This window comes from Vespula vulgaris, chromosome 22 (assembly GCF_905475345.1).
Source record: "Vespula vulgaris chromosome 22, iyVesVulg1.1, whole genome shotgun sequence".
Lineage (NCBI taxonomy): Eukaryota > Metazoa > Arthropoda > Insecta > Hymenoptera > Vespidae > Vespula > Vespula vulgaris.
Window position 1 is genome coordinate 155299 of NC_066607.1, and position 243793 is coordinate 399091.

Below are 243793 nucleotides of genomic sequence, written 5' to 3' on the forward strand. Positions count from 1 at the left end.
CTGAGAACAAAGAAAGAAAGAAAAATACAGTTTTGTTATATTAATAGCTAATTCTCTGGAATTTGAGACTATGCAAATAGTTCGATGTTTAATTCATTGTTCATTCTTATGTCTCATTTAATCTTAATACATCTTATTCTACGTTACTATCATTACTCAATCTAATTAGTATGTATAACTTTCTTTGCAAATCAATCAGACGAACCGAAAATACGAATGAAAGAAGGCTTCTTCCATTCTGATCAAAATTATTTCCTTTTGCGATATTTCTTCCGCCTCTGGACAATACTTACACGACTCTGTACAAGAATACGTGTGCATGTATGGTGTTCAACATATTATATATGTATAGTTAATGAGTATAAAGATGTATATGTAAGGTGTGTACCCATATATATTGAATATATACAAAAGTCACAAAATAACATTAATAAAACTCTAAATTATTACAGTGACGACCATAAAACATACGAAAAACACACACTTAGCGGAAATAAGGGACGAAAATTCAAGAAAAAGTATGACGCAATGACTTCTCGTGTACACGATCGTACACTAATTTTATTTTCGCGAATTAATTGGAAGGCAAAATTATTTCAACTTACGAACATTATACAGTAGAAAGCGCGTGTTTGATTATCGATTAGTATATTGGAAGAATCTCTAATTCGGAAAAAATATAGCAATTATCTATGAGAACGACGAACTTCGACAGGACAAGTTGAAATACGTAAATCCAAAAGAGCCTTGTCTACACCGGCAATGAGGATGAACTAAAATACGTAGCACAACCTTTCGGATATCTCTCATCAATAAATGAATGATTATGAAGAAGACCAACATCGCATCTAGAAATCGTCTCTTCTATCAACCAACACCGCCTTTTGACTTACGACGACTTACGGCAACTAATGATAATGCTACACAAAAATTCTTCTCTATTCTCAGAACTACTTACAAACAAAGAATAAAAAGAAAGAAACACGGTCGATCAGCCGCATCGCATTAAGTGAAATCACAACATATAGATGTAGTACTCGGTGGACATATAACTAATTTCATATATATTTATACACTGTGATGTTTCTGAATATTCATATTATGATGTTTCTGAATATTCATGCATCCCAAAAATATTCATACTGTTATGCTAATGAGTTTAAGATTCGAAAAACTGTTTACGAACAAAAGAGTTGAAAACTCTTGTTTAGAGTTTCAAGAATTTTTGCAATATTGAACATACAAGACCGAGAGTCATGTCACAAAATAGAATGTAGAACGAAAAATGAAATATAAAAGATGATTGGAATGATAATCAATAATATTAATTGCTGATTCCGGAACATCTCTATATTTTATAAGATTTATACATTATATATATTTCTATATTCTTCATTTATTTATCTCAATAGACATAGAATATCAGGACATGAATGTAAGTACTTAGACAATTGAAGAGAATAGTCTCTTCAAAAATAAAATAACAAAACTCTAAGTTAGCCAGAAAGCCTAGAGAAAGATAATAAACGATAAACAAGGGGTGACAAAGAAGTGTCAGATAATTGAAGTCAGTCTACAAAAAAGAGTTGTAAGATACAAATATCGTCATTTGTTTTAAGAAGGTAATCTTATAAACAATTGACAAAAATATGTTTTCTCGTTGCTTCTCTTTCATAGCAACGTAAAATGTTTTTATATCTATACATTTCTCTTTATTTGGTAGTTCGTTTCATCATAGATTTCTTTATTGCCTTCTTTTTTAAGATGATCAATTGTGTTTATTGAAGATGATGATTTGTAACTATTTATTACGGTCTCACAGCATTTATAATTTGTTCTTTTACTTTCATTATAATCAATAATACATTTTGAACTATTAAAATTTTTATTGGTAAAATTTAAAACCAAGCATATTTTTTCTTTCAATATTATTATTGTTAAGCAAATGTTCTCTCTCTTTCTCTTTCTTTGATAACAGTGATTTTTTTAATATTTATGGTTTGACTAATTTAGAATTGCACTTTTCAATGCAATCACTGACAAATTTTCTGAAATAGTATATAAGAATATTGAATTAAATAATTAATATTAAATTTTATAAATATTAAGAACTTTTAAAACTTTTAAGATTTATTTTCTTTTACTTCTTTACTTATTTACTTTACTGTTAATGTACTTATTTTACTTTCACTTACCTACTTCTTTAAAATTATTAATTCTGATTTATTCTCTATTTCAATCATATTTGATACAATACACAATTATCTTTATCTAAAAGGTAAATGTTAAATTGATTTTTAGCATATATATATATATATATATATATATATATATATATATATATATATATCTGTTGTTTATCTTTGAACAAATAAGTAATAAAAATAATAAATAACTTGAATGATATATGGACCGTTACATGACCAAATCTATCTACTTTCAGTTCCTATGTTAATTCTCTGTAATGGCATGTAATATTAAAGTCACAAATCTTGTATGAAAGTCAATATCTTATATAAAGATTCATGCGATAGTTGTCTCTTTTTTATTGCACTTTTGTGTTGATTTTAATGCTATTTTCACATAACATAGTTTTGTAACTTCCATGTCATATCAAGCTATAGTTAGATAGTATATCAAATGTTATTTTTAATATAATTTATTGTATTATAACATTACAGATCTAAAATATGGAAACTGAAGTGTTAATTAAGAATTTTTCATGTCCAACTATGGTTAGCCACAAAATCTGTTATTTATTGGAAATCAGATATGATAGTTATTGCTGATACAATGAATTTAATATAATGGAAACTAATTAAATCTAAAATACAATTTTACAATAATTTACATGCTGATTGAAAGAATAATTTAAGGGAAGTAGATAATAGATAAAATTCAATTCGAAAAAAGCATGGACTAAACCCAAAGAATAATGCTACAAAATTTTCTTATGGTGCAATTCTTCTAGAATTATACATAATCTTAAAATAAATATTAAGAATAAAGTGAAGGTAAGTGAAGTTAAAAGTAAAGTGAAACATGTTATTCAATTACCTGGCATAGAGATAAGTAAAAATATGTAAGGTGTAAAATAATACAGAATTGTGCAAAAAATTTATTTCATGTAATTTATTTTGATAATTGCTTCACAAGTATGGATTTCTTTTAAAGAAATGAAAAAAAAATATGGAGAACGGTTAATATATTCTCCACAAATATAAATGAAATTGTCTGTAAAAATAGTAAAAGTGTAAAAAAAATAAAATCATAATAAGTGGATATTTATGAAGTATATTTTGTAGACATGATATAACCAATAAATATAATAAAGAGATGGGGCAGAGAAACTTAGAAAAGTATTGATGTTGAACACTTTTATACAATAAAATTACATAATGAATCCATATATTGAGTAGACTTACTCTTTTAATTACATTGTACCAAATAAAAATTCTACCAAAAAACTGTTATCTCTGCATTGTGTTCTATTTATTGCAGTTAACAGTAGTAATTATTTGGTTTTTATATAGAAGAAATTGTTTTTTATATAATGTAAGAAGAAAACATCAATACCGTTTCTTATATATTAAAGCAGAAATTGCTTCTTGCTTATGCCAAGAATATAAAGAAAATAAAAACAGAGAATGTCCTATTTACACATTTCATGCTGAAGAAATTATATTACAGAAAAAATTAAAAATTATAAAAATATAGAAAATAAGGAATAAATACAATTATTCCAGGAAAAGTTTGCAAAGAAGTTTTTTACTTTTTATTTTTATTTTCTTTTGATACTGGATAGATAAATCAGATTTGAACCGTCACTTTTTATTTGAAGCATTCCTTTATCTAATTATTTTCTAAATTACTAGCAATAAGTATTGCTAAGTATTTTTAAAATTTGAACTAATTCAATTGATTCGAATTATATTCATTATTTTCTTCGAATTCTTCAAGATTAAATACTATACAGTTACCTTTCCTTATTTGTATAGCTAGTGCATTATAATCATTATCGTATGATATAATTTTTATTTTCTATTAACTTTTGTTTTATTTACTACTTAGAATCTACAATGTGTCAATCATGAAACTATGAATTACCTACTGAACATGAAGGTTTGCTAGTTGTGCATAGTATCATTTTATAGTCTATCTGATTCTGTCTTAACCATTTGTCAAAAAATCTACTTCTCGTAATTACGTAATAATTATTAATAATGTCTAATTCTAAGTTTACAAGTAGATTGTTGAACTCCTTCTTCAAATCTTTTTATTATTACCTGGCGCGTATACTACTATTATCCACAAATGTTCTTATACAAAAATCTTTTTTTCGATTCAATTTCTATCGATTTAATCATGAAAATAATTTACTTTTTTAACTTAGGAGAAGTCCTGATAAATTCGGCTAAGTTAGAATTTTTCCAAGTGGTTTTATGCATTTTCATTTTTACACGATCTACTTTAAAAATTTTGGACATGTCAGACTTATTTCGATTAAACTCCTGTAGCGTCGAAGCAACTTTTTTAACTGAGTACAAGTCCTGGTAAATTCGACTAAGTTCAAGTGTCTCCGAGTCGTTATATGTATTTTTATGTTTATGTGATCTAATTTCGAACATGTCCGGCCCAATTTAGACAAAATTTGGTTGCTTCTAAGCAAATTTATTAATTCGGCTAAGCTCGGCTGTTTCTGGTTGATTCCATGCATTTGCGCGTTTACGCAATCTAATTGAAATATTTCGGACAGGTCCGACACAATCAGGTTATCACAAACAGTTACGACAAATCGGTCATAACTCACGTCATTCATGCGAATATATTAATTCCGGATAAGTTTATCTAAATTCGACTAAGTTCGTATATTTCCGGGTGGTTTTATGCATTTTCGGGTGTACACTAATAAATTTAATTCTTTGGACAGGGCGGGCTCAATTCATACTAAATTTAGTTGCTTCTAGGCAAACTTATTAAATCTACATAGGGTCTTGTAAATTCGAGTAAATTTAAATGTTTGCGGGTAGTTTTAGCCATTTTCGGGTATCCAACACTAAATTAAAAATTTCAGATAGGTCGAGATCAATTTTTCAAAAATTCAGGAGCATTCACGCAAATTTATTAAAACCGGCCAAATTCGTGTAAATTTGGCTAAATTTAGGTTTTTTCTGCTGGTTTTAGTTATTTTTGGGTATAAACGTACTAATTTAAAAATTTCGGAGAGGTCTGACTCAATTCGTGCGCATCCATGCAAATTTATTTATTCTGTATATGTTCAGATAATTTCGGATAAGTTCGGGTGTTTCTGGGTAATTCTATACATTATCGTGTTTACGCAATTTAATTTAAAAATTTCGAACCAGTCTGGCAAAATTCGCTCATAATTCGGGTGCTTCCACGAAAATTTCTTAATTCTGGAAAAGTTCGAATCAATTCGGCTAAGTTCGGATGTTTCTGATTGGTTTTATGCATTCTACGCTGTACCTGATCATAATCTAAAAATTTTGGACAAGTCTGGAACAATTCGATCAAAATTCGAGTGGTTTCAGGTATATTTATTAATTCTGAAGAAGTTCGGGTGTTTCCGAATGTTTTTATGCATTTTCGGATGTATTCGATCTAAGTTAAAATTTTCGGAATGGCCCGATTCAATTCGGCGAAAATTCTTGTGCATTTTACCAAATTTATTTATTCCCAACAAGTCCGGGTAAATTCGACTTAGTCCGGATGTTTCTGGGTGCTTTTATTTGCACCTTTACACGGTCTAATTTGTAAATTTCGCATAGATCCAACTCAATTTGGACAAAATTCGGGTACTTGCAGACAAGTTTATTATTTTCGGACAAGTTCAGGTAAATTCGATTAAGTTCAAGTGTTTCCGAGTGATTCGATGTATTTTCACGTTTATATGACTTAATTTAAAAATTTCTCAATTTAATTCGGTCAAATTTCGGTTGAATCCAGGCAAATTTATTGATTCCGGTCAAGTTCGTATAAATTCGATTAATTGTGGGTATTTCCGGATGATTTTATGTATTTTCTAATGTATCCGATCAAAATATCGGGCAGGTATAAAAAAATCCAGTTATATCGAGATGTATCCGGAATGATAATTAATTTGGAACAAGGACGGGTAAATTCGGCTGTGTTCGGATATTTTTAGGTGGTTTTATATATTTTTAAATGCATTCGATCTAATTTAAACAATTTCGGCTATGTTCGCGTAAATCCGAGCTAAATTATAAATTTCGGACAAATTATGATTAATTCAGCTAAGTTCGGATGTTTCCCTGTTGCTTTATACATTTCCAGATGTATCCGATCTAATTTATAAATTTCAGATAAGTTCAAGTATATATGGTTAAGTTCGGCTTTTTCCAGATAGTTTTATGCCTGGTGTATCTGATCTAGTTAGAACAATTTCAGGCAGATACGGATAAGTTCGGTTATATTCGGGTATATCTGGGATAATTTATTAATGTCAGACAAGATCGGGTAAATTCGGATGTTTGGCTGTTTTCCGGTTGGTTTATGCATTTTCGAATGCATCCGATTTAATTTAAACAATTCCGACAGATTCGTGTAAACTTTGCTAAATTTGCGAGTATGCCGACTAATTTATAATTATAATTTCGGGTAAATTCGAGTAAATTCGGCTATATTCGGGTTTATACTGGATAATATGTTATATTTGGACACGTTCGGGTAAATTTGATTAAGTTGGTTTGTTTCTGGATGGTGTTATTCATTCTCGGGTGTATTTCAGCTAATTTAAATAATTTCGGGCAGGATGGGTAAATTCGGCTAAATGCGACTGTAATTTATTATTTTCGGATAAATTCCGATAAATTTGGCTAAGTTTAGATATTTTTAGTTGGCTTTATACATTTTCGCTCTAATTTGAAATTTTCAGACAAGCGTGGCAAAATTCGCTTAAATTTGGGTGCTACCTTGCTAACTTATTAATTTCGGTAAAATCGGTTAAATTCGGCTAAGTTCGAGCATTACCGAATCGTTTAATGCATTTCTGTGTGTTTCCGATCTGATTTAAAAATTTAAAAATTTCAGAAAGGTCCTGATACATTGGACTAAATTCGAGTATTTCCAGGATAATTTATTAATTTCATACAAGTTCAGGTAAGTTCGACTAAGTTCGAGTGCTTCCAGGTGAATTTTTTCATTTTCGGGTGTATTCGATTTAATTAAAAAATTTCGGACTGTTCTGGCTATGTTCTGCTAAATTCGAATGTTTCCAGAGTAATTTATTAAATTTGAACAAGTTCGGATAAATCGGCTAAATTCGCTTATGCATTTCTTTGTGTTTCTGATCTAATTTAAAAATTTTAGGAAGATTCTACTAAATTCAACTAAATTCAGGTTCTTCCAGGCGAATTTATTAATTTCGGACAAGATCGGGTAAATTCGGCTTAGTACGGGTGTTTCTGGTTGATTTTATGTATTTTCAAGTGTATCTAATCCAAGTTAAAAATTTCGGACAAGTCCGGCTATATACGATTAAAGTTGATTTCTATCAGGTTGATTTCTAATTTATAAATTTCGGATAAGACCAGGTAAATTTAACTAACTTCAGGTATTTTCATGATGTTTCATGTATTTTGTAGGATATCCGATCTAATTAAAAAATTTCGAATAGGACCGGCTAAATTTGCCAAAATTCGCTTATTCCAAAGGTAATTTATTAATTTTGGACAAGTTTGGGTAAATTAGTTTAAATTGGGTTGTATCTCGGCTAATTTATTATTTTGGAACAAATTCGGGTTAATGCAGCTAAATTCGGGTGTTTCCGGTTGGTTTTATACATTTTCTGGTGTATCCGATCTAGTTAGAACAATTTCAGGCAGATATGGCTAAAATCGGTTATATTTAGGTGCGTCTGGAATAATTTATTAATGTCAGACAAGATTGAGTAAATTCTGATAAATTTGTCTGATTCCCGGTTAGTTTATGGATTTTCGAATGTGCCTGATTTAATTTAAACAATTGTGTGTAAACATTGCTAAATTCGGGAGAATCCCGGTTAATTTATTAATTTCGGATAATTTCGGGTAAATTTTGCATAGTATGGGAATATCTAGGTGTTTTTAATCATTTTCAGGTGCATCTGATTGAATTGAAACAATTTTGTACATATTCTAGTGAATTCGCATACATTTTTTTTGTGTCCGAGCTTATCTCTTAATTTCGGATCGCACGAGTAAATTCTGGTAAATTCATGTGTATCCAGGTGATCTTAAGCATTATTGGATGTATCCGATAGAATACAATAATATCAGACAAATTTGGACAATTTCAATTAAATTCGAATGAATCCGAGTAATATCAAGCATTTTCAGATGAATCCAGTCAAATTTAGGCAGTTTCGGACAAATTCGGGTAAATTCATGTAATTCGGATGAATCTGTGGGTATTTAAGGATTTCAAATGTATTCGAATAAATTCAATGAGTTCGCGTGCATTTAGATGGTTTTAAACATTTCCGGATGAAATGGATCAAATTAAACAATTTCGGACAAATTCTGGAAAATTCGGTTAAATTCATTTAAATCAAACCGTATTCAAGAATTTCGGAAAAATTCGGATTAATTCGTTTAAATTCGGGTGAATCCAGGAAGCGTTAAACATTCTCCATGTGTATTGGATCCAATTTAAACATTTTTGAACAAATTCAAGTAAAATCTGTTAAAATCTGTTGAATCTGTGCATATTTAAGAATTTCATACAAAATGGAGAAAATTTGGTTAAATTTAGTTAAACCGTGGAATTTTTAATAATTCATGATAAATTCGGATAAATTCAGTTATATTCGGGTAAAACCAGGCGGTTTTAAGTATTTCCGGGGAAGTAGGGTTAAATTTATGCATTTTCGGCAAATTCTAGTAAATTCGGTTAAATTCAGGTGAATCCTTCTTAACCATTTTGGACAATTCGTGTAAAATTTCTTAAATTCGGGTGAAAACGGATAGTCTTAAGCATTTTCGGGAGAATCGGATCAAATTTGAGTAATTTCGATCAAATTTGTGTAAATTCGTTTAAATTCAGGTGAATCTGTATGATTATAAATGAAATGATAAAATTTAAGAAATGATTTTTGTTATTTGAATTAAGCAGTTTAGTAGAAATATTGTCCCAGTGAATATATAAATTCTGTGAAATTTTATCGATAAAAAAAAATTGTTCCATAAACTGAAGTTGCAATGGTAAATGTAGCTTGATTATATTCATATAATTATAGATTGAGAATAGGATTCCTAAACAATTTATATAAGTAAATATAAAAATTGATGTTGAATTTAAACAATTTAATAAACAATGGTGAAATTAGCTAATTATTATTTGTGATGTAATTAAATTATTAAAATTTAAAAGAGGAATATCATAAGAATTAAATGTTAAAACATTTTTTGTCGGATATAGTATATCTTTTGCAATTTTTGGTCAAAGAGATATAAGAAAATAAACTCAAAATAAAGAAATAGAATTGATTCTGATTAGTAATAAAATTAAATTTAAATGAATTACTAAAACTGTGGATCCCAAATACATAAAAGTAAATGTCCTGCAATTACATTAGTTGATTAACGAATTACTCAAGTTATTTGACGAATGATATTTTTAATTATTTCAATTAGAACTATAAATATTATTAAAGCTGATGGGATATTTAAAAGAACTAATCGAGCGAAGGAAAAACTTATTATTTTGAATAAATTGTAAAGTATAATTCTTAATCAGATAACTACTGATAATGATAATGTAACAGATATATATTTTAAGAATATAAAATGTAAAGACTGTAAAACGTAAACCTAAAAGATTTATAAATATAATTATTATAAATATAGAGAAAAAATAATATTTGTGTAATTTCCTTAAATCATTAAATTCTTTTAATAAAAATTCATTGTTTAATAAAAAATATTAAAAATTTTCTTAATCAATATTGATTTTGAAAAAAGAAGAAAAGACATATCTTATCAAAAAATTGTCCATTTATATTGATATAGATTGTCCTAAAAATTATTAAAATTATTCTTTTAATAAAATTTTTATAAAAAAATTATTTTAATTAAAATTAAAACTAAAATAATAATAGTAAATAAAGATAAAATCATCTTATAGGGTTTCATTGCGGGATAAAAAGATATTAGAAATTTTTATAATATTTAAATGTTATGAATTATTTAATCTTTTTCATTAAAGATTAATTTTTAGTAACTATTATAAGTTTGAGAATTTTATTTCATTATAGTTTTTTAATGAATTAATTAAGAAATGAAATATTAAAATAATAAAATTATGAGATATGTATTCAAATTTTTGATTTAGTTTATAAATATTTTTATTGAAGTAGATTGGATTATAATTGGAATAAAACTATGATTTATACCATAAATTTCTTAGCATTGACCAAAAATAATTCTTAAACGAATTACATAAAGAAAAGTTTGATTTATTCGTCCAGATGTAGCATCAACTTTTATTTTTAAAGTTAGAATAGTTTAATAATGAATTTCATTCGTAGATGTAGTAAGAATACGAATTAAAGTATTATAAGGAATAATTAATCGCAACATCAAAAAGACGAAATTAAGAAAGATTATCTTTTTTTATACGAAATATATATGATTCAAATCTAATATTTAAATGATCGGAAAATTCATAATGTCAATATCATTAATGACCAATGAATTCAGCAATTAAAGTAGAAGAAAAATATTCTTCAATTATATAGGATGACGGGTTAACTTTCAACGAAGTCACTCTTCCTTTCTCGAAGTTACAGAGAATATTCACTACTTATTCTCAATATAATCTTCATCGATTTTAGCGCGAGGTATTCTCATCCCGTCAGTTTGCTCTTGCCGTTTTTTAAACTCTTTCCCTGCTATCGGATCCCTGAGAACCAATCTTTTTCTATTTCACCATGTGCCCATCAACCGACGATATGTTCAACAGTTTTCAAGAAAACTGTGAGATTAATCGTCGCGAGATAGATGTCTTCTAATAAACAAAACAATGTCACGCAGAAAAAACGGAGAAAATGTAAATACGATTAGGCATATCCGATTTGACTATAATTATATTCTTTAATTTAAGTCTTTCCTACAAATATATATAACATTTTTAATGGAGAAATTGCGATAAAAAAAAGTTAAAAGAGTTGAAATAAATGTAATTGTTCAAATTATTTCAATAAAATATTCATTAATTGTTAATCCTTTAACGATTATATTAATAATAAGATATAATATATAAATAAATAATTATATTAAAATAAATATTAAAATAAATATATAAGAAATTAAAGTTGTAATTATAATTAATATTAATGTGGTATAATTATGAAAATAATTAATTGATTTATGTTAGAAATATTAAAATCTTGAATGCAAAGATTTAACGAAGTTTATAATAAAAGAATAAGAAAATTCTTTATGTTTGATGTTTACAATCAAGGCAATATTTTGCTATGTTATCATTTATTTATTTATATAAGTTAATTTGTGGCATGGGGAAGGTTCATAACAATGGTTCATAGAAGAAAAAGAAAAATGATTTCGTTCTAAGTTATGTAATATAAAAAATGTATATAAAATTAGTCGTTGAGATAAGAAGTATTCTCCAATAATAAAAATAAAAGAAATTATTGAAAAAAAAGAAATTATGAAACCAATTGATGAAATAATATTTCAAACAGGGTACATCTCAGGACAGTCAGAATATCGTGGAGAAAAGTCTGATAATGTGGGAAGAAAGTTAAATTAAGTCCAATAAATATAGGAGTAAATTAAATTTTAAGGAGAAATTTATTTGAATAAAATCCAAAAAATAAAGGCAATAATAGCGAATACAGTGCCTATAGAAAAAACAAAATGTTCAATTACATAATATGTATCATAGAGAATAATATTTAAAGATGAATTAGAAAAAATAATTTTCTTAGGCCTCCTAGTGTGAAAAGGAAGATATATGCTATTCTTCAAAATATGGAGAGTGAAAAATGTAGTTTCGATTTATTAATTCTATTTAATTAACTAAATACTTTGATTCCTGTAGATATAATTATTGTAGCTAATGTAAAATAAGCTCGTGTATCAATATCTAAACCAACATTAAATATATGGTGAGCTCAAACAATAAAACCTAATATATTTCAATAACAATTATTATATAAACTTACAATAAAAAAATTTGTTGTTTTCCTCTTTTGTTTATAATAATAGGAGAAATTAAACCAAATCCTGGAAGAAATATAAAGATAAGAGTACAAACTTTAGGGTGACCAAAAAATCAAAATAAGTGTTAATAATGAATTGAATCTCCTCATCCAGCTAAATCAAAAAAAGATGTATTTAAATTTTGATATGAATTTGAATTTGAAAAATATAGTGATTGTTCCTACTACAATAGGAAGAGAAAGAAGAAGAAGAATTGCAGTAGTTGAAACAAATCAAAGAGATAAAGATGAAAAATTTAATGAATAATTTTTTGTATGTATATTTATAAATAACAATTGTATATTTTTAAGTAATAATAAAGTTAATTGAAATTGTAATAAAATTCCAATAATTTCAAGAGAAAAAATTCTTAAATCGATACAATTTCTTAAAAAGAAAGGAAAAAAAGATGGAGATACAAATCGAAATCTTATAGTATTTATTCAAGGAAAAGCTACGTCGGAAACATCAAGTACAAGAAGGAGTAATTGATTTCTAAATTCATCAATTATAAAAGGTATAACTATGAAAAAAAAATTATACTGGAAACATAAAACAATGGTGTTATAAATTTGATCATTATTAATTAAAAGTCTGGGGAATCTTGATACTAATCGAATAATTATATTTATTCATGCACTTAAAGTTCTTAATCATAAGGCAAAAATAAAATAAAACATAAATGCTAATGTATTTATGATTTGTTGAATATAAATAAATTTTAATAGTTTAAAGAAAAATATTAAATGTAAATTTAAAGAAAATAAATTTATTTTAAGGTTTATAAAAATATTAATTTTATATTTTTAACTTTGAAAATTAAATTATTAATTATTATAAAATCTTAATATATGGAACCAACAAAAAAGAAGATAAAAAGAAAAAAATTAAAGATAAGAATCTAATATAAATATAATATAAATAGATAAACACAAAATAAATTTATTCAAACAATTTTAATTATTATAAAATTTTATTTTACTTAGATATATTTATTTAAAAAATATTATTTATATAAAAAGTTAAAGTACAAATTAAAATTAAAGTTGAAGTTAAAAATAATAAATGAGAATCATTTTCTATAATAATTTTTATACAGTTAATTTTAATTTTGAAAGTTAAGAAAGGATGTAAAGCTATATACAATAATTAAAAATGTATTAATATTTCTAAGAATGAATTAATATTTAATTTATTGCAAATGAAATTTATAAAAATTATAGAAAGAAGATTAATTAGAAAATAAATAAAAATTATAGATAGATTATTCATGTTAAATAATTTGTAGAAAAGTATAATTTTGTTTAAACATTAATATTTACAATAATTAAAATTAAAGATGATAAAATTAAAACGGATATAATTATAGGTATTATTAAATTATTATTAATTTGATTAAAACACGTGTTAAACATTACTAATGGAGGTTAATAAAGTAAGGAAAAGCGATCAAATTTTATTAAAAATGGATTAAAAAGAAATTAAAAATTAGATTATATAAAAAATTAATTTTAAAAATTATGTAAAAAATAAATATTAATCTTGAAATTGATTGAATGATAAAAAAGTGAAATGTTTATTTAAAGTTTTTTTATATAAATTCTTAAAAGAGAGATAAAAATTATAGTATTAATTTCAAAAAATTACTCATAAATGAATATAATTTATTAAAAAAAGAATAATAAATGCTAAAAAAAAAATGACATTATAGAATAACAAAATTTGTTTGATAAAAAAGAATTATTAAAATAAATTTTATTATTCAAAAATAATTTGTCCATAAAAAAAATTTGTATTGTTAATAATTAAAATGAATTAAATTATAATTTATAATTTCATGAAATATTTATATTTTAATGTAAGAAGTATGAAAATTTTTAAGATTTTAATAAATAAATAGATTATCAGGTAAATAAATTAATAATATTATATTACATGCAATAAAGTTTTATTAAGAAAATAATTTTAGTTATATTTTAAAAATCTACTAGTTTAATTTAGATAATTTATAGAAATAAGAAAATAATAAAAAATAAATTTTTTTTATATTAATGATGATAAATAAAAATTTATGGTCCATTTGTCAATATTTTTAAGATTTATTTATTTTCTAGCACTATCATTATAAAAATATAAAGTTTAAATATTGATTTATTTAATATTATGTCTGATTATAATAACAGATTGTAAATATATTTCAGAAAATATTTTATTGGTATTAAAAGTTAAAACTTAAAAGTTAACTTTTATTTCATGTTTCTGTAAGATTTAAATAAATATTATGGATTTTTAAGATTAAAAATTAACTTCTTCTTTCAAATTTTAGATTTAAATAAATATTATGAATTTTTTAAATTAAAAAAAAAGAAATTAAAAATAAAGATAATTTAAATTTTATTTTAAATATATAGATATAGACATTATTTAAAAAAAGATAAAAGTTAATTTTTAATTTTACATTTAAGAATAAAAAGAAAGATTAGAAGTTAGTCTTCAATTTTAGATTTAAACATAATAAAAAAAAGATAAAAAGTTATTTTTTATAAAACTTATCAAAAGTTTCTGAAGAATCTTTCGGGACATAATGATTTTTATAAAAATTATAAAAAATGTTTGTAAACCGATACTTTTAATAAAAAAAAATAACTTTTTATTATAATTTTTTCTAATTTTTGACAAAAATAATGGATTTTTATGAATATTATACGTATATATAAAAATGTTTACAATATATGAATAAATAATTAAATATAAAGTTATATGTTTTAATGAATTTAATAAAATTAATTATTAATAAAAATTGAACATATATATAATATATATAAAACAAATATATATCTATATTTTTTATTTAAAAATTTATGCAAAGTGTAAAAATTAATATATAAAAAATTTATGAATTTGTTTAGGCAAAAGATCTGTAAAATAATAATATATTAAATTTATAATAGTTACTTAATATGAAATAAAAATATACAAATCGTGAATTTAATAATATATATTTATATATATATATTAATAATAAAAATGCATATGATACAAACATTTATATTCTGCTTACTCTCGTTAAACCATATTGATAAAAACTTTTTTCAGTAGAATCGGACGAGATATTAACTTTTCAAGTTTTTAACTTTTCGAGCTACGGTAAAGTATGCATTTCCTCGTAATGCCAAAAGAAAAAATCTGTAAAACCTTGAATCCATTTAAATCAAAACTTCGCTCCTATGTATTTTGATTCACCGAATCAATTGGTAATATTTTCAGTGCTATATCACGTCTTCCGCCGAAGTTATTGCGAGTTTTTGCGACTAGTTCCAGAATCGTATTGGTCTGAGAAGAGACGGCAATTGTCCGTTGTCAGTCAAAGTGAATTGTTATAAAAGTATTATATTCTTGTCACTCTCGTCAAACCGTATCAATAGAAATCGGCTTTAATAGTATCGGACGCTTCTGAAATGGTCATCGTAAGGTGAAACGAAAAAATCTTAAAATCCTTAAATGTTTTTTATGTAATTTGATACTGCAAGTCGGTTGATAATGTTTCCAGAATTTTAGTTGAACTTCTAACAAAGTTATAGCGTGCTTTATGGATTTTTTCCAAAATCACGCCGTTCTACGAAATGTCACTAATTTGCCGTTGTAAATCATGGAATATTTTTTCCAAGAATGTTAGATTCTTGTTAATCTCGTAGAAAATGCATGGACTGAACTTGGTTTCTGTCTAATTGGACAATATTTCAACTTTTCTCGTAAACGACCAACAATCGTGTACACGATAGTCATCGAAAGACGTCATTTTCGAATAATTCTCTATCCATTTATTTACTTCATCCTTATAATTCTCTTCAATCATAAAAGGAAAACGGTATTGTCGAATCGACCATTTCGTTATTATAACTGACGATATTAGTGTATGGTTATTAATAAATGAAATAAATCTGATGATTTAAATTTTCTGGTCATTGCTTCTGCTATTTCATTTTCTTCTTCATTCAATGTTTCTAGTTTCACGCATACGAACACTTTTTTAAAACGTAAGTCTGATGCTCAGGAAATCGCCATACAGGAAGGATCATGGAGGAAAGTAAGAGTAATCATGAGAGGAAATTAAGGCGGTGAATCCGCGGATTTTGTGTTTTCGCTCTCTAATCCGTCCGAATAAGCCGATATTTGTTGCAATTCGGTCATCTCTTCACCATGTTCTAAAGTTGACGAAATACACGAATCGACGGTTTCAAAGTCTTCCAGCTATTTCGTCAAAATAGGTAATTTATCGTTATTTTCGTTTGTGTTAGTTATAGGTAAGTATATTTTACCATTTACATTGAATACCAATGCTTCATCAATTGATATTCTTATATTCAATAAGAGTAAATAACTCGTTTTATTTTCAGCATCCGTAATATTTGTATGGAAGACGTCACTCGTTTTTTCTGGAATATTTATTTTGTTTTATTTAAAAAAGGCATTGATATGTTATGCCACTTTACGTTCTCTTTAATAAAGTTTACATCTGCCGTATTTTTGAAAAAGTCTGACCGAGAATGCTACTGTGAGAGAAGGAATTAGAAACTACACAGTATAACCAAAAATATCGATCGTGTAAGATGCGTATGTCATGATGTTTATACTATTATATCTTAATTATAGTTTATCCATATCGTCATCAAAGAACACAATCATTTATTTTGTTTATTTTTTATATTTTCAATTAAAAATCCTGTGTTTTCCTTTAATCTTTTGACAAAATAACGATCGACGGTATTCCGTATGTTCGATTTAGTTTAAATGTGCGGACATTGAGAGTTCGTTTATCTTCACAGTAATTATCGAACGCTTCCGTTTTTCCTACTTCGAGATCGCGCAATTCCTTGGAGAAGTTGTCGCTGTTTCCGACTGCTTTAACTGCTATTATCGTTTTCGACATTCTTCCAACGTATCTCCATTGCGCTTGCAATATCGAAAAGTTTTGGTTGAATCATATGCACTGATTTTGCACTGATTTGTTAGAAATTGAAAGGAACGGGATTACAATTCTTAAAAGAAAGATCGTTCCTAAATGAACGTTCTTCGTTACATATTCCTCGATCGCACTCGGCCTTAAAACATTCGTCGCATATTATCCCAGTTTGTTGCAATATATGCAACTTATGATAAGTCATTTTAGTTTAATCAATATAATGTTTTGTTTCCGTAATTTGTTTGTATTTTATCGCGAAAATTTGTCAGCCTATCATGGAAGTACATTTGCGCACGATTTCGAAGAGTTATTTTCCTTTTTTTGCCATCATAAATTACTATCATCACATATCATGATGTATATAACATAAGTATATTCTTCTATTTCTTTATTTTATAATTGTTCTTATTACTGTATTATTATATTATATATTATTACTATAGTAATAGTAGTAGTAATAATAATAATATGAAGTAAACAACTACGGAGGAAACTATAACAAAACTGCGCTGGGAGAAAAATCTCGTAGATAATGTGGAAACGAATTCGTGTTTTGATATTTATTAAAAATAATGTATAATGTATACATGCTTACTAATTATTAATTTTGAAAAAATAATCGACAAATGTATATACTTCATATGCATTTGTTATGAAACAAAATTATACTGCTGCGGTATCCTAGCACAAATCACCATGAAATTCATGCCATCAGTGAAGTAAATATAAAAGATTATATAATAACACCTGACTAAATTATCAAATAAAGAAGAAAGAATAAATTCATTATTTTCTTTTATATCGATACAATAAAAAAAAAAAAATACTAGAATCATTTAGCGTTAAACCTACGATTCCTGAATTACGAATGTAGATATTTGCGAATGTGTTATAGATTGCTTATAGAATCTCCACGTTTCTAGTTTATAAATTATAAAAAGGACTACGAATTTTTAAAAAAATTTAACAATATTTCAAGAACTTATAATTATTAAGTTGTTTATTAGATTCTTATTTTCTTATTTTTGCCATAGAATCATCTATTCAAAGCTCATTAAAGTAATCAAATGAGTTACCATAGCTTCTTAGTGCGAACATCATGAAACGCATTTCTTTGTGTTCGGAAATGTTTAGAAAATCTGAAAAAATATAAGATTTCATTTTTAATTTTTATTTTAAAAATTGTAAGATTTTATTTTAATTTTCAAAATATATTTCTTTCTTTGTTTCTGTTTTGTTTTTTTTTTCGGTGAAAACAATCTAGACTATTGATATAAACCAAATATTATACCAAATATTACCAAATACTGCCAAAGATTATATGGATATAAATATAATAAATATAGGAAATTAAAAAGTAAAAATATAATTAACAATAAAAAATAAAATTATAATTATAAAAGTTATATAATTATATTATTTTTTAAAATAAAAATAAATATATCAATTAAATTCATGTATTTATTTAATTATGTGTATATATATATATATATATATATATATATATATATATAAATTTAAATAATCACAGTTTTTCTAAAAAAACATGGAATTTTTTATTTTTAAATGCAATTAATCCTTTTTACAATGAAAACAAAAATTAATTAAAATAAAATAAAAATTGATACTATATAATATAAGTGTTAAAATTAAAATGGTATAAAAAGTGAACAACCACGTTGCCTATTTTATGTAAAGTGACAAAAAAATTTCTTTCAGAATTAAATACAAGCACTTGTGCGTAAATGAAAGTATTTTTCTTGTAGCTAGAAATAAATTAAAATAAACTGTAAAAAACTAATTTTATTAGATCACAATTTGCTAAAAAGTGATTTTTAATCTAATATATATTTCTTATTTTTTGTATCAAGTATATCTATAGCATAGAATCTTCCGATAAATGTATTATATTATAATGTAAATAATCAACTCAAACAGAAGCCTAAACGATGCTGCTGACCATATCGTTTATGTGATGTAATATAAATAATTAAAGCTTCGATATTCGACCCAACCGCAAAATCAATTATTCTGAACATCTCTAGATATTAGTATATAAACATACTAATAACAAACAAATATTTTTTTGTTTATTACCATACGGTTAATTTGATATTCAAAATAATGAAATATTTTCTATGTATATTAGTGATAAAGAATTTCTCATAACAATATGTATACAATCCATTACTTAACATATCCATGTTAAGATGCAAAGTATATCATGCATAATTATTAATACAGTGACAATCGTGAGAAAGGGGTTACTGAAAATTAAATCTATACTAATAATGCTTCTCAAGTAACATCTGCACATTCTTATAGATCTTTTGTTAAGAAACGTGAATGGTTTGTCCTTTCTCTCATCAACAATGTTGATTGGATATTCAAGTACTTTTCTATGCTACAATAATCAAAAAATCTCGAACGACTGTTTTTGACAAATGGCTCTTCTAATAAAAGAACAAAATTATAATCAATTATTTAATTCCTAAAATTTATTCATCGCATTTGTCTTCTTGTTCATTTTATTGAAAATCAATATAAATATATCCAAGTAAATCTCGATTAAATAGATTAATCACAAAATAGCAAGACTATGCATATAACGTAAACTACATTACATATTTTTTTTGAACGAAATTGGATAAATGAATATTCGATTTTATCACTAATATCATGGACAAACACGAATAGAAAAAATGTTATTTAAATGCACTGTTGAGTAAGCGACTTGAATCAATAAAATAAAAAGACCTTATAATAAATTAATAAAATAAGCATGCACAATAAACAAATAATGAAAAAACAGGCACAATTAAAATTGTATTCATTGTTAAAAAAACTCATTATTAAATAAAAAAAAAGTTTATATAATAAAAAAAAATAATTTAAATAAAATAAGAATAATTCATGATCATATTCGAGAATAATTTATTTAAAAAATTACAATCAGTAACTCGGATCGATTCAGAATTTCCGTCCTCACCATGATGTGTTTGATTTTCACAATTGGTTCCCTTTTCCATTATTTTCTTTTACTATTCTCGTGATCTTCAACTGTACTTTTCTTTTTACTCATTATCTTCTACTCTTACCTCTATTCTCTCATCCTATATGTTACACTTGTGATTGTCAAAAATAGTGTTCTAAAGATTTCTTATTGCCATGATACGCAATTTAAAAATAAATCCCCAGATTCGAAGTAATCCGAATGTATTATTTAGGCTGTTCATCACAACTGGTTTTATAATGGTTTACGTTAACAATGAGAAGAGGCGTAATTCATGGCCGATTTTGATCAACAAGGTCTCATTATAAAGACGAAGGTTTAATTTAGGACTCTACTATTCCTAATTTTTTGAAAAAGTTTTATTTTCTTTAAAAAAAATCGTATTCAAAAATGGTATTTTTTCAAGAATAGTTTATGCACAAATAAAATACTTTCTAACATTTTCAAAAAAGGTTTAAATTTTCATCTTTCTAATGAGACCTGGTTCATCAAAATTGGTCAAGAATTACTCTCACTCTCATTGTTGATGTAAATGTTGTTGAAATGAAAAAAGAAAAAAAATTTTGTATCGTGGTGCCCTTTGAAATTTGCAACAAAAGAGAAGAAGTTCATAGCTTCATTATTGATTTTCATTGAATGATTATGTATTTTTCCGTGAAGTAGAGATTACCACTTCTTTATGTACGTAAACTAATGATTCTTAGATTTTTTGACCCATTCCAAATGCAAGGAAATATGTTTCATGATGTTCACCTATAGAAGCTACAATAACTGATTCGGACATTTTAATGAGTTTTGAATAGATGATTCTATGGCAAAAATAAGGAAATACGAATCCAATAAACAGCTTAATGCATCTAAGTTTCTAAAATATTAAATTTTTGAAAAATTTGTAATTTTTTTTATATTTTATAGACTCAAAATGTAGAGACTATGTGTAGCATATTGGCAAACATTTAGATCAATAATTCAGGAATCGTAGATTCCAGACTAAATATCGATGATTTTTTTTTTATTTTATCGACATAAACAAAAACAATCAACTAATTTATTCTTTTTTTCCTTATTTAATATTTACGTTTAGTAAAGTGTTACTATCCAATTTCTTATATTTATTTCCTTTACTAGTGATTAATGTGAATTTCGCGGTAATCTGTGCTAGATAAAACACAGTAACTGTACAATGTGGTTTTATGACAAATGCATATAAAGTATATATTATACATTTGCCGATTATTTAATCAAAAATAATAATTAGTGAATATTTACTTATATATTATATACTATTGTAGGATGGAAGGTTCTAGTGTTAGTAAGTTGTATGTATGTGTGCATCAGGTAAATCAATCGACAATTGAACAAATATGTGGAAAATTCTAATGTTAATTAGTTGTATGTGTATGTACATGAGATTAATAGTCGAATAAAAGTATGATCAGCTCTTGTAAAATGCTTTTGTTCATGAAAGAAAGATAGGGGGTGAAATATGAGTGAGTATGAGATTGAAGTGCAGCGTGAGTGAAATAAATAACAAATAAGACAAAGTAACGACTAGAACAAAGAGTGATCGGAATCCAATTCCAAATGCGTGCGCATGAATGTGAGTGGAGATAAGAAAAGCGACGTGACAAAAAGAAAACCGGGGTCAATTTTGAATAGATTAAGCAAAAAGAAAAGAGAACAAAAGGCGGTATTAAGTATAACGAACTAATAGTAAAGAGTAAAAAGGAAAGAATTGTACTAATCAACGTATTAATTAATAAAATCCTTGTTAACCATAAGAGTAAGAGATTCGAATTTCGCCAATCTGTATCTTCCAGGCAGGGTTACAAAAAATATCCTATATATTTTAGGGGCTTGTCCCGGAAACAGAATACAGATGCACGAAATTCAGTGTACAGTGTCGTGTTGTGAAAAGTGTAAAAGCGACCCGAAAATATCATAAGAGTGATATGAATCGTTTAATGAAAGAGTTGAAAATATAAAAGCTAAAGGCAATTCTCACGAGATGAAATTTCTACGCAAGGAAAAAGTCTGAACTTATCACTAGGTTTCACGAAACAGATCCGACCAACAGCTGGATAGCAGCGATGATGAGCGTCAAGAACTGCGTTGAGACCAACGAAAAAGGAGCTGCGGTAAAGGCAACGTATACGATGAAAATGAAGGGACGTTTCAGAAGCACAAGTGAAACAGTTGCAAACCATGCAGTAGCAACTCCTAGAGATGATGGGAAAAATGGGCCGTGATATGGAATAACTAACCCAAGAAGAACCCGTCAGAAGCGTGCCATTAAGGATAAAGGAGCTCCAATGAAAGAAATCAAAGACATGCTAGATTATTATGAAAGTACGACGAGATATGAACTATTCAGATACAAGCTATTCAGATAAGATACAAGCTATTCAGACCTATTTCAATCTAACTGATGAAGAAATCCAATTACTCATTGTATTACATTAACGGAGAGCGTCCAACAGTAGTATCCCTCTACTACCGATTACGTATCATTATCGTCGGATACTATGCCAGCTAAGAAAGATCATTCATCACCTTGAGGACGTATTTGCGGCACTAATACGTTTCAAAGAGCGTAAGTGGGAAGCGACGAAATCGTTTCTCAGATATCGCCATCAGAAAGTCATCTTGGGGTACCAAATCTAAATAAGATAAGAAGAACTAGTGGAATATATGGAAACCGAAAATATAAATACATAGTAAATATTTATATTATATAATATTTATTTGTCTTTCCATACATCAAATAGATAAATATCGTAAGATGAAAACAAGAAGCAAATTGATGGCAACACCAATATTTAGGTCAACTATTGTAGCATGCCGTATTATTATATAAAATTCTTACTTACTTACTTACTTAATCGTTTGTGAAATTTAAAAGGCAGTTGTTTTTTATCTGGTTTATTGTATCAATGCTTTGAGATAAAGTTTATGAACTATACGAGTTTAAATTGAGATACTGTTTACACTTCAGAATTTATGTTGGTCAAAACAATAGTCAAAACAGCGATAGATTAATTTCCGAAAATGTAATAATGAATACGAATATACTTTATATCTCGATAATTGATATTCATTTTCCAACTTATTCTTAAATTAAAAAAAGAAAATAGAACAAATATTAGGGAATTGTTAAAAGCAGTGGAAAACACATACCAGAAGGACTTACATCACTGAAATTCAAAAATGAGAATTTCCAACTAGTTCATCTTGCAATTTACTTGAGATGGCACAATAAAAAGGATATATATATGCTCAGCACAAGCATATACATATAAGCTCAGCACAAACATAAGAATAAATGGAAATAAAACATCAGCAAAAGAAACATAGTCACAGCTTGATATTTTGGTTAATGTTTGAATTTTCCTTACATGATTAGCGACAAAAATTGACTATTTTAATGAACACGATGTAATTCAATTTATTGTAATAAATCGAACCAAAAGAATTTGAAACAATTCGATTAATTTACGTACCTCGTTTTATATAATTGAGCTAGTAAGATGTTGTGTATAATTCAAAAAGTGGCAGTATGACTTCAAAGGTGCACTGCGTGAATTCAAGTATAGCATTTCTGTACAGTAAACATTATCCGAAATCATCAACCAAAAAGATATATAGGTGTACATGCCGTACGCTTTTTGATTCGTGTCACAAGATCTTATATTTTCGGAATTATGGATAAATTTTACGCGACGTGAGATTGACATTTCCTTTAGAGACGGTAATTGATTTCGAAGTTCGAATCATCGAGTATACATGTAAATAGGAATGGAAGTGTTCTAATCCAGTTGATGTTGCGAAAATTCAAGGATAATTAATTTTGCAATGATTAACGCTGGGCTTACTGAACTAAGAGAGTTGAATAACCTCGCAATGTCAGATGAATACATTTTGTTTTTGATTCAAAGTATTATGGCGTTCTATAGAAAAAATGAAACGAGTCATTTCTTATTAAATCGATAACTGGTGAATTGTATATAATTTGTACGTAATGGTATGTAAGTACTGCTTACAATTTTTTATAAATATGTTGTTTGATCGATAGTTTAGCAAAGTCTTAAAATAAACCGCGTGGACGCTCTTGCAATAGTTGCATTTAAGATCGGTTGTGGTCATATGCAAACAAGAATGATGTTTATTATTCGCGTTGGATTAAGATTAGATTTCTAATATTAGACAGCGATGCATTATACAATCCAAGAAATTTTTGAAAGTAGGCAATGCTATATCATTAATACACGATTAATACTTTAGTTTTGAAGAAAAAATATAGAGCAATGATTCGTCCCAATGCTTGGTAGGATTTTTCAATGAATTTAAAATACGTGTTTTGCTGTACTATCTGCTATCCAATGAAAATCGGTTGTATTTTCCTTTGTAAAGTTATCTATGTTTAATATGAATGAGCATATATTGAAATAGAGATCACTGCTTCTTTATGCGCGTAAACTAATGATTCTCAGATTTTTTGATTCATTCAAAATAAGGAATACGCTTCATCGAGTATACATAAGGAATTACGTTACGTATACGTAAGGAAATACGTTTCATGATGTTCACATACAGAAATTACGGTAAATGATTCGGGCATTTTAATGAGGGACAGTTTATTGGATAAATGATTTTATGGCAAAAATAAGCAAATATGTCTTCTATCATTCATGTGACTAGGTTTAAGTTTCTAAGATATCATTAAGTTTAAAAAATTTGTTTAAACAATGTTTAACGCATTAGCAAGCATCTAGATTCTTGATTTAGAGCATGTAGGTTTGAGATTGGATGATTCCGTCAGGATTTTTTTTTTTTTATTGTATCGATGTAAACGGATATAATCAACTAATTTATTTGTTTTGCAATTATATTTAAATTCTAATTAAAATTCATGTTTAAAAAACTAATTATTTATTAATTTGGAATGCACATTATTACTTTTGTACATGTTTTTATATACTGTTGTTTTCTATGTAGATTTGTATATACACATGTAATAAATCAATAAAAAATTAATTCTTACGACATATAAACTAAAAGATGAAATAGGATATTAAAAATGTTTAAAAAGTTTATTAATGAGCATCTAAATATAGAATAATAATATTAGATTGGTTAAAACAAGCGTAATTTTAAAGATGCCATAGCAGATAACAGTTTGATTTACCTATTCATCATTATTTTCCCTCCTAATTCTTGTTTAAGAGAATTTCACAACTTCAATTCAATAAATATAGCTAGAAAAAATGTTTGTGTGCCTGTAATAAGAAACCTATTATACATTTTCAAGATTAAAAAATAATCTTTTTTAATTTTTCGAAATCCTTAGACTGTAGTAATAAAGTTGTATATTTTAAACTAATAAGCAATTAGAAGTACGTGTTATCTTTATATATTTCCTACGAAATGGAAGTGTATTACTTAAAGTCTTTCATTTCTATCTCATATTCGCCTTATTTTCATTCGACTTTTTTCTTTTGGTTCCTCCTTTTTTTGAAGATTAACACCTTTGATTTCCCTGCATTTAGCATTAATTTTTTCCCTTCTAGATATCTCTTCATTCTTCTATCCCCCTAATTCCTTGTCCTCTAATTCCTATTCCCTTCTTATTCGGAATGCATCTATTTCTGCATCCACTTATAAATTTTGTGCTATTACTTATGTTATCGTTTCTCCCAACGTTTTACCTCTTATCTGACATATTTTCTCTCTTTAATGTTACATTGTTTTTTCTCTCTCTTCTCCTGCCTCCTCTTTTTGCTGTAAGAATTTTGATCAGTCCTTCAACTTCTTTTCATTTCCAATTCTTTTATTCCTCTTTCTACTCCTTTCTTTTCTTCTTTCCATATGTTTCCATTCTTTCTTCAATCTTTTTAATTCCTAACTTATTGTCTTATTGTCTTCTTTTATATCTTATATGCCTCTTTTAATTGTCAACATTATTCCCATCAATTTATCTACTTTTTTCATGTCTATATCTTTATATTCGGCTTTTTTATTCTTTTTTTAGAATTCTACTATTCCTTTATCTTCTGGTATTTCACATGTAGGGGATCTCCCTATTTTTTTTCTACTTTAAAACTTTCATGGACTCTTATAGAACCTCCATAATCTTTCTTGACTTCTCTTTTCCTCTTAAATTAATCTAAAACTAACCTACGACTATTCATTTTTTGTCTGTTTAGTAAACTGTTTAGGTAAAATCAGCTTACTCCTATTTTTCAATTTTTTTTCTCTTCGACACCATTCCTACTCTATTCATTTGTACTTATTTTCTAATCTATCGGACAACAGCTATCACCATTTCGGCTTTCTTTTTCTTATATATCTACCGTTACGACGCTTGCCATGTTGATCGCTTATCGACAGAACCCCTTATCTTTATGATCAGTTACTTTTTTGTTTTCCAATTATTTCTTTCTCGTCTTCCTTTTACGCCTTTATTTCCTTATGATTTGTCATACCTATCTATTTATTTTTACCACTTTTTTCACTTTCCTTTCTTACTTTATACTACCGAAACAACAATTTTTTCATTATACTTCTTATTGATACGTATTACTTTTGGCACAGATACCATGTAACTCCTTATGTAAAATATTATTATTAAATATTTTATATGAAAATTGGTATTATTTGTTTTTTATTCCCCGTTCATTCTTTTTTTAATATAGCTGTACTGCCTAAATCTCTTACTCCGACAATACAATAATCTGCTAAAATGTGGCGATGTTCCATTCTGTTAAATGTGGCGGTGACATTTCTGTTCACTCAATATGCATCAGCAGATCGTAACTGTTGTTCTTGTATTTATTCATTTCTCCAATTTCCTTTAATTACTTAATCATTTTCTAATTGTAAATCTATAAACTATCGCGGATATTATAATCGCCTTTCTGATGTACGTTTTTTATCATCTGTCTTCAAAAAATAATGAAAATATACAATACTTATTACTAACTAGTCAACGGCTTTTACATCCAAACGAATAGGTAAAGTAATCTTTGTTTGTAAACAGACGAGCATTCCGAATGTCTTCTTTATCCTTCTTCTATCATAATCTATAATTAGATATTTGCTTTTTCCCTTCTAATCTTTTTCGATGATCAATAAAAAAAAATTGATTCATTATTGTCAGTATTTGCTCTTGCGGGATGTTCAATGCTTCATATCTAACTAAATTTTATATATACTCAATAAGAATAAATTTATTATTAGTATCGCAAATAACCATTAGAACAATATTGATATTTTATAGCTGAAATATTGGTTATCCGAAAATATTGTTTTTCGCTACCTGCTCGCAACTGTTTCATCTGACGATATGTATAGAAACACGAAACCTAATCTGTTAAATATTTTAATTATTGTTTTTAGTGGTCCTATAGCTGTTGTAAGGTACCTTTCATGTGCATTGAAGTCTTATATATGCCTTTTTGTACGCCTCTAATGGAAAATCAAAGGAAGCATTTGCGATATATAATGCTGCATTGTTTTAAAAAAGGCAACAATGCTAAAGATACCACAATGTAAAGAAATTTGCATCATATATGGGGATGGTGCTACAAGTGTTCACATAGTTCATAGTTGGTTTAGAAGATTTAGAAGTGCTAATTTTAATCTGAAAGATGAAGAACACAGCAACCGTGTCCACTACGGATACGGAATTGATCTAGACCATGGTTAAGGAAAATCCGTGATATACTCTTCATGAATTGATGGATATTTAAAAAATTCCGCGAATAACATGATAATCATACAAAGATCGGCTAAGTCAATCGGTTTGAAATATAGGTTCCGTATCAATTAACAAAGAACAACCTATTTAACTGTGATTTGCTTTTTGAACGAAATCATAAAGATCTATTTTTGAAGAAATTGATTACAGGGAATGAGACGTGGATTCTTTACGAGAATATTACATGTAAACGACTAAACGATTTTGGATCAGGATTAAGAAGCCTTTAACGATAGCAAGATTTACTTTCACCCAAAGAAAATTTTGATATCCATTTGGTGAGATTGAAAGGTTGTCATTTATAACGAACTGCTTCCACAAGGTGAAACAATCAATTCGGTAAAATACTATTCCCAACTGGACTTGAAAGAAACAATTGCCACAAAATGGTCAGAATTTATCAAGAACAGACAAGGTGCCGTTTCCAGCACGATCATTTATTTTTAACCGTCAAAAACAAATTATTATCAATTAAAGAATGTTCTGCCTCATCTTCCATATTCTCCAAAGGTTAGATTCTCATAATTTTGGCGCCGTAATGTAAAAGTGATTTGCGAAGGACATTTTAGCGAAAAATACGGAAAAAATACTTAAAAAAATTCCATAACTAATAGATATGACGAATAAGCAATATTGAATTATATGTAAATTTTAAACATTATATACATATAATAAAGGGTACTTTGGGACATTATTTATTTATATGTAGTAAATGAAGGCCAGTGAGTATTCGTCTTAGCATTGTTTACATTTTTTGCGTAAAAACGCAACACTATTTTTGTTTTGCATAAATGTTTCTCTTCAATTCGCTGTAATATTTAATAATATTTGTAGCTTTATATCATGTGCACGAATAGTCATTCTAATCTTAATTCAAAATTAAAAAATCTTTTAATTTTTAATTCTTTTCACGAAATTATTTCCACAAATGAAACTGCGTAAAATTTTCTTGAAGAACTGAAATTCCTTCTTGTATGTACTTCAGTACCGCCCAATTGTTATAACTTATCAATAAAGGTCGAAAAATTGAGTCGTTTGAAATCAGACTGGATATGGCATTGCTCAACAAAGGCAACAAAGAAAAAAAATGCAAAAGCATAAATTCAGTGGAAATACGTTTTTAGAAGAAAGAATATGTAAAATTAGTTTGCAGGACATTGTTGCGATTGTAATTTTGTTTTATTTTACGAATAAAAGTTACCACAGTGATTAAAAATCTACGTTTGTCAACGTGGGGTCATCAACATGGTGATGATGAATTGAGTAGTGAAACTGCAGTGGATCATTTTTCATGTTGTTGTGAAATAGCTGAGATTATTAGTTCTCATTATGTAGGAATATTTGATAACAAGGGCAAAACTGTACAGATTGACGAGACATTTTTAACAAAAAGGAAATACCATCGAGGCTGATTTATAGAACAAATGTCCATCGTTGTTTTGGATATCTATTATAGGGAAGATAAGAATGCGGTTTTTCTTTACATGGATGAAAAGAGCAAACAAGATTTGTGACCATATATTAAAAAATTTGTTAATCCTACTTCTAGAATTTGTACTGATAACATGAAACAATATCACGGTGTTGAGAAAATTATTTCGTCCAGCTGCGAATCATAGCATCGTGGAATTTGTGGCTGTAAATGATCCTACAAACGTAACCAACGATTTTGAGACTCGAAATAAATTTCTAAAAAGAGCAGAGTTTGATGGATTGATGGACAAAAAAAAATATACTGAATTTGAAAAATCTTGAACTTTCTTCGGAAGATGTTAATAATATTGAGCATTATTTGTTACCATTCAAACGTCAACGTGAAATGCCAATCGATGAAGAGTTTGATGTTGAGAACAGTTCTAAGGATAATATCGATAATCCATTATTTGAATAATTATGATAGATGATACTATATTATAGTTTTATTTTTATTCTTATTGCAATTTAATATTTGCTATTGTTTTTTTTTCATTAAAATTGAGATTTTTTATTTTGTTTAAATTGCTTTTTAGTAAAAAAAAAATTATAATAGAGAATATTTATAATGTGTTCAATTTAGCACATAATGTTTAAAATAAATATTAACACAATGTTAGCTGCTCTAAAAGTTAATGACTTTGACATATTATCAAAATTACTATCCTAAGTATTCTACAGAAGTACAAAGTTTTGAGAAGGAAATTTTAGCGCAGAATACAGGAAAGATACTCCTCGGATATAGATTATGGATTAGATTAATTCTTTTCCGTTACCTACGTTACCATACATTTAAGTAGATACGAATAAATGCATATAGCGCAAATATAACTCTCATAGTTGCAGACATATAACGCAATAGTTATATTGTTCATTGATTTCTAATGTGTTAAATTTTGGACATTTTTTCATCACTCCTTAGATTGATTTCACGATTCTTTAATAAAGGTGATCAGTAGGGATTAACCTTAAGGACGGTGAATTCGAAGTCAAGTAATTGTATAAAAAAACCATAAATCGATAGGACGAAATAGGAGATCTGATAAATTAATAGGCTGAAAAAAGAACAAGACAGTAAATACAATATTAGAATAAAGATATAAATTTGCTTAATTTTTCTGGAAGTGATGTAGAACAGTTGCTTTTTTCCTTAATTAGGAATGTTCCTTAGGAATGTTTCCTTAGTTAGGCCATGTTCAGAAAGATTGCATGAGAACATAGACCTTTCAACTAATCGAAGACTCATTGATTTTTGAAGAAAGTCTTATAAACTTATTAGAGTCGTTATAAAATGCAGAATACAGACTTAAAAAAAAAAATATATAAGCATGTGAGTTGGCTTTCGAATTAAACTACTCCAATTGACCGAAGCAACTCCTGTATTGGTTCATTGATAACTGAGATGTGGACCACTAACCTCTACAAAGCTAGGCGGACCATACTAACACGTAGTAATTCTGGATCTACAAAATTGTAGTTAAAGTAGGATTCCGCAGTTGATCTGAGATACACTTCTACATCCATCCTGCAAGAAAAAATAAGTATTAGTATGGTTATTCTTCCTTTCGGGATTGAATAATAAAGTGTTCATTTCTGTAAAAGAATTAGATTACTTGGACTTGTCATATGTATGTATATTTTAATAATTCAGTCCTTTCAGTAATATATATTATAGTAAAATATAATAAAAGAGAAAGACAAACAAACAAAAGGTTTTACGCAATATTTACACTATCTACAAACATTTGCTTTTGTTTGCATAGCCTGTCTATCCTCCGCTTTCTACATTGCTGTTCAACTGACCTGTGACAATACCTTATCTCCTTGTTTGTCTCTGGCTATTCTCGTTAAGTAAATGTATAACCTTGTGTATAATTTTGCAATATGTCATTTCCGTCTCATTCATTTGCATTCTTCTAGCAATGTTTTTCCAACCATGATCAATACGAGTTTTAATCATATCCTCGAAGGTGATCTCGTCATTAAATCTAGTCAATTTTTTCAGGCATTTACCATGATTTAGGTTATTAGTACCTGTTATAACGGATTTATTTGTCAAGAAAGCTTTCATTTCGAATTAACAATATCATAATTGATACTGTTTGCCGATTGTAAAGACTTCGTCATTCAAGATTTGTTCTTATTTCGGTATTTAGTTTTTAAATTCCTTGAAGCCGTTTGTAAAGTATTGATTGTCATCATCAAGATTTCTCGATCCTCTAGGAAGAAAATCAATAGCAACAATGAGCATTTGATAAAACGCATTCCTGTACATTTGTATTATAATTACACATTACTAAATCGAATCAGTCATCTTAATCAGAATATCGATCGATGTGTTTTCCAATGTTCTATAAGAAAGTCACGTATCTGTTTGATTGTGGGTGATACCTGTTCTTTACTATTGTTTAATATTTAATTTTTTACTAATCTTTTTACCAAGGTGTTCATGAAGTTGGCACTGCAATTGGACCATATAACTCAATATCGGCAAATCAAATATTTTAAGAATTTATTTTGTCTTCATTACCTTGCAATATACTATTTTTCAATATTCTGACATATTATGGACCGTATTTTTGCAGCAGTAGCAAACAATATTAACCCTTAACACTCCGTTAGTTTCGTTACAGAGACATTCATCATTTGTTGTATAACTCCGATGGAGTGATAATCAAGACATACTTGATTTTGAAGTATTAAATAAGTAATAATATAAATATTTTAACATCTCAAGGTAATATTAATTATGATTCTGATATTTCAAGTAGTAGTAGCGAAATCATACCATGGAAGAGACAAAAAATGAGAATTATTGAAAGTGAAAGCGAAGATTTACTAAAAGATTAAAATGAATGGCGTGATGTTACAGAAGAATTAGATATTTCAAAAATAATACATTTTAGTGTATCAACAAAAGTTATTAAACCACAAGTTCCTTCAAATATTACAGTCGATACAATATTTCAATTTGTTTTTCGCGGAAAAATTGATAAATAAAATTATAAAAAAAGTCAACAATTATGCAGAAAATATTCCAAAATTGAAAGAAATATCTAGTAACTCTATTTAGAAAACGTGGCATGATGTGAAAAGAATGAATTTTGGGATTTCATTGGGGTTATCGTTAATATAGGTATGATATCTATTGTAAATATGCAACAATACTGTTACATTACCTATTGACCAAACCAATAGTTAACCCTACTAATGGAGACTTCATAATCCATGATAAGATGTTTTGGGTCCTTTCGCATACCTTGACAAAACTGAAGTATCGGAATACGATATCCGTGATAATAGGCAATCCATCCTAACGCGTCGTTTAGTTCTACCTCGGAAGAATGCCGCGATTGCTAATAGCAGCATTTTTTGCGGCCTAGATTTTCGTACGATGCTCCGGCATCTATTAGTGTGCTTTTATCAACACCTTATAAGTAATATGATGTTATTTACCTTTTGTCGTACTTCTAAAATTTCTACCAGATCTCTTAGTGAGTCCATTTCAGTACATTTTTTAAATCTTGATCAATAATGATCGTTTTTTCATGTCATAATTACTATAACTTCTTTTTCTAGTCGAAATTGCATAAAGTTTTGTATGGTTCTTCCCAATTACTTTCAAGATTCTGCGCTTTGCCTTTTCTGAGTTCAGTGTTGAACAATCACATCTTTTGACCTTCTTATAAATTTGTCTTATTCACTTCTCAATCACACCAGATCTTCATCTTGGAAGATTTCATTTTTATTCGCTATCTCATGATTCCGTGGATTTCGTCTAATTTCATCTTGAGTCTCAGTCCATCTGCATAAAGCGTATTCTCCTCCTTTCATCCAGATGGACAATTCTGAAGAAGATCTAATGGTATCTTCAGATCTCTTGCAATAAGCATCTATGCTGCAGATAATCCGATTGTCTCATATTTTGCAAATCTATAGGCCAATAAATATAAGAAATCCATCGATCACAACTCCTTTGGCGCTGATTAAAGAATTTCGTTGAATAATCTATTCTTATCTTATGCTGATGTTTCATGCCACTATTGATAGCAGATGTAATGCTATTGTCTTAGCTTTGCAGATTCCTAACAGCTCTACAATTTCCTTGAATAACTTAGATTCGAAATTACTATCCAGATCTATGTATAATTCTAACGGTATTCTATGTTTTGAAACAATCTGCTCAACAAAAATCTTATTTACTATTTTTAAAATTCCTAAATGGAAATGCTTCTATTCACTTGATGTAACAGTCTACTACTATTAATAGAAACCTATTCTCTCGTGAAAACTTCGACAACCGATCTAAATTATCCATTTACACTTGTTCAAAAGGCATATCTACATTGTAAATTTGCATTTCTCTTTTTTTTTCCTGTTGGACCTTTCCTAGCGACGCAAACTGTGTATGTTCTATGTCAATCTTCTACTTTATATTTACAGCCAACTCTAATCAAAACTTTAGAAAAACTAAAATCGTCGATGATACGAAAGTCTCTTTAATCTCTCGAACGAATTCTAATAATCTCAATTTCATAAAATATCTTTTCATTTTCCACTTGCGGATATAAAGGTTCTGGGATCACAGAAAAATCTTTTACTAATTTTCAATAGTATAAACACAATTATAGAAAGTTTCTAAGTTTCCTATTTTGAGACACGCATAACAAATTACTAAAGATCAATTTATTTTCCAGCATGATAATGCCATCGTTCATCAAACTAAAGTTATAGAAACATTTTTACAAGAGAAAACATTTCAGTTATACCATGACCTGGAGCAAGATTAAATATAATCGAGAATTGTAAGGGGAGAATTTGTACATGCTGTGTACAAGAATGGATGGGGAGATAATAAGATACAATTAAAAGAATTAACTATAATAGAATGGAATAATTGATTTCAAAAGTACCATCAGAAAGTCGTACAAATCTTTACCACACTGAATGATCGAAGTTATAAAGAACGAAGACAGTTATATTCACTATTAATTTCATATGAATTAGGACGTAAACTTTTTGTTGGCTTAAATATACGTATACATTTTGTATGGATGATTATATGTATGATTCTAATGTACTTTAATTTCATCTCCGAAATAGATTTTCATTTATATATAATAAATGTCAAAAGCAATGATCTTATCTAATAACAAATTTCTTTTCTTTGGGTCCTGATATTTATATACTATTTGCTACATTTAGAAATTTTAAATTGTTTTCGAGAAATTAAAGATAGCAGAAAGACACATGTGCTATCATTTTATCCAAGATTGTTCAAACAACAAGTATATATTCGTAATATTACTTATAATGTTTGGTTTTATAAGTGAAGGAATTAATTAATTCAAGTTGTGCGTTGGTACAAAGAACAACTTATACTATTCATAGAAAAGAAAGAATGAAAAAGAAGTCTTCGAGAAACTATGGAAATTACAGTATCAGTTTCGTCTCGGAACGTACAATAGAATGTGCAATCGTAAAGATGCGCCAAATTACTTCCGACTCAACAAAAAGATACGTTAACACGCTAATATTTGATATCTCCAGTGCCTTTAACAATATATGGTGACCCTTAATTTTTCAGGAAAATAAAATGCTCAAAGGATGTGTTCAAAATAATTTAGACTTATTTCGAATATCGAATGTCAAGATCTCACTAGGAGGTCTTCAAACATCGATGATTTACGTCACGGGAAAGGAAAAGCACAGAAACTTGAGAGTAGTTGGAATACAAAATTAGGAGTAATATCAATGATGTGATATCCTCCATAAGAAAATCTTCAAAAAAAAGAAATCTGATCGTCCATTCGGATCATTTGGCACATTTGGTATATAAAAAGGACAAATAATAAGGAGTTAATCAACGATAGACAAATTTAGGGAAAATGTATGGGTGATTAATACTTTTGTACGAATGGATTAAATATAACTAAAAGACAAGATTAGTGAATATATGCTTGCCACTTTTGTTCTTCAGGAAAGTCAAGCTCCGTATCAAGAAACACAACATAGGAACGGACACAAACACAACATATGAAATTTTGCATACTCGACAAGAATACTTATCTTAGACTTACTGATCTGTACGGCAAACGAATTACGGGGAAATCCTCATGCAGCTGAACCCAGGTGAAGTACGTGGCCGGGCTAATAACTATCTCATAGATGGGCAAGATAAGATAATCCAGACATTCGGCTGAAAATCATGAACCAAATGTTTTATTTTAATACTTTCGCTATCGAAGATGTAATCAAATTCTTTTGATTTCTTAGGTGAATTCCGGCAACATAGTTCTACGTCGTTTCAAAATTGGAGCTTCTATTCCTAGCTATAAGGCTTGCATATCACACTAGTTTAATTTTCACATTTCATTTATCTAACGTGAATAGTAAATAAACAAGTAAACAACAATATCCAAACAGTAATATTTCTGAATTTATGAATGTAATTAACCTCTTGTCCAGCCTTTTCGTGTTGGCTAAACGTTTGAAGTTATGACAATCGTACACGTTTTATGGCATGTAAGGTACAACTAGTTTAATTTTGCAAGTTGTTTGATAAATAATTACGAATAATTCATCAGTAAAAAAGAAACATTTATTATCTTGAAGTAAATAATTCATTAATAACATTTTATTACAATTTCTGAATAATTCTTTATTTTAAATTATTAACGTTTGGACAAAGTTTACAGAAAATTAATAATCTTCGATCGTATGGTATCTTTCGATAAGCACATTGGTATGTGTAATGTAATTTTGTATCTTTTGCACTCACTTTTCTTTTTATTTTTTATTTTTATTTTTATCGGAACTTTATAGGCTCTTGATGGCTTTGATTTTGATGGTGTTGGGTCAATATACTTGGGAAAATAATCCAAATGTTTCGCGTACAGTCTCTGTGGTAAATCTCCGTTTAATAATCGTCCTCGTCCTTTATATTCTGGTAACGGTACATTTTTCAGTAATGATTTGGCCATATCAATTCTATAATCAGTGTAATTCTGTTTTTTTTCTATTATTTATTTTGTCGAACAAACTATGTGAGTTAAAAAGTGCAATATCAAATACATAAAAGAAAACTTCTTAATATGATTTCGTATATTTTCCAATTATTCCTTTTTTGTATTTAAAGACATGTTTTAGTTTCGAAATACGATTGAATTGACTTTTGCCTTGTTTAATCACTTCTGCTGTGTTCTCGTGTTCTGTAAAAATAATATAAACTTTAAAAATAATATAAACTCTAAAATAAATTTCGTTTATCTTTCCATTTTAATGCCAATATCCCAAAACTTCTCATTCTATATTCTTCCTTTTTTAATTTTGCTTTAACAAAGTCATTTGGTATATTTTTTCTTTTCAAACGTATTGTCCCAACATTAGCTTTACTGTTACGTAAAGTTATAAATAATTTTGGTAAAAAGTACAAATTGTCTTAGTATAATGTTATTTACAAAATGCAAAAATCTAGTAATTTGTAGAAATATTATAAATGATATCGTTTCTTTAAATATTAGCGTTTTTATAACGGCTTTCTTAGACCAATTCATTTGAATTTTCATTTGAAAATTTTTTACCTAAACTATTATCATACATAATGCAAAATATATCTTCATTTCATTACAATTTACAAGAAATCAAGTTTCGTCGATTTTTCATCTTTTATTTTTATTGTTTATTATTTGGTCTTCATACCAATTCATCTCCATTACAATATTTTTTTCAGAACATATTATCCAATATTATATTAAAAATGTCTCATTCTTTTTTATTTGTACTTAACTGATATAAAAATGCTCATTTTATGCCAGGATATCTAGGATCTAGATAGAATCAAAATATCTAAGATCTGCATACAATTCCTGATTTTCGATTTATTAATTTTTTTTTCTAAATTCATTACACTGATAGTTGATAATTAATGAGGGCTTCATCATCGATATCATCTTCAACAACCAGTCGTTTACAATGTTTTTGTACAGTAAATAAACTACCACTATTATCACTATTGCTATTAAAAATATCTATCAAATCATTATTTGCAATATTAGCACAACTCTCACTATCCTCATCAATGTTAGATATGAAGACATTTTTGAAGATGTACTTTTCTAATATGTTTAAGAAAATATATCTCAATATGTGAATGCGGCCAAGAATAACACGTTACTAAGCCAAGAAAATTAATGAGTTTTACCCAACTGAGACAAAAAGATATCGGAATAATTAAAACAACAAATTTAACACGTATTGCTTATGTTAAGATCGGTCTTCAAACCACAAGCCTGACACGTTGTTTACGTTTGACTTGATCGGTTTATCACGGTTCTTATCCATAACACTTATGTTTAATCCGATTCCCTTACTATAAGTCTCACACAATATTGTCAGTGAAGGAATTAATATAGTAGTATCGTCAAATGAACGTAATTATATTTGTATAGTAAAAAATTCATCATTCATTATCCCCTTTTTTAGAAAAATTGGCAATATTTTCATTTAAAATTTGTTTAGATTAAAATTTAGTCATTACAAAAAGATTCTTATTATAAAAGAAGAAGATAATTTTATGAGTGAAGTTTATATGGATGTGTTTTTTGATTATGAATTAGAGTCGAATAATAATAGTGAGACGGACAATGATGTCTCAGTAAGTTTTAAACGAAGAAATGCTAGAATAATAAGAAGCAGTAAAGACTCTGATAACTTTACTGATACCTAAGATGAATTTTTTACTAGTATGTTGATCCAGAAAGAAAATTAGAAGCTTTGTTGAAAACGTAAAAGTTAAAGTATTTCCTCACAACCATATTAATGCAATAGCAGCATTATTTATTGATGATGAAATTCTCGAACATATTGTAATAGAAACGAATCTAAAAACGTGGGTTTTTCTTCCGGGCGAAGCGAGTTTATGCTCCAAGTGAATGCCAAGTCAGTCATCAAATTGGGTAACCTCATGGTACTCTATAACTTCAGCATGACTATTGTACTTCAACTTACAACGGAAAGGTGCTTAGAAGTGGATCTCTTCTGGAGAAGAACCTGAGAGATAGCCTTAATTCTTGAGGATCTTGCGGTTCGAACCACAGATATTGAAATATGAAAGATCTTTCAGGAAAGCGAATAAAATATTATCGATGGATATCCTATAGCTGAGAGTTCTAAGACTGGAGTTCTAAGACATGAAAAAGTTGAGAGAAACCCGCTTGGTGAGAACCTCAGTTGTCAGGATGATTACGAAGAGCGATAACACTATTTTGAATAGATATAGTGGTGTTCTGAGAGAACTAGGAACAGATAGACTGTTTTTAGGTACCAATATTTTAACATATAACAGTGAGCATTTATCCATCTATGAAATCATAGCTTGCGAACGTTCCAGAATATTTAAATATTCTAAAAGAGAGCTTACTAATCTATATATTTGTAAACGAATTATGCATTCTTGTAATTAAAGTTTGTTTTATATTCAAAAGCGGAGTTATATGTAACAATATATACATTATATATGTGGGATGAATGGTTCTAGCATTAATTGTGTGTATATGTGCATAAGATAAGTCGATCGACAATTGAACAAGAATATGAACTGCTTTTGTAAGGTGCGTTTGTTTATGAAAGGGAGATAGAGGGCTGAGATACTGGGAATAAGAATGAAATAGAAGTGCAGCGTAAGTGAGATAAATAATAAATAGGATAATGTAATGATTAGGACAAAGGACGATCAAAAGTTCTGAATATGTGTGCACGGATGTGAGTGGGAATAAAAAAGGGGACAAAGAAAATGTAAAAGAAAGGAGAACGGGGGGCAATCTTGAGTAAATCAAGTAAAGAATAAAAAGGACAAAAAGCGATCTTAAGTAGACCGACTTGAGAGTAAAGAGTAAAAAAGAAAGAGTTACAGCATTATAATATCTTAATTAATACCATTAATCATAAGAGTAAAGAGTAAATGATTCAAGTTTCGCTAGCCTATATCTTCCAGGTATGGTTTATCCTTATATTATCCAGAAAATATCTTACATTTATGTATGATATAAGTTAGATAATTCTGTTAAAAACCAACAAGAAAATAAATAATATTAGATTGATATACATGTGTTATGCTCTGTGGCGTAATTCAAAAATAGTCAGCTTTTGATCAAAAAAAAGCCTTTATATGGAATTTACCTTACGGAACGTGAATTCGAAAACGAGCGATTAAATAAAGCGACATAGGGTGATAGGATGAAATAGGAAAATATTTCATAGATTAATAGTTTGAGAAAAGAATAAGACAGTAAACATAGCATTACAATAAAAATTTCAAGTTGTTTATCATTACCCTACAAATAGCATACAAGAGTGGCTTCTCGTTTGAATGAGTTAATCAGACAACATTCAGAAGTAGTTGTGAGCCAATATAGAACGTTCAACTAACTGATCGAAGACTCACATTTATTAGTGTCTTTATAAAATGCAGAATACAAACTTATTAACTAATTATCTATCTTACAAAATGCAGAATATGTACTTATTATCTAGTTACTGAATTTTACAGAATGCAGAATACTGAATTATTACATGATTACTGATTTTACAGACTGTAGAATAAGGACTTACTGCTTAATTATTGGCTTCACTGTATGCAGAATTAACACTGAATACAGAAGTAAAAACTAATCACTTATTAGATATAATCATTTACTAGATAATTAGCAATTGTTTTTACAGAATGACAAGTATCGACCGACTTTTTCTTTGATTGATTTCTTCTGACTTTCCCTTTCCACATGCACTTACCTCATCTACAAATCATTTACGAAACTTGCCGAGGATGAAAGCTTTGCTTCCTATCGGATGATAATTTTACCATTACAATTTTGATTAGTCCATATATTTAACAAAAATTTATTGTAGGAAAAGATGACATTTATTTAGCTCAAAGATTTAAAGAATTTATAAAAGTGTATGTTTATAAGAAAAGAAATTATAGGTCTAAACTGTTTCATATTTCCCGAGATGATAGTTGTACATATGAGGGCCTAAGAGTCTAAGAATTATAGAGAGTTAACAATGGCGTGAAAGGATATCATTTAAAAATACTAAAAGGCATCAGCTTACATCCTATTTTAAGTGTTAATATAATTTGTAACGTGATTTAAGTCTAAAATTAAAATAAATATAGAAAAAAATAATTGTTACGGTATTAATCTACATTATGGTATTCATCTACATTACAAAAGTATCCTGATCTTAAAATTAATATATATAAAAAAAAAAAAAATAGTATAGCAATTATTATTTTTAAAGGCAAATAGTGGTTGTAATTTGTAAGAATGTTATTCTTATGTACCAGTAGTGGTATCACAATTTAAAGACTCTATTAGATAAAACGAAATAACTCAGGCTGCAAATAAGCGTTGAAAAAACTAAATATATAGTCACTGATAGTATCCAAAATATATATAATATCCAAAATAATGGAAATTTGGTCGTTTATGATAAAATTTTGGAGTGGATCGGTAAATTTAAGTATTTAGAATCGATTATAAATCAAATTAATGAAATAAGAGAAGAGCTTAAGGAAAAAGTTAATTTGGGAATTAATTTGGGAATTAATTAATTAATATTTACAGAATAATTATTTTTCTGGTAGTTCTTTATGGAGGCAAAGCGTGCTCACTTTTTAATCAGATTATAGAACCTTTACCATGAATTAACCATATGGTACATAAATTTAGACGAATAGCGGGGCAGAGAGACATAGATCGATAGTATAAAATAGGAGGAGATATCATAGATAAATAAACTGAAAAAAAACGAAGCCATAAATAGAGTATTAGAATAAAGATTCCAAGTTGCTGATCTTTTCTACAAGTATTGGAGTATGTAAGAGTAGCTTCTCGTTCAAAAGGAATTGTGAGAAAATATAAATCAAAAGAAATTGACTGTTCAATTGATTGTAAACTCGCTGATTTTTAGATGTAGTTCCATAAATTTATTAGCATCTTTATAAAATGCAGAACACGGAATTATTAATTGATTATGGGTCTTACAAAATGTAAAATATAAACTTATTATTATTACTTAGTTACTGTTTTCATAGATTGCAAAATACTGAATTATTACTTAGTTACTAATTTTACAAATTACCAAATAGAAACGGAACCAACTAGAAATGGATTTATTACCGGCTTTACCAAATACAGAATATTTAATAGCTAATTAGTGATTGGTTTTATTAAAATTGGTTTTACAGGACGATAAAAACTGACTAACTTTTCAGATTTTTCTGACTGATTCCTTCTAATTTCCCCCTCAGATATGAAACTTGCTTAGAATTTGCTTCCTATTTGATAATGACATTACTTCTACGATTTTGATTAGTCCATAATTTAACAAGATGTCTATTATATCACGAAACGAGATTTAACTCGCGTCAAAATTCGAAAAATTTGTCGAAGTGCACTTTTATAAAAAAAATATCAGAGATCCAAACTGTTTGTCTCCAGAGGTGATAGGTGATCGCATGAGTGGTCTAAAGGTCTAAAAATTATAAATTATTGACAAAGTGCAATAAAATAGCGAGAATTTAATTTGGAAATACTAAGAGGCACCAATTTACTTCCTATTCTGAATGGATCCTTCTTAGGTTATGCATTTCTAATCTTTAATGACAGAAATATTGATCATGAATGAAGAAAAATGCCTGCATGCAGATCATAATAAAATCATTATTTAGATTTGTGTACTGCTGTTCCCCGGAATAGGCAATTATGAGTGAATTTTGATTTTTAATTTTAAAAGCATTTTATTAGTATATGTGGTACTTAAATAGAATATATGATGATATATATAATAAATATTATGATATATGTATATGTAGAATTAACACTATCTGATATTTGTGTATATGTAATGTTTGTATTTTCTTTGAATTATAACTATGATATAGTATTACAGTCATAATATATTTATGTAATATAATATATTTAGGAATTTAAACTATTTTTTGTTATTAGACTCTGATAGCCTAGTTAACAAGTTTACTTTGTTTATCGTTCGTTTGTCTATTCGTTCAATTTGTCTATTCGCTCAATTTGTCTATTCGCTCTAGGAATTCTTATAGTGGATTTAGTATATATAGTTTTCTCGTATGCAATAATAGGTGAACTTTTTTGATATAAAAGCCGCACCGCAATTCGATATTATTCTTCTCAGTTTCAAAAAACATACAACTGTTCTTTTAATTTATTAACAACCTTAATTGCATTTGTACTTTCTACATAAAGCATACAATCACACAAATTTTGTGAATGTATCAATCGTCGTAAAAATGTATTCGTAGTTCTTTTTTGCAGAAGGTCCCTTTGTAGAGGTCCCAAATGATCTATATGATAAGTTTCTGAAAATAATTGTCTTTTTTCTAAGACGTATAAATAATTCTCCTATTTGCCCTGTTTTCTTTCCACTAATATACAAGAAATAGAGTTTTTTATTACTTTCTCGATTTTCGGTCTTGGCATGCAATATTCTTTAAACAATAAAGGTTTAATTTTCGCTACAGAAAAATGATCTTTATTATATGTTGCTTTAATAGTCTATATTTACATTGTTTTAGGAATAACTAATAGAATGTCTTCTCTATGATTTTTGAACAATACATCATTTCTATATATAACTATCAAAACGCCCTTTTTTTACTGCGTCAAATATTATTTTCACATCACTATCTTTCTATTGCGCTATGTTAACCTTTTGACTGTTGTGACAAACTTTTTCGTTCATCTATAAGAATACATGCCGGAAGAGGATTAAGATTTAACGCATCTACATGTATCATGCTTTATCGGGATGATGTTTAGTAGTACAGTTAAACTCTACTAGCAGAAATATTTACCTACACAAATCTTGTTTATGCATGATTAAAGCAAATGCGCAATAATGTATAATTATTTTGAATGTTACCCCTGATAAATAAGCGCCAAATCTGTTCAGTGCTTTCATGATGGACAAAGCATTTAGTATATCTTCGCTCTGTAGAGATCATCTTATATAATAGTCTTAACGCTGTGGTCGTAACTATTTCTACAGTCGAGAAGAAAACATTTAAAAAATAGTGTGTGTTTCTTAAGTTAAATGTTTCTAATCAAGAAAAAAATTAAACTTTGCTCTAATTATTTGCAATTGCGAAAAGAAAGAGCGCAGTATCATTTCATAAATCATCTAATAATGAAGAAGAAACCTTTTACAAAAATTTGCATATTAGTGATAAGAAAAAATAGAAATTTTCAAAAAGAAAAACATAAATAGATTTGTATCATCAGATTCTGATGCAGATATCGATAAATGTAATAGTTGCGATAGTGAACTTGGTGCAGATACTATTGAACAGATTTTATAAGAATTAATTATTGAGGAAGATATCGAATATGATAATATCGAAGAAATTGCAACTCAATGCGCTAAATGAAATGAATTTTGTCTGGAACAGCTGGCATCATCGGGCAACTACATGATACTATAAATCCGTCTAATGTATTTTCTTTATTCGTTAATAACGAATTAATAAATCTGCTTGTAGAAGAAATAAACGGACATTAACTAATTTGAATAAAATAAAAGTTCTTGGAATTGATTTTGTGGATGAATTTTGTAAGACTATAAGCAATTATTGATAAAAAAAACTTATTGTAAAATTTTGATTTGCTCACGTTTACCATCGTGCCAGAAATCATGCCACAAAATAGATTTCAAATACTTCTCGACAGAACAACCTCCATTTTACTAATAACACTACTATTACTCTTTGTAATTTTGACAAAGTATATCCACTGTTCAATATATTACAAAAAAAAGATCAGGAAATATTTACACTAAAAGAAAATATCTTCGTTGACGAAACATTAATTTCATGGAGTGGAAGATTAATATTCAAGCAACATATTCTGAAAAAAAAACACACAAATATGAAATAAAATTATTTAAATTATACTTTCCTGAAGGATATACATGATCAATGAGGATCTATAATACAAAGTCAGTTAGTGATATCGCAGAAACTGGACTGACATATAATGTATGTCTACAACTTGCAGGAAGGCTTTCCAGATAAAGGATATATTAATAATTTTTATATTAGCTATAAATTAGCTATATCCTATCTAAAACAAAAGACGCATATAGTTGGAATAAACAATTATAGTTAGAATTACAAATTACAATTAAAAATAGTAAAAAGTCTATTCCAAAAGATATTTCTAAGCATAAGTTAATAATAGAAGAGATAATTTCCAAAGAGGATGATAATGGTATCAAAGTGCTGAAATGGAAGAATTCTCAGGATGCGAGAATTATATCTATGAAGCATGTTTCATCAAGTATAAAAAATAGACCTAACAGCATCTTTTATTAGCCGACAAGTATCCGGAAAATTAAAATCAGTAACAGCTTTCACATACAATAGAAGAAAGTCTGGAATAGATCACTCGGATTAATTAATATCGTATGCAACCACAATCAGAAGAAAAGGGATAAAAATGTACCAAAAACATGGTATACAACTTTTCTTTGAAATTATGATGATAAATACTTTTATAATTTACAAGCTAGCAACAGAAAAGAACATAAAAATAAGATAATTCATAGAATTATTAGCTCAAGAGTTATTACATATTCCTACAAACATAACACAACCTTTTTTTGCATCTAAATAGCACAATATTGCAGTTAGAAAAAATGCTTTTAGAGTAAGCATTAGACGTGGATGTGAATTGTATTATAGAAACCAGATTACCCTGATCAGTTTATACATGGAATGTTTTCAAATCGTATATTTAAAATAATTCTTTAAACAAAAAACAAACATTTGTATTTCTATATTACTAATATAATAATTTATCAGTTCTATTATATCATTTTAAATTCAAGTCCATCAAACTTCGTCATAATTAATCAATATAACTATCATCCACATACGAGTGATGGTAGCCTATTCACAATTTCCTAAATCAGGGAACGCAGCAGTCAATTTGTTAAAGCAAATCCTGTTTCACTCTGCGATGGCTGCTGTTCATGCTTTTTATTTAGCTACTTCTATCTGCTTTTGATGAAAAGTATTATTCTAAATTCGCTATTTCTGGTAACTTTCTTTCCCCATAAACTCATGTTCTTAAATGCTGCAAGCAGTTCTATCCTCATCGAAAGCATATTACCAGTGCTCGTCTCTCAGAATTAGATCAGACATTCCATCGACAATTTATTCGACGATCCTATCCACTTCGATTGGAACGCATTTTTACTTTCTCCTAAACATAATTGCAGAATGTTTTATCTTTTATCCAACTATGCTTCTCGAATTTTCTACGCAGCATCATTTTGTTGGAACAATAATGAAACATGCTTTTATATTCTAAAAATAAGGCCTCTACCGACACTTCCAGTAATTCTGATGTAAAATAAAACCACTCTAGCATTCTTCCCCGTAGTCCCATTCCGATTAGGATTTTTCAATGTTCATCATCCAATCTATAAGTTCGCTTTAGCATTTGCTTGTCCAAGTTACATTATCACCTGATAGTAGTCAGCTACTGTGATTACCTCTCATGTTTTTAAATGCTCGATCTCTTCTCTGAGAGCATTTAACTATTCTTCTATGAGTCGCCTGTTGTGATAAAGATGTTCAGAATCATGATCCTCTGTTGTAAAAGCGCCTCTCTCTTTCGCTTCCTTTGTCCTGCTTTTTTTTCAGTTGGCATTCTTTCTCTCTACGTATCTGACGGATTTGGTTCGTTAAAACGAACTATCAACTTATTGGTGGTTCCCATGTATAACGATCCTAATAATTTCAATTTCTTTTTTAGTTTAACTACTGTTAAATTACTCATAAGTTTTGTACTTAATATATATCAGTTACTCTCAATGTCACTCGCGATACGTCTCGTGGAATGCTTCCCAATGTAACTAGCTTTATTCCGAATGAATCCTGAAAATTTAAGTACAGGTTTAGGCCAGAATATTTGGATAACAATCCTGTCTATACATTCGTTCGACACTTGATGCTTGAAAAAGTAAAATTCAACTGAACTGCTTTGCTTTTTCCTTCATGGCCAGTGTTTTATATCAGTAATGATGCTTTTTTCTCTTTCGCTTGCTTATTATCGCTTTCTTTCATTCATGTATATATTATTTTAGATCGCGACCTATAAACTACGTCCAGACAAAGTGCGCCTGGATGTCTTATAATCTACGCATATGCATAAATACTCATTCTTATCGCTGACGTTTATTCGTAGAATTACGCCGAAACTATTTATTTTTGATACTTAAACACATATGAAAATTTTTCTAACAACACGTCTCTTGACTATTAAATCATACGCAATCATGACGCTTCCTTCCAACAAAACAATAGAATATTATAAAATACCTACGTATTCTACAATTTTTATGAAATCTTATTATTTTTTTTTCATCGAGATAGATGAATCTTGTGTTCAAGGACAGATCCTTCTCATCAATATTTGGGCTAACAAAGATATATAAGAGGACAGATCCTTCTCATAAATTCACATATTTGGCCTAACAAAGATATTAACAATTTCCTAATGGAGATACAATACCCTCAAAAATCTTAAATAACAAAGGTTAAATGGCATATCATTATTAAAAGTCTTTTAATTTTCTTTGGAATTTTACTATTTTTTAAATTTCAGTTAATAGTTCCCAAGAAAAAAGTTTTTTGAACTTTCAGATGCAATAGAATGCAAATTCATTATTGAAAACACCTATTATTTTATTAAATCTTCAAAATATGCAATAACAAAGTCTGAGATCAATGTTATGTCGAATATTCTACAATACATTCGATCTTATTTAAAAGCATTCTTCAACTTCAAATATTATACAATATTATAAGATCAAAAGCTTGTTAAAATTAGTTAATATTTATTTGCTATTGGAGCGATTGAAATCAATTGCAGATATAACGAATCTATAAATTTGATGTCAATTGACAGAATAGTTTGATAAGTTTGATAGAATAAATTTATAGTTGGTTTGAAGAAAAATTTATAGTTGGCTTTCATGATTTTTTACTTTAAACTGCGAAAATTGTTTGCAGTATTATAAAAAAAGTCAAAATTGTTACATTCTATTTCAAAAAGAACGATTATGTTGAAGCTGTAATCTAAATATTTAATGAGATGTTGTTAAAAAAAAAACTATTTACCATAAGTATGTATGTATTTGAGAAAAAATTTAATAAAATAGAGTAAGTGCAAAACCTGAAATACTAGTCAGAATGGACAAATATAAATAAAGAGAAAAAATTACAGCATTTAGATATGTTGAGATCGATCATACTTACTATTAAAGAATTGTCTCGAAGTTCAGGTATATTACATAACAATGTTTTTAGTATTTTAAAAACTTCTTGGTTCTATCCGAATAAAACGCACCATGTGCAAGAGTTCGACAAAGATAACATATATTGAAGAAATGAGTGAACGTATCATGAATAATCTAAACTTACTGTATACGATTTGTTTATCTGACGAATGCTCTGTTCTCTTAATAGATTGAATAATCGACATAACTATCGCTATTGTTTAGATTATAATTTTTAAATATTCAGAGAAGAACGTTCCCTGAATAATGGAGAAAAATCCTGTATAATGGAATTTGTAGAGTACTATTTTGAGTACCAAAATTATTGGCACGTTCTTTTTATCAAATAATTTGACTAAAAAATCATACTTTGATTTACTTGAGAATTATATTTATCCAATTTTCGTAGAAATCATTGAAAATGATGAAAATGTACCGGGTTAAGTATTTTATCAACAAGATGGAGCTCTTGCGCAAAATTGGATTGGTAAAGAAGTGTTATCTATACTCCTATATATCCTTTATCTTATATATCCATATCTATATCTTTAGATTTCTTCTATACAAACATTTAAAATCCATAATATGTGCTACTTAACCGGATTCAATTGAACTTCAGCAATTACATAATCGATGAATGCTGTTAGATTTCATCAAATATACTGCAGAATGTTTGACGTAGCTCTAAACTAAGATATTACTCCATATAGTTAACGGTACCCCTTTTAAATTTGAATAAAATAAAAAGATTTTTACAAAAGTAAATTTTTCATTCTATTGTACCTGAAAAAGTTCAAAACACACCATGATAAAGAAAATTAAAAGAGCTTTAGTAACACTATGCAACTTGATCCTTGTCGTCATTTAAAATTTTTGAAATTATCTTCCTCTATTTCCAGAAGATTACCTCAAAATAGGTGAATTCATAGCATAGACTTGTTCCTTTTAAAAGAAAAATTGACTTTCCCGGCTTAAAAAAAAAATCATGGACTCTTAAAATTGGACAATATATTTCTAAAATATATGGGTATCTCAGTTGCTGAAAACCATCCAAATATTTATTATGTTTTTAATGCTATGAAAAATGTTTATATTTTCATTGGTTTCAAAAATGATATATCATCGAAAAATAGATTTTTTCAAGTGAATCAATATTTTTTATTCGGTAAAAATATATTTTTTCTCATTCTATCTTGCAGAAGAAACATAATACATTTAATCTTCAAAGGATCTTGAACAACAAAAATGTGATAAAATTATAAGACAATGTTAGGGTAGTATACGAACGTACTATTTATATTATAAATCTTCAAAGTGATGTCCATCTACAACGATACAGTCGGCAATATATTTATCAATAGATATGAATAAGGTTTGTTCGCTAGTTAACTGCGAAAACATCATTCATGTATCGGTAAATGTTTCACAATGGCTTATTATTCGAAGTAAGAAAGGATTGAATTAATTTACATTTATCGTATGTTAAAATAATTAGAAAGTTTAAATAAATCAATAGTGTTGTAAACAAAAACAGTAACAAATATCTAGAACTGTTACACACGAGACAAATATAAGAAATGTAATTGACCAAAATGCACATGTATACGTTATTTAGTATACGTTAGTAATTGGAATGAGAAATTAATACTAGTAATACTAATAGATCAACTATATCACGTATACTGAAGTTACAGGAATTTCAATTATTTCACCTATCGTTTCATCAAGAATTTCACAGCAATGATTTTGAAAATCGTGACTCCTATTGTTGACTTTACAACATTTGAAACCGATGAAATGTTCTTTAAGAAAGTACCACTTATGAATCTTCCACCAATCATAGTCAGGCGAATCTTAAAAATACGCACTATTGTATATTGTATTATTGATTTGTCTCTGTTCTTTAGTTTGATCATAGAAAGATATATATTTGTTTGATTCTTTAAAGGGAATGTATATTGTTTGATTTTATTATCTCCTTATTTGACTCTATCGTGTCCGTCATAAAAGTTGCTCTCATATGTGTTTAAGTTAGTTAATCCTTTCGCTCTTAACGCCGGATATATCCAACATACACGAAGAGATTCACACAAGCGTACGCCGGATATATCCGGTATACACGATATGACCCACAGAGACGTAGTACGCCAACTAAAGGCAGCAATATTTGCGACTTAGTTTTTGAATAGCAGCGCTTTTTATAACCACCGCACAAATTATTTGACGAAAGGAATAAACCATACAATTCGAATAATATTTATTCTACCTCTATTTTTTTCATTACTATTAAGTGCCATAAAGGAATAGACAATTATAGAGCAAAACATATCATACTGAATTAAATTATTAATCACTAAAACTAAACATTATTCTTTCATTATCTTCAATTATTAATCAAACTTTTTATACCTATTCAATAAATTTATATCTTTTATGTAGAAATCACGAGTATATTGTTTTAAAGAAAAGTCTATTTTCTTCTGAGATAAACTGTCTACGCGCAATGTGCACACTTTCGTCACGAGGCTCAAAAAAGGGTTAATAACCGATACTTCTCTCTTTCTATTTTAACCTGGAAATCGAGGCTGGGTTACATCTCTTATTCCTCGAATTGACATGATAATATTAACATTAATATATAACCATGATTCTGAAATTGAAGACTTTTGCATCTCTCCCTCTCTTTAGTTGAGAGTATAAATCACTAATTTGAAATGTAATAAGAAGTGGAAAGAAGGCGATAAGAGTTGGATACAAATGTGACGTAATGAAAGCCAAAAGAAGCAGGAGGTAAGTAATCCTGGTGCTGCTTTTGGTAACTCATAGCGTAGAGTGTGAACTGAGCTAACATTCGGAACTAAAACATGGAATAACTGAAGCATAACGGAAGCTAAATTAATAAACTAATAAGTTAGCTCCTGAAATCACATATTAGTGTACTATGGGTAGTAGTACTATATGGTAGTATAGTAAGAAATGCTCCATCTGTATCCACTTATCCTTTTTTCTTCCAACAGCCTTCAATCTTCTAAATGTCTAGCTAATCCAATTAATGTTCTTCTATCTCTTGTAGATAAATGATCACAACAGCTTTAGTATGATCTATAAAGAAAAAAGATAAATTTGTTTATTTCGTCTATTTGTTTATTTATTTTGTTCTTGTAAATATTGGAAAGAATACACGAAGCAGCAAATAATATGGTATAAACCGATGTTATTTGTTGTGCTCTCTGTCCCTCTTACTTGCTTGGGAGGTTCCTTACAATGTAGTCATGAAAATACGTTAAAATATAATGATATTTAATGGGAATGCTTTTACAAACGAAGTAACTTAAAATAATTAATGGAGATATTAAAGTTTAGATAAACTAGACAGCTCCAAGAATTGTACATATTGTACATACTAGAAATCAATAAAATGTAGCACTGAAAAAGGACCCATATGTGCACGTCTTAATTTTTGATCCCTCAAACATCCAATTTCATACATTATCATCCAATGCTAATCATAGGGTTCAGTTACCCTTTGCACTCGAGAGGTGATTCTCACTCACCATTTACTTTTGTGTCAATTATCGGTTTGACGCGATACATCAAGCGACGATATGATATTTATTTGTGTTTGATTTCTTTGAAACTCGAAATGTTGTACAATATATAATTTTTTGAAGTGTAAAATATACCTTCATATAGCGATAAGATTTTCTTATCTTACCTTTCTCCAAAATCATGCATCAAGTTGTATCTCTTTGCATCAGTTTGAACTTGGCAATAGTGATAATAAGAATATTATTTTTAAATTTATTGAAATAAATTTGTTTAAATAATATGATAAAAACATTAGTTCAAGTGAAGATAAGTTTGATTTTTTGTTGCTGAACGATGAAATTATATTTATATACGCAGAGCTTAACGATATAAAAACAAAAGTAGTGATAACGATAGTGATGAAGTAAGAATTGTACAAAAGCAAAAAATCAGAATAATAGACTGTAACAGTGAAAACGATGGTGTTACTGCAGAAAACGTACAATCAGATTGTTCTGAATGTATAAGAATTCGAATAATATAGTTTATAACCAAAAAAACTTGCAGAACCGCAAGTATCTTCAAACATAAAAGAACAAATAAATTTTTTTAAGTTATCTTTTACAAATGAACTAGTGAATGAAATTTGATTTGAACAATGAAGTTACTGAAATCAATAATTACGCCGAAAAAATGTTAGATACTAACTATCATTGTACTCAATATGGTGAACTCGGGGCAGTATCACTATTGAAGAAATATGGTCATTTATTGGCGTAATAATAAATATGAAAACTAATATTGCAATTGGCAAATATACAAGAGTATAGTATCAACAAATAATATCAGTCATATTCCATTCTATCCAAACACGTTCACGAGAAACAGGTTCAACTGAATTTTCTGAATGATTCATCTAAAAACACTTCCGGCACAAGAACACGTTTGCAGCTTGTAAATTGCTTTCTGGATTATATCAATTCAAAATTCTTGAACTATTTTACACCGAGAAAACAAATTTGTGTGAATAAGTCAACTATTATATTTAAAGGTTGGATATCATTCATTATTTATAATCCAAAGAAATCAACCAAATGGGTCTATACGTTAGAAGATTCAAAAACGGGCTATATTTATGGCATTATGGATATTTGTACTCTATTATGTATATATTTGTACTCTATCATGGAACATTCATGACTGAAAAATTGATAAGATCTTCCTATCAGTTCTAACAACAAGAATACTATTGCATCTTTACACAATGTTAGAGAAAATTCCTGGTGCTCAGGGACGTCATATGTTCACAGACAGATATTATGTAAATTATACCTTGGCGAAAGAATTACTTATGAATTTACCTTAAGAATACAGGAAACTGCCTCCGAATATGTCATTTAACTGGAACAATCCTAACAAATTGGAAGAATTTGCCAAATCTTAAAAAAAAAAGAGAGAAAAAAATTTAATAAATCTACAATACCATACCGAAAAGGCAATACCTTAGTTTTAGCATGGAAAGATAAGAGAGTCGTGATAAACCTAACCAATTGGTATAATACAAGTTTGACTCCTGTAAAAAGAATTTTATGAAGTGGTGTTGAAATTAATATGAGAAAATTCAATAAACTACATAATATATATATGTAGTGGTTTTGATCGCGCCGATCAATATGATTTAACATATTGTTTTTTAATTATTTGTGCTGGAAAGAGATGTCTTGTCTAATAATTTTGTCATGTTGTATGTGTTGTACACGTCGATAGCAATTGTCACAGTAATAAAAAAGACGTTCGTGGCACGTCGACTGTGATTATTGTTGCAGTATAAAAACAAGGAAGATATATATTTAATGTCCACAAAATATAAAAAAATTGAGATGATGGAAGTGGAAAAGAACAGATGGAAAAATAATATGTAATAATATAAATGGCTTTGTTACAAAGCCCGTCGTTTCAAAATATAATGATTGCATACGTGAGATGGATTTACAAAATCGTTATTTATCTTCTTTTTCAATAATGAGAAAATATGTAAAAAATCATAAAAAGAATATTATTTTATTTAGCAGATATAACATTTTTTAATGCTTATGTTTTATTTTGCAAGAAAATATATGTAGTGAAAAGTAAAAAATATTCATTTTCAATGGTTCCGTCAGATGTGGTAGAACAAATATTACAAAATGTATGCATTCTTGATTATCAAAAATATGGAAGAATATCTATTCGTAACACACTGCATCGTTCCCAAACAAAGCAATAAGAACATTTTCCAAGGAATATTCCCCCATAAACGCTAAAAAAATCCACAAAGAAGGTTATGCAAGAATATATACAAAATAGAAAAAATAGAAAAACTTGTGCAAGAAATACCTCGTAGAACTACATATTTCAGACTGTTTTGAAATATATCATACTGTACAAGATTATTAATAAAAAATAATTAATATTTATATCTGTATAAAATTCTTTATATAAGACTCTACAAAGTCTTCTCTTTTCGAGTGACGCCTCATAGAGAGCTACAGTGTAGCGCTCTGGCACGCGCATCTGTGAAATAATTGCCAACGCAAATGATTAAGGAAATCCTTGAAATGATGGTTATTTTCAAAAACTATCTTTTTGGGACCTAAAAACATATGTAATCAATCCATATATTCTGTATAAAACAATAAAAAAGCAGAGAAATGAATGGCCGTTTAGTCATTTGCGATACGTGAAAATCTTAGTTGATCAATTGAAGGGAGATTTCACCAAATTTGTGACCGAATTTCCACTTGAATTCACTTCGAAGATATTTTGAAGATATTCACTTCGAAGATTGAATGGAAAATTGTATGTCATTTTAACAAGAAATAGGAAGGATTGCAGAATCTGCTTTCGACAAAATGACTCCGACAAAAGATACCAGACAACATATTACTGCAAAACGTGCCCCGACAACCCGGGATGCATCTTGGCAATTACTATAGAAAACATTATACTAAACAACAGTACAGAGACTAATATATAAGAAATTTTCTTCTTTAAGATGTAAAGATACATGAAATATTAAAATATCAAACTTTTATACATTAATTTGTACTCATTCTAATCATTCTAAGTTAGAGGTAAGCAATTTATTAAACATGCCGCGAAACATTTTAAGTTGCTGATACGCCTGAGTGAAGAAGGTCTCGAATGTAAAGGGTAGTTAGTACTTTCATGTCCGTTGATACCACATTGATGGAATATGTAAATCGATACTTAAGTACCAGTGATAGCACATTAGTATCATATGCATACAGATACTTGATTGCCGGTTGCAATACATTGGTGTCATGTGGAAGCCGACAGTCAACTATTAAAAGTATTTCATAGTGTCACATAAAATTTCGGTTTATAATTTTAGTAATTATGTAAAAATATATCCTAATCATGATTCATAAAAAAGAGAATATTTTAAAAAATTATTATGCTTATACGCTCTCTGATCTTCCTGATGAATTTAATAATTCGTACATAGAAGAAACAAGTAATACTTTAATTCTTTGCAATCTCTTGATTGCAAAGAAATCAAGGGACCATGCCTTTATCGAGTGATTTTGAAGAAACTGAGGAAGAAATAGAATTGAATTTGATAAAATGTGATCCATCTTTGAATAATGATGGTTTTATAGGCTCTCCGAGACCTACTATGCTCTCTACAAATATAAATAAGATAAACAAATTTTCAGATCTGTTTATTGGAAACAATTTATTTGAATTTATTGCCATGGAAATAAACAGATACTATAGACAAAATTATGGTAGAAATAAATCTCATAAAAAAATGCGAAAAGGTTCGATGTAACTGTAGCAGAACTTAAAAAATGGTTTATACTAGTAATTATTATGGGACCTGTAGAACAAATGAATGGACGATTACTGGTCCACAAACCCAATGATAAAAATTCCAATTTTTTCCAGGACTATGAGCCATAATAGACCCAGACAAATATTGACCTTTATTCATTTCTCCAATAATACTAACCCTCTGCACTTGAGGATTTTTTCGCTTGGGGAACTAGCAACTCGAGAAGATTTTGGTTATATTAAACAAGGTTTTACAGGTATTTTCAAATAATTAATACTCAAACAAAAGTATATAAATAACAAAAATTTCTATGTTTGCAAAACAAAATCTGTTAATTATTACACTCTGTAATTGTTTTTTATATAATATTTTACAAAACAATCTCCGAGATTCTTAGTTTGTAAGGGGACGTATCAAAATAATTTGAAGTTTCACGTATATAGCCAGGCTACTTTGATCAAAGCAGACCTTGCAATCTCTTTTTATCTTCTCAGAATAACATGAAGCTTTTCATTTAGTCGGGGTTCATTGATGCTTAACGTCGACGCACGATCACGAGACTGGCGATAGATTTCTCTCAATTCCTGAATAAGCATTTTTAGATAACGCAAATGAGTAAATGATCTTTCCTTTCTTTTCTTTTTCTCAAGTTTATAGAGTATGTATAAATTAAACAAACAAATTGCCAAGCCTCAAAAAAAAGTTTACGTCACTATTTTAAGGATTTTTGGAGAAAACAATATTTCAAAGCATATTGATCTGCGCGATCAACGCCACTCATATATTTTATATAATTTACTATAATATTAGGTTTCTTAATGTTGACTTCTACATCACTTCATAAAATCCTTTTTACGAAAGTCATTCCTATGTTATTCTTAGTGGTTAAACAAATGACGGTCCTTCTATCTTTCCACGCTAAAAGTAGAGTGTTAGTTCTTCAATAAGCTAGTTTGGATTTTATTAAGAATTTTGGTTTTTTTATTTCGTTTGACAATTCCGTTCTATTCGTTAGGTCAAATGGTATTTGAGTTTGACTAATTCTTGAGCCAAAATGTAATGTTGTATAATATCTATCCGTAAATATATGGTGCCCCTGAGCACCATGAATTTTGTCTAACATCATTTTAAAAGTGTATCGGAATTATCATGGAAACTGGTACATCAGGTCCCACTAATTGCTGTATTGTGAGAGATCCATAATAAGGTAGAATACCACAAATGTAGCCAGTATTCGAATCAGCTAGAGTATAAACTCTGATATCCCATTTGGTTGAGTTTTTTGAATTATATGTAATAAATGAAATTCAACCATTAAATTTGATAAGCCAAGAATTTAGAATTGATGTAATCCAAAAAGCAACTTACTCATTGCAAACGTGTTCTCGGATTAGTATTATCTGGTGAAATAATTTTTAAGTGAAGCATCCACAATATCTGACTGAACCTATCTCTCGTAAATGTTTCTATATAAAAAGGAATGTAACTGACATTATTCCTCGATCGATACTCTTGCAAATTGGCCAACTGCATAATACTAATATCTATTATAATAGTAATAAATGCCCAGAATTCTTCGTTGGTCACATCACGCCAACTTCGCCATATCGAATTCGACGATAGCGTCTTCCCTTCCAATTTCTTTTTCGCATAATTATTCGTTCCAGAAACTATTTCTTTAACGAATCTATTGATAAAAAACAGCTTTAAAAAAATCGATTAGTTCTTTTATATTGGAAGATAATTATAGTCTTGCAGATTTTTCGCCGAATATAAATTGTACTCTTGGTGTCATTTCTTCCGAATCTCCACACCGTATCCATTGTGAACTGTCTGCATCTTCTATAGTTTCACTATTGGTTTCACTGTCTATAATCCTGATTTTTCGGCTTCTCACATCTCTTATTTCGTCACTATCTTGGCCACTGGATTCGTTTATTTCATTGACAATTGCTCCGCGTATGAAGGTAATGTAGTCGAAAAATCGAATTTACCTTTACTTGAACTGAATTGATCGCTACCTATATTTATAAGGCTCGATAACTTTGAAAATAAAGTTTTCTTTGCTATAACTATAAAGTTCAGACTAACTCGACTAAGAACCCAAGTCGAGCTACATCCACGAGAAAAATTGAGATAAAAATATCTTATTGCCATTGTAAGAAATAAATTATCCGGAAAGAAAGACATAGAGCTCAAGAACTTATCTACAAACAGATACTGTTCTTATTACTTGGAGGCCTACAAAAAGTACTGCTGCTTAGTCGTCATCAGAATTCCCGTATAAAACACCAGGGCACCGTAGAAACGCCTCTCGAGTTGTCGCATGATATGCCAGAGCGTCGTGAAAGCGTCTCTTGTATAGTATAAAACTCGCAATAGACTTAATTTTGAAAAAAATTTCAGTGTGTGGAACAATAAAGCTCAATCGAGGACTGCCATATTATGTAAATATTTCTCAATAGAGATATTTCAAATATGTCTTAATAAAAGACGAAGAAGTAATAGTTATTCAATAAGGAGATTGAAACAAAGTAGTTAAAGAAATAGCCTAGTGGAGGTTTTCTCAAATGTATATACATTTTGGAGTGATCGATGAAAGTCTCTTTCTGGTTCTTCTGACTTTCTTAAAGCAGTCGATGACACCAACTGAAACTTGTGTGGTAAAGTTAGGCCTTTAACTGGCAACCATGTAATCCATTATTCAACGTTACCCGCGAAAAGTAATTAAAGATATTCCTGATACGCATCGTCGATAGCTATCTCACCAACAGAAAATTGGTCTTTCTTAGTCAAACAGGCCACATCCGGTGTAGTTATACTACAAGGTTGGCAACTAAGTAATTGCGGATTTTGTCAATAGGTAATTATGTCATTAGCACATTTTTTTGTTTTGTTAACGTATTCAAAGCATTTAACCTATATTGTTTTCTTGTTGTTTGAACGTTCATCTTTAATTTAGTAAGAAAATTGTATCGATTAGTTATTTAGTTTTGTTTTTATCCCAATTTAACAATAGAACAAGATGCGCATTTCATATTTTATTGTATTATTTCCGAAAAGACAAGAACGCATCGCAAGCATACAAGAAGTTATGTGCCGTATATGGGAATGAAGCTTTGAAAGAAAGACAGTGTTAAAATTGATTTGCCAAATTTCGTTCTAGTGATTTTTCACTAAAAATGCACAACGATCTGGCCGTCCAGTTGAAGTTGATGAGACTTATATCAAGGCCATTATCGACTCAGATCGTCATACTACAACACATAAGTTTGCAGAGGAGTTCAATGTATCTCATACATGCATTCCAAAAAAATTAAAACAGCTTGGATATGTCAAGAAACTCGATTTATGGGTCCCTCATCAGCTTAAGGAAATTCATTCGATGCAACTCATTAGCATCTGCGATTCGCTTCTGAAACGCAACGAAATTGATCCATTTCTGAAACGACTGATTACTGGCGACGAAAAGTGGATAGTTTATAATAACCTTAATCGGAGAAGATCGGGAGTAATGCAAGATAAACTAGCCTAGATGACACCAAAAGCTGAGATTCACAAAAGAAAAAGATTATGCTGTCAGTTTGGTGGGATTATAAAGAAATTCTGTACTTTGAACTTTTACCAAGAAACCAAACGATTAATTTAAACGTGTATGTTCAACAATTCGCCAAACTGAGCGAAGCAGTTCAAGAAAAGCGGCCAGAATTGGAAAATCGTAAGGACGTTGTTCTCCAGCATGATAATGCAAAGCCCCACACATCTTTGGTGATTCGCCAAAAATTATTGGAACTAGGTTGGGATGTGATGTCACATTCATCATATAGCCTTGACCTTACGCCTTCAGATTACTATTTATTTCGTTCCACGCAGAACTCGTTAAATGGTAAAATTTTTAATAACGCCGATAATGTAAAATCACATTTAATTCAATTTTTTGCTAGTAAAAATCAGAAGTTTTCTGAACATTGAATTATGAAACTGCCTGAAAGATGGCAAGGTCATCCACAAAAACGGACAATACCTAATTGAATAAAATTATATTTTTAAGCAAAAATTTTGAATTTTCCTTCTTATTTAAAATATGCAATCACTTAGTTGTTTATGTCGCATTAGGAACAATTTTATTACAGTACAGATCTGAATGGTCTGAGCATCATCGTAAGGACCGTTAATAGTATTGAAGATACAATAGATCTAATGACGATGAATGTAGGTTTTTGTAGTGGGTTTGTGTGGATTCGATAAAATTCTTGAAAGGTGAGTTGCTTTGTAAAAAAGAATTAATCTACAAAATACTTGTTCGAGGATAGAATTCGGGACAGAGCGAGTATGAGTCACACTCCGAAAACTCACCAGCCTCGGGAAGATCGGATTCAGTAACCATAGCAGTCAACCGAACTAGAATTAGTAGATTAAACTCAAAATTAAATCCAAAAATATACCCGAGGAAGATGACAAACCCAGCCAGATGACAAACTAATTCATTGAGTATTTATATTTGTTTCGGAAGTTAACTAACCACCACTGGGAATTCGGACACCCAACCGGAGCTCTCCAGGTATCGCCTCAGTGACTGTTATCATTTCGCGATAAAAAGTCTGTTGCAGGTTCCGAAGAAGCCACTACCAAAATCAACACCACGGAAGAAAGAAAACGAAATAAAATAAAATAGTGCAACATAATGTGGAGATCGTCACTATCGTCATCATCTTTATCAGAGAATTTCTCAATAGAAAAAGAGAAAATTCATGACAGTGCAAACTTCTAAAAAGTTCTATGAGTAATATAAGAATCTTAAATCTTCGCGGCTTGCCATCAGAAGTATTGAACATTTTCAAACTATAACAGACGGAAGGTGGCAATTGTATAACCTAAAAGGCGGATAAATTCACCGTACGGTACTTAAGATCATGGACTACTAAGGGAAGTTGACGAAGCAAAGAAGATCTTTCCAACACTCCCGGAAATATTGCACTGCGTGCTTGTGCCATCAAGCTGGCGGAAACCAGCCCTCTGCGCACTGGATAGGACAACGCAATTTTTTTTGGGATTGCGAAGTCATTGCATTTCTTCGGCTGTATGACCAAAAAACGTGTACGAACCGAGCAACATCGATCCCTATTAACATACCACTTTTGTGATCAACCCAGACTGACTACGCCAATATACTGGCAAAAAGAATTCGGAAGAAGGAACCGAAGAACAAGCCGGGAGAAACAGTGGACATTACCGGTGACCAACCAACAGTGAACGGCTGCAGACAGCCATCACCCTCGATGAGTTGCTGCAAATTAGGAGGAAAATTTTCGTGATCAACAAAGCGCTGAGTTCAAATAACATCCCAGGAAGAATCGTCTAGGATTTTGGGAATCATTGATGGACCCGTTGCTTCACGACATGTCTGTTGGACACAACACAATGGAAGACGGTAAAACTTGTTCTACTCAAGATTGACCTTTATTTGATAACCATGGAATTCAATATATAAGCAGTAGCCACTGACACCATATTTCTGACACACATCGTTGACAAGTATTTTACCAACAAAATTTTTTCAAGTGAGAAAGCCACATACGGAAATGAACACTGTTTCACAGAGATTCGTCTTGAACACCATCCCATGGATCACCCTATACAATCTTCCTTACCAAACAACCCCCTCGTATTCTGTTACACGTTAGATATAATCCTCCTTGCACCGAGGGAAACCATCGAGGCCGCAATCCCCATAACAGAGGAAGAAGATGCCGCCAGACCGATTGGTGTCAAGGCACTTGAATTGTGGATAGCGATCGAGAAGACACAGGCAATAATCATGTAATATATCTTCCACAATATCCGGTGGAGACAAGATGAAACGAGTATCCAACAGGAAGTGAAGCCTAATCGAAGCAAGACTCATCAATGCGGCATTAAGCTAAACAAGGTTGGAGGTCTTGGCAGCAATAGTGTGGTTATACCTCCTGAGCGAAGCCCTGAACTTAGATCCAAGAAACATGTCTGAGTACAACTTTCGTGTTGGGACAAACCTTGAGAAGAGATAAACTACTGTATTGATTCGATGAGAATTCACTTAGATAATTTGACCCCGCATAACACCATGCCTTCAGCCACTATATAATAATGTAATACGAGTCAGAACGAATATCCATAGTAGATTCAAATGAGGCAATCAGTCCGTTAAGAACCGCCAATTATTGATTCATGTATGTTACGGTATATTGTTCTTAAAGTTTTAGACCCAGTAAATGTAATGGATTGGTAAGAAAATAATTTCGGTTCTGACAAATAGATAGCATTATATTTGTTTTGAAGATCTTTTGTCAATACTATGATTTCTTCCTTTTGACATTGATAGATGTCACTTTTAGTTTAGAAGCAAATTGTATGAATTTTACTTGCAACTGTTAGTTTAAACTCAATTTTTATATGGACTGTAAAAACGAACAATTTCGACATATTTTACTTTTCTATTTCCGCAAAGGAAAAAAAGCTGTTGAGACTCCCAAAGAAAGACGTGAAGTTTATGATATTGATTGCTTAATAGAATACACGTGTCAAGATTGCTTTTAAAAATTCCGTTTCAGAAATTTTTCATTCAAGATAACCAATGTTCTAGTTAACATACTAAAGTTGACCAAATCAAAGCCGGGAATAAAGGAAGCAGTTTTAGAACAATTAGAACAGTAAAAACAAAACGGAATTAAATTTTTTGATATAATATTTGACAATATGTTTTGGAAAAATATTAGTACGTAGGATAAACATTACGTAATGAAAATAAAAAGAAGAACGAAGTTTGAATCCCTATGGATTATAATAAAATAAAAGTATACTTTGCATTATATGTATAATAATGGCTCAAGTTAAAAAGCCAAAAATAGAAATGGACTGATCTAAAAGAGCTGTTATAGAATCGTCAATATTCAGGAAAACTATGCCATTGAAAAAATTTCTACAAATATTAGATTTTTACATTTTGTAAACAATGATATAGTTGACAATATGGATAAATTACATAAAATAAAACTTGTGACAAATTTTTTTCAACAAAAATTTAAAGTATGTTTAATGGAAAAGGACATCGCCATCGATGAATTGCTAATGAAATTTAAGGAACGCATCTTATGAACAATTTAATTTTTCAGAAAGGGCGAAATTCGAGATAAAATGTTATAAATGTAAGTCACAATCGGGTTATAGTTATGATTTTAAAATATTATATATTTAGGTAACGATAAAATCCTGATAACAGTACATCTGAAAGTGTTGTCATGAAGCTATCACAGCCAATGTTACAGAAAAAACATATTTTGCACTTAGACAATTGTTATTCTTCGCAGAAACTGTTTTCAACTTTAGTTAAAATACCATTAGGATACTACATTTTAATAGAAAAAACATGCCGAAAAATTTTGTCAAGACAAAATTAAAAAGAAAAATATACAAAATAAGAAGCTGCAATGAAATATTAACATTGAAGTGAAAGGATAAACAAAACATTCACAGCACGAAATTAAAAATAACTGAACAAAACGAACGTTGACTAAATCCTACTTTTAAAACAAAATCTATTATTGACTACAATATAAAGGGGAATAATTGATATTGATCACCAAAATCGGACATTATATTCCCTGTTATGAAAATACATGAAAGAGTACTGAAAAATTTTCTTTTACATTATATTTGACATGGTACTCTTTAACTCGCATATTCTGCACAAAAAAAAACCATACAGAAAAGAAACAAAGTTACACTGGATATAAAATAAAACTAGTCAAAACATCATTAAATAAGGTACTGTTATCAGATTATAAAAGACAATGGCGACTATCGAATAGAGATATACCACTGAAGGGACATTGGAATCATTTTCCAACCACACTATCCAAACAAAAGCTAACAAGAGTTTGTCAAGTAGATATAAAAAATGAAAAACGTAGTAAAACGTGGGAGTGCAAAAAATCTCGATTTACATTACATGTATCATATTGTTTCGAAAGGTTTTATATGATTATTAATTTTCTTGCCAGTTTTTTCAAGATATTAATAATTTAAACTAAGCATTTATTTACGAATTAAAATAAAATGTTACTAATTCATTATTCAATTTCAAATAAATCACTTTTGTTCATTAATGAATTGATTATAATTGTTTCCTAGACATATTACAAAATTTGTACCTTGTCACATATGTATAATATACAGGGTATAAAAAAAAAACATTCAATATTTATACAGTATATAGAAGACACTATATTGAGTGAGAAAGACTTAGTAAATATAAAGTCGAAAGATCAACCATTTCTGAGATAGAAATGTTTTTATTTGTTAGTATTTTGATTGACTTATTGGTTTCTATCATCGCGTATAATCATTTCTTTTGTATTTATAAATCGTGTTCTGAATGTCTTCATTCAATTTCCAAGATTAAATTGGCATTTAGTCAGTTGTCAGCGTCTAACATTAGCTGCACGACTTCTTTACATGGGAAAGTTTCCTAATCAAAGAGTTTTCTCTCATACGTTGTTTCAACGTTGTTGCGAATCAAATTCATTTCAGTCAAAGATAGATTGAATGTGATGACCAGATACACCCCTCCCGATTTCAATCCATTGGATTTCTTTTTATGGAGATATTAGCAAAGTGTATTCTTCGCCGATAACTAACATGGAAGAATTTCGAAACCGAATCTGCAATGTTTATGAAACCATCTGACAATGATGCGATATTTTCGACAGGGTTCGGAAATCTGTGAGAAGATGTCAAATGTGTATGGAAATAGAAGGCATGTAGAACATCTGTAAATCGAAAAGCCAAAAGTATGTCAATCATAATAATAGCACACAAAACTATTAATATCTCAGAAATGGTTGACCTTTATTCACAAAAATTTTTTTACTCAGTATGTGTTCTATATTCTGTATAAATATTGAATATTTTTTTTTGAACACATTGTATACATATCATAAGGCCTATAAGTTCGAGTATATGGCTAAACAGCTATAAATGGCTCAGTGCGTAATCGACCTTGTTGATTGTAGCTCGCGCTATCAGAACTTAAATAGTTGAAAAAGAAATTAGAAAAAAAGTTTACCAGACAAAAGTTTATACGAGTGAGAAATTAACACAAAGAATTCGTGCTGCGTTCGTCGAAATTAAATAATATTAACAAGAAATTGAAAATATAATCAATTCAATTTTTATAGAAGTAACTTCTAATATTTATAAGAATAGATAACTTTGAAATGTAACTAACATAGATGCATGTTCCTTTACTATATCGAACGAAAACTAATCCATTATTATATTGTATTTTTTGTTAGAATTTTTTAATACAAAATTTTTACGCAGTAAAAATATGCAGGGGATGAGTCAATAACTATTATCACTTTAAATATCTCCTTTATTTATGATTTCATAAAAAATTCCTCAGGATAAGATGTATATTTAATGATGAAAACATTCTTTTTCGAGATTTTAAGATTATAGTTATTGCGTTAAACGAAATCTTACGATTTTTTTTTTGTATGAATCGATTTCTCATACCATTCTAAATAAAAAACATTAGAGTACAATGTAAAGAAAAATAGTTAGTGAAGTATTTAAAAAAAATGTTTGATAATTTACATAACTATAACAAGCCATATTTTTTTTTATTGAAATTCGAAAAATTATAAGATAAAAAAGATGAATGGTTCAAGATGGTTTCAAGATTCGCGTTGTACATGTATGCGCATTATTACATTATAAAATCTATACATAAAATTAAAAATAAGACTGGAAATATTCAAAGAGTTAATAGTTATTGACTCAACATGTATATACTACATTGGATAGTCTATGTAATTGTAACCCGTTCGAGTCTTAAATAGTTCTCTCTAGAAATATCTAGACAGAGCTACTTAATTACAACGCATTCACTTAAAATTCAAAGTAGAGACACACTTTTTATTTAGGACCATAATATGTAGAATAGTTCTAGACAAACGTTGTATTTATAGTCAAGCACAATCTGTACGAGTTAATAATAACTATTCTCGAAAAATGTTTTCGAGAAAGGAAAAAGTGGATATGTTTCTGGTATTTAGTGAATGTCAATGAAATGCATATCATACAGTTGTAATTCTCTACCAATGTAATCTCTTTAACGACACAAAATATCTAAAAGAAACGTTATCCTCGTCCAAAAATGTTTTATAACATTGAAACATCAACATTTTGAAGAAATCCTGGAATTTTTCAAATAGAAAAAAAAGACAAACAATTACAAATGATGATAATGCTGTTATGGTATTAGCACATTTCGAAGAAAACCAGCATACTTCATTCATACTGTTACTATTCTACTCTAGATTGGATTATCTAGAAATTCTATTAATAAGATTACGAAGAAATATGATTATCATTCCTGTAAGATGGAACTAGTGAAACACTTATAGAAGACCCCTTCCAACAGGCATACCGTAAAGTAATGATTCCCATTAAATGCGAAAAAATCTATCACAAACGATGTCGCAGTTGCTCAACGAGTTTTAAAACAAAGCTGACCTTTGGAAATGGGAATTCAAATACTGAGAGCAGAGCTTCTATCGATAACGTTATAGTAGTTTACCCGATAATTATGAAAATTTATGTATTGTCATCAATCATAGTAATTAAATCTTTAGTTAATTTTATTAAAAGAAAACTAATAGAAAAGGAAGCGCGAAGAGAGGAAAATAACGCGTTAGATCTTGTGCATACTGATCATTTAGGAAAGTCAAAACATTTCCAAGCAGTTTTCGACTATTAGTTCGATCATTTTTACTTTTCCTTCCGCGTTATCTTTAGACATTCCAACTAGAAATGATCCCTCTCCTCGTTCGACCAACACTATCGACCTCACTTCCAGGTTTCTTTCTGTCATTTTCATTTTGATTCGTTCGAGTTCCAGAAGGATTTGTCACGGCAATCCTTCTCTCCATCTCTTCTTGACGAAGATTTCCTGGAAAATCGTACCAGTTGCACATTCCTGTCCGACTTCACTTGATTATGCAAAAAATGAAAAATATTATTCTCCTGAATATCCTTGATCTCCAAGGCCCTGACTACGGCTTCTTTAAGGGACTTCAACCCCTCCACTTGTAACGTCTGTCGGATAAAAGGATGCGATACCGCATTTAATAATCGCGAACATGTAATTTTATCTTGAATCTTTAGCGCACACAACGAATAAGCCAAACGAAACAGAACAAATCAGTAGCCAAAATTACCATGTTTTCCCCCGCTCTTTGCTTCCAAATGTTAAATTCGATACATATTTAGTCTCATAAGTATTCATATCCTTAATCTTAATTGTAAAAATTCATTAATATCAAATAATACGTGTGCAATTTTACTAGAAATTTCTTATTATAAATAAACACATTTATAGAAGTTTATTCATACCCACTTTAAAAATAGTTGAGGTATTTTTAAACTGCGTATGAATAGCAAAATATAATAGATTGAATGTGGTAATAAAGCATAAAGGTGGTCCTACAAAATAGTAAAAAATAATTATTCAACAACAAAATTATTATAATAAGTAATTTTCTATCAAGACGTATGCCAGTACGAATACTTCTGTGAATCGTCATTATTTGTTATACAGATTTAAATTAATATATTTTTGTAATTAATTACACAATTTTGTTGAATGTGGTATAAATGTTTTTATTTACAACAAGAAATTTATAACAAAATCCTATATGCATCATTTGATTTCAATAAATTTTTTAAATTAATACTAAGGGTACGAACACTTGTAAGATTGACTGTAGCTCTAGTTGCACCTTCAGCTCTGAGAATGTCAGAACTGCCGAATCTCTTGTTGTCTTCAATACAATACAATGCTATCCAACGTAAACACGATGTACTTCGCTGGCTCACTCCAATAGTTAATTTTCGAAACAAATTCGAACTGAAGTAAAAATTCCCGATTCATCAGATATATTAAATGTCACTGGATAATATAAATAGACCTACTGCTAAATTCGGCAACTAAACTTGACGATAAATTGATAGCCCATCTTGAACTCCTGTTTAACTAAGTTAATCGAATTTCTTAAAACCAACTGAGCCGAACACCGAAAAATTTCCTTTAATCGGATCCTCAATATTTATCTGGCATATTTCTGCACGAGCCTCAGACAATGAATCTCAATCGTCTTTCTGTTTCCTCTCCGACTTGAGCTCTCTACGCTGTTACCGAAGTTCCTTTTGAAACTCTTGGACGAGAAGAGTAAGTGTCTATAATTCCGTCTTCCCTCTTTCCTTTGCTCGCTGCCGATTACGTCTTCTTTGCGAAGCCATGTCTTCGTAGCAGAATTATTTTTCCGCATAAGCCTCCAAAATATTGAATATTCATGTAAAAAATGTCAACAAAATTCTATTAAAACTAAAAACGACTTTATCTACAAATATATATGCCGATTTCTTTATAATCTTTTCAATCCAGAGCGTCCGTAAGCCATGTCCTAAACCCGTCAAAGGCAAACAAATGCCTATTGTGTTCTGTCAGAACCTTTCTAGCATCTAGAAATGGCATTTGTTCCGAGCTCATTCAAAAAACCTCTAAGCCGCTCGTTACAACACACACACACACATCCCAACAAAAAATATTCATCAGAATTAATACGAGATCTAGTGATTTTTTCGAGACAAGTCAATTTTGTTTTCGAAGAATATTTAACATAACATTAGGCGCAGCATTATTGCAGGGATGTTAATGTATGTTATGTATTCTCGCGGAGCAGAAAAGCTTCTCGTAGAAGCAGAAAACAAGAAAATTCATTGCAAGCCATTTCGAGAGACAACACTGCATCGAAGTTTATCGTCGGAATTTTTTAATCGACAACAAAAAACTTATCATTCATATGTTGCCGTAGATTAAGACACCATACTTTCATTTACGATCGAGAACTTATCTTCTCTTCATTACGACAACGGAATTATTGTACCTTATCAAAATGAAGTTGATATACATATAAATGCAGTTTCACATCAACCTGGAATTAACATTAAGATATTTCATAATTCAATTGGAATCAATGAGGGTATCCTCGGTGAAGAAGTTTTATCTCTCATGCATTCATTAGTAATATTATAAGAAATTTTGATAATTAAAAAGCCTCAGATGAGGATAAAATTTCTTCATTGATGTTAAAGCATGCTTCTTACAAAGTTATATTACAGATTTATTATATCTTTCGAGCAGTCACTAAGATCAGCTATTATTCAAATTCTTGGGAAATATTTTGTTTTGTTCCAATTTCAAAACTTAGGAAATCTAGAGATAGAATTAATATGTACTAATTATAATATATAATAATTATAATAATTATAATGGACCAAACAGTTTTCTTTTTGTGTTAGGCAAGATCTTTGAAAGTTGTCTTCAAGAATAGCTCCTCAGCCATTTGAATAATAATAATACTTTATTCAATCAGCAATTTGGATTTAAATAAAAGTATTTTATCTTGATGAAAATCACTCTTATAGATTAGTTTGTGCCATATGAACTTGACACTAATCGTTCGATTGTGATGATTTTTTTTAATTTATCGAAGATATTTGACACATAGCACGAAACACTTCTTCATAATTAGAAATAAATAAATTCCAGTAGGAATTTTGTGAAATTGTTAAAATCATGCTTTGCTGCATAAGTTTGTGATAGTTTACTATGTTCTTTTACGCACTTATCTTCAATATCTTTTTGTCTTAAGGTTGTTCATCACCCTTTATAATGATTTACACCAGTGATGAAAACATGTGTAATTATTGACTTTAATGGATAAGGTCTCATTTTAATGACGTAAATTTCATGTAGGATTCCTATTTTGAAAAGTTGAAAACTTTTTGAAAAAGAGTCATTTTATTTGAAAAAAATCGTGTTAAAAAATTTTTACGAGAATAGTTTATTCACAAATATACCCCTCGAAATTTGCGGCCGAGGAAAAAAAGCTTATATCCTCACTGATTTTCATACATACCTTTGGATGGTCTGTGTTTCGATCCATGAAGCAGCAATTGCCTGCTTGTTTGTGCATAAATAACTGAGACTCAAATTTTTTGGACATTTCCAAACGTAAAGAAACAATGTTCGCATTAAGAAGTTACAGTAACTTACTCAGTCATTTTAATAAGCTTTGGACAGATAATTCTATGGCAAAAATAAGGAAATACGTGTCTAATCATTCATGTCAATGGATCCGAATTTCTAAAATATTGTGCAATTTTTGAAAAATTTATAATTCCTTTCAGATAAAACAAAATAACTGAAAAGACAGAGATTCTACGAGTAATGTATAGAACATTAATAAGCATTCAGATTCGTGATTAAGAAATCATAGATTCGAGGCTAAATGATTCCAGTGGTGCTTTTTTTTTATTGTATCGATATAAACGAAAATAATAAACTGATTTATATATTTTTTGCTTATTTGATAATTCAGTAAGGTATTACTATCCAATCATATTTATTTTCTTTACAGATAACTGACGTGAATTTTACGATGATCTGTGCTAAATAGGACAGATGTGCAAAGTATAATTTTATTTCATGACAATTATATATAAAGTATATGCATTTGTCGATTATTTTTCCAAAATTAATAATTAGTAAACATATATATTACATATTATTTTTAATAAAGATTAAAACATGAATTCATTTCCACATTATCTACATTTTTCTTCCAACTCTATTTTGTTATGGTTTCCTCTGTAGAAGTTCACTTCACATTATTACTATTATTACTATAATAATAATATGTAATACAATAATAAAGTAATAAGAACAGAAACAAGAAGAAGAAATAGAAAAATATGTTATGTACACTATGTGTATATTTATGTTGTGTATATTATAGCACATATGATGATGGTAATTTATGATAACAAAAGAAGAGAAAATATGTCATTTATGGTTTATCGCGCGAACTCGCAAGAAATCGTATCTTTGATAATTTCGACACATAATCGTTCATCGATAAATACGTCCCATATAAATAATATATAACTACAAATAATGTATGCTTTGTTTCTGACCGTTATCGTTTCTCTTTGTCATACTACCTTAGTAATGCATTGGATTTCATATTGCTCATTACTCCTAAACCTTTGAAGCGTCACGCGTTCAGTAGCTTTATCATTTTTATCTCCAAAGTGATTTAATGTCAACCAGAAATGGCGGTCTAAGAAGAATAAGAAAAATGAGAAGTAATTTATTGGCTTTGAAGAAACATTAGAGAAAGAAGGAAGAAGAAAGAAAAATTGGAGGTCTATCCAAAGCACAAATTGAAAATGAATCCATGTTTAGAATCTGCAAAATTGAAAGCAAATATTTATAGTCCCTCTCCACCTTCTCTGCCAATAGAACGCGTATGAAATATAGATAGCGATAAAAATTCATTTCAATTGTCAGAATGTTGAGTAAGGAATACTTCACATTTTATAAATATTATAGCATTCTGTCAGTAAGAGGACATGCTCCACTTGGTGTAGACAACAAGAACAAGCTTTTGTCGATACAAATATTCGTATATATTGTTACGGACCTAGAGGAGTTCGGATTGTACTCTGAAGTAGAAGACCGTCTCTAGGCAGCAATGACTTTGACAGAAAAACAATAAGATAAGTTTGTCTTCCGAAGGAGCTCGGCATGGAAAGGCGAGTCTTTCGTTCTAGCTTGTTTCGAAATCTCTTTAAAGAATCCGTTAAATTGAATACTGTATATGGTTGTTTTACTTCGTCAATAAAGTTTTTCTTTCTTTAACGAGTGACAAGGCGCGTAACAATATTGATAAACATATGAGGAAGTATATATACATCTTTCGTAGGTATTAATAAAGTTGTGAGAACGCATATATATATATATATATATATATATATATATATATATATGCCTTTGGTAGACAAAGAATTAAGTACTATAAAATAGCATGGATTCCAACAATATAAAGTAGACGATATCGAGATATTGTACGTCGTTTCATGAAGAAGTGCAATGAAGAAGCAAGAATAAATACTACTCCACCACAGCATTCAACACATCAGTGTTCGTGCAACTGACTACACCGTTTTATCCACTAAACCGATTAGTAGGACTCGAAAAGTAGATGCCAAATTTGCAAAAAAAGAAACGGTTAGCATCTCGAGGAAAGTAAGACTAAGGAGAATGGGAAACGTATTTACTCACAGTTCTGAAGGAAATAAAATAACAGCAAGGAATGATTTGTATCACTTCTACTATCACTTCTTGTTAAAAAGAAGTACCGTGTGGTCCGAAGTTATTAGCAACTATTTGACAGAAATACACTTCTTAGAGAAATAGCAAGCTTCATAGACTGTTGACGAGCACAGTTCACAAGTACAAAACATTCACAACACTTCAATACAAAGACCAAATATTTATGTTGCGTGAAGAAGGAAATATTTAAAAATAATTGACTACTACAAATTAGAAGAAAAGTCTTAAAAAAGTGGATTTCTTCAAAATCGAACGATAAACTCGGGAACAAGTAACTTCTTTTTTTAACCTTCTCCTACAGTTATTCACAAACGTGGATTTAGAAAATAAAAACCATCCGATTTACTATTAACTTAAGAGAAATAACTTAACTTGACAACAAACAAAATTTGAGTGAAAACGTGCTTGGCGCATTATAGATACAACGATTACCAACGAGGACCGAAAAGTTTAACAAAAAATTGGCGATAAGATAACTAAGCATACGAAGATAAAAGAAATCGTCGCCATTTCTAGCGCTCACGTTACCACGAAGAATGCCAAGATGGATGCATAAGAATACAACCCATACTTTTCGAAGACTTATTTATTTTGTATTGCGGAGATTAGATTTTTGAGGACGAGAAACATCTACGCATATTGTTCAAAAAATGTATAAATAATAGTCTAAAGATAAATGTAGCTAAATGTATATTCACTTAAAATAATATGCAATATTTAAGTTATAATATTAGCTCGGCTATATAATAATAGAAAGACATTGCTTTGTTGGATAAGCATAACCAGAGAATAAAGACAATACAATAATTTCTTAATCTAGAAACTACTAATATTTCAGAAATTAGTAGCAATAAACTAAATAAAAATCATAGCTTCTTATCGAAGGTTTTTTAATAAGGTCGCTAAGTGATTGATCCCATTGAACAAATTCTTTAAAAATTCTAAGAAGAAAGATAAAAAACCAATAAATTAAGACAGCAAATTTGAAGTTTTCGGAAAAGCAAAAAAATTATTCTTACAATGACTTTCGAAATCACAAATATTAAAATCGATACCTATATCTAGAGATCTCTCTCTTCCTGAAGTGGTAGCAGTATTCTTTTATCGATTAATGAGAGATCCATGGTAATTGCAAGCACATGTTCTTTTTGCTTTTGCTCTCTGTCTGGTGAAATCTTGTTGTGTGTACAGATGTCTTTCCCACTGCTTTAAAGAAAACTTAAGCTCATTCACCTTAATTAGGAAAAACTCAATATAAGTAAACATATATCAGCTAAAAAACTCATTTACCATTATCAATGAACGAGCTTCCTCAAAGCGACCAAAAATTTTAGAAAAGTTATCAAATTGCGTCTAAATTGCTTTTGGATTTATCTCTAGAATAGTCAAAACGTACCAATAATTACGGATTTTTAATCTGGTGTTCCAAGAGCCGAAGCTTACTATTAAGGCAAATTTAATCTTTAGTTTCAACAAAAACCTATCTTTTTCAATTCGAACTTGTCTTACAGTGATTTATTGAGAACAAAAACTGAATACACCAAGTACTATAGAACTATAATTATAAACGACTATCCTTTTCTTATTCCTCTTTTTCTATTGCTCGATTCTTAACGTCCGATGTAAATATTTTCTCGAATTTATGACAGAAGCAAGTGATCGCAGCTTCTCTATTGTCACCTTAAAATAAACACTGTTTACTTCCGTCCCCTTTTGATACTGCCATCCGTGATATTCCTATAGCATTAGAATAATTTAACAATGATTCTTGATTTAATCGATTTAACAATGGTTTTTTTTTAAGAAATTAGAAAGGAATTGATATTAGACAGGGAATTGTTAGCCGTTTATAATAGTCCAAAGTTTTTCAGACATGTTGATGAGGACAAGAAATTAACTATCAAAACAAGTCATACACCATTAATATACGCGTTTCAGCAAAGAGCTGATAAAAAGCCAACTCTTTGACAAGTTACACAATTAGATTTTATCAGCCAATTTAGTTCATGTAACAAACATAGTTCATTTACACAAACATAGTTCATGTAAATAATTCGAAAAATGTTACAGCTAATGCATTTTTTATAATCAATACGGTAGAAATGCCGTATCAGTCATTATTTTTACAGAAGAATTAATAAAGGAGTAGAAATATTGGAAACAAAAAATTAGAAAATATTTTTCAGAACAAACCAACAGTTCGAAATTTTAAAAAATTTTATTGGATACTTTTGATAGATACTTGTATGGCAGCTGAATTAAAAATAACATTTGTCTTAAGAATGAATTTTCAGTGCAGTAAAATTCACCTTCCCAAAAAACCTTTGCTTGAAAAAAGATAGATGTGTCAAAGATTTGAGTATGTACATATAGATTTAATTGGTTCGTTGCTAGTTATACAAGATATTCCTAAAATACTTGATCTGTCAAGACAGAGTTTCTAAGAAAGTTTTAACTGACCAGAATGCGAATTTCACGGGTACTTTGATGAAAATAGTAGCAAGAAAATTCAATATTAAACAATACCGAATATTGGTATATTATCTGCAATCAAACCTGCAATCAAACATGGGCAGACTTATGCGATCATTGCCGGTATCAGCAATAAGACCACATTTTATAATCGTATCATATGCACGCGCACACATGCCCATACATACGCAGAATATAATTATGTGTGTTTTTTTCTCTTTCCAAGCGTTTTGCATAAAGACATTACAGCCTTATATTATTGTTATACGGCCGACTTATTTCTTCCGAATTAACAGTACATTAACAATTATGGCGCTTCATCCAATATTGCTTGAGACAAATGTAGTTGCGTGAAAAATGAAGTGATAAAAGCACATTAGCAGAACCCATTCAACGTATCGTTGTATATGCTTGTATGAATATGTTGTAACCCTCATGCACCCGATACGCGTGAATTGAAGAATTGAGCTAACAATGAGACATCAGACATAATCCATTATCAATAATTTTTACAGAACAACTAATACGAAGTCAATACGATTTTATAAGAAACAAATATGATTTTATAAGAAAATACGTACGATTTCTAGATAAACGTTAATGTTTTTCGCATATATAATTGATATCAAATGCATTATTTGCTTTGCGTCTGTCTAATACAATTCATTTTAATAATGTAGGATTAAGAAAATGTTGAAGTGCATATAAATGTCAAAGAAATTCTAGGAATAATATGTATAAAATAAGAACGTAATCCTAGAAGTAGCGACCGATAAAAATGAATGTTTATGGATGTGCGAAGATTAGGCGATGTTTTGACGCATTTTATCTGAACGCACTTTGTCTAAATGCAGTTCGTAGATATAAGATACACAGTGAGGAACAAAAGTATTCGTACAATAAGTATCTGAAAAAAAAGATCTGTATTTTCTACATTATTAATTAGATAGGCTCAGATGTTAGTTACGTTAACTAACATTAATAGTATATGATATAAATAAACAAAAGTTAATTATAATATTTTGTAACTTACAAGATTTGAGCATTCGTCGAATGATGAGATTTCATCGGGACATATTATTTATATTGATAAATATAAGAGATATGATTGGACTTGGACGTTTGGATCAAAACAAACATTATATCAGGAAATTTCAATAGTTTTCTTGAGAGTAATCGATGCGATAGCATGTTATTGTTAATAATTTGAAATATAGAAGGAAAATGCAAAGAAACAATATATGAAAAGCAAGAAATTATCATAAATTTATTCAAGGAAAGTAAACCTTGGGCAAAAATATCCGAAATACTAAAAACGAAGTCCTTCAGCAATTCAAAGTATAAAAGATATGTTCGAAAAGTGTGAAGTTTTACGAAAAGAAGAAAAACATAGGTCGACCGTCAGCGTTAACTAAACGCGAGGAAAGAGTAATTCTTCGGGCGGCATCAAATTCTTGTTTAACTACAAGGAAAATCGCTCAAGAAATAGGTATTAAAACGAATATTAGAAATGTACGTCATATTATACAAATGTATGAACATTTTGTACTAAAAAAAATTCAAAGAAAACTACTGCTGATAAGCCGTTATAAGATGGATCATTTAAATTTCGCTAAGGACTATGTTCTTTGGAAAAGAAAATGGCAATCAGTGATATTTTTTGATAAAAAAAGATTTAATTTAGATAGTCTCGATGGTTTTAATTTGTCCATAATATTAGGAAAGAACAATTATCAAAAGTACGTTGGTAAATAAGTGGAAGCAGTAGAATGATGTAAGCCGGAATTATGTACGGACAGATATAGTAAGTATTTATTGACCATCAAATGAATGCTCTGATGTATAAAAAAGTAATTGAAAAGTAATTGAAAAGCTACTTACAGTTCCGGACAAAACGATAATAAATGTGTACTATCTTTAATTTATCGAGAACTATTTAGAATTTTTAAATGTTATAAATACTATATAAATGTCATAACAAAGGAAGAAGAAATCTGTTACTAAATAAGACTGTCTTCATTGACCTCCTGAATAAACAAAAGAAGAAATAAATGCTGAAGGCAAAATGATAGCATACTTGAACTTCTGTTGATATTCTTCGGTAATTCGTGATCTACCAAACTAGCAACATGAAATGTTACGTTCCACAAATAAGTTTCGATATGGATCGTGGAAAGAAATTAAGTGAAACCGAGATTAAAAGAATCATTGAACTAAGAAATAAAAACTTAACTGTTTTTAAAATTTCAAGGATTATTGAAAGAAGTCGTAAAATAATATATAATTTTTTAAAGGATCCTGCAAATTATAGGAAGAATAAAAGTTGTGAAAGACAGTCAACATTACCACAACGGAAAAACCGGCTATTATACGTATCACCTCGAACTCCACAATAACATCACGCGAAATTGTTTGCGAAGCAGGTTTCACTGCAAACATCCAAAGTGTCCATCGAGTTCTTCAGAAGTGTAAGTTTATTCAAGGATTAAAAATGAAGCAAAAATCACCACCAACAAAACAACGATTAAAGAACAACGAATTAAAGAATAACAATTAATATTTGCAAAAGAACGTTTTCATAGGAAAAAGAAATGTTTTTTATTTACTGACGAAAAAAAGTTTAATATGAACGATTCAGATGCATCTTTATTTTATTTTCATGATTTGCGAAAAGAAAAAGTGATAAAAATATGACGACAAATGGTGATGGTATCGGGATGATCTAGGCCGGAATTGGATAAAGAGACAAAACTGATTTACGATTCATCAACGGGAAAATGAATAACCAAAAATATATAAAATTAATTTCAGAGTAAATAAATAAGCACGTACAACGAATTACTAAAGGCAAATAGATTTTCTAGCATGATAATGCTGCCGTTTATGGAGCAAAAGTTGTAGAAACATTTTTTACCAGAGAAAATATATCAGTTATGCCATAACCTGCATGCTTGTCAAATTTAAATATAATCAAGAATTGTTGGGGAGAACTCGCACGTGCTACACAACAATGGAAGGCAGTATGATAACGTTCAACAATTAACTTTTACGCTCCGTTGGCTCCGCTGCATAGACATTCGTCATTTGTTCCATAACTCCGTTGTCTCCTTTATGGGATCATTTTATTTTTGAGATGATTACGCTGAAAATGCTTTATCATCGTCGGCATTGGCAATTGTTATCCGTAGACAAAGCGTGTTACGTCGGTAATATTGAAGTAAAATTATTTTATTACCCTTTTATGACAAAAAACATGGAGAAGAATCAATATTATGATAAGAATTTTAAGCTGAGTGATAGTGAAGATGTATTAGATTTTGAAGTATTACAAAATGATCTAAATATTTTAATATTATGTTAATGATGTTTCTAATATATCAAATAGTGGGAGCAAAATTAAATCGCGGAAGAGACGAAGAATGAGAATTATTGAAAGTAAAAATGAAGATTCATTAGATGAATGGCACGATATTATAGAAGAATTAGGCTTTCTAGAAAGTACCTTCAAATATTGAACAGCCGATACAATATTTCAAACTGTTTTTCACAAAATGCGATGGTAGGCCGTATCTCCTCTTTACCCGATTAAATCAGCAGTTCCACAAGGTGGAGTACTAAAGCCACTGTTATATACCCTCTATACGTCAGACTTCCCGACAGATTTCCCTCGTTGCCACCTTTGACAACGACACAGCAATACTAGCCTCTGACTAGGATCCATACAAAACTTCAAATAAAGTATAGCAACACCTTAACGAAATAGAATATTATTTAAAAACACATTTGGAGAATCCAAATCAATTCTACAAAATTCAGACACGTCATCTTCATTACCAGAAAGTAAACATGCTCCACTGTAAAACTAAAAAAGTACATTCTACAGCAGCAAGAAACAATTAAACATCTTGGAGTACATTTAGACAGAAAATTCCTATGGAAAACGCATATTCGTAAAAAAAGTAGAACAATTAAACGAAAAATATAGAAAACTATGCTGACAAATCGGCAAAAAATCACAACTAACAATTTATAACAAATTGCTAATATACAAAATTAATCTCAAATCGATATGGTGATATACCTGTCAATTATGGAGCACAACCTTGAAGTCAAACATAAAAAACTAAACAAAAACAAAAAGAAAAACTGAGATCTATTTTGAGCGCAGAATGGTATATCTTGAACAAGCAAATAGATAAAGAAACTAATATATTTACAGTAAAACAGAAAATCGCCAAACACAACAGATCATACCAACAACGACTGAAGAATTATTCCAGCAACTTGGCTACAAAAGTATTAGGTATCATAGATAAACGAGAAAGATTAAAGAGACATCATTTTTTATATTTATCATATAAATTTAGTGACGTAAACTAAATTTAGCCTTAACGATACACTACTGAGTGTATTCACTTTTCATGTCAATGCAATCCCCACAATTAGTGTTGAATATCATTGCATGATATTTCATTGAATATCATTGCATGATGATCATTGCATCCATATAAAATATATTTAAAAAAAAGTTACTAATTTCATATTAATTAGGAGGTAAATTTTCTTTTTATTATAAATATATGTATACATTTTGTTAATGCCCTATAATTTTGTCTACAAAATTTGTGTGATTCCTTTACATATAATTAATGTTAAAAAAACGACCTTGTTTAATAATAAATTTCTTTTTCTTACGTCGTAATATTTATGTATCATTTATTATATTTAGAAATCCTAAGTTGTCTTCGTGAAATTAAAGACAGAACACATGCCCTATCATTTTGTCCAGGACTCCAGGAAGCATGAAACTCGCACGGTAGGACTAAGTTATATATTCCAATAGGACAACGCATCTATTAATAAAGTAGGAATTGAACTGTTTATTTTGAAAGTGGTGCAAATCCATTTTTTGTTGTCTCGAGAAAATTAAAGGATAGCATATTAGTCAATTCAAAAATATAAATTAATTATGTCAAGTCTGACAATGTTTCTACTAAATTATCCATATGTAATTTGATTATAATTAAACGAAATTAACTAAAATAATATGTTTCTACCGGCTGTAAAAGGACTTACACCATTGTTACAATTAGTCAATTGTAAAAATCAATTAATTTCAATTGTGAAAAATTAAATATCACTTAAAATATATTTTGTATTAATCCAATTGTGTTTATAAATAATAACAAGAAATAAAATAGGAGTAGTACTTTTTATTTTGAATGTTAATTATATTTATATATTGTTAAACTTAATATAAGATATTACTATTAATAAATAATGTAAACAGAAAGAAGATAAATAGATTTTATTTATACTCTTTATATGGCAGTGTTTTGAAATATTCCTGATGCACAGGAGGTATATAAGATAATAACTGCTCCATATCCTTATACTTTTCGTATGTAATAGATCTGGCATCGTTATACAAAGGAGCCAGGGCGATTCTTTCAAATTTTGATCTTCCCTGATATGTAGGTGATAAATCTAACGTCTTAAATTTTATATCCTCCATCGATATTTTATATAAAATAGTATACAGTACACTTTTGCAAAATCTCATCCAACATATTTTCAGCCAGTATAACTTTTCTCCGTTAGTATTCTTTCTCATGCATTTTTGAATTGCGTTTTGTAGATTTTTTTCCGAAATGAAATTCTCTCGTTTCATTTCGTGCAAAATAAATTTATTATTTTTTCTACATCGTCCTGTAACATCATAATAATCCTGCGGTATGTACAAGAAATTCTTTTTTCATAATGCCATTTCTATAATATCAAAATCTGCATCGTTCTTTACTTCTTCTAACTTCTTACATATTAAAATATTTCCACGAGAAGTTACCAAGTAAAATTTATAAGCATAAGTCTTCAAAGTGCCCAAATATTTTCTTGGCCTATTTTTATTTACAGTTTCTCGATGAATATTACAATAAAAAAATAAATTTTGCTTATTAAAATTACCTATATTTCAGAATTAACCATAAATTGTTTTACGTTCTGCTTCATTAACACGTTCTACACATTTCTTCGAGCAATTACAATTCTTAGATTACAATTTTTTTGCTGGAATAAATTTACCTTTTTTTGCATAATACTCTTGTCCGACGTTTTGCTTAATTTTGTTTATTCGTTGTGAATATTTTCTTTTGCGGAATCGAAATTTTGACTAACAATATTTTCATGTGATATAGATTCTACCTATATAATTCTTCTTCTCTTTTTATATTTCATTAAATACATATTTTTTTTAGTGGAATTATCTTCATCCTCCTATTCTAAGATTCTTCTTCTTATATTCATGGGTTTTATTTTTGTGTGAATTTATTTATAATTAAATAATATAAATATTTTCAATTGTTATAAAATAATATTGATTTATTATGTTTTCTTACCTATATTACTATTTGATGTTAATATAAATATTACATTTTTTGGAAGAAAATAAAAGAGGATTACCTTCGACACGTGAAATAAAACAATGTATCCACGTGACTCCACCACCTATATCTATGGATGATTGAATGGAAGTTGAACTTGTACCACTTTTATAATCAATCTCTACGTAATTTTTATTATTGGCCAATTTTAAATTGGACAAAGCAGTGGCATTTGTAAAGATATTAAATTTTAACTAATTATAAATAAAAAGTTTATAGTAAATTAATCACGAATTATGTGATATCTCATTTTTTTAAAAAAATGGACTTACATCACTTTCAAAATAAACGGTTCAATTGTAAAAGCATTTTTCGCGTCTGAAAATATATCTAGGTCTATTCAGGTCTGACCTAAGAGATCCCCTAACATTGATATCATAGAAAATTGTTGGGGAGAACTATCACGAGGAATTTACGCTGATAATCGTCAATTTAATATAATTCAGGAATACATTAGGAGAGAGTACGTCAGGCATCCACAAAAAAAAATACACAATTTGTTTAATTCATTATCAAAACGAATGGTAGAACTTATAGAAAATCGAGGAAATTCAACACACTATGAAATTGATATGAAGTGTCATTTTGTTAATATTTGTTCAGCGGATTAGTTAAATCTTTTCGCCAGCCTTAAATATAAAAATTATATTAAAAAACCGGAAAGACTTATTATTTTCATTTTTTATTTCAACATTATGATATTTAAGTGAAATGTATATGTATATTATTAAATTTTTATAGAACATTGAGTTTAAATATAAAAATTCATAAAATTTACTGGTGTGCTATTTTTTCGTCCGGGAATGTGATAGATATATTTACCTTCTATTGAAAGAAGCAATTCTTCATCCTTCGTTTATTAATATCGTTTGTTATAGAAAAAAAAAAACAACTGAGTACCGCAAATATTGTATAAAATGGATGGTTCTATATACTTTTTTGTGAAACCTCATGAAGGCAAGTTTGAATATGATGTATAATATTTTTGTAATTCGTTTACTAATATTCCAAGTAAAAAATTACATTATTCCGAATATTGGACAAAGTATAAATTCTTACATATTGATATTTGAATTATGACAGCTAATTTTATGATAAAAATAAGAGAATTTTGTAATAAGCTTCGCCTATCATTTGAAAATTATTTTAGCCCATCCAGTAACTTATGAATCAATGAAATTTATTATTATATAAGGGGAAATAGTCGTTCAAACAATATATCCTATTCAAACGAAATACATTTGGCATCAAATTATTTGTACTGTGTAAATTTAAAATGTATACATACTATATTTTATTGTATATACAAACAGCGAATCGAAGATAATAAAAATAATTAACAAATCTCTTGGAAAATCAGACATAATTGCAATCATCTTATTAGAGTCATATTTAGAAAAACTAATCCAGTTTTATTCACTTATCTTCATGACAATACAACAAACGTGTGGAATATTATGAAACGAAAGGAGATGTCTACCATAGGAGAAAAACTAAAAGGAAGTGAAATTGTTTTCGATCTTCGTCCAATGTACCCGCACTCAACAGCAAGATAAATGGAGAGTATACATCATACTTTTAACTTACTCTACGGATTTTGTAAATACTATGATGATAAAATATCGGGCAATATTCGAAAACCGTCTTGCATAGTAGATTATATCAGAATTATGACTATAATAGATAGTAAAGGCAAAGTCATAACTAGCATAGAATCCGTCCGAGAAAGTATAAAGTATCCTAATATATTAGTATCCAAATATAAAAAATATTTTTTTCATTTATTTGATGTAGTCATTTTAAGTGCATATTGTTTCTACAAAATTAATAACAATGAAAAAAAGATAATGTATGCATTTCATCTCGGATTAATTCAGAAATTGTTAAAAAATTTAATGATAAATATAATTTCAGCAATCGTAACAAATCTATTGGTACTATTATCTTTCAGGCTAACTAAAAACTGTTTTTCATCTTTTTGTAAGATCGTGAATGTTGTAAAAGTTGTAGATGTAAATTTTAACAAAAAACGAATGTAGAAGTAATTTTAAACGATAAGCTCGAAATTAAACCAACCACTGCCGCTCCGATAACATCCGATTCGAAAAACTTCTTGAACCGGATTATATATTGATTATGTAGGCGTGCTTTGAACAATTTGAACGTCAATCCGAATATTGAATGTAATGAGGTGGATAAAGTACCAAACATGTATTAGTGTAGAAATATCCCTGAAGAAGCCGATTCAGTCAATACCATTTTTATGCAACCTGAGATGAAGAACGGGTAACTTAGACTCTACATAGACTATCGTGAACTAAATAAAATAATCGTGAGTGATAATTCCTTTACATCGTACATGAATGACGACAGTTTAGACCTATTAAAAGATAAAGATAATAGTAACTTCGTTTTGAAAAATGGATTTTATCACGTTAAAGTCATTGAAAATTTGATTAAGTACACGTCATTCGTTATGATATTAGACTAATAGGAATATTTTAGAATATCATTGAATACCATCGCTAGCCCAGTGGGAGAAATCCAAATAAACGTGTTCTCGTAGTTGCGTACTTATGACGCAACAACATATATAGTTACAGTAGCGGTTATATGTTTAGGACGAAAAGTTTCTATTTCGATTATACAGATGTTATTTAACCCTTTAGCTACATTTAACTACATTTGACGTATCATAACGTCACGCATTTGTTTGGGCATAGTTGCATATGACGTTCTGATCGTTGAAACTGAGACGAGATTTAACTAATTCATTCTGATTTATTTCAAAGTAAAACAGAAAGAATATGCCAAAGTTGCTTGCTTTACTTAAGATGAAAAAAGGAGAAGTAAAAACTATATCCTGCCGTGGTATGATAGAAAATGATAGAAATGGAAAGATAGAAAAGATGTTTACATACTTAGCACGAAACTTACTTTACTCAAATGTTAATTTTGTAGACAATGGTAAAAAACGAAAAATAAAAGATGGTGTTATCAAGAATATTATAAAACCATCATGTGTTATAGATTACAATAAAGGTATGGGAGTTGATAAACAGGATCAACTACTATCGTGCTTCCCTCTTATGAGAAGATGTGTAAAGAGATATAAGAAAATATTCTTTTATCTACTGGATATAGCTGTTTATAATGCATATGTTTTGTATTCTAAAATTACCAACACAACTAAAACAAGCATTGTTTCCTTTTGTTTGAATATTGCTGAAGAATTATTGGAGAAAATCACATTGCCAAATTATAAAAGCCGTGGAAATTAAAAAAGTGGCGATACACCACTTTGTTTGCAGGTGAAAAATTGGGCGCACTTCTCCGAATATATTCCACTAACTAAATAAAAAAAAAACCCACATAAAAGGTGCCATGTTTGTTTTAAACACCAAATTAGGAAGAATACTACCTGGTAGTGCAAAGAACGCAAAGTACCGCTATATTTACCAACCTATTTTGAAACGTATCACACGCTTCAAAATTATCAATAATTTGCTATTTATTATAAACAGAGTTTATGTGTTTTAAGAGTATTTTGTAGTACTAACCGCCTAAAGTTTGTATTATGTGGGGTACATATAATGAATAATACGAAATAAATTAATTCTTGCATAAAATCTACTATTTTTATTTGCCCACAAAATTAAATGTGTTCCAAGTGCAACAAAAATTCAAATAAATGTGTACCCAAAGGGTTAAGTATCACATCTTTCAATAATATAATAAAGATATATTCAAATCCATATATAATGCGTTTTTCGCTGTTCTAATTTACATCTTATTAAAGCATGGGTAAATCTTGAAATTTGCTTCTAGATGAAAGGGAAGAAATTGTGATGCTACGAAATAAAAATAATACATTTGCTAAAATATCTTCTATTATTAATAGATCAGAAATTGTTTACAAACAAAATTGATATAAATTTTTAAAAACTGATACATATTCTGATCAACCAAAGAATGGTAGACAACGTAAAACTACACCGAAAATAAATCGCAGAATTCATCACTTAAGCAAGAAGGATCGTATCACATACAATTTATTGCTTCAGCAGTACAATACAGGAGCATTTTTTGATCGCTTAATCACTGGAGCTGAAAAATGGGTCCATATCTTCCAGGTAGGGTTACAAAAAATATCCTATACATGTTTTTCACTTTTCTTTGTTTTAAAATTAAATTAAATTCATACTTTCACTTTTAATAAGTAGTATATTTTTTATTTATATAAAACTGAGTTTAAACTCATATTCAAAAAACGTATAAGACTATAATTGTGGGAATAACTGAAACTGGACTGAATAAGAGTGCACATGAATCTGAAAAAGACACATCGGGATGGGCATTAAATTCTCCTTTTGCCACGCTTTACGAGAAAATAATACATGTTAGATAGGATGAAAAATTTTATTTTTTATTTTTTTGAAGTTAAATTAAATTAAATTCAAATTTCATCTTTTAATAGTAATATGTTCTTAAAAGTCGACCTAGAGGAGTTCGGAGTGAAGTCGCAACTGAAAGGCCGTTTCTAGGTATCCAGAAAATTTGACATATAACAACAGTTTTACAATCTGTCTTGAAAGGTAACTCGGCCTGAGAGGACGTGACTTCACAACGTTTTGAAATATCTGTATATTTTCTTAAGAGAGTTTGTAAAGCTGTAATTAATTATTACAATTAGTATATAAATTGTTGTTATTCCTTTATTAAAGTTCTTTTCCGTAATACTTTCTATCGAATACTAGTAATCTTATGTTCATCAAGCGGAGTACTTGATTTTTACTAATACGAAAATAAGTGATAAATTTTGTATTAAAGCTAATAAACAAAAATGATGGAAAGAAAAAATGATAGTGAAAATAAAAAATAGAATTGGATTTTAAGTGCAATATGAAAATCAAGTGACGTCTTACGAGAAAAATATAAAAACTTAAACGACGAAAATTAGAATCCAATGAGATTTTACAAAAATTTTATAAATCGATTACTACACTCTGACAACAATTACTTATTAATAAAAATATAATAAATGACGATATGAAATATAAGAAAATACCAAAAGATTACGATGGCGACAAGCAAAAATTAGAAAAGATTTGAAACGATTTTATATAATATTTACTCGAGAAAAGAAAACGTTACTATAAAATCTTAATCAGCACCGAAATGGAAACCTTTTTCCTGTCTGTTGTTTTTTGTTCAGAGACAATAGATAACTTTGCTGAAAAAAATGAATTATCCAACCACATTATCAAATCGATCAACTATGCACAGACTGATCGAAAATTAAATTTTATATTTTCTTGTGTAACCTTTCCCGAGATAATCTTTCATTATAGTCATTACTATGATATTACCGGATTCACACAAATCTTTTTGATCTACGGACCTTTCTGTTTCAAAATCTGAATATACAAGCATATAAAAAATATATAAAGTTTTATAATTACATGCAATGGAGGACTTTATGGTATACCTCGATTGAGTTTGGATGGAATAAATTGTTAAATAATTATCAATCTACGACAGAATCTAACGATCTAACGATATAATCGAAGATGTCTGTACAAATATGCATAGGATTCCAAGGAGATAAAGGATCTTATATTCCGTATTATTTTGGATTATGGAAAATATCACATGTCAGTAATCATCAATTATGAAGCAAAGAACATGTGGCACTTCATTTTACAGATGTTCGATATCATTGCATCGATTTTTATTTTTGAGTAATTGTTTGCGTTTTGGTAAGAAAACAACTCGAAATATATCAAATAAATTTTTTCCATCAGAGAAATATGAGTTATTTTTATAGCAAATTATCGTCACGCTAATTTACTACACGCCAAGTCAACATTGCACGATAGATGAGCAGCAGTTACTAAGTACCAAATGTCGATGCTCATTCAAAGTTCACATAAAATCAAAACCAGACAAATATGAATTAAAAATCATGTCATTGAATGATGCTAGTCATTTTTCATTAATCATTACATACCATCATACATGGTATGTAAATAATAGTGCTTATAGTATATAAATATCTAGTATCTAGAATGATAATAATTTCTTTTCCATGCTCAAATTCATGTGATACCATACTTGGAAAAAGAAAGCACAAGACATGTTGAGAAAAGACAAATTCCCGAATATTTCTTGATTAAGACATACTCCGATTTATGATATCCATGGTCGAATTTTGACATGTGACAACTGGTTCATTAATATATCTACTATGGAAAAAATGTTGAAGTTATCGTATAAGATTTCTATCACTGGAATCATAAAGAAAAACAAATGTGAAATTCCAGCAGAAATGAAAATAGTTTCAAAAAATACTTAAATTCTGTTTTTCACAAACAATTATATTACTTCCTCATACACCAAGGAAGAATAAGACAGTCCCTCTAGCTTCATCGTAGTCAAAATGAAACGCAATCAACGAGAATGCAAAACCATGTATTATACAGTGCTATAAGGAAAATGAAGGAGTCAATCCTTTTGATCAGTTATGTCATTCATTCACTCTTGATAGAAAAACTAATTGTTGGTCTGTAACAATTTTCTTAGGGATGTTGGATATAGTTTCTAGTAAAAATTGGGCAAAATATTATAATTAATTCACTTCAATCTTGTCTGAAAGAACTTTATATGCATCCTTGCTAGGATTTAAAATTCGCATTAAAAGCATGCTCACAATTGATGCTGAGTATGATACAAATAGATTCTCTGAGGTTAAATTTATGAAAAGCAACACCGATGTATGATTTGTCCAAGTTTGAAAGACGGGAAAACTAAAACTGAATATAAACACCCAATCTGCAATAAGCACCGCACAACTTTATGCGTTCAGTGCATTGTTCACGAGTAAACATTTTCTTCTTATTATAATTTTGTACTTTTATAGCTCTTTTGTAGATACAAAAAGGTTGTATCTATGATAATTTCAATTACATGAATGGAAATAAGTAAAAAATAATGGAGATTGACGGAATAATTCAGTACTTTTTCCTTCTCAAAATAAGCTATGTTTGTACTGCAAAATAACTATATATTTTGTTATGCCCATTTGATTATTTCTTTCTTTCTCAAAGAAATTCGTCTCAAGATGTTTAGGCCGCGAGATTTTTTTTAAAAAAAGATGATTAGTTTCTAAAGAAAAAAGTTAATTTCTTTTATTATGTCAAACTTGAAAATGCGTTTTCAACGAACGTTATTTCCGAGGCTTCAAAGAATATATAGAATTCTTTTTTTTTGAAGTAAGAATTATTCATTCTGCATAAATGACAACTAATTAAAGCGCCTGAAGTGTAGTGCACTCCAAGTGCACAAATTAAAATTCTTTTGAGGTGAGCACAAGTAGGTGTGTGTAACAGGAACAAGCTTTTGTCGATACAAATATTCGTATATATTGTTACGGACCTAGAGGAGTTCGGATTGTACTCTGAAGTAGAAGGCCGTCTCTAGGCAGCAATGACTTTGACAGAAAAACAATAAGATAAGTTTGTCTTCCGAAGGAACTCGGCATGGAAAGGCGGGTCATATGATCGTTCTACCTTGTTCCGAAATCTCTTTAAAGAATCCGTTAAATTGAATACTGTATGTGGTTGTTCTACTTCATTAATAAAGTTCTTGTTTATTTAACGAGTGACTACGCGCGTAACGATATTGATAAACATATGAGGACGTATATATACACCTTTCGTAGGTATTAATAAAGCTATGAGGACGCATATACATATACGCCTTTGATAGACAAAGGATTAAGTACTATAAAATAGCATGGATTCCAGCAATATAAAATGGACGATCCCGAGATATTGTACGTCGTTTCATGAAGAAGCGCAATGAAGAAGCGAGAATAAATCAACTCCATTACAGCATTCAACATATCAGTGTTCGTGCAACTGACTACACCGTTTTATCCACTAAACCGATTAGTAGGACTCGAAAAGTAGATGCCAAATTTGCCAAAAAAGAAACAGTTAGCATCTCGAGGAAAGTAAAACTAAGGAGAATGGGAAACGTATTTCCTCACAGTTCTGAAGGAGATAAAGTAACAACAAAGAATGATTTTTATCACTTCTACTATCACTTCTTGATAAAAAAAAAGTACCTAGTGGTCCGAAGTTATTAGCAACTATTTGGCAAAAATACACTTCTTAGAGAAATAATAAGCCTCATAGACTGTTGATGAGCACAGTTCACAAGTACAAAACATTCACAACACTTGAATGCAAAGACCAAATATTTATGTTGCGTGAAGAAGGAAATATTTAAAAATAATTAACTACTACAAATTAGAAGAAAAGTATAATATTGACAGTGTAATATGGATGAAATATTGAGAGGTAGTTAGAAAATATCCTATTAATTTTTGAGGCAATACCCGAATTAATTTTTAAGGCAAATACTACGATTGCCGACTACTATGACGAGATGAATGCTTACAAATTTTGAAAATAGATACAAGAAATATTGATCGCAAACATATCGGCTAATTCTGTTGTAGTGATGAATAAACCATATCACCCGCTGAAGTTAATACAGCAATCTGCTACTAAGAAAGACATGATTAAGTTGCACCTAAAAAATAAGGTCCACATGGAGAAAATTTGAAGAAATGCAAATTATTTGATTTGGTAAATCAAAATAGAAATTTTGAAAATATATTTAAAGTCAAGTTAGCGGGTAATAAAACTCCATAGTCATATAATTTTAAGATTATCTCCGTATATGTGTGAGCTAAATACCATTGAATTAATATGATAGAAAAGAAAGATAAGGTTACGAAATCCTTCCATTTTAACCCGTAATAAATTGATTGATAGATTAATTGGTGTGATTAAATCTATCGCAACAAACAACTGCAAGAATTACTCCCAGCGGACAAAAGGGTTAAGAAATCCTATTGGGAAAAAGACAGTTTAGTGGAACATGTTACCATTTCAAAATAATGGTAGCGATAATGATAGTGAAAATGAGTCAAGTGACGAGGACTGAAAATTTGGACTAAAAGAAAATTTTGCTTTATTCAATTCGTTCTAAGCATACCAATATTTTAATGTAACATCCAAGGATCTGTAATTAAACGACCTTTCATTAAAGATATGTAAAGCTTGGTTAATGGATAATTTACCCGATACTGAAGAGAATTTGGAAGTTCCTACAACGTTCTGTGCTTCACATCGTGACTTGACTGAGAGACATTCATAACAGCTAAAGCTACATCAGTTAATACAAATTCCTCAAACTGATAAAGGCAAAAGAAGAAGGTGCTAGGTGTACTACGCAAATAAAATAAAAAAGACAACAAATCTAATGTGTAAATCCTGTGGTGTTTCTTTACACTTTTGGATTTTCAGACATTTTACGATCTCTCGGAAAATGCCAGCGACAAGCGGTATCTACAAGAGAGTGTTAGAAAAAAGAATCTTCATCGAACGTACAGACGTTTTAATTTGTTAAATGAAATTATTGTTGGAAGAAGGGAAAAGAAATATCAGTATTTCAAGAAGAGAACTCAATAAGTTTACCCAACTCTTCGAACACACAAAGTGTAAATTCACAGAATCCATATTTGGAATCTATACAGGTAAGCAAAAATATTTCTAATTTCTCTTCAACTCCTCTGCAAATAGGATACCTATCCAATATAAATAGTGATAAAAATGATAAACAATGTTAAAAATTCGTTTCAATTGTCAGAACGTCGAATAATGAATATTTCACGTTTTATACGTATTATAGCAATCTGTCAACAGAATAGTATTCCTTTTTCTTGTATAGTCGCTAACTTGTATCCAGTTTCAGAATCCCGCAATCGTTGATTAGTATAATAAAATTAAAATGTTGTATATGCGGTTTGATTAATCATATTGAAACTGATAATACATCAGAAAAAGATTTGAATGTCAACACCTATATGGTATCTGGAATAATATCTACATCTCGCGAACATTCGCAATTAGAAGAACTTTGTATCGCGATAAAACTTGAACCGCGATAAAATGCCGTGCTTCTTCAGTAATACATGGCTAAAATACCATGCTATTGTATCCGAAGTTTTCCATAATAAGATTAATGTCTGAAGCTGCAGAGGAGTATTGCTTGTTTAAAAGCAGTCAATCACATAGCATTCCTTAAGTCACCATTCCTTAAGTCGTCGCGGATAGATCATGGACCAAAATGTCATATAAAAATCAGTATAATTCGTTATCGAGCGTAGTCGCAATCGTTGGTTTGATAATAAAAAAGATTTTATATATTGAAGTTCACATTTAGTACTCTTCTTTCTGCGATCGGGTGAGAAAATACACACCGTGAGAAAATAGCTTCTTACGACCATAAATGCTTTAAAAAGTTTTATGGTCCGATAACATAATTAGAATCAGACGCAATAATAGAGGGTTTTCGCTGTATATGCAATGATTGAAATATGCAAAATTCATCGCGGATGGAGATAGAAGCATACACTGAAAACTCATACGTGCGTTGCCCTACGGCCCAGAATTATTAATAAAAAGAATTGAATGACTTAAGCAATTATTATGTAATTACTATAGCCGTTTGCAAGCTCTTCGTGTAAATAAAAATCACGACACCGTCATAGACCTAAATATTTTGCGGCAAAATATGGTACGTTTGCGAACTGCTGCTTGTGGTAGCTATAAAATATAGCAAAGGGCAGAACAATCAACCTCTATGTAGAAACGTGGAGTAATTGCGAGGATATTCGTAACGGACCGTACCATATTTTCGGTCATCGATAACCTGCAGAATATTACTACAGTGCAAGTAAGCAAAAGCTGATGAGATTAATAACGTACAAGGAATGGTATTTTAAACGAAATACTATCGACAATATTTCGTGTTGTAGCTAAAGCGTCCAGTTTGATATGGGATATCAATAATAATGTGACGGAATTATGTTGCAAAATTTATAAATTACAAAAAAATCAAAAATCAAAAAAAAATATCAAAAATCAAAAAAATCAACTTTGTCCTACGCTCATATTAAACTAGATACAAAGATACTGTTATCAGTATGAATACTGGTGGTGCGCTGTATCATGCCATGAAGTAAATAATAAATTTTCAAGCAAAAGTATGAGTAACTTTATTTCGCAATATGTGAATAAAAAACGTAAAGGTCGTGGAGAAATTCCAAAAGGATATACACAATGCCATGTTCCGGCTGTTTTCGGCCATCACGAAAAATATAGAGATCGAGGATATTACTACAATGGTGAAAAATATGGTGAGACTAATTACGTACAAGGAATGTAAATCACTGATATTTTTTATGAAATATTATTGGTAATGCATCCTGTTGCCAACTAACGCGTCCAGTTTGATAAGGGACATCGATAGTAATGTGGCGAAATTATATAATTCCTATTTTGGAAAATTTATAGGAATTATATAATTTCTATTTTGGAAAATTTATAGGTAGTAAAAGAATCAACTGTGCCCTACACGTTTCATATCCAACTAGATGCTAAAGTGCTGTTATTAGCACAAATACCGGTGCTGTGCTGCATTGTGAAATAAATAATAAATTGTCAAGTAATGATATGGGCAACTTTACTTTACGATAGGTGAATAAAAAACATCGAGTTCCTGATTCGTGAAAGGGAAGAAACCCTCAGAGACTTGTCTTGAGACATCCCCGTTTTATGTGATGGGGTTTTATATGTCATAAATCAATTTGTGAAATAGTTAAAAAAAAAAAGAATATCCCTTCAAAATCGAGTGCGAAACTCATGGAAAAGTACTTTCCTTTGAATGAAGTGAACAGCGTCGAAGTCGACTAACTGTTTCAATGTTCGGAAAAATATTTTATATTTTACTAATTGGAACGATGCGATCAAATCATCGCAGAATTCCAAAAGATCTGCTTGCAAAAAAAATTAAAGCGACATGAATATGTTGCCAAAGAAAATAAAGATGGATTGACTGTACTCACATGGAAAGACAAGTTATCTCCTTTTATTATAAACTAAGCACTCTAATCAAATTGTCGTTATACAGAAAAGAGGAAATAATTATATAAAACTAAAAATTGTTATAGATTATAATGAAGGAAAGTCCTATGTAGATGTTTCCGATCAAATGGTTTCGTATTGCAGTCCTTTACGAAAATCAATTAAGTGGCTTAAAAAAGAAATTATATTTGTATCTAATTGTAATTGTATAAGTATCACAGCTGTAGTGAATGTATGGATTATATATAATAACCTTACAAACCAAAAGATATCAACCATCGAATTTAGGAAAAAATTAACTGTGACTCTGATGTCTTATAATAATAACACTTCTCCACTCATAGTACCAAAAATATATCGTCATGAAATTAAAAAAAAAAAGGAGGACAACTTTAATTCAATAAGAAGTATTACAAGTATTACATCGTTGTAAAATTTGTTATAAAAATAACATTAAAATGTTTGGTTCTCAGTCGCAAAAAGCTCTACCGTAAAAGTTGCAACATTCTGTGATAGTATCGATAAATCTCATTTATGTTTACCATACTTTAACAAAATTCACCGTAATATTTCTTTGTATACAAATTTATAACGTAAAAGATAATATTAAACATAGTTGAACTAAAATGTTTTATTTTAAACTAATTTAAACATCATAAAAAATATTATGTGGGAGGATGCGACTCGTCTGGTAGAGTAATGTTACGCCACGAGTTTATTCAAATAATTCCTAGAAAAATTAATTTATTTTCTTGTTGTCTGATGCATCTTAAACTATACACCCTTTTCTTGATAATTATAATTTTTGTATTATTTTAATCATTACAAGACATAGGTCAGAAGCAAAACAATGTAATTGGCCTATACGGCCTAAATGAAAAATGTCTCAAATCAGGACGGCACGGAGTGTTGTAATATAGAAATTTATCGTGGACAAAGAAAAAAACTGTAGAACACTGTAACAATACTTACATCGTATTTCAAACAATGGCACCATCTTAATATGAATCTTTATATGTAGATTATAATTTAAACATGAACGGCATCGACATTGCAGGTTAATATCTCTTATACTATTTAATATTGAGAAAAACAATTAAATGGTCCAAGAAAGTGGTATTATATCTCATCAACTGCGTCCTATTTAATACCTTCAGAATTTATAATTTTTATAATGATAAAAAGATGAAATATAAAGATTTTCTACTTGCTGTAATGAAATTATGGACAACGGAAGAATAATCAATGAATACAGTTATGAAAGTATTTCAAATACAACAAATTATATACGCATCGACCCACCATGTAGACTTTCTAGTTATTGAAAACAGCATATACTTGAAGTAATAATGGAAAAAGACAAGAAGAAATTCTCGAGAAAAAATGTAAAGTCTGTTTGTTCAATAGAAAAAGGAATGAAACCAGATATAGTTGCAAATTACGCCAAATACCATTGCGCAAAGGAGAATATTTCACCGGATATCACATTCCGAAGCATTATTTAAGTTTGTAAAATAAATAATAATTAATCGATTTAATTTTATTTATATAATAAATAATAGTTAAAATTAAAAAGCTTCTATTCTAAATAAATGTATCAATTCTAAAATAATAAGAAATATGTAGTAATATTTAACAATACTTTATAAATGTGAATTTAAAAAGTACATATATGCATTGTACAGTCTTTTTGGAGCATCCAAAAATGTGCGAGTCCTCGAAACGTGTTAAGCGAACAAAGTGCTGTACGCAATGCTTTAATTTCGATTCAAGTTCAAATATCATGTATTGTTGTTAAATGAATTTTTTCTATTCGATTAACGAAATTTTCTTTTATACATTTGTAAAAAAGGGTATTCGTACCGATAAAGTCGGTGTTAGATACCAGCGACAATATCGATAGTAAACATTACGTATAATTCGGCAAAACGGTATTATCAGAACAACCAGTGATATGTTGACGAAATACCGGTGTATCCTTGATAAATTTATCGATATCGGTAAGCATCAGGTGAACATTCGTTTTCTACCTCATCTATCGAAAGAAAAAATACTCTTTCTTTTTTCTTTATGAACTTTCCTATGAACTTGATATAAGTACTTTATTGTGTAAAATCTGAATACAGCAATAGATAAGATATCAAGCAATATCAAATAAGAGAAGTTGATAGAATTAATGAAGAACGAAGAGTGTTTGCGGGACGAAACGAGTCAGATAGTTTAGGAATCGGGAGATGAAAAACAGACTTGAATTTGAAATGTATTCTTCTTAGAGCCAAACTTTCTACGATTGCATAGAAAGTCGAAGTTGACGATAGCGAACTTGTCAATGTATGTCTAACAATCCACTAACATCGTTGTCGACAATATCACTACCACTACCGACACAAATTTTTTTAATACGTGTTACGTCCACTTTAAAGGTATACACCATGAATTCTCATGGATAGTTTTTGTTCGATTGGTGAACAAGGACTTATTCTAAAGATAAAAATTTTCTACACTTATCGAATTTTTAAAAAATGTTATCTTCTTTGCAAAAATCATATTTAAAAAATAAGTAATTTTCATATAACTAAAAGTCTGTTTTGAAAATCGAAAACGATGATCTCATGTAGAAAACCTTTCTCCTTCGAATGAGTACTCGATCAGCACAAAAACCAACTCTCGGACAGTAAACTTAAAATTCAACTTTTCGTTTCGGTATTAATCGACATAAAATATTGTACGGTAGTATAATTGTTGTAATCTATAATTATAGCAGTTCAATTTTAGCTTGTTAATTTGGTGAAATTAATGAATTAGTTTAGTGATCTTAATAAGATATTCGTAGATTTATTCGTTAAGTAGCACAAAAAAAAGTGTATTATCTTTCGATTTATTCAATTAAAAGTGGTTATTATTACTTTCATATGGTGATTTCATGAATGTTTCCTTCTGAATTTTTTTCCTATAAATTCAAATCAGCAATACACTGACTGAAACTACAATTTTGTTGAACATTGCGTCGACACCGATCCCGAGCCATAACCGTGCGTAAAGGATAAAGACCAAAAAAGTACAAATCCTAAAAGGTAGAAGCTCCTCGGGAACGATATAACGGCCGGAGGCTCGCACCAGTCCAAAACGTAACAAAAAATTGGTTGCGATCTAGAATAAAAATTGTGATCAGAAGAACTTATGGCGTAAAAACTTGCAACATATTGCAATGATTTCAAATAGATATGTTTGTGCCGTTACACTATCCTATATCGAGAAAATGACGCATGTGAATGGCATTTAATTTTAATTTATCGATAGATTGAAAAAACAAATAATCTATAGATTTTTAAAAATAATTATCCTTGTGATGAATAAATTTAGTCAGACATATATCGTTGTTTATAACCCATCAATGGTTATTATCATCCAGAATAATGTAATGTTTATTATCACACATCTATCTTCTTGACTTGGAGTTTATACATATTCCGCTGTTAGTCAAGTGTTTACCTTCGAGAAGGACGGACGTGAAACGGTTAGCTCGCTGAGATAAACACGAATCATAGACTTCACTTGTATTGTAATAGTAGCAAATTAGTGTATTATTGTGAAATTGTTCCTGTCTCCGTTTCTATAATAAAATTCTCCAAAATCGAATACTTGTTCGTAAATAAAAAGGAGAAGATGTGCAAGGTTCAACCTTGCACGGTTTATTTAAACTTAGTTAACACATAGTGTAAAAATTGTAAAAATGTCCATGGACCTAAACAAAGTAAAACATAACAACAACACGCCAATCATAACAAACAAGCCTCTCATCAGCATGGCAGAAAGGACCTTTTCAAGTAAGATCAAAGTCGATCAACAAAAGGAATTTACAACCAGAGGAATGGAATATAAAACGTAAACTAGTCCCCATCACATTAAAAATTTCGACATCAAACAGATTTTTGTCGATAGCAATATCAAAATATTATGAAACGCCGGAAAATTCTACACCTGATAAAATACCCTCACCGCCAGCAATCTTCCTAGAAGAAGTTTTAGATATGCAAAGTATGATTAGTTCATTAGAAAAGGTGGTCAAAAAAGAAAATTACAGCTTGAAAGGTAATAATGATAAAGTAAAAATATTACCTAAGAATGCAGATGCATACAAAAAAATGGTCAAACAATTGAAAACAGTTAATGCTAAATTTCACATATATCAATTCAAACAAGATAGGACGTTTAGGGTTATCCTATGCAATATACATCATTCAGCAAATATGGTTGAACTAAAGGAAGAACTTTTATTACTAGGATACAAGATATTGAATATATCCAACGTCAGTCATAATAAAACACTCCAATCTTTTTCGCTATTTTTCATTGACTTAAAGCAGAAACATAACAATAAAGAAATATATTAAGTTAAAACATTACTAAACAGTTTAAATTCCAGTTAAATGTGCACTATGTGAAGAAGGTGATCATCCTGCTAATTATAGAGGTTGTTTAGTTCATAAAAAACTACAACAAAATAAATTTCCAAGGCAGAAAATATTACCTAACCAGCCAACAGTGCAACACCATAGTTCAACATCATTGAACAAAGTAAAATTTAACTGCTTCACCACATACGCTGAAGCAGTTAAAGGATTCGCTAAAGAGCACGCTACTAATGCTGACAACAGTGCAAGTAACAACCTTAATATATTCATACAATTTATGGGGAAATGACTCAGCAAGAGAGATTTCCCCATAAGACCAAACATTAATAGAACAAATATTAATAAAACATAGTAAACAGATCAGTAATAACTAACGTTGTTAACAGCAATAGTAATTAAGTCGACAATAAATTAATGAGCCTTAAAAACATTCGCATTGCCTTATAGAACTCAAATAGACTCATGAGACGTAAACTTGAGATCGAAGCATTTATCGCAAGCCAGCAAATACAAGTAGTGCTCATCTCCGAAATTCATTTTACTAACAAAAATTATTTAAAGATAAAAGGTTATAAAGTATATACAACCCAACATCCTAGTGGCAGAGTACAGGTATCGCCATAATTATCAAATCCAACATAAAACATTATGTTTTATAAAATCGCAATCATGATTATCTATGATTAACAAGTATAGTAATAGAAAGTTAGCTAGGTCCAATCACGACAACTGCAGTTGTTTACTGCCCCCAAAACATTCAATCTCTAAAGGTGATTTTGATACATTCTTTGCTAACCTAGGTAATATATTTCTAATAGGTGAAAACTTCAATGCAAAAAATAATTACTGGGGATCAAGGATTACAAACCCAAGACGCAGAGTATTCCTGTAAAATATTCAGTCTCTCAAACTGGAAAGCATAAGCACCGGCGAACTCACTTACTGGCCGACTGATCCTAATAAAATACCAAATCTACTTGCTAAAGCAACGAGGAAATTTAACCGATTATTATTAGAGTATAAAAATGAATCATTCACCAAATATCTAAATAATTTAACACCTGCTGAAGCCACTAACTACTCCTTTTGGAAAGCGACAAGAAGGATTACAACACTGCAAAAAAAGATTCCTCCTTTCCGAAACCTTCAAGGATCCTAGGCTAAAAGCTCTCAGGAAAAGAAAGACGCATTTGGTATCTATTTTGGTGAAATATTTAAACCACTACCCTCGATGTCACAAATAACAAAATCTTGAAATTCAAGAATATCTGAAGTCTCCGTATCAATTATCTCCACTTATTAAACCATTCTGCTATGATGAAGTCAAACTGGAGATCACAAGATTAAATCCTAAAAAGGCTCCTGGATACAACTTGATTACAGGTAAAATAATCAAGAGCTTCCTATGAAAAGTATAACATTACTAATCTCGGCATTTAATGCTGTATTACGTATTGGTCACTACCCTAACAATGGAAAATGTCACATATAATAGTAATAAACAAATCAGGTACCTCCACATAAAATTTCGTCATATCACTCTATTAATCTTTTACTAGTCTTCTCAAAGATATTTGAAAAATTACTACTAAAGCGTATCGAATCCATATTAAAAAAAACTAACTTAATACGTGATCATCAATTTGGTTTCAGAAAACAGCACTCCACTATTCAGCAAATTCATAGGCTTGTCGATCATATGAAAAAGATCTAGAAGGCAAACAATATTGTTCTATTATATTTTTAAATATCAAACAGGCATTTAATAAAGTTTGGCACAGCGGAATCCTCTACAAACTAAAAAACTTACTCCCTCGTCCATTATACGTCATCTTGCACGCTTCTCTAAGTAACAAGAAATTCAAAATTCAATTTCAAGGCATAACTACTGTAGTACACCCCATATATTCTGGAGTTCCACAGGGAAGTGTCTTCGGACCCATACTATATCTCATATACACAATGGATATTCAAATATCTATAAAGGCGACAACTGCTACATTTGCAGACGATACAGCAATACTTGCATCCCACGATGATTCCATATTAGTTACCAGAAACTTACAGGAACACCTAAATGTCATAGCAAATTGGCTAAAAGATTGAAATATTCAAGTAAACAAATCCACATCGCTCCATATAACTTTCACCCTACGCAAGAACACATGCCCTCGGATTAAACTAAATAATGTAACAATTCCGCAAGAAGATACAATAAAATACCTAGGCATGACTCTTGATAGGAGATTAATCTAGAAAAAACATCTAATAAAACTAGTTTGGACCTATGGTATCTAGCTATGGGGTATGGTTAGCAATTCAAATGTAGAAATCTCATAAAGATACCAGTTAAAAAACCTCTGTAGCATATGTAATGCCTCATGCTATATCACAAACGACACACTGCATAAAGATCTAGCAATATCTACTATAAAGCAAGAAATATTAAAACACAGCGAACGTCATAACTAACTGTTACAGCATCAAAATCATTTAGCCATTTAATTAATTCACACGAACATTAGTTCATACAGATTAAAGAGATAAACCCCCCTTAATCTCACAAAAAGGTATAAGTAAAACGATTCTATAACCAAGAATTAAGTATGCAATGCTACACTCGCTACGAATAATGTCATCAAATTTATTTATAATTTCTAAGAGGAATTGATTATAAATACTCCAAGTAAAAAAAAAAAAAAAATTCAATTTAGCGTTTCAAATGCGAGGAAATATAACGTACCTATATAAACATACACATCGATATAACGAATTCAAACAAGGGATAGCTTTTTAATTCATTTTCTTCCGTAGCCACTGTTAAAATCATACACCTATCGATTTAGAACTAATCAGGCAAATTTTAACAGAATATCACGAAGAAAGTTCTAATGAAATTATTAATTGTAAATCTATAATAGATGTAACAAGCCACTTACTGTATTTTTCATTTGACGAAACTATTCGTATTCGAGTATTTGAACTTCCACTTAAGCATAATTGTGAACAATATAGCGATATCGAAAAAGTTAATGATACTTAAAGATAGATTGTCCTTTAAGTAATTTATTCCTGTCAAAATCAATATCTTATAAAAATCTTTTATGCTACGCGATTGTTTGATTGGTTACATTCTGAATTTTATTGTATATACCGAAAAATCTACTGACTCTAATGAACATAATAATTTAGACAAATAAGAAAGTGTCATTTTGAAACTTTTAGAATATATGTTGAAAAAAACCACACTCTCTTTGTCGATAATTGGTATATGAGCATCACTTTATTTACAACATGGCAAAATAATAAAACAAATGCTTGTAGAAATACTATAAAAATATTATTTCTGATAAATCACAGAAAAACCAGATATTCCTACGAGATTTTCTTTCTAGCAGTAATTCATTAGCTTTATAATGACATGATGAAAGATATTTAGATGCAAACCACCTGTCATTCAGACAGCAGATAATGTCGACACAAATAAAATAGGTCATTGCGCAAGGATACAGCAATAAAATAATTATGCGCTTTTGATTATAATTCTAAAATAGCTGTTAATAAAACTGACATGGATTTAACTGTTTGAATCCCAAAAGTTATTGAAAAAACTTTCGAAAAATAGCGAATAACGCTACAATGCTTATCTCCATCAGGTGCAAAAAAAACTAATCAACACAATAGCGCTTGTCTTAATTTATGTTTTTTGATGCTAAGTAATGTAAAAAACGACATTACTTTCCGATCCCCCTAATACTTATTTTCATATTTCTCATAATACGATGAAACAGTTATTATGTAACACTTAAAAAAATATACATAACAAGAGAATACCAAAGTAGCATCGAAAGACGTAAGTGCGAACATCACTACCGACTATCGAGTGCAATGTGCACATTTTTCGGCGCAATGCCCCGTTCAGTGGTATTACTTCGACGGAGCGAATGGCTATAAGAAAAGGGTTAAAAAGTCCGGATAATTATGAAAAAAATAGTAATGTTATTTTTCGCATCGTTTCAAATTCAACTGATACAACAAGAGAATTTGCTCATGAAGCAGATGTTCTAAGTGTTCGTCATGTTCTTCAAACATGTGGACATCTCAAACAATTTAAAATGAAGCGGGAACCTCCATTAACAAAAGAACATAAGGAGCAACGTTTGCAGTTTGCAAGAGACCGCATGAAGTAGAAAAAGAAATGAAAATAAGTTTTGATAAGAAAAAATTTGATCTAGACGGCCCAGATGGATTTGCATACTATTACCACAATCTATAAAAGAAAGAAGTTAGAAAAACTAAGCGACAAATAAGTGGAGATAGTCTGATGGTTTGGGTCGGAATTGGATATAACGATAAAACTGATTTGTTGTTTATTAAGGGAAAATGAACAGTCAAAAATACTTGAAATTAATTCAAGAACAAATTAACAAGCACAGTGAACAAATAACAACAAACGGACATATCTTTCGACCAGATAATGCTGCAATTCACAATGCAAAAATTATTGAAACATTCTTTGCACGATAAAATATATATTTTCTGTCATGGCCTGCGAGCTCCCCAAATTTAAATATTATTGAAAATATCTAGGCAGAGCTTGCAAGGGCAGTATATAAACATGGTTAATGATAACATCCACGAGAAAATCTCTTAAACAGAAATGGGACAATTTGTCTCAAAATAAAATTCGACAGGTGTTTAAATCATTATCTAAACGTATAATTGAAGTGATAAAAAATAAAAACGGTTCTATACATTATTAATGTGAACTCAGAGGTATGCAAATTGTTTTTGAAATAGATATAAACATATATATTGAAAGTGTGCTATCTTTTCACCTTTGTTTAAGTTGTGTATTACGATGGTCGGTGAAGTTTGCTCAATTCAAGTTCTTATTTTATAATACCATTTTATAGTACAGATGTCACTCTATATACTCAGTCCAGATTATTGATGGACAGAAAGCATATTCGTATCATTTTCTTATATAAGTATAAACTTAGTCATAAGTTAAACTTAGTCATAAGAAACGATTTGTAATATTAATCATGCATTAAAACAAGGTATAGTGAATGAATGTATAAAGCAACGTTGATTAAAAAATTGCGAATGAGAGATGAGGCCCTCCAAGATGAACAAGGTCGTGAACGATCTTTTGTCCTTAACAACGATGAATTAAAGATATTCATTGAAGCTGATCCATTCTAACGACTCAACAACTTGCATAGAAGATAGACGTAAGTCATCCAACTATTATTCATCATCTGAGACATAGGAAAATCGAAGAAGCTGGATAAATGGGTGCCGCATGAATTAAACGAACATTAAAAAAATCGTCGTTACGAAATGAGTTCTGCATTTCTTCTGCGTAAAAAAAAAAATGATCCGTTTTTTCATCGTTCTGTAACGTGTGACAAAAAGTGGATCATATATGACAATCTTCGACGATCTGCACAGTGGTTGGATCACGACGAACAATCAAAACACTTTCCAAAACCGAAGTTTCAACAAAAAAAAATTATGCTGACTAGTTAGTGGTTGGAAAAAATTATTATCCATTATAATTTTTTAAATCTAGGAGATAATATATAGATAATTAGAGCAGAAAAGTATTGTCAAGAAATTGATCAAATACACATAAAATTACAACAATTAAATCCAGCATTGGTCAATCGAAAAAATCCAATTCTTTTACATGACTATACTCGACACACTACAAAAGTTAAACAAATTGGACTGTGAAACTCATCTACCATATTCCCGGACTTATCGTCAATCGACTACCATCTTTTCAAACACCTCAACCCAACTACTTAGAAAGGAAGACCTTCACTAACCAAATTGCTACTGAAAATGCGTTTAAAGAATTTAAAAATTCTAGAACACCAAAATTTTACGCTAATGAGATTAAAATTTATTTTACGTTAGCAAAAATGTATGGAATCAGATGGATCTTATTTTGATTAAAATTGATTATTTTGAGTTGAGATATATAATTTTAAAGATAAAGTTTGAAAACCGATATTATTTCTTACCAATGTAATAGATTTATCGAACATTTCCAATCCAGGCATAAGAGGAAGGGTATGACATCTATAGATGGAACGATCTGGAGAAGAGTCGAAAGGTAGCGATAAAGATCATAATGATTAAAGATGACGAACCAATCAACCGACGAGCACAACGACTTTCTCCCTCAAAGACAGATGAGAAATAGATTCGAAATGAACGAGAAACAAATCGCAAAATGGATTAAAGATGGTATCGTGAGAGTATCGCTTTCAAAGTACGCGAGTCTTAGTCAAAAAAAAAAAAAAAAACGGATTCAATCGATTATTAATAGATCACAGAGAATTGAATAGAAAAATAGTAAGATATTTACTATCATTCATAGATCAATTGGACGTATTACAAGATGCGAAGATACTTAGCACATTAGATCTTAAAAACGTTCATTCACGTGCCAGTTGACAAATGATCTCGAAAATAAACGGCCCTCATAGTCCTTCATGGATATTATGAATTTTTACAAATTCCATTTGCCTTAAACAATTCAACTTCAATGTTTCAAGGATACATCAATGCAATTTTTAAAGATCTGATAAATAATAAAATAGTGCTGACTTACATGGACAACCTTATCGTACCATTGAAAAATTTAGCGAACGGGGTAAGAAAGTTAAAATCACGAGTGGGAGGCCTCTCGATTAATTGGAAAAAGTGTAAGTTCCTTGAAAGTAGTATCAAATTTATAGCGTCATAGAAGACAGTCGTGTTTTTCTATCAAAGAGGAAAACTGAAACCGTATTCGAGTTTCTGAAGCCATCTATAGCTCGACAGACTCAAAGTTTTCTTGATCTAACTTAAAGGGAACTCGATCTAAGAAGTCGTGAGTCAGGAACGTTCCGAATTATTTGTATATTTTTCTTCAGAGAATTCGAAAAACTATTAATTGTATATAAATTGTTTTTGTTTTGTCATTAAAGTCCATTTTCATTTTCACCCGTGATTGCACGTAACTATTTTGAAGACTCATCCGAGATACATTTCCATTTTTTTTTTTTATTGAAACATGATTTCACGGAAGAGATAGAAAAGTCGGCAAGTAGAAGAAAGGAGAGAAAAGGAGATACAAATGCTCACTCTCTTTATCCAAGAGCTCTAGAGAAACTCAAGAAACGGCGGTAGAAATTTAAAGTGAAGAAGAGGCTAAATGACGAACTTGCACGGATAGAGGCTCGTCTCGATATTTCAAAGGAGGAACCATATAAGTAATCGATTAAGTATTAGTAATCCGGCTAGGGGGGATTTTTGGATTAAGATAAATGAATCTAGTGCAGAGGAATATAGACAATTTCAAAAATCCTTTAGTGGAATCAAATCGTGCATTAGATGCAAGGATGAATTCGGAAAAAAATGAGAATTCGATAAATTCTATTGGAAATTCGGTGGTTGGATTAGATTATCCAGTAAAGTCGGATAATTATGATGGAACGAAACATTTTAGAGAGTTTTTGGTACATTTCAGGTTTGTTGCGAATGCGAATTATTGGAATGAGTCAGCGAAGACAATGGCTCTCGCGTTATATTTACGTGGAGGGCGTGATCTGTTTTGGAGACAGTAAGAGATCTCTCAGAATTGAAATTTTTGAAATTAAAGACGCAATTGAAGATGCGATTTTAACATACAAAGAAACCATATGGAGTTTAGCAATCGGAAGCAGAAAACGGGGGAAAATTTGGCAACGTTGGCCGCAGATTTAAACAAACTATCGCGATTTGCGTATCAGAAATGTACAGCAGACACACAAAATACAATTGCTTGTACACAATTCATAAACGCAGTTAGAAATCCTCTCTTGCCTCAAACATTACAGTTGGAGAGAGTGAAGTCTCTAAAGAAGACTGTGACGAGAGCAATAGAAATTGAACAATAAAAAGCAATGTTTCGTATTTATTACAAAGTCAAATTGTGCCTAGCAAGGATGAACAGGTAGGATAGTTTCCTAGGATAGAAGACTATCATCGGGAAAGGATGGAGCAGAGGAATGTCGAGATAAACTTTTCCAGAAATCATCAGGAACAAAGTAGAGATGATAAAAGAAGACAACCAAAAAACGTTGAAGAATATTGAACATGTACGGTAAAGGGATATTATCAGGCGCAATGTCTAAACACGTTACGAAAGGGAAATTAGAAATGGTCGAATTGGGGGAGGAACGAGGTCGAATTCAAATAAAAGTAAGAGACCTCAAGCTCATTGTTAAGAAATTAGAGTAACATGTCTTCAAGGAAAAAATAATTTCAGTAGTTTTCATGGAGGGGCAAATAATAGTGTGCACCTTTTTTCATAGATACAGGTTCAGATGTTTCCCTAGTAAGTTCAAAATGTTGATCGTATATTAGAAAGGAACTTCTTAATAAGAGTGAGGTTATGTATCATTTTAATGTTCGAGAAGGAGAAGAAAATTCATTAAGTTAAGTAAAATATGTTTCTAGAAAATTCTGCCAGATAAAATTCCCGTTTTAGCAGTTTTCGGAGAAGATATAAAATCTGGGACGAGTGGGGAGAATGCGAAAGAAAAAAAAAAATGAAAAAATAAAAAATATAATTTATGGGCAATTCGAGAATGAAAGAAGAAATAAAAAAGTACAACCGATTTTCAGGAATTCTTAAATCATAGTTTTTTTTCCGGAATGAGTTTATTCTAAGAGTAAATGCCAGGTCGGTCATCGAATAGAATAAGCCTATAGTAGCCTATCGCCTCTGCATGCCTATGGTGCCCTATTATGAAAATGTGTCTAGAAGGGGACTTCCTCTTCTGGAGAGGAAATCAAGAATTTTACTTCATGAAGATCTGGAGATTGGGACCAAGAACTTCGGAGCACGAGAGATCCTACGAGAAAAGTGCTGTCAATAGATACTCTGGAATTTTGAACACGAAAAAATCGGAAGAAATCCTACGGAGGAAGGGCAGTATTATGATTCGCCTCGGAGGAGTTAAGAACTCAAAACTAGAAGGCTGTTTCTAGCTACTTAAAGAATTTTAATAGATATTGATGCCGTCTGTCTTCAACGGAAATTTGGCCTAAGAGAATGTGAATCGCGAACGTTCCAAATTATCTGTATATTTTCTGAAGAGAGTTTGAAGAGATGTTAATTGTATATAAATTGTTTTTGTTTCGTTATTAATGTTTTAGTCCCTTATTTTTTTTTTTTGCATTTTAACGCGTGGTTACACGTAACAATATAGTTACTTCTATAAATTGATACCGAAATATTTAGAAATCGCTCAATCACTGACTAGCCTACTTAGCCTATCAGAAGAATGCAGAGCTTAATTTTGCAAAAAAAGAGAAAACCGCGTTTAATACTTCAAAGGCTAGATTGTGCGATTATCCCTGTTTGTATCGAACAAATGTGTGAGCACGGATGAGAAAGATGATGGAAAAATAGGACAACAGAGGGCGATCTTGAGTAAACCAAACGAAGTTAAAAAAACAATAGACGGTCTTGAATAGACCGAATAAAGAAAAAGTTGTATCATTATAATATATTAATCAATAAAATCCTTCTTAACCATAAGAATTAGTGATTCGAGTTTCGCTATTTTTTTAGTTTATATTTTCCAAGTAGATTTACTAGGATATAAAAATATCCTACATATATAATTTATAGCGATCAATAATTTGGCAACTAATTTGTGCTGTTCAGTTTATAATAGTATTCGTTTATAGTAGTCAGACTGACAAAAGCGTAGTTAATACCGAAAAAAAGATGAGACAAATGTTAAACAAATAATAGATTAAGAAAGACACACGATGATAAAAAACCGAACCGATACGAACGTAATGAAAGACAAGACACATTGGTTCTTTCTTCTTTTAACAAGAAACGCATGATCGAACAGTCAGAAGGCTGCATCACTGTATTTTTACTTTAATTTAAAAATATATTCTTTTATTACTTTACAAAGTCTCATGTTCTGTATATATCTCGAATAATCCCATAATAATTATAATAACTATAATAATAATAGTTATGATAATATAATTTTAATTTTATTTGTCAATGAATTATATTGCTGACATAATTTCCAATCAAGCAATGTAATAAAATATACTCTAATGAAGTAATCTATGTTAGTAATAAAAAATAATAAATGCAGAACTATTGAGATCACAAGAAGAACAAATCATTAATATAATACGTCCGATTATTGTTCATCGACATCTTGATAGTAAAAAATCCAGTATAGATTGAAATATTTAGAAGTAAAATTTAAGAAAAAATGTTTCACAATTTTCTAATTATTTATATTAACTAGTAAAGTGAGATAAATATCAAGGTCCATATTCTATATATTTGTTGCGCGTGCGTGTGTTTATACGATAATATCTGAACGATGCATAGTAACAAATTTTTATTAAATATGATTTTTACAGTAAATGATATTGGCCGAAAGACCTGGGCAAATAACAATTAGCGATTGAACTGTCAAGATTGCACTTTAAACTTATTTCCTTGCAGCACATGCACTTCTTACTGTGTAGAAGAGAGTAAATTGATTCGGGGTATCACTTGATAATATTACTAATAAACAAATATTTTTACATTTATTATTATGTGGTTTATTTCTCATTCAAAATAATATATATATATATATTTCTCATTCAAAATAATATATATATATTTCAAAATTTATTCGTCACATTTGCCTTTTTGTTCACTTTATGGTAAACATAGATTAGAGGTAAAATATAGATATACCAAAGTAGATCCAGATTAAATAGACCAAACAATATATACAATGTAAACCACATTATATGCATTTTTTCGAAGAAATTGGTTAAATAAATGTTCACCACTAATATCGTAAACAAATACATACAGAAGAAGCATTAATTAATTGTTATGTTAATTAAACGACTCGAATCAATAAAATAAGAAGACCTATTAAACTATCTTACGCTAATTAAGCGTATACAATAAACAGATAATGAAAAAAGATACAAAATGAAAATTGTAATATAAAATAAAACCACATATGAGTAAATCTGAAATGAATTGCTTATGATCATGTCCGTCAATAATTTATTGAAAAAATTACTATCTGTAACTCATACCAATTCGGACCTTTCGTCCTCGCCATAAATGCTGGTGGAATTTAAATTTGTTTACTCACCACTTAAGATGTTCTACAGTGGCTCTTAAATACATTTTCGCGTTGTAAGTTGATAATGAAGGAAGTTGATCGATCCATAATAGATCCCAAATGTAATAGATTGACATCAAAAAATAAAGAAAACGAAGTTGATTGACATTATAGTAAATTTACTTGGAAAGTAATGATAATCTGAAAAAGAATGAAAAAAAGTTTTATTAAATTTATAATAATATAAAAAATTGTAAAATAAGGCAATAAAATGTAAACATTTAGTTACCAGTATTCCTCCATAAAAGTATTACATTCTTGATAATTTTCCATGATGTACTGATTCTAAATAAGACGTAAAACCTATACAAATTCCATTGTAACGATTATTACTCGTCATAGCTCAGATTGCATTTATGGTTCTCTGAAAAATATGAATAATGTTTACAGTCTGTTATTTTCTAATAAAATTATAGATTTACTATTATTTCATTAAGTACGATAAAATTAATAGGATTTAACTTTTCATTAGAATTATAAATAATAAAATAATACACACACACAAAGCAAGGTTGTTCGTAAAAAGAGGATATGTAGATATACATAATGTTCAAAAAATAAAAGTAATGTTAAATACAATAAAAATAAAATTTCTAATATTCTTATAATACACGAAAATTGATATATCATTTATATTTACAATATCTTTATAGTATACAAATAAATATATTTCATATATATACAGTATAAAGATTTATATTGTTTACATTAATATAAGACAACTCAATTACACAGAGTTTATTATATACTCAATTTGGCTATCAAAATTTAGACACAGTCTCTTCAATGAAAAAAAAAATTTAATATGAATAAATTAAATAACACTTAACAAGACATACTGAGAGAAAGATAAATGAATTGCATACGAAATTTTTCCTAAGCAGGATCAATATTTTTTCTAGTTTCTTTCATAAAAAATTAAATTTATAACATTTTATTAATATTGATAATATTAATAAGAATAAAACCTTTATGTGATTAATAATAACCGAAGAACTTTGTTTCCATTCTTACAATATAATCATTTGTATTTATATTATTCTCATTAAATATAAGAATTTGATATAATAATATTAATTTATATATATGTATATATATATATATATATATATATATATATATATACACACACACACACACACACATATATATATATACATATATATACACACATATATATATATATAATACAGATACATATACACACATACACATATAGAAACATTCAGAAACTATAAAAACTGAACTGGAAATCTTTTAAAATCGATAATAACCTTGATTTCTCTTCTCTGTAAGGCAATAAATTCTTTATGGATGATATGCAAAACTGAACGAAATCTTTTATAACATTGAAAAAAGAGCATATGATTTTAAACTCAGTTGATAAAGATATGTCTAAATACAATGAGATATATTAACTTAATTTAAAGATTTGATTGTTATTTCAAATTTAATGTTGCATATTAAATATAATTCAATTTTAATTTATGAAGTCAAATTATTTTCGATGAAGATTCTTGTTTTTCTCGAAGTTTAACAATTATAGGTTTACGCGAACCTATAATTATCTTTTTATTTGGAGGTCTGCGTATTCTCTGTCAGCTTGTGATAGCGAGTGATAAACAAACTTGCCGTTAAGTTACTAATGGTGCAAAATGATAATCTAAAGTTATTTATTAACAAAAGTGGCAAAAATTATACCATTAACAATCAATCGATAACCCGGAGACTAGAAACTTTGACAAGTCTAATGGATATCGATAACCCTAACACTAAATACGATGCTGCAAAGAAACGAAAATTCAACGCATTAAATAGCTACTTATCCCTAGCAGATCTGGACGAACCACATGATAAACAGCTAAGCAAAATACCAGTAAGCAATTCATTTAACAAACTACAAGAAGTAGATGAAGTACTTCCAGGGAACGATAGAACGGAAAGGAATAATCCAAAGCCGAAATCCCCATCAATATATATAGAAGCTCAGGTCATTGCACCGCTAATTGATCTTTTGAAAGAAATAGCTAAAGACGAGTACACTTTAAAGCAACTAAAGTATAATCACGTTAATACCTCTGACACCTACAGAAAGGTCACTAAGGCCCTAAAAGAGAAGAACGCAAATTTTTATACCTATCAGCCAAAAAAAGACAAAAGTTAAAAGGTAGTACTTAGATCCTAGAATAGATACTGATATTATAATTCATGAATTAAAAAAAATGAATCATGAAATAAAACAAATAAACAACATAATTAAACGTGATACAAAGCAACTGCTGCCATTATTCTTCATCGATCTCGAACTGAATAGTAATAACAAAGATATATACAAAATCGATAGGCTGCTTAACACGATAGTTTCCTTCGAATTTCCCAAAACAAAAAGAGATATTCCGCAATGTTTACTTTGTCGAAACCATGGCCATAGCAAGAATTACTGTAATAAAACTCCAGCATGCGTTAAATACGCAGGTAAGCATTGGAGCTCGAGCTGTCCACATACAGGCAAAATAAGCAATATTAAATGCTTTAATTATCAGGGAAATCACCCAGCAAGTTACAAAGGTTGTATAGTTAGGAAACAGGTACAGCAAAAATTCTATCCTAAACTTAAACACTAATCAGCTTTTGAAAACTTTAATTGACCAAACAAAATTATCTCTGCAAACTTCAGCAACAATTCCTTCGTAGGGCCGCAGTTAAATGCAAGCAATAGGATATAAGCAGATGTAACTTGATCGCGGGAGACGTTAATAACGATAATGTTACTGAGTTTGAGATGCCTGAAATTAAAACTTATTGATAATTACAGCTAAAAACTCAAAAGTAATATCCAACATACTTATTCAACAAACCCATCTCCTAACTCAACGATCACAACAAAATGTTAGAACTTTTAACATCTATCTTAAACAAGAAGAACAAATAAAATAGATTCACTAAAAATTGCAATTTGGAACGCAAACGGGTTATATCAAAGATTTCAAAAACTGAAAATCTTCCTACACTCTAACAAAATTGACGTGATACTCATAGCGGAAACACATCTCAGCGAAAAAAACTACATTAAAATCCCACACTACAATGTTTATGATACTAGATATCCTTTCGGGATAGCCCGTAGCTATAATCATAAAACAAGAAATTAAACACCTTCTTCTTTGCTCGATTGTTGACTCGCAAATACATATTACGATCAATATAATACACGGAAACATAACACTATCGGCAGTATTAGAGTCTCCTGCTAATGAAAATATATCCATCCAACAATACGTAAACTTCTGTAAAGTACTAGGGAATAAATTCATTGCAGGTGAATAAATTCATTACAATGCGAAAAATACTCAATGGGGTTCCAAAACAACTTCACCTAGAGGCAAAATCCTACACCATGCAATAAGAAGTCTATCGTTAGATACATTATCTACTGGGGAACCAACTTACTGGCCAACTGCTCAAGGAAAAATTCCAGATCTATTAAACCTCGCTGTAATTAAAGGGATATACAAGACGCGCTTCAAAATACAATTCTATCTAGACCTTTCCTCTAATCACTCTCCAATATTACTTCATCTTTTACAAAAACCATCACTTACAAAAACAACATTATACATATATAACAAAACCACTAACTGAACCAAATTCAAAGAATATCTAGAAGAACACATAAATTATAACATATCTCTAAAAACTCCTGATCAAATAGAGTCAGTGGTAAAAAATTTTATAGATACAATAAAACAAGCATACTGGGTTGCTACCAAACAAGAAAAAAATAATATAAAATATCTCTTCTACCCTGACTTCATATTGCAACAAATTAAAGCAAAATGTAAAATGAAAAGTGCCTGGTAAAAATAAAAAAACACAACAAAAGGAGACTAAACACGATTATTAAAGAAGTTAAACAATTAATACAAAACCACTGCAATGAAGAATTCCATACATACATTACAAATCTATCACCAAATAGCGATACGAACTATTCACTCTGGAAAATTACTAGAAGACTTAAACGGCCAATCATCCCTATACCAGCTATCAAGAAGGAAGACTCCACCCAGGCAAAAAGTGCCACAGAAAAAGTTTTCACAAGCTACCTTCATAACACATTTAAACCATACGTAACTATTTTTTCTGTAGCTTCTCCTGATCAATACTCTTCGCTAGCAAATGTATCAAACTGCATTGAAAACGTAACTCCAACCACAGCCAAGGAGGTCACTAAGCTTATTAATGAAACACAAAGCAATAAGTCGCCTGGAGCTGACTTGATTAGAAGGAAGATACTCAAGGAGCTACCACCACGGGCAACAAGGATGCTCACCATAATCTTTAATGCAGTCTTAAAATTAAAATTTTTCCTAGCCTTTTGGAAAAGAGATCAGATTATTATGCTTGCAAAGTCAAAAAAGACTCCTCACTTACCATCTTTATACAGGCCAATTTCCCTTCTTCCTCTAATGCCAAAACTCCTAGAAAAGCTAATCCTACGCAGAATGAAAATACTAATCAACGATAATAAGTTAATACCTCCCCACTAATTTGGCATTAGAACCAAATTCGCTATGATCAAACGAATTCATCGAATGACAAATACGATAATGTCGGCTATTGAGAGTAAAGAATACTGTACTGCTCTCTTTCTAGACACAGAAAAAGAATTTGACCAAGTGTAGCACAAAGGCCTCCTATCTAAAATCAAACAAAATTTTCCTCTGTCCTTTTACCAAGTACTTAAATCATACCTAGAAGATAGATCATTTTTTGTTAAAGTTCAGGACTCTTATTTAAAGGCATTTAACATTGAAGCTGGTGTTCCCCAGGGAAGTGTTCTGGATCCTATTTTATATACTTTATTTACTGCAGATGTTCCCACTACACGCGATACTATAATATTCACGTTTGCGGACGACACGGCTATCCTAGCTACTTACAAAGACCCTATATGAGCACACCTTTCACTTCAGCAACATATCATAAAAATCGAGCGGTGGTTAAAACTATGGAAAATAAAAGTGAATGCTAAAATAAATACGATGAAATACTTAAGTATTCACACGAGTACAAGACTAACATGGAAACAATACATAGGAGCTAAAATAGAACAAATCTGCATAGAAAGACGGAATATGTACTGGTTTATAAATAAAGATTCGAAACTAAACATAAACAATAAGCTGTTAATATACAAAACTATAATCAAACCAATTTGGACATATTGAATCGTTATATGAGGAACAGCAACAAAAGGTTACATAGCTAAACTGGAAGCAATGCAATCCATTATCCTGAGGACAATAGTTAATGCTCCCTACGCAACGAGCATTCCGATACATCCGCAACGAGCAAATCCGTAAAGATCTCAAGATCAAATCAGTAGAAAAGGAAATAACCAACATGTGCGCTAGATACAAATAAAGACTAAGAAATCACCCAAATATTCCAGTAAGGAAGTTATACTTAGAAAATATACCAAGAAGATTATACAGCAAACACCCAAAAGATCTCCTTAGAATATAAGTTAAAACAATTCTTCTTACTTATTGTAAAGATCTTCTCTAATGAGAGAAAATCTACGTAATATAAATACACTTTATTAAATGTATCTGCCAACTTTATTAAATGTCCACCTTGGACATATTCCAAGAAGAAAAATGGAGATATAAAAAAAAATGTACAATATTCTACTAATCTTGGCGTTGCAGATAACCCTCATGACATCAATGTTAAAGAATATAATATCCGATATATACTTTCTTTTAATTACAATGCTTGGCTTTCCAATTAAGAAGTTAAGTTAATTCTAATTGCTGCTGGCACATGTTTACAATTTACTCAAATTTTTACTAATGTTCAACTTGGAATTAAACGTGAAATAACGTACTGATAAATTGCTCGTAGTAGACATTAACCGGAATGATGCTAAGATTTCTCGTGAACTTTCGGCGATGGGGTTATTTATTTATCAAGATATCGGATTTCACCCTGCCTCCACATCACTGACGGTGATATTCTTATTCCAAAGATATGGAGAATAGCATCAATAATGAAATAATTAGATGTAAAACGAAAAATTTACAATAGCTCAAAGTACTGAGTACATCTACAAATAAGGAAAATTCAGACTCAAATTCAAATATGGAGAATTTTCATTTGAATGAAATATTATATTTTCAACGTTATCGCAGTCGAAGCGTAATTTCAAATCCATGAAGTTATTAAAATTCTGAAGTAGAAGGAAATTTAACTGTCAAATCCACATCGTTGGGTATTTTTCAACTTTTCTTTTGAGAAGAGTTGATATCACACATCACATAAAAGAAGAACAATTATTTCAAATTTATGGAGTATATACAAGGCATTCGCATATACATTCTTGGATCACCTACATGTGAGATGTATAGATTTTTAGCCATCACACGTTAACGCCGGCTGTGAAAAATTGGTTGAGTACTGGTCGATTGAGATGAAATGATAAAAACTAATATTTTTTATAAAATAATGGTAAGAGACAGATATGATATTATTGCAAATGCTACGTTTTAATAATAATAATAATGATGATGATCCATTAATAAAGATACGACCGATAGTTAATTCATTCAAGATCTGTTTCTCGCAATCATTCTATCCATACAAAGATGTGTGCATTAAGGAGAATTTTTTTGTTCTTACAAGGCCGATATTACTTTAAACAATTTAGTCTTTACAAAAGAAGCAGATTCAGTATAAAATCATTTATACTTTGCTATTATACCACGAACTATATATTAGATTTTATAATCTATACTGGAAAAAATACAGATTTTCTTCACAATTGTACCAACATTGGATAATCGGCAAATATCATGACACTTCTCTTAGGTTGATGCATATGAAATATCGAATTTTAATTACATATAAATATTTCGTTATGCTTCCATTATGTTATGATATAATCTCTTTAAGAATCTTACTGACTATTACCAGAATGATATAGTTCGTCCAAAAAGATTTTGGCAGAATTGTTTATCTTAGCTATTTATTTTGAATTTTGAACAAGAATGAACTCTACTGATATACGTGTAATTTTTTTATACGAGTTCGAGTTTGACAATAATACTGCAAAAGCCACACACAATATAAACCAGGCATTTGGAGAGGACGCTGTAAACAAAAGAAAAGTTCAACATTAATGTGAAAAATTTCATTCTAGAGATTGAAATTTTTAGAAGACCGAATTTTCTCTCATTGATGCAAATTGACGCAAATGTAACAACAAGAGAAATTGTTGTCAGAATGAAGGACACCTTTCCGCAATTGGAAAGATTTAAAAAATAGATAAATGGACAACACGAATTGACTTAGCAATATAAACTGCTGAATTGATTAAACAGATGTATCCTGGATTTTTGATAATAATAGAGAAAAATCTGATCGATGGCCCAAACACTTATGCATGTTCCAAAATCATCATTTTACCCAAGAAAAATTTTAATGACAGTTTGGTAGAATGTAAGTGAAAAAATTTATTTCTCATTCCTACGAACTGAAGAACGAATTTGGCATTACTACTGAGAAATACTATCAGTACATTAATCAAATGTAGACAAAATTAAAAATAATACGCGACAAAGTTCGACCGCATACATCGCAACAGATAATTACAAAATTAACTGACTTAAAGTATAAACTTTTGCAAAATCCACCTGACCTACCTCCAACGGACTATCATTTCTTTAAACATTTCGAACTGTTTTTAGGCAATAGACACTTCGAAAATGAAGAAAATCATAAAAGTTCCATAGTAGAATTTATCGACTTAAAAGACCAAAACTTCTTTAAGAATGGCACTAAAAACTCGTTGGAAAAGTGTATCGAAACAAATGGAGCCTACTTTGATTAAATAAACATTTTTTAGGAAAATATATAAGATTTTTAATATTCATTTAAAAACCCAACATTTCATATCTATCTATTTAATAATTTAATTTAATAAGTACACAGTGTAATTGATCGGTACATCGATAGATTTACACTATGCGAAAAAGTATTTCGCCCTCGGCAAGCGCTACATTCGAGAGTATATAACTGAACTAAATTTTTTATCAGTCATTTAAAACATTTATCAGTCCCAATATACGAGATTTACAATTTTTAGACGAGTATCCGATACCATCACAATCATAACGTAACATAGTCTTTATTCGGAGCTCCAATCTTTTTAAGAATTCATGTATTTTTTCTGAAATTTCTTCATAAACTCATAGACGTAAAAAATAGATTAAAAGATAAAACTCATAGCCTTAAAATCATGTAATTCTTTCACTCTGTAGAGGATCTACAAATTTAATTATATTAACAATACTATTAATACCATAACATTAATAGTATTGTTAATATAATTAATACTCTATAATATTATTAATTTTCTATAATATTATTTTAATAAACTTTGGACAAATGATTCTACTTTGGACAATGATTTCCAAAATAAGGAAATACGTATTCTGCTCCTCATGTCAACGAGAATAAATGTCCGAGACATTGAGATTGTTAAATTTTTGAAAAATTTGTAGTTATATTTATATTTTAAATGCTCGAGACGTAGAAATTTTAGAAACAACGTGAAACACAATGGCAATCGTAATTCAAAAATGGTTAAATGTTTCTGTCAGTTATTCTTTATTATATAGATGTAAACAAATCTGATCAACTAATTTATCCTTTCTGCAATTACATTTAAATTCTAATTAAAATTCTAATTTAACAAACTAATCACTTATTAGTTTGCAATATATACTATCACTTTTATATACCATGGTCTTGTACATATATTTATGTATACAAGTAGGTAATAAATTAAATTTTATAACATATAGACCAAAGGGTAAAAGTGGATACTAAAAATGTTTAAAAAATTCATTAATGGATGTCTAGATATAGAATAACAGAAATAATTTCCAGAATTAGGAAAAATATATTTCATGTATTTATAAAACTGTATGTTTTTTATATATTTCCTACAATGGAAGTTGAATTTTTTATAAGTTCTTCCTTCTTTGATTAGAGCGTTACTAAAATAATTTATCCCATTGGCTAATTATTATTAGTTAATGTCAAGAACATTGTAGGTTTTTCTAATTCCTTTATCATGACGAATAAATCACACTTTCGTTCGGACCAATATCAACTTGAATTTGGTATGCATCTAAAAAAGGCAAGTTTACTTTTCAAGAAATGCTTGAAAAATTCTTTTGATTCAACTTGATATTATGTTATATTAGAATCCCTACTGACATGTTTGTAGAAGACATGTAGAAAAATCATGAACTCCCAGCTCATAATTTTCATTGCTGCATGTTGGGAGAAACTAATTGAATAGTAATGGAGGATAGCAGCTTATACAGTGTAACTTTTTATCATTTTATTAAGTCCAAATATACATATGTGTCGCACTGGAATCTTAATGAGAGCAAGAATAGGAAAAAGAGAGATATTTATTGTTTATATAGACTATTGAAAATTGCCAATTAGTTACGCTACGGATGGCGTTATTGTTTTTCTTCCAACACTTCTCAAGATCAGCATCCTCTATTATTATCAATCCATAATTTGTTAATAATTCCTTTAATCTTGTTGGGCTAACCGGTTTTGTTATCATATCTGACGATGTATAATTATTATTAGAATATATCAAATCAATCATTCTATTTTCCTTGAGATCTCTTATAAAATGATATATAGTGTCTATGTCCTACTGAACTTTTGAGTTTTTGCCAATCCTATATAACTTCGGTTATCTTCATATAATTACAATAGTTCTCTTTTATATCTTCTTGAAAATATTGCAACAATCTTCTGAATTATAAATTTCTTTACAGAATTCACTTAAACTCATATACTCTGTTTCACTTAAGGAAAGAATTACGTAAATTTACTTCTTCAACCCCAATTAATACTTTTACCTTAATATTTGAATAAATATTTTCTATTAGATTTTCTACGAGTTCTTTCTTCTGCTCAATTTATGTCCGCATATCTTACTAATTCTGCTTCCTTTGCATCATATCCCAATTACAGTTTATACTTCATTGTCTAAGATAACGAGAAATCCTTGTAGCTTTGTTTCAATTAACTACTGTCGGATTTTTTAATTTTCTACTTCATATAATAACACTTGTCCCTATATCAGGACGTATAGATACGGCTAAATACATCCAACTCTCGTTCAAGTTTTGCAGTTACTTATTATTCTGTAGGTTTGTTGTTTTGATCTATATCTGACGATATACTGGATACTTTTGATTTTCTCAATCCGTGCATATTTAGAATTTGATTTATGTACTTTCTTTGAAATATCTAGAAATTATCATTTTAATACCTTATGACTTGAATAGCTGAATAAGTTTTTATACTTCCAAGTTGTGAAATAACGAACGAATTTAAAATTTCTTTTCTACTCATGCAATTTCATTTATATCTTTTAATGCAATTAAGATGTTGTCCACGTATATAATTCAGTAGCTTTCTATTTTACCGGTTTGTTCTAACATCGTATCTAATATCATATAAACAAAACGCATGTCACTATCCACTACAAAACTGATTCTATGTTACGCGTAAGAAGAGTATAACCTACATAAGCTTATATACTGATACGATAGCCATATAGAGGGGACATTATTCATTACTTACGTTTGTTACTCATATTTTGTCAATATTTATTGCTGAAATTAGATACGCTTTAAAGGAAAGATAATGAATAGTCTTTAATGATTTTTGATGATACTCTTGTAAAGCAACTCAAGCTTTCTTTGCACTCATAGCATTTCGTATATGTATGAGATAAACGTCTTTTATAAGTAAGCTAATAGTTGCTTTTATTTTACCAGTCTTGGTTATCTATGTAGTATCTGAAATTGTTGACTTATCTTTTACTATCATATCCCATAATTATTTTCTTCTAAGGATTAATTCCATTTTATATTTCCACGATTGATAGTTATCGTTGTAAAGTTTTTTCCAATAATTGTGGTTTCTTTACTGTCTTTTTTATATTATACTTTAATTACTTAATCCTCGGAATCATAACCAATTAAGAAAAACTAATTGGACAATGCTGGAAGATAGTAGCTTACACAATATAACTTCTTATCACTTTATTGAGATTAAATAGAGATATATGTGGCACGGATCGACAATGAAAACGAAGCCACGACAAAAAGATGTCCTAATGACTATATCGATTATTGAAATGTGCCAATTAAACACGCTGGATGGCATTGTTGCCACAATTTCAAAATTATATAAATCAAATAATATGGAATTGCTTCATCAAGATCAGATCATCTGAACTAACTTGTAACAATCATGGAAGGTGTAACGCGTAACCCTGTTTTAAATACTCTGAACCGGGCAAAATAAATACTGGAAAAGAATTGTCCTTTTTTGTGTTCACTAAATAATATGCTATGTGATACATTCCTCTCCCCTAATGCTATTTGAAGATATTTTTCATTACTCCATATTAGTGTCTAGACTAATAATGTATCTTACATCTAATCTGATTTCTATATACCGTATCCAATACCCATATATATGGACAAGAGAAAAATTTAGCCCCAAAATTCATTATTTTATAATTCATTATTTTATAACCATATAAAATTCAGGTATTTAAACAGAAATAAATTATTCATGGAAAATTATAAATTATTTTCAGTTGTTTGTTTACGAAAAGTTGGTAGAGTATATTGTTGAAAAGACAAACAATTATTGGTGATAAAAAATAACAATAATATAATAGCTAGTACAAGAGCTCAACAAATTATGTTGCTTCATCGCTATCTATTTTATGGTGACGAGAAACAAGAAGCAATCGTTAACAGAGTACTGGAGTAAAGATAAACTCTTGAGAAGGATCTTGGGCAAAATAATAAGCAGAGCCCGCTACTTATAACTGCTACAAATGTTACAGTTTAGTGATGATAATGCATGCAATTTCGATCATCTACAAGAAAATCTGAAACATAATTGATAAATTATGAGAAACATTGGCTAATATATTTTATCTTTATCGCAACCTATGTATAGATGAAAGACTATTACAAACAATTTATTCCATCGAAAAGAAATATATTTGGCATAAAATCGTTCGTTCTTTGTGTCTGTAAGATGGGTTATACTCAGGATTTCATTATTTATATGGGGTCTAGAACTTCGATAGAATCCCAACATAACGATATTAGAAAATCGAAAAGTGTTGTAATGTCCTTTCTGGAACAGTATTTAGATACAGTTCACGCTTTTTATGTTGTAAAGATAATTGGTATACAAGTCCCCTCTTGTTTGATGTATTGTATAAAAATGATACAGATGCGTGTGGTACCTTAAAGAAGAGGAGGAAAGGAATGCGAAAAATTACAAAAAGGAAAATTCTGCTTTTGCTCATCTAAAAACATTTTACGTATAAAATATTACGATAAGGAAAATGCTTATATGATTTCGGCGATGCACACAAAAGAATTTGTAGATGTACCGAAACTGATTCGAATTTGATGGGTGCAATAGACAGGACTAATATGATAACCAGTACTATTCAATCACCCCGGACAACTAAATAGTATAGAAAACATTTCTTCCATATGATCGATATATGCTTATAGAATGCATATTGTCTATACAAACTGAAAACCGATAAAACAATATCGATAGCAAAATTTCAATTGAAATTAACAGAACAGACTCTAAAAACTATCAAAAATTACCAACCCGTCATTTTATTACATCCGATAATAATTATTCACCAAAACTTAACGGAAGACATTTTCGTTCACTTTATATATCCCAAAGAAAAAATAATTTAAGATGTGTCGTTTGTAGCAACAACGACAAATTACCAATGCGAAGAATGTAATGTTGGATTTTTCGTGATTCCATGTTTTAAAAAACATCATATCGCGTTACATTATATACAAGTTATTGTATTATTATTGTACCACAATTTCCAGTTATTAATTAAATTATTATTGTTATATATTATATTGTTGTGTGTGTATTCATTTATATAATATACATGAATTATATTATTTGCGTCTAAAATATGTCGAAATGACGTTGTTCAGGCGTAAGAAATAAATCCGAACGTCGAAGACGACTGTTTGCGAGCAACGTATACATTTTTGGCACGATTTAGTGGAGGTGCTTTGATGAAACATAGCGAAAGGGTTAATTCTTAGGATTTCATTCTTATCTTTGGCGAATCATTTGGTAATGTTTATAATAATGCTTCCAGTACAACTTCCGACAGAGTTATAGCAAGCTTTATCGATTCGGTCCAGAATCTCGTCGGTCTGCAAAACGATATTAATTCCATAAGCATTCGGACTCTCACTCAAGCTATCAAGGCAGTAAAAACGAACGAAACCTGCGTATACGGCCTCAATAAGTCTTCTCCGCAAGCATAAGCATACATTGCATCATTTGTCAATCGAATCATTAGATATTTTAGTGCTCTAAATTAATCGAAGTAACGATCGAACAGCGTCGACAAATAGCGAGAAAGTCAAAACTTTGCCAGAATTGTATCTGCACTAATAATCATCGTATCGTAAGTGATGAGACGTAACACTACATGTTACATCATAACGAAACAATACTAACAACGCCTATATTATCGAATAATACGAATTTTTCCGCAATTGCACATTACTATAGCCTTTTATTAACGCCAATAGGATAACGTACGGACAATAGTAACGTCAAAAGGATAATTGTACCTGCAAGTATCGTGTATTTTAATAGATGATGGTTAAGTCGTATTTTATGTCCGAGAAAATGGCGAACAAATAAATTTCCTGCGTAATGACATACCTGTCCATGGATTGTACAATGATAGTAAGGTTATTCAAAATTCAGTTAAGATGCAATCTGAATTATTAAAAATCGAATTCTTATATATAAAATAAATTGCTTTATACTTCCAAACTTGAATCAAACTATACTCTCGCAAACTATGAACCGTTGTAAATTAACGATTACAAAGGTCACATGTACAAAATCCTGGTTATTATTCATCATATCATAGAATAATTTAGCATTATAACAAAAATCCGCTACTCAAAGCAATTGATCATGTAGTCAATATGCAACAATAACATTGATAATACTAAATAAATGCAAAAAGATTTAGTTATACACCAACATTGACATGACTGCAGAAACAGTTCGTAACGCATTACGAGAAGTGAATCTAAGAGGACGTGCAAAAATAAAGAAATCTTTTCTTACAAGCTGCACATGAAGCTCCGACTGCAGTTTACGAAAAAGTATAAAAACTATACAGATTTTGATTGGGCATGAGTAGTATGGTCAAACGAGACGATAATTAATTGTTTTCGGTGTGATGGACGCGAATGAACATGGCGGAGAATTGAAGACAATTACATCACGTTTATTCAATACTGAAGTTTGGAGGAGATCATATCATGACTTGGAATTGTATGACCAGTGAAGGCATAGGATGTATCGAAAATATTCAAGATTGAATGATTGCAGCATCATACACATCCGTTTTGCAAAAAAGTTTAATTGGAAGAAAATAGAACAAGACCGCAGAAGAAATCATTTTCCAACACTTTGGACCATCACAATTTGGATAATGATCCGAAACACCAAATTAAAACCATCAAACAATAGTTAACAGCTTACAAATTTATTGTTCTAGACTGGTCCCTGCAATCTTCCGATCTAAATATTATAGAACACCTATGAGATTTATTAAAAAGAGCAGTTGCCAACTTCGATCACAATTCAAGAAGTATTATTAAATTATGGTGGTCAGATGTTAAAACCGTTTGGGAAAATGTTAAGGCTGAACAATGTAAAAGATTATATAATAGTAAATACTATATCATGATATATAAAAACCATTGGAGACGTGAAAGCAAAAGGAAGGTATACGAAATACTAACATTTCATTTTTTTTAAATTCAAAAATTTTATCAAGTTATTAATATCTTATTAATATACATATCTTATATTAATACTTACATTAATATACTATTAATATTTGTTTAATTAAATAAAAATTCAAACACTATGGGAACATTTGATCAATTTTTTGAGTCACTGTATTTTCTCAAAGGATGGATGATCCGCTAACGTCAAAATAATGATGCACAAACTTCTTTTGAATGAGTAGTGTTCTGACTATTCGATTCCGATAGATATCCATACATCTTGGACCGCATAATGAGACCAATTAGATTTGTTAAATACACTACGTATTCCACAAGAAACAATTGTGAGCGAATGTGCAATTTTTCAACTTCGCGGGTTTTGCAATGCAATCGAGAAGACTTTCTCCAATTACGAGATTAAGAAGGAAAATTGTCTATTGCTTTCATTTCTCTTTTTGACGAACAAACGAGATCGTAAGCCTAGACTGAACGGAGTGCTTGTCAAAAAATTAGAGTACTCTATGATCACTATATTGAAAATTGTTCAAGTAGAAGCATCTTTTAACGAATTCAAACAATTAGCTAAAAACGTAACGATCAAAGTCAAGAATCATCGCTGATCCTCCGTCATGCACATCAGTTATCATGCTGGCGTTCAAATTACCTTAATATTAGTAAGGGTGCGTTACTGGCAAGTTGGTATCAGCATTACATAACATATTCATGGTTATATAACATACCGTCGAGCTAAACCAACGGTTCTGGATCACATCATGGGCCGCGTCATCGCGTTACTGACAGCCGATCATTTCTGATTGTAGTTATCGATTATTATAGACCACTGTATATTAGGGAGAAACGTAATCATAACTGCGAAAGGCTGAAGGCATACGTGGCTGTATTCATCTGCTTTTCTGCGCAAACTATTTATTTAGAATTAGTCAGCGACTTGGTAATCGAGACCTTCATCGCTTCATTGAAAAAATTCTTTGTTCGCCGAGATAAGACCCCATCCTGACACATCATTCGCATAAAAACAATTCGAATGGCCAGGTGGACATACAAGCGAAGCGTCAAGAATCTTGCCCCTTTACAAATAGAGACAGATTAAATGCAGCTGTTTGTAATTATCTGATAGAAAATAAAGTAAAGGGAGCTCCACCAAAAGATTGCAACGAGTATGTACTATTTGCATGGTACAGAGTCACGCCTAAATTAGTCGAGTCGGTATCTCTACTTACGACACAACCTCTGGCAAAATCTAAAGAAATCTAAGTTATTTTGTAACTCATTGCATTATCGAATCTTTAATTTCAAGATTTTACTTGATTTTTTATATTTCTTTCGTAGTTCAAGGAAGCAAACCTATATCATGTTTACTTCAATTAAATTGGCATATTAATCACTTTCGAAAGAAATTCTCAAGCGATCGTGATCTTTTTATGAGTGATTATTAAAGAGAACGTAGAAAACATATCGATACCTTTTAAGCCAAAAAAAGTAAATGGAAGAACGAGCAATGTCTTCCACATTAATATTTTTAATTGTAAAAATAAAACCATTAATAAATACAATTCGGCATTGGAATATATGCTAATGAAGCCTTAGTATCAAATTCATATGGCAAAGCTTATCTCTATATAGTATGAAGGAATACAAGACCAAAATATTTTTATATCGAATAATTTCGAATGGGCTCGAATAATTTGAAATGGGCAATACGTGTTCTCCGTCAATCCTAGGGCATAATGAAAAAGCCGAATCGCAACAAATATCTTCAACTTACAAACGGCTCAGAGAAAGAAAATTATAAATCTGTGTATGTCACCACCATAATCCTATATTTTCCCTGAATCTAAAACATCGCTCTCCAATCTCCCTTCATGATCGTCTCTGTACCGCAATCTCCAGAGCAAAAGAATTTCGCTTTGAAAAAGCACTCGAATTTATAAAACTAGATGCATTAAATAAAGAAGAAAAAGAGAGCCAAAACTATAATCCAAAAGTCACTAGATGTATTCCATTTGCCAGACAAGTTTACATATACAAATATCATCAGTCATAACATCGAGACGATTGATTCAATAGCCATCACTCTACGACATTCTAATACATACAATAAAGGCAAGATTAATAAGCAGATAAGCAATCTGCTAGACAGTAATATCACTTAATCGTCTTTATATTATATTGCTGTTTAACTAACTTCTTTGCATCGTCCCAAAGAAAGCTGATTCAAACAGTAATAAGAGATAAAAATTCATGATCGACTAGAGAATACTGAATGAGAAAATGGTCAAAAATAGTTACTATCTCCCTAGTATTACAAAGATATTAGATCAACTTGAAGGCGCAATATATTTTAACATATTTGACCTTGCATTTGGCTTCCATGAGCAAGGAAGACACACAAATCACTTACTCTGCTCCCTATGGTTACTAGAAATTCGTTTGAATGCTATTTGAACTGAAAAATGTATCATGAACATTCCAAAGATTAATGAATTCAATATTGTCTGAGTTAAAAGGGAACGAACTTTCCGTCTATTTAAATAACATTGTCATCTTTTTAAGTTGGTAACGAAACGTAAAATTCCGAAAACTATCCCATAGATTATGACAAACAGATTTAAAGTTGTAACCCAATAAGTATCATTTTTAAAGAAAAAAATGACAAATACATGGGTCATGTCATTAGAGCAGCAAGTAAGATAAGGATAGTAAAGGACTTTTTAAGGTCAAGGTCGGCCAAAAACATAAAACAATTTTTAAGTCTTACTGAATACTATAAATATTTCATACCTAGTTTTTCAACCATTAGCAAATTACTTACGAATATTTTTAAAAAGAATCGAGAAGAAATACAAAAAACAGCTTTTATACATTTAGTAAATCTATTACGTCAGGAATCACTTTTATAGTATCCTTTATAGTGTCTTTTATATTATAGTGTCTTTCATTCAATCATTTTTCGTCCACAGACGCTTCGAACTACATACAGTTACTCTCATAAATACTTGGACACGTAATGATTGTAAAATTATCGCTTCATATACTTATTTATTATATGTTTACGGAATTTATTTTGTTGTAATAGATCAAAATATTTATTCCAGTACACATACAAACAAAAATATATGCTTTATTTTTCATTGGTTTATACATATTAAATTTTAGTCAAAATTAAGCACGGTTTTGGGATCTCAAAAATATTCGCACTTTATGTATATCTCCAGATTATTCTTTTTAAACAGTCCGTAAAGTGACTCGGTGATATTAATGTTTGTAAATATAATGCGAAAAGTCTTTCGTTGAATTAATTTTATGTCAGATTTTATCGCGAAAATACTCTAAAAATGGCTCGAAAAAGCAAAAATACCTCATTCTACATTTGACAATTATTTATTTACCATAGAAAGAAGGGGAAAACTTATCGAGAAATTAGTAACATATTAAATTTAAGCAAGGGTACCGTCACTGACATAATAAGAAAATACATCAAAGAAGATATAATCGAATATATCCTGCAAAACTATTTGATTCATGCGAGAAAAATAGAATTCTATGAAAAGTAAAGAATAATCCTGAATTAAGTGCTCCAAAATTAACTTTCGAATTATTTGAAGAAAGTGGGAAAAAACTGCATGTGAGTACAATTCGCCGAGTGATATATAAAGGTGGTTATCACAAAAAGGTAGCTCGAAAAAAGCCGTTCATAAATAAAATAAATCGAAAGAAACGAATGACATTTGCGAAAGAATTCATTTCGAAAGAAAAAATATGGTGGAACGACATAATTTTTGTTGACGAAAGTAAGTTTGAGTTCTTAAATTTGAGTTAGGATACAACTAACAAATTAATGTAGCAAAAAATTAATACACAATTTAAAAGAATTTTCAAGTCACTCTAAAACATGGTGGTGAAGAAATGATGGTATGGAGCATCTCAACTGCTATAGGACAAAGTAGGAAAACTACTTTTTACCGATGGTATTTTAGATAAAAATAAATATTTAGATATTTTAAAAGAAAATTTAACACAAAGTGCAGTGAAAATGGCCATAAGTGATAGTTATAAGTTTTATGAAGACAATGATCCGAAACATGAATCTCGGAATGTTCAAGAATATCTACTCTATAATTGCCCTAAAATATTAGATACTCTGTCATAGTCACCGAATTTAAATCCCACGGAAAATCTATGGGATTTACTGGATTGTAACTTTAGAATAACGCCGATAAAAATAAAGAATATTAAAAGCTCATTTAATAGAAAAATGAAGACATCGCAAAATTATTTAGTAAAAATAATTTCTGCTATGCCCACACGTTTGAGAGAAATAATTAGACAAGAAGGATAAGCAACAAAATATTAAAAAATTGTTATAATTTAGTTTGTATATTATTAAATAGTTATGAACTGTTAAGGCTGCTCATCACCTTTTGCTCGAAGCGCGGGTGACTTCAGCGATAGGTATGGACAAAATATAAATTACGAATACGTCTATCCACTTTATATTAACAACTATTACTAAAAACAACAATAATAACATAACATAATATAATATAATATAATATAATATAATATAATATAATACAATATAATATAATATAATATAATATAATACAATATAATAATAGTACAAATTTATTTAAATTTAATTTATGTATATTAAACAATATGAAAACAAATGCATATAACAAACAGGCAATCGTTTACTTCACGGAAACAAAACACACTACATACAAATGTTTACCATCCATTACCATTATCATCGTATTGAAGATAATTATTCTGCATAAATGTTACGCTGTTAGTTTAATGGTTTTTCGTCAACTACACTATGTATCGGATATGTAATATTCGATATAGCGCCGAAAGAAAAAAGCGAAAAGCCGATTGAAATAATAATCATAAGTTGTAATGTTTATCACAATTCGAACGTTGCGTACGTGCAATTTGTGCCACGTAATTCGTAAGGATCAGCATAGAAAATAACAAAATTGCCTTCAAAGAAGAAAAAGTATTTGTAGGAAAAAGCGTTTATGAGAAAGAATGTATGTAAAATAAACAAAGTGCGACTGAAAAAATGTATGTAAAATAAACAAAGTGCGAAGAAAAGCACTAGTTCACTATAAGATTAGTTCACTCTATACTACTTCAACTATACTGCTATAAGGTTAGAAAAATGTTTGTATTAGTAAGTGTACACGGAATGATAGTTTCGGCGTAATTCTAACAATAAATGTAAGCTACGTGAACAATATATAAGAAATATGCAGGTGTGGAGATTAGGCGATATCTAGGCGCACTTTGTCTGGATGTAGTTCGTAGGCCCGTGCCATAAAAGAATAAATACTTGAATGAAAAAAAGCGATAATAAGCGAATAAAAGAAAAAAGCATAATTATCGATATAAAATAGTAGGCATGAGTGCGAACAGAGTAGAACAGTTCACTTGAGTTTTACTTCTTGAATATCAAACATCGAATGTTGGGCGAGTGTATAGAAAAGAGGAAGTTTGTATATCTCGAAAGGCAGCAGAGAATATATTCTTTCTTATTTAATATATCATTTATTCTTACCGAAATACTCTGGCCTAAACCTTATAGTATGTATGTTAAAATTAATATTATTATTTGTTAAAAATATTAAAAATAATTACTGAATACTTACATATTATATTATTTTAATACAAATGGAAAAAACATGAGTTCATTTCCACACTACTTATGAGGTAGAAGTTCCTTCACTTTTTTCTTTTACGTAATTTTCACTGTATGACTAGTTCACTTTATATTACTTCTACTACTACTACTGAAAACAATAATAATAATAATATAATATATATGATATAATATAATATAATATAATATAATATAATATAATATAATATAATATAATGATAATAACAGAAATTTAGTTAAATATAATTTATATATATTAAACAATATGAAAGCAAATGCAATATGATCTTAAGGTATCAAGACAAAGAGAAACGATTTGTTGAAAGATCGTGCAATAAACCATGACGTAAAATGACACATTTTTCCTTCTTTTCTTATCACGAATTACCATCATCACATGTATCCTGATGTACATACTATAAGCATATTCTTCTATTTAAAGTAAACTCTTACAGAAGAAATCATAAGAAATTGACGCTGGGAGAAAAATATCGTAGATAATGTGGAAGCGAACTCATGTTTTGATCTTTACTAAAAATAATATATAATATATATAGTCTAATTATTAATTATTAATTTTAATTATTAATTTTGAAAAAATAATCAATAAATGTATATATTTTATATACATTTGTCATCAAACAAAATTATATTGTTGCTGTGTCCTATCTAGCACAAATCAAAGTGAAATTCACGTCAGTCACCAATGAAAAAATAAATATGAGAGATTGGATAGTAAGATTTAACTAAATTATGAAATAAGAAAAAAAAATAAATTAATTCATTATTTTCGTTTACATCGAAACAATAAAAAAAAACACATGGATCATTTAGTCTCGAACCTACGATTTCTGTATTACGAATCTAAATGCTTATTAATATGCTACATTACAATTTGAACGCAATTGTGAATGTTTAATCTATTAATCCTATTTTTAGAATTTTTGAAAAAACTTTAAATTTGTGAATAGTATCCTCGAAAAAAACCATTTTTTAATACGACTTTTTTCAAAGAAAATAAAGCTTTTTTAAAAATTAAAAAAATAGAATTAATAAATCAAAGCTTCATCTTTAAAATGAGACCTTGTTCATCAAAATCCGTCAAGAATTATGCCTGTTTTACTTGATAGGGTAAACCATTGTAATAAACTCAGGAGTGATGAACAGTCTTAAAGACGAAACACAGAATCGAACGTCTACGCTTTGCCAAAAAAAATTCATTGGAGAAAAAATGGAGAAGAATACTATTCTTAGATGAAAACTTTTATCTGAATAGTCCTGATGAGTTTCGATACTACTTTCATGATATACGAAAAGAGACAATGTCAACAATGCGACGACAAATGAAAGGAGACAGCGTAATGGACCGACATCAGTTATTTCGACAGGGCAAATATAAAATTCATAAAAAGAAGATGAATAAGAATGACCGTTATATAAATTTAATTAAAGATAAAATAAATAAACATGCATAACGCATTTCTGAACATAACTTCATTTTTCAGCAAGATAATGTAGCAATGCATACATCAAGATTGATCCAATCATATTTTAATGAAAATAATACAACCGTTTTGCCATGGTCTGTACCTAGACCTTAATGTTATTGAAAATTGCTGATTACAAGTTGTTCGCGATATATATAAGAATAATAAGCAGTATGAACACGTACAAAAATTGAAAAATTTTATTGTACACAGGTGGTATAGCTTAAATCAAAATCATATCCAAAATCTTTATAAATCATTATCAAATCGCCTAATGGAAATAATAGAAAACCAAAGGCAATGTATCCATTATTAAATAATAATGAATGTTTAATTATTAACATAATTATTGTTAGGTACAATATATGTTGATTATTATTTAATTACTGTACATATACTATCATTTCGTTCTTCGAATAAAACAATTTTTTTTATTATCCACAAAACTTTATGATATTGTGACTTATTCCTACCGAACTGCATATGCAGGGGTCATTTTGAAATTATACTTATTAGCATAGATATAAAATTTTATATGCTTCATTGAGAAATTAAAAATAGCACACTTGATATCTTTTTGATAAAGAGTGTATATTATTGCACGAAGGATATTCCTTGATACCGTTTATTGAATCATTCTTATCTCCAATGCGCTCACACTATGTATGCGCGGAAATTAATTTCAAAATCTGTCTTGTAGTGAGATAATTAAAATATGCAACAATTTTGAAAACTGTACAAGATAATTTCATTAAAAATACTTTCTTTTTCTTTTTACATAAATACAGATAAAGAGAAATCTACATGCTATTTAGATATGTTTACTAAACTAATAATGGTATTAATTTTAAATATTTATAATACAAATACAATTAATAATACAAATATAAAACAATTTTCAAAATCACTAATAACAAAAATATAAAAAATTCAATAGAACGTATGTGTGAGAAAGTAGCATGGGAGGTGAAAACACTGAGGAGAAAGTAAGATAGTCGATCGGCAGTCACGAGCGAATAACTTTAGTAAATATTATCAATAACTGAGTAATCTGATAAACCTTATAAAGTGCTATAAATCCAATTTTAAAATATAACTGTTATAATTTTCTTATATTATTATTTAAAAAACTATAAAAAGATATCAAATTGCACAAAAATATCAAATGTGAATATACCATACGCGAAGCATTTCTGTCAAATAACAGATTTAGAGATAATTTTGGCAACACGTGCCGCCGAACATTACAAAATTATCATTACAAAATTAATTTAAAATCTGTTAATTGACACGCGATAACGTTCTGTAATGTACCATTATGCACCATTATACACCGTAATGGATTCTCTCAAGCCCATAATAAAGAAAATAGAAAGCGAAATAGAGTCAATATAGGAGGTCACAAAGATAGAAAAGAAATTAGCTAAAAGAGTAATTGACAAATCAGAGACAATAATAAAATCAAACAGACAATTTGGATGCGATAAATATTCAATAAATAAAATACAAAAGCTAACAGGGCGTTTTAAAGCAAATTTTCAAAATGAGGAATGAACTATAGAAATGTTTAATCGTCTCATTGCGAACTACAACCTTTTAAAATACATAATAACCAAAATAAAAAATGGTCTTTCTAATTCATAGTCTTCTAATCGAATGGACATACTGATTAGACAAAAAGTAGATGAAAGAATAATCGCAATTAATATAATTATAGACACTATTAAACTATTGGACGATGTACGTCGATCAGCGAGTTTTTTCGTAGGATTGTTAATATATACAAATAATTAATCCAAATTTACTTTGACTTAATTCAATGAAGAACTTAACTTTAGAAAGAACAACTTTCTCAAGGTCGTAGAAGTTTGCTCATATTGCAGTAAGAATATGCTCGTTCTAATAATAAAATTACCATTAATCAAAAATATAAGATAAAGTTAATAAAGTTTACTCCCTATCTGTAAGAATAAAAAAAATAATTTTCAATTTATAGAAATGTTAACAAAATTATAACAATTAACAGAGAGAACCAATATTATATACCATTAACAGAGGACAAATTCATCAACTCATCAAAGATATCCAATCATCCAAATAATATTGTCATCCAAAACATGCGAAACAAATAATACAATTTGAGACGCCGTGCGAAATAACCAAGTACATAGGAAAAACTCGAATTGTTTGGAACTTCGAATTGTATGCAGCGTCTAATGAACGTAAAAAATTCTTCGTAAATTATTATCGCATTATAACAAAAAGAAGTCAGTAATAAGAAATCATGAATCAGAAGAAGGAAATTCTGAAAAATGGAATAATATTACTGAGCAAGCAAGAGCCTGAGGAATGCTTTATTCGTCTAAACAATAACCTGATAGTTATTTGATAACAACGTTCGTATAAGAGTTGCAGTTAACTTCAAAAAATGAAATGATGTAACTAAAGTAGATTCATACCCGCTGTCTAATATCACTGAAATATTGAGACCGATTTAGGACAAGCAATAACTCCGTTCAGATGCTTTCTTTATCAATAAAATTGATTGAATAGTTAATATTCATGCAGAGATCGTCAAAAAACCTCGTAAACTCTGTACAAGTAATTTTTTAATTTCCAGAATCTGTCTAATCATTTGTCTTCTCACTCATTTCTTAATACCTTATTATCGATATATCGATTTAGATTGCAATTAAATAGACTAAATATGAAACAATAAGTAAAACGTACACTACATAACGTGCTTTTTTCGACAATGTCAGGTGATTTAATATTTGATTTCGTAAGCAAACAAGAACAAGAGAAATTTTAATTAATTACATTGTTAATTAAACAACTTAAACTGTTGCTATTATAATTTCTAATAAAAATAGGCATGTGTAGAAAAATATATATAGTAGATAAATTTATCCGTTTCGTAAAATTATATTCGTGCAAAAATGCGACAAGGAATAAAGCGATTAAGAACAATTTAAAAATATTCTATTAAAATATACCTTGTGTATAATCTGCCTAATCATTTAACACTAAATATATCGGCGTTTCGCGATTCTTACCAAAACCTGACCGATGTATTAATTATGTAATAAATGTTTTTTCAGCTGATATTATCAACGTATTGTAAGAAGTAACGTAACTTTTAAACAATCATAAAATAATCACTCATCTATTTTCATTTATATATATATATATATATATATATATATATATATATATATATATATATATATATCATACATAATATAAACTGGAGATCAATAGTGGCAGTATCTACTTTACTTAGAAATAAATGAAGAATTATTTTAATTTATTTAGTGGCACTTTTTGCAAATGATAGGATTTTCCTTGATATATTTATCGCAAACATATTTTTTACAGTTTATATAAAATTTAGTTGTTTCGTTTTCTTTTGCGCAATCATATCTAGCATATTTTCCTCAAATGGGAAATATTGTCCTAGCCACTTGATGTTCTTTGTAAGTTTTCTTTTTCTTCTCGAAGATATTTGTGATATTCTTCGGTAAACTCTTCTGCCATTTGTAGTAGAAATTGTCTAGATATATTTTGTCTACTTGTTTTTCTATAAAGAATCCATTCATTTATACCAGCCAAATGAAGTATATAAAAAAAACTTGTATAAGCCACCATTAGATTTTGATTTTACGCTGTACTTTTTTTTGGCTGGTTTGGATTTATAAATTGTTAGAGTACAATTATTTGTTTTTTAAAGTACTGTTGAGAAACATTTCAATTTGTCTGTTGCTGATTTTGCTAACTAGGACAATTCTCTTCTATTATTTCGAATAGTCTCAAATAATATTGTTCGTTTTACCAATAATGTTGTTACTAGTGATGCACTCGTGAAAAAGTTATCCGTCGTAATATTTCTCCAACATCCAGTAAACAATTTAACTATTTTGAGGAAAACAAATTCATCGAATGATATTGATGACGATCGGGATTCTAATTTTCCCATGTATTTACTGTTGGCATCCGATGATAATCAAAACTTGATGCAAAATTTATCAGGCTTACTTATATATATTATGAAGTGTGTAAATTTATATCTTACTTTTGTAAGGGTAAATTAACATCTTGCTTTATGAAGAAATAATTGCTCATCAAATCAGATTCATATCAACTTTGTAACTATTTTGATTATTCTCAATAACATGTTCATTACATGTAAAATTAGAGCAAAATCATGTTAAAGTGTATACAACTATCCATAGTTGTAATACTTAAGTCCAAAGATGATCCCAAGTAGAAAAGTTTAGAAAATGATAAAAAATTTGTACACCGGTCAAATGACCAGTTATGGTAAGAAACGGTGGTGACAAATTTTTATCAGAAGAAAGAAAAAAAACCGAAGGTGAGAAATTGATTAACAAGAGAATCTAAGACTTTACAAATAGTTGATGATAATCAGAAAAAATAATATATATGGTGTATGTGTGTGTGTACACATATAAATTCATAATGAAATCGTGTATTGGTCAAATGACCGGGGCTTGGTACGGTTAGTGTTAAAAATGTACAACTCATAAGTAAATCCAAAAAAAAGGAATTAGTAATGATCATGCTCGTCAATAATTTATGGAAAACATTATAATCAATGTCTCGTGCCGATTCGAACCACTTATTCGCAACATGACAAACACTGAAAAGATTTTCATTTGTTCACTCACTACTTAGAAAGTTCTGGGAGCTAGAAGACTCGTTCACACTGTGAATCGAATTTAGTACGTATATTGATTCGCAGTAGGTTGAAAATAAGGTAGATTTGCACCGAAGTAGATTGAAAATAAAATAGGTTGAAATTGCTGCAGATTGACTTCATAAATTAACTTGAAAATGCGCTAATGATCTGAAAAAAGATAAACAAATTTTTTATTTAATTTATTCTAATAAGAAAAAAATCGAAAAAATAAATTGACTAAAATTTCAATATTTATTTAATAGTGGTAATATTATTTCTTTTATAAAAGAAGTATATTGGATTTTTGATCACCTATGATGCCACTGGCTTTAATACGCGATAATTTATTAATTAAAAAACGAATAATAAATTCGCTTCGCGAATATTTATTATTTCATTTATATATAAATACGGTCTATGTAATTACAAAAAAGTAAGATAAATAAAACTTTATTCTAACAAAGACTGACTCTATGTGGTAACTATATCTAATAGTTAATTGAAATCGTAAAGCTCAAACAAATTTAACATAATAGAAAAACATTTATCTCACAACTCTTCTTTTATTTTATAGAAACAAGGATTAATTCATCCATTTATATGAATGCATAATAACTGCATAATAATAATCTAAAATAAAATCAAAACAATATTATTAATAACTATATTCAGTTATAACAATCATTAAAAATACACAAGATAGTCTTATTATAACTACTAGCATCTTAAATATTTCCATTATTTGTAATAATATTGGAAAACTTTCATGGCATGAAGTAACAAAAATTGTTAAAAGTATATATCGGTGAAAACAAAAAGAAGTTAATCAAGTTTTTACTAATAAAAAGTAAGAAATTAAATAAATAAAAACAATACAAAATAAAATGTTATAACAATATTAACTATTACCTATAACAGGTATGGGCAATTTCTCTACTGTGATCTGCACAATTCACACTATCAATTCCTCTACTACTTCAAGTATTACTTAAATTTACTAGCCACAATTTCATGCATCTTATTAGAAACAAAAGCAATACAATTCTCAGGACACGGTAGTCTCCTTCCATCTTAATGGAACAAAGAAGTAGAAGTAATTACATGCAACTAGCGATCCACAAGAGACTCGATTCTGAGCTACAAAATATTAATAATGTTTATAAAGCTAATTATTTTATAATGAAAGTATGTAACAAGATTAATAATTGTGATTTATTAATAATTATGATAATTATTAATTATCCTAAGATCAAATAGAGTTAAAATTTCATTAGAATAATTAATTAACAAGAATTTACTTATTAACATATGCAACAAAACAACCGACTGTTGTCGTTAATAGGGATAATATTATTCTCACTTCAAAGGAAAATTTCATCCATTGCTATTTATCTGACATTTAGAAATAAAGACAAATTTTTTAAATCATACTAATCAAAATAGAACAGTAGAAAGTTCGTCCGTACTATAATATACATTTTTATACTAGAATTTACTGGAAATTTTGTAAATTGAAAGAGCTTTGTTGTATTTGTTATATTGAGCTAGAATGTATCAATTTATATGTATGCATAATGACTTCTTTGATGTATGTGTACATGTGATGGACATATGTTAAAATTTGTGTTAATTATATATGGTGGAGTCTTATATACATGTGTTTATAGTTTATCTTAGAAGTGCATAATCAAATAAACACAACTGATTGACCGCATATATCATCGAAAATACCCACTACATATATAAAAAACTATAATATATATTAATTTCACTTAAATTGTTTAGAATAGAATCTAAAATAGCAGTCACAGAATATAATATATTTTAATGTTTAAATTGTGTTAGTTTGAAATGGTAATATTATAAAGTTAAAATAATACAAATAATGCAGTCTTTCCTTGAGCAAAATACTTTTTCATTCCCTAAGTATTTGATATTCTATGCTCATATTCTTAACTTACATATAACAATGGATGTCAATAAAGATATTAGAAGGATGAATAAAGATTTATATCTATATTTATATATTAATATCTTCCTTATTTGATATCCACAAACAATCAAAAAATGTATGTCTTTATGAAATGCAACTGAAAGATCAAAAGTATATGAAATTATCCAAATTTTAGGATATAGCCTATCCAAACTCACACAAACCCAATGGAACTCGATGTAACCGGATTGAAAATAAAATTGAAAATAAAAACAATTAATTTCTCTGAACTCATAAGAAGAAATATCAAACATTAAAAGATCATAAAGTTTGTTACATATGAGAGTATTTAAAATATCTAAGAGCATTTGTACAAGATTTAGATATCTTAGAAGAAAATATACGTTATGGAATAGCTTTATCATGTATTTTTAGCTTTATCTTGAATGCAGCAAGAACTCATTAGTCTCTGTTTATTGAAACAGATATCTTATAATACAGTATACATTACAGAATAACTTTACTTTGTATTTTATGATTGAAGTGAAAACTCATTAGTTCCTTTATGCTAACATTGAAACATTGGTAAAAAGCTGCAAATTAAGATTCATATTCTAATTTCACTTTTGATACAGTAAGAATGTAGCTATATCTTCATTTTAACGTGCATAGATGAAAACTGGATGGTTGATATTTGTTTCTAATGAGTTCCATAAACTTTATTTCTTCATTTCAATAAGAGGAAGATGCTGTTACCAAAAGATGTACGAAATTACACAAGAAATGAAGAAAATACACAAAAAATATTCCTTCAATTTTAAATATTAAAAATAATAAAAGTGAAGAGTTCTTGAATATTAATATGATGAACAAATTGAAGTAAAATTGATTTTGAAATAGCTGAAAGAAAAGATATGATAGCAGAATATTTTCAAGATTTAAACACAGAATTAAAAAATGTAGATACTTAACAGAAATAAAATTTATATTTACATATAACACATTTTTACCACTGTCGACTCCAGTGGAGTAAATATTTTTTGGCAACTATGATGAAAATGCCAAAATTAAATGAATTGACAACAACTTGTTTGTAAAACAAGTAGTTTTAAAAACAAATATGAATTGCAACCTGTCTATTGAATAATATATTAAAATTGTACAAGTTTTGAAGTTATCAATGATCATTTCAAGTATCATAAATAATAGAATAAGAACATACATTTAATCCTTTGTATTCCAGCCTAATGACTCATATAGTATATCAACAACTCCAGCACTATATTATTTATACGTGTGTGTGTGTGTGTGTGTAAAACAAAAAATACAATTGCTGCAATAAAACAAATTATTCACTCGTTAGCTATATTATATAAAACAAACTCAAGTTTATAAATCTTCAACAAAATAAAAATTTTATGTTTTGCAATTTGTCATATTTTTAAAACAACCACCTATATGCATATAAATGGATTTCCCAGGGTTTCCTAGAATTTCCCAGGGCAACTATCACAAAATTCATTAGTTTCACATCTTTTTCCTTTCTCCTATCTGTTAGAGCATAAAGCATAATCTCATTTCTTTCCTTTTCGCATTATATGCAACTTTTTATCAAATTTGGTCTCAGATGTCGAAGTTGAAAGTCTTGATCACTCTTCTCGGAAGTTATCTACTAGTTGATCAACTAATCTCTTGATGTACTTCAAATATGAAGTTTTATTTTTGTTCTTTTTCACACTTTTATATAAAGAGTATGAATTTATGAACAGACACATCAGTTTATGTTAAACGATGAAATTAGCAAAACAATCGTATCACTATGACAGTAACAGTAGATTTAAAGTTCATATCTCAAAAAAAATTCATATTATTGGCAACAATGGAATGCAAATGCATAAAAATAAAATGATTTAACACCATGATACTCTATAGAATATACTTCAGTGATATTCAGTGTTACAAAAAAAAATTTTATTGTAAATAGAGATTAGTATAAAAAATATTAAATCATATTTTATTTTAGTTTTTAGTATATTACAAGAGCTTCTTTGTTAATTAGTTTTGTTTATTGTAAAAGTTTTTTAGATAATAAAATACTTCATTTGTTTCTATGCTGCTCTAAACAGATATAAAAATATCTAATTGCACAAGAAGTACTAATAATAATATATTGTCATAGTTGTATTGTAAATGTTATAAAATATTTATTTTGTTTATTTATTCTTATTATTATTTCTGATTTTATAGAACTTTTTTTATCACATTGTTAACTGCATATAAAAAATCAGTATCTATTTAATTACTAGCAAAAACAATTAACAAAGTAGTTATTAAGTTCCCTGCAATTATATACTTTATTTTATTTAGAGTTATAAATTTATTTATGATTATTATGGCTATTTATTATAGCTATTTATCCATCTATTGAGATGATCTAAATTCACATAATGTAATGTTGAAATAATCTGAATTTAATTAACTTACATAACAAGCTGACATAGTATTAAGGACTTGCAAAAAAAGTCCATTTCTCTATGTAATCCTGGAAAATTACTGATAATCTTCTTTTTGCTAGTGGAGGTATATCCTCTGAAAAGAAATAGCAGATATTAAATTGTATTCCAAATAAAAATTGATAATTTCATATATAATATAAATTCAAAAGTAAAAATTAAGTGAGATTGTTTAATATATAATTGTTTTTTGTAAAACAATATTAAAATTAATTAATTGAATCATGCTAAAAGAGAAGTCAGGAAATTTATCGATAATTTGTATATTGCATAACATTTTTAAGAACAAATAACATAATATAATAAAATTATTTCTGCAACAAGAAAAATAATATGGAAAAAATATAATCAGCTCAAACTGAAAAAAAAAATTATGAAAAAGTGGAAAAATATCGTTAAACAAAAATACAGTAAAAAACATTTCTCTTTTTTCAATAATTATAATCATTAAAAATACTTTTCTCTTCTATTCAATTATTATTAATACAATTAAAAAAATATTACAAATATTTAAAAGACTTTTTTTTTAATTATATGTATAAGATTAACTTATTACGAAGTTTGTACAACTTTTTCATGATTATTTATTTTTTATTTCTGAATTGCGATTTATACTTTTCTTTGAATATCAAAATTAATAATCAGAGTAATAAAATTATTTATTATAAATACAAAATAGAAATGAAGTATGTACAATGAAATAGCACATAATAAAAAATAAAGATATATATATCTTAATATTATAACATAAAATCGGCTAAAATTTATAAAAATTGTTTATTGCAATATTATATAATTACGTAAGGATACAAAATTAAATTAATTATATATTATATAATTATAACTAATTATGTATTAATTATATAATTATATATTATATAATTATAAATTATATAATTATATAAGGATACAAAAAGTAAAAACGAATTGTTATGAATTTTTATGAATTTATGAATCGAAAAAAATGAAAGACGGTTAGCTTGCTAAAGTGATCGTAAGCGTATCTGGACAACAACATTACAAAAAATGTCACCTCTACCGTATTGACTTGTAATGAATATCATAAAATAACAATTTTTTTTACATATTCTTCTAGACCTTTCGAAAACTATTGTTACGTACAGAAAACAAACGCTTACAAAAGACAAAGTAATAAAGCAATTCTTACGAAAATAAATGTAATGTTCTAAAGATAACAAAAATTCATAATAGATATGTAATAAAGGAGTATTATACGTAAAAGGAAAATATATAATACGAAAAATTATACCTAATAGAAAAAACAATTATTGAACAAAATATAGTATAAACTGCAAAAAGTCACGCAGCTTTATAAACTTTCTTATAAATTAATAAGTTATCAATCAAAAAATAATAGTTTCAAAATCATATACAAAAATAATGTTATAAGACATTATATGTACTGATGACAAGATATATGAGAATAGAAAATTTTGCATTGTAACTATTTATTAAAATAATTACAAATTATTTATGTTAGGTTTGTAAATTGGTAAATTATTTGATTAAAGTGCACAGATTTTAAAATTAAAATTCTTAAAATTCTTAAAGATTTTTTTAAAATCTTTAAAATTCCTAAAGATTTTTATATTATAAAAAAAAGATGTATAAATAAAATACTAAAGATCTTACCTAATTAAATAATTGCAAGTACAGTAAAAGAGCAAACAAAGACCTTTAAGATTCTTTCCTGCAACCATCCTTCCAAGGAACTCGGCAAAGAATGAACTTTTCGATGATAGCCCTCTCTTTTTACTGAAATGAAAGTTCTAAGGATAATCTAAAAGATAGTCTATTGGTCTAGATCTGTAGCCCAATTACAACGATCGATAATTCAGAAATGTATCATTGATTTATGGCGCCCTGTGCATAATTATTTATTTTTATATTGTATATATATATTTATTATCATTTATTCTGTCCTTTCGTTAGAAAGCAGTATATAATATTGCTTCAATTTATTTCTAATCTTTAAATAATACTAATATTAATAAAATAACAATTTGATACAAAGCCAATTTGATAAAGTACAGAGAGTACTACAGAGAATACTAGTATAGAGAACATGTATTTGATCATATTTATATATTTCACACCAGAATCGTATTATTATTTACGTCTAAATACGCTCATTTCTATTAACTGTAAAGTTGAAAAAAATCTATTCGATATCTCGACCAGATTCCGGATCTCTCACATAATCCGGTTATTTATAAATATGATAAAGAAAGAAAAAAAAAGATAATTAATTTTGACTTCATTAATTATATTTGATAATTATATTTGAAAGTATAAACTTTTTTGACTTAATTTTGTAAAATTCCATGTAACAATTGTTGGAGTCATTCCAATGTTGATAAATTAGGAAACCTTATGTCCAAAAAGCGATTACGAATCAAACATCCTGGTACTCAACTACATAGCGCTGGAAAGCTGCCAGAGTAAGAGTACGAATTACTATACAGTGTCATGCCAATTAGTTTTGTTTCTTTAACTAACCTTAAATGGAAATATATTAACTTAAATAGAAAAATAATAAGTATTTTTCTTTCATAATACATTGTATGATACAAATACTTGTAATATATGATCAATTAGTAGAAGTATTATATATATATATATATATATTCATACTAAAGAAAATAGTTTAAAGATATCAGTTTAAAGACAATTTAAATATTATATTTTGGATCTTAAGGACTCAAGTAAATAAAGTTAATTATAATGCCATATAAATTTGTCAAGGTGATATTCTCTTAAAATCTCTACAACTTGATATCTACTAATCTTTGTGAGATCTACTTAATATCAATTATATTACTCAGTAACGTTATTTGTGTCTAAAAATATAATTCAAAATATACTAAATGCAGTTTTGAAAAATTATATGAAAATGAGGGAAAAACGAACATATCATAAAGAGAAACATACATTTTAATTATCATTACAGAATAAATGTTGCTTTCTCATAAAATTATATATTACTTAATACTATTTTTTACTATCATAGTTTGAAACAATTTCTGAAAGAATAAGTAAAATAGATATTTATGTTTTTGATTATATAGCTTATAGAAATAAAAAAAATGTAGAAATGAAAATATACTTTCATAAAGTATTATAATTTTAAAGAATAGATGCATAAAATTTTTATATTGTCTCAATGAATTTTATTAATTGTGATTTTATTATTAATTAATTATTAATTATTAATTATATTATTAATTAATTATAAATTAAGTGATTAATTATTAATAATGTGATTTATTTATAAAACATCTAAAGAAACAAGATCTTTTATTTCTATAACTAATACTGAAGTATTATATATGATATAGGTAGCATATATATGATATATGATAATTATATGATAATTATATGTTTCAGGTCAATAAATAGTAGCCATATTAAAAGATCTATAAAAAGAGTTTTAAGCATCTTTCTGTTTTTGAATGCTATAATCGGTTTATTATAAACAAAAAATGCAGAATTAAAAAATTATAGACGTTCAAAGCTGTTGCTAATTTATTTAAATTTCTACAGCAATATTTAATCAAGTATATAAAAACAGTTTTGGATAGTTTATTAACATTTTAAACTAACATGCAACTACTTTGTATTTACAATTTTACTTCAGAAAGTTTTTTTTTCTTGTTCATAAAATTAAAGATTTGTACAATTGTTGTTTAAAATATTAGAAAATAATTTATAGGAGGCTGTTATTATAGAAAATTAATGTTTGAAATAATATCTAATATATCAAGTCAATTTCATTCCTTTAAAAATCAAATGTAGTTACTTTATTTTAAAATTTTAAAAGATGAATCTGATCTGTAAGTAAAAATTTAATATATTTTCATATCTGTTTAATATTGTTATATCATTTTAAAATATTATTTAAATAAATTAAAAAAAAAATTTTTATTTCAAAAACAAGTTATCTGATCAACTATGTAAATATTAGATTCTTTCTATTATTATTTTATAAAATATAAATCTTTAGAAGATGAAAATGGAAATAACAATGAACATGAAAATAATACTCATTATTATGATAAATATAATAATGGAAATACTATATATATGGAATAAAACAAAACAAATATTGTACATATAAAAGATAATGATGAAAAAATAGATATAGATCTGTCTGAAATTCAAAGAGAAATTATGTAATTTGTAATACTGGACAAAACGAGTAATATTTTATATATTAAAAGGATTATTAATGCAATTACAATAATCTGTCATAGAACCATAGTTCTAAAAGTATCAAAAAAATACACATAAAAACAACAAGTAAAAAGATATAGCAGATATAGGAAAATAAGATCCAGTGAAAGTTCCTATTACTTGTGTATTTGTTATAAAGAAAATATTTTACAAATTATAAAAAAAGAATTTTAGAACAATAATTTGGTAATACCACTGAAAAATGTTTAAGTGAAAATATATTTACTTAAAATGATGAAAAGATCATAGAATGCTTCAAAAATATTATTGATTTAATCAATAATATCTTCATATCATTTGAATTATTTGAATGTTTATCTTTTTATATGATACTGTATTATAAAATATTTCAAAATTAACAGAAACAAAGAAAAGCCAACAATTGATATTAAAAGAGGAAGAAATAGTGCAAAGATAAAAATTAGATTGTTTCATAGTATCTCCAAAATCAAAAATTAGAATGAATGTAAAAGCTGTATTAAAAACAATGACGATGTATGATCGTTATGTGATATTATATATTTTTATGAATATATATTCATGATTAAATTTTGTTTCAGTTATTATATAATATAATCAAAGTTATATTATATTTTTCTAAAATAGGAAAAATATTTTTAAGCACTTGCGCTGGAAAGATGTGCCATACATGTCGAGATGTTCTCATCTCAAAATTATCAACTATATGTTGTACACGTTGATAGAAATTGTAATAATAAATAAATAAATAAATAAGACGTAAGTGGCACGTCGACTGAGATTATTGTTGTAGTATAAATTCAGAGTGTACCGTGTGGTGTAGAGTTATCTGTATTATCTCTCATGTAGATTTACTAGTTCAAAGTTCTTTCAATTTGCAATGAATTTTCTTATATACCAGTTAAATCAAATAATACAAATATTTTATATTATTAATTTCAATCCATATTGTAAAATGGAAATTTTGACAAATAAAAAAAGAAAATGAGTAATTAAAATAGATAGTGAAGATAGTGATCGAAATTTCGATAAAATTATATTTCTACTTCAGAAGCGGTATAGAATCATGATGACAAGGAGGGAAGTAGAAATGAAGATTGTGAAATCGATCTTATATCTAAGGAATGAATATGTAAAGATACTGAAAATATAAGCAAAATATGACAATATTCAAAAATTTCTAAAATAAATAACTAGTTGGGAAAAATATCACAGCTTTACAAATGGTAAATGGAATATTAACAGAAGATTTTTGAAAAATCATTGTGACAGAATTTAATCGTTACGTGAGACAGACAATCCAAGAGAAACTCGCAAATTAAAAAAGTTTAAAAACAATTGAAAGGATACGAATATAGACGAGATAAATGCTTATTTGGCTTTATGGATTTACTTACACACAATCCAGACGCAACTCAGACTGATAAAATATACCATACTGTATAAGATTATTAATAAAAAGAGATTAGTATTCATGTCTGTATAAAATTCTTTGTATAAGATTCTACAGTTTTCTTGTTTCAAGTGATGGTTCATGAAAAGTTACAGTATAGCATTCTAGCATACGCATCTGAGAAATAATTACCAGCACAAGTAATTAATCGTTCATTGAAGCTTTAATTTGAATGCTTTGTATCAATTTTAAATAATTCGTTAAAGTTTCAGACCTGTAAAGATAAAATTATATAATTTTTTACAGTTGTATACTTTAAGTTTTTTAAATTATTTTTTTTTTTAAATTGGATACTCAAGATGAATTTAATGTTTCTACACAAAGTAATAAGTAACATTTGTTCTTCTGTCTTAACAATTTTATATATATATATATATATATATATATATATATATATATATATATATATATATATATATATGCAATTAATTTATGAAAGGATAATAAGTTTTATCTTATAAAGATAGATTTTAAATGTATATTGACACTTGTTTGGAATGTTGAAATGTAAATAATATATTTACAATTATTTACAATTAATTCTAAATAATTAAAAAATTTACTTTTATATATTAAGCAAGATTTGCTTAAAAACATTAAAGAAACAACAATATATACGTTACTTAAAGCAATAATCAAAAGAAATAACTGGTACCAAAAATATATACATATTTATAGATGTAACTGCATTAAGTATCATATTAGAATTGGAATATGTACGATCAAAGTTACAATGTATATATTACTAATACCTTTTATTGTAGCTTTATTACATAATGCAATATAGCTGCATTAGTGCATTACAAATTTTTTACAGAATTATTAGAGAATTTTTATTTATTTTATATTACAAATAAATTTATCTAGTTTATATATAATAAATATCTAGTTTTTGGAGAAATTTTTTATTAAACATGCATACACATAAATTATTTATATTTCTAAGTACTAATCTTAGATTGATAAATGATGATAATTCAATAGGCCCATAATCAAAATTAATAGAAAGATAAACTTTTTAGTATTGTATTTGCCTGATTGAATGACTTACGGATTTTCTGAATAATTTAATATATAATCGTTTTAAGATTTTGTATGATAAATCTTTTATAAATTGCTAGTAATCCATTAGTGATTCATTGTGCAGTTATGTAGTATATGTTATTGTTGAAAAATAGACTTTTGAATCACATTTTACAAATAAATTCTATTAAGACAATTACATGATGGTATAGATGTCTTATAGAAACAAGAACCTAGAAAAGTACTTTATTACTGCCATATTTATCTCGGCTAAATCAAATGATGGGACATCCACTTCTTTTGTATCATAACATTCTCCATGGTAGTTTTTCTCTTCAAATAATATTTTGGCAATATGTCGCATAACTATTGTACTCTTAAGTTTATATATAAAAGCCTCAACAGGCTCCATCTACCTGTTCTATTAATTCCTTTTAAACTTCACGCTTAGCTCTTTTGTGATTCTGTAACTTTTCAATTAAAAACTGTTTGAAAACTCTCAGACACCAATTTATATTTATCTTTGCTGCCATATAGTCTTCTTCCCTTCTGATGTTTCTAAGCACCAATCCAATACCAGTCTGGCAGATAATCAGGTTCAAGATTATATCTATATAATATTATATTCAAAAAATATTGATTGTCGATAGTCCATCTCACCTAACAGAATTAGATTATATTTACTATAAGGACTTGTTCAACAACCAGCTAACAGAATAAATTCTGTGTTCATCATCTTCTGCCAAAGTACATTTGTAGTAACGTTTTTATCTTGTAACTACAGTTTTAATTCTAGGATTAACTGTTCTTTATCTCTTTTATATTCCCCTCCTTGAATATAGCAAGATGGCCATGTGCATCTTTCTCAAGATTTTGTCTACACATTAGCTCTTTTCACAAATTCATCCTCTTTATCCTTTTCCTTATTTCTATCTATTTCCCTTTTTGCTCTTTTCTCTCTTCTCTCCCTTTTCTTTCTTCCTTTAGATTTTTCATTTCTCCCTTCAAACTTTTTGCTCTCTTAGTTCCCTTTTCATTTCCTGCCCAATTTCCTTATCACTGCCTCTCTTTCCCTTCACACTTCTTTACTCTCCTTATTCTTTTGGCTTATGGACATTACTTCTACTCTCTTTCACATCTGAACCAAAACTCTATATACTACTTATATATTATCTCTATAAAAATGAGAACACGTTTTAATTTCTATTAAAATAATATTTAGTATATAAATATTCATTAATTAGTATTTTTTACGGAACATTCGACAAAATCTGTTGTCCTAAAATCTATATATTAGTTATATGCATTAATTATATTTATTATTCTCTATATATCGGCGCTTCATCGTATCTATAGGCAACGAGTTCAATGTCAAGAAATATAAACGAAACAGTTACATAATATAAGATATAGAGATATATCTTATATTAAATATAAATGTATACCAGATAAAAAAATATAAATGAAACAAACACGTGATAAATGCACAGGACTCTAATTGATTGATAAATGATAATTAATTGTTAACTTCAAGAGTGAATTGTTAAGGCTTGTTTAAATTTTTCAATAAAAAGAGAGGATTAACATCATGTTTAAAACATGCAATGGTATCATCAAACATTCTTGTGTGATTTTTGAACAATTTTTTGTAAGCTTAACTGAAAAAAAATTAAAGCTGTATCAGATATATATATTTATTTTAATAATTAATAAAATGCATATTGCGCGAGACATTACACTTGATACTTCCATTTCTACTTGATATACATAAGTAATGATAGATATTTGAATTTTGTTTATAACTTTCCCTAGCCGTTTTAACAGCCATACTGATATTGGATCTATGCTTTGAAACATCATAAGGGAAGAAGGCTATATAGCAGCAAAATTAGATACAAACTAATGTTTGGTGGAGGACTTTCAAACAGTTCTTAATTGAAGAGTTGCAGAATTACAAAAGAGCAAAGCATGAAGTTTGAAAAGAACTAATAGAACAGGTAAATGAAGCCCATTGAGGCTTCTTTATATAAACTTAAGAGCACAGTAATCGGCTATACATTACATATATGACAGATTACCGAGATATTATTTGAAGAGAAAAGCTACTAAGGGAAGAAGGATAATACTAAGGAGAATGTATGATATAGGAGACGGGGATGTCCCTTCATTTGATTTGACCAAGATAAATATGACAGTAATAAAATACTTTAAAATATAAAGTGCCAATTTAAACTACATTCAGTTACGTAATGTTATATGACTATTTATATTGTATTTTGAAATATAAAACACGAAACAAAAATAATTATTTTTATTTCTTTCAAAATTATGATAACAGTGCATAGAAAACAAATGCTTTTATTGAAATAAAAAATATTAATAGTTTCTTTATTGTTCCTCAAGATATACAAATTTTCTCTTGTCTATACATTTAATACTATACAGTATTCAATTACTCTGTTCCACTTTGCTTTGCTCTGCTCTTTTTACTGTGTTCTCTATTTTGATCTACTCTGTAATACTTTGATCTCTACTCTAATCTTTCCTTATTGATACATAGTCTTTTATATTGGTTATCATTTCTTTCTTTTGCTCGTTCATTATTGCTTTCTTTCATCCATGTATAACTTTTAGGATATGGGACTACAAACTGCATCTTAACACACAAAGTCCTAAACGTCATCTAGTTTCTGCACATGTATAAATATTCATCTTTATTTCTCATATATTCTCGTTCACATATCATTCATATTATTTATATTTTGAGGATTACGTTTCTATCTTATAGATACTAGTATTCTTTTGACACACAACTCACGCACATATACACACGGATTTTCTTAATCCTATAGTAATATTTAATTTTGTATATATATTATAACCGATGAATATCTTTATTTCTGTAAATTGTTACTCATTAGAACATATCTTATTTGATGAAAATGGATGATTTATCATGTGAATCTATAATAATATCTTGTTAGAAGAAAAGCCTTTCTGTTCTAGTCTTCTTCAGAGGAAATTAACTCTGATGCATCAGAATTAGATAAATGTAATGTTGTGGCCAATGAATTGAATTAATCTAGGTATTGCTAAGTAATTTAGCTCCTAGTAATTTAGGATCACACACCGAGTAGCCCTAAGTTATTAGCTATAGTTTTCTTTTCAATACAGAAATCATAAATACTGTTCCTTATTGTCATTTTGTTTTCCTCAGAGCTATGGAATACCTTTTCTATTCTTGATCCCTTTTCTCGGAGATGTTAATTTTTCTTCTTTATTTTCTAAATATTACTAATTAATTTAGTGAATAAACTAGCTGTACCAATATCCATCTATTGAATGCCATTAAGAATTGATTCTTTCTTGTTTCTTCATAACATTTTTGATGACACGACGCCCAATGTTTCAAGCTTCGATACAAATCGCCTGTTCTTTCTTGCGAGATTTCATGATGTTTTTATAGTATTTAATTTAATAAACTTAAATTATGACAAAAAATAACAAAATTACGGCAGAAACTATAAAATAAATATTATCATTATATTTTAATATTATAAATCTTAACACACGCCTTAACATTAATATTTAAAAAAGTAAAAAAGTAAAGAAAAATTAGAAGGTAAAATAAAAATAAAGAAGTATCTTTAAAACAAAAACTAAAATTTATAACTAAATTAAAATGGTAACTTATAACAAACTCTTAATGTGAAAATAGAAAGAAAGATTTAAATTAAATAATTAAAACTGCTAAGAATAAACTTTTTAAATATGTAGTGGATATGTGATGATATCAAATATATGGTAAATTGCTTTGATAAAACTAATGGTTTAAATATCACAGCTGGTGTTCTCCCTATTTTTCGATATTTACACAAGATTGTTTATTATTATTATATACTTATTGTTTAGTTTTTATAGTTAATCAGAAAGACAAGTCGATAAATTTTTTATTGGTTGATCTATTCTCTTCCTATTTGAAATCTGAAGCCATAAAGTTATCGTATTCTAAACCATTGATAAGAATCAATGGGATTTTTAACTTTTAATAACTCGTATTTGTAGAATCCTCCTTCAATGTCGTTTCTTCATAAATCTTGAATTGAATACGTAATGAGGTTATTGAAATTTAGAATTCACATTTAAATATGCTCTTATACTCACTATATCAGCTTGCCAAAAGTCATCTTATTTTTTAGTAATTACGCATCTTCTTGAGAATTTTCTTCCAACCAATATAACTCTTACATCAGTTGCTTTTTTTCAATCAATTTACACAAGATTTTAAGTTATTCACTACCTTTTCTACTTCTAAAAAGTTTAATTGCAAATTATTTATACTATCTTTTATATCGTTCAAGTAATTTCCCAATATTTCTTGTGTTACACTGTTCTACCAATGATAATTAAACGAACTTTGCTACTATAGTAGCTCACGAAAGTATTCGGACGATGGCTATTAAAAATTTAAATAATAACATTTTAAAATTTTTAATTTAAATAAAAAAATAAAAATATGCATGTTAGACTTAAGTTCTGAAAGTAATGTTGCAACTACTATAAAATATATCTACTATCGAAATTATGTATACGAAATTTGATGTGAATCAGATAATATTTGTAAAAATTATGAAATATTCATTGGAAAGATATATCGAAACAGGATCATAAAAATATTCGAATGCCTAAAGATCAAGCAATCAAACAATGTTTTTGTAGAGAAATTGTAAATATTGGTAGATTCAATGGATGTGACATAGTGTAGAGAATTTTGTATTTCATTATGAATAACGTTAGTTTATATATTGACAATAAATCTCAGAAATTTGATAATGGAGATATACGAGAGGGTATTAATAAAATTACATAAAGATGGAAAATCATACAGGCAGATTTTCAAATTAATGGAAAGATGTGTATTTACAATACATTATATTATTAAAAAATCAAAAATTGAAGAAACAATTAGGAATAATTACCATACAGGTTGATAAAAGAAATTAACTACTAAAGAAGAGAAAATTGTTATATGTAGAATAAAAAAAAATCTAAATACTTCGATTACAAAACTCATTGAAATGATTATTAAGAACTTGGAAAGAATGTTTATCCTGTATTATGCCTCAGGATTTTACATAACAATGATTTTCATGATAGAAAGATCATCATTCATTAACAAGCAAAAGTATGAAAGCTTTATTAAAAATCAAGCCAAGTATTTAAAATTTTCAAAAGAATATATAAATAAAAATAATCTTTTCTTAAAAATAAAGTTATTTGTTCTGACGAAAATAAATATAATGTATTTGGATTTTATGGATGTCGATATGTTTGAAGAAAACTCAATTCAGAAATGAATGTTAAAAATTTACATCCGATTGTAAAATACAGAGTGATGCTGTGGCGATTTACGGCTACAAACGGAATTGGAAATCTTGTTTTTATTGATGGTACTTTAAATAAATGTGTGGTATTGTGAATTTTAATTGATACTTTGTACGTAAAATGTGAGCGTAAAATGTAAGTCAATATGCGTAATAAGTGTATCGGCATTGGTCTACTTAGGAATTTTTCGAGGTTTTATTTCAGTATGAATAAAGTATATGTACGTATACATGTCCACGTGAGTGAGGCTTGGGTTTTCGAAGAAAAGGATAAGAGGAAAAGTGAACGTGATCGATCAAAAGAAGACAGTTCCAAAAAAGACACGAAGCAAGTAAGACGCGACTTAAGACGCTCTCTTTATTTTCTTTATATAGTTTTTCAATAAATCTTTATTAGTTATCTTCAATAAATTTTTTATTTTATTAAAACGATCGATAGTAGAAATATAAATATTTTAATATTTTAAAAAACAATTTAAAAGAAAGTGCTACAAAATTAGGGATGTTAGAAAATTTTTATTTCCAACAAGACAATGACTTCGACAATACGCCAAAAATTTTTTAAGTATGGTTATTGTGTTACATACACAATCACAAGTCTGCACATTAATTCCATTGGATATTTATGGGGGGAAATCGACCAAAGATTAAAAAATTACGATATACCTTCGAAAGATTTACTAAAACAAAAGATTTTAGAAGTATGGAATTCTATGCAATCTATAATACAATAACTGAAAAGCTAATGCACAATATGCAACATCGTCTCCAAGCCATAAGTGAAGTCAAGTAAATATCCATATAAGATAATGTACGTATAATTAATGCCGTTCGAATACTTTTGTGACCATGTGTCAATTCATCTTTGTAACGAATATTTCATAACTTCGTAAAGTATTATTCGATTCACTTTATATTTCGTATATATAATTACGATAGTTGTGTCTTACAGTAGTTGCAATATTACTTTCAAAACTTAAGTTTGCAACGCATATTTTTATTATTTAAAGTTTTAATAGCGAACGTTCAAATACTTTCGTGAGCCACTATATGTATGCAATTTCTTTTATGAATTATAGATACAGCAGCGGTACAATTTTGTTTAGTGACAAATGCATATCAAATATATACATTTGTCAATTATTTTTTCAAAAATAAAAATTATTGAATATATATATTATATATTATTTTTATAAAAACTAAAACAAATTCGTTTTCTCACTATCTTTTCACCACTAAGTTTTTTCTCCAGCGCTATTATTTTATGGTTTTCTCTGTAGGAATAATTCACTTTATATTATTACCATTACTATTACTATTAGTAATAGTTACTATAATAATAATATATAATATAATAATAAGAGCAATGATAAGAAGAAGTAAAAGAATATAAAAGAATATAGAAAAATATACTTATATTTATTACTAGTGTCTTCTGCCGAAATTGTTGATTCCCATAAAGCTTGTAATTTTCCAGCATATTTTAGATGCCTAATGTGTTTAGGACGATCAACCTTTAAGCTTAGAATTCGTTAATATCAATTTTTTACTATTTCCGCGAAAGAAAAATATTTGAAAATTCATTGAAATATTCAAATTGCAAATAGTTATAAATGCATATGAAATAAGAAGACTATATCCTGATCTAATAAATAAATTGTTACGTCACGGATTGTCTCAAGTGACAAGCAAAATACTTGTATGATGCATTTACTACTAGTCACTGTTTTTATATGAGGTCGTGGATTGTGTCACACAACAAAAAGGAATACTCTATTTGATGCGTTTACTACAGCTTACTTGATTCTGTTTGGTTAGTGCGAAACTTTACATGGAAGTGTGGCTAATTAAGTAAAACACAAGAATGATCCCCGAAATATAGCTCATCTCTCTATCATTAGGTGTTATCGTTATCTTTCCTGAATAATTTCTCCCTTTTCTTTATAGTAACAAGCTCTATTCCCTAATCAGTTGATGTTGAAGTTGAGGCTTAAGAAAAAATAAGGATGAAGATGTTCGTTAAATCATCTCTGATAACAGTAATTATATAAATATAATTAATCAAATAACTATCACTTCTTCTATATAACACACAGAAAAAGAATATAATGAAATCAACGCACTACAAATCAATGATTACGATTATGTTTACAAGGATAATATTATTAACACTATTATCTAAACTGATATATAATAAAATAGTATGAAATTATTTTAACAGAATTCAAATACGGGGATTAAAATAAAGACTTTAACAAAAATACGAGACTGAGACAGACTGCGAGCTTACACGCGAATTAATTAACAGACTAATGAACAAACGAATGAACTCATATATTGACTGACGCTGGAATTCAAATATTTTATGCACTTGCTGATTATGCATCGGGGTAGATCATTCTCCACGTGTGATCCTACATGCTCTGTATCCACGCATTTTGTGTGCAGTATACTCTTATGCTTTATCGTCATTTTGCACGCGCGTTAGCCCATTTTGAGTGTAGTATAGTCTGATGCTCTATGTTTCAATCTATATATGTGTCTGTTAACCATGGACGTAGCATAGTCTGATACTCCACATATCATTCTGCTAACCTTAATTCGCTAAACTTAATAATAATTCATTAGGTATTTCTAAATGGAACAAAATTAGATATATACAATTACATGGCAACGTGACAAAATCAATAAATAAGAAACCATTCACAAATAAAGCTAGGAAGAAGTTGTGGAAGAAATTTACAATGTTCTTCTATTATTTGATAACTACCAATCTCCTATACAGATTCAGATCTTTTATCCTACTGATTGAGTGATTGGAGGAATTAAAAAATTCATTTACTACTTAAGAAGTTTTACGATGGTTCCAAAACACTCGACAAAGCGGTTTAGATCGAAATTGAAGATGGATGATTGGCAAGTGATTTTAAAATGAGGTAGGTCGACATTGCTATAGTTCAAGACCCTCTTCAATGATGCACTGACTTTAATACGCAGTAGTTATTTTTTATGGAAGGTCACTGAAGTTAATTCGCGAAACTCTACAGTCTTTTATAAATATAATCTGCGCGACTGCTAGTTTTTTGAGAAAAACTTTGCAAACAAGCACTGACTAAAAATTACATTGCACGCAGTCGAACAAGTTTACTTGTTTAAATCGCGAAACGCAAACGAAGAAACTACTTTTATTTCTGGATTTTTGGTTTTTATTTTAGCAATAGTAATATTCAATTATTATACATCATTGCTTCGTGCAAAATTGCAATGATGAGAAAGATTATTAGTATTAATGTTATAATATGAAATAATATATTCCACGCACATTTCCAATTATTTAAATAATTCTAAAATAATCAAAAGTTTGATTTATTTGGAAATATGATCTGTTTGGAAAGAGACTGCTTCGATCTTTACTCGTAGAAATCGAAAAGAGAATTGTTTTGATAACAGTTATCAAAAATCAGTGAAAAGTTCATTTCTGTGACATAAACAGTCATCTATTCAGGTTTTAACTCTATTTAAATATTAATTTAATTTTATTTTATATATAACGAGTGTTTCTTGCTACGAAATATGTAAATATTAATTTATTATATTATTGTGGGATGGTTTAGACCAGAATATTTGGAAAAAAACAAATATTTTTATTAAAATAAAAATATAAATAGTTTCTCTATTGTCTCTTGAGATGTATAAACTTCCCCTCCTCAATACTCAATACTCGATGAAACAACTATTCTGTCCTGTTCTCTCGTACTCTCTACTCTACTCTGTTATACTCTGATCTGATCTACTCTCATCTCTACTTTGATCTTTTCACACATATGCCTAATCTTTATATCGATTATTTCTTTCTTTCGTTTATTATCGTCTTCTTTCATCCATGTATATTTTCTAGGATGCAGACCTATTAACTATGTTTAGATAAAGCGCGTTCAGACAAAGTTTTAACATTAAATGTATCAAGCCCCGATCATTTGACCGATTCACGATTTCATTATGAAGTTATACATATATATTATTTTTTCCGATCATCATCAACTATCTATAAAATCTTAGATTCCCTTGTTAATCAATTTCTCATTTTCGCTTTTTTTTCTTTTGTTTCTTCTGAAAAAAATTCGTCATCCCCGTTTCTTAACCGGTCATTTGACCGGTGTATACATTTTTTATCATTTTCTAAATTTTCCTACTTAGGATCTTATCTTTGGATTTAAGTGTCACAACTATGGATAGTTGCATATACCTTAATATGATTTTGCTCTAATTTTATATGTAACGAACAGATTTATTGAGAAAAATAAAAATAGTTACAAGCCCGATATGAATTTGACTGTTGATGAGAAACTATTCTCTACAAAAGTAAGATATAAATTTACACAATATATAGTATATATAAGTAAGCCTGATAAATTTGGCATCATGTTTTGATTAGCATCAGATGCTAACAATAAATACATTATAAAGAATTTTTAATATTTGAGAAAAGAAGAATGCCGATCATCGTCAATAACACTATGGGAATTTGTTGTCCTCAAAATAGTTTAATTGTTTACTGGATGTTGGAGAAATATTACGACGGACAACTTTTTTACAAATGCATCACTGGCGACAAAATTATTGGTAAAATGAACAATATTATTTGAGACTATTCGGAGTAACAAAAGAGAATTGTCCTAGTTAACAAAATCAGCAAAAGACGAATTGGAACGTTTCTCAACAGTATTTCACAAAACAAATAATTGTGTTCTAACAATTGATAAATCCAAACCAGCCAAAAAAGTTACAATACTAAGTTCAAAGCATAAAAGAATAAAAGTCAATAACGACAGAAAGCGAATACCTGAACAGTTACATATTATAACAAAATCAAATTCGGCGTCGATCAAATAACAAGAAAATACAGCGGCAAATCAAAATCTTGTAGATGGCCTGTACAAGTTTCTTTCAATATACTTGATTGGGCTGGTATAAATGCATGGATTCTTTATGAAAAAACAAGTGGGCAAAATATATCCAGATAACAATTTCTACTACAGTAGCAGAAGAGATAGCCAAAAAATATCACGAATTTCTCCAAGAAGTAAAAGAAAACTTACAAGGAATATCAAGTGGCGAAGGCAACATTTCACACTCGCGAAAAACATGTCAGATACGATTGCGCAAAAAAAACAAGACAACTGAATTATGTAGAATCTGTAAAAAATATGTTTGGGGTAAATATAGTAAGGAAAATCCTAGCATTTACAAAAAGTGTCACTAAATAAATTAAAACCATCGTTCATTTATTTCTAAGTATCACTGCCAATATGATCTCCAGTTTATGTTATGTATGATATATATAAAAACGAAAATAAATGAGTGATTATTCTATAATTTTTTAAAAGTTACGTTGTAAACATTACTTTTTACAATAAATTGACAATTCCAGCCGAAAAAACAACATTCATTACGTAAAATTTGTATACGGGTCAAGTTACCGGTTTTGGTAGAAATCGGTATAGCGAAACGCCGATACGGTTAGTGTTAAATCATAAGGCAAAGAATTAAGAGATTATTAATTTCAGGACATGCGAAATAAAATTGAGGAAATGATACGCAATTACGTCATCATCTATCGTGACCAAAAGAAATACAAGCAAAACAAGACATGATCTGCATATTATTGATATCTTGTTGTATTCGACACCTACCACTTTTTTCGACGAATAATTTGATTCCCATATTTTATCGTGATCGACATATATTGTAGTATTACCTACTGATAATGATATGGTTCAATTTATATTTCTTTGATAAAACACACCGATATCTTTTTCTGCAACCGCAGAAAGATTAAAAAAGAGTTTACTTTTCTCCTTGATAAATTCATTTTTGATAATTAAATAACGGTATAAATAAATAACATATAAAAAAACTTAAATGTGAAAGGTCGATATGTAAAATATTTCACAATAATGTTTGAAAAAGTACTTCACATTCCATTTAGCATATTCATTCATCTCTGTTATAATGTAATTAAAAATGTATAATAAATAAATTTTTACTCGAATAAATTTTTATCCAAATAAAATATACCAAATTTGAATAAAGCCTTATTAGAATAAATTTTTATTTAAATTAATACGTATTCGATCGGATATTTATTCAGTAGGAGCGAATAAAATTTTATTCCTAACATTTAACTAATGAGCTAATAAATTAACTCACAGTTTTAATCTCGCAAAAAAGATACTTGACAAAATGGATTTAAATAATAGTAAGAATAAGAATTTACGATTGAAGAAAACACCAAGAAGATCATCTATTAATCTTTTTTACAAGAAAAAATTCAATTTATTTCTTATTAGCACTTGTTATTTTTTTTGTTTTTTATGACAAAAAACTTATGGGAGAAGGTATTTTGAGTTTTCAAGTGACTAAGGAGATTCTTAATTACTTGTGGAGAAAATATAGTGGAGAAAATATACCACGCAAATATTACCGGTAACTTGACGATCGATTATTGCCGTAGAAAATGAATCCAATTTTTCTCGAAGGCGTACGATTCGTTGAACAAAAGAAAACAATTATTGTGAATGCTAATTCATCTAAGCTTACAATGGAATGAAAAAAAAATGTTAACGAGGTTCGACTTGATGACAAATTCGTCTGTATGAGATTCGTAATAAGAAATTAATACATCAATGTAGCAAGAGCAAGAAGTCGAAACTACACGCTAGTAAATTAATTCAAAGTCTCAATCTCAAAAAAGATATTGGACAAAATGGGTTTGAATAATAGTAAGAATAAGAATGCTAAAATCTATGAATGAAGAAAACACCAAGACCACCTATTAATTTTTTCTACAAGAAAAAATTCAATTTATTTCTTTAAAATTGAATGTCTGGAATTCGCTAGAAAATATGCCGACAAGTCAGTGGATTTCTGGAAAAAAATCTTTTAAAGTGAAGAAAGCAACTTTGACTTCTTCGGGCATAAAGAATGGCTGTGTTTGGTCAGAACCCGACGGAAAATTTTAGGACAAAAATGTTCAAAATACGGTCAAACCGGAGAAGGCACTATTATGATGTGCGGATATTTTGTCTGATCAGATTTAGGAAATCTGATTAAGATTAGATTGATAAACGGCAATTGGTTTGCTAGAGATTAGTTTGGAGAATGACTTTATCTTTCAATAAGTCAACGAATTGAAACATATTACTTGTAAAATATTTGCCTTCTTTCGTGCTTCGCGGATTAAATTGCTGGATTGTTCTGCGCAATTGCTGGATTTTCAATTCGCCAATTGAAAATCTGTGATCCATTTTGGATCAGAAGATCAACTAGAGTGATGAAAAGAAGAAAATCAAATTGTTTGAAGCTTTGAAAGAAGCGTGAGAAACATTGACCACCAATATATTCAAAACCTGGTCAAGAATATGCCTCGACTTTTGCAAGCGGTTATTGAAACAAAAAGTGGTTATACAAAATATTAATGCTTTGAATTAATGCTTTATTGTAAACTTTATCTTTAATTTACTTTTATTTTCCATCTGTATATTTTATTTTGTCCAAGGTAAATGTGATAAACTGGAATATTAAAAGATTCTGAATGTTTCTGTAATTTTTTGATTCAAAACTTATTAGTAGCTAAGAAACTTTCTTTTTGTTTGAATACATCATTATTCTATTTATCAAGATTACCGAATTATTCACACAAATGTAAAATTGTTTGAGATGTGTACTTCATTTTGTCTAGTACTGTATATCTATGTAACCATCGCAAATAAGCTAATCTACTGTTTCACTTGAAATACAAAGAAGAGATTTAAAACATCAACCAGAATATTTTACTTGCAAATGATCGTCCGCAATACCAAAAAATGAAATTCACATTTCATCATCTTGTACTACAAACTTTCTCTGCAAATACCATTCATAAACGCGAACAGTATGATGAGTTCATTCATATCATAATAATTTAAATAATTTTATGTCTACGATCCTCTACGACAGTGTGGAAGTATGTTGATAGAACATATGTTGATAGAAGAGAAAGTCTTTGCGCTTGACTGAGCTTATTCAGTTCGCTGATGATCATATTCTCCAGAGTAAACTGGTGGTAAAGTTGAGAAACGATTGTGTATCAAAGCAGTTTTTGTTGAGACTTCAGGACTAATGCTTCATTCCATAATGAATCTTGCTTTCTGTTTATTTTTCCTGTCGCCAAGGTATATCTACTTCTCCTCCTGGCTGACAGTTGGGAACAATCAATGTAAACTTGATATTGATTGGCGATCAATGTAGATATGGCGGTTTTTTTCTTTTTCTTATACTATAATTTAGACTAGACCATAATTCCTATAGTGTGGCTTTTAACTGGGTTGATTTCAAGTCCGCATTGATGTAAGTATGTTGTGGCTTGAGCCACCGTTTTTAATCGAGGCGAACAGGCGAAAGCAATGTTGTTAATAGTTTGATCGCCGACTCTTGTGCCAATATCTTCTGGAGATTGCTGGAGCAAATGGTGCATAAAATTGAAGAAAGAAAATAACTTTGAATATCCTTGTCGAGCCTCTCGCAATGGATAAAAGGCCATATTTCATCAGTTATAATCTGCGACAGCTAGAATGATGGGAAACCACATCGAAGATCTTAATAATATCGAAAAACGCTATATACACCGATCACATTTTTCGGTGGTAGTGAAGAAGGATACTTCTTCTGTACTTTAAAAGATCCTTTGATGATCACCTTGCTGTTAGTCACAAAGCAGGAATTTGTGAAGCAGGCTTCTTATTATGATCAATAATACAGTGATCGGTCTGAAATCGCTTAGAGTGTTTGCTTCTTTTTTTTTCAAAAAAGATCGATTTCTTCTTTGGATAAAGATGGTGATAATAAATACCATATCCTAATGAACATATGCAGTAAAATATTATAGATTTTTGTAATAACCGATCGGAGTTGACGTGCACTGATCTTATTTGGACGCCTCAACAGATGATAGTGTTGTACATATTTCCAATTCGATAATTGGATTCCAAATTCCACTCAATTGTTTTCCTACTCGATGATATGGCGTTCTCCTGGCCAAGGATGTTGTCATAACTATAATTCAATAGAACTTCATGACGTCACGTGGAAAACATTGTCAATTCCGAACTGGCAACATACGCCTTATATTTCGTTTTCATAGATTGGAAAATCTTACTTTAACTAACATATTCCTTTCTTCGCTTCTGTTTTCTGGTCTCTGCTCTAAACTGTTAGTTGGGGACGCTAAATAAATTCCTAATAGTGGGAATATCTTTCAAAGATACGGAGTTAGTTATTGCAAAGTGACCTTTCGAATGCCCTGGCTTGGTTATAGATTTCTTGAAGTTTACGCGAAGTAAAGACTTTCGTATCCATTCGTAGAAAGCTAACGACGTAGTCCAAAAAGGTGTTATTCAGGGTAATCTCAAGTTGGTGGCAGCAGTATCGAATAATACTTTCCATTACCAACATTTAGACGAGATCCTTGTATTTTTTTCCAATCTGTCTCCGTATCAATGAAACTTTCATTGTTTAATAATTATTAAAGTCATTATTTATGATTATAGTGTAATCTTATCTGAATTTAGACAAATTCTTGCAATTGAACTTTTCAGTGTTATCTTTATCGTAGTTTGCATTATGACCTTGTCTTACGTTCCGTACAAAGCAGAATAAATAGTACAGGAGCACGTGCTATCTGTGCCTATTGTTCCGATCAAAATAATTACCCTTGTGGTCAGATTATTTAATTTCAAGTCATCGATTATTAGCCCTTTATATTCCAAGTAACGACTGTTCTCTACTAATACTGAGAAGATAATCATGTTTGCCATTGTATACAATTAAAATATAGTGCATACTGCAGTAATACACTGTACACAAGATCTCAATCTTATATGGAATAACTTTTTAAAACATATTCCAATAACTGTAATAATTATATTCTGGTTACGTTAGCCTTCAAGTTTGCCGGATCACAATCCTCTGTTTCGAGAAGAGAGATAGTGATAAGACTTAAATGTTCTCTATTGCAGTCAAACCCAAAATTTTAAGGATTGATTTTCTTATCGTATTAATGCTTTGATTTCTGTTCCACGTTTATTAGTACTTTAGCTGAATAGAAAGGCCTATCTTGAAGCCGAAATTTGAACAGTATTGAGGTAGAATGTCCAACTCCGATTCGAAAGTGGAGCAAGCATTAGAACTTCTTGGATTCTTTCTCTTCGATAAGATTTACTTGTGAAGGGAGAATCGTGATTGGATATCGTGAATTTCCCCCCGAAAAGATATAGTCTAAAATGACTTAAACAGTAAATTATAACAAGACATTCTTTTCCTATCGGATAATATTTCTTTATTGCATTTAATAGTCTCGAGGTATATGCTATAAAAAGATCTTTCCCTATTGTTTCCTGTCTAAGAACACCGCTGACTGCAATAGTCGTAAGTAAAAATGGTAAGTAGTTTTCTTGATTCATTTCCCATTTAAACGGTTTATCTTTTTTTAATATACCAATCAGAGAGCTTTGCATTTTTTGAAGAATTAAGAATAAATCTGCGATAATAATCGACTGGTTCAAGAAATTGTTTGAATTTCGTGACCTTAGGAAGTTTTTAACAACTTCTATCTTCCTTGAATCTAGTTTAACACGTCGTATCTGAGTTGCATCTGGATTTTAACTTCATATTCATAATCATTTCGAAGCACGTATAGAATTATTTGTTGTCAAAATAAACAAATAATTCGTTTCCTTTATCTAATTGCAATTTTAAATTTAAATTCTGTCTTTATAGATCTATTCATCAAATATTCAGCAAATCTTCCAATACCAATCAAAGCGCATTTTAGAAGTACAAACTATATATCTGAACAAAATCAACCCATGATTTCCGAACCGTGATATGGTATCACCGATTTATACTAATATATGTGTATGTATATATATATTTATATATATGTATACTTTGTAATAGTTCGTAAATATCTATACAGATTTGGTAGCAAAATTCACACGGAAAAAACAATATATTACATTAAATCTAATATAATTGTATTAAATAATTAATATAATTATATTATAATTACATTAATAATAATATTAATATAATAATATTAATAATAATAATTCTTTTTAGCAAAAACAACAATGGCATTATTGTCGCAAAATGGAAGTTTGATATTGGCGATTGAAAAAATCGTAAATGCATAAGAGGATTTACTAACTTTGTGTTTCTATAAAAGAATATCGATAAAAGAACTGAACATAGTGATAAACTACCTTATATACGAAAACATTCCAAAAACTTGATTTAATCAATATTATTCATATATATTATCACTAAAATACTCTGTTTGGATTTAAAGAAATGAAAAGAAAATTTAGCCAAATGGATCTGCAGAGGTTTAATGTACGTGTTTCATGGATACGACAATAACGAGGAAAGTTTTGCTACAAGACATAATGATAAACGACGAGCAGGGAACAGAAAAAAATACGAATTATCCAAAACGGCATAATTTCTCATTATCATTTTGAGATATTAAAGATTCAATAAGAACATTCGATTGCAGCGATACATATCCTGTTGAGCGATGGATATTCGACTTCGAAGATACTATAGTTTTATTCAAATGTAATGAAATGTAAAAATTAATATTTGCTAAATGATTCCTGAAAGAATTTGCCAATATGTATATTCAAAGTGAAGGTATTGTAAAAAGTTGGAGAGAAGTAAAGGTTTGTTGAAAGATTTTTCTAAAAAGTAACATATACTTAAAATGTGCAACTTCTGTTATCTTGAATGCAAATTATTATTTATTTTTGTACTGATAGGAAACGGAAAAAGAAAAAATTAATATCCAGTCCGGATATTAATTCAATCGAATATTTGTGGAACTTGATTGAGATAAAAATGATGAAAAAATTGGTGCATAACAAACAACGACGCCTTACAAATATAATTAAGATCAAAGGAGGAGCAACTAATTATTAATATATAATAAGATATAAATAATACCCACCATTCGAACAATTTTGTGACCTGTTTATAGTAGATTATTCGATTGAGTTAAAATTTTACATATATTGTGTCTGACAGAAGTTACAGTATTACCTTCTAAAGAACTTAAGTCATACATATTCCTCTTATTTAAAATTTTAATTGTATATGTTTGGACACTTTCATAACTGCAAGTATATAGCATCTCACCGGAAAATGAAATGTTAAGATAAAATATAACAAATGCAGATGGTAAGATCAATAATCTAATATATACAGTAGAATTACATTTATGTGGACCCCGTTTATTTAAACTGATGTTATCACAATGTCCGATTTACTAACTATATATCTGCACTGCTATTATTCTGTTCGAGACTACGCGACATATCACTTATACGAATTACCGTTTTTGCCTTAGTATTTAAATTAATAGCAGTTGAATTACAGCCACTTATATCCTAAACGTTATGCATTTAGAAATATTCTCGTTATAATGTTTTCTGATAATTTAGATAAAAAGAGGAAAAGAGTGGTGCTTAATTATTAATGATAAATATAAAATACTTGAATACTTAAAAACAGTGAGACAGCAGATTCTTTGTCTCGAGAATATAATATTAATAGATTTACTATATACACTACCAAAGGAACGAAGATAAAATATTAAAATTTAATACTACAGTAAATGTTAACAATGTATGCAACAACAAAAACAAAGTTATTTTAACTGCTGAAAATAAATTGAAAAAAGCAGTATATTTGTACTTCTTACAACAACGTGTCATTGATACGCCAATTAATAGAACTTTTGTATGAAAGGATGTTACAAGTAAACTCAAGAATGAAAAAAGACATTAATTTCAGTCAATAATGCTTTGATGGCAAAATTTCAAAAACCTTCATAGCACACAATTTTAATATTCAGGGAGAAAATAGATGTCCAAAGAAAAGAAAATTTTAAAACAGAATTAGAAAACTTTAAAAAGTACATTCGGTGTATAATATATCAAAAGGAAAATGCAGGTAACTGATGAAAATGACAAAAATTTTAATATTATTGATAATAATGAAATAATATCTGAAGTTATAGGCAATAAACCTACATTGACAAAATGTACGAGATGAGAATGAGATAGCAACAAAGATAAAAAATTAGCTACTAATATTACTGATACATTGAAAAATGAAAATAATATAAAGTGATTTGAAGCACAATAAGAAGCAGATATGGAAAATATGTAGGGTCTTCATAACTTTAAAAATTTGATTGTTATGAAATCTTTAAATACATTAGATTAATAATAATAAATTATTAACTATATATATAATAATATGTTATTAACCCTTTGCACCCTGTTGTCGCCGATAATGATTTGAAATATAAACTTCAAATCTATTATAGCTGCTACATGACAGGGACATGACTATTTTGCTAACTTGATTGCTTTAGTATAAACTATTGTATCTCATAAGTTCATACATTTTATATAAAAGCGTGAAAAAAAATAAAAATGAAAATCCACTGTCACATTTGAAGTACATCAAGCGATTAATCGTTCAACTAGTAGGTAACTTCCAAGAAGAACAATCAAGATTTTCAACTTTGGCATCTAAGACCAAATTTGATAAAAAGCTGTATATAATACAAAAGGAAAAAACTAGATTGTGCTGTATGCTTTAACAGACAAGAGAAAGGAAGAAGACATGAAACTAGTGAATTTTGTGATAGTTGCCCTGGGAAATCCTATATGCATATAGATGATTGTTTCTAAAAATGTCAGACTATGACAAATTACAAAACATAAAATTTTCATTTTGTTGTAGATTTATAAGCGAGCTTGTTTTATATAATATAAATAATGAATAAATATTTTGTTTCATTGCAGCAATCGTATTTTTTGTGTTATACACACACACACTTGTAATATATTCCTGAAGTAAGTTATTAATCCTGAAGTTGTTGGTATACTATATAAGTCACTAAGCTGGAGTACAAATGGTTAAATTATACAATAAATAATCTTTTCTGACATAAAGTACCTGCAAGTTATTACAGATATAATATATAATTGTAATCTAGTTTAACTAAATAAATTGTATACATATACAAAATATGTAATGATAAAATCGTTACTTTATCTTATATTCAAATGGATGAAGAGCCAAATCCAGTTATATGAAAAGTAACATCGATTATACAAATGAAGAAATAGCAATAAAAGAGAAAATTAATGGATTTCTATTATCTGACTAATCTATTTATCCGACACATTTTGATTCCATCTGATGATGTCAGATAAATAGAATGTACTGTGATTCTGTACATAGTATTGTATTCACACACAGTGTACTGTACACTATATGTAAATGTATGTACATAAAAATAAAATGTATATAAAAAATTAAAAAAGAAACATACATATGGATAATATATAATTTAAATTGTGAACAAATGAATTTATTTCTATAGTATCTGATGCTACATTATTATTATTATTATTATTATTATTATTATTATTATTATTATTATTGTAGCTTCCCCAAAAAGTAAACGATATGCGTGATCTAACAGAAAAATAAATTTTGAAAATGCATATAAAATGAACAAAAGATGTGCATGTGGCTAGGATGTGTATGTGCTAATGAATGCAAATAATATGAGAAGACCAATAATCTTTGTTTAAGGAGAATAGAAATAATCGAAGCCAACCAATCAAAAAGAGCAGATACATTTTGATTTCCTACCTAATCATTTTACCTTTTTATTTTAGATTGTTATAATAATCGAGATGGTAATAAACCAAAATATTATCATATTAATTGCAGGTTTTGAAAAATCTTTCAACAATACAAATCGCTAAACCGATCATCCTTTGGAAAACGAATTCGATTCTTGAGATCGGACATACTCGAAATGTAACAGCTAACGATTAGTATATGGAAAAAAAGTGTTAATTACCTATAATTAGCTGCTTCTTGCAAAGTGGTCTTGACAACATCAGCAATGAAGATGATAAAGACTTACATATACAGCGCCACTTTATAGACATTTCATTGTCCAATGAAGCATTGCATTCTTTATCTTAGAGAACTGAAATCGTAAAGAAAATTTGAACTTATATTAAACATTTGTATAATGATAAATATAATTTCAATTTCTTTAATTAGATAGGTATAGTGTCAACCAAAATAGAGTAAGTCAATATCATTTAATTAAAATAATAAGGAGATAATATTTGCATAGCTGTAAAATATGCACAAACTTCTCTATATTATTGTACAATTAATTCAATAATTTTTATTTGATTTTATCACATATATTTTTTTCATTTTAAATGAGAGAAAATGAAACATGTAATCTCCAACATTGTTATTATTGATATTGCAAGAAAAATTATATTGACTTTCTCAAATATTAGGTATATGTGACAAAAATATAAGGCAAAACCTATGTGTATGCATATATATGTATATAGCATATATATAAAAATATGAAACTAACACTATAAAAAATAGAGCATTATATCACACTTCGAAAGATAAAATGTATAAAACCATAAGTACACCATTCCACTTTATTATCATTGTTACTGTTACTCATCACAGCACAACTCTGGAAAAAAATACAAAAATTAAATAAAACATAGGAGTATTTTTCAGAAATAAGATGAATATTTCTTACTTATCCAGTTAATGTTCCATTTTCTAAAACTGGATTCGACAATTTGAGTGTCTTTCTACAAATTCAAAAGCAATAGATTACTTTTATTTTCATTCTTAAATCTAACTGGTTTTACAAAATTAAACAGAAAATGAAACAATTCATAAAGAGAAGTAAGATGAACTTAACAGTGTAATAATACATTTTTAGATCGACTTCTTCCTTTTTGTATTTAAATGATATAATAAATTTCTTAGCATCAACGATTGGGCAATTCTGAAACATTGAATATAACCATCATTGACGTAATTTGGAAATGAAGAAAAAATTCACTTTTTAATGCAAATATTTTATATAATATCTTTTATATCTCTCTTTTTCTATGAGGAAAAAAAAAGATTGCGATTTACAAAAACAGTAACATAAGATTATTTATTTTATAGAATGTTTATTAAATTTTGTCTTACCTGCTGATAGATTCTATGAACAAAACCAAGGACATGATACTTCTGCCACTTTTACAAGAACAAAACCAATGAACATAATTCTTCCACCATTTTGTTTTCTTTCTGCCAAATCTAAACGATGTGATCTTCTAAATGATTTATTAGATTCTTTTTCAATTGTAAATATATATCAATCTTTTATAATTTTTTTTATATTTAAATAGAAAAGTATTAAATATCTACTTGAAATACACATATACTATTTGTATTCTGTAAATAAAACTGACTAATAAGAATAACTATTAAAAATAATTAATACTATTGGAAAAGAATTCAATAATACAATAGAAACTTGATTATTAATTTCTTCAAATTATTTTACTTTACTTACAAAATTATTTACATGCTCCACCATATTCTGAATAGGCTCCTTTTTTAGATGACACAACTGTTTATACAAAACTGTTTTTATTAGTGAATCGTATTTTTTTTTGTTTTCATGCATCGCTTAACATTTTGCATTTCTTGATCATGTTCAATTGATACAGACAATAGAATCTGAAAATACTTTTCTTACTTATCAATTCAAGTTGGTTTTGTTCATTTTTAATTATAATATCACTAGTGTAATTTTATAAATTATATAATATTTTACTGTAAAAATAAACTTTTTATTGTGACTTTGCATTGTTTAAACTGTAATTTTCATAATTCATGATTTGATTTGTTTAGTTTTTTTGATATATTGGATGTTTTCAGTTAAATTCATAATGTATATTACTTAATTAACTATTGCTAATTTTGGTTCCAGAGCCAATTTCATATTTATTAGAAGGTTTAATAAATGGCACATTATGATATATTATAAGCACTTATAAATTCTTGGCATAAACACATTCGCTTGAATTTTATTTAAAACAATTCTTTAATAGAGTTTAATTTGCAACAAAAAAAAATAAAAAGTAAAGTATTAACACTTAATAAAGTATTCACAATTTTATAAGACGATTTCTTTTCACTATCTGAAGGAACTACGTCTCCATACATTGAATTACGATTCGCTAATGATTTCCTCTTAACTACAGCGTTTTATTACTCGCTTGTTTATTCGCACGCATGCGTAAATCTATCCATGTCTGAATTCATCTACTAATAGTGACTTAATCTGAGTGAAATAATTTTCTTCCAATACTTATTATACTAATTAAAAATTACATAAAAATTACAACACATAAATCAAAAGAAGACCAACAAAAAAGAAAGAATAAAAGCAACATTTATACCAGAAAATGAGAATGTATTGATCACTTCTTTCGAAGATACAATTTTCGACAAATATTGATTGAAATGATTATTATTTAAATTTTATCTAATTATTTTAATAAATCTATTATTTCATTATTATTAATAATTAATAAATATCAGTCTAAATAATATTTTAAGTTTCTTATTTATATAATATTATCTGCGTTTACTATTTAATTATTATTTGATCTTATTGTTAGTATTATACTCTTATTTATAAAATCACTTACTAATTTACTTTTACTAATATACTTTCTAAAATATTTTCAAAATATTATAGTACACACACACACATGAAATAGTAATGTATTATAATCTGTGTGTGTGTATAAGTCGAAAGGTCAATTGTTTCTGAAATATAAACATATTTGTATCACGATTAACTTACCGGCTTCTATAATCGCGTACGATGTTTTCCTTAGTATTTATAAACCGCGTTCTCAATGTCCTCATATAATTTCTAAAATTACATCGGTAACGGTTGATCTTTCGACTTGTGTTTACTAAGCTGTTTTATTCAATATAGTGTGTTCTAGGCATTATATAAATATAGAATATTCTCTTTTTTGAATATCCCGCATGTGTGTGTGTATACATATATACATGTATGTGTGTGTGTGTGTGTGTGTATACAAACTAATCACGCTATTCTCACAGAATACACTTTATCAAACATTTAAAATTGTAAAAATGATATATATGTAATAATATATGAGTAATATATATAGTAATATATGTATATAATATATGTATATAATATATATAATATATATATGTATATAATATATGTATATAATATATATATTACTAAATATATTACTCATATATTATTACATATATATATCATTTTTTACAATTTTAAATGTTTGATAAAGTATATTCTGTGAGAATAGCGTGATTAGTTTATTTGTACTTCCGTCCTCATATTGTATAGCGATATTTACCTTATAGTTTTTTGTTCTTCACACGTACTTTTTCTAACAAATCCGTCTTGTTTTGATCGCATATGAAAAATAATCGTTATATAGAGGAGAAAGAGTCAAATAGCCGAGCAATTTTCAATTCAAAAAGAGAAAGGGAGGGAGGCGCAAAAGGAAAAAAACAAAAAGAAAGTACAGTAGAATCTCAATTATTCCAACTAATTCATGACGATCGAACGATTCACATTATAACTACATTTCATAAAAGTATGATTTTTTAGATATTGTACGTTTAACAAATCTATTTTAATCATCTTTGTTCTCCCAATCTTTCTGTGCTATTAAATTGCATATTTTTTTTTATATTAATAATTCCGTGGGAATGTTTTCTTATTGTGTTTATATTTTAGCTTGTCTCTAACCACCACATATTCTCAATGTTTATCCGGATAAGCAACGTTCAGATAATCGAACGTTCGGGTAATCGATATTCTACTCTATAAAGAAAATATGAGAAAAAACAAATGCTTAGACAAAATATCTTATCATTTGAAGAAATGCACGAATGAAAATAATATTATATCTTTATCATCTTTTCACGCGCCAAATGTTTTCTACGATCTATAAATATATTTTCGAAGATATATGCAATTTGAATCAACTTTAATCCTTTCGATGACTTGTCTATATATGGAATGATATGATATGGGATACAGAGATTAAGCTATGGAAAATTTAGAGTCTTACCAACTCATTTAACTGCTGGTAAACTATTTTGCGAAAGAAGATGATTTGCTTTATTATCAAATCCATACTGGCAAATAGTAAGCATGATGCCAACGTCATCAAAAGTATTATAAATATCTGATTGATTCATATGCATGAATGTATATATACTGATATTATTAAAAAATAAATTGAAACATACGTAACCACTTTATTTAATTTACACTTTGTTTAAAAGTAGTTTATAATCTTTTATAATTTAGATAAATAATAAAGACTAAGTTTCTCGATATAATACTAAGTTCAGAATCACTATTGCTCTTTTCGCATGGTTGATCATAAACTTGAGTTAATATAAAAATAACAATTTTTTTCAAATTTTTATAAAACGAGATCTTAATTATAGTATATGATTAAAATATATATATATAATTTATAAATACACCTCTTATAAAGGATATAGAATTTTATGATTAAATTCGACAGGTGCAGACAAATTTTATATTCCTAAAAATATATTTTCTCCCTATGCGTTAGCATTAGGAAATTATTAATTAGCAAAATTAATTATGAATTCACATGATCACAATTTTTATCCGATTTTGGTGATTAATCGCTGAATTGAAAAATACAAATAGCTTTTACACAAGATAATGTAATTATTTTAATAAACTATTCCGATTTTTAAAAAATATTAGTTTCTTTGCAAAAATCATATTTGAAAATAGATAATTTTCATGAGTAATTTTCACACAAATAGAAGCCTATTTTGAAGATGTTTATCCAATATCGCTCGAGATATGTGTGACTTTAATTATCACTGCGCGTGAATTGAAGAATTGAGTTGATGATGAGACATCAGACAATGTATGATCGTCAATTTCTACAGAATAGCTAGTACAATACCATTATATATTGTGTAAGAGAAATACGAACGATTTTTAAATAGATATTGACGTTCTTCTCATGCTCGATTGATGTTACGTGCATTATTCTTTTTGTTTCTATCTAAAACAATTCATTATAATAATAATAAATTTTATTAAATATTATTTAATAAAATCCATTACTTAAAAAACTAATAAATATAAACTAATAAAATATTTATGTTATAATATTAATAATATTATTAATATATTTAAGAGTATTAATTTTCTATAATAATATTAATAATTTTTTACGTTCTGCATACAGCTTTCTTCATTTACGTTCGATATTTTCTTCCCTGAAGTTTAGGAATGCATAATCTAGAAACTCATTTAAACAAGAGGTAGATAGATAACTTTTATAATTCTCGAAACAAACTCTCGATATCCTATTGTGACATTGTTAACTTTCCTTAATTATTAGATCTTTAAGCCACACATGTGCTCAAAATCAACTCCTGAATCATAAATGATTTAGATCTCCAATTTCTTCCCTTCTAAACATACACTTCAAGGACTTCTATGAATTTTAGGGTCAACCAGATCTTCCTTCCTAATGCAATAGACCTTTTCTCAAAATATGAATCAATTAAAATCTCAGTGATAAAATTATTACCCATTAGAAAACAGACTTTTGTCCTCGGCAACATTGTAAAAGCAGTCAGTATTTGTCTTTCTGTAAAACCAGTCATCAATTAGATAGTATGTCCACAGTTAGCCCCTAGTCTGTATTCAGTGAAGGCGATAATTAAGTAATAAGTCCATATTTTAAAATCTGTAAAGTCCGTATTCTGCAATCTGTAAAGTCTGTATACTGAAATCTATAAGATCATTAATTAAATAATAATACATATTCGACATTTCATAAGACCAATTATAAATCTGTATTCCGAATTTGATCATAAGCCTAATAAATGTATAAAACTATCCACAAATCGGTAAGTCTTTAATCAGTAAAGCGGCCTGTATTTTCTTACAACATCTAGTAAATATTGTTTATTAGCTTGAAGAAAAAGCAAAGTAACAAGAAAACAAATCATTAACAAGTAGACACACGGTAATAATTATTACATTATTCCGGAGGTTAATTATTACTAATAGATTATAAACAATGATATATCACTAACTACTTTTATTCATTATAGAAATAACTATCAAAAAATTTATTTGATCCTTCAAAAAAAGTAATATAATAAATTAATATTAGACGCAACTGACATGCGTCATTTTCTCGATATAAAATAGCATAACAATGCAAGCATATCTTTTATACAATGCATAAAATCCATGTAGCGTATTGCAAGCGTTTACTTCATAAATTCTCCTGATTGCAATTTATGTCGGATTTTGATGATCAAGGGTTCATTCGAAAGGTAAAGGTTTTTTACATGAGATAATTATGTCCGATTTTTCAGAAAAGTTTTTTTTCTAAAGCCATATCTAAAAATATCTAATTTTCAAGAGAAATGTTCATGCAGTGTATTGTGTAAAAGTCTATTTTGAAAATCTAATAAGATTTTCTCGTGTACAAAACCTTTATCTTTCGAACGAGCACTTGATTATCAAAATCGGATAAAAATTGTAATCATAAGAATTCAAGGCATAAAATCTTACAAACGTATAGACAGAAAATATTCTTTCGTAATATATATTTATAAATGATAAGGGGATCATTATTTCTCGTATTTAGCCAAGAAATTAAAATTTTGTCAAAGTGCTTAATCAATAATATCGTAGAAGAAAATAAAGTAATTCATTAATAATGATATTTTTTTATTTACATTAATAATGATATGGACATAGATACATGTCGCAAATACAAATTTGTTTAATTTCCATTTGTTCCAATTAGTATCTAAATATATTCAAAATATACCCAAATAATCTCTGATTAGTACCTAATATATAATATAAATAAAAAAAAATTTATAACGCGAGTTCGTATTAAAAAATTATTATCCGAGGTTCCATGAATTCGTCATGTTTATTTTGCGCATGGTTGGTATCTGCCGTTCCCCCACTCCTCGTACATCTAATTTAGCTAAAGTTGTGTCGCTTTTTACTATAAAAGTTATTAACATATATATTTTATAATGTAAACATTTAATGTAAACTTTTATAAGATATAATGTTCGTATTACTGAAATATATTATATATGTAACATATATGTATATATGTATATTAAAGTGTATATATTAGTGAATAAAGATATACGAATAAATAATTATGATTCCATGTAAGGTAGATTCCCGCTCCAACTTTCAACATATAAGTTCAGGTTGGTGTAAGACATTATACTTCCCTCTTATTTGAAAATGTATATATGTATATGTGCATTTTAAACACAATAGTCGAGTATACAATTCAGTTCTATATATTTCCTAGTTCTACCTGAATTTTCTCCTGCTCCCTCAACTTCGCGTCATCCATGATTCCGAAGTATCTTTATCTCCTTTTACCCTTTCTGGTTTTCTCTCTAATTAGATAAATCACTTCCGCTGCCAAATTGCCATATAGCCTGGCTTCTTCATTACAGTATAAGCCATTTCGTCTAAAGCAATGGATGTTAATGAGAATGTGTTTTAATATCTGTTGTTCCGAAATTCATTTCTCTTTTATTATGTCTTTTCTGTTAGAATGCAGGTGGTTCCAGATTTTAATAGAATTTGATTGTTCTAAGTTTTAATGGCGGCATAATAGTCGTATAACGTAATTTTTACGAATATTTGGACGACCACGTCGTCTCATGTGCCTATGGGTCGCTACATTGAGACCCTTTGCAGGTGTGGAACTTGTGTACTTGTAGAAACAGTGCCACTAAGAGCAAGGCTTCATGTGTCCATATTGTTCTTCAAACCTGAGAGAAGGGCGTTTGCCTTTAGTGAAAGATTTCCCGTCGTGTGCAATTGCTGGCATAGCTGATGGATGTAGATATTCCCTTTGTTCATTATGTACTAAGGAGATGTGCGAGTGCATGCCACAATGGAAAATGGTCCTGTCGATTTCTATTCGGCATTCGATATATTTACTATATTATAATCTGATGATTATAACAATTGTATAAAAATCGTGTTGTTAATCATTTGTAGGTTAGATGCTTCGCATTCTGCCACGTCTAATAAAAAAAATCGATATATTGAGAGAAATCCGTATCCGATTAATATATTCGCCACGTTTACAAAGATAATTAGAATCATAAACTTCATTTCTATTTAATAACTTCGATCAGAGAGTCGATAAGTAAATGGTATTTGGAGTTACGTTTACGCTGTTTAAATACTAATTTATCAACTGGTGAAGTAGTGGGAACCTTTATCAATCGTCGCATGGAGGGGAGATCGAACAATGCGTCATGCTGTGCTTTATTAAGATCGTATATCGATCATATAATCTCCCTAAGGCAATTTATTAGCGTTACGACTTATCCAGCTTTAAGCAGTTAGGATGCACTATGTGAGTGCCTGGATTCATTTGGATTTTTATGTTAATTTCTTTTTAAATAGATAATTTCATAAGGTCCTAAATATTGGGTGTTGAATTTTCCTTTCATTACGATCTCCTGGTTTGAAATGTACCTCTTTCTGCTTTTTATCGTAATAGTATTTCGATCTTACCTTTGCTTGAATTTAAATTATGTTTGGTAGATTTGTGAGATTTGGCTAATTGTTCATTTAGTTCCTCTAAGTAATATACATAAGTTTCGTTTCGTAAGTTGTTTACAAATTAATTATTTAGGGTTCTGGCTAACTGATCAAAGACGATCTTATGTGACATATATTGTGACCTTCGTGTACGCTAGTATTATACGAGAATATGGCTATTTCTAGCTAGTTGTACCAATCGTAATTATCATATACGAAATGTTTTAAAAATTCTATTAATACATGATGTAATCACTTTATTGACCCGTTCGATTGAGAGTGATAGGCGCTTGTCTGATATTGATTGATTTTAAATTTTTAGCCACAGTTTTTGTCAATTCTGATAAGAAACTAGTGCCTTGGTCGATTAGAATGTCTTTGGGTGCACTAAAATGACAAATGAAATGCTTTATGAATGCGTCGGCTATCTCGTTAAAAGAAACTTGCGGTAGGGGAATAGCTAATGAATATTTTGTTAAAACATCTTGAATATCTTGAAAATGTAACTATTTCCCATTGTAGTGGTGGGCAAAGAATCCACAATGTCCATTAAAATTTTGTCGAACGCTTTGTCCTGAGTGTCGATAATCGTCATGGGCTGGTGCTCATGATTTTAATCTCACGCACTTCTTCGTCCGATAGCTTCGGCGATTCTGTATATAATTTTATACGTTTGTTTATAATTTTGGCCAAAAATATGTTTTAACGTATGTTTTAGTAACTCCTTTATGTCCTATTAAAATTGTATGATTCACGTAAATGATCTAATCTTGTTCGATTTACTTGGATATGATTATTTCATTCTTCAAATATAAAATTTTGGTTTGACTGCCCGAAAAAATTGAACGAAATACTTATCGTTTTCAATTTTAATTCAAAAGCCGCGTCAAGGAGAGAATGTAATGCTTCGTTTAATATTTCTAATTGAATCGGTAAAGATATTCTTCCCTTGACAGGTAATGCTATGAAATAATATCTTTCATTTTATTTCGTGACCTTCACTCTCTCTAACGTAACTTCGGAGATTGACTGTTATCGGTTAATTTACTGTTATCGGCCTTCTTTTGCTGCGATATATAGGGGAGCATTGCTTGTGTTCATAAAATAAGCTACATGCCCATTGTGCATTGTTGGAGATAACGTTTTACATGACATCGGATGTGATCTCGTCGTTGTCGTAAAGTATGTCATTGTCCGCGTATCGTGTGAGTCTTGGGTCACGTATACTTCGATGTTTTCAAGGTTGTTTATATTTATTTTCTTTTAGTTCCCTATTTCAAGAGAAATCTTCGAAGTCTCGAGTATTTATTATTCGTGCTAGAACCGATTAATGAGAGTACTTGTTTAGGCATTTCGACCGGATTTCTGGATAATGCATCCGCATTTACATTACGCGTTCCTACTTTGTAAATAATGTTGTATTCATATTCGGCTAGCTTTAATCGTCATCGGATTAATCTACAAGTGGGATCCTTTAAGCTGAATTAAGCCAGAGTAAGGGCTTATCATCATGATCAATGACGAGGCTGAAAGAGGTTCCATATAAGTATGGTTTTAAATGATAGTCAGAAGTTCCTTTTCTATCGTTGAGTAGTTCTGTTCTGCATGGTTAAGAAACGTATGCTATAGGAAGATCTTTCCCTATTTTGTCCTGGTTGAAGATGCCTTCTATTGCATAATTAGAAGCATCTGTTGTGACGGCAAACGGTTTGGTGAAATCAAGATATTGCAGAAAGATTTCTGGCATAAAAGATCCCTCAAGTAATTAAAGACCTCTTCTTGTACTTCTTCCCACTTGAAAGGTATGTTTTTTTTTAAGAGATTAGTAAGACGTTTGCTTATAAAGCAAAAATTGTTGATAAACCTTCGGTAATAGCCTGGGAGTTCTAAGATTTTAATATTTTTGGTTGTCCTAGGAAATTTGGAAATTCCTTTACTGCTTTTTTGTTTTCCTCGAGTTTTATCTCTGTGGTGCTAATGATATGGCTCAGATAACCCACTGGTCCTCTAGAGATGCCTATCGTTTCCAATTGTAATTCCAAAGTCACATAAAGGAGAGAATGCAAAGCCTCGTCTAGCTTCTCTAGTTGCGTTGATATCGATATTCTTTCCTTGACGGGTAATGCTATAAAATATCTTTCATTACGCTTTGTGACTTTAACTCTCCCGAGGGTAACTTCCAAAATAGTAATTTACCGGTATCAGCTAATTCTTTCGCTCCGACATCTAGAGAAACGCCACTTAGGGTCGTAAAATATGCTAGGTGTCTATTGTTCATGGTTACGCGATCTTGGATTTCGATGAGAAGGCTTTCGATATGCGTGTAGTCGTTTTCACCACGTAATCATATCATCGTCAATTCTGTTATCGGTCACATTATCGTGAGCGTTTTGTATTACGCGTGCTTCAATATTCTCGAAGCTGTTTATATTTACCTCTTCGGTTCTATCTTGGTTTTGTGTAATCAAAAGGGTTGATAATCTATCGAGCTTTTTTGTTTCCCTTCCACGATACGTTTCTCTCCATGAAATTTATTTTAGACGAATTTTTTTAAAAATCTGAATTCTACAGAATGTCCATACATATCGAGAGTATATGAACGTTATCATTTCGTTAATAATACTGCTTAAATTTGATCTTATACGCTTCGTGGCAGAGAAAATAATCATCGGTCTTACTAATTTTGAGAATGTTGCGTTCGAAACCGTATTTCCTAAAAACTGTTTTTCTTCTTCCAGATCTTTTGAGGAAATGACAACTGATAGCATTTCCGGATCTTGGCTTAAATGGATGGTTTGGACGTCGATGGGACGTCTGTTGCAATGGTCATTATTGGACGCAGTTGTAGATTTATCTCCAAGTAACTTGCTATAACGCACCTTGCTTCGGAGGGATTACCGCGTTTCCCGAGTTTTTATCATAGCACAATTTTTTTCTAGACTGATCTATTATGTGACCCAGGTTCTTGCAATATTGGTATTCCTTTCTTGGACTATATGAATCGGATTGTGTTCGATATGAAGGATGGGGAGGATGGTCCCCATGAAGACGCTTTTTGCTCCTAAATTGTTGGTTTGAATTTATTGTGCATATGTTTCGTTCATCCCTCCTCTATCGCGGTTAGAGGTCGTCGGTCTGTTCCAAAAATTTTGCAGTTGTCGATGTTTTTGACTGTCTTGTTCTACTTACGCGTAAAACTGCCGTGCCTCGAGGAAGATGTCAAGGTCTTCGCACATGTTGGGAGTTATCTTTAATTTGTAATGCAGCAGAAGGCCGTCAAAGAGACTAATCAACATAAACTCATTTTTTTAATAGTTTTTAGATTTTTTTAAGTTTGTCTTTCGTTAATTTGTGCGTCCTGTATCGTTCTTCGTCGCGAATCGTTTAATGAAAGTCTTTTACCCTATTTATGAAGTCAAGAATATGTTCATCTTGATCCATATAGATGCTCTTTAGTTCAGCTTTATGCTCTTACAATGTTCTATTCCGACCAAATATATCACAGAGACTGTTGATCGAGTGTACATTGAAATCTTTTACAGCCGAGTACACTCGCCTGCGTAATTTGTTAATGATCAACTGGATTCTTCCGCGTTAATAAGGATTAATTCGCGAGCTTGTTTACAAGCCCGCGTAAACGTAGTGATGGAGATATATCCGTCGTACTGAGACACCGTGTTAATTACTTCCTTAAAATCGTGTTTCGCGACACCGAACGGACGATGTATATCATTGTATTATGTTTATTATGTCTCACCTAAGCATGATTCTCGAGAAAAATTAAATTTCCTAAAGGAGCTCCTGTGACGTAAGATTTTGTACCCTTTTGGCCTTCCCTCGTTGAATGCAGTTCAATGATACGGAACTGACACCTAACAGAATGTCAAGCCGATGTTACGTCCTACGCCAACCTGGAACTATGAAATTAAACTATGAATCGCGACTCCGAATTTTTTCGGACATTGTTATGAAGAAGCGACATCAAGTCTTTATATACTGAGTTAAGCTAGAATTAGAACAGGAATCTATCTTAGAGTTAGTTAGAATTAAAATGGGAATCTACCTTAAGCAATATAATACTAACATGCATTTTAACACGACATATATATATTTATAAACTATTTCTCATTCTATTGTACATAAAGAGCGACATAACTTAAGTCAAGTCTAAACGTATGAAGAGTGAAGGAATGACAGATGCCAGCATACCTACGATACACGTGCGACAAGTTCACGGCCTCATCCTCACCACCAGCACGCCGCGCTTCAAGAGTTCACAGCCGCCGTACCAAAAGGAAGTCTCATTAGAGATCTCCGCCTCCAGTTAGAACCATGCGAGTCAATGATGATACAGCGGCAAGGCATCCTTCGCTGACTGGTCAACACTCTCTATTTAACCGACTGCACACGCCATTTCTTTGATTATTCGCTTAGTCTTTTCCTTAGGATTATTCAATTCGATTATTACTTCGATTTTCATATTACAGATTATTCGACACGATTATACTTGAAACAATTGTTTTTTTTCGATTATTATTCTCTTAAAACCAGTATTCCGTTATTATTATATAGTTATTATATTATATTATTATTATAGTTGTTATTCTTATTCAATTGTATCTATTTGTTATTGTGGCTTGAATAAATCAAGTATTGTTGAAACAGTCTAAATCAATAATTTCAGTTGTGCCTACGGAAACGATTCACTTTTCTCCTAATTTATTTCGAAAGGAATCTCAATTCAACATCTAATTTGTTCGATTATAAGTCGATTAAACGCCGAGAAATTCGTTTTCTGCGATAGAATCGACAATCTCTTTCATATAATTTCCCCGCCAATCATCTCTACTTCGTTCTGAAATCGAGCCAATCGAGTCGAGGACAAAGAAATCAACTTATCCAGCAGTAACAACATTTAATCCACCAATCAAAGGAGTGGATTCTAATATCGAGTCCCTGTCAGCCAATCTTCTTTGCCGAGACGTCTCATGATCAGAATCGAGACCTGATCAGAAGTAGATCACAACCTTCCCATTCGTCAAAGCCTGAGCTAAGTACTACTTTATTGGCTTATGTACTTCGTTTGACTTATGTATTGTTAGGTGTCAGTCCCGTGTCATAGAACTGCATAAAGGCTAAAAGGGCACATAATTTTATGACGCAGGAACTCGTCAAAGGAAATTGAATGTTCCTGAGGTCTATGATGCTTCGTAAAACGTAACAAACGAAATTAAAATTTCTAATGACAGCAATGGGATTCTTGAAAACAGCATGTCAAACGAGTGACAGATTAAAGCCAATCTAAACCAGTCGACGAGTTGGAAATGTGAAGAGGTACTAGATGCAGAAATGGTAGAAGTTGAGGATTCATACGATAAATGAATGCCGTTCAGAAATAATGGTACAATAAGAACTCGGGAAACGTGGTAATCGAAGCACGATGCGATCTTGGAGACAAAACAATAACCGTGCCCGATAATAGCCATTGCGACGGAAGTCTCGTTGATTATTAACAGAGGATATTTCTTCAATTATCGTTTCAAAGAATCTAAAGCAAGAAACTACCTTCTTAGTAGATATGGATTTTGAAACTAAAATCCTAAAATCAGTAGAGCTGACGACTATTTATTATGCGACGAAGCAATCAAAATCAAACTGAACAATAATATCACTGAAGAAACGATAACAATCTAAACTCTTATATTGTCGACATCTACGCACATCCCGTAGAATTTCATATACTCCTGAACTTCTTCCCTATCCCTCACGGGGGTATACTCGGGGCAGACTTCTTTAAAAATTCGACTAAAATAAATTTCATGGAGAAAAATGTATCGTGAGAATGAGTTATAATGCCTTTTGTAGAGTTAGAAGATAAAAACGATCACAGGAAGAACTTGCGACGTTGTAGAAATAAAAATTATTAATAATGAAGTAAAAACGGGTTATATTCCTTCTTTAAATTTGGGCGATAATATCTATGTTGATAAAGCCATTGTCACTAATGTAAATAGACGCGCAAATATTAAGATATTCAACACAAATGAAAAGGACGAAAAGGATAAAAATAAAAATTCCAACAATTCAGTTGGAAGAATTAGAGATAGCTGACAAACACGATGTGTTATCCCTAGAACATAACGTACACATGTCCGAGATGCAAGAATTTTCTCCCAGTGTGACCTCTCCTCTTGCACGTATCCACTCGAAAGATTGTAATGAGGGTCTGGTACACATTGATACGCCGGAATTATCTTCCCTAAGGCAAACCCGCGACCGAATCAATCTCAGATTACCACTCTATCATTAACAAAACAAAGGGAGATCCAAACCGAAACAAGACTGTCAATTCCATTTCCTCCTCCTTCCAAATCGATCATGCCAGCAAGACAATCTCCAAAACTTTCGAAAGCGAATATGAGCAAGTACTGCAATATATAAAGCTAGGTTCATTAAATAAGGAGGAAACAGAAGTAGTAAAACGCATGATCATGGATTCTGCCGATTTATTTCATCTACCAGGTGACAAACTCACTTTTACGAAGATAATCAATCATAATGTCCGAACTATCGATTCTATCTCGGTCACGGAAAAATAATATCGGTTTCCACCTTTCCATAAAGAGGAAATTAATAAACAAATCGATAGTATTAAAAACGATGTGAAACGCGTATCAGTATCACAGTATAATTCCACTTTATGGATCGTTTCTGAAAAAGCGGACGCAAACGGAAATAAAAGAAGGAAACTCGTGATAAACTATCAAGCGCTTAACAAGAAACAAATAGTTATCCGTTGCCTGACATAACGGAAATTTTAGACCAACTGGGTAGTGTAAAGTATTTTGATACCTTCGACTTAGCATCTGGTTTTTATCAGATACCTATGAGTGAAAAAGACGCAGAAAAACCACCTTTACTACGCCATACGAGCATTACAAATTTATACGAATATACTTTGGATTGAAAAATACGCCATCCATCTTCCAACGCCTGATGAATTAGGTACTATCATGTCTACAGGAGAACGAATTATTCGTCTACTAGGATGACATAATCATCTATTTTAGTTCTTTAGACGAACACATGATCAAATTTAGGAACTTATTGGATAGATTTAGAAGCACAAGTCTAAACTTATAACTGATAAATGTAATTTTCTGAGTAAGGAAGTGGCTTATCTGTGCCTTCATTAGTTCTACAGAGGTAAAACCGGATCCTGAAAACAGAAGAGCGGTAAAAGAATTCCCAAGACGTAAGACAACTAAAAACGTCAAATAGTTCTTAGGACTTCCAAGCTACTACCGATAGTTTATCGTTAACTTTTATAAGCAAATCCTTAATTGATCTTTTAAAGAAAAACGTACCTTTCAAATGGAAAGATATACTTGAAAGATCTCTTACGTCAGGAACTTCTATTACAATATCCTGATTTTACCAAACTGTCACAACTAATTACGCAATAAGAGGTATCCTCAGCCAGGGCGTAATAGAAAAAGAACTCTCCATCACGTATGTTTCTAAGCTCTTAAGTCAGGCTGTGCAAAATTATTTGACTATAGAAAAGAAATTTGCTATCATATACACAGTTAATCACTTCAGGTCATACCTATATGCAACCTCTTCCAGCCTCGTCACCAACCATGAGCCTTTAATCTAGCTTAATTCAGTAAAAAATTCAACCTTTAGGTTAATCCAATGGCGATTGAAATTAGCTGAACATGATTATATCATTATTTACAAAGCCGGAACACATAATGTAAACGAGGATGCACTATCCAGGAATCCGGTCAAAACGTCCAAACAATAGTCCCTCCCACTAGTCGGCTTAAGTACAAATAATAAACACTCAAGATCCCAAGGAACCGTCGACCTTCCTGAAATAGAGAACAAAGAAAGGACAAATGTATACAACTCCGAAAACGTCAAAATACACGGGATCCAAGACTCATATGATAACGCAAACAGACCTCACGACGATAACGAGATCACATCTGACGAAAATGACTATACGCACGTTGACAGCCCCCTTATAGAAATTCGAAACGAATAACAATGTACAACCGGCACATGACGTATTTCACGACTACAAGTGGCGCTCCTCTAAATATCAGAGGAAAAAAATTAATCAACAACAATAAACCCATATATTTCCGAAGTCACACTAGGGAGAATGAAAATCACGAAAAAGAATGGACGATATTTCATAGTATTACCCGTCAGGGAAGAATGTCTGTATCGACGTAGTTATTAATATTAGATGAAGCGTTGCATTCTTTTCTTAACGCGGCTCTCGAATTAACGATTAAAAACCATAGCTATATTTAAAGAACCAGTGGGCGATGTACTCTGGGTCAACGTAAAATCCAAATTTCGTTTAAGTTTTTCGGGCTGTGAAACAAAAATTTTAATTTTGAAAAATGAAATGATTATACCCAAGGAAATTGAACGTATCCAAATTATACATGATAATCATTTAACTCAATGGGCGGACACAAAGGTGTCACTAAAACGTATTCTCGAATCAGACAAAAATATTTCTGGCTTAAACTAAAAATCGATGTATAAAATTATGTACAAAATTACCGAAGCTATCAAACAAGGAAACTCGTAAAATTAAAAATAAATCAGCCTGTGACGATCACGGATACTTCGGGATATTTCAAACAAAATGTTAATGGACATCGTGGGTTCTTCGTCCAGCACTTCAATGCGAAATAGTTACATTTTCAAAATATTCAAGATTTTTTAATAAAATATTCGTTAGCTATTCCCCTATCACAAGCTTCTTTTAACGAAATAGTCAACGCATTCATAAAGCATTTCCTTTGTTGTTTTAGTGCACCCGTTCTAATCGACCAAGGCACTAGTTTCTTATTGGAATTGACGAAAACTGTGGCTAAAAAATTTAGGATCAATTAATATAACCGAAATTTATATATGTAGAAGAATACATTACAACGTAGTTAACTACGCTATATCTGGATATAATAAAATAAAAATGTATTCTAGAATATGTACTAAAAAACTGTTGTTTGTATTTATTGCTCTAGACACAATGCTTTACACTGTAATAAAAAAAAAAACAAGATATTGAAAAAACCAAACAATTTTGATAATAGGAGTTATTCATCTAATCAAATGTGTCACAACTGAAGTAAAAATACAAGTATAGGACTGTTACGGGGAGTTACTTATAATATATCAAAACAAGTCGTACTTCTTGGCTCCAAAAACGCGCATAATTTTGAAAGAAGGTTCACTAAGGAATTGCAACAAGTTACTTCCCAATATGTACAATTTACGCGCCATATGGTAAAAATACAATCTTTGATTAAACCTAACTAGAGGTACATCGATCTTGAACACCAGGGAATCAATGGGATTTATTCAAATGAAGATCTTTACAAATTACGCACATCATGGACACAATAGAAAAACCCGTCACCCTTAACACATTCGCCAGAGAAATAGCGGAAAGTAGATAACGACAGGAAAGATTTTATTGTACAATTTTATGGACGAAAACTCTAAATAAAATCGCTGCATGTACAAGTGAACGATTCTAGAAAGTATTTGTTACTTTTGGATCAATAAGTGCTGGCATACTTGCAATTTTCATAATTTTCCGGCTTATCAAATACATCGCTAAAACTCTTCTACAGGGATATGCGTTACACAACATTTACATGTGAAATTTCCACATAATAAGGTTCATTCACCATTTTTTAATTCAACTAACCAGAAGACCGGAGAAGACAGAAGGGGACAAAACCACTTCGGAATCATGTGCAACACACAAAAAAGAAGGAAACCACAGAAAATTCAAATAGAACTAAAAAATATATGGGACTGAAACACATAATCAACGATTGTGTCTAAAATGCACATATATGTATGTACATTTCAAATAAGGAAGAAAGTGCTACGTTCTACGCCGATCTGAAACTGTAAAATAGAAATTATAAATAAATTCCAAATTTTTCCAGACATAACTACGAATAAGCACCATCTCACTTTATAAATCTAATTAAATTAGAATTAAAATGGAAACTTACCTTAAGCAATATAATATAATAATTAGATAATATAATATATAATAATTGGATAATATAATATAATAATTAGACATATGTTTTAGTATAAATGTATACAAGCGTCGCAATCACCGTACCAAAGGGAATTTTATTGGAGATTCCGTTGCCAGCTAAGGGAAGAGCCACAACGAGCCAATGACGATACCGCGACAAATCATTCCTCGATGATTGATCAACGTTCTCTATTCAATCGGCTGCACACTTCGTTTCTACGATTATTTGCTCAGATTATTTCTTTTTCTACGATTTATGCTCTTAGATTCTCACAATACACGATTATTACGTCGTTTTTCACAGTACTGATTATTCGATTAGTCCTTTCCGATACGATTATACGATTTAGTCAATTTAATTTTTTTACGATTATTATCTCGAATATTATTTTAAATCCAATACAGACCGTTATTTTGTTCAGTTATATCTATTTGTTGATTATGAATAAATTAAATATTGTTCAAACAGTCTAAGTCAATAATCCCGATTGTGCCTACGGAAACGACTCACTCTTCTAATTCATGTCGAATTATAATTCAACATTTAATTCGTTCGATTATAAGTCGCTTAAACGCGATGGAGAAATTTGTTTTTCGCAACAGAGTCGACAAACTCTTTCATACAATTTCGTCGCCAATCATCTCTATTCCCTCTGGAATCGAGCTAATCGAGCCGAGGACAAAGGAATCAACTTATCCGGCGGTAAATACATTTACTCCAATAACCAAAGGAGTGGATTCTAGCTCAAAGAGTGGAACCCCCGTCAGCCAATTCTTATTGCTGAAACGTCACGTGATCAGCAAGTAAAAGCCAAAAGATCACATAATCTTATGATGCAGGAAAAACGAAATTTAATTTCCCCGAGGCCCGTGCTTCGTGAAACCTAACAAACAAAATTAAAATTTCTGGTGACAGCGGTGAAATTCTCGAAAACAGTATGTCAAACGAGCAAGCAGGTCAAAACCAATCTAAACCGGTCGACAAAATGGAAAGATGAACACGAAGCGGTATTAGGCGTATAAGTGACGTAGAGGTTGAAGATATCGCGATCAAGCTCAGACAAACTGGCTACTGCTGCAGGAACGAAAAGGAGTTGTTCGTAAACGTGAGAAAGCGTTACGAGTGAGAGCAGTTAAACCCGAAGTCATCCCTACGCAGCAGACGATGCATATTACGCATTGTATACGTGAAACACATTATTTCTGAATTAGAGAAGCAATTAGTATACCTCAATATGATGGATATAACATCCCCTTCGTTACATTTACGTGGACTTGCAAACGGACTCGCGAATTGATCCCTGATGACATAGAAAAAACGGTGACTCGCTTAATCTATTAAGATTAGGCAGGAGTGCATACTCGATTGTGGAAGATTTCAACATATACTCGAGCGACAAACTCTGCAATACATTGTGCGGAGATTTTGTTCGAAATAGATCTTCACAATAGTCCAGAACTGAGCTGAGTGGCATTTATATAGGACAAGATGAACGCATTCTCGTCTTCATGGATAGGTTAAAAGATTTCCATCAAACGATCCATGATGAAGAGCGATATAAGACATGCATGAACTGACGGAAGACAAAAAAAAGCGATGAATTTACATTGATTAGCTTCTGTCATGGCCTTCCTTTAAATTATAGATTAAAAATAATTTCTAACGTGTGCGATGACCTCCTAGACACCTTCGTCAAGGCACGGCAATCCTACATGGAAGAAGATTTAAACAGATTCGATAACATGATCACTAGCAACCACGAAACTGGAATAAAATTAGATAAAATTGGAACTAGTGATAGAAACACGTGAACGATAAGCTCGAATCTGCTACCTAAAACATGCACTTATTGTAAGAAGCTAGGGCACATTAAAAAGGAATGTTATAAATTTAAACGGGAACAGCAAATTCAAAGCGAAGAAAGTCCTCCTCGCCTCCTCGCCCTCCTCAATCTTCCCCTCTTCATCTCCCGCTCCTCTATATTAATTACGATCCCACTCCTATAGTTCAAAAAAAATATGTTGATATTACAAGAACATAGACCATAATATAGACGAATGCCGGAAAAAACTATGGCATGATAAAAATTCGGAAAGGAATGATAAGAATTCGGAAAAGGCGAACAACCCTCCAAGGAAAGGCGCACCTTTGGAGGCGAACCAGCAACAGCGCCCAACAATAACCGTAACAGCAGACGTTCTATCGACGTCCACACAATTCACTTAAATCAAGATTCGAGCATTTCATCAATCGTTATCTCTTCAAAAGATTTAAAACAAAAAACGACGTTTTTAGTAGACAGGGTTTCGAACCCAACATCCTCAAGATCAATAAAGCGGTCGAGTATCTGTTATGCGAAGAAATCAACAAAATCATACCAAACGGTATTATTGAAGAAACAATAACAACTTATGGCTCTTGTATTGTCGACATGTACGGACATCCCGTAGAATTTTACGTAGTCCCAAACTCCTTCCCATTCTTCGAAGCGGACTTTTTTAGGAACTCGCTAAGATAAACTTCATGGAGAAAAATGTATCGTGGAAATTATAATGCCATTCGTAGGACTAGAACAGCAAACGATCGCAGGAAGAATCTGCGACGTCTTAAAATGCTCAATAACCAAGTCAAAACGGCTTGTATTCCCTCTCTGAATCTGGGCGATGGTATTTACGTCGGTGAAGCCATCGTCACTAATACGAATGGACGTGTAAATATCAAAATATTTAACACGAACGAAACAGACGTGAAAATAACGATTCCAACGGTTCAGCTGGAAATATTCGAAAGAGCTGACGAACACAATGTGCCATTTCTAGGATATGACGGACACGTGTTCGAGACACAACAATTTTGCCCCAGCATGACTTCTCTTGCACATGTCCACTCGAAAGATTATAGTGGGGATCTGTTACACATCGACACATCGGAATTATCTGCTCTAGAGCAAGGTAAACGTGCGACCGAATCGATCTTAAATCACCATTCCATCAGTAGCAAAGAGGAGATCCAAACCGAAGCGAAACTGCCAATTCCACTTCTTTCCAAATCGATTGTCCTTACAAGACGATCACCAAGGTTTTCGAAAGTCGATGCGAACAAGTGCTACGATACGTAAAATTAGACGAATTAAATAACGAAAAAGAAATAGCGAAAAACATGATTAGGAACTCGATCAATGTATTTCATTTATTGCGAGATAAATTAACTCACATGAAGATAATTGATCACAATATTGAAACCATTAATTCGATGCTGGTGAATAAAACAGAATGAATAACCTGTCAGTAAAACAGAACCTCTTCCCACCGATCCATAAGGAAGAAATAAATAAACAAATTGACGATCTTATTAAAATTGATGTGATACGATACATAAGGGAGAATTATAAGATGATACCGATGTATCGTATCATCTTATAATTCTCCTTTATAGATTGTTTCCAAGTATCAGGTTTCCACTAAATATGCATGAGTAAAGAAGACGCGGAAAAAACAGCTTTCACTATCCCATACAGGCATTATGAGTTTACACAAATGCCCTTCGGGTTAAAAAATACATCATCCATCTTCCAACGCCTGATGAACTCGATATTATCAAGCTTACAAGGGAACGAATTGTTCGTTTACCTGGATGATATAGCCATCTATTCGATTCATTAGACGAACACGTGACAAATTCCGAAAATTATCGAATAGATTTAGAAACGCAGGACTAAAACTACAACCCGATAAATGTAAAAAAGTGGCTTACCTGGGCTATGTCATTATTTTTACAAGGTTAAAACCGGATCCGGAAAAGATAAAAGCAATAAAAGAATTCACAAGATTTAGAACAATTAAAAACACAAACAAAACTAAAAAATATCAAACAATTCTCAGGATTCGTAAGTTTATCGCCAACTTTTAACTAAGATTCTACTCTTAAACAAGCAAACCCTTAACTAATTTTTTAAAGAAAGATGTGCCTTTCCAGTGGGAAGAGGTACAAGAAAAAGTCTTCACTCTCTTGACAGATTTTTTATGTCAGGAACCATTACTACGATACTCCGACTTCACAAAACCATTCGTCGTCATGACCAACGCTTCAAATTATGCAATAGGACGCATTAGCCAGCTTAGCCAGGATGAAATAGAAAAAGATCTTCCCATAACATATGCTTCAAGACTTCTATATCAGACAGAATAAAATTACTCAACAATAGAAAAAGAATTATTAACCATCATATGTAGAGTCAATTATTTCAGGCCGTACTTATATGGAACTTTCTAGAGTCTTGTTACTGACCATAAACCTTTAATCTGGCTAAACTTCGTAAAAGATCCCACATCTAACTAAAACTCGCTGAAAATGAGTACAGTATAGTTTACAAAACAGAAAAGTGTAACGTAAACGCGGACGCCTTATCGAGGAACCTGATGGAGTCATCTAAATAAATATTTCCAATAGTCAGCGCCAGCTTGAGCGACGATGAATTATATATATAGAGAGAGACAAACACTTGAAATCTCGAGAAATCGTTAACCTTCTTACACGTTCACGCTGGCTTGTTATTGCGTTTCTCTCTATGGCGGCGCTCATATTAATGCTTTTTTTTATTACTAATGTAAGTTATATATATATACATCGATTAATATAAGTTAAATTTCCATTATTAAAAGTTTAACTATATAGTAATTGTTTTTGGCTACTAAACGAACTAAATTTTTGATGATACACTCATTCTGACGGAAAATTCAAACGTATATAAGATTCGAGCGCGTGGTACACGCCAGCTTGAACGTGTTAAAACACAAAAGCAAGATAAGAACGAACATAAACAGCTTCGAGAATACTGAAGCATACGCGACTCAAGACACTCGCAATAACGCGACAATAATAGATGAGATTATGTGATGAAAACGACTATACAAATATCGATAGTTCTCTCATCGAAATCTTGAAACATATTATATCTATTACGATTGGGACAACTGGCTAGAAATAGTCATGTTCCCATATAATACTAGCGTATACGAAAGTATGCGATACATGCCACACAAGCTCATCTTTGGTCAGTTAGCCAGAACACTAAATGACTCCTCCATAAATAATTTACGAAATTAAACTTATGAGTATTACTTAGCAGAGTTAAACGAACAATTAAAAAGATCCCAAGAAGTTGCTAAACATAATTTAAATCGAGCAAAAGAAAGAGCGAAGCGTTATTATGATAAAAAACAGAGACCAGTAAACTTTCACAGATCGTGTGTACCTTCGAAAGGGTACGTAATCTCATGATGCAGAAGCTCCTCTAGGGAATTTAATTTTTCTAAGATCCCTGCTTAATGAAACATAACACCAATTAAATGGTACCTACCTTTATGTCATCGAATGGCTGCACTGTAATTTACCTTCAATTTTGTGATGTCTCGAATTGCGAAGGTCGATTAGCGGCAAGCCTGTCGTCGGAATACACCACCTGAACGGCGAAATCGGTGTAGGAGTTTGTCAACTGCGAAGAACGATATTTTTGAAGTAGTGTATAAGCGGAGGAATTAAATCTTGATTTAGAATTCAATCATTTCTGTTAAATACATCCGGGATTATTAACTTAGACTGATTTAACGACGCTTAATTTATTTTAAAGTAATAATTTCAGTACAAAAGAAAAATGATCGAAGAATCGAGAATAGTACTCTGATAATAAACTAATAATAATCGAAGAGAACAATAAACAATGGTACGGCAAATGATAATTGAATAGTGAACTGGTAATAATAATAATCGAATAATAAATTCAAGGATAATAATTTAAGAAATAATCTAAGAAAATAATAATCGATGAGACGGGCAGTGCAGCCGTTTATATAGAGAGCGTTGATCAATCAGCGAAGGGTAACTTGCCGCTGCTTTGTCATTGGTTCATCGTGATTTTATCCCTGGCTTACGACAAAGACGACCAATAGGATCTCGTTCGATGCGTTGCCACTGACTGTAGATACGTAAAGCGTCGCGTGTTGGTAGTAGGGATGAGGTTCCGTAGATTCATCATGTTATCTCGCGCATGCGGTGCTACCCTTCCCCCACTCCTCGTACCTTTAGCTCAACTAAAGTGTGTCGCTCTTTACTATATAGGTAGTATTAACGTTATGTGTTTTATAATGTAGTGGCTAAGCTTTTACAAGATATTATAATGTTCGTATTACTGAAATGTATTAGTAATATATATTTATATATGTATATTAAAGTACATGATTAGTGAAAAAAGATGTGTGAGCAAATAATTATGATTCCATATAAAGTAGATTCCCGTTTCAACTCTAACTTAATTCAGTATACAAAACGAGATGTCGCCTATTCATAACAATGTTCGAGAAAACTTGAAGTCACGATTCATAGTTTCGTTTTATAAGTTCAGGATGGCATAGAAGGAACAGCAGGAACGTTAAATTTATTCGTGTCGAGCTTCTGGGAGGATTGACTTTTCTACGTTCAGAAAAACATTTCGTAGTTCTTTATTTCCTATTTCTTCTAATGTATTTGCAGTTATTTAACTAGGTAAGATTTTTAATATTTCACTTATGTATCTTTTTTTCTAATATAAAAATTGTTAAGAATTTTAAGTAACCTTCGATTTACGCGTTCTAATAATTTATCAAGTTCTAATGAATAGTTATAGTGTTGAATTTTATTCCTATATCACGTTATCAACATATATAATATCTAACTTTTTTTTGTACATGATTTTCAAATTATTACTTTATCTATTATTATTAAATATTATTATTATATAAATAAAATTAAATATTATTTATTATATAAAGTATTGCAGTATTTTACAAAAGTTTCATCGACTTTTTGCGATATATTTTTTCTTATTACATGTAATATTCGTTTGTTACATATATTTATTACGAATTTTCATTATTCTTAGAACATCATGTTTATTTTCGGAAGAATTGCTTCATTACTTTGTTCTTTGTCAGAGTTTATTTGTCTATTCTTATTATTCCGTATCCTATGACCTTAAAAAGTTATATTTATAATCTGATGAAATACACTTGAAATAATCAAATCGTGTGGAAATCAATTCGCGTTTGTTACAAATATGTCTTATTTGTTGTCTTTGTGTAATTTTTTATTCTTGAAAATTTATTTCAGGGGTATCATTATAAAACATAAGTAAATAAAAATACGTGTACTAGGAAACGAGGATTACATGCATAAATATTTTATATAATATACTTTTGTTTTGAAGTTATAGAGGTGACTTCTTTTTTCAATGTTTATTATTCTTATTCACTTTCGATCGCTTCGACAAGTTAACCATTGTCTTTTTGTTTGATTTTTGCTTTCTATTGAATCGTTACCTTCTTTTGAGGTAGTAGAGGTGATTTTTTTGCTAATGTGTACATAGTACATTATATACTTTCAATCATTTCAGAAAGTTAAACGTTTTGTTGTTGATTAATTTTCATTTCGAAGATGTTTTCCATTCGTTTACTCATGTGAAGGTATAAAGGTTACTTTTTTTGTGATGTTTCTGTTATTCTGTTTTGCTTTCGATCACTTCGGCATACTAATTGTTCTTCTTTTCGATGCGCAACTTGTAGAAATTCATTTTCGCTTTTAATAAATTTTGTATCCTTATGTAATTATAAAATATTGCAACAATTTTTATAAATTTAATACGATTTCTTTTTGTATTAAGATATTAATAACACCTTTTTTAAATTGTCTGCTATTTAATTGTAGTTCATTTATGGTTATAATAAATAATCTCAACGTTAATGTTGACATTCACGGTAAAATATAAATCACAGAAATAAACAATAAATAATAATGAAAGAATTATACAGGTTTTTTAAGAAGTTAATCTTATTAAAAATTCAGTCAAATATTTGTGATATTGTTTCAATTGAATTAAGAACAATTGAATATTTAAAATATTTTTAATAACGAAAAGAAATTGAACAAAGACAAATAGTTTTTACGATACTTTTGTTTAACGATCTTTTTTAATTTTATCGTAACATTTTTTCACTTTACGCTGTTCATATTTTCTTTATATTATTTCTAGAGATGCAAAAATAATTTTATTCTATCATGTTTTTTATTTTTAAATATATATAACAATATATAAATTATTGATAAATTTCCTAATTTCTTTTTTGGCATAATTTGATTAATTAATTTTATCATTTTAATGTTTTATTTTACAAAATACTTGTTACTATTCACTTATATTATATCGTTTATATTATAGATGAAGTTGTTAGCATTTGTTTGGAATACGATATAATATCTGCTATGCTTTTTTAGAGAACATGCTTCCATTGCCAAAAAGAAGATTGTTAGTGAGATATATGTTCAAGGGATTATATTTAGGAAAGGATTGTCTTTGCAAGAACTTTAGATCATGTTGATCTGTTTATATAATTTAGATTATATATGCAGTATGCAACATATCGACTATAGTGATTTATGGATCTAAACAAGATAAAGTATACAATTATAAGAAGTTTAATGGTTATTTTGTTAATTGTTTTTGCCATTAATTAAATAGATATTAATTTTTTATATGCATATAATATATAATAAGAAAAATTCTATAAAATTAAAAATAAGAGTAAGAATAAAGTCATAAAGTTAAATATCTTATAAGATTGATAGTAAAGCCAATTATGGCAATATATTTTTTAATTTACTATATAATTATCAGTACTTCTTATATAATTAGTTATTATTACATCATTTAAAAAAGCATAGGCACAAATAAAACATCTTATTATCTAAATCACTTTTAGGATAAACAAAATTAATTTACGAAAGAGTTTTTATAATATACTAAACTAAAATAAAATTTAATTTAATATTTTTTACGTTAACTACAGCATTTTTTCACTTTGCAATAAAATTTCTTTTCTAGTAACATTGAGTATTACTAAAGTGTATTCTATAAAGAATCATAGTATTAAATTATTTTATCTTTAAATATATGTTTTCATTTTATTATTATACTTTAAGTGATGTTATAGAAATACCATTAAGAAGTACAAAATATGTACAACTTATATATTCATATTTATTTTTAAAACTATTTGTTTTATGAACAAATTTTTTATAATTTAGTTGATTTTGATACGTTCATTATAATTGCCAAAAAAAAAATTATTCTACTGGAGCTGATAATGATAAAAGTGTATTATATCTTATAATTATAGATTTTATTGCTACATGAACATCTAGACTTTTTAATTCTGTTTGTATTTAAGAGCATTTTGTATTTTGTTTATTACTGGAATCTAAAAACTCTTCAATCTTATTTTTAACGTTTAAAATAGTTAAAATAGTAGGAATATATTTTATATATTATAATTTTGTATACCTGGTCTCCTAAAATGAAGAAATAAACTCATGGAGTTCATTAAGAACAAATGTTAACTATTTTGTTTTCATCTGTGTTTGCTAATATGAAACTCTAGCTACATTCTTACCGTATCAGATATAAAATTAAGATAACTGGTTTTGAATCTTGATTTACAGTATTTTATAATGTTTGGTTCTGTACTTGTGTTCATCTTTAACTATGTATTTTATCTTTAAATATATGTTTTCATTAATGTTTTAATAATCAAAGACTGATGAGTTTTCATTACATTCAGAAAATACAAAATAAAGCTATTCCATAATATATTTTTTTTTGTAAGATATCGAAAGCCTATGCATCTGGTTTTAGACTTCTAACTTTACATTCTCTCATGTATAACAAAATTCATGATTTTTCAAAAATTTATATTTCTTTCCATGAGCTCAGGAAAGTTGTTTGCTTTTATTTTTAATTTTGTAAATTATTTCCAATCCATTGAACATTAAGCACCATTAATCCATTACATGGATTTGAATAGAGTATATTTTAAAATTTTAATAATATTTTCATATATATTTAGTCTTTTAATTGTGTTTCACAAAAATAATATATATCTTTTGATTGTTTATTTGTGAATATTAAATAAGGAAGACAAACTTTTGTAGATATCTATTGTTATATGTAAGAATATAAGCCCAGTATTTCAAATACTTAAATAACAAAGAAACATTTTACTCAGGAAAGACATTGGAAGCTATTCACTATTAATTTCTTTATGTATATCATTAAATCCTTTTTTCTACTATTATATGAATTTTCATTTAAATATCCACTTAAATTTGTAATATTTGTGATAAAATTAAAATTTTTCAATTCTTCCACTTCAAGTATCTTAAAAAACTTTTATAAAGTTATTTTTATTATTTATTGCAGTGGTCACAATTTTATTTCAAATTAAACTAAACTCACTGTGAATGTTTTTAAGTATCTCTGTTGAAAGTATTTCTGTCCAATAGTGTCTGATAAGCAATCCATATATATTGTATATAATCTACATTAATTTTTAATTTGACATAAATATATTATGTGAAATTTGGTACAAATTAAAAAAAAGTGAAACAATTTCCTGCAAATCGATAAGTTTCTGTTATTCATTACAGTTATTATTTATTTTAAAAGAACTAGATTAATCGTATATATTGAGAAAAATTGAAATTTTCTATTTTTATTTTTTTTCAACAACATATACATTTTTTGTCATTTTGATTTTAAGCATGAATTACTTTATAAAAAGTAAATTTCTTAGAAAATTGTCTAGTTAAATAGTGATAAGTTTATATGATAGAACTAGTGCACTAATTGTCTTATTTAATCTGTAGTTATTTTATTATGATATTGTTTAATAAATCTCCAGAAGATGATAAATTTGAAATTTTTCGTTACAATATTGCCATTTCATTGACTTCTATTTATTTGATCAATATTTTTATTAACTAATGGTAAGTATTTTGTAAAATAAAAGGTCGATATAATTTTGATTTCATTTTATCAGCAAAATATTAATTGTTACTTTATGTGTAACATTTTTCATAGTTTTTAGTATAAGTTATACTTAGCATAGTATAATTGTACTAATAAAAATATAACTTTCAGATTATATAATTTTGTTTATAAGGACGAAAAAATTGGTTTTTAGAAAGTTAAACTTATTTCAAATTTATAAGAAAATCAAACATTAAAACATATATATGTCTAATGATGATTTTATATGGAAGCTATCATAGTCGATAATATTTTCAGATCATTATTTATTAAAAATTATTACTTTATTGCGAATGTATCGCTTCATTTTCTTCTTCCTAAAAACTAATTGAATATTTCCAATGATTTTCGATTTCTACTGATTCATGATATTTCATTTTGATTATAAATTCCATATTATTGGATATGCCTAGATAAAAATGTATAGATAGATATAAATATTATTTCTTCAGAATATTTACATAAGAGAGATTCAAATTTATTACATAGATAAATTTATTTATTATTCGATTTATTGTTCATTCGTGTTTATTCATTTATTGTAGGGTTGGCGAATATCTTACTGTTGTTGCTATAATATGAATAACTTGCAGCTGTGTACTGCTATTAGTCTGCCGTTTTTTCCATCATTTGCAACTAGATACTTGATTTGCTTATTTGTAGATGACTGTCCTATAAGAAGAGGAACAGTAATCTTCGAGTCTATCAGTTTTCCTGATCTATTGGCGCGAGATGTCCAAAATATAGCATTTTAGACACTTCATTGGTCACTCTTATTGTCGTCAAGACTATTTCGCATGTGCTGACAAGTTGCCACGAAAATTTTTCGTCCTTGTAATTGCAGGTAATTAATATTTCTTTTTTATCCGTTTAATGTACTAATTTATAGTTAAACATGCGATTTTTACATTATAGTCATGATATTCGTGCAAATAAAATAATCGTTTGAACGTGTCCTTTGTAGAGCTATTGCATCATACTTTTTCTTGAATTTCGTAAAAATTCAAGAAAGGACATTCCATAAAAGTAATTGCCGAACAGTTCGTTAGTAGTCTGGTTATATCACCGTTTAAAATTATTTTTTGAGATAATTTTCAATTATTTTTTCTGAAAAGCGATCCTCCATACGTAATTTTATTTTATATTAATAAAATTTATTTTACAAGTTACAATACATAATATTCTACGAATCGATGAAACTCAATACAATTTTTGAAAAAGCTTTATTTTCTTAGAAAAAAATTGTATTATTTCGAAATGGTATTTTTTGGAAAATAGTTTATTCATAAATATAAATCTTATATCGTTTATGTTAATGGATCTGAATTTCTAAAATATTGTTCAATTTTTGAAAAATTTGTAGTTCCTTTTGCATTTTATAGACCAAAATGATAAACATTCTATGAACAATGTGTAGCATATTAAATGATTTCGATGATCCTTTTTTTATTGTATGACGAACTGCTTTTTTTTTCCTTATTTTTAATTAAATTATCAAGTTTATTAAACTTACTATCCAATCTCTAATACTTATTTCCTTCACTGATGTCTGATGTGAATTTCGCGGTGATCTATACTAGATAGACTAATAGTCACAGTATAATTTTGTTTCTTGACAAATGCATATAAAGTATCGATTAGTAATTAATTTTAAGAAAATATTCAACAAAATTTTATTTTTGTCGCAAATTTATACACTGGTTCTTATGTGTTAATTATATTTAGTATTTTCAATACATTTATTGTGAAATAAATATGTACCGACGTCGTATCTAGCACGGATCACTGGAGATGCACGGCTACTATCAAGAAAAAATATACATATGAGAGACCAAAGTGTGAGTTCAGTCTACTAATCTACTTACTCTACCTACACGAAACCAATTATTATGTACGCGCGTAAGAGGGGAATAATCACAAGTTTATACACCGATACAATAAACGTATGGTATACATATGGACACTTTCTCCACTCGTATTCGTAGTTTATATTTTGTTCATACCTGTAGCTTAAATCACGCATGTTTCGACCGAAAAGTGATGAACAATCTTAAATCATTGATGGATCACACAGAAGGCCCTTTTATTTACTACTATTTAATACCACCGTGTCTCGTAACTGTATGACTTTTGTTTTGCCACTAATAAGATGTGGTTGGTAAGTTATGAACAATAAACTTAAGTAGTGGAGGAAGGGATTGATTGATTGAACTGGCAGTGGACTGTACAGAGAACGATAGAGAATAATTATTATATACTCTTATTATAGATAATAGTTGATATTAGTTTATTAATCTTATTTCGTAATGTTTTTGTTTATTTTATTGTTACTTTTTATTAGTAAAAACTCAATTAACTTTCTTTGTTTTCAGGCTGTATACTTTTAACGATTTTTCTTTACTTTACAAAGATATTAATAATATTATTTTTGTTTTATTTCAGATTATTATTGTGTAATCATTTGTGCAGCCATGAATGGGTTAGTCGTTGTTGTAAAAAATTGGTCTGTATGTAAAATAGAAAAAGAATCGTGAAGTAAACTGTTTTTCTGTTAATTTGCATTTGTTTGCGTTTTGCGATTTCAATTAATTTTTAGGAATATGTTAATTAGATTGCGTGCAAAGCAGTCATAGAGTCAGTATTTGTTTGTAAAAAGTTTTATTTATCTATCTCTTATAATCATATAAATTCTTTTCAAATATAAAACAAACGATAGATATTTGTGAATTCACTTTATCGTCCGTCTCTTAATTACTAAATTATCGCGTATTAGAGTCAGTGCATCATAACCTTCTTGATCAAGAATCATTCCTATAGGAGAATAATAGTAAGTAAATGTCGTAATTTTATAGTCGATATAATTTTACAATTTGTTTCGTTATAATAAATTTAATAAAATTCAATAAAAATTTTTTTCATTCTTTTCCAGATCATCAATTTACTACAACTTCCACCTATTTTATTTTCAATCTATCTAATATAAATCTACTTCATTGGTGATCTATTGCGAATTAATCTTTAATTTCGACCTATGACAAGGATGAGTGTTTTGGACCCATCGCAGGTCTTCTTAATCAGTGAGTGAAAAAATTTAAGCTTTTCCAGTGCTGATCATGGCGAGGATGAATGATCTGATTCATGGTAATTTTTTTAATAAATTATTGACGAACGTGATTTTTAGTAATTCTTTTTTCGGATTTCTTCAAGAATAATATATTTTTAATCGCGTTTAAACTGTTTTTTTTTTCTTTTTTTTATGCATGTCAATTTTTATTAGTTCAGGATAGCATTTTCTTGTTTCATTGGTTCAAATTGTTTAATTAATAATGCAATTTATTAACACCTGTTTTGTTTGTATTTTCTTGCGATATTAATGATGAAATTGGACATTAATTCACTGGATATTGTTTAAAAAAATAGTTATATAATATATATTACACTCATTATTTTGTATTTAATCTATTTACTTGCGATCTAGATTCCAGATATCGAGATATCAAAAAAAAATAAGCAAGAAAATAAACACGACGGGTAGATTCTGAAAATCACGTGGCGAATTATAATTTAATTCTTTTATTACAATAGCCATTTGTGTGGAGTCGTTCGAGATTTGTTAAGTATTTTTGAATGAAATATTAATTAAATATTCAATCAATTTTATTGATGAAAGAAGAATCTTAATAGAGCCATTGCCTAAACAAAAAAAATCGAATAAAAATAATTGCTATAAAACAAAGAGACTTGTAGAATCATAATCCGTAAACTAAGTTAATCCATTTTTTATTTAGGATTTTTTGGAATTAATATATTCATATGTGTAACAAACAGTTAGTTTGTTCTAATAATTTTAGGAATTGTTATTGTATTAGTGATTTTACATATCGCACCCAATGCGTGCGTATATTTTAGATGATGAATTGTACATTATTACGTGAAATTTTTCATCGCTTATATACATGGAAAACACATTTCATTATTTTGAGTATCGAATTAACTAAGTGATAATGAATAAAAACAAATATTCCTATATTATTAATCGAGTGCGTACGATTGTGTAGAATTATTTTTTTAGATTTAACAAATTTATTGCGTCGGTTGTTTTGAGAATTTTTATTTGTTGATACGAGATGAATAGCCATTATCATGTTAATAATAGATCGTATTGAATTTTTTGATGGTATGAGGCAACAGTGTTCCGTAGAAATTTCTACTGAATGGCTATATTGTACTTTCTTATTTAGCTGTATAGGATTACCGTAAATATCGTACATCTATTCTGAGTTTTAAAAGATTCATGGAAGATAGTGAACAGTGTAATAAAGTGTATGATATTTATTTCAATCTGATAATAAGATACATATTTTTTTTAAAGGTTATTTGATCGCTCATGGTAGGATTAGGTATACATGAAATGTCGGTAGGTTTAGCGTTAAAGGAGAATTAAAGAAAAGTAAGAAATAAACACCAATAAAAATAATATGAAGTGATCTTAAATAATAATACAAAACTTTTTCTTTTTTATTATGATTATTTGTTTGATTAATATAATGAATTAGAGATTGGTGCATTTTTTTGAAGCATGGTATGCAGTATGTTAGTTTTCCACTGTATTTTTCACAGAAGGTTGTGACTTTTTTGCATATTTTATTATCTATTGCTCATATTTTTTCTTAATTCTTGATAACATCCTTCATACATTCTTTTTGTGCTACTTACACCATTGTTTTTAGCTAATGAATGGATTCGCTCCTTTCGTTTAATTTTCTCTTTTCAGTTTTCTTTCTGTTTCAACCTTGTTTTCCTGATAGATACTGGTAAACCTTTTCTATCAGGTCTTAATGTCCCACAAATTTTAGTTTTATTTTTAATGTATTGTTTAAATAGCAAACTTTTTTTCCACCTTCATTCCTTTCCTCATTCAATTCCACTAACACAAGTGCATTCAGATATCAAGTGTTCCTGAGAATTGTTTATTATTGGTTGCGTGAAGGGCCTTATCTTATACAATCTATCTTTGCTATAATCAATCATATTATCCGTGAAATGCAAATACTTTAACAAAAGTAAAAATGTATCTCTTAGGATAATTTTTGATATAAATTCGTTATGGAACAAAGATTTTTTTATTTACAACATTTACTTACTATTATTCTTTTATGGAAGTGATTCTTGATGCATATCTTGATGTACTGATAATGCATTAACTATGCGTACCGATCTAAACGTACCGATGTCTCATATATTTCTACCACAGCGGGTGAAATGATCTATCTTCAAAAAGTCATATATTTTACGATGTATATATTGTAAAAAATATACCATTTATTACAATTTGGTGTATAAATAAAATAATTTTATCCAAATAACGATTGTAAAGAACATCTGCAGAGGCCATCTTCGAAATTTTGATTTCATAGAGTATTTTGTCCCCATTTGGTTCGCCATGTTTACATTTAATTTAGTGCTATTATAGAATCTGATCGTTTTAGATATACACTTAATACTCTTTTCAGTTTTTATAGATTTACGTTTTGAGCTTAGTAGAAGTACTTTTTTATTTAGCTTTTTACTTTTATAAATTGCATGAATCGATTTATACAATTTTGTTGAGCCTATATGTATGACGTACTATCTTGCGCCTGCGTTGGACAATTCCAACGATAGTAGTTTTTTTATCTAGTAATTTTGCAACTAATAATATGCTCGTAAAAAAATTATCAGTGATGACGATCTTTTCCATATCACGTAGACGGTTCGATTAGTTTAAGCTTTTTTAGTTCTAATTCCTCCAAGCAGAACTGAAGATTTTCTGTTTTCATTTTTTCTCAAATATGAAAATCCATTTATAATATATTTAGTGCTGACGAGAGATGCTAGTCTTATTTTTAGTCTAAACTTATTTAGTTTGTTAGACGTATATTGTTGCACGTAAATTTACACCTCGTTTTGATTGAGAAAAGTTGTTCACCGATAATCACATGTGCATCAGGCTTGTAACAATGATAGCTATTCTGAATGAATTTGTACCATACTTCAAAAAAAAGATTGGAGATTTCATTTTTTGTTCCATACATATGAAATATTCATATTTTTTGCACCACGTGCATATAAAAGAATAATAAAAGTGTCGAAGTTTGCAACAATGAGATTCAAGTTAGTTCCTAATATTCAAAATGCCTTTGCTTGTTTTTTTCAACATTTTTGGTATAAAAGTTATCAACTCAATAAAGAAATAAGAATTTTTAACTGACAAAATAACTGTAACTTGGAATGATCAAGCTTTTTACTTATACGTTTGCAAAAAATGCTGTATAATCACCGAAAAAAGTTGCACATAAAACTGAGATTTCATTAAATCTAGATGATGGTTAATGAGATAGCAGCAGCTGTAGCTGCTATGCAACTGAAGTGGACGCCGGATGATTAAAGCAGATTTATGCACGTCGGCGACGATGGTAACATTATCATGATGAAAGCAATACCCAAGAAAATTGACATGCATTCGACAGCAGAAGAAGCGATTAAGAGGAACCTTGGATAGGTTCGGGTCCAATCCGATGATCAAAAAACGGCAAATAAGTGCTGAGGATCAGACGATGGCGAGATGAGTAGATGAGAATTGAGGATGACTTCAATCTGGAAACAGCTAAATTATAAAAATAAGGAATTACGTGTTTTTCTATAAATTCTTAAGATATGGAAGCATGTGAAATTCGATGATCTCTATTTCTTCATTTGTCGAAGGAGAATCGAAGTCGGAAGAAAATAAACTAACGATGTTAAAAATACACAACTCTACTAGTTGACTGGATTGTGAGTATGCATCATTACAAACAATTGTTTTGAAGGCACTTAAAATTTTTTCCTATTTTTCAAAATGTATATGCCCCATTTATTTTTTTTGAACAGTGGATATAATAATGTGGCTATTGTTGCGATTTCCAATTCAGAAATATTCAGATTCAAGAATATTTCAAATCTATTGTTTTTGAATGAGGCTGGCAAGCATTCCGCTAAAGGCCTGTGATAAATTAAAAATATTTCTTCTATAGTTAATTTTTGCAATTTCTTTTGAACAGCTACTAAATAAGGCAACAAAATTTTGTAGAAAGTATTCTTATTGTTTTGAAGAATATCCAAAGCTTCTTTTCGTATTAAAATATGATGACATTGTAAGAGAATTCTTGACTACAATTTTGTTTGGAAGATATTTAATACATACAAAAACAACTTTTTTTGATCCTAAACTACTTTTTTTGGGAATAAATTTGAAAAATTTTCCATCTAAGAAAATTGAAAAACAATATTCTCCCTCCATTTCTTCTCCTTCATTCTTCATGTATGATGAATGAATGAGACTTTTTCATCAAAAACTGAAAGTGCAATGCTGTCAAGTTGTTCATGTTATCATTTTCTTGCACATTATATATCTTACATTGAGAAAAGGAAATATACCGACGAAAAAAAGGATATGCAGTACATACACATACATGGAATAAGGATAAACATGAAAGATAATTTAAATTAATTTTTCATAATTTCATAATTCTATTAAACTGCATTCCAAATATATCAAATTTCAATTAAAATGTAATTTAATGAAAAGGAAAGTATAAATGATTTAATATTAAATCTAAATAGTTTAAAGCATTATCGGCCTTTGGTTAATAGAATACTTTCATAAGTGCACAAATCTTTGTATTATTACTCTGCAATATCACTATTGAAATTACTATTGATATTTTTGTTAATGGAACATCATTTTTTATACTGTTATTATTAAAATGTAATATTTGCAATAATATCATATATCAATCTTGTGCCATTATTTGCAGAAAAATATTGATTTTTATTATTTCATCAATTGATTCGTATTAATTTAGAGTCAGTTTAATTTTTTAATTTCATATAATTGTGCGTCTTTTTTGATGTGTGAAATCAAATCTTCTCAATAGAAAAGTTTGGAAATTTCGAGCATTGAAAAGCATTTAATCTATGGGTTCAGTTCTAATCTATGGGACAGTTAAATTTTTTTCATTATGGTATTTTAATTATTAAATATATGCTTTATGCTTTTGAAATTATTTCTCGAGCATGACGAGTTTGAAAATATTTCATTTAAATCGAAATTCTCTATATTTAGATTTAAGTCTAAAACCTCCTCATTGGTAGCAATCCAGACGCAACCCAGTACTCTGTATTTTTAATTGGTGTACATTTTTCCCTTTACACCTTATCTTTATTCAGTTATTGATGCTGTTCTCCATATCTTCGGAATTATATGGCAATTGAACATTGCTTCTAATTCTCTATAACTGCATTTCAATCTGCATTTCATTGTTACAATTCTCATTCAAATTAGATATTTTATCTAATGTACTATCGCTTTTTGTAATAAATTCTTCCAAAATACTGATCATTGTTAAGAAATTATAATAATAAATAACAAAATAAAAATTACTTGCATTGCAAACATAATATGACGATATATTGTTGTATATATTATATATATAACGATCATACATGTCGGTGGAGGGAGTGACTGTTTAAGAAACAGAAAGTAAAAATCCATCATCAACAGATTCTCGTTTTTTCCGTTGCTATGTAACCAAGAATGTGTCCATCTTAAACATTGACGATTGTTGCGTATCTAGGTTGAAAAAGATAGAAATACTTACCATCTGTACATATGCGTTCATAGGCCACACTGATAATCTTCATTGGATGCACATGTGCATCCATATTCCCAAAGCCTTCACCGGACGCATATATGTATGCATCTATAGCAGTCCAAGGATTAATATGTTAACGTTAATGAATCTGCCTTTTCGTATAAAATGATTTATTCAAACTCGTTTCCACTTTTATAATACTTATTTATTGTCCGTCAGTAATTAGATTCCCTACCGTCATAAATTATAATTTTCTTTCTTGCGATTGAAACACAACGCCTTCTTGTTCGAATCGTACACACGAATAAATAAATATCAAAGAATATGATTCATATAGTTCGACTATCCTAATACATTTGGCTTTTGAACTTATTTTTATCTTTTCTTTCAAACTCATACATTACTTTCATATACACGTGCGTTTGAAAAGATATACTGTTCACACGCTTTTATTACATCTGATATGTTTTTATTTTTACACCAGGGACACATTTTTGTAGCACTTCTCGTTCCTGCATACGATCTATTTGCATCTAAAGATGTAATTATGTTCCTGTCGTTACGCAGTATTATCACTGTTCCATATTATCCTTTCATACACGAGATTAATATGTTTGATACACTCATCTTATTTTTGAAGTTTCTAATTGGCACATAGTTACCTTCTTTATATTTGCGAGGTTTCTGATGATGCTTATCGTAGTATTTTCTCATGGTATTATGAGAACATTTTATGTCTAATCTGGTTTCTTCGTTATTTAGAGGATTCACTTTTTCGTTATTCTGATTTTTTCCAACGGATGATTCTCCCAAAGTTTGAATGTTTTATAACTTAACTTCTTTCAAAATCATTGAATAAATTAAAAAGAATATTATTCTGTTTTAACCGTCGGATAGTATTCTATCTTTGCTTACTTCGTGACTGACTATCTTCATGAATTTATATGCGTGCATTCGTCCTAATATATTCCCGAGATATTTTGCAGAGAAAGCTAAACCAACCTACAAGATCGGGAAATATTTAGGATTATATCTTTGTTCTTGAGCTGTAGGAAATTTAGAATACGATAACCTAGTTTTCGATTTCTTTAAAGCAATGCTTATTTTATATATTTTATCCGACGAAGAGTATATAAAATAGAGTAGTCGGGAATTGGATAATTTTTAGACGAACATTGCTCTGCTTTCGCTTCTTGTTTATCATTAATAGGCTGTCTAAGTTTTCTCGTACTAACGTGGAATTTCAGCTGTTCTCTCATACCCTTGTAATTGAGCTTTGATTTCCATCTTAGAAGAATTATAAGATAGATAGGATAAAAAGGAATCATACTGGAAATTCATATCTAGCAGTGTTCTTTAGCATACAAGTAATCATCTAAACTAGATAATATATTCTTCTCGGATTACTCGTAAATAAAATTAATGATTGACCAATCTGTACGAGTACTTTTCTGTTGTTCGGTGATTCTTTCAGGTAATTTTAAACCACTGAATTACCCAGGTGCTTAAGTTATTCTTCACAAGAGTTCCTATTATATGTATAAATTTGCTCTTGTCTTCACATATTTATCAACATGATGTGCTCGTTTTAGTCAGACAAGATGGAAGAAAAGTTTTTCCATTACAGTTCCATTTTTCTTACAACTACCATTAAAGGTGCAGTGAATAGTTTTTATTAGTGGCCACTTCAGGTCACTTAGTCACATTAGGTCACTTGTAAATTGGTGGCAAAAAAAATATTGCATTTATTTCATGGACTTGACGTAGGTGATATTAGTTATGTGAAGAAGTCGATTCAGATCAATTCAGTATTCACATTATGTTCAATGTCAAGATGTTGATCTACTATCAATAGGAGCTACTTTTATTGAAAAGGAATCATATATTGATATATAAATATATAGATCCAAATATTGATATAAATGATGTAAAAAAGTATTTTGGTCGATTTGTTTTTCAATAAACTGAACGATTGCTTTTTGAATGTTCCCATAAGATTGGATTACCACTGTTGAACTGTATAATCAAAACATATAAAGATTATTTTTTTATTTGATAATCAATGAAGATCGATCGATCAAATTTACTTGATAAGCACAAAGTTACTTTGCTATAACCAGAAAGTGATATTTGATACATTTCTTCATTGAAACTATATGCTAATTGACTTTTCTCAAGACTTTAGACTTAAAACCACAAAAACTCGTATAATTCAAACTTGTAAACTTTCATAAAATTATTTTATAAAAGTTGTTATATGAAATAAAAATAGAGACTCGAAATACCAACATATAGTTCTAACAACAGTTCTTGTAAAGATTCGTTGAATATAATAGAACGGAAGAGAACCTGGACAAATTCTTATAGAATTTATTCTCTTCTGTAATTTAATAACTGTTAAATCGTCCAATTTTATCCTATATTTTGGATATAGGTGTATGTGATTATATCAATATAAGGTAGAGTTGCATTTATATTGTTATTATATGCTATTATATGATTATATGAAATTAAAACGACAGAAATTTCAATAGTTTATTTTCAAAAAAATTTTGTTATTAAAAATTTTTGATTGTTGGAACGGATCTGTCCATACATTATGTTCTTCTACATTAACTTTTGGAATTTATAAACTCTTTTTATATAACGCAAATGAGATGCAACCCAGACGCAATGATTTTCTGTTTGATCTAAAATGTGTACTCTTAGAACTGTCATAGTCATCTTAAATAGCATCTGAAATCTCATACAGTTGAGTGATGAATGAGTTTATTATCGATTATGATTTTACGCTGTATCAGAATATTCTATAACTTCAGTCACCTTTGTTTTAAATGTTTCCACGTAAGTTTCTTGAAAATGAAGCAGTATACGCGAGATAACTGAACCAGAAGATGAACTAAAAGCATAGAACTCAAAATGCTGTAAAGTTATCCTTCTAATAGGAGGGATCTTGGATTTAGCGTTAAATAGCAAAATTGTTCGAAGTGAATCTACGTAGATAAACAGTGATAACATATCTGGATTCAAAAATGTCACCGAAGACGATGAGATGAAGTAAATAGATTATGGATATATGCAGAAACAGAATATTTTCAAGCTATGAAGCTCTTCTGAAAGTTGAGCCTGAAAGGTCTATGACTGGACCACTCGGGACGATAATTGCAACTTGCTATTGTCATAACCAAATGCCAAACTATTGTCATAACGAGCTTGAAAATTGATTAGGATGAGCGATTTCAAAGAATCATTTGGCTAAAGATTGATGACTCGTTTGGTAAACTGTGAAGCTCCTATATGAACAGCATAAAAGAAGCAAGCCGAAATCGGTTTATTATCGATACGCAACATCTTGACGATCGAATCGCAATCTAGCTGGATGTCTTTAGAAGAAACAGCATATGATGGTGATCGATAATGTTATGCCGATGATAATGGAAAATTATCTATATCATATGATAGTTAATTTGCAGAATTAGAAATATTTTTATGTTATGGGCTTTGTTACGCCTATTTCTGCATTTTTTGAAAAATATTCTTCTTTTCGTGTATCTTATTTTGATGATAATGGAAAATTATCCAAGGTTTAATATCCAAGAGTAATTTCGAACCCGTGAAGCATATATTTGACAATCAATACAAGATTTAGCTAAATTACACAAGAAATATCTCATATTAGCATATCTCAATAAAAATTCAAGAGCTATACCTTGCTAATCGAGATATATCAATCGACAACTGCCATGTTCTTTTATTATGCCATATCGAGTATGTGCGTCCATCAAAAGAATGCAGTATACTAGCAGAGAGTATACTAGTAGAGACCAGTAGCAGAGCAGTATACTAGTAGAGACGATCCAATATGTCGCCCACCGGTATGTTTAGCGGATTTATTAAAACAAAGGAAGAAAGGTCATTGGAAAGCAGCGGATACAGTTTGTAAATGGGATGAGGGAAGTTTTCTAACATGGACGTTGGGATGCAAGTGTTGATCTGGGAGAACGTTAGCAATATGTCCCACAACTCACCTTGCAGCATAGGGCAAATTGATCTCTTTAATCCGCCCCAAGGTTCCTAGCGAGATAACTGCGGCAGATTGTTGCAGAGTATATAAATACTCTAATGAAAATAGTTTGTGTCATCAAAAATGATGATGGAAGATAGCTCGAGCCAGAATATCGTGTGCGGTGCAGAACATATTTGACACCCTCTCAATGAAAAAGTAAGTTATTTAATAATCATGATCCTATTTCCCAAAAATGTTTTCCAGGAGTTAGACTTAGCGCGGTTCCAGATTAGAACAATAGTTACAAAAGATGATATGTAGACAGATATGAGACAGCATACGCGAAGATATCTGAAAGAGTAGCTGAGGTAGAAAATAAGCGCCATATAAAATAGTTGGTGATTACATTGATATTTATTAAAAGTCTATTACTGCCAGTACCAGCAATGGCATGGAACTTTCATAACGTGAAATTTTTAGGTGATCCTATACCGTAAAATCGTATCTTGCTACGTTATAATGAGGTTATGCCTAATTTAATATATTTGTTCGTATCTAGCTCATATCTCTACTAGTGTCTATTAATGCAGTGATCTCGTTTATTAAAATTTGTTTCTAATATTTGCTGCACGTGTGTTCTGTCATGCTGCATTTATCCTTCGATTTTACCAGTTTTTTGAGCACTTTGTGGCAATGTATTAATACTCGTAGCACTTGAAGCACTTTATACCCTTATCTTTTGAAGAATAACAATTTTGTTTCGCTTTCAACAAACTATATTATGAAGATAATGTTAATATATAAAATATTATATTTTATTTTAATATTATATTTTATTAAAATAATATTAAAATATTATATTCTATGAAATATTATGTTCATAAATATAATAAAATGTTATATTTTAAATGTAAATTCCGATTTCATACTAATTTGTGTGTGTACTTTGATTGTTGCAATCATGAAAAGAAGCTAAGGTCCCCAGTAAAGGATCGTGTTTCAATAGTACTCAATTTTATTTTTTTCATTTTGGTAACAGCTCTTAAAGCAGCCATCAGAAACATATTTGACATTATTCAAAGTATTACGTTTTCTAATTGAACATAAAAATACTCCCGCTATAAATATAAGTTTAGTGCAATTTCTATTAATTAGTAATGTATGTATTTTGTGTATTTTGATTTTATTTCCAGATTTATAAAAGTTTTTAGGAGAACGATATCTTTTTTCAAATGTCTTCAAAGTATTCGTATGATAATTAATTTGCAGAATTAGAGATATTTTTTATGTCATGGGCTTTATTACGTCTATTTCTGCATTTTTTAAAAGATATTTTTTTTGTGTGCCTTATTTTAATGATAATGAAAAATTATCCAATGTTTAATATTCAAGAGTAATTTCGAACCCGTGAAGCATATTTGACAATCAATACAAAGTCTAGCTAAATTACACAAAAAATATTTTATATTATCATATCTCAATAAAAATTCAAAAACTATATCTTCCTAATCGAGATATATCGGATTACCATTTGTCTCTTAATTTAAAAAAGTATATCTTAACCTTCTTTCAGTACAGTTATTTCTCTGCGTTATAGGAACGTTTCAAAATCATTTTAGTTTTCTTCGTCTGATATATATTGATTTATTTCATTGTCTCTCATTATAGATTTATATTTTATACTTTTGATTGTAGAGTTAAAATTTGCATAAGTGTACATACATGACAACTTTTTGTAATCTGAATTTTTTCTTCCGTTGAAACAATATTATATCGTGGATCCATATAAATGTCTGCTTAAGCAATTTCTCTTTCCAATATAAAACATCTTGCCCATGCACATGACTGCATCAATTTCTTTAGATATTTGTTTCCCATTACTTTATTTTTAATTTTATTCTACACTTCAATTGATTTTTGTCAACTGCTTCAGATACTTTGCTTGATGAATTTGACAAATTGTCGAAACTAGCAATACTTATATAATTAATTTGTTCAAATTCTTTATTCGAAAATAATATAGTAGAATCTCAATTACCCGAACTGTGTGTTCATGATGATCGGATAATTGAGTTTTTCGGATGAAAAATTATAATTTTTTATTTACATATTATCTAATGAAAACGTTTCGAATCTAAGGAAATGAACACGTCATCGAATCAATGTTTATATACGCATGTTTTATCTACTTATCGTTTATCGAAAATTTCAAAAGTAACTTCATCCTTTTATCGTACCATTGGCATTAGGATTGTTCCTGTCTTCTTTTTTATTATACATACATATATAGTAATATAGTGTCACATGTTTGTTCATTATATTCAATATACACGATCATGTTACATATTCAATGTATTCTTTGCCATAGTTTCTGAAATAATAGATAGAATAGAAATTATTGAAGGTCTTATTTACAATTGATTGATAACGATTAATAGGTATATGATTTATTCCTGATGACAAAAATAGATATTACATCCAGAAAATATATGGGTGGGTGCTATTTTTTGAGAATTACAAATTAAATCGGCTGACGTTAACGGTACTCACCAACGATTTGAATCAGATGAAGACTATAGAGATAAAAAGCAATGATGATTTACCGCAATTGAGGCATCCGGACATTTTGATAAGCAAAAATAATTTTATCATCTCTGTCTTAATCTCATATCTCTGTTGTTTCTTCGTGAGCCAGCTATTCTCTACAATCTACGTTTTCAAAGTTTTGGATTTATATATATTGCGGCGTCGTTGTATTCGTCTTTAATCCTTATAATGAATTATCTATATACAGGAATGATACTATATGGACATATAGAAGTCAAGCTATGATTTGGAATCTCATATATAAGCTGTATTAGAGGAAGTTTAAATAAAATTAGAAAGATACTTTCTTTATTCAACAAGAAATATTCATTCGATGAGAAGTTGATTATACATTAATAAAAAATTTCAGGGAAGGCCATGATTAGTCTATTATTGTATCCGGTAAATTAGTTGTAGGTAAAACTATTTTATATTTTGCCATCTTGAATAAATTACTAGCTCATTAATCGCTAACTATCAATTATAAATCAAACGTATAATTTTTATTCTGTCTGAGAAACTATTTCAAAAAATACATTATACAACAAGCAGATACGTAGTACTATGTTACGATATATATATGTACGTACAATAAAAAAAGAGACAAACAAAACTTGTATAAAGGTGATTATCATAAAATCGTAGTTCGAAGAAACCATTCATGAATGAAACAAACGACATTTGTGAAAGAATTTGTTTCGAAAGAAAAAATCTGCTGAAACGATGTAATCTTTGCCGACGAAAGTAAATTTGAAATAACTGAATATAATAGACGAAAATTAGTGTGGTCAAAAGTTAATTTTTTTAAAAGAAACAATCTTCAAACGTGGTGATTCTAAAACATGGTTGTGGAGAGTTGATGGTATAGGGCTGTATTTTATATTGATGGCTGTTGGAATAGGGAAACTAATTTTTATTGACGGTATTTTGAATAAAAATAAATATTTAGATATTTTAAAAGAAAATTTGATACAAAGTACCGTGAAAACGGACATAAGTAATAGTTATAAATTTTATCAAGACAATGATCCGAAACACAAATCTCAAATTGTTCAAGAATATTTACTGTATAGTTGCCCCAAAGTGCTACATCTTCCTTCACAGTCACTGGATTTAAATCCCATAGAAAACTTATGAGATTTACTGCATCATAACTTTAAAATAACGTCGATAAAAATAAAAGAACACATGAAAATTCGTTTAATAAAAGAGTGGGGACGCATATCGCAAAATTATTTAGTAAATATAATTTTCAATATGTCTACGCGTTTGAGAGAAGTAATTAGACAAAAGGAACAACTAACAAAATATAAAAAAATTATTATAATCTAGTTCATGTATTATTAAATAGTTAAGAACTGTTAAGTGTCTGAATATTTTTGAGACCTTAAAACTGTATTTAATTTTGAATCAAATTTAATATTAATTAAAACAATAAAAAAATCCAGTAAAAACATCTTTTAGTGAACACGAATGCAATATATAATAAGATAAGATACTATAATATAACATTGCTTTATCAATGCCATATGAAAATAATTTAATACATCTTAAAATAGATGTCACATCTCTCTGTGGTGTGTGAAATCAACTCTTTTGGATAAGAAAGTTGGGAAACGTCCAATGGTGTGAGTTCAGCAATTAAATTTCTCTTCACTACGGAATTTTAATTGTTAAATAGGTTCAAAATTACTCTTCAAGTACGACAAGATCGATAATATTTTAGACAATTCAAATTTTTCTATATTTGGATTTGAGTCTAAATTCTCTTTATCAGTAGACGTACTTAGTACTCTGTACTCTGAATTTTTTTTTTTTTTTGAAAGTCTCTTATTTAAACTTTGACCATTTTCAAGAATGCTTCCGCATTCTTTTATCGATCTGATTTATACCGAAATCTCAAAAATTGCAGAGGAAGTTGAGAGAAAAATAGATTTGAGTATATATTCGTATTATTTCATCAATAAAAATCAGCAAAAATTGCAATAAAATATTCGTAATGGTTTTTGTAATTTTGCTCGTGAAAATCGAAATCCGTCAAATTTTCCTTTGTTTAAAAAAATATGGATTTTATCCTTTATATTTAATCAATTGTATCTAATCATCTGAATTATTTTTTTTATTATTTATCTTCAATTAATTATAATCTCTCCAATGTAACTTGTTCATACCTTTCATAAAAATTAAATATCATTACATTATCATCGAAACATTATATTATTAATAAATTAAATATCTTGTGGAACAAGAAAGAATATGATGTTAGAAACAGATAGCAAGATGCTTGCATAAAATAAAAATTACTTAGCCACATATAAATCATACAATAATACAAGTGATTTCCAATAATTCAAATAAATATGTAATCATATACATACACAGACTGTGAAAGCATTTTCATACTCCAATCGACGTTACATTATTATTCACGATCTTACGAATAATTTACATCATTTATTGGAGAATTAATATTTATTCTTTTGAATTAAGATAATTTCTATTAAGGATATTATTTTTATCACATTTAAGGATTTGAAATCAGCTGATTGCTTCAAATAACTCAAAATTTCATCTAGTTATTACTATTTATTATAATAAAATTATTCTAAACTAATTATTCTTAAACTAATCGTGTTCATGACGATCAGATAATTATGATTTTTTACATATTACACGTTTAATACATCTGTTTTAATTATCTTTGTTCTTCCAATCTTTTTGAGCTACTAAATCAGTTATTTTTTTGGAAGTTAACAATTCTGCGAGAATATTTTTTTGTTACGTTACTATTCTAGCTTATCCCTGACTGAATATTTACATATCTCAATATTTTTATATCTGACTGAAATATCTGTCAGATATAAAAATCCGAGGAACCGATGTTTGAATAATTAAACGTTGAAAAAAATAGGATCACAAGATGTAGAATGACTGCCAAGATCACGAATCCAAATCGTCCGGATGATGAACTAGATCTTTCTCGATCAACTGTACAAATTTATTTAAATTTCTTCAAAAGTGAAAATTGTAAATTTCATCATGCAATTTCCGTTGGATTCTATTGAATCTAGGAGTCTTAAATGAATGATCGAAAATATCAAGCGCAATGGAAATCATACTCGTAATCGCTAAAATCGATAAAACCGCTATTATGGATTGATGGAGTTAGAATTAAAAAATTTTACCAAGTATCGACTTTTTAATAAAATTCAAATCACTATTAACTCTTGATTTAACACCAGGAGCTTCATCAGTACGTGTTCTTCCATAATTATGACTCCAAGGAGGAAAACACGGTTGCTTTTTGAATTTTTCCATAAAATTTGATTACATCTGTCGAACACTATGATGAAAACGTATAAAGATTGTATTTTTATTTAATAATTGATGAAGATCGATCGATCAAATTTACCTGATACGCATCCTTTTTTCTTAGTTGCTTAGGTGTAATCAGAAAGTGATACTTGACATATTTTTTCATTGAAACTATATGCCAAGTGACTTTTCTCAAGACTTCATGTTTGGGACCATAAAAACTCATATGCTACCAATCTATACTAATTATTTTATAAAAGTTGCTATACAAAATAAAACTAGACTCGAAATACTAACCTCGAACTATAACAATAGTGTCTGTAAAATTTCATTGTATGTAATAGAACAGAAGAGAATTTAGACCAATTCTGATGGCATATTTTAACCTTTTCTATAATTTAATAACTTAAGTTGTTTAATTTTGATTATAAAAAAGAAGATTTGAATCCTATCAATGAAAATTCAATCAGATATCAACGATATCTGTTCCTGTTTTTATATTTAAAAAATTAACTACAATTTAAATTTGAACGAAAATCAAAGATTTTTTTTATCCATATGAGTATAGTTATGACTCAGATTAGAACTAATTAAATTTAAACATTTTTACTGAAATTATAACTATATAAAACTTAATTCAAAACTAAATTTAAAATAAAAAATATTTTTTGAAACTTAAGATTATTTTTTGAAAAATGTTTCTATAACAAGTAAACGAAAGGAAAATATTCAAACTATCAATATAATTTTAGTTCGTAGATGCTCATTTAGTTGATATATGGGTGAAATTTCAACTAAATTGGTCCAGCAATTTTTGAAACAAATATGTACTCAATCTGAAAAATTGTTTCGAAAAGAACGCATGTAAAGTTTTATATGCTGTTACGACTAATTCGACAGAAGTTACAGTGGATAACGATTGATTTCAATAACTTACCTCTGATTAGCTATATTCACCTTTGAAGAAGTTTTGTAAAGTAGTTCTCTCTTCTCTATGACAGGTGTAAAGTAGTTCTGAACCTCTTCTCTATTGATTAGATATGGTAGATGCATATCTCTCAAACTGTTATATGCACTCCTTATCTCTATCATTATGAGCTCTCATCATTATGAGTATAGTATTATTCATAAATTCATAATATATGATCAGCAATAAACTTTTTTAGAATATCCGTTTCAAAAAACGAACGTAAATAAAATTAATATTGATAAAAGAAATGTAACATTATCTAATAAGAAAAACCTGAAAAAAGAATATTTTTAACTTTCTACTAATTATTTATGAGATCATATTGACTGATGATAATTATCAGTTAAGTTCATGTAGGTTTTAATCAACATTCTTTGTTCAAACATCTTATTATTAAGCTTACTACATTTTGGGATGGTGGTCATCATCGCATAAGAACATATCCTCTCTATAACTTCAGACGTAGGGAGTAGTGTATTAAACTGTATAAAAACTCGTTTATTGGTGGACATTTATTCAGCAGAAATAGATCTTGTGATGGATTCTTATGATATTGAAGCACATAAAATTTGACATCTAAAATTGTAATCTTTGCTTCTGTATTTGTCGAAAGAGAATTAAAATCGAAGAATTTGCACGATTCTCTGGATTGATTAGATCGTGAGTATGTATCATTATAACTGTTTCAAAGGGTCTTAGAATTTTTGTACATTTTTCAAGATGTATACACCTTATCTATTTCTTTTAAAATGAATATAATAATATTACTATTGTTGCAGTCTCCAACTTTTTTGTTGCAATCTCACTTTTTGAATGAGGCCAACAATCATTCCGCTAAAGACCTGCAATAAATTAAAAATGTTTCTTCCAGTTAATCTTTTTAATTTCCTTTGAGAAGTTTCCAAGCAAGGCAACAAAATTCCGTACGAAGTATTTTTATTACTTTGAAAAATGTCCGAAGTTTCTTTTCAAATAATCTAATATAATGGAATAATGGTATTAGAATAATGGAATAATGGTATGCAGTATGTTAGTTTTCCACTGTATTTTTCACAAAAGGCTGTGATTTTTTTGCATTTTTTATCGTCTACTGCTTATACTTTTTCTTAATTCCTGATAACATCCTTTACACTTTTTTCTATTGTTACTTGTACAATTGCTTTTAGGTAATGAATGGATCCGCTTCTTTCTTTCAACCTCTTTTTCCCTGATTGATTCCGGTAATTTTTTTTATTAGCTCTTAACGTCCCACAACTTTTACTTTTTCTACATATAGTTTACAAAAATGGTTTCTCGTCTTAATGAGTTAGTCGAACAATGTTCAATAGTTATAAGAGAATGCAGACCATTCAACTGATTGCACTCACTGGTTTTTGAATAGTTTTATACATTTATTTGCATTTTTATGAAATGCAGAGCACAAATTTATCATCTGATTTTTAATTAGTTATTATTTTACGAAATATATAATACGGAATTATTACTTGGTTATTAAAAATTAATCATGGAGCTATTAGCTAATTAGGAAGCAGTTTTACAGAACGTCAAATACTGACTGAGCTTTTATATTTTTGTGACTGCCCGTTTTCAGATGCACCTAGCTTACTACCTACGAAACTTGCAAAATATAAAGAATTAGCTTCCTATTGGATGATAATGATTGGTCCAAAATTTAATAAGAAGACCATTGTATCACAAGAGGAAGTCCTAATGTAAGATTCAAAAATTTTATCGAATTTTTATAAAAAAAGATACTTCAGATTGAAACTGTTTTTTGTCTCTACAAGTGCGCATAGGATTCAAGAATTATAGGGTGTTGACAACGGCGCGATAGGATAGCAAGAATTTGATTTATAAAGACTTATAAATACATTACTTGTTCTAAGTGAGTCTTTAAGTTACGCATTCCTAACCTTCAGCGAAAAAAATATCGAGCGTGGAAAGCATTTATATATATAATCTATTTACGAAAGAACAAAGTATATCATATTTTTTTTTCTTTTTTTGAAAAAATCCAAATTTAGGTCTACCGAAAAATTGTGTCCATTTTTTAATTAAAAGAAAATAATATATTTTGAATTAAGTTATTAATATTTACTGAACAATATAATTCCCTGAACGATATAAACCTCCGATCTTTTCCCAAAGTGATAGTAATTTGTGGATTTCATTTCTGTGCAATGACTCGTCTTTGGAGATGAAAAGCTTAAGCAGTAGTTGGCTCACATCTGCTTCATATTTGAATTTTTTCCCTTCAGAAAATTTGATAAGGAGAGAAACAGATTATAATCTGATAGATCTAGAGAGTATATATTGTGGATGTGATAGAATTTCCCAATCTAGCGTTGCGATTCTTTGATAAGTTGTTTTAATAACATGTATCCTGGCATTGTCGTGGTGCAGTATCATTTACTTCCTATTTAGCAGCACCGTTTCTTTTCCTTAAGTGCTTCCTTTAAATCATCTATTTCCGAATTGAGCCTGAATTTGAAATGCCTGTAATATATTAGTCCTTGGATGTTCCACTATATATACAGCATTCTCTTATTGAGGTTCAAGCTCAGTTTCGAGTTGGATGGGGAAGGTTATCCGAACTTACAGCATGATTCTTTTCTTACAATGTTCTCATATGTATCAATAATCCACTTCACCAGTTTTATTTTCCAGTCTAAGGTTCGTTTTTATTCGAGCAAGCAGAGATAATTGACAAATGATGACTTGATCGTGTAAATTTTGTTCACTTAACTCATGAGACGTACAGAATACTCCCATTCCCGAAACCAATCCAAATTTCCGAATGTCATCCGAAATGGTTTGTTGTGTTGGATTGAGCGTTTCTGCAATTTCTGATATCGAAAAAGGATTTTGCTATATAAAGTTTATTAAACAATATTGTCATCGATCATAAATTTTCTCACAGAGCGTTGCTTATCATTAAGGTCGAAATTATTTACTTCAGATTTTTCGATGAACGTTCTGTCGGAAACTGTATTTTCATCAAAAACGTTCACCACATTTTACCTGTTCTCATTCTCATTCGTATGCTTCTACAATATTTCTATCTTGTTGAAATATCTACAAAATGCCGTAAATGAACTTTATCAATAAACATGTTTACGTGAACGAATCTCACTTAATACTAGGATAATAAAATCATTGTTTTAGTAAATTTAGAAAATCACATATATAAAAATACAATAATAGAAAAAGGTAGGCATATATGTCTTAAACGAACACGTTTTTCCACTCATCACCAGAGGCATTAAGTCTTAAACACGAAATTTCGATTTTTAATGAAATGTTCATAAATGCTTCATTGTTCGAGCATTATTGTGACTTGTTAATAATAGATCCTTTATGGATTAAAATATCTTGGAGTATATTAATTTTACTTAGTCACACATAATGAAAATATCTCGTCTGCAGCCTTTGTATTTTCTACTTTAGGTTAAGTGAGAAACTTCGCACATTTCTAAAGCTTCTCAGCAACACCAGATCACTCATTTATATTTAAAAGTATCTTAAGTTTTATCAAAATATTTGATACGTTTTGTAATTTATTGCTCAAAATCCATGTATCGAGGAAATCAGAATTTTTTATTATTAATATAGACTGAAAGACGAGAAAGTAGAAGAAAGTGAAAGTTCGCTTAAGCGATTTCATTCGTAACGTATCGATAGAATAATTTCGGAGGAAATGCATGTGATGCTTGAACATATTGAGTGATGACTTGTGTGCTTTACATTAGTGAAAAGATACATCACTAAATGCACCGCGAGTATATAACAACAATTTGGTTTATGATTTGACTTATGATCGAAACATGATGAATAAGAATGGTCGGAAACAGCTGCCATGTTTTTTCATCATATTCGTTCATATTAAAAGGAAAAGTGAACTTACGTGTGCTCATCGAAAGAATGCAATACCTTGTAGAGACGATACATCGGCCGCCCACCGACATGTTTCGCAACTTTATTAAAATAGGTGCAGAAAAATTATTGAGACATAGAAGACGTCAACAAGCGGGCACATCTTGAAGATTTTCCATAGAAATCTTGACGTCGGCATCGCGGGTGATCTCATCACGTCCTCGCAAGATACTGGCGATAAGTTCTACAGTTCACCCCATAGGATGATACTATGGACAAGATTCTTGGCAAGATAACGGTCTATTACAGAATATCACTTTCTGAAATCTTGGTAAAAATTCTACAGAAATTGCCAATGAGAGAGACAATTGAACGACACAATTGAAAGGTTCGCTTTCGGCGAGACGATTAACATATGACAGATGAGAAAGTAAAAATCCACTTGAAATTAAAATTTCTGGGTTGGATAACGAAATGAACTGGCGAGAAATGAGAATGATCTTGATCTCGTAACTTCAGTAACTGTGCATCAATAATCTTCCTGAAGTGGTGTTTGGCTACTTTGACAGTCGTCTTCCATAGGCCGTCAAAATAAATATCGGCCAGGGCATAAACTGCTAGCCAATGCCAAAGAAGGACGTATCGTTTAAAAACTGTTGATGTTGCAGAAGTAATGCGCTAACTCGTACAGTTCCGACAAAGTTAGTCTTACTGTCGCTAAAGATTAAAAATGACGGCTAGATAACGCTAACTTACGACAAATGCGAAGATGAACGAACCAAATTACAAGATCAGACGTCACTTTTAAATAGACGGTCTTCGTTGTGATACAAATGAAGACAAGCAGGTAGGTCTTGATAAAGTTCATTCCACGCAGACGAATACTGGTGAAGAAGAAGAGCTCAGTGTAATATTCACATTGGTAGTGAAAAAGACGTTTGCGATGATAACCCCTCCGAAATATATCAGGCTCTATGTCAACAAACGCGCTTCTATTCGCGTAATGTTTTTGTCATTGATAAACAGGTGAAATTGTCGGATCAGAAGATGGTGAGAAAGTAGTTTGCGTACTGCCTAATGTTTCTCCAACGAGGTGACGCATTAAATTGGGTGTATCATACAAAGGAGGGTGATTCTGGAGTTCACAGATGGTTGATGAGACGAATATCGGACGTAGCAATCAAAGTGAAGGCAGTAAACAATGACCCAGTTGAACCTCGTTAGAGTAGAAAAACTTCTAGATGCCAGGAGAACTTAAGTCATGATCAGTGTAGAAGATAATTTTTCCTCGATAATAAAAAATCGCAAACAATTGATGGAAGATGAAAACATTCTTTTAATGATGATGATAGTAAATTGGCGATGAAGAATGGTTCACGCCAGAATATCGAGCGAGACGCAAGCCGCACATGGCGCTATGTCAATGAAGAAACAAGCTATTTAATATCCATTTTTCCACAAACTTTTTCTACTATGTAAAACCGGATCTACATCAGGTCGACAGTTGAATCACAAAAGACCATAATGAGCAGATGGAGATAAGGCAGCATAGAGGTAACCGAGTCAGAAGATAAATTAGAAGCATAGAACTAAAAACGCGGCAAGGTCATCATTTTAATGGGAAGGATCTTGGATTTGGCGTTAAGTAGCAAAATTGTTCAAAGTGGACCTACGCAGGTAAACAGTGATAACATATTTGGATTTAAAGATGTCACAGAAGCCGATGGGATGAAGTGAATAGATGATGGATGTATGCAGAAATAGGATAGTTTCAGGCTGTGAAGTTCTTTTGAGAGCTGAGCCTGAAAGGTCTACGACTCAACCAATCGGGACAATAAGGATTGACTGTACCCAGCCTACTTGCAGTTGGAAAATATGTCGGAACACGAGTTTGGTCTAAAAACTGACTAATGTTACATCTCACGAAGCACGAGCCTCGAGAAAATAAATTTCCTTCGAGAAGTTCCTACTACGTGAAATTAATATGCCTTTTGGCTCTCACCTATTATGTGCAATTCTATGGCACGGGACTGGCACTCAATACCCAAGCCAATCAAATGACACCTATCTTTATCCTTGACAAATGGGAAAGCTGCGGTTTACCCTTGTTTCGGTGATGAGGATTGGTTGACGGGGACTCGACGCTGGAATCCATTTTTTTTTTATTGGTGGATTGATTATATTTTACTGTCGGACAGGCTGATTCCCTTGTCCTCGTCTCTATCGGCTCGATTCCAGAAGAGAGTAAAATTGATTAGCGGTGAAATTGCACAAAGAACTTGAAGACTGTGCTGCGGAGAACGAATTCCTCGATCGCGTTTAAGCGATTTGTAAATAAATTAGAATTTAGATTAATAATCCCAAAAACGGGATTATTAACTTCAACTGTTTAATAATACTCAATTTATTTAAAACAATAACAATAGATATAAAAATAATATTCGGTTCAAAACAATAGTAATAATAATCATAGTAATTAGTACAGCGAAATAATCTAAGCAACAGCCATCTAACAACAACCTAAGCAGTAATAATCGTCGAGACGACGTGTGCGGCTGGTTAAATAAGGAGCGTTGCCCAATTAACGAGGAGCGATTTGCCGCGGTGTCGTCATTGATTAGCTCTCTCCCTAGCTGACGGTAGAAATGTCCAATGGTGGTTGCGGATGCTTGGGACTCTGCGTGCTGGTAGGGATGAGGTTCTATGGACCCAACGCACGTGTCACACCTGTATTGGCGTCCGATATACCCCGCCTTTTTTGTTTGGGCACGTTGCTTTTTGTATAATGATGAGAGACTTAGCGCCTATTTATATAAACATATATCTAATCCTTAAATTGGTTAGGGTAAGTTCCCATTTTAATTCTACAAAGAAGGATATATTGTTTATGTCTAGTTATATAGTTCTATCTTAAGCCTAGGGTCGGCGTAGGATGTAAGACTAGGATGGGCGATTCCAAAGAATCATTTGGCTGAAGATGGCTCATTTGGTAATCGATAAAGCTCCTATATGAATAGCAAAAAAGAAGCAGACTGAAATCGGATTATAACTAATACCCAACATCTTGACGATCGAATCACGATTTAGCTGGATGTCCTTAGAGCAAATGATGGTGATCGATATGTCAATGTGTTGTATCGATGATAATGGAAAATTATCCAACGTTTAATATCCAAGAGTAATTTCGATCCCGTGAATGCTTGTATATATCTGACCATCAATAGAAGGTCTAGCTAAATTAGGCAAAAAATATCCTATATTATCACATTTCAATAAAAATTCAAGAACTATATTTCCTAATTGAAATGTATCAATCGATAACAATCTTTAATATTAGCAATTTTTATCACCGAAAAACTGTCAATCAATTGTAATCACTGTCAAGTTTGGTATAAAAATTATTATGTAAGATATTTTGTAAAAACACCCAAACAAGACAGAAAGATTATACTAACGGTGATAAAGATAAAAGAAACGAGGAAGTTCGAAATAATCGGCTAATATGTAGGATCTGCTGTTTGAAGATGTTAATTATCAGATCTTCTGTGGAAACGTTTTTGTCTATGGACACTTTTAGTTTTTATTAATTTGTACATATCGTTTAGTTTTTATATAGGTAACATTTTTTTTGCCTAATCCTTTGACTGCGGAATGTTCTAAGCTGAAATACTCCACAATGATATCCAAAATCTTTTTTTTTTTTTTTAAGTTTTTTTCTATATAAGACATCCTGTTTCGTTTTTACCGAAGTGTTGCAAACAAATTAGTTTGATGTGTGTGCAGTAGACTATATAAATGAAGACTCGTGTACCAATTATCGCTTACCAGAGAATAGCTGTTTCCAAAATATGAACGTAGAAGTGTTGTCAACCGTCCAATGCTTGTATATTTGCGAAAAATATCTGTATTTCTTGTACAATAGTATAGATTATAAAATTTAATACACAACTCGTGACACAATCGGAAAGTATAAATGATTTGATAGCATGCTTCTTGTATAGTTATGAGAATCTTGAAATACTTTCAACGTTGTCATAGCCGAAAAGTAATTTCAGATCCCTGAAGCATATATTTAAAAATTAAAATTTTTGAGAGAAAGGTAATTTAATTGTCAAATCTACATCATTGAATGCTTCTTGTTTTTTATTATACATGCCTATTTTTATTAGTTCGGGATAGCATTTTCTTGTTTCATTGGTTTAAGTTGTTTAAATAATAATGTGATTAATTAACACCTCTTTTGTTTGTTTTCTTGCGATATTAGTAGTGAAATCAGGTAAATTCGCTTGATATTGCCTAAAAAAGTAATTATGTAATATACGTTACACTCATTATTTTGCACTTAATCTAATTGCGATCTAGATTCTAGGTATCGAAATACTAAAAAATAAGCAAGAAAACAAATGCGAATAGATTCTGGAAATCAAGTGACAAATCATGATTTAGTTCTTTTATTACAATAGCCATTTGTAAGGGTTTGTCTAAAGCTCGTTGATTATCATTAAATGAAATATTAACTAAATATTCAATCAATTTTATTGCTGAAAGAAGAATCTTGACAGAGCCATTGCTTCAAAAAAAAAAGTCGAATAAAAATAATTGCTATAAAACAAAGAGACTTGTAGAATCATAATCCGTAGAACTTAAACTAAGTTAATCCATTCTTAGTTCAAGATTTTCTGCAATTAATATATTAGTATTAATATCATTAATAAATGGTGACGAATAGTTACTTTGAGTTTAGTTTTGAATTCTCCCTTTCTAACAATGTTAGAAATTGTTATTGCATTAATTATTTTAAATGTGAAATTTTTCTTAATTTATATACATGGAAAATACTTCACTATTATGAATATCAAATTAAACAGATATCGAATTAACCCAATAATAATGAATAAAAATAAATATCCCTCTATTATTAGTCTATTCTTGTCAATTGGAGCCGGGTTTGTACCATTCTGTGGAATTATTTTTTTAGACTTAACAAATTCATAGCATTAATAAAACTGATGCGGCTTTTTTGAGGATTTCTATTTATCGGTACAGGATGAATAGGCGTTATTATCTTAATCATTTATCATGTCATAATTTTTATTGAGTGGCCATATTGTATTTTCTTATTTAGCTGTACAGTTCTGAAAGATTTATGAAAGATTATGAACAATATAATAAAGTGTATGATATTTATTTTAATCCGATAATAAATAACGTATGATTTAGAAAGTAATTAAAGAAAAATAAAAAGTAAACATTAATAAATATAATATGAAGTGATCTTCTATATGAATCTTCTATATATAAATAAGAATACAACAATTTTTCTTTTTTTTTGTATGATCAGAACAATGAATTAGAGATTAGTGTGCTTTTTTAAAGCATGGTATGCAGTACGTTAGTTTTCCACTGTATTTTTCACAGAAGTTTGTGACTTTTCTGCATTTTTTATCGTCTACTGCTTATACTTTTTTTTAATCCCTAATAACATCCTTTACACTTTTTTTCTTTTGTTACTCGTACCATTGATTTTAGGTAATGAATGGATCCGCTCCTTTCTTTCAACCTTTCCTTTTTTTTTCAACCTCTTTTTCCCGATTGATTCCGGTAATCCTTTTTTATTAGCTCTTAACGTCCCAAAAATTCTAGTTTTATTTTTAATGCATTGTTTAACCTCTTAAGTACAGTTAAATTTTGCGCTGTTTCTCTATACAGCAGAATTTAATGCGAATTACGCGTAAACATACAGCACAACAATGTGTGACAGACAATGCTGTTCTCTACGCGAGCACATTGAAATGAAGTTTTTGATAATTAAATTATAATTTATCTTAAAGATATGATACATATACTTTAACTTTATTATCGTTATCACTAAAATGTAACGTTTTTACTAATGATTCATATCTAACTCTGTCCATTATTTTTGAAAAAATGTCAGTTTTAATAACTTTATCCGTAGACCAACAATATTCTTTAATAGATGTTTTTTCCATTCCTGACATTAGCATAGTAATAACAATAAATAAATAGCATAAAATAACTATAAATATAGCATAAAATAACAAAAATAAATTTCTGAAACTGAGGTATCTGTCCAGGTGAATGATCTGCATGTATTGTAGTTTGCGTTAGATTTTTATGGAAATAATTTATTTTTTCGCAGATACTAACAATTACCTTTTTCGAAAAAATATTTTAAACGCATCTAAAGCAGTGGATTCTTTCATAGTGCTCAAAAGGTTAAATAGCAAACGTCTTTTTCAAGGAATTACAGTTTCATCTATCACAAACCCACAAATCAGATATTAAATGTTATGGAAGATATTTTATTATTGGTTATATGAAAAGTCTTATCTTATACAATCTATTTTTGCCATAAACAATTATATTATCCGTGAAATATAAACACTTTAACACAAATAAAAATGTTTCTCTTGGGATGATTTTTGATATAAATTCGTTATGAGGTAAAGATTTTTTTATTTACAACATTTACTTACTATCATTCTTCTATGAAAGTGGTTCTTGATGAAGAAGATCATAATCCACTAACTGTAATACACGATAATGTATTAATACTAAACATATCGATACCTCATGTATACCTGTTTCTATCACAGCGAGTTAAATGACCTATTTCTCAAAAATCCTATATTTTGCACTGCTTCAATATTATACTCTAAAGCACAAAGAAAACTTTGTGTTGTGACTAGTAGAAGAACATACTCGATTATCCAAATAATGGATAACCCAGATAATCGTGTCGAACAATGATTTCGAATATTGGTATTTCTTACCTCCACCCTTAAGCTGTATAATACTTTACTTTATAAAAGCATATATCTTACCGCTTTTACTAGACTACGATTCGCTCTTTCGGTAAGTTTTGTTGAGATATGTATTCCGTAAGTAATTTTTTCTCTCTTTAGAAACTATATAAATTTCTGTGACAAATATATCGTTGTTAGTACGAAATTTTCTTACAAAATATATGATGTTTTCTTTTTCTTTAACTTTATAATCTTCAAATGCTTGACAGATATCATATTTTCTTCTTAGCATTACTATTTTTATATATTTTCTTTTGTCATCAACAAAAGTTATAAAAAACGGGACCTCGAATGAAAAATTGTTACTTCTTTTTCTCGACTTATTTTTATATGTCGAACCATTCTCTACTCGGTTCTATCATTTCTCGGTATAACAAACTTCCAAAATGCGTCTATTTCTATGAGATGATCAACTTCTGTTTATGTACAAAAAGTAGACTGCCAATTTTATATCAAGTAGAATCTATCAAAACTGAATGAAAATAATGATAAATTAATGGTAATTTCCATATAATCAACTGCGTACATTACAGAAATTATTTTAATGAATTAAAAGTGGTATAGTCGAACTTCGATTATCCAAACATTGGTTATCCGAACGTTTGATTATCTAACTTTCAGTTACCCAAATAAATATTGAGGATACCAGAGATAAGCTAGACATCATTGCTTCTATCTCTATGATCTTCATCTGATTCAAATCGTTGGTGAGTACCGTTAACGTCAGCCGATTTAATTTCTAATTCTCTAAGAATATAGCATCCACTCATATATTTTCTGGATGTAATATCTATACTTTGTCATCACGCATAAATCACATACCTATTAATCGTTAACAATCAATTATTATTTAATTGTTAAATAATTAATTAAGATATATTACATAATATTATTATATAAATAATAATTATTTAAAATAATCGAGATTCTTCTGTAATAGGTAATTGAAATCTTGTCTTATTATGAAAATAAAATCATAAAATAGATCGATCATTCCTAAATAAAATTTATTATACAAAGAATCAAAAGATTCATGATATATGAGTGTTTTTGTGACAGATTTTAATACTGAAGCAGATAGTATTTTGATCGATATTGTAAGAGATTATTTTTATATTTATACCAAAAGTTTTAAATATTTTAAAAATAAAAATGTACATAAAGAGTCATGGCTAGAAATAGCATTTATTCTGAATTGCTCAGATATGTAAAATTATATCAATTTATAACTTAAACAATTGCAGAAATAAATATGTAAAATTATTTCTAGTGAAAGATGTTTAAGTTCTGATTTTATATTACAGCAGAGAACATGCAATAAAAGTAAAATAATTTTTGTATCGAAGGACCAAAAAACAAAGACGCCTAGACATTATCAAAATCAATTTTCTGAAAGTATCATCGGAATTAAGTTCTTATCTTAGAATTTTTTGAAAATAGATTATAGTTTAGATACGAAGATTATAGTTTAGATAGAACAGAAATAGATTATAGTTTAGATAACAGTTTAGACATTAGAAAATGCTTTTTGATTGGAATAAAGTGCAAAAATTAATATTCGCCAGACGATCTGACGTGATTTATGAAACTATATATTTCAAACGAAAATATCGTGAGAAATTGATATTAAAAATTTTCCATTAAAGTTAGTAATATTTATTACATAAAACATTGTCTAACAGAAAAATGAAGAAGAACGGAAAATTACAAGATTAGTAATGAAAGAGCTGGTTGCTAAAGGAACAGACAAGAACAAAATATTGATACGACAATATTGATCCAGATGATGAAATTCTAGATGAGGAAAAAAACAAAGTAATATCTTATAAAGTGAAAGGATTGTATATGTGACTTTAAAGAACTTCTATGAGCTTATATAGAAATTCGGTAAATAAACAACGCAAGTTTTCAGGAATGTTCGAGCGACAGCAGGAAGATGGTTTTTGTCAATGCATGAATCATCAAAAAGATGGCAGCATCGAATTAAGACTGTACGATGTTATAATTGTGACGATATTATAATTGTAAAGATATTATAATTTTGGTAAATCATAAACATTAAACTGCTTTAAATGCAATCAGTCATGCGTATATTTTTCAAATACGGCACGAATACAGAGGTAAACAAAGAGGTAATAATAAAAATGAGAAAATCGTAAATAGTATCGCTTTATTATTTTGGTATCACATTTATAGATTTAAAGATCCGTGCTTATTTTGATACGGGTAGTTGCATAATGTTTGTTGGCGTAAAGATCTATTGTAAATTAAAATCATCTGTCTTGAATAATGCTCGACTTATGCTAATCAGTTTCGATTGAACTGAAATCGATCCTCCTCTTGTTGTAAATGGAGAATTACTAATACTGAGCATTTATTGAATATTATGCTTGTATTGAATATAAATAAAAAGAATTTTTATAATTGAAATTATATTCGCTATTTAATTTCATGATAACTTACAGTTGTAATATCGTTCGAGACGTATGTGACTTTAATGACGAGTGCGAAAAAGAATGAATTAGGAGTATCTTCAAAGAATCCTGTTCTTTCCCTGGATTTAATATATTTTGTTGAAAAAGTAGTCAGTTAAGGGAAAAGTCATGTATGGGCTACAATCATCGTCATTTTGAATTTTATAATTTTCAAAATTCCTGTGACCTTGATGGATTTTATTCTTTCGTTATATATTGTTACAAACCGGCCTATAAGAATTCGAAGTGAACTTCGATTTAAAAGATCGTATCTAGCCAGCAAACGATTCTGAGAGATAACAACAAGATGTGTCCGTCTTCCAAAGGAGCTTGACTTAAAAAGACGTGTCGCAATAACAGACGCTCACGCTTCTAGTGCAAGAGCTTCGGGAGAAATTCGGGGAATAGCGAAAGAAACTTCAAGAGAAGAGACGTAATACAAAATGGAGTGAACGGATGGAGGTTCATCTCGACATTTTTCAAAAAGAACTAAACTGAATAGGTAAGATAGGTGATTTTTCAAATGAGACAAATAGATTGAATATTGCATAGCGGAATTTAGAGAATTTAGAGCAAAATTATACGTTAGATGTTAAGTTAAGTGCAGAATGAAATTGATGATGCAAGAAATATTGCGGGAAATTCTGCAATCGGATTAGGTTTTCTAGTAAAATCAAATAATTATGACAGGAAAAAATCGTTTAGGAAATTTCTTACGCATTTCAAGTTTGTTGCGAGAGCTAATAACTGGAATGAGTCGGCGAAGACGGTGGTTCTAGCGCCATGTTTACGGAAAAAAACGTGATTAGTTTGAAGACAATTAGGGATTTGTTGAAATTGTTGTTTTTAAAATTAAAAGTGCAGTTAGAGATGCGTTTTGAAGAAAACTTTAGCGTACAGAGGAATTATAACGAGTTTGATAATCGAAGATAGAGGGCAGGAGAGGATTAGCTGCTTTGGCCGTAAACTTAGATAGATTTTCGCAGTTTGCATATATAGAGTGTGCACAACAGAGATGCAGGATAAAATTCTTTACACTCAGTTTATAAATGCAACGAGATATCCTTTCTTGCGCCAAACTTTACAATTAGAGGAATCAAGGAACAATGTCCTTTGTTTACTATGGATTTCATCAATTCCATAACATTTTGTAATGCACTATCATTTGGATGAATTTTACCTTGACCAGTATATATTTTAAAATTGCAGCAGAACCCATTATGTGCATCATATAATTTATATATTTTTAATCCAAATCTCGCTCGTTTAAACGGATTAAATTTATATATTATAAAGCGGCCTTTATATCTCATTAATGATTCATCAATATTTATATTTATATCCGATGTGTAAATTTTATTAAATTTTTCGTTCCAGAAAATAATGATTGATCTTACATTTAGAATTCATTACTGTCAGTCGTTTTCTTATCGGAGAAATGTGAAAATTTTCCCGAATATAGGAGTTTCTATCACTTCTCATTTAGACCAGTACATTTGTATATTTAATTTTTTGACTTATGTCATTAAAATAGAGTAGGCTTTCTTTTCATCATGGATAACGGGAAACCAAGTATCACCTTCCTTCTCTTCTCGTCGTTCATTATTTATATTAATATGTACGTAAAGATTTGTTTGTGTAATTAATATATCCCACAAATTTTCATCAAAAACAATAAAAAATAATACTAAAAATTCGTGATTTTCACTTAACTGATTCAAGATAAAGTTTTTTATACCATAAGACTGAAAATAATTCCAAATTATTGGTATATTGTTCGTTTCCTTCTTTATTACTTTCATTTTTTATAACTAATCTTTTCACGTGCTTTTTTATTCGCACTATCACATGGTTGTCATCAGAATCTAACATTTGAAAACTTGAAACATTCAAAACTTCTTCATTATCCTTACTTCCACGTGAATTATTTGCTTTTTTCGTATCTTTCCTCTGCTCCCAGATAATTGATCGAGTAAATCATTTATCCACGACAACGGATAGAAATTTGTCACTGTGTTTAATCTCTTATAATCCACGCAAAATCTTCAGGAACCATCTTTTTTCCGTACAAGTACCGCCGGTATCAAAAATTAGAGTTTTATACAAAAGAATTAGTCATAGTTTATTTCAGTAGGGTCCTGAATAAAGCAAAAAAAAAAAATTATTGCGTGACCAAGCGATAGTTACTCGTTCCGATAGATTTCATTAAGACATTTCATCACTATTTATGAAATAAAATTTATTTTACGTACGGACCATGCTTCTCTTCGGTGGTTACTCTCTTTTAAGGATTAGGACGAACAATTGGCCGTCCGATGAACGATATGAATTTGAAGTTGTTCACAGAAGAGGAAAATCGCACAGAAACATGGATGGTTTGTTCAGACGACCATGTAAAGAGATGCAATGCAATTATTGTGCTAAACGAGAGACGACAGAGGAACGGACAAACTTGGTTGGAAGGATAGTTTTCGAAAGTGAAGAATCCAAGAATTGGAACGATTGGCAACCGGCAGATATTAATTTCATAATAAAATCGAAAGAGAAAGGAAAAATAATAAGAAATTTCGTTAAGAGAATCATCATTTAAAATATATTGAGCTTAATAAGACTCCCTTTTTATTGAAAGGAATGTTTTGTTCTAAAATTGGAAGCACCCGAGTATGAAATCATATACTGATCAGATTGTTGTTTCTCGGACAAGAATGGAAGAAATTTTAAGGGAGGCGCACGATAGTCCCGCAGGAAGACATTTCGAAGTGAATCGTACCTTAGATAAGATCCGAAAAAAATATTATTGAATCGGCTGTAGGATGAAAAATTGGTGTAAAACATGTTTAGTTTAAACGTGTGCAAATGAATGTCTTGGATCCTTTCCCAAAATCTTCACGGAGAAACAGACTTCTTCTAATTATAGTGAATTGCTTCAATAAATGGGTAGAAGCATTTCCACAAACATATTTTAGGGTAAAAACGGTAGCTAAAATTTTTGTCGAGCAGGTTGTCTCCAAACATGAGGTATCGTTGAAATTGCATACTAATCAGGGAAATAACTTTGAGTCCAAATTATTTAAAGATATTATAGATTTATTAGGAATCCAGAAAACTCGGATTGCGGCGTTGTATCGATCAGTCCCATTATATTTGTTAGCCTATAGAATTATTGGAAAATATATAAACCATTAGATCGAAGAAAAAAGAAGGACCTTATGTACATGTATGGGTCGTGATTTAGAACGAAATTACATGAAATTCATCGTACCGCAAAAGAGTGGATGGAAATTAAATCCTGTAGAATGGAAGCGTTTCATGATCGAGAAATAAATAAAAAAAAAAAAAATTAAGGAAGGCTATTTGTTTAATCCCCAACGAAGAAAAGAAAAAGCATAGAAACTGGAAAATAATAGCGAAGACTGTATACAATTTTTAGAAAAATTAATGATATGGTATTTTTCATAGGAAAATCTTCGACAGAAAAGAATAGAATCGTTCATTCGGATCGATTAGCTCCATTTTTAGTAAGGTCAAGTGGTAGCAGAATCATCTAGCAAAATTAAAAGAGTATACGAAAGATCAACACTTTTGGATGGATGATCTAAATAAAGCACTTAAGTAAAATGTGTGATGTGGACTTGCCACTCTTGTTCTCTGATACAGAAAATTCGGAAATTGTCCCGACAACTACGGAAAGGAAGAACAGTGTTATCAGTCGGAGTTCGGAGTAAATCGCGATTTAGAAGATCGTATTTATTGCAGCAAGCAATTCTGACAGATAACAACGTAATGTTCTTCGGAAGAAATTTAATAAAGGAAGAGACTTGAGAAAACGTGTCGTACGATTGTTAAATATTGTTTCGGTATCTCTTGAAAGAATCGATAATTTCAATATTCTTGTTATGTTATATAGTTATTCTTATTATGTTAATAAAGTTCTTGTTTATTAAAGGAATAATTGCGCGCATAACAATATGAATCTGAAGTCTTCGATAAATAAATTGTGTGAACATTTTCTCTAGATTCTTATTTAACAATTTGTCATGAATTTTGCTATATAATGTCCGACTTCATACTAATAACAACTACATACGAGTTATGTAGCGGAAAGAAATTTATTCCTTTTCCTCCAATAAATTTTGTAACATACGAATTATGTAATTCTACAATATTGTTATCTACATCCCATATCAAACTATAGACGTTATCAGAAACTCGATATGTCGCCATCTTTAGAAATGTACAATTGTTGTATATCATGTGCCGAAATATTCTTATCAGGTTTTAATTTCCTGTAGCACAAATGTTCTCTGACGGCACAGTTAACGAGATGGCCAAAAACATTATTTGCTGACAATTATCATCTATTCCATAACTCTTTCGCACGTTGATATAGGAGTAGATCTTGCCCTTTTCGATATTTAATTGCCATGCCGAGGGAAATTTCCAAACGCTTCAAATTTTACCTCAAAATGTAGCTTTCGATAAAGAACGTTACTAATTTTATAATTAGATGCTTTATATATAAATCATATGGCAATGCATCAATGAGTTTGCGATTGACAATCTCCTGTCTATATTTTAAACCATGCGTATCAACATCAGTGATTAATTATTCATAACATTTGCGAAAATTTTTTTGATTAAATGCTCTAAAAAAAACTATTAAAGCAATAATAATTTTCAAAATGACTTCAATGAGCGAACAATATCTTTTTCGTATTTTGACTAGTGAGATAATCTTAATTTTTATATCTGGGTAACGTCTTGAAACAGCTGTTGGTGTTTCAAAGATAACTTTATCTCTTTCAATTGTGTAATTAGTTCTAACCCAGACATAGATCATGTTTTTGTACGGACATGTATGATTTTGTAATTGTATTTTGCTTCCTCAAATTTATCAATAACGTAATTATAAATTTTCTTGAGTTTTTCCAAACAAGATCAATGCTTATTTAATAAATATTTCTGAAAATGTTTGAGTTTCTTCAAGACAGCTGTTTTTGTCGAGTAATCTTAGAAGATAGCTCGAAATCTCGATTGAGTTTTAGCAATTTTCCAGGTTCCATCAATAGTTTTGCAATAAATTGTACTTTGTTTGCAGTATTGTTGCAATAGTTTACAATTATTTATTACATTACATCCAACGGTGTCTGTGATTGTAATGTAATAAATGTGGTAAATCTGGAATTGGAATTTATTCCGAGTTTATATGGCATATATGTGACTGCACAGATTGTTAAGGTGAACTGCCATTTTCACTCACTGCCATATCACATTCTACTGGATCATAAAGTTTTTTTAAAGAAAAAAATAATACAATGAATACAAGAAATTGTGTGTCAAAAAAGTATTTGTACACTAACAATAATAATAGAAAGCTTATGATTATTTAAGTTGTACATTATAATTAATATTTCGTAAGCATTTATTTAATATCTCAATAATTAATTCTTGATATAGATTCTACCAGTTTCTTGCTTATTTCTGTTGATATCTCTGTTGAATTTTCCATTGGATTATTTTGTCATATATTTGCAATATATTCTCTCATATATTTTTGATTGAATAATATCAAGGGATTGTGTATCAAGTGGTGTAACAAATTGTTGAGGAACATTGTATAACAATCATTTTCTTATTTTCTTAAAAATATGCTTTAAGTGCTTGTCTTATTGAAAATAATGTTTCATTCTGACCCAATTTAACTGCACTTTTTTAAAAATTATTACGTAACACTTCGATATACTTCTCAACATTCACTGTTCCTTCGATAAGTGCCATATTCTCAATACTACTGTATATTATATAGTCTCATATCATCACATATCCCTCATAATGCCGTGTTTAAAACTTGGTCTAAGATTCTTTTGTTAAAACTTAATATTGAATTTTTCCCAGACGAATTATTTCCCATCTGAGCCAAAAATATTAAATTCACTTCAGAAAATAATACGTTTCCAAAATTCAATTGGTTTATTTACATAAGTTTTAATAAAATCTAAGCATTTTTCTCCGTTTGTATTATCTATGAATAGTTTCTTTCTCGTAGCTCTGCCGTATATTTCAACAAAATGTAAAATATTTCTTATAGGTTGGCGACATACGTTTTTCTAATGTTGATATGATGTCATTATATAATGTTCGAACACTTATAAATTAATTTTTTATAGCTATTTGTATAATACTTAGCGCTCACTAATTGTTAGTATATTTGACCAAATTCATCCTGGCCTATTATCTATAATTTTCTTTTTCTTATAATTTATAACAATATATTACGCTGTTGTAAAATTTAAATTTAAAGTTTCTCTAATTTTTCTGTAATTTTCCCCACGTTCCTATAAAAAAGAATCTCCTACGGACACGAATACTTTATTTTTCTTTGCTATAACAAATAGTTAACATAGTTCAAAAACAATATCATCGTGAGTAAATTAAGATCATCATATAAACAAATAATTATTTATATTATTTTGATAATGGTGCAATGATGTGCGTGTACATACTTTTAAAATTAAACATATCATGAGTATACAAATACTCTGATTAAAAATTTGTGGCTTTCAAATTTTAATATTTATTTTCATGCATTATGAAAAATTTTTAATTTACCTATGATCTTTGTACATAGTGTACTATTAATAGAAACAGTTTTCGTTAGTGTGTCATTTATTTGTATAAAGTTATTGCAAAGAAACTAGGTGTATATTTTTTGATTCATTTGTAATATGATGTCGTTCGGACAACATTTCTCGTCGAATGAAGATTTTATAAATAATCGATTGTTTCACAGTCATTTATTCCTTTTTTTAGTCATAAATTACGATACTTGTGTATCAATACAGAGATAACATATTCTATATACAGTAATGTCATAAATAAATATCATTTCTTCATTGTATTTATTATACATTCTAATCATGATTTTCTACAGATACATACATACGCAAGATACATACGATGCGAGTTTGTATGAAAAGAAAAAAATATGATAAAGAATAAAAAAAAAAATTGTAGATAGAATGAATCCTTGATAGAAATGTGTGTGTGTGTGTAGTATTTTGGGTGTTTCTTGTTCTTTCTATTTCGAGTATAATTTTGTAGATAGATTTCCTCTATACATTAGAAGTTATAATTTTTCCATCGTTGTACAATCGTTGATCTTATTTTGAATGACTGTATCTATTTGCTTGATTATTGTTGTTTGTTGATTCTCTTGTATTTCCTGTATATATTATCTGTATATAGAATCTGTATATTTAGATTCTATGTAAGTTAGATAAAATATTTTTTTGTATTTCTTGTGTTCGTTTTTGTAAGTTTTGTTTTTGGTTGGATTGTACTTCTACCCTTTCTTTTTCAAATTTTTCTTGTTCATGGTGTTCGAATGTGGATACAGTTTCTTGTATTTTTGTTTCTCTCTCCATAAGTGTGTTTTTTGGGATATAGCTTGTTGTAATTTACCAGTTCCAGTTCTTGTTGTACTATTCTTATTCTTTTCCATTGTAACTCGTACTATGCATTATTATAACTCAATCGGTTAGATCTTACTTTTTTATGAAGTTAATTTTTGGATATTTTTCTATAAACCTCGAATGCTCATCTGAGGTATCTTTATTTTCTTTAGGAACCTGCTTTACACATTAATAAATATATCCTAACAATAGTTTCCCTTTTTGTCATTCCTTACAATAGGAAAGATTTACTATGGGCGTGTTTTTATTCATATCCATAAGGATTTATTATTAACAATAATAATATAATAACAATAAAATTATAATAACAATATTATAATTTTTTTCTTTCGTTTTTCGGGATGAGAGCCGTTTATTCTGCCGGATCTAATCTTGTTCGTCTGTGTTGAGAAGTATTCGTGTTATATTGCATATTCTCAGAATAACTGCCCTTTTATGTTTAATGTTACGCCTCATTCCGTACAGATCTCAAAATATATAACTTTTGCTAGGAGCTCTTACCTTACGGAACTAATATCTATTATATTTCAGCCTTTATTTAATATGTGGAATTATGGCTTGATATTTGTGCAGAGAGAATGTCAATCAGATAATGTAAATCAAGAATTTATATTTCCTATCTTTAGTCTAATGTAATAACTTTCTACTATCTTTTCTACTCAAGAGTTAGCGCATCCCAATATTGATGAATTAATTCCTCCCTAATCTGGAGGTAAAGAGGTGTGCGAAGATTATTAAAATTATTAAGACACTTTCTACTAATTCAGGAGAAGAGGATTGCGTTGCAATAAATATTGTAACGGTCGAAAGTGTAAATTTAAAAATACAACGTCTTTATCTATATCAATGTAAAACTTTGTCTGAATACAATTATATGCAAGTATATTTCTTTATTTTAAACATTACTTTACACTCATTGTTTAAATCATATTTTTTTTAATCATTTTCATTCATTGAACATATTCTTTTGATATGGAATATACAATTAATCTTCCTTTGTACCATTTTAATTACAAATTAATTATTCATCGATTCAATGATTCAACGATTTATCTATTCAGCAATAATTTCAACCTATTTCATGATAACATTCGACTTATATCAAGGGGGACGAGTGTTTTCTGTAAATGTGCACGATTGATGGATCCTTTGAGTCCATTGATTGTTTACAGGCTAGAATAGTTTCGCTGAATAAATCAAATATTAATAAAATGAAAATGAATCTTTTATTTTTCTTTTTTTTATTAAATAAATAAATAAAGATTAAAACAGGAAATGCAATTAAAGATACGTGTTAGGATTCGTCAGTGCCGTTTAGGAAGATGTATTCATGAATTTTATCATATTTCAATGGTAATTATACTGTTTCAAAGATATCGATACTTTATATCGCAAGCATTAAATTACGTAATAAAAAAAATATATAGCTAATGTTTTTTATTAGTAGCTTGCAATTATTGCATCTCGTCGAATGCCTGCGATAATTGACACGAGTGATTTGAGTTATGGTGTGTAAAATGAAATCAAGTCACAATTAGATTGATTTAAATTAGGAACGATTTTATTCTTATAGTATAATCCACTGCGATATATCAATTTTTGTAGGTATGTTGTTTTAAACGATATAGTGTTTTTTGAAAACGATATGTTTTTTCTAAACTTTTCTTGCATTCGTACGTAAGAAATACTTCAATGCAGTGGTTAAAGCACGAAACAAAAAAAGACTATATATTGAAGAGGCCCCCACAAAATCTGGCTCAAGAGGACAATTATTAACTACTAGTTATTTTTCAAAGGTGATCGTCATATCGAATTCTTCGTTATTAGCTTGTGATCTTATCAAAATCCTCTTTACTACGTTACGTTAACACTTATGCTCATAGTAATGTAGTAGCAGTTTGATCCTGGATGGAGATGATGAACCATTCCATCTCCTTGCTACAATGTTCGTGAAAAATTAGAATCTTTGCGATTAGAGTCAAGTTTTTGCAGTTAGTTAATTGATATAGTCTTTACAATTTGTTTCTTGAAGTAAAGTAAAGTCATTGAGTTTCCTAAAAGTAGAGTTACTTTTTCTTTCAAAGTATACTAGAGTCCTTTGAATTTTTTTTTCTCAATTAAAATCAGATTTTTTCTATTTTTATTTTAAATTAAGTTTGAAATATTGCATTTATAACTTTTAAAATAAAGTCGACTCATTACATTTTCCATTTCAAATTAAAGTTTAATCCTTATATTTTTCTTTTCTAAATTAGAATCGATTCCTCGTATTAAAAAATTTTTAAGTAAAGTAGAGTCTTTTAAAGTAGAGTTTTAGTTACGAAAATACAGTCACGCTCATTAAATATTGTGTGGATATCTATGGCCTGCAATATTGTATTCAGGAGTGCATCTGGATATCCAAGCATGTAGATTTTTAATTCAGTATAATCATATATTTTTTATATAATTGTTAAAAAATAAGTAATTTTCCATTTCATTTTCATAATTGTGTACGTATATATATGAGACATATATATATTTATATAATATATATATATATATATATATATATATATATATATATATATTTCATACCTACATGTCGCTCAAAGGCCCTTATGTGGCAAAAATATCAATATGTTGCCACAACCACGATTTGTAAAATGATTCATGTATGATAAATTCCATTAGGGGCAAATATCTTTTTATCAAAGTTGAAAAAAACAACATGGATACAAGAAGCTTTACTCTTAATTGCATTGTTTCCACTGTTTCCACGGATAGTAACTCTAAGGAATCTCAATACAGCGGTCCTCTCTTACGGTCCCTGAGATGACGTGGTCGTCCAAGCTTTAATGAAAATTACGATACGCGACTATTATGTCGCCACTAAACCACAGAAAACCAGATTTAATTAACATCCATCTGCGTCTTAAATGAAAAACACTGTATCGATGCGGATTATAATGAGAGCTACTGGTTTGTTATACCAAACGACAGTTGTAGTTTCAATAAATATAATCTCTACGAAGTACCAGCAATAAAATTGACCTCTGGAAAAATCGACCGAGGGTCTCACGTTATACATGGTAACCACCAAGGATGTCACTTTTACGCTTATTCGCACGAACGAATTCGCTGCTATGAATGTATTCTGTCGCGCATAGAAAACTCAAAATTATTCATCATGAAAATATCACCAGACAGGACTTTCAAAGACAAATCTAAAACCTCTGTACAAAATCTGAACATATTCGCCTACGTTAATTCTAGATTCATATACGTAGAGCGACATATAAAAACTCAACTAACCACACTACACATAGATATAACAAAACAAAAATACATCTTGGAACAACAGGTGTTAAGAAACCCACTCTCACTAGCATCCCTTGCTCCGGACGAAATGGCTTACACCATAATGAAGAAACCAATATATGACAATTTTGACAATAGAAGTTATTCATTTAATTAAATGTATTACAGCTGAAGTGAAAATATAGCAAGTGAAGGATTGTTACAGAGAATTACTAATAATATATCAAAATAGATCATTTCTTGATTCCAAAAATGCACATAATATTAAAAGAAGACTGACCAAAGGATTACGATAAGTTACCTCTTAATATGTATAATTTGCACGGCGTGTGATATCGAACATCAAAACTCGTAGAGTCGATGACCCCACCAATGATACAACTTAACTGAAAGTATATCGACCCCGAGCATTTGGGAACAAGCGAAATTTATTCCCATGATGATCTCAATAAATTAAGATCAGACATAATGGAAGACATAGAGAAACTCGCCATCTCCGACATACTCGCCAGAGGAATTAGCGGAAAACAAATATCTACAGGGAAAATTTCATTATACAACCTCATGAACGAAGACTCGTTAAATAAGATCGCCACAAGCACAAGTGAACGACTTCGTTACTTTCGGATTAGCAGGTTCTGGTATACTCACAATATTCATCAGTTTTTGATTTATAGAATACGTCTGCCGAAACTTTTCTCCACGGATATGCATTACATGGCATCTACAGATGGAGCCTATCTACATAATAAAAGCTTTATAGGATTCACTCACACCTCTCTTACTTCACTTAGCTAAGAAACCTGAAAACCCTTAAGAAGACAAGAGTACTTCAGAATCACAGACAACACACGCAGACGAGGAACATTTAGCAAAAAATTCAAGTAGATCTAAGATATACATGGAATTAAATCGTATACTTGACGATTGTGTTTAAAATGCATGTATACGCATGTACATTTTCAACTAGGGGAGGGGGGAGTGTTATGCCCTACGCCAATTCAAACTTATAAAGTAAAACTACGAATTATGATACTAATTTTTGTCGAACATTGTTACATATAAACGGTATTTCAATTTTGTATATTAGATTAAGTTAGAATTAGAACAAGAATCTACCTTATACGAATCACACATCTTTATTTATTAACACATATAATAACACATGCAATAACACACATACACATACACATATATTGCTAATATACGTCTCAGTAATACGCATATTATAACATCCCGTAATACTTAACTTAATAAATACGTAAGCTTATATTATATAATACATATACGCCAATACTAATACTATTTTAACATGCTAATATTGTAAGCAATTACTCATAAATAACAGGAACAACATAAGCTTAGTCAAGTCTAGACGTACGAGGACGATGAACATCAACACATGCGTGAGATAAACAGCATGATCGAGACACGTACTCGACCATATGTCGATAATATGACGAGTCTACAGAAACACATCCCCATCACCACATGCAACACTTCACGCATCTACAGTCGACAGCAGCACAGCACCGCAATGAGCGGATCTTATTGGTTGACTCTGCCACGAGCCAGGATTGGATTGATGCGATGGACCAATGACAGCGTAGCGGCAAGCCACTTCTCATTGATTGGTAGTCGCTCTCTATATAAACGGCTGCACAGTCATCTCGATTATTATTCTTGGATTATTATTTCGGTTATCTACTTTGAGTTATATTTGTTTAGAACATTTTTTGTATATCAAATTTATTATTCATTTTAAATAAAGTAAGCGTTGTTAAATCAGTTTAAGTCAATAATCTCGGTTGTATCTAAAGGAAACGATTGAATTACTCTAATTTATTCCAAAACGAATCCTATAGTAAGATCTAATTCGTTTGCTTATATGTTACTTAATCAAAAATATCGTTCTCTGCGGCCCAATCGACAAACCTTCTTACACGTAACTTCTCTTCCAATAATTACGCGAAATTATTTGTTTGAATCCGAATTCTGCTCCCTATATCGTTGTATTACCAGTGAGGACGACCTGCACGAATGACTTCTTTCGTTACTACTTCTCCGTACGATGACGCTTTGGAAATCAAATCAAAGACTAGGAGACCCGTTCGATATCAGCTATACCAATTCCGTCGTTCAGGAGGTAGATTTCGATGAAAAGTTGGCCACTAACCGACCCTCGCAAGCCGAGACATCACGAAATCGGATGTAAATTGCAGTGCAGCAATTTGTTAAGATAAAGGTAGGTGCTATTTATTACCTCTCACTAAGCACGGGCCTCAAAAAAATTAGATTCCTTAGAGGAGTTCCTGCGTCATGAGATAACGTGCCCTTTAAGAGGTACGCACGATCTCCTATCTAAAAGTTTATCGATCTTTGTTTTTTATCATAATAATGCTTTGATCTATCTTTTGCTCGGTTTAGATTATGTTTAGCGACTTGAAAAATATTTAATTGTTCGTTTAATTCTGATAAGCAACACGCGTAAATTTTATTTCGTAAATTATTTATAGGAGAGTCATTTGGCGTTCATTTGGCTAACGGATCAAAGATAAGCTCGTGTGGCGTGTATTGCGTGTCTTCATGTACGCTAGTATTATATGAGAACATGGCTATTTCTAACCAGTTGTCTCAATCGTTATTGTTAATTACGAAATATTTTTAAAATTCTGCCAGTACGTGGTGTAATATCTCTATCGATTCGTTCGATTGAGGATAATATGTGCTTATTTGATATTGATTTATCCTGAATTTTTTAGCTACGACTTTTATCAATTCCCACAGAAAATTCGCACCCCAATTAGTTAAGACTCCTTTGGGTGCGTTAAAACGACAAATGACGTGTTTGATAAAGGCGTCAGCTATCTCGCTCGAAGAAGCTTGTGATAATGGTATGACTAGTGAGTATTTTGTTGAGATCTTGAATCGTTAGAAGATAGTTATTGGCGTAAGTATTGGGCAAAAGATTTACAATGTCCGTAGAGATTTTATCGGATGTTTTGCTCGGAGTGTCGGTAATTGTCATGGATCGATGTATTTTTAATCTCACGAGTTTCTTCGTCTGGTAGCTTCGGCAGTTTTGTATGTAGTTTTATATATCTATTTTTAGTTTTGGCCAAAAATATTTTTATCTTATTCTAGTCTATGTTTTAGTGACTCCTTTGTCTCCACCTATCGGAATCGCATGATTCACGTGAATAATTTGAGTTCGTTCGATTTCCTCGTGTATGATTATTTCATTTTTCATATTATAATTACATTTCTGCAGTAACTATACAGATTGATTTTCCGTGAATCCACCCCATCTTTCCACGTCATGTTGCATAAAACCAAAAAACTGCAACACTGCTGATCCTAATGATATATTATTATACACTAAGTATTATTAAGGAAATTTAGTAAAATATTTGTGAAAATATAAAAATAATAATATTTAACAGTCCCCTTTTTTAATTACATGGTTGTTACAAGGGTGTATCAGATTTGATGAATCATAATATAGTATTAGTGTTCTTTCAAATTGATTACAGTCGTGAGATCCGCAAAAATAATATGTCAAGCGATAGAATAAGCCGAAGTCAATCCAAATCGGCTGACAAAATGGAAACGCGCAGCAGTGTTAGATGTATAAATGACAGGGAAGTCAAAGATATTATTCTTAGGCTCAGACAGAACTACATCTATAAAAGCAGGACCGTGCTATTTGCGAACGCGAAGAAGCATTGCGAGTGGATATAACATTTAACTCGACCTCACCACATTAGAAACATTGTTTCGCGAGATCATTACAAAGCAGATGACGCATATTATGTTCCACACGAATCGCATAATATTTCCATTCAGGAAACAATATGATACCTCAGTATGACAATATTTCCATCGGTACACTCACGCGCGCATGTAAATGAGCTCGCGAACTGATTTTCATAAACTTGGAGGAAACGCCTGATTATTAACAAATTATGTGTTCGAGCATACTCAGTTTTTGAAGATTATGACATACACACAATTGATAGGCTTTACGATATATTATAAGAAAATTTCCCTTATGGATTGTTCCTAAAAAGGCAGACGAAAACAAAAGATGGAGACTACTAATAGACTATTGCATGCTTAATAAAAAAACAATTAAAGATAGTTATCCGTTACCCAATATAATAGAAATCTTAAATCAATTGGACAGCGCGAAATATTTCAGCATATTCGATTTAGCATCCGGCTTTCATTAACACTAAACGTACCAGCGTTTCGTTAAACTGATTCTTACCAAAATCTATCATTTC

The 243793-nt window shown here is 29.4% G+C and overlaps 5 long non-coding RNA genes across 14 annotated transcripts; 2 read left to right on the forward strand and 3 right to left on the reverse strand.

Annotated features, from left to right (window-relative positions):
• Positions 1-32511: 32511 nt before the first annotated feature.
• Positions 32512-141059, reverse strand: LOC127071687 (uncharacterized). 2 transcript variants are annotated; one of them, XR_007785190.1, is made up of 7 exons: positions 140938-141059; positions 139256-139360; positions 134828-135006; positions 108245-108379; positions 107986-108156; positions 36229-36658; positions 32512-35646 (listed from the first exon to the last, which is right to left on the reverse strand). It is a non-coding gene; the product is annotated as an uncharacterized LOC127071687 (long non-coding RNA). The 2 variants fall into 2 exon arrangements; XR_007785191.1 differs by lacking the exons at positions 32512-35646; positions 36229-36658 and adding an exon at positions 47729-50927.
• A 19808-nt stretch (positions 141060-160867) lies between these two features.
• On the forward strand, positions 160868-164809 carry LOC127071512 (uncharacterized). 2 transcript variants are annotated; one of them, XR_007785086.1, is made up of 5 exons: positions 160868-161183; positions 161504-161854; positions 162193-162330; positions 162535-163136; positions 163233-164809. It is a non-coding gene; the product is annotated as an uncharacterized LOC127071512 (long non-coding RNA). The 2 variants fall into 2 exon arrangements; XR_007785085.1 differs by having other exon boundaries at positions 160872-161854.
• Positions 164810-165231: 422 nt separating this feature from the next.
• On the reverse strand, positions 165232-168686 carry LOC127071513 (uncharacterized). Of its 2 annotated transcripts, none has more exons than XR_007785088.1 (6): positions 167900-168686; positions 167530-167640; positions 167265-167338; positions 167084-167138; positions 166904-167014; positions 165232-166492 (listed from the first exon to the last, which is right to left on the reverse strand). It is a non-coding gene; the product is annotated as an uncharacterized LOC127071513 (long non-coding RNA). The 2 variants fall into 2 exon arrangements; XR_007785087.1 differs by having other exon boundaries at positions 167252-167338.
• Positions 168687-170750: 2064 nt separating this feature from the next.
• Positions 170751-190782, reverse strand: LOC127071494 (uncharacterized). Of its 5 annotated transcripts, XR_007785081.1 has the most exons (4): positions 179237-190782; positions 178785-178944; positions 172002-172061; positions 170751-171938 (listed from the first exon to the last, which is right to left on the reverse strand). It is a non-coding gene; the product is annotated as an uncharacterized LOC127071494 (long non-coding RNA). The 5 variants fall into 5 exon arrangements; XR_007785080.1 differs by having other exon boundaries at positions 170751-172061; XR_007785079.1 differs by having other exon boundaries at positions 172002-178944.
• Positions 190783-191217: 435 nt separating this feature from the next.
• On the forward strand, positions 191218-234063 carry LOC127071709 (uncharacterized). 3 transcript variants are annotated; one of them, XR_007785206.1, is made up of 6 exons: positions 191218-191658; positions 196676-196856; positions 198455-198839; positions 198942-199153; positions 226883-226968; positions 227944-234063. It is a non-coding gene; the product is annotated as an uncharacterized LOC127071709 (long non-coding RNA). The 3 variants fall into 3 exon arrangements; XR_007785205.1 differs by lacking the exons at positions 226883-226968; positions 227944-234063 and adding an exon at positions 202374-208906 and having other exon boundaries at positions 191220-191658; positions 198942-199089; XR_007785204.1 differs by lacking the exons at positions 226883-226968; positions 227944-234063 and having other exon boundaries at positions 191221-191658; positions 198942-208906.
• The last annotated feature ends 9730 nt before the right edge of the window (positions 234064-243793 follow it).